Here is a 288,358-nt window from a genome sequence, read left to right as displayed (position 1 = left end):
GCAAACTAAGCATAGTGTCATGAAGAGAGCTCTTGCTAACCAGGATATAACCTTGTGATCACCTCTGCTGAAGACTGGATACACAAACCTTGGACCGGTTCTCTGCTCTTGCTTCACAGGGAGAGTTGTCTGTCTTCATGGGAGATGTGGTCTCTGAGCTAGGAGTAGTTTCTAGACTTGCTTGCATTGGACTCAAGGATGAAGGAGACATCTAATGTCTCTTTTCTTCGTGGTGTAGTGCACAGTTCTGTGGAGAATTCTGCTGAGGTCAGCGCTGTGATAACCACGCCTGTGTAAATGGGCATCCTGAGGAGAGGTCTGTGTCTGTGTTTTAATGAAGGACTAGAAATGTGAGGAGCTGAGAAGCACCTTCATATTTGAAGTTCTTGTAAGTGTTGCTGAGCTCATTCTGTGGCAGAACCAGGAGTGATAGTGGCAAAGCAGTTGGGATGAATTCCAAAGAATTTCAGTTAAAAAAAAAAAAAAAAGGAACATTTTAGAAAGAGTAGCTGAAATTAGGTGTCTAACAGAGAGCCCACCTCCTCTCATGGTTCATAATTGTTCTCTAAAGGCAGTGCAAATTTTCCTTCTTTGCCTAACAATTATTAATACTAAAACTGAGATCATATTGCAGTCATGCTTCTGAATCTCCCACCCAACTTCTTGTTTAACATCATAGGCAGGGTTTCTGCCAGTGTTTTCTCAAGAGAGTAGCACTATTTAATGAAACAATTAAATTTAAATTTGTCTGGTGGCCTGAAAGTCCTCAACAGTATTTCAGGCATATAAACACAGTGGGAAGAAAATTATTCTTGAGAAATGAGAATACAGTCAAGTTGGGGATAAATATCTTAAATTGTAATCTCAGCCACAAATCCCATTTCAGGAGCAGAGAGCAGCCAGAAGAGGTCATGATCCAGCCTGACAAGGGATGGAATTGGCAGAACAAGCATGTTAAACACAGCCACTGAAAGAAAAAGAGATGCTGGGCTGAAGTGACAAAATCAGACAACAACAGATTTGGTAACACAATTCTTAAAAGGTAGAATTCCCTCTTCGGGAGAAAAGTTACCAAGATGAAAAGTCCTGTGCTCAGTTACTCACACTGTAGTAAAATGGGTAGCAGTTCACTTACAAACTCAATAGCATATAAGAATTAAACACAATAATTTCTAAAAGAAGTAAGTAAAAGCTTTTCATTCTGACTGATATAAAGGTCGTGGACTGCTTATAGATTTGAAGGCTAGTAGCATTAGAACTGTTTTGAGATGAGGATCACTTCTGGACCCAGTGTCCCATTTACTATCACAGTCACATCAATGCAGAAAAACAGTTGTGTAACTTGAGAGCTAGGCCCGATCACGGTGTAAGCCAAGTCTTAGGGAAACTGCTAGCACATCTTAACAAGTGGATAACAAAGTACTGAAATGTCTCTGAGACATGGTCATGAGTGGCTACCTCAACAGGACTATTTATTCTGGGTGCCCAGATACTGAAGGGGTCAAATCATCCCCAGAGAAGGCCAGCTTGGCCTGTGAGTGTTTTTCTGACTCAGAAAGGTGCTCAAGCAACATTACACATTTTTGCTTGTACTTGTTCCACTGACAGGAAACTTCTCAGTTGTTCATCGCCTTCAGGGTTCTATACTTCTCAGCATTGCACCACCAGCAAGCTAAATTTGGAGTTGAACTATTTTTGAACATCAGTTTTTAGAAGACACTTTGTCAATGTCTAGCTAGTTTTTGTTTTGTCTTTTGCTTTTGAACAGAAAGTTTAATAGTATATACCAATGAGGTGACATATCTCTGTTCTCCTTTACACTGTGTCCTATGCCTGGCTTCCCCTTGCTAGTAATACCTCGTTCTTATCTCAAAAAATTCCCTGCCAAGATTTCTCCTTGTCCTGATTCAAAGGAGCACCACATTTTCTGTTTTACATGGCCTGAATGACTTTGTTAACAACTCATATAGGCTCAGTAGTCTAATTTACCTGTCCAATGGAAAAGACAACCAGGTGCAAACAGAAAGAAAAATTTGCTCTTTGTTTGACATATTTTAGGCTATGCAAAGGAAAGGAGAGTAAGGTAGGCTTGCTCTCACTGCAGCTCCATTGATATACTTCTGATGATCATCATCAGTGTGTGTGGAGAGATGATGCACCACCAAGAGCAGCTGTGAAAGTGTCTTTACAATACAGTCCCTATATAGGTTGGAAATACAGTGAGAGAGACAAGATCTGGCTGGAGTTCCTTCTGTGAATTTGTGAGGGGTTTTTGTTTGCTTGGTTTGTTATGTTTTGTTTGTTTGTTTGTTAACTGGTGAAGCTTCTTTTTTTGAATGTAATTGTTCCTACTAAAAACTCAGGAAATGATGGACAGGTCTAGGATAGCAGAGTTTGGGAGGAGAAAAGACAAATTATGATCTTGTCAAGTGGAAACAAGAAGCTTGGGGCCGGGATGAGAAGCCTAGTGAGGGTGAAGAGCCATCAAAGATTTCCCAGATGGATCTATCAGGGACAGGCTGCATGTGTTTGTCCTTCTGTACCTGCTTTCCCAAACAGGAGGCAGAGCACCTCCTTCCAGACACCCCATGGATGTGTCCTGTGTGTCACCTCTGAAGGGCAGCAGTACCCACAGATGGAGAGAGACATCCTTCTGCGCTTTCCTGGGAATGCTTGAGCAGATTGTGTTCTTCAGGGTGATTAGTTTTCATCCCAAATTGCAAACAACAGCTTTATGAGGTTACTCAAACAGTGGTTTATCCAAAGGAAATCTTGTGTAGCTTGTGACCTGACAGCATTGTGACTGACAAAAATGGATTTTGAATGCTCACATATGGTGCTACCAAGTCTGGATTTTGTTGTCCAATGCAGTTTTATTTCAGTAGGAATAGTGTTGAAAATGTTTGTTCATCGCCACACATGAAAACAAGAATCTTCTAGCTACTCCCTTCTATCTCATTGTGTTTATTTAAGCATGGTGAGAAACACCATGAGGAGAAGATTTTTTTAATTTATTTTGCTCTATTAAAATGACAGTGGTGGTGGGCTAGGCCTGGCTAGCAGCTAAGCCCCACATTGTTCACTCTTCCATCAGATGGGGGAGAGAATCTGAAGGGCAAAAGTGTAAACAATTGGTGGGTCAAGATCAAGACAGCTTAATTAGTGAAGCAAAGGGATTTGTTCTCTGCTTCCCACTGGCAAGATGTTTATCCGGTTCCTGAAAAACCGTGCCTCAGCACAGCTAATGGTTACTTGGGAAGGCAGGTGACATAACTTGAAACACCTGTGACTTCCTCCTGCTTTCCCCAAGATTTATTGCTAAGCCCAATGCTGTAGTTTTGGATATCCCTTCAGTCACTTCATGTCAGCTGTCCTGGCTGAGTCCTGTCCCTCTCAGGGTGCTGGGTACCTGAAGAGCAATTGTTCTTATTATTGAAGACTGAGGCAAAGAAGACAGGAAGTATCTCAGCCTTTTCCTCTCCTTTTTTCACCACGTTTCTCCCCTGCTTCTAATGAAGGAGGGAGATTCTCTTTAGCCCTCCTTTTGTTGCTAATGTATTTATAAAAACATTCTTTATTGTCTTTTACAACAGTAGCTAGATTAAGTTCTAGCTGGGCTTTGTCCTTTCTTATTTTCTCACTGCACAACCTCCCAACATCCTCCCAGGTTGCCTGCAACTCCTTCCAAAGGTAATAAATTGCCTTTTTATTCCTGCATTCCAGCTTCTTGTGAGGCTTTCCCTCCATCTGTTGCAGTTCCTGCTGTGCTACTTCCTATTAACATATAACTCAAATTATGGCTTATGAGAATTTAAAGGTATGTTGAAGAGTAAGTTTTCTAGATATTTCATGGCATAAAAATGTCTTGGCCCTGGGGGTACCCTGGCTGCTCCTGGTCACTCCGCTGGCTTTCCCCACCTTGCCCATGGCTCAGAACCCATTTCAGCCCCCTTGAATCCTCCCTCCCTGCTCACAGGAAGGCTTCCTTCGCCCACTTTCTTTTAGCTTTTGTTTCTTTTCTGCTTTCTAGATCCAAACTGAGTTTCTTGCCCAAGCACAGATCTTAGACATGAATCTTTCTAAACAACCACAATCAGAAATATTTCACAGTGAAATGAAGATGCGTTTGCACTCATGAATACATTGACTAAAAGGCCAAGTTTCAAGACAGGAAAAAAATGAATGGAACACTAAAGAGTAAGGAATAGGAACTGCATTGGACAACAAAATAGTTTAGGCAGAAATATGGAATATAATTTATGTGTAATTGTGAAGTGATTGTTCTCATGGAATATGGTGTGTGAATATTAATAAAGGATGACCCCTAAGAAATAACTTACAAAGAACTGCTTTCTCCAGTATCTTTGTTTTGATAAAATGGGCATTTTTAAACTTTTTTCTTGTTCTAGACTGTTTCTTGCTGCCTTGTTTGGGTAGAACATTTGCAACCCATTAAAATATTCCTTCTGCTAGAGCCTGAGTGAATGCTTGCACTTAGCAAATTCCTGTTAGTACTAGCATTTTAAGTACTCAGCATTTTGTTGCTGCAGTGAGTTTTCTCTGTCATGTTATGTGTGTAGTTGTTCACGCCTGCTTTTTAAAATCACAGTGTGAAGGGTCAGGCTATGCCAGGTCCAATCCCCAATCAGATATGAGTACTGCTGTATTTTCTGATGGCTGACACCAGGAAGAAAAATGATCTCATTCATGTTTTTAAGCATCTACCTTAAGATTGTTTAGTAGGAGGCACTTGACCTCCTAACATGTGTATATAAGAGCAGGGTCAGGATTTAATTCCAAATTATTTTTTTCTTCCTCTTTCAGTACTGCTTACCAAAGTCCCTGGTTACTGTGATTATTGTTGTAGACACTTTATATTTATGAACAAATGTCCAAAATTCCAAGCCACTATTTCAGGCAAAAAGATACATTCCTTGTAGTGTTGTCAAGAAAGTCTGATACAGAATTGGCTAGTAAACTATATGCAAGCATACCTTCCAAACATTTTTTTTTCAAATGAAAGTTTGGTATATTGACAAGGAATATGAGGGAAGTGCTTGCACTGCTACATGCTAATACAGCTTTTTGTCTCAGCTGAAGCTTAGGCAAACATCATACTTTAGAGGAATTTGGAAAATAATCAGCAGTCACATTTATTTCCGTGTGTACGTTCCATTTCTCTTTTGAATGAACTATTAAAGAAGGAATTGAACAAAGACATGACAATCTCTTCCTGCTGATGACAAACAAGCCTGTAGTAGAAGATGTAATAAAATTGACAAAGCAGCATGAGAGAGGAAGAATGAAAGCTTAGATTCTGGCAGCTTGAAGCCAGGATATACTCAAAATTTTAGAGCTGACGTAATTTGACAGCTCTGATGAAATCCTAGGAGTATGTATGCACATTCAGCAAAAAAATATAGCCATGAACTCTATCTGTCTTGACAGGCTGCCACTTGAATGGATTCTTGATTAATATTATCTTTATTCACAGTGCTGCTTGGCATGAGCAAATGAATTTCAAAATATCGAGCTAAATGCTTTCATGATTCACTATTGCAGGAAGGATACAGTGCAAGTGAGACCTGGAAAATAAGTCCTACATTAAACGAAATCCATCACTTTTCCAAAGGCTTGGCTCATTGGGGTGTACAGGTAGGCTTGTACATTACAATAATCATTGCAATACATATTTTATATAAAAGCAGCTTAAATTATTATTCATGTTAAAAAAAATGTTTCACTGGGTTTGCTGAGTTTGGTCTTTATCTGAAAAAAAATACTCTTCTGTTTCATGAACTCTAGGCTATCATTTGTTATACTTTTATTTACTGTCAATTACAGTTCCTAAATAGATTAATTCTCTTTTTAACAACTCAATCTAGAGCAAAAAGGATCCAGCACAAAAGCTGTCCTATCAGCAATCTGCATTTTGCAAAGAAAAGGGTTCTAGGAGTAAATTTTGGGGCACTTATTTTAATGTGTATTTGTTGTACTACTTCCAACTTTCCTACTACCACTGTTTTCTTGTTTCTAGGGATCCATTTAGAATATGACGAACACTTCAGTTACAATTTCTCTCTCTTGTAATTTTTCTTCCACAATTCAAGTTGCTGTTATTTGGCTTGGCCTCTCCTGGAAGCTGTCAGTGCTGGTTTTGGTTGCAACCAGCATCATAATATTGGAAATATGAAAGGAAGCCCATCTAGGATGTTTCTGTATTTTCTTGGGTATAGGATGGCAGTCCTTTGGCACAATTGCAGCTGTGTGAGATTTGGAAAGAGCTGTGCTAAGGCTTCTCAAGTCTGTACTAGAAATTCAACTCACAAAAGGCTTGCCAATGGAGAACTTCTTTTCCCTTCTTTTCCCTTCTTTTCCCTTTTCTTGGCCAAGAAACAGTGATAGAGGTGAAAGCATAAACCAGCTGGTGAGAGGAACCAAAGTCTGAAGATTATTTTCCTTCAAGAAAACATTCTTATTATATTCTTGAAATTTTCACCTTGCAAATTATGGGGCAGTACTCAGGTGCTTGTGCACCAGTGTCATTTGAGATGCCTTGGGACACCTGATAAGGCTGCAAGAGACCTGCACCCCTTTGGCTGTAGTCCAGCTGGGACTAGGGAAATGTAATTTGGCACAAGATATCCAATGTCTATTTGGTAGATTTCTGTCTATATCATCTCCCAGCTGAGCTGTCCTGTGGTTGTTGTAAGGACAAGGCAGAGAACAGAGAAGGGAAGTTCACATGATGTATTCTTAGAATGTACTGTAGGTTAGAGAAGGTGTACCACATCTCTGCCACAGCTGCTTATATGAAAACTCGTGTTTCACATAGCATTTTATAGGTGTGCCTTTGAGCATATGTCCTTTTCTTACCTCAGTTGCTCTGAAAACGTGCTCCTGGCCCTACATGAGTTGTGACCTGGAGAAGAGGAAACTTGAGCACATCAAGGCATGGATATTTTGTGAGTGAGCTGACATGTAGATATATGTTTGCCTTAGAAACTGGAAAGTGTTCTTTTGCACTTTGAAAAGAATTGATAAAAGGTGGAGATTGCTCATGGAGGTATTCCCTGTAAGCAAGAAAACTGCTAGAAAAAGTGGAGTGACTTAGTTCATCTTTATTCATAAAAATACATTTAAACACAGTTTTCTTTACCATTCCTTCTAATCCTCACACTGGCACAGAGTCAGAGGCAGACTGGTTACAATGAGGTTCTCTATTTAATAAAGCCAATAGAAGGAACTGTTTACTACACAACAGCTCATGGTCAAAAAAGCATGTTTCCTTTTATTTTCTTTGTTTGTTTATTATTTTTCTATTGTTTTACAAAGTCACGTACAAGAAAATTCAAGAGCATTTGTTGAATTTTTTACTCTGAGAATGGAAAATGTTGTTGCAGTTTTTGTTTGGACGTGCAAATTTTCCTTCCCTATCTAGGACAAGGTGGTTTGGAAATTGCCTTAATAGATGGCCCTGGGAACTGTTCCCAAATAATGAACACTATTAAGTAGCCAGACTTAGTTCAAGGATGATGACTTTGGTAATTCTGCATACAGGCACATGCTGGTTTTGCTTTGCAGTACAATTAGTCGCTGCACCTGCTTTATTTTAAATGTAAGCCATATGCTTGGTTTATGAAAACCAAACATCTGCCATAGAGTTGCTAAAATATGCTCCATAAATTACGCCTCTGATCTGCTGCTATAAATCTTAAAAGAAATAAAAAAATGTATATTGATATTTTAAGACTGAATTTATGGTTGCTCCTCATTTAATTCACTTTTTTTCTCAAGAACTGTACTTTTGACATGTGTAAGTAACTTTGTCTAAAATGCCTTTTATACTTCTGAATCATCTTTCATAGACTAACCACAAAGCTTACTGCTCTCCAAGAGAGAGTAGATCTCATTAATTTCTCTGCTTAATAGTACTGGGATTGAATTCTCTTGACCATTGCCTAATGAGGCTTACCCAGGAAAGATTTAAGCCAGGTTTATTTCCTGTCGATTTCTAACAGAGTAAGAGGCACTGATTGATGGAATGACAATTTAAAACTCCACACATATTTGGAAGCTGCCATAAATTATCTTTTTGCAATGGTATTTGCAAGAAAAATACTAAAATATACCAATAGAGTAGATGAATGTGAAGGTCAGACAGATTTTTCTGCTGTAACAAAAAGCTTAGTACCTTAAGTGAGGATGGCTTTTACTAATGAGAAGAACTATTATTCTTCATATTTCTGAACAGTGTATTAAGTTTGCTGGAAGCTTTTACTTTATCTCTCCTGCTTACTACTAGAAAATACAATTAGTACATTTTTTGATTAAATTGTCTAGTCCATGTTAAATATAACTGTACTGCTTCTGTTAAAATCAGCAAGCCATCAAAAGAATTTGATAGTATTTTCAACATTGTTTTAAAATGGCAAGTTAGAAAAAGAAGCTAAAACATTCATGGTGGGTTTTTTTGTCACTAAATAGACCTTAGCCAATAACTGATTGCTTATACAATCAGTTATATATAGAGTAAGAGCAAGAGGGAAAAGTTTGATCTCTCAGGACCCTGAAGTGCAGGGTCCATGTTTTCCATGCCTTTCCTCTAAAATGTAATCTCCAGTTACAAGTGTGGTCTCCATTATAGGTATACTTAAAGACATGGCTGTTAAAAACAGCCTGGATTTCTTCTGGTCAGAGATGTATTCCATGGCAGGAATTAGTTTTGTAGATCCCCTACTTCCTTAACAGAGATTGGATAGTAGCATAAGACAATGTTGATTCTATTTCTTCTTATGCATTCTCTTCTTCGGTTTGGGTGGAGATTTTTTAAAGGTGTGGAGGGAAGAGAGGGGAAATGATGAGAAGAATGGATGTCTTTGAATAAGGCTGTGAAAAATAACAGTGATATCACTACAATGAAATATTCATCTTGCACAGCAGACAACTATATGGAACCATCTTCCATTAGAAAATGGCGATAGTTGAATAAGAATTTCAGAGAGATTGCATTAACAATGTTATGAGAATAAATTAATATAAACTTAATTTCTAATGGAAAAGTATACAGTTTTGTGTGCTGTGTGTTAACAGTAAACTTGAAATACACACCATATTTAACATGATTATATGTGTGTAATATGACATTGTTGAAGTGTTTCAATGTTTAAAAAAATAAAATTGATTCTTAGGGCTGAGGATATTCTGAGCTTCATTCTGTGGAAAATTTTTATTTTAATCGCAAGACTTGTTTTAGGAGAGAAGCAATGAAGAGCTCCACATGTAAATAAAGTTTTGTAGCAGATGGGGTTGTTACCTAGCCTAAGAAATATTGTGTAACGTTAGGATTCTAATCTGTTTGTGTTCACATACTTGGCAGTCTCCAAGAAAGCTATAAGCCAGTACTGTCAAACTTGGAAGTCAGTGGTTTTTTTTAACTAATACAATATTTTAAGGTTAACAAAAGAGAGAGAAACTGAGACAGAACTCAAACCCAAGTTGTTAATTTTTCTGTCTTAATACCTCAGTGCATAAACTAAAACATGGTTTTATTTTGTATTACCCATTTTTCAAGGAAAAGTAAAAGTAAGTTTGTGCCCTGTTTCTGAAAAAGCAGCTAGCAACTAGTACATGAGGGAGAAACCTTGTCATCCAAATGGCTTTTCAGTGCTTATATATGTTTGCAGAAAATAGCATTTTTTCCTAGCATCTGTCTGCAATGCCATCTGCTACTATGCTTCAGGCAGCTTTGATTGTGTAAACTTAGCTTTCCAATTTGCCAAATGTAGTGACTTTGAAAATGTATCCCATTCATCCTCTACTGAGACATTTGGTGCCTTTAGCAGACCCATGCAGAATGTACCAGCCTCATCTCCAGTGAAAACATTTTCTGTTTCCTGACTTTTGCTTGTGCCTTCTCATGTGCCACAGCCATCAGGTCAAGCCTTAGGGACAGGTAACAGTATTCTGTCTGTCACCACAAGTTTGAATTTAATGCACATCTCTAGTGGTTTTTTAAATTCCATTATTGGGTTAAGACCTTCATTCACAGTTTTTTAACATCTTATAACATTATTTTCTCACATCTGTTGAAGGACAAGTTAGTACCATGCGGCGTGGGTTTTTGCTCTCCCCGGCTGCACGCAGCTCTTGGGAGCCCGGCTGTGGCGTAGCTTCCACGTGCTGCCGGGGTTTGCTGCCGCGGGTTCCCGGACACGGCTCCGTGTCTCGGGCGCGTGGGCCGGCCAGTCTCTGTTACCGTGCGCTAGGGACCCGGCAAAGAGGAAGGAATTTGTCCATTTACTCCGTGCTTGGCAGGAACGGTTTATTGGTCACGTGGCGCGGATCGATGGAAAGACACGACCGCTCCCGCCACTCGCATGGGAGCAAATGGCGCCTGACTGCCGGCGGGATAGGGCTTTATAGAGGGGCGGGGCGAGAGGATCCACGGCCTGCCGGCCAATAGGGACGGCTGCCGTGACGGTGACGCCAGCAACAGCGACCAACCAGAGAACCCCGCAGGGGCGGGCACCGAGCCAGAGCGGGCTGAGCGGGATCGTGTGGCTCGGGGCGGCCAGCACGGGGTTTCCCGGGGCCGGACGGCAGGGTGCTTACAGGAGCGGCACAGGGGGAAGAGCCGGCAACAGGCAACATGGGGGCAGAAACCGCGGGGGGGAACAACGCGGGGAAACGCGGGATTACAGAACTTGGCTTATTTTAACATAAATTAAAAACCCTAATCTAAACCCAAACTCCGGGATGCAACATCTCCCCGCTTAATAAAATATAAAAGGAAAGCAGTGGTGTTGATTCAGTCTCTCAAGCGGTGGCCTCTTCTCCCAGCTTCTCCTGCTGCTGCAACTGCAGTGACTGCTACGCAGGTGGAGAGGGCCTGGATATGGTGCTGGGGCTGGTTCTTTTCCGGGTGTTTAGGGATAGGGAAACTGGGAGGCAACTTTATTACAAACATGGGGATTTGGGACACACACAGACTGGGGCTTTGGGGAAAAACATTTTTTAAGGAGATTGTAGGGTCCTTTTTCTTTTGCGTCGCCTGCGGTTTGATGCAACCCCCCGATTGGTGGGGTCATCTGCCACGCTCAAAGGCACCCTGATGTTCTGAACTACCACCTGCACAGTTACTTGATAACTCACAGCTCCCCTTAAGGTGCTGTGGCCTGCCTTACTTTTATCTTCACGCGAGGCAGGTGCGCGTTGTTTCTTCAGTTTTTTGGGGGAATGGGATCTCCCTCCCCCCCCCCCACTGTCCCTGGGGGTGCCCTGCCCAGAAACGGACATTGAACCACAAAATGTCCTCTCTGATTGCAGTGGAAGCACTGGCGTCTTGCTGGAGGCTGCTTCGGACCAGCGTTCTTTGGAGGCATGGCATCCAAGGCAGCAGTGTTCATGGATGCCGCTTCCAGGACAAACTTGTCCTGAACCTCCGATCCCTCTACATGCCTCTCATCAGTCGGCTCGACCCATTCCACGGAACCTGGAAAATGCTCAGAAACCCACATCCCCCTGCTTCCCTCCCTCCCGGGTCTCCGGGAACCATGGGACTGCAGAGGCAGGGGCTCCGATTCCCCCCCCTCTCCTTTTCCCTCCCGCCCAGACGTCTGGGGCCCATGGGAACTTGGAGGTAGGGGTTCCCGTCCCCCCCCTCTCCTCTTCCCTCCCGCCCGGCTCTCCGGGGCCCATGGGAAGATGGGGGTAGGGGTTCCCGCTCCTCCCTCCCCCCTCTTCCCTCCCGCCCGGATCTCCGGGACCCATGGGAAGATGGGGACAGGGTACGGGCAACAGGACGGGGGCTGCCTCCCTCAGGCAGCGGGGTGGAGATGGCAGAGCTCTCCCCGGTGGAGGAGGGCGGAGTCGATGACTCAGCAGGGACGACATGCAAAGGACTGGAGGGAACACCCACACGAGGGAAAACAATGGGTGAGGGAGTAACCTGAACTCCCGAGGGGGCAGCGCCCACGCCCACAGGGAGGCAGGTGGGGGTTGGGTCAAAGGCGGGGACATCGGGAACAAAGAACAGAAAGGGGTTGTGGGAAGAAGAGACCCTGCCATGTGGCCGCCCTCCATCTTGGGAAGACAAAGGGATCGACCACGTGGCCTCGGCCTCCTCAGAGGAACAAAGAAAGGGGTTTAAAGAAACAGAACTGCGCGGGGTAGCGCCGAAACTGGGATTTTCAACTGGGAAAAAGGAATTGGAAAAGGGGTTTAGGGTCGTGGCCTCAGCGAATCGACCGATCTCGCTAATGCAGGGACGCCGGGGTGGCTTGGGGGAGCCCGGAGCACGGTCCACATTTGTGGAGCTGCCCTGCGTCTCAGATCGACGGGGTGCTCCCCCTCGCCCAACCGGGTTAGGGGAAGAAGGGGTAGGAGAAGGGGATGGGGAAACAGATTCAGAGGGAATAACAGATTTTCCGGATGGTTCTTTCCTTTCCCCAACCGAGTTTCGCGCGGGGGCTGATTTTACTACATCTGTGATCAACAAATGGAATTTAGGGAAGCAGTCATCTATGGAGGGATCCCTACCGATCCCCTCTGCTAGCCTTTTTCCCACTTGCTCCCAAAATTCTGTTTTGCGCGCGTCCTCGGTAGACAGACGGGGGAAAGCAAAGAACAACCACCGAACAAATTTCTTAACTAAATTTTTTGGGTATCGGCCCTTCACCAAAAGGATTTCTTTAACTTGGGAATAAAATTCCTTTTGTTGGGCAGATAGCACGGTCCCCATGCTTCTTCCACCCAAACCACCTCACCCCTGGGGCAGTAAAAAAGAGAAAAAAAGCAAAAAAAACGCAGGCGACTCCAGCGGCTGCCGTTCGTGCTGCGCGCCGCACGTCCCAACCTCGGGAACACAGACAGCCCTCCCCGTATTAGCTGGACACGTTTCCACGACTAATACTTACCAGACTGAAGTCTCTGCAAAGAAAAGCTGCCACCAGGGTCCGGGAGTCCCGGGAAGTGTCCTTTCTTCTGCCCTCCTGGCTGCGAAAGTTTGCACTTCCTGTCCCACGCGGGACACACTGTCTGGTCCCCCGTGGGCGACGGAGACTTCACTGACGTACTTTGGAGAGCCCCTGCTCTCGGTTTCCGTCCGGCACGGAGCTGTGGTCCGGCGCGGACCGCTGCCCGCTCTGGCTTGGCGGCGGCGCTCCCCCCTTGGTGGCGGCGCGGCCCCTGGCCGGCGGCGGCGGCTCCCGGCGCTGTTCCTGGAGCTCCGCGGTGAACCTCCGTCCACGCGATCAGCTCAGCGCTGGCCTCGGCACCACGTTCGGGCGCCAATTGTGGCGTGGGTTTTTGCTCTCCCCGGCTGCACGCGGCTCTTGGGAGCCCGGCTGCGGCGTAGCTTCCACGTGCTGCCGGGGTTTGCTGCCGCGGGTTCCCGGACACGGCTCCGTGTCTCGGGCGCGTGGGCCGGCCAGTCTCTGTTACCGTGCGCTAGGGACCCGGCAAAGAGGAAGGAATTTGTCCATTTACTCCGTGCTTGGCAGGAACGGTTTATTGGTCACGTGGCGCGGATCGATGGAAAGACACGACCGCTCCCGCCACTCGCATGGGAGCAAATGGCGCCTGACTGCCGGCGGGATAGGGCTTTATAGAGGGGCGGGGCGAGAGGATCCACGGCCTGCCGGCCAATAGGGACGGCTGCCGTGACGGTGACGCCAGCAACAGCGACCAACCAGAGAACCCCGCAGGGGCGGGCACCGAGCCAGAGCGGGCTGAGCGGGATCGTGTGGCTCGGGGCGGCCAGCACGGGGTTTCCCGGGGCCGGACGGCAGGGTGCTTACAGGAGCGGCACAGGGGGAAGAGCCGGCAACAGGCAACATGGGGGCAGAAACCGCGGGGGGGAACAACGCGGGGGAAACGCGGGATTACAGAACTTGGCTTATTTTAACATAAATTAAAAACCCTAATCTAAACCCAAACTCCGGGATGCAACAGTACCATAATAATGAGCAGTGCTACTACTCTTCTATGTTTCATTGACCTGAACCAAAACTTAAAGTCTTGTCATTTTCTGAACTGCTTGTGTAACTATCTCTTATGCTGTGCTTGTACAGTTATGTATATATTCCTCTGTGGAGTGTAGTGGGACAAATCCTTCAAATACTTGCTTTTTCTTGTTCTTGAAACCCCATCTTAGAAGTTGTTTTAGCCCTTGTCCTGGCTTTAGTCTACATGAGCTTCCTGTGTTTTAACATAAGATTGTAACAACGTGAAATACCCAAGAAGGTCCTCAGAGACAAGTCAGAGAAGTCAGACAAAGGCTCAGCCATGTCAATATCATGTTGCTGAGAGACTTTCTGCACTTCATAGAGGCAAAGTTTGAAGACAAGGGTAGTGTCCTTCTTTTTTTTTTTTTTTTTTTTTTTTTTTTTTTTTTTTTTTTTTCCAGCTGAATTGGAAGAAACATAGGATTTTGAAACACAATAGCCCTCCTTGAGCTCTGAAGGAGGACCAGCATCACAGTTCAAGCTAAGAGTGAACTGGTAACAATACTTAATTATGGTAATCCATATAAAACTGAGATAAAAGGATGATTGGTACCCTAGAGCAGAGGCATGCTAGCAAGGACAAGAAAAGTTCATATAGTTTAGTATTTTTAGTCATTTTGACACAGTAAAAGGAAAACCAGGTAATTATTATCAGTGGAAGTGAGACATTGCCAGAGGTGAGAGTAGGAGTAAATATTGCTGTGCCAAAATAATCTCTGTGCGTGTGTGATTTTTGTATCCATTAGAATGATGAACTGAGTTTCCAGTGTCATCCTCTGGGTTCTAATCCTTGAGACTCAGGACTGAACTGTCCCAGAGGTGGGGTGGTTGTTTTGAGAAGAACCCTCTCCCATGAACAGCCATGTGATTCTGCCCTGGGTCAAAAATAAACAATACAAGATTCTTGCTAACACCAGAAATTAAGGAAGATGAGACTGATGTTTCCTCAAACCAGCTGCTCTTGGGATGTATAGAGCCAGGTGTCTTAGAGCATGACAGTGTACGCAGAGGAAAAGGCACAAGAAGTTCTCATCAAATGAAGCTGGATGAGTTCTTCAGAGGTGACAGTATGGCCTGAGACAGCTGAGTGAAAGGAATGGTAATCTTACACAGCTGAAGAATTAAATACCCTTTGAAAGTGATGACAGTGCTATTACTCTAAATAGCAACAGGTGGACTAAACACAATGATTTTTGGCCTGAAGGCTCCTGGTCTTGCCCTCAGCTGAGTGGAGAAAATGAAGCTGTGTGGAATAACTAGCTGTTAATGATATCATTTTAGTAAGCCATCCAACAGTGTTTTAAACTCCTACAGCTGGTAGAGGCCTTCCAGGAGCCTGCAGAAGCCATGTAGAATGCCTTTAGTCCCTCTCAGGTTCTACAGAGAAAGGAGCTGTGCTCATATATGCAGAATATTAGTAATATGTCTGTCTTTCACTGAGTATGAAAAGCACAAAAAAGTAGACAAAACCTGCCCATATCCACATACATGCCTGGATAGCATGCTGAAGTCTACAGCTGGTGGCAGAACAGATGAGGTGGCAGTCATTATCTTCCTGCAACAAAATGTACTTAGTAGAGATCACAGGTACACATTTGGACTTACAGTAATAATAGTTGGCAACAGGAGGGATAAGAGACCTTGGCTGGGATGGAGGACACCAGCTCAATTTGGCCTTAAGCATGCAGAAAATTCCTGGAGTTCCAAGTGTTGTGGATCAACACTTGGCTTTTCTTCTACAGAAGCAGAAGCTTAGAAGTATTTATGGGACTAAGCAAAGGCCCCAACAGTTTTAGTACCTCCAGGGAAAGCAGGCTCATGGGAGCTCCTGTTTCTCTGAGACTTGTGCTCAGCATCTGCACACTTAATTCACTGAATGAATAGATTTCCTGTGGGTTTTGTTTGTTTACTTTTTTTGGTTATATATATATTTGTTTTTTTTTTTGTTTTTTTTTTTTTTTTTGGTTGTTTGTTTTTTAACTTCTAGGGTTAAAAGAGGCCAGGCACTCAAAAAAAGCAATTCAGTGATTCTCTGTGATTCCAGAATATAATGGCATGTTTCTTTGGAGTCTTTCACATAGGATTGGGATAGTGTGGTATGTGTAGTGATGATGGTATATAAATTTTTAACTTTTTTATTTTTTTTGCCCTAGGAGTGAGGATTCTGAATGAAAATGAAAGATAAAATAATCAGGGATAAAATCACCCCCAAAAAATCAGACTGAAACTCAACAATAAGAGGTCATATTTGCATTATTGGGGAAATAAGGAATGCCAATATCTGAAAATAGCTAAACAGTAATTATCTCTGCAAAAGAATAATTATTCTTATCTGGCTATGAAAATCATAGATTATTCTTTACAAGTACTAAAGGCATACGGAAAATATGGAGGAAAAACCTGGGACCGTGGATATCTCAGATCAAAGCCACCATTCAGACAACATCACTGGGATAATCCACCCTCTAGCTGATCTTCCCAGACTGCCACAAAACATTGTAAATTCTGTTGGAAGTGGAAGGAGCAGATGGAGTCACAAACAGTGGTGGCAGTTGGAGTTCTGGTCGTTCTATGATGCATGTGAGCTGCACTTTAATTCTCATTCCTACAGGCCTTATTTCCATCAGCTATGGATTTTTTTAAAATGGGAAAAGCAAGATATAATTTTCTCAAAGTTACTGGTTTCTTTCTTCCACACTCAGACTGCCCCTACTCCTGTGCTTTTTATTATCCCATCATTATTTTAAAGCACAACATCTCTTCCTCACAACAATGATGTAGAAGATAGCCAAGAACTGAGAAGGCTTTCAGATTAACACAGGCTGGTAAAGGGTGTTGTGTGAATAATGGACAGCAAATGTTCTGTGAACCCATTAGAATTTATGAATTTTTGACATTTGCAGAAAACTGTCCTTGTCAGTGGAGATCAGGTTGCCCCTTCCAATGCTGAGTTCCTATGAGTGTTACTGGGATATAGCTCATTACACTAGAGCATATACCTTGTGCAGACAAATATTTTAATGCCTGCTACCAAAATTTCTCAATATCATTACTTTCTTTCTGCAGAATAATTTGTATTTCCAAATTATATAAAAAAAGTAAATTCTTGGTGGATTTTACTGGAGTTGATAAAATATATTCATATTAACTATAGTTAAATCATAACTAACTATCATTTCTTTCATCACTTGTGATAATTTAGAATGAAAATATGTCATTGGTTTTCAAACCTAAACATTCTTTGGATTACCCAGTATGGCAGATTATAGGAATTAATAGAATTCAACTGCCATGAGATTGAATTCTCCCATTTCCCTCTTCTTTCTCTAATATTGAATAGCTTAAATGATAAATGATAGCTTGATATGAAACCTAGATTAATCAGATATGAGAACAAAGAAGGGACCTTCTGGCTAACTGCAAGTGGCCTATGTCCTGCTGTTGAGTATTTATCTGGGCCATTCAAAGTATGTCAAGTGAATAAGTTCTAGTTCGCTGCCTAATTTTATTCCAGGTAAAACTTGCAATTGAAACAAATCACTGCAATAAATGAAACTATTTGATACCACTGTGTTCATCATTGTCTGTATCATATTTTTAAAATGTCTGCAATATAAAACACACTAAAACCCTTTCTGAATTTAAAGGTCATCACTGATGGCCTTTATTGGAGATGTGACATGTTGGAGATATGTATGTACTTGGCACAATCAAAAAAAAAAAAAGCAAAGAGAGAAAATTATCAACTGACTGTGGATCTGTGAGGCTACTCCTTTTGTCTTTACTGCAAGTAAGAGAATAGTGAAGATTATGTCATTTATACTGTCAAGAATGGCCTCTACCTGTCAAGAAGGAGGTCAGCTGCAATATAAAATGGTTTTCACATTTTCCTCTGGATTGAGGTAGAATGGTTTAAGGTTTAAAATGAACTAATCAAATGGGCAGAAAACCCCCCAACATTTGATAACCCTGTTGGGCAGCATTGAACTATGTAACTTCTACAGCTGCTGAGTTTAATGTGATATGTTAGGTAAAAACTTAAGTGTGACTGAATTAAATTAGATCCTAGTTTCCTAGCCCATGAACTGTTTCCAATGTCAGTCAGAAGCAGGTATCTAGGGAAGTGTGAAAAAAAAATGGGTGCATGTAACACGTTGCCCCTTATTCTGCTGCCATCATTGTGTAGCTCTCTGTCATATTGCCTTCAGCCATAGCTTTACTATGCTGGCAAGGTCTGATTGGCGAAGTCATTCTCCATGTAGAAGCCATTGTTTATTTCTGATCACTCCTCTTGCCCTTCTTCAGCTCATCTCATCTCTAATTACATTCTGTAACTTTTGATATACAAGGAGCAAGACTGCATTAAGCAAACAGGGCATTATGCAGGGGCATAATTAAGTTTGGGGTTTTTTCCTTCTTCTATTCCTTTTCTAATTATTTTGAATACTGACCTGCTATTTTGGTAGGTGCTGAACAAAGGTTTTCATTGAATTGTCTATGATAAAGTCAAAATTTTTCTTCTGTGTTAAAACAGACATTCCAAAGCCCATCATTACAAGCACTGAGTTTTGCATCCCTTGAATATAGAATGAAATATACTCAATTTTATCTGACATTCACTTGACTTTACAATATTCTGCCAATCTGGACAGCTAGCACATATCTTTGGAGCTGCTGTTCAGTCTTTGTAAGCTCCACTTTAGGTCCAATGAGCTTTTATTGTACTGTTCATGTTTACAGGTATCTGGAGTGCTTTATGCTATTTGCTTGTTTCCATGTTGGTAGCTAGGCTCAGGAATGATGAAAACCTTTCTAGTTCCCTGAGTGAATGAAAAGACACTTGGTTTCAGTACATCTAGGCATTAACAGGCCCTTAACCAATAACAATTTGTCCTGCAACAGATTTTAATAGCCATTCCCATATCTATCACAGCCAGATAAGACAGGAACATAACCTTCCAAATGGCAAATCAACATGCTCACATGTCCAGCCTTAAATATTCATTAAGATCTTCCTCTTGTTTCTTTAAAGTTTAGGCATTTACTTAGGTAATTACTGCCACCACTCAATTACTGCCCATATTTTGTCCTTCTCCATAATTATTTATGCCTTTGTTTCATTTTGGCTCTTTGAGCCAGCCTTTATCGTGTCTGCCAGGTGTACTGTGCACACACATGCTGAATTAATCTCCCTAGTCTGTCAGAGTGTAAGGAAGTTCATTTATTTAAAGGAGAAGAGAGGACGGAAGGGAACTCAGCCTGAGCTACCCTGGTCTTGGTTGTCTTTGTGAGTTACTTACACTGGGCAAAATGCTTTCCATGTGAATAGTTTCAGTGCAAGCAAAGACAGTGTCAGACATGAGTAGTCTCAAGTCAAATCCTTTGCCATCAACATGCCTCAAAACATGCTGATTAATTCTTAAAACTCTTTTATTCCAAGAGCTTTGCTGCACTGCACCACTGCCATCATGTAAAATCTCATAGCATTGTCCTTTCCCATCATGAGTGAGATGGCAGCCCTGATTCAGCAGCTGGGCACTTTGCTCTGCAGCCCATCTCATACTTGCATAAGTAAATGCTTCCTGAGAGTTTAGTGTAGCTTTCCACAGCTGGGCAAATAGATTTACAGGTACAAAATGACATGAACAGTAGTGCAGTTGCATGATTCTTCTCTGTGGAGGTGGCTGATCTGACCCTGCATTGGAAGGCTGACTGGCTGGGTAAGTTTGGGGTGTCACGTGGTGGTGCTTGAACTGGCACTGGTGGACTGGGAACTCAGCCCTGGTACATTGGTGTTAATCAGTCAATATTCACATATAAACAATCAAGACTGCAGAATAAGTTGACAAGGAGCTGAAAGAAAACCAGAACATCTTCTCTTTCAAGTCAGACTCATCTGAACTCAGTATGAATCTTTCCAGGTAATTTGGAAGCACCTTGCTCTTAAAAGAGTGTGTCTGAGTGACAATTTTCCACTTGGAAATGAGAGGCAAAAAGGAATCAGGAGGAAACTAATTGAGAGCGTATGCTGAATAAACCATTGATGCTATTTAAATTTAAAAAATGTTCAAGAAATATATGAAGCGAAACTGCTCACACAAATTTGTGAAGACAGTCCTGAGCAGATTTTGCCAAAGTACAGTGGGAGCTGTGTAAGAACTCTTAGATCCTCCTGAGAAGGGAGGTCTGTGGGACTGCTTTGAAGGCAGATAATTAATATAGTCAGGAAGAAGCAACTGGGAGATGCTAGGAAAAGCCCACTGAGTGCTGAGAAGAATTACGCCAGATATCCATCATCACAGGCTCTGTCTTTGATGTATGCTTTGGTACAAAGCTTTGGGAGAGAGGAAAATATAACTAAGGAAGAGAATTAAAAAAAAAAAAATAAAGAAAGGAAATTTAAGTTAGCCACTAGAAAGTTTATTACTTCTTCAGCTGATATAAGTGACTGCTATGCCAATAGATGTCCCAAAAAGTGTAGTGATGTGATCCATGATGCCTTTTCTGAGATTAATTATAGTTCAACTTCAAGCCCAAAGAGAATTTAAACCAGGGAAACAAACAAAAATAGTTTAAATATTTTTTTAAAAATAGTTGTTTTTAAAATCAAAATAATATTGCAATTGCATTAAAAATACAGAAAGAGAAAAAGAGTTTGTTTTCTTCTGTGTTACAGTTGGCTGAATGGTGTCTGTGGGTGTATGTCCTATTTGCCTACTGGCTACCTTCAAAAAGCTCTTGGTAAAAACTCAAAAAATATACTTATTACAGTATTTACTGAAAGAACTTTTCGTTCTTAACTTGTAATTTCATAGAAAATCACTCACAATCTTTTCTGTTTTGTTTTCCCTTTTCTAAGATATGTTATTTATTCTCTTCTGCCATAAGTATTTAAGGAAAATGAAATTTACTTGCTCAAACATTCACTTAAAGCAAATTTAAGTTTTTTCTCCATAAGCAATTTTCTCATCAGATAGTCATCAGACTTGGCACCTCTCTTCCCTGAGACCTTACGATTTGTTAACCCATAAACCAGTGCCTGTGATTCAGGCAAGCTCTGAGCTCTGGGTTTATTTACCAATCAGAGCAAAGACAGATTTCCTTCCCTGTGCAGTAGAGTTCATATCAGATCTGTGCAGTAGGCTAACATTTTCTGTGCAAGAGGAAAGGGATATTGTTTTTTTAATTATTTTTCTGATTTTGTTGAGGAATGTAACTCCTGCCATCTTCAAAGGATCAAGACAATTTGTAAGTTAATAGACCAGACATTATTGCACTAAAGCAATTTCAATTTGAGTTTATGGAAGTAAGCTGTAGTGGCAGGTTTATAAACCAAGAGATCATAAGGTTGCAGTGAACTGAGGTTGCAAGATTGATGTTTCTGTGCCGAGAAAATTGCCCAGCTTCCATTGGAACTGACAGATATTACAGCCATGACACCATTGTTACTTTTATGGTGTAGGCCCCAGGTGTTTGGAATTTGTAAACAGAAATTACTTTAAAACTCTGCAGTGTCAGTTCGAGAGTGGACCATGATTGAGATGGGGAAAAAATCTTGTACCACTCCCTCTCCTCAATTTTGTATGCAATACATAAGAATGGAAGAGCCCTCCTGGAAAGGTTCAGTCTCTCTTTGCTCTGTGTTTAAGAAGATGCCAGAAACTTATCAGAGCAGCCAGTTATATCTCAGGGGTTTTGCACAATAACTAAGGGGCCTCAGCTGGACCTGTGCAGTTTCTTCATGAAGCTTTTTTTCAACAAAGGTCAAGAAACATCACTTTTATAAGCAACTACAAATAAAGGTATTATGATCTTTGCTTCACTGGGAGAAAGGGAAATTGCTGTATCTGATTCCCATGGTTAATTTGTGTCCTCACACCATTCTGGCAATAGCAAACAACTGCAAGCCAGCCCAGTCAAGCCTGGCTGAGGCTGCCCCATGCTTCTGGAGGAGTGCAACTACAGCAGAGCTGGCTGGTGACTGCAGCACATCGTGGCTGTGAAAAAAAGTGCAATTTAACAACCCAGACTGACATCCCTAACGGTGTAATGCCCATCTGCACTTGTCTGATGTTTGGCTATGCATGTTTCTCCTTTTACTTGATATACATTTCAAGATGTTATCAAAATAAATAAATTTAAAAAAAAATTCAATTGAAATGCATTTAAAAGTGCTAGTATTTCCTCAAGCACAAATTTAAATATTTTGCCCACCCCAAAAAATCATACCAAGAGATTCTAGCTTCTCAGCTTGAAAGCAATTCCATGATGTCTCATGGAAGCTGTAGTTTGGTTGCCTTAAATTTCCATTCCTCTCTCTATATTATATATGACAGAAGCAAGAGTCACCCTTCTGGTGAGAGAGGAGCCTTTTTCATCATGATTGTCAATGACCTGAAAATGAAGTTAGCCACTGAAAGCAGCCAGCAGGGGAGAACTAGTACAGGAGATGACTGAAACACTTCTCTGAACTAGAGGAGGATATTTTCAAGTCATTGCAATATTTTTTTCATTAAGGAGAAAACATGCATTTTGCCAAAACCCTATTGGGTACCAAAGCCAGTTTAATCTGAAATTTTCAACCCACACACCTGTGCAGACTGACACACTCATGACCTATTTAAATTCCAGGCTTACAACATAGCTATTAACTCTCTTTTTTGCACCAGTCACGGCATGTTATCACCTTTAAAACTTCTCTCTAGAAAATTATGTAGTTCTATAGAGCCCACATTCACATTATGTAAAATAGAAATTTACACTCAAAGATTTAATTATAGATTCTAGTCTCTTCTCTAAACTTTTTATTTTAAGTGATTTATAACTTTCAGACTGCAAAGTGCAAAAATTTCTAACATTAACTGAGTGTAATTAAATGAGTTCTCTGAGTCTTTATAAGATTCTTTTACATTTGTGTTTGAATAAATAGGAAAAAAGCTTTAAAATAAACATTTCAGGCTTCATTTTCATAATTATGAGACTCGTAAATCAAGAGTTCAGTGAAAAGTTTTCAGTCTTAAAGTTGCCAAACATTTAATATAAAATCGTCTATCACAAGCAGCTTAGAAAGTATCTACAAATTCCTAATTTTAAATTAAATCTCGTTCTTCAGTCAGCTGAGTTACTAACTGAAATGTTGCTGAATCTGATGGCAGCCACTCATGGAAAAATAAGAACCACGTGCAGTTTAAACATCATACACGTGCTTCAAGTCCTGGGCTCAGGCACACCAATGACAAGTTTGCATCTGTAGTTAATACACAGAAAATGTTTTGGCACATAAATGGATGAAGCAACAATTCAAGAAATGCTCGGCTATGTTCCAAAATGCCAATCTGAGAAAAGCACACCAAGAGGTGGTTGAGGCAACTGACTAGCTTTTAAGAAAAATCAGAATTAAATTGCTAGCAATGTATTTATGTGTTGCCATCTCTTAGCCCAACTGAGGTATCTTGAGCCTGTGGATTTGGCTTTTTTGAGCTCTTAAGTCAAATGTCTCGGCTTCGACCGGGTTCAAAATCGGTCCTTGAAGTACAGCTTCTGGCCTTCCCATTGCTTTACACTGTATTTTGCTCATCTTTAAATTAACTGTGGGCATCACAGGATCGTTAAGGCTGGGAGAGACCTTCAGGATCATCCAGTACAACCATCAACCCAGTGGCACCATAATCTCCTCTAAGTCATATCCCCAGGTGCCACATCCAGATGCTTCTTGAACACTTTCAGGGACAGTGACTCCACCACTTCCCTGGGCAGCCTATTTCAATGCCTACCCATTCTTTTAGTGAGTCAATTTTTCTAATATCTCATCTGAACTGCCCTTGGCACAAGTTCAGGTCATTTCCTCTCATCCTTTCACTTGAGACATGGCAGAAGAGACAACCTCCACCTCACTACAACCTCCCTTTAGGTAATTGAGAGCAATGAGGTTCCCCCTGACCTTCCTACTGTCCAGACTAAACAATCCAGTTCTCTCAGGGACTGTAACAATTCAGCTTTCAAATTTAAGGTACCTACAGCAAACACATTGGTTCCTGAATCTGAGCTGGACTCCATTCCTGCTGCTTTGAAAGAATGTAAAATTAAAGCCTGACAACAAATATAAGGTAGTAGCATATGCTGCATTTTGTCATAAAACATTAGTGATGTGAGGAATTCAGGGATGAAAAAGAAATGTGTAGATATATTATGGTTACAGTGGAGACAGATCCATTTAGAGTAATGTGATAAACTTTCACAGTTCAGGGCTTAACCAATTCTTTTTGATCACTTCCTGAAAGACATTACAAGCTGTGGATGCTTAAAATAGCAAGGGACTGGATTCACAGATCAATCCTGGGTTCTGTTGATTAAGACCCAGAGCCTGAAAGATTATTTTCTCCATGAAGAAGTAATTCCCTTAATTGTCCATGACAGGCTGTTTTTGTAACATTCTCTGAAACATGTGGCACTTAACTACTCTTGGAAATAGGGTATTGAACTTGATTAATCACAGCTCTAGGCTTGGCCATCCCTACGCACTGTATCCAATCAGCCACTTTTGTTATATGGAATTTATTATCCTGTAACCTTTAGGTATCTTGAGCAAGATAAAGCAAACATCTTATTTTTGAAATGCTGACACATAAGGCTGAGTGGTGGTGGGGCCAAGGGACCATGTTCTCACTCTCATGACCTTTCTCTCTGTGATACTTTAACACAAGCAGATGTCTGCATTACCAGTGAACCATTCTACCCTTTGTATATTTTTGCTCATCTGCTTTTTCTGCAGATGCTTTTCCTCTTTCTTTTGTGGGACTGTAAAGCATTAATACTTAGTACTGATGCCCAAGAGACATGCTAACAAAGTTCTAGTTTACAGGTGAGTTCACTTAGAGTTTACAAAATCTTCAGCTCTAATGGCTGTATGGCACAAACGTCATGATGTTTGCAAGGACACTTTTGGAGGATTGGATTTCAATTTAAGATCCTTTTCTTCTTGGAGTTGATAAGTTGCCAGTTGAACTTTTGGTTACTGAAGGTGTGGGCAGATACTGAGTACATTTTAAACTCACTAATAATAGTTTTACTTCTGCACTGTAGACCTTAGCATTTCATGAGACAATTACAGCATCAAAATAAATCATACCTGGAGGCACTGACTGACAGTCAGCAGACTCCTCTGATGCTCACAGTAGCTATGGGAAGGCTGCCATTTCAGCTTAGGACAAGGATTCAATTTCCACTAGCACAAAAGCAGAACAGAAGGAAAAACAAGCATGAAGCTGTCGTTGAGGATAGATCCTAACTCAGGGGTGCAAGCAGGAAAGGCAATATAAAAAAAAAAATCACCTTCTTGACATCCCTGCATCCTGCCATCATGTTCTAGGACAAGTGCTGTCAGAACACTTTCCAGATGTATGAATGGAGAGATGGACATTTCATGTGTGCCACATTTACTCTTTTAATTCTTCTGAAATCATAGTAGTGCTAAGGAGATAACAAAATTTGAATTTCTGCCTTGTATTTCTGCAGAGTAGGGTTTAGGTTTTTTTTTTTTTTTTTTTAACTGTTATTATTTCTAGTTGTAGAAATCACAAAATCAGAGTCACAGGGTGGTTGAGATAGGAAGGGACCTCTGGAGCTCACCTGGTCCAACTCCCCTGCTAAGGCAGGAATACCCACAGATGATTGTCCAAGGCCATATCCAGATGACTTCTGAAAATCTTCAAGAATGGAGACTCTCACTTTCACTCACTCCCTGTCTCCTTGTTTGGTTCTCATATTCAGATGGAAATACGTGTACAGTTGTATATAAATGTATGTGTGTGTGTGTGCACACCTTTATGCTTCCCCTTCTTTTTTTAGTACTGTGAGGGGTCTGTACAAGAGATAAAACTCTGTATATCCTTCAAGACCCTAGAACTTTTTGTCTTTGGGTAGGACTTGGTTCCATTTGATCTACATTAAAAATCAACAATACTTAATGGTCTAGTACAAATCTGTTTGGTGTCCCCTGAGTACAGTGGGAGATGAATGAAGCTGCAAACTCATTATGATAGTAAGAGCAGCAGACTTGTCAGTGTGTCATTATTAATTGTCTTAATTAGTCATCAGTATAGCACAAAAAGTTTATGGAGAATTTTACATATAAGGCAGCTTTTTTTTATCTCAGAGCACAACACCTTTAGAGCAATAGCCTGACTTTGGAGCTGATTTGTAATCCCTCCTCCCTCTGTTTGTTTATGAAAATGTTTTCTTTAGATGTCCCATCTTTTCGTAGAAATAAATGTAAAGAAAAAAGATGCCATTTCAGCAAAAGAACAGTTGCACTTCTGAATTTAAGTTTTTGATCCATTTACAGGGGAAATCCAGTAGGCTGAACAGCAGGCAATGGTCCAAGTTCTGCAGCAAGCTCCTCCTCTTCCTCATCGCTAAACAAGGGCAGGGAGGGAAAGCCTGAGCCTGTTGTGTGTTACAGATTAGTCACTTGGTTTGGGAGAAATTCAGATTGTGGACACAACATGGAGAAATCTTCCTCAGGTTTTTAACTCCTTTTCCTGTTGTCTTGTGCAGAACTGCTTGTATTCAAAAAATATAACGCAACTGAGATGATGGGGAGAAAGAATGGCATACAGTGCAGTAACCAGGGCATCACTCAGCAGTGCATTGCCCATTCCCACAGCTTCAGCTCTGGCAGTACCCAGCACTGTGCTATCTCCATTAGAAGCAGAAAAATCAGCCCAACTTCTCTTCAGTCTGGTGACAGAGTTTCTAAAAGGAGTCAAAGACCTTAAGAGTCCCCCCAGGCACATCACTACACTTTTATTTATCTTGACAATATTTAAACTTTTGATTTGTATGGTTTTATGATTTCGAAAGATGCCAAAGGGAGTTAATGTCACATTGAAGCAAAATATTAAAACATGCAGCTGCAAGTTTGAGACATAATGCCTTGACTTAGATACAGGTTGCACTTAACAGAACTTCTGAAGCCTCTTTAAATGTCATTGTGCTCTATGTGATATCCTTCAGAGCCTGTGACTGCCTGCCTTAAAAGATTTTGTTTTATTGTGCTGTGAAGCATGTACTGACAAAAGAGCCTTCAGAATTACCTTTGGTAGTAGCCTGCATGAAATATTCTTGATGCTGTGTGGAAACTTATATTCTTAATTTGTGTTTGCATTGCTCTTTGGTGAGTTCTAAAAGCAGCTATAGTTATAGTAACTCTAGTATAGTAACAAAAGGAAGGGACAAAGAGCTAAAGAGAATATTTTCTTAAGGGCACTGAAAATTGTAGAGGTACAAGTGAGGAAAATATTTTCTTTTCTGCTACTGCTTATGTTTAAACTTCAGCACTTAACCTTGAGAGTTGTCAATACCATATGCACCTGAAGACCTGTAAGGACTCCTTTCTACCTTTGAAGAGTATATCTGAAGCACAGAACACAGAGAAATACAGATTTCTTGAACACTGAATGTAAAAAGATGTCTGGAATGCTTACAAATAATTTTCTGAGTTTGATATTTTAAAGAAGATTTGAAGTACATATTAGAAGAACCTGGTAAAAATAACTTCAGTTATTTCACATAAACATAGAATATCCTGAGTTGCAAGGGACCCACAAGGGTTATGGAATCCAAATCTTAGCCCTGCCCAGGACACCTCAAGAATCACACCCTGTTCCTGAGAGCATTGTTCAAACACTTATTGAATTCTGCCAGGCTTGGTGCCATGACCACTTCCCTGGGGAGCCTGTTCCAGTCCCCAGTCACCCTCTTAATGAAGAACCTTCTCCTGATATCCAACCTAAGCCTCGCGTGACTCAGGTTCATGCTGGTCCTATAGGTCTTGTCACTGGTTGGCGGTGTGGAGAGCAGTACCTGTCCCTCCTTTTCCCCTCTGAGGATGTTGAAGACCACAAGGGAGTCTCCTCCAGGCTGAACAAACCAAATCATCTCAGCTGCTCCTCATAAAATTGTCTGAGTAAATCTTGAAGAAGAATTTTTATCCTTAAAGCATGACAAAATACATTCAGAAAAACCAAAATACTTTCATCCACTCTACATTTGCTTTGAATTTTTTAGTCACACAAATTCAGTGAAATACAGTAAGAGAGACAAAGTTATATCCTTTTATATACTTAAGAAAATTTGCACTACATTTAGAAAGAAAATTTGCACTATATTTAGAAAGAAAATACTGGGAAGTTGTATGATAGAATTTTTTCCAAAATAAGGTGAAAGAGTCTAAGAGAAGGCACAAATTAAAACATTTTGAGTAGCAAGCTTGGGATCAGCTGCCTCTTTCAGGTGGCTTGTCATTTCTACTATAACATTTGATGGTAACATGAAAGAGATATTTTGCTGTGTGAATTGCAGGTCCATTTTTTATGTTCGTGGCACAGTCTTCTGGGTGAGCAGCCTGTGTGCATCCAGCATGTGGTAGGTGTGTGTGGGGTTGCAGAAGTGTTCAGACAGCTGTTGCTGCTGCTGCTGCTGCTGCTGCTGCTGAGGAGTGCTGGACCTGCCCCCAGACATGCCAAGCAGACTGCTGTGCTGCTTTCAGGCACAGGTACTCTCTGTTCACATGTTTGTTTTGCAGACAAAATGTCTCTTGGGAAAGAATCTTTGCCTTCCTTATGGCCCCGTTCTTCTCAGGTGCTGGTGGTAGTAAGTGCAATTCACTGACCTTCTCTGCTGTTTCATGTGTAGCCAGTAAATTTGGATGGAACCTGATCACCTCCCCTAGGACCAAGCAGGATAGAGAGTGCTCCAGTCAGACTTTCTGGGACCAGAAAATACACAAACATCTTTATGGTGTTGTCTGCCTCAGGAACTAACAGCAGGGTAAAGACCAGTTCTCAGGAGCTGAGCTTCTTCCTGCAGTGGATATCTGCCTGAAATTCCTCATACTTCAGTTTCCATGGCCTAGATTGTGTCCTATTTAGTTTGGACTTCCATTCTTTGTTCTCTAAATAGTTCCAACAACTGTGTGATGGCATTATACATATTTTACTTATTAGAACACACAGCCTTCTAAGCATGTTACAAAAGTGCACAGAAATGACAGGGAAAGGGGGCTTGGTTGGTTTTGGTCAAATAAATATGTTTGGCTTTAGAAATTGTTCTTGGTTTAACTCTAGTCTAATGGCTCTTTCTATAACACTCACTTTTGAGTGATATGTTTTGTTTCCCATTTTGAAAAAAATGTCTAATAAAATGGTATGCATGAAAAGAAAATGCGGGAGTGTTAACACCCATTAATTGGGATGAAATCTGACAGTTTTACTTGAGATACAAAAGCACACATTACTCTTGACTGTACCATAATAAGAAGGATAGGATCAAATCTGGTCTGAAGAATGCAGGCATTCCCCAGCAACATCTGCTTTTTGTCTTCAATGATGCTTGAGTAGCTGACAGAGTGGTAATGACTTTAAAAGTGAAATGTCTAATTAGAGTAATGTTTGCAGCAAAATTGCTTCAGGATAATTCAGTAAGAAAATGCTGCTCTTGGAGAACATTATTTCTTCAATCCTTTAAGAAAAACCTAATCTGACTCCAAAACGGCACATATTTTCCTTCCTGTAGTACACAACATTGTGGATCTAACAGGACATTGGAAAGGCATAAATAATCCATTAAAGTTTCCTAGCATGGGAAGTGCTCAATATAGAAGGAAGAAGAGCTCTTTGAAGGCTGAAATATCAATGTACAGCAGTTGGTTTATATCTGTGGGATCTTCATGTTCCTGCAAATAACTGTAAAATCAGGCTTTTTTTTGTTTGGTTTTTTTTTTTTGTTTTTGTTTTTGTTTTGTTTTGTTTTTGTTTAAGTGAATCTGTATATCTTCTATGTAGTGACAGAAAGCTGGCTGTCTTTGTGCTCAAGCAGTACTTTGTATAACCAGAAAAAAAAAAAAGTACATTTGTTCTGCCACCCTGATCCAGACTGAGGGACAGACTGCTACACAAATAACTCTGAAATAGCAGTAAGTCTACTAAAGTTTTGGGCTGCCTGCCTTCAAAGGCAACAAATTAGTCTGACAGGAATGCAGTAAACATTGCAGTGTGTGGACACTTCCCTTCCTGCTACAGATAGAAGAGTGAGAGTATAAATGGGAGCTCTTTGAGATCCATGGATCTTCAGCTGCACAGCTTATTTGCCACCCTGGAGGGATATACACCAAGCAGCCATCCCCATAGGTGAGGAAATGAGTTATAGTGCTGGCAGAAGCATAAAGCCTTGTCAGCAAACATTTTTGGGAATAAACAAGGATTTATAAAACAGTTGTCTGAAAGCAATGCCTAGCAAACTAGCAGCTCCTATGCTGTCATTTTAAGTGGTTTCTCTCTAACCACTCTTCGTAATGAATGGGCCTTAAACTCTTCTTTCTTTTGTTTCATCAGTTATTCTGCTGCAAGATGCTGCAGTAATTAGCAAAATGCAGATAGAAATGTAAAACACATTCCACTTGTAGTTTTCTATCAACAAGTTAGTGGATTTTTCTTCACAAAAACAGAGGGATAAATAATGTCTTCTAGAGCCTTTGGATAGACAATTCTTGTATGGTCAGCTTGTGTACTGGCAGAAATGCAAAATCTAGGACAAAATAATACTGAATTAAAACAGCTTCAAGAGGAAGATGTTCCCATGGAGACAAGGTTCTGGAGCAGATGTCCTTCTGAGCAACTGGCAGGGCAGAAGCACTCTGTCATGATTTGATCTCTATGTGTGGTCTTCTCTGAAGTGACTGTTTTTGCCGTAGAGCATCATTCTTCATCACGTCTGTAGCTCAGCATCTTGTTGACAAATGTTCATTAAATACTCAGCATTAGAATTTCCCTTGAAACACTTCACCACATTCTACCATATCCTAAGGCAGGTAGAAGAATTTAGTAAGCTTTCCTTTAACAGTTCAGTGAAGCTGAACAATGCCAGGGCAATGTGAAATTGCTTTGGATCTGAGGGTCTGTGCCCTGGCTGGCAGTAGAGGCATAAATACATGTCACCTTAAAAGGAGCTCTGGCATTGCCCATAACAGAAACATGTGTGCAGATCTGTGGCCTCTGAGCTCTGAATGAACTGTAAAGTATATTACAAGCTGAAATCCCTTTCAGAGGTCTGCACAGGGAGTATGGGCTGCAGCTAAATTGTCATATGATAAAATAAAGCATTCTGTTTCCAGCATCCACTTGGGAAAAATATCTGCACTCAGACCCTCACAAAATGCTGAGATAACTTTCTGAAGTACGATGGTAACAGTGCTCAAACGGCACACGGGTCTGAAAGCTCAGCCCAAGGCTGGGAGCTGATAATGCAGAACAAGAGTTAGTTAGTGACACAGCAAACTGTGGGGAGAGTGAAACCAGTGAGAGTGCTGTGGGTCAGGTAGAGGCATGTCTGCCTACTTATCAGAGTTAATTTTTCATAGGTTTGACGTTTAAGTCTTTGTCTCAGGTAACAGCTAATGGCATCCTTAAATTATCTTTGCTTAAATAAAAGGATCCTGTATCTTGCATAAAGAAGTGTTAGGGCTTTTTGTGTTGTCTTTTTTCTTTCCCCCCCTTCCTGCAGATAATAGTGCTCTTTTATCTACATTACAATTAATGACGGTTTCTAGAATGTGCAATATCAGTGAGCTGTGAGGCTGTATCAAGCTCTGGAAAGCCCACAAAGCTTGGATTATAGATTTACCATACTGCAGGTATGGTAAATGCTGAAATAATATCTTTGTCTAGTAGCATATAACGTAAGTGTTAAGCATGTTATAGTACAACATTAGAATGCTTCAAAACATCCTGGTACTTGAACTATATTGTCTAATGAAATTAAATCTGTCAGAGAATTTTGGATAAAAGTCTGTTTTTAGTGACATGAAATTGGGGGTTGATCTGTGATACTGATTGTATCTTGTAAAAATTTTTGGGTGAAACAGAGAATATGTGTAGAATATATATATTTCTAAATTCATAGTGAGAAAAAGCTTAAAAGTTATAAGAGTAGCAGTGAAATGAATCAATGAATTTCAAAATAATTTTAATTAAAAATCCTTCCCTTATTCAAAGCAGCAGCCCATTTCTTTTTAACACACACAGAAGCGTGGCTCTTAGATACTTCTTGCGCTTGTAGGATATGTGTGCTCTGCCTTCTGCATAAGACAGAAAACAGACAGATGCATCTTTCTCTTAGTAAGACACCAATTTAAAAGAGGAAAGTAGGTGCTGGTAAGAGTGAGAGTAAGTAGTTACTTAGAGGAGGATCATTGCTACACTCAGCTGAGTGCAGTGGGGAAGGGGGACATCTGTTCAGAAACAGAATTTGTAAGAAATGTACACTGATAATAGACTGATGATTTCTTCTTGCTTATCTTTGCTCTCCATCAGAGCACAGGGGTTTGTGTAGTATGTGGTACTCAGCTAGAAGTGAAGGGTAGGTGCAGGCAAGTACTTCACTAACTCACCCAGATGGAGCAAGTGTGCATTCTGTAAGTCAGATGGCAATGGTACACTGGCAGCTGTTTACAGGAAAGGTGGGAAACTCCCTGTCACTGGAATAGTCACTTTCCCTGGCACAAACTAGAACCCATTACAGAAATGTATTGCTCCAAGTGTCCTACTGGTCAAGAAGCTGATCACTCATGGCCAGCCTCATCTGGGAGATGATCTGAGCAGTATCTGAAACTGTCACTGAGGAAATTCACTCCCAACTACCTAATGATGGTGTAGAATGCTAAAGCTACAGTTGGATGCACAACTGTAGGAGAATAAAGGGGAAACTACTTCTCAAAATTATGCATTTTAACAAGGCCCAAATGAATGCATGTTTCCAGGGATGCAGTATTTTTCAAAACAATCTGGGTTTCTGGTTTGAGGAATCAATCCAGCTTGCTGGATTATTGTGTCAATCCTCAACTATGACAAGTAAGAGGGCATTTAAACAGCAGTGTGGCATGTAACAAAAAGTGATACTGAGTACTTTCCTCTTTAGGGGTGTGGGATAGTTATTTTTATATATTCTTATTCCTCCATTACACAAATATATGAGAGACTCTCCTAGAAAACACTGTGAGGGAAAAATCGCCGACTGTGTCCCCTGAGCGCTATTCTCAGTATGAGAAGGTGGAAAGTGCGTGGAGTGAATTTCAGGCAGGTAAGCAGCTCTGCTGTCTGTGAGCTCTGAATATCTGACAGCAGGGGTAATCTGACTGGCATGAAACAAGCTCAATAAACAAAGGGAAAACGAATCACAACCCTGTGAGAAAAATGCATTCCAAAGAGTAAGTAAGCAAGTAGCTTAGAAATTTGTTAAAATAATGTCCTGGTTTTAGCCAGGACACGATTAATATTTTACAACACCTTGAATAGGTGGGACCTGGAGCCATGTGAACATGTCTAGGTTGTTATTTGATACCATCAGTCACGGCCGGGGAGTGGGAATAAAAGATTCTTGTTTCTGGGAAGAAAGGAGTGGCTTCAGGTTGAGAAAAGGTGTGGCAGGAGAGGGAAACCCTTCCAGTATTGTTCATTGTGGGGTCCTTAGTGAACACTTTGCATATAAATCACCTCCTTTATACACTTTTGTTATTAATTCTGTTGGTGTTGCTGTTTGTTTTTCTTATCTTGTTGCTGTAAATTTTTCTTATCTCAAATCATAATCTCTGCCTCTAGACTCTCTCACTGGAGGAGGGAGGGGAGCAGCTCCAGGTTTTCTTTCAGGTGTAAATACTAAATTGGGGAATACCATTCCTAAACCACAACAGCCTTAATGTGGCCCTTCTTCCCAGAAGCGAGTCCCTTACTTCTGTCCCTGGCAGCGACATAAGTGGGATAGAATAATAACCCAGACATGCCCAAACAGCTCCAGGCTCTGCCCCCTCACAGCTACTGTGAAAAATTTAACTCTCTCTCCTGTCCAAAACCAGGACAGTTATAATTCTATCCAGTAGAACTAAATGCTGCTTTATCCATGAAGACATAATAATATCTTCATGTTCAACATAGCAAACTCCAGATGTGTCATGAGTATACTCAGAGACTAGTAATGAAGGTGAAAAATGAGGCCTTACATTGTTTCAAAAAAAGCAGATGTTAATATATAGACTGTTCCTGTATAGCAATTCACCTCTTGGAACTTACTCCCTACTTACTGGTATTTAAAGTACTAGTGTTGGAAATAAACTTAACATGCTTGTCTTTAGCACTGTCATATCTAGCTTGCTAATAAATGGGAAAGCCAAGGATAAGTGTTAATAACAGTTCAGTTAATTGCAAATAAAGTGTAGCCCATGGTAACTCAAGTGTTCATTACCACATTTTTATGCCAAGAAACCAGTTTTTAATAATGAATGCAAAGTACGTGTTACTGTCACAGTTCATTGTTTAATTAGTTTTCTGATCAAACACATTAATGAAGGAAGACCTAATAAATCATGCAAAAGCAGAATGAAGTACTTAGTTAATATGTGTTGCATTGATTAATGGTGATATGAAACCACAGCAATCTTGAAACAGTGGTTATACGCGACCACGCAGAATTACAAGGTCACTTTCAAACATATTAAGAAAAAAAAAAAAAAGAAAAGAAAGAAGAAAAGGTATGTTGAAGGCCAAGTGAACACTGGATCTCTGTGGGATCAGCGCAGGGTGGTGCAGGTTGGTGGGAAGGGGATACAACAGATGCATTTGACCCCTTTATGAAATGAGCTGTGGTTCGGTACAGGCTCCAAACGAGGCAAAGACCTTCTCCTCTAGGAAACCCGCAAAGGAGCCATGACACAGAGAACATACATGCACATGAGCTTGGAGCTCTGATTGTGCATTAATGCATTAATAGCAGGTGGCTTTTTCAAGATTCTGTGAAGAAAGATGAAGGTACAGGAGTCTCTTGCACACCTTTTCCAAAGTATTCAATCCAAGCACAAAGAAACCTCTTATCCCGTAACTATGGCAGACTAAGGGAGCTGCCTTTCAGCTCTCCCTGCCAGGCACTCTCTCTGAGGGGCAGAGCTCTACCCTTGAGCTCGGACACCTCTCAAGGTTGCTCTTTAGGGCAGAGAGACCTTCTACTAATGACAGATCTTTTGAGTTCCCTCTAAATTTCAACTGGACTGCACTCCAGTGACTCTCTCCTGGAGTTGGGATGTCTCTCAAGTTTTGAGATACCTTACCTAAGAACTGAATGATTTTCTTTATCCAAGGTGTGTCTTATTCACAACAGATCATTGGGAAGTGGCTGAGAACATGCTAAATCAATATCAATGATAACCGTGTAGCTAATTCCTTTAGGCATAAATCATTGTCCAAGCCTGAGACTAAGATTGGACCTAACTGCACCTATGCTCCATCAGGTGTTTAGGGTATTTAGGAGCCCAGTCCAAGGCTCATAACTAAATGGAAGGGTCTTTGGCCTCTGTGCAAATTATTCTAGCTCAATTCTAACTTGATTTTATTTTGTATATTTCATCTGTGTAGTAACAGAGTGTAGTTTGCCATCAAACTTTATTAGGTTGCACTTTTACAAATTCATATTATAACCACTTTTGCTGATGCCTTTGCAACTTGTCCCCTCAGCTGCCACAAAGTTTGTGGCAATGGGGCATTTGGCCAAGCAGGCTATCTTGGTGCAGCTGCAATTCAGCCTGTTAACTTGGATCTACATCTAAGGAAGGTTTCTAGGACCATCTCTTTCCCACTCAGCCCTGGGCATTTGTGGGTACATAATTCTCAGATGATCAGACAGATTTACATTTTTTTCACACAGATAGCAGCAGAAAAAGATAGGAATTTCCAGTAAGCAGGCATAAAGCACCTGAGTTGCTCCAATGTTTTGGAAAATCCCAGTGGACCCTGATTGTATATATTATGTGCTGAAATATTCTGAAAACTCTTGCCCTGCATAGCTTCCTCCAAGTCCCACTGCTGGGTTGTGTTGCAGCAAGGTTTTCTTCAGCCTACCCTCACCAGCAAGGCAACTGTTTGCCTTGACTTGCCTTTGCAGAATGTCCCAGAGGACATGTTGCCTTGTACAGCCCAGGGGAGATTCCCCCACAAACTGCTATGACTAATGCATACACGACCAGCTTCCTCTCCGAAAATTGTTCCTTTTGATTTCCAAACAAACAACAGAAAAAGGATGGAACAAGTTGTTCACCTGCCAGAGGAACAGAGGGAGCTGACCTGGTTTCCCTCAGACACAGCCATAACTGGGAAGGAGAATATGAGTTTGGTTGGCTGAGCCTTCACAAGCACTTTATTCATGCACTGCAAACTCCACTACCTTCCAGCTAAGAGAAAAGTTACAGTTTTCTTTCTGCAGAACACCTTACTACTCATCTAAAAGGAACTTCTCTGCAGTTTTTTCTTTTAAGTTGATTTCCCATGAGACGAAACTGCCTGTTTACAATATTCTTGGACAAGGCAAGAAACACAAATTAGATTTATGATCCTGCTGTTGGAGTATCTTCAAAAGGGGAAGCTCATAGTCATTACCAAATAAAACATAATTTGAGATGTTTAAAAATGTTCATGGATGGTAGATAAAATTCAGGAAAATGATAGTAAGAAAATATGTATATACACAATATTACCCAGTTGTGTAATATATACAATCCCCAGCTGGACTGTGTATATTTGATTTGATATATTTTAAAGAGGCAGAAGAAAGGTAAAAGCAGAGAGAACCACTCAAATTACCTTTTGATTGACAGCCTCAACAGAGGCTTTTCCTTTGAAAAGTGAAAATTAATTCATACAACCTGACATCATTAAGAAACCAATGGCCAAACCCCAGGGCCTGCTGGAAAGAAAATGCAAGAAATGCCATAAGCAGACAATTTTTAAGTTTGTCTTATATTAATTGGTAGAATTTCTTGGTTTATAGTTAAATAAGAGTCAGCTTGGAAACCATGGTAGCCTTGTCCTCTGATGGTGAGGTAAATCATCCCTGTGCTGTGTCTTTCTTAACAGCTACTACACAACTTCCTATAGTATGTGTACTCAGGATGGGTCCAGAAGTAATTTTCTAGTTTTTGTCATCATTGAAGGTTGTACCAGTACACAGATTTAAAGGAGGTAACATGCAACATCTTCCTCAGAAGAAAACAGAGACATAACAAGAGCAATAATTATTCTATGAAATAGGATGAGGGAATTTTCATGGTGGGTTGTTGTGGCAGCAACTTTGATTTAAGTGACAAAAATTGAACCTAGTAAGACTAATGTGTGCAATCTGTAATCCCACACTACCTGGAGCAGGAATAACAAATGTCTGTGCTATGTTCAGACACAGCATTCATCAGGTAGCATCTCTTCCCATCATATTCACTTAAAGAGACTTCAGAGATTCTGTGTCTACGGGTGTCAGTCTCTGTTCCTGAAGTGAAAGGTTGAAAAGCAGGTTCAGAAGAGGTCTCCCCTGTATCTTTTAAAGGGATGAGGTTCAAACATTCATTGTTCACTCCACCCTTTACAACAAGTTTTGCACCCCTGTAGAATTCCCAGTGACTTTCAGAGAGACAGGATTTCACATCAGATATTTGATCCCCAAAATATCAGATTTTTTCCCTGAAATAGTGGACTAATTTTAAATAAATTTCTCTTAAATAAGAAGAACTGTAATTGCAACTCAAGAGGAAATAAATATTCAGATTGATTAAGAATTTTAGAGAGGCTTTAATCAGTAGTAAAAAAAACAGGCTTTTCAAAGCAACTGGAACTAAGCAAGTGAGAAAAAAAGATTTTTCTTTCTACAGCAAATTGTCTAATGTGAGCAGAAAGCTTTGGAGACCCACCTTTTCCTTCATGGAGACAAAATAAATTTATTTAAATGTTTCATGTGAAGTGGTGCAGAGAGACACTTGTCAATGGAAAGATTTTTTCACTGCTTTCATTAGTTTTACTAATTGTTTTCCCAGCCTAATAATCAAAGGGGTGTTTCCTGCTTTGTTTTTTCCTGGTGAAAAGATGAGTGTTTCAAAAGCCTTGTTCTGTGCCAATCAGAAAAATCAGGTGCCACTTTGTTCCTTGATCAAACCATCAGTTAATATATCCTGCGAGGATAAAAATGAAGATAGAACTTCATATTGAACCAACCAAAAGAATTGGTTCAATGTGAAGTTCTGTGGAACCCCCCCGAAATCTCTTGGCTGTGTTAAATAGAAGCAATCACAAGTGCACAAGGTCTGAACAAAAGGCAAATATGGCCAGTGTGATCAAGATATAGGTCACTTGTCTTCCTGTCCACTTGGGCCACACCCAAAGAATTGAAGGGTTTTTTCTGCTTATCTACCCTGGGTGAGAGGAACAGCTTCCCACACCTTCGTCTTCCACATTTCTTGAGGAGAGTTCTGTGAGCAATGAATGAAAGGATGCTACCCAACGAACAAGAAACACCAACTTTCTTTGCCTAAGGAAAGATGACTATCCAAACATCCTACTTTGCTTGTCATGCAAATGAAAATCCAAAGGATTTTTTGAACAGCCTTCCCAAAGACTGGGGAATCACAGAGCGGGTGTGTCATACATGCAGGGGTCTTAGATCACTTTAAAAAATGATATATATCATTTGAGATCTGTCACAGCTTCAGACAGCCGAGTTGTGATTTGGATAATAATTTTTTACTCTTCACCTATTTTAATAAACTTAGGATTTAGAGACATCAAAGGGATTTGTGTCCTGTGACAGCTGGTTTTTAGAATAAAAATGGTGAGACCTGATGCACATTGCTTGGGTGAAAGACCACAAGGGGCCCCTGCAAGCTCCAGCTATCTATTCCTTACTGTCTAACAAGAGCAATAGGGAGCTGATACACCAATGCTCTTGTAACTGTCTTTAAAGGTGCAGATTACGCTAGAACATGTGTGTTGCTTTAGGGCACCTCAAGAACAATGTGAGTAAAGCACCATGAAATCGTAATGAGCTGCAATTGTACAAATTAATGCAATACACTCTGAAGTTAATGCATGTTCTGCCTTGGTGCCCACAGGGTGAGAGAGACTGAAGGAGGTCACACTCCTTTCTTTTCACTCCTTTCTTTTCACTCCTTTCTTTTCACTGACACCCTCTCCTGTTCCGGCACAAAGCTTCAAAGGCTCCCGTGTCTAAAGCTTGTTGGAGCCCTTGCTCAGTATCCTGAAAGCTGAGTGATGTGCCAGTGTTTGCAGAAGGGAACAGGCAGGGCAGCGCTGTCACACTGAGAGCTGGAGGTGGGCCTGGCTGCATGCAGGCCCCCAAGGGCAGAGCTGCCTGCTGAAGTGAGCCAGGAGGGGTGCAGTGATGCTGTTGTGAGTGTAAGAATGAACATTCTGAGAAATGGATGGCCTGGAAGAATTTCACTAGCACTGACTTGAGGGTTTCTTGTTTTGAGACTTTTCCCAGTCTAATGGAATTGTCGGTGGGAATTTGGCAGTGTCTGTTGCCTGTGCAGCTTTTTAGCTTCACCTTCCCCTGAGTGTTGGAACTGGGGTCTGAACCCACACCTTGTTGGTCCCAAATCTACTTCTGCACAGTACTTATATCTGCCCATTCTCACTGGGCAACAAAAAACCAAAGTTAAGATCACTTGGTGGTAAATTTTAAAATCGCAAATTCATAAAGATATAAGGATCTTTCTTGAATGATATTCTTTAATCATTAAATGCAAGTCATCTTGTGCCCAGCTCTGCTGACCTGAACCATTTGAATGGCCTCATTTGCCATAGACAGAAATCAATGGTTATATCTTTGTAAGGATGTTGTGGTTTTACCTGGATTGAAAATACTGGACATTGGAAATACTGGTTTACCACCTTTTTCCTGAAACAGAACTACACTATTGAAACTGGGGGTTGGACTAGATGATCTCCAGGGTTCCCTTGCAACCCCAACCATCCTGCAAAACCAGTATATTGAAAACCTTAAACTGTAAATAGAGTACCACCATAGTACAAACAAAGCCCAGCTGAACTATACGCAGTTAGATGGGTTTTAACTTGTAATGTCACAACACTGATAAATACAAAACCTATAAACATAGCCAGTTAGCAATAAATATTATACAGACACCTTTGGTTTATATTTATGGATCTAAGCTTGCTGGCTGCATTTGGCTTTATTTAGAACAACATTAGAACAAACTGACTACAGAAAAATATATGTCCTGCAATTGCTACTTGAAAAACCTCAGATGAAAGATTTTCCTGGGCAAACACATGCACCTATACACAAGCTCATAGGACACATGCACACACATGCATCTAAAGTGCTGACACTATATATGTTTATAATGCCATCAAAAGCCTTTGAGAAAAATGTTAACATTTTCTTCTCTTTTGACAAGGCTGAAATATTTTGATTTGATAACATCAGAAGGTAGGTATCTGACCAGTCCAGTGCATTGATACAATTACAGTGGGCAGGTACGTACCAGGGGTGTGGTGATACCTTCACTGTCCAAGGACACAGGGCTGAGCATACTGGGGACCTCTCCACTGCTGCTTGACAGGAAAAGAGGGCTGCAGCTGCTGGATCATCTTCCACAATTTCCCCAAGAACCTCCTTATTAGTTTCACATTCAGTATGTGGACCTTGATTTATATTCTTATTTGAGGTAAACAGAAAGAATTGCTTCATTCTTACTAGAAAGCATATGAGAGTGAATATTCTACCGGCTATATCAGCACATCAGTCATCTACTTATACAAAGACGTACCTTGCACTTGAAAAAAGGTTTTTGTTGAAATGAACTTTTATCAGAAGCCAGGCATCAACCAGTCAGACATCAACAAGTGTGTTTTAGGAGACACTTCCTGAACAAAAAGTCTGTTTAACATGAAGTGGTTACATGGATTGTGGCTAAACTTACTGTATTAACTCTTTTTGAGTACTCATTCTTTTTGAGCCAAATTTTGTCAACTTTTATGTAAAATTCTGAAATTAAAAGCAAAATTAACATTCTGGATCTTAAACTATTTTAATGATTGAAGCCTATCTTGTTCATAGGATAAAGTATATTGTTCAATATTCCATTAATAAAGGTAGGTTTTGTCAAGATTAGAAAGTGTATGCTGGTGCCAGTAGCAGTAAGTTAAAAACTTTAAGCATATCCCAATCACTAATTTTAAAAAGTCAGTGTTTTTATTTCTGTTAATGTACATGCAAATACTTCACAGCAGACTTGCATTTTTGATAGGGGCCATGACCAGATGTTTCCTGAATAATGCTTCAAATTATACTGCCAGCAGCAAATTTAATTGTTGTATGCACACGGCACATTAGCATTTATTTGCACTTTGTTCCATTTTTCAGTTGCACTGAAGATGCAATGGAAAACTGTCACATTGTAGGAATTAAAATAAATGTCATGGGCAACAAACTTATGCCATGTCATACTAAGATATCTTCAGGGCAATATGCAGTAAAGCTTAAAATCATTTAAAAGCTCACTCTGAATGCCTTTCAGCATGCATTGGTTGATGACAGCATGCAGAAGCATGAAAAAGAGTTTTCCAATGCCATTTTTTCTTCCAGTAGATCATTATGGGCAGATGTTTTTCTTTTTCACACTGAAATTCTTTAATTTGTCTCTCCCATCTTTCATTTCCTTTGGCAGCAGCAGTTTCTGTGTTACCTGGTGAAGAGTCAGTTATCCAGTTAATCTGAAGAGATGGAAGGATGAATCATTAGTTTGGTCACCTGTTCTTGCTTAGGTATAGGGATGCCAGCTGTTCTGAGCCTCTGCAGGAAAGGGGCTGGCATTGACATGCACTGCTTGTGTTGCTTGATAGACAAGTATCTAGTTCAGAGAAGAGCAAACCAGAGCAGTTATCTCTATGGCATGGAGCCAGTGTTGTTTCATTTGCTGTTAACAAATAAAATGTATAGATAGCTATTTTCTCCTGTATAATGTAGAAATAAAATTTCAGGTCATTGACAAAAAGGGATAAAATTGACTTTTGTTCCCAATGGTTTATCCTAAGCTTGTGTAATCTTAAAGGCTATTCTCTGCACAAATAGTTCCAGTAGTTTCCTAGCTCCTGTCCCTGCTCAAGTCTGTATTGGCTGTATTTCAGGCTTGATTATCTCAGGTATTTTCTTTCTACCTGTGAACAATTTTTCCTGTCCTGAGAATAGGAAAGGAAATCTACTGTTAAATCATGCAGAGAACGGAGTAAGTTTCCAACAAAAAAAGAAGGAAAAGGAAAGACACTACTAGAAGTAAATGGGATTGAATCTTGTTTCTTTGTAGCAGGATTTATAAAATTTCATTGTGCTTTATACAGTAACATAGTGCACAGTGCAACTGGTTCTCAGTAATGACTGGTTGTTTTTGGGTGTGATTATGTGTGATCTTGTCTTGTTCTCTTGGATCTTTGTATAAAAGTACATGTTTTATACTATGACTGAAAAATAGCATGGCTCTTCTCCAGGGTGCAGCTGAAGGAGCTCACAGAATGGTGACACAGGAGAAAATGTCAGATCATCTCCCAAATGCCTTGCTGTGTTCACCAACAAGATCAGAGGAGGTATCACAGGCTGAGGCTTTAGGAGAGTCCACACAGATGTCTTGAGGGCTGAACTAGCTGATGGTGAACAAGAAGATTCTGAAGATGCCATTGGCTGCTATGGCAGTACAACAGAGGAGAACAACAAAGTTCACCAAGGTTCAGATTTAGTACATAATGAAAAATAGCAACATTTTCTGTAAATATTATTTTTTTCAAGGTAAGTAAGTAGCTGAACAGAGAACAACAAGAAGAGAGAGTATCAAATATGCAAAGGTCAGGGTAAAGTATATTTGGGCTAAAGGGTCCTCTGTTGTTCTCACCTAAAAATTCTAAATTTGGTCTTTCTTGATGCACTTTGCTGCTGGCTGCTGCTCCTTGCACCTGTGGCCATCAAAAGAAGTATGAGTAACAGAGTATGTTGAGAGCTGTAAAAGCCTTTTAAAAATGTTTTTCCAAATGTCATGGTTTAACCCAGTAATCAACTAAGTACCACACAATCTCTCACTCATTTCCTAGCAGGATGGGGGAGAGGAACAGAAAAGTTAGAAAACTCATTGTTTGAGATAAAGACAGGTTAATAGGGAAAGCAAAAGCTGTGTACACAAACAAAGCAAAACAAGGAATAGGACAAGAGGACATAGACTTAAGCTGTGCCAGGGGAGGTTTAGGTTGGACATTAGGAAGAATTTCTTCACAGAAGGAGTGACTGGGCATTGGAATGGGCTGCCCAGGGAGGAGGTGGAGTCACCTCCACCTGAGGGTGTTTGACAAAAGACTGGACATGACACTGGCACTCACTGCCATGGTCTGGTTGATAGGGTGGTGTTGGGTCATAGGTCAGACTTGATGATCTGAAAGATCTTTTCCAACCTAAAGACTGATTCTGTGATTCTTACTTGAGGCACATACAAATTGAAGACCTGTCTGCTGTTGGGTTTTATCTTCTTTTTAATTTAATTTAATTGCAAATAAACCTCAACTCTTCAAGGTAGGATCAACTAACTTAAAAACAAAGTACCTGGATATGAAGAGACTGAAAGTTTGCTGCTTTTATTTCAACACTAGAGATTTTTTTTGTTGTTGTTTATAAAGCTCATGAAACCTCTAGGTATAGCAAAACAAAAAACTCCTTATTTACTGTCGTAGATAAAAAGAATAACAGAGTCTGTTATAACCCTAGAAAACCCCAAACCGTAAAACTGGGGTTTGAAAAATGAAATATCATTAAATGTGCAATTTCATCTGTTTCTCAGTTAGCCAGAGCAAAGGCATAACTGACAAAGAGTTTGCCACACCATCTGGGTTTTTAATATAAGATCTCAGTACTTGTGATACTTGATTCTTTGATGAGACTGCTGTTTTTCAGTTCTCTAAAGAAATGTGTTATCTCTGCTCTTCATTTCAAAAATTGGTCACCCTAGTTAATTTTTCAGTAATACAGTAAGACAGAAAATGCCGTATTCTTTGCATTTTTATGCCTAAAGTATGGTATAAAAGGCAGCACCTTGAGCATGCTTTGACAGATTGGTACTACTACTGCAGTGAGTGCAACTCCCAGGGGCTGAGCAGACCTCTCCACCTGAGGGGAGCTGGGTGTGCAGGGAGACTGTATCAGGCTACTGCATACTCTCCTGTGATGCTCTGCCAGCTGCTGGGCACTGGCAGCAGACATGGGAGCATGGGGGGGAAGAGGAGGTGGGGGTCTGGAGTTTTACAGGAGTCTGCTACCCCAGCTGGTCTCAGCATGCTCGGTCAGCAGGGATCTGCTCATTGAGCAAATGTCTGTGCTCACCTAAGGACCAAGCTCTGCTAACAATGCTGAGTCCAAAAGTCAACTCTAAGAGTCAAGTCCAGAAGCAGAGTGGTTTCACAATCCACACAAAAGCCCCCAAAAGCTTCCAAAGGAACAGCCTCTGTGGAACAGAAGTGCATGGAGATTGATAGAAAATGAAAGGATAATCTTCCTTGTTACATGCGTGCTGCAGTGAAAACAAATGACAACAAATTTATGAGGATTAAAAAATAGCAATTAATAGCAATTAATCTTTCCTCGGACATGGATCAATGCCTCCTTCCCTCAGCTCATCACAGGAGGGCAGGGGCTCACCAATCTGAGTTCCTCTTTACCAGAAGATGGTGCTGGCTGGTCACCCTGCCTTGCTATTAGTTATTGACAGGATTATACCAGTGTAACTTGTCCTGGTATGCAGGAATTCAGCAATTTTTTTTTAAATCAGTATAGAGCAACTTCTATACAGAATTACTTGGATGACATCCTAGTGACTATAGTACAATAACACCATGGTACTTGAAACTTGGAAATTATATTAAGCAGAATGTCCACCTTTGTATTAAGAGTGAGAAAGAAAACCACAAGTGTTTGCAGGCAATTCTAAATAATTTTAGAGGAAGAGTTGATGGTGTTGGAATCCAGCTATTAGAAATGCAAATGATAGATCCAGGATAAGCTAGGAACTCTCCTTTGCTATGATGTTAGGGACAAGTCACTTCATGCTTCCTTGCCCATGCAAAACATGTATACAAATTGTTTCTGAAACATAAGTATTGGACTGGCCATATGAATGCCAGAAGGCATTTATTTCTAGTTAATGTATGGCAAAATTTTTCTCTTCATACCTTTAATATGAATCTGGAGATAGGGTTGTGATAATGAAAAGCAGAATTTGTCTTTGGCAGTAGTCAAACTGTAAAAGGGATGACTTTTTTAGTAGACATCTTAAATTCAATGCACATATCTCATGCAGACTGTGTTTGCACTGAACACCTTTCCCAAAGGAATGAAATAGGTTCTTTCAAGAGTGGTGGAGGGTGGAAGAATTGGGTTCTGGCAGTAAGTGGAGAAAACCCTTGAGAGAACAGAGCACATCATTGGTCAGTAAATGGGATTTTAAAAAAATTCTTGGGGTAACATATCCCTGTAGAACTGAAACTAGTAGTCTGCAGCTTCAGAACTGAAATTCTACTCTTTAATGGCACAAACCCCATTTTTGTTATTTATTATTTTGTTGTTTACTAAAAAAATAATGAGATGATTTGGACAACAAGCAGAAGACTCTTTATGCAAGAAGACCTTGGTAGAATAAAGAATAAAATACCCCCCAAAAAATTCTATTGAAATCATGATGATTTTATTTAATTAATGGAGAAATATGCCCTCCATAATCATACCCTTTTGTGCACATGCATTTTCATAAATTTTTGTTTGTGTATGTGAAACTTTAATTATTGACAAACTAAGGAGGCCTGTGGTGTTTATCATATTTTCTAGCTTGCTGTTAAAATTTAATTATTGTGTATTTAATTTGATAAATTAGTGGACTTATAATTACACACTTATTTACAACAAACAAACAAACAAAATCTCTCACATACCCCAATCATTCTTGACTCTATATATTGGAAATACCATTTGAATTTTGGGACCATTTTTCTAGAAATGTTATTTTTCAATTTTTTTGATTAATATGATCTTTGACAAACAAGCAAACATCAACTGCTTATGAAAACACATAAAAGCCTAACAAGATATGAAAAAAACACAGATTTTTAAACTCTAAGGGGATCAAGGAAAATCTTTTCTCATAAACATCCCCCACAAACCATACAGGTCCTTGCCAGTTCTCACTGGAATTGAAATTTCCCCTCCATGGAAAGGCAGTTCTTCAAGTTTTATTTTGCCAGTCCATGCATAGCGTTGCTGTTGTTATCCAAGCCAATACAACAGTCTGAATAACTCTGGCCCGTTTCGGAAGTGTGTTGTGTCAATTTCCAGACAACATACAGAACATCATGGTTCTGTGCATTTCTTTGTGAAACACACCCACAGTTTTTCAGTGAAACATCTCTCCTTGATTCACTTCTTTCAAAGAGCTGAACAAGCCCAGTTTCATCTCTCTGGCTCAGAAGTACTGCACAGGCACAGCATGCAGTTATTATCTCAGTCCCATTAAAAGTAATTGCAGAGAGTAATGCAGATAATTATTTCTGACTGACTGAGTTGTTGATCTTTTTGGTTCGAGGAAACAATATGAAGATCTTCTGCCCTCCTTCCCTGTCTTGTCCTGTTTAATTGACAGGCCAGCATTACAGATTGCAGTCTTCTGTCAGATGACATTCTGAATTTAGAGCATAGTCTTACATTGCTTTGCTGCTAAGGTTAATTAACACTTCTTTTTGCTGATACCAGAAACAGAAATGTGAAGGAAACAAGAAACTGGCATAAATGGAAATCTGCCAATTATGAACTTGAACTGTGAACTTGACTTTAGATATTGCTTAGTGACAGTAATGTGAAAAACAAGAGTTTCATTTCTATTTTGTAGAAAACAGTTTTTCCACATTTCAAGTCAGTATGCATTTGTAAAGCATAAATGCCACACTTTTTTTTTTGGTTTTTAAATAATTTTTAGGACAACAGCTTAATTGAATTATCTTTGAGTGACCCTTAATTCTTGACTACTTCCTCTTAAATATTTTCCAAAATAGTTCCAGCGCATGCCAGTTTCACTTTTCATTATTCTGCCTTAGTATAAGTGCTCATCATCCCTGAATGGTTTCTCACCCTTTTAATGAAAATTATTTCTAAGTTACAGTTCCTACAGTTCCACAAAGTTTCATCACAGGAAAAAAAAAAAAATCACCCTCAACTAAGTTCTGAAGATCCACACTTGTATTAAGGCCTGCTAAAAAAGCTGGTTCCACTGAAAGTCAACCTCAGCCTCCCCCCAGAAGGAGGATTAGTTCCTTCCAGCAGCTACTTTTTGGAAAAAGAATCAATGCTTTTGAAGCCTTTCCCTGAATCCATCTCACTCATGGACATAGTGGTGGATTGCACCATAACAGTTATAATAGTTGTAAGAGTGGAAGTCAAGCAGAATAGATTTAAGTTTAACCTTGAATTGAACTGAGGAGGGGAATTCACAGGAAGGACACTAAAGTCACCACTCCTTCTCCCCAGTACTCTTGTGCCACACTGTATGGATGTTTGTCTGTTGTGATTTCCTCACTGTGAAAGGGCTTTATATAAATACAGATCCATTTTTCCTGAAGAATTGAATTGTTCTGCTTCTCTCAGAGAAGTCCACTGTTTGTCCACTGGAATAGACATTCCTCTTCTCTTTACCTACAGGAATTCTAAGATGGGTGTAGGACCAGGCTCCTGAGGGAAAAGCCAAGGTAGTGTTAAGCAAGGGACATGCCTCACAAACTCTCCTTTAGGCATAGCCATAAATGAATGTGGGAGCACTGACAAAGGAGCAGCCTCATGGTAGCCCACGTTGAACAATTCACTGTTTCTGGCAGATTGTGGGAGCTTGATGTTAGTGTAAATTCATTTGAAATGCAAGTGCACTTCAGAAATCCCAAAAGGGGAATACATTGTGAGAAAATGGGAAAATACCAAGCAATTGGTCTACACGAATCAGCTTTCAGTAGGAGGAAATGAAACCCAAAATCAGTATGTTTATGGCAGGTATAGAAACCCAAGATGTATTTTTCAGTATCGGCCTCAGACTAATAGAGGAAGGTTGCTGGCAAGACTCCAAGACTCCTCTGTTTAATTACTTCATCTTCATCACAGAAAGACTTTTATTGGTGATATTCCAGAATGACCCAGGGTATCCTTCTTTGGACAACACAGATTGTAGGAAAAAGATAATAATTTTATTATGAATATAATAGTCTCTCTGTCATAGAATACCTACTTATTTAATTATTAGAGTGAAGATATTTTTTCTTACTTTTTTTTTTTTTTTTGTATTTAACTAGACAAATCTACTGCATCAAAGTGGGATTTACAGGAGCAGAGTATGATAGGTTAATTGGACCATTATTGTAGGATGGTACAATGCAATTATCACTTCTGATATAATTTGGAAGTGTAGGTTCACAGTATATTACAAACTATTGTAAAATCCCACGACTGGTATGAAATTAACCATGTTCAACATTGTAATTAGGAACAAAATCTTAGTAGCAGTAATGTTGGCATACCTCCAGTTTCTTAAAAATACTAAAACTGTTCTTCCTAAATTCAGTGTTCTGCAAATTAAAAGTAAGTGCATTCAAAGTGATTCTGTCTCTTTGGGAGTATATTATAATTCTGCAAAGGTACAATATTAATGGTAGAATACTTTGAAGAGCTACCCCAAGAATACACATCAAATTAGAAAGCTGAAAACTCTGTAATAACCTATTTTTTTTTCCTATGAGACAAAGTAAGCAAATATCAGATTATGTAAATCTGTGTGTTTTGGGAATATCATCAAAGATTTGGAGGGCAGGAAGTCCAATCCCTTTCTCAAAGAACAGGGAGAAAGTTTTCACATTTCATCATTCCTAACTGATAGTTATCTTGTCTATACCCAAATCTAATGATGAAGATTTCAAAGCTTTCTGTAACAGTGTTTTGTTCCAGATTTTAAGAACGGAAGCTATTGCCTGAGCACTGTTTAAGGACAAACATTTTGCAGGACTAACTTGGTTTATGCTGAGTCCCAAAAGTGCTGGGTGCCTCAAAATTGCAGGGAACTCAATGGTGGGTGACTTTTGCTTTCATATTGAAAATCAGGTCACTATGTTCCTAAAGATGAGAAGTAAGACAGCAAGTTTCAATTCCTAACCCAGCTAATCTTTAACACAGAAAGCTGTTATCCAACTAGAAACAATTATCATACATTTGATGCTGTCTGTGAAAATTTGAGTATTCCCATAACTAAACATTTACTTTCTGTGGTGTTCTTAATAATTACATGACAGAGTTTATTGAAAAGGCATGGGAAGGCTTTGAGGTAGCCTTTTGGCTGCTGGATGGTAGCTATGCATATAATTGTGCTCTGAAGTTCCAGGCTCCAATTTAACTGACCATTTAGTTTGGTGAAACAAATAGTTGCAGGTTATGCATTTGTGGAGGAATGTTATGCAGCTAAAATTAAATCTTATCGCTTATAGCTTTAGAGATATTTAACACTTTGAATAGGGGAAATTATAAGAGGTCTTCTCAGAGTGCTTTCTGTCTGGTGTTTGTAGAGCTGAGCAGTGTTTGAAACTCAGCAGAATCTGTTTCTTTTCAGCTACTCCTCTTAATCAAGCAATAGATGTTTCTAGGAAGAGCAGTTCAATGATTGCTGGAAGTGCTCCTTGCCACTCTAGTCTTCAAAACTGTTTGATATGAACATTGCAAGAAACATTCAGAAAAATAATTTTTCCAGAAGTACACTGATTTCAAACACTGCTTTTGACACATCATGGGATTCAAACTATCCTCTTGATAGGATTTTGATAAATTTTCTATCTCCATCTGCAATAGTGTCCATTGCTGTTGCTCCAGACTCAGGAATTTGAAGCCTTTACTCATGTGCATGGATTGTGAAAGACAACTGTCCTTTTCATGGGTATGCCAGTACATAAGGATACGCAAAGTTTTGAGTTGTTAAGATTACCAGATGAAAAATGGAGGAGATAGAATGTTAATTATAGAAAAAACTACACAAACCATGATGGATACTTTCCTCTTCAAGGAATGAGAAAAAAATAGGGCTCAAGGGGCCTGACCAAACAGGGCAGTTGCAATATAAATTGGCATTGTTTGAGCAAGTGAATGGGACCAGATGATCTTCAGAGATCTCTTACAAAGCCAACTACTCTTTGACTCCATAGGTGTATTTTTATAACATGAAAAGCATAGAAAAGTGCACAAGGTTTCAGGAGACCATTTAGTCCCTCCTCTCCCAGTTCAGTGTCACCTGTTCTCAGTTGTTCCTTTTTCTCAGGGCTGAAGTACTGGGAATTTTCTCTGTGCATAGATATTTATCTTCACAGTCCCCCAGAAATCTGTTCCAGCATCTGAAAATTCTCACAATTTGGAACTTTTCCTTGACATCAAATCAAATCTCTCCTGATGTAATTTAAGCTGATTATATTTGCCCTAACCTCAGTGTTGGCAAAGAAGAGTTCATTAATCGTTTGTTTTGCAGCTACCTTTTCTCCAGCTGAAGCCATCTGTACATCACCTTGGGGTCATTTTCCCTAGACTAAGCAACCCAGATTTTTTCAATGCACAGGGCATGCAGACATTTGAGCATTCTTGTTATTCCCCTTGAACCTTCTCTAATGAGTCCATAGATCTCAGGAAAACAAAGCACCAACCTGGATCTAGCTCTACAGGTGAGACCTTCCCAGTGCTGAGTAGAACTGAGATTATTTGAAATGTTTTAGCAATGAGCCTCCACTCAGTAGATCGCAATACAATTGTGCCGCTTAAAATCAGCATAATATCACTGACTCAGCTTCAGCTGTAAGCATTTTAAAGCATGATCCTCAGTCTAACTGTTCTCAAACATCAAACTATCACATTGCTGTTATTATGTCTTTTGGTGAGATACAGCTCTCTACAACAAGGAACAAAAGTTACAGGAGAACACTGGCTGGAATGCTCTGGTGTATTTCACAAGAAAATGTCAATATGGACTCTCCTAAAAGCCCCCTTTACTAGAGAAATATATGACCTCTTCTGAAAGGAAGCAATGAATACTTACAGTCAAGTAATAATATCTTAGCATTTATTTTCAGTTAATTGCTGCAAACACTTTGTGTTGCTTTGTCATGTGTTATCAGAAAGAGCATCAGTCTGCATTAAATTTCCTACTCATTGTGAGGGAGTTAAAAAAAAAGCAGAATCCCTGTACTTGGTTGGTTCCTTATTAGCTACAGTACTTTTTATGTTGTAATTTCAATCCTGTGCTCTGTGAAATGAAATAAAATTGTTAACAGTCATGTTCTGAGGGACATCTAGAAATAATGAGGTAGCTTTGGAATGCTGCCTTCCATACCAACAAAACACTGTCACTTAAATGAATGCTTCTAGGAATGCCTCAGGAGTACTATGCACAGCATGGATAACTTCAGATTACGTAAAATAATGATGCCTTATGGAAACCATTTTTAGTTCTTTCTATCTCAAACTACAGTAAAAAAAACAGTGAGATATCTTCCTTCAAATCCATCAAATTAATAGTAATTGGATGCTTTCCTGCATGAGGAAAACTGAGACCAGGGAGAATTGCAAGGCCAGTCTGCAAAAAATCTGTGGCAAAAAGGGGCACATCCAATGAATCCTGATCTGAAAGGTGCAGAGCTATTGCTGATTTAAAGAAGTGAAGGACAAAATGTGACTATTAAGCTAAATGAGACATGCCATGCAATATTGGGTTCAGGTACTTACTGTTTTGAAGGTATACAGATGAAAGAAGCTTGTGTCAAGGAGAGCAGGAAAGCCATCAAATGTCAGGAGTGCTGGCTCTGTGCACCTCCTACTAAACTCAAGGCAAAAGCAAAGCTTTCCATTCATCTCATAAATTGTCTATAACAGTGATCCTCAGAGTCCTTTAATAAATTACTGCAAACTTTAATGGCTTTTCATGGACTCCTGGGCATTCTTTATCTCAAACTTTTAACTGAAAACATGTTTTTTGACCATTTCACAGACACCAGTGGACTGTGGACTATAATTGTGGAGTCATTAATACAAGGAGACATAGACAACAAAGGTCTTGCAGTCTTCTGTGGGTATAAAAGGCAAAATTAAATTCAAGTCTGAAGAGATGTGTCACAATGTTGGCATTTTCACATACTTATACCAGCAATATGGACAAGATAATTTCTAGGGCTTAGGATCAAATAAGAAAATGCTTAGCACTTACAGCTAAAGTTCAGTTTGTATTAGGGAGGTTTATTTTCTTTGTATACAGAAATAACTTTACTGATCATTTCAAGCGGTTTGATTCAAAATCTGGTGCAGACTAGTCTTTTTTTTTTCCTGCTATTTTTGCCCGTTGATTGATGGCTGTTTCAATTCTTTCATACAATCAGTTACAGTAATTAGTTTTTCCTGCAATATTAAGCATCCAGTCACTAAACCACTCCTAAATCCAGAAAAACGGAAGACTATATGATATCTGACCCTGACATATACATGTGGGCAGAGTGTCCCAGTGGTTGTTACTGGGAAAAGAACTGTGAACTGCAGCTGGGGAGGCAGGATAGAAAAGACAGGGCCCAGGAGGAAGCAGGTGAAGCTGCTCACAGACACAAGGAGGACCTTAGAGGGGTAATGGACTGGTCTGCAGGCAGGGAATGGTCTGAAACATCTCAGCAAACCAGTAATTTTCTCCCTTGTGATTTCACTGCTTGATTCCACTTACTGGCCAAGAACAGCATTGGGTGTCAAAGTCAGTGTTTTGAAAAAGAACATGTGGCAAAGTCATAAGCTGAATAAATATGTGGATACATCTTGTAGAGTGCATGGCACAACAGGAAATAAAAATAAAAAAGCAGGATATCTGTTCTTCTAATTTAAAAAAAAAGTTAATTATTTGAGAAATTAAAACTTTAATGCATAAGTATCATACTACTATGTAAAGTACTGGGCAAATCCAATGGATACATGTTTTGAAACATTAGATTAGAAATTTCATTTGTTCGTGGAGTTTCCACTCAATGTTCTATTAACATCTTCCATTAAACATTATCTATAGCTATTAATTTATCTGTCTCTTGTAAGACAGTTATGGTAACTTTTTCTTTCTGCAACTGCATTTCCTACCACGCTTCAATGAAAAGCAGGTGTAAATGACATCAGGTTAACCTCATTGTTCTACAGGTATGATGAGAAGCCAAACAAAAAACTAATTCATGGATGGTACAAGTTTTGATAAACTACTATTAGTGATTATAAGACCCTCCCCTATTTCAAAGCACTGCAAATGTCACTGAGATGTCATACTGGACATGGGAGATTTGGATTTTCAGTGTTCCCAGGCAGCTGTCCTGAAACAAGATTTCTGTTGGAAAAGTATTGCACTGATGAACCAGAAATACTGCTCTGCAATCTGTGCTTATCAGATTTAGTAATAACATAATCTGGATAATACTTTCAGATCTTTACCCAGATCCATACAGGATCCCACACATAAATTATACTCCCTTGTTTATCTATACAGGATTGATCCCTTCTAGCTTGAACACCATTTTCCTTTTAAGTTATTTATATTGTAGACTAAGTCTAGATTTGTTTCCATGGGGAGCAATCTTATAGCTCTGTATTGGGAAAGGGGGCGTTTCTTATTACAGATATTTGTCACCTGTTTAGATCGTGAAGTGACACAGCATTTCAGCAATGTCCTAAATTTTGTAATGAAGCAGGAAGCCCTTGATGAAGTTCACAGCTACACAGGAATTAGATGATCTTTCCTGTTAAGATTATTGAGGGAACAGTGCTTTTTGTGGGACTGAAGCAGTGTCTAGCATATTAATAAGTGGGAAATTACTTTGAGGACTTGTGTTAAAAAAAATGAAAACAAATAATGTGGAAGGACTACACTTCTATGTGAATTTGTTACTCAAGACATCATGAGTAATTTTTCATCACAAGAAAGGAAATTAAATTAAGAAATACTGCTCTAAAGAAAATATAGAACAAAAACTTGATGTTTGCTAAATGGAAAAGACTAGTAGTGTTATTTATATATATTTCCAAAAAGTTGCTTCAAAAGCAATTATACAAAAAATTCATCAAAGACCTGAATTCTCCCTTTCCTTTCTTCACATACTTTTTCAGCTTTTCCTAATGAACACAAGTTCTAACTGAAGTCAGAAAAGACACTTGTTTTGATTGCATTAGGAAGTAACTCATGTCTTAAATAGACACAATTCCTCTTGATACCAATATGAGTTCTGTATGAAGACATGTATCAATTAGTGGTGCAGGTCAGGGAAGAGAATTTAGATTTTAAAAAACCGAAAACTAAGTGAATATGAAATATATCCCTATCAGTGGTTTGGGGAAGGCAACACTGATTCGTGAGCTAGATAAAGCATATGTTAGTGAATTTAACTGTGTAAATCTTTCCTCATTAATTGAGGGTAGTCTCCTTTTCCAGACAAAGCTAGGTAGCAATGTAGCAGAGGACATGGTCAGAGTACACCAAATAAATCTTTTCAAGTCTCTACACTGCTTATTTACAAACAGAGATATCAGTGATACACAATAAACATTCAAAACAGGTTGAATAAACATTATTATTAGTATTCTAAAGGAATCAGTTAGATCCACTCTATAAATTAATCTAAATTTTTAAAAGTCTGCAAGCAATTTACCAGCTTACTAACCACACTTGGTACAGTATATCACACTTCAGTTTGGCCTGAAGCACTTTTAGTTATCCTTCTGGGTTAAGCACAAGAGGGAAGATGATTAATTAATAATACACTGATTACCATTTATCTTAAGTCTGTGGCATGTTCCAGTTACTTTTGTTATCCCAGCAACTGATACCAGAGGATATGCCCAAATTAAGATTCCAAATAATCACACTGCCAAAAGGAAGACCTCAGCAAATTTTGTTTAGAAGAGGAAGAAATAGAGAGTAAACTGAAACACATGAGCTTTTGGTCAATTCAAAGACACCAATTGTTTCTCAATACACACTGTGAATTTCCAGTTCCACAGCTCTGAAACAGTAGGAATACATGCACCTTGGGTTGAGCTTTCTGTATCCTGGAGTGCATGAGGATTCATGAGACACAGCTGAAATTCACTGTTTGCAATGGCTGAGGTGGGACAGCTAAGGCAAGCTGATGCTCACTTAAGTTATCTGAAGGTCTTTTAAAAGTCTGCCTCCAGACGCTAACAAGTTTCACATGCAAGTGAATTGCAATTCTGACCTTAAATACCAGGGAAATTGACACATTCATTGTCTTCTGCTCCAAGATCTCTTCTGGGAAATGCTATGGAATAGCTACACATTTGCTGGGATTGCAGCATTTCTCCTGCATTTATTGCATAAATACTCTTTTTCTTGACCCCTTCCTAAAAAATTCTTGGTTGGCATTCAAGAGGTCAGAGTTAGAAGTGCTGAGGAATTGTTGAAACATCAGATGTGGCAGCCAGGCACAAGAGCTGCCTTGGCTTGCACCAGCAGAGAGAGATTAGAGGATGTAAGAGAGTTGCTACTTTTTCCTGGCTGATAACTTTTTGTTTTCTGAGTCTCAGTAAAGCTTCACAGGCTTCAAACCTTTTCTAAATCCTGCTTTTCCAGATCTAATTCAGAGGACATTCTACACTGTACTGGATCTTTTATTCATATGGGGAAGCTTTTCCTTAAAACAAACAAACAAACAAACAAACATCCAGGCTCGGTAATTTTTTTAATGGTGCCTCCTTCTCAGTGTCATTAACAAGACCACAATTTTTAGGGTTTGGTTGGTATTATTCTAAAGGTATTTTCCCATGGTTTTAAAGTACTGTAGAGTTCATGTGACTGAGTCATTCAACATTAGAGAGAAGATTACATGTTTTAACTTGGAAGACCTCATGTTTAAGAGAAAGAACAAAGATTGAGGGTGCTGGAAGTCCAGGGTCCCTATGTCTCTAACTGGATCATGGAAACAGTCTAAGTGTATCACCAAGGCTCTGTAGCTATGCTTTGGGTGATGAATACTCCTGGATCTGTATTTCCTTAAATCAGTATGAAGGCTGTCTTTCTGTATTGGTGTCAACCTTTAGCTTGCTAACAGGATTAGTTCCACAACAACTTAAATTTAACTAGTAGGTGGTTAATATCTTTCTTTCAAAACATCTGTGCTGTTCTTGTCTTTTTTTTAACATAGAGATCAACAGCTGCAAGACAACTTTAGTATTTTTAGATTATGTTGTTAGGAAGGCTTTGGGTTTGTTATTTTTGTATTCTTTTTGTCTTCTGTTATATAGTAATAATTATTGAAGCAGCAAAACCTGATCACTCCAATTTTGAAAAATATATATGCCTTTATGAATAGGACAGTCTAAGATTGTTAAGGTCATCGCCCAGATGATTTTAGAAGAGCCAGTATGTACCTAATTTTAATTGTGGAGATGAATGAAACCTTGACATAAGCAGCTTTTACTGAAGCTTTTATTGCTTTACAAGGAAGGCTTCTTTTTTTGTTTGTTTGTTTAAGGTTGGTTTTTTTGGAGGGTGGGGGAGAGGTTGTGGTTTATAACCTGCTTAACAAGCTGAATTCTTATGATGTGTGAAAGCTCCAATGAAACTCCAATTGACTTTAATTTGTCTCATATTTTGGCAGGAAAGGAGAAAAGCCTGGGAGAATGACCTTTACTTATTCCCTAGAGTGTAAACAATTGAGAGATAGATATGAACAGATCCACGTTCTCTGTAGGAGCCTTCTCTCCCCTCAGTGTGTACTGTGTTATGAATCCGTAACCCACACTGGTGTCAATAGTAATTTTGTACATGCACTGGGAAGGAATGAAATTTTAAATTGGTAACTCTTCATAAAATCTTATTACAACAGACCACTGTTCAATGCAGTGGGTTAATAAGCATTAGTCAAATTCCTGCCAGGGCAGGAATCCAGTAGGATTAATATTAGTAAAATGTTTAATAGAAACTTATTTTTTAATTACTTTCCAAAGAGAAAAGAGTGTAGCTAATATATATGTTTCATTAAAAAAATCTTCTTTATTGTAGCTCTCTGTTACTTAGTACTGGTTTTGTCACTGAATACCACCAGATGTGAGAAAATCATTTAAACCATTGGAAAAACAAAACTTTCATATAAAAAGCAAGGTGAGAGAATACATATCTGCATTGCTAAGCCTTTCAGGAAATGTATGGACAATCTTCATTTTACCCCCTAATGAACAATGCATTATGTTATAGCCTTTTACTATATGATTATATGTCACTTCTTAAATAAAACTATTTTTGTCACCATGTTATAAATACTGGTTTATACAGTTTTTCTAGTGCTATTATTCAGTATATGCTAGAAAGAATCCAAGAAAGTCTTTTATATAAAATGACATGGCATGCTAATGTTGCTCAATACATTTACAAATAAATCACCCCTTTCTGCAACACTATTCTTCTTTGGATCTCAGACAGCCTTATAGGGGACTGAGACATACCTCAGCAGAATTTTAATTCCTCTAGGTCCCAAGAAGCTGACCTCTCCACAGCATGCCTTATTGGCATAAGCAAACACATGTTCTAAAGTTAAGAAACAATCCCAGCTCTAATATTGCTAATATTAGGCAATACCTTGCAGGTATCTCTATTCATAGAGAAAACCGATTATGAACATGCATACCAAAAACATGCAGACTGTGAGGCTGCACTCAATGCATTGCTTGGTCTTTTCTTTGCTTATGCAGTTCAACAGACTCCTGATCACAGGAATACCCCAATTCTGCCAGCTACCAGGCAGCTGCAGAGCCAGCAGTGAGTCACTGGAATGCAGAACCTGAGATCCCTCCCTCTCCATGCTGCACCACAAAAGCCAAAGAGATTGTCAGCTGAGGAGGAAATTACACTTCCCCTCCTCCTAAGCAGAACCACGGAAAAGATACGGGCAAAGAATTTATGCACCCACACATTCACACATTTGCTCTTGATACTTCTCTCTAGTAAACACTAGGGAGAAAAATAGAAATCAGACACTTCTGTGGCACGGAAAATCATAAAATGAAGTTTTCAGAGCACACATCAGTATTTGTTTTGTGATGCTGATACCTTATAGCATACTCCATGTTACAGTAGTTCTTATGCCACAGGTAAGTGGCCCAAATATCACCTGGGATGGTATTTTCTCCCTTTCTATCATGTCAGGTTTTTACATGTGTTAACAGTACTGATATGAGTATGTGTCTATATTTTGGAGTTGCTAGAGAGTAGCTAATCATGACAAGGTAGAATCAACACAAGCAGAACACACATCATGATCTAAAACATCTATGTTTTGTATCATGATTATTTTCATCATGCTCTTCAGCAGGCATATAAAATTAAAAGATCAATTATAAGAAACTCCTGTAATCCATTTATAAATAAATTAAGCATTACAGCTTTTCTTCGGTCTGCATGCATGATTATACCACTCAAGATCACAGCTTTCTTATGGCTAGATCAGATACCATATTGTAAAATCTATTTAAAAATGTTATTTTGGGTAAGCTTGATAAGCATTAAATGGGGTAAAAAAAATTGTTTTGTTGCAAGCCAGGAAGAATGCATACTTGATTAAATATCAAAGACCAAAATTTACAAAATAATACCATGAGAACAGAAGCAAATTTAGCTTACAAGCATTAAGAGAAGACATGATTAAACTGATTACTATGCACAGCATTAGTCATTGTTACTATACAATTCTGCTGTCTGCTGAAGTATCTAATCTACAATAGAAGTAAGATATTTTATCCATCAGATTAACATATAACAGCTGGCACAAAATAATTATTGCAAGTGAAATCAAGAAGTGTGATGGAATTTTCATGTATTTATACATATATATAGGAAGAAAGTGTTCTCCAGATAACTAATCTCAACATAACAGAGCTCTTTGCTAGTTAACCTATCAGACATACATTAGATAAAACTTTTGTATAGTTTCTTCTTGCTGCTGTTTCTGTCAGAACTTAATTGAAACACTAAAGATGAATGAATGCTGGTCAGACATTTAATTTTTGCTACTAAATTCTAATAAATGAATGGCATGTTGATTTTCTGTGAAAATAATGTCTCTCATAGCTGTAGTTACTTCAGAGAAAGTAAACAAAGGAGGTGGGTAATAGCATATATTACAATAAAGTTGTGGTATACAGGTTCATATACAGTAAACATAAGCATAACCTAGTTCAAATCATTGATTTTCCTTTTGAGTGGCCCCACTTAGTCATCTCAATTTGCATATGGTGTGTTTTGTAGAAATTGTAACTGATGTTCCCATTCAAGTGAGATCAAAACAAGAGTCTTAATCTGTTTTCCTGCAGCAATGATGATCTAAGAGCAGTGATCCAAAGCCCATACTCACTCAGAGGAACAAGAACTTATCTCACAACTCATTTAACTGTATTTTGGGTGTAAGTGTGCAGAAGCAAACAAGGTTATTTTCTGTTTTCCTTCTACCTGGACCCTACACAAAGGCAGGTAATGGACATTACCTTGTCAGTTCATGCCACCTTCTTTGCCTCCTGGCTGTCATGAACTGATGTATCACAGGGCAGAGAGGGAGAAATGCTCTGCTGGAATGGGTCTGCAATCACTTCTGACTACTGGAATCCCTTCCTCTAAGCCAGCCAGTATTTCCAAGTAAGGAGGTTCTGGTTTCACAAGAGAAGATTTAAAGAAAAAAGACACCAGTTAAATGTTTAAGACAGATTTTCTCATCATGACTAGATTGCTTTGGATGAAAGGGTCCTCTTTGGATACTTTCTTGAAATATAATATATGGTACATGTTGTCTTAAGGAATTTAAGTCATAAATGACACAAAGTGCTAGGAATTATTCAATTCATATCTAAATTGCCAGGATGAAATATTAAAGGGGAAATAAGACAATTTTGTGCTGCTTCTGACTACTGTTTTTTTTTCCTGTTTGAGTATCTAACAGCCTCTCCCAATATGAATCACATACTGGGGCTGAAGGTCAAGGACTGAATGAGCTGCTCATTTTAACCTTCCTGCCTTCTCCTAGAGTCAGATTGAAACATAAGTAACAGTTTATTCATATTTTCTACTTATTTCCAATGTTATTGAATTCCAAATGCCAGATATTTTTACTTTATTTGTATTAAATAGTCTCCTATTCTGTAACGGCACCATTCGTACTACATGAGGAGTAAAGTGTTACAAATCATGCAAATCAAGAATCTAAAACTCAATAGCTGGATCTACTTGAGCCAGCTGGTGAAACTGATGTAATTCCCTACATAATGTTACACTGTAAAATTACCAGACCTTTAATGGAGGAAACAAATTTTCAAATGAGATTTAGTTCTTTTTTTATTTGTTACATTTGCAGTGTAAAAAACTACACCAGGAATTGATATTATAAGGCATTTTACAATACAAAGAGAAATACATGCATATATTATAAACTATTTTTATGTAATATATAATAAATATTTAAGATTTCAGAAAACAAAATTCAGATAGAGGATGTAAACTCAATACGAGTAGTATATTTAAAATATCTAATTCCATTAAAGGTAAATTTGTTGTGCTCTCTTTCCAGCTCTTTTTGTTACTATTTGAAAAGAAAAACTGCATAATATAGAACAATAAGGAATTTCTACGTGGGAGGTTTTATTTTTATTTAGAGATACTAAGGCCAGTAATAACCAAAAAGAAAAAAAAAATGGAAGGATGCGAAAATATTTAAAATATTTTGCATATATACAAAATGGAGCTGTACTGACAAATGTATTGTTGTATATGCTAATGTCAGGTATAAAAATGTTCTAAATAAAACATTTGTATTCATATTGGACAGCTGAAAATCTAGCTATTGCCTTTTCCTGACAACTAAAGCAATCACTATCATTCACTGAAAGGGACTTCTTATTAACGGAGTTTCCAAAATTAAAAAGAAGCTGGATTTAATTACATTGTTTGATCCTTTACACAGTTTGTTATGGTTCATACACAGTTATGAATGGTTCAAAATCCAGGCCAGTTGGTTACTTACCCTAAACTCAACATGCAATCACATTAGATTACCTTCAGGTTTTTGTTTTGGCTTTTTTTTGCCTTCAGCATAATTGGACATTTTACATAGACTGTACTCTCAATTCATTTATATTTGGCACTATATTGAAATACACTTGTCATTGTTAACCAGCATCCAACAATTATGATAATTTGACATACCATTTTGAAAGTTATATTGAATTTTCTCTTCTTATAGACACTAATTGCATATTTGAAGTGATGGATCTTGTTCTCTCAGAAGCATGCATCTGGATCCCTTATTTATCATAACTTGAGAAAGAAGTATGACCTTATTTTTCCACTTCTTAGGTTTTCAGAAATGCATAAACAGTGCAAACAAACATAAATCATGTTCCATCAACTAACTGTTATAAAACCATTTACATGGAAACAGGGTAATTCTGTCCTATTTCCTGCCCAGTAAGTTAGTGCTTAAGAAACTCAGGTGGAATAGAGAAATTGGACTGAATTAGCTCAAACTTGAAATAATATGCCATATTTGGCATGATTATTAAGATTCTGTATATGCCTGGGAAACCACAGGGACGTGTTATTTAGCCTTTTCACCTGAAAACATTTCTATCTTGTCTTCGTGCACATCCCTGTGCCATTTTACAAGCCTCCCCTCCAATCCCAGGTGGGAATCTTTGACTCCTATTCATTTGCAACACTTTTGCTGTCAGAAATGTGTTGTGGGAGATAACAAATGAGTGACATTGAAAAGAATCCCATCTGTGCAATTAAACATACACAGTTCATCCAGAACCTGCTGCACATCAGTGGCACTACTCCTCACAGCTCTGGCTTTGGCACAGGAGGGGAGCACCACAAAGTGCCACGTACATCCAGGAAACTGAGCTCCCAAAGGGTTCCCCTGCTCTGCAGAGCTCTGAATCCTCCCTTGCCATCGGGTGCACATTTAATAAACACATTTTCATTGTGAATGAATGACAGCTCAGAGACTTACAGTACTCAAAACAACTATAAACAACTTTTTCATTTTTTATGAGAGGAGGATGAGGAGAAACTGTGTTGCAAGAATAGCTGAAAGTAAGAAGTTTTTCATACATGTGTTAATTCATGAAAAAGTGGTGATGGACTGAAATCTGATCCCCATTACCCCCAGTGTACATGGGAGCTTGACCTGGAACCCTTTGATTAGAGAAAACATTTGTTTTGAACCCCTAGAATTTCAAGCAGAGAACTATTTGAATTACTGTTGCTGTTAGTCAAATAAGCATCAGTAACATACTATTTTCAACCCTTAATAATTAAGTTCTGCTTGGCACTTCCATGTAACCACCTTGCTGAGTAATATCTCACTGAAGACTAGACATTTGGAGGTGTAAGGAATGGTGGAGCAGATACTTTAAATTTTCATCATGACATCTCTCACCATGTTTTTAAAAAGCCCACATCAATTAAGGAAAGTATGCTTTGAAGAACTTCCTGCAATTTTTATTTAGCTTAGAGATATAGTTATTTAGCATTTCAAATAAGCCATGAAGTGCAGAAAATGGCCAGTAGCAGCTAAATCCTGGAAAGCAGAATTTTAAGTAGGTTTTCTTTAGTTAGAAAACTTAAGGAAATGTTCAGTTACTTGCAGTTACCAAGAAGGGTAATGAACATTTATAGGTCTTTAAAAGCATGCCATGTCACAAAATCCATATTAACAGACTCACTGGAAAGACATCTGCTGTATTCAGTGACTTCTGCATTATGAACTCTGCAAGCAGTTCTGAGATTCCTCACACTTTTAAGCAGGTGGCAGTGTAGGTTAAAGAGACATAGATTTTTCCTGCAGCTGACAGAAATAATGCTTTCCAGTTTTCCCATTTATCTCAAGATAAAAATATACAGCACTGTTACTGGGTTCCTCTCTAGATGGGAACAGGCACAAACTTTGGCATGTCTTTGTTGACTCAACAGTATTCCATTATTTCCAGATGCAGCTTTGTAATCTTTATTTCTCAGAATGAGACACTGCAGTAAGAGACATAACTTAACCTCTCTTCTTTAATATGACAGTAGGAAGACCTGTCTTTTGAAGGGGTTAGGTGATGTTACAGTGCAGTGATTCAGCATCAGAGCTCAGTGTCTAATGATAAACTTTGATAGTTTTAATAAAAGCAAATACAGTGCCCTTCCTTCTACTGGACCTTAATTTATGTCACTGACACAGACTCAGCAGCTAAGGAAATAAGGAATTCAATTTACATTTGCAACTTTGGGTTGCCCTTTCAGTTACTTTAATATTTTGTGCATAAAATGTTGCATTATATAGTGTTTGTGCCTAAGGATCACTAATAAGTTTGATTTTAACATCTTTGACAGCAACATGGATGGTTGGATGGAGTGCATCCTCCACAAGCCTAAGGATGACACTAAGCTGTGTGGTGTGGAGGACAGGCTAGAGGGAAGGGATGCCACCCAGAAGGTTCTTGAGAGGCTTGAGAGGTGGGCCACATGAACCTTGTGAAGTCCAACAAGACCAAGAACAAGGTCCTACATCGGGGCAATCCCAAGCACAAATACTGGCTGAGCAGAGAATGGATTGAGAGCAGCCCTTGGGGAAAGGACTCAGAGGTTTTGGCAGACAGGAAGCTGGACATGAGCTGGCAATGGGTGCTTGTAGCCCAGAAATCCTAACACCTCCTGTACTGCACCAAAAGCAGCGTGACCAGCAGATCGAGGGAGGTGATTCTCCCCCTCTGCTTTGTAAGACCCCTCCTGGAGTGCTGTGTCCAGGTTCAGGGGGTCATCCTGAACAAGAAGGGCATTGACCTGTTGGGGCAAGTCCACAGGGAGCCATAAAGATGATCAGAGAGATGGAGCACTTTTCCTATGAGAGGGTTGGGGTTGTTCAGCCTGGAGAAGAGAAGGCTCCAGGGAGGTCTTATAGCACCTTCCAGTCCCTAAAGGGAGCTTACAAGAGAGCTGGAGAGGGACATTTTACAAGAACATGTAGTGATAGACCTTAAACTGAAAGAGGGCAGGTTTAGATTAGATATTAGGAAGAAATTCTTTACTGTGAGGGTGGTCAGGTACTGCAAAATGTTGCCCAGAGAGGTTGTGTACACCCCACTCCTGGATGTGTTCAAGGTCAGGCTGGGTGGAGCTTTGAGCAACCTGGTCTAGTGAAAAGTGTCCATGCCCATGTTAGAAGGGTTGGAACTAAATGATATCTAAAGTCCCTTCCAACCACAACCATTCTATGATTTTCTATTTTTTAAAATTACATATATTCTATTTAATTTCTATTTTTTTCAGACACATCCTACCTTATTAAACTAAAATAAACAAACAAAATGCAACAGCCGAGTTCCATTTAATGACCAGTATGTGGCTTTGATCTTGCTAATGTGTGAACAGAACAACTCTTTTTCAGAAGCATTTTTTTTTAAGATGACTAGACACGTGGTAACAGTAGTTGTCATGAAGCTGTAGGTTTTTTACTTGGAGATATGAAAAACGTGTGCATGTGCAAATACTCTTGTGGAAGTGAAGCAGTGTTCAGGTGCATTAGTTCTGTGGCAGGAGAATACAGCTGGACTTAAAAAATATAGATGAGCCTAAAACTGAAGAAAGAACAATAGTTCCTTTTCTTTTGGGAGCGCAGGATGGGTAAAAATCCCAACTTCTTTGCAGGTATTGATTTCCACGCTGTTGAAAGTTCTTCATGTTCAGGTGGAACTTGCGCATCAGCTTCTGCCCGGCGCCTCTCCTCCTAGCGGCTGGCACCACCGACAAGAACCTGGCACCTTTCTCTCGACGCCCGCACTTTCGATATTCCCGCAGGGTGACGAGGCCCCGTGTCAGCCGCCGCTTTGCGGCGGGTGCCCCGCGCAGGGCGGAGGGAAGGGCCGCACCCCGCGCAGCTCCGCGGGGAGCGAGAGGCGGCGGCTCCCGCCCGGCCACGGCCTGCCCGCGGCGCGCCAGCGCCCCCAGCGGCGGGAGCGCGCACTCGCACCGCGCCCCGCTGGCGGCGCCGCTCCGCGGCCCCACGCGCGACAAACGCACCGCGCTGACACCCCCGCCCCGCACGCGCCCCCGCCACCGCAGCCCCCGCTCGCACACGGGCACCGCGGCAGCGCCCCGCAGCCCACACGCCGCTCGCAGACAGACACCCACGGCCCGCGGCTCCCGCCCGCCCCCGGCACCGCGCCCCGCACACGCCCCGGGCGCACCGCGCCCCCCCCGCGCCCCCCGCATGCGCAGCGCGGCCGCGGAGCTGTCCGAGCGCTGAATCCGTGCGCTCCCGCCCGCCCCATTCCAGCACAGCGCCGGGGTTCCCCGCCCCGCTGCCTCCGTCCCTACACCCCCTCCCTCACACCCTCCCGCCCTCCCCGGCAACGCCGACGCTTCCCTACCCAAAGGGGGAAAGCAGAGCGACCCTGTAGCCCCACCACCGTTCATAAATACTAATTTTCAGCGAAAGGGGAATAAAACACATCGACAACAGAACTGCTCTCAGCGCTGTTCCCTTTTGCCTGATGCGCCTCGCATAGTTGGGTTTTCTCCTCCTTTATTTTTCTTTTTTTCCCTTTCTTTCCATTTCTTTTCTTGTTTTTGCTTGTTTTTTTCCCCCCTCCATCACCAAAAGCAAGTCGGGAGAACAACTGTGTCTGATGCCTTATCTCTTTTGTGCTGACTGCTGGAGATGAGCCTAGGCTTGACCTGACCATGATTCCAAGGACTGGCATTTCTCTTTTACCCCCACTTTGTAGAGATCCAGACCTTCTCTTCCTGATTGTCAAGAAAATTAAATTTTTGCTGAATTTGGAAATCTAGGCAGCAGCAGCTTACTTTTTCCTTGCATCTCTCTGGAATCGTTTCTGGGATATTTCAAAATCATCACAGAAAGCAGGAGGAATGAACCGGCAGCTAGTGAAAATTTTGACAACCTTGTTTGCATTTTTCTTAGAGACAAACCACTTCAGGTAGGTGATACCACTCTGTAATAATATTTGTCAAAAGGTCGTGAGAATCATAACTATAAAGATACTACGTCACAATAACCTAGTTTGTTTGCTGTATTTGAGAGTGTTTTGTGTTCATTCCATATAGACTATCCCTTTTACACTCAGAGACTCGTTGCTTGGTAACAAACACAAAAAATAATAATCTCAAGTTTGGGTGATCTATTTTCCATTTTCTGATGCAAAGATGTAGGGTTTTTTTCACTGTACAGATAAGAACATTTTCTTTGGCTTTTCATCCTAAATGCAAATTCTCTGCTCCTGGCAAAGGTTGTTTAGGAAGTTGCTTTGGTTCCCTCCTCTTCAATCTTTGGAAATGATTGTACCGGTTTTGTCAGGGATGTAGTTATTTGAAATTAAAGAACCAGCCCTCTGATTTTGGGAAAACCCTGGATCAGAATAGTATTGTGTTCACTTAAAGTGCCAATGTTTCCGATTTTTTTTTTTTTTTTTTTAATGTTTCATGAGCTTTTGCTTCAGCTATTGAGTTTTTTTGTGATACTAAGCAAACAGGTCAGTCTTATTAACCAGAACAGCATTTTAGATGAGATTCATTATTGGACTGAATGCTGCTGTGCATCTGCACGTACAGATGAATCTACACGTAAAAGTGTTGTTCTAAGAGTAATGAGGTATACATATAGTGACAGAGTGAAACATGTTTATATTTGTGAGCCTGGGTTCACAACACGACTTATAACTAGTGGGCTCTGAATGAAAACAGAAGTAATTTGTATATGAATAAGTGTACTATCTTAATTTTCCAGGTTTCATTTCCTTAACTAAATTATTTCATTTTTTTAAGTTGGATAGATCATCTGCTGTGTATTAAATATTAAAAATATTTGCAATGGTACCCTGTCATTGACAGAAGCAAAAGGAAGCGACCCTTCCTATAAATGGAAGCTGAAAAAAATGTGTGGAATCACACCACGAGAATTTACTATCACCTTGCCTTTTAACAATTCTGGTGAATTGTTTCTCTTTTGTAGCAAAAGAGGATTTGATATTTTCTTCTCGTTTCAGATGATCATCACATGTATGACTGATATTTTTATACTTGGATGTAGATGCATGAAAATTCCCCATGAAACACTCCTGAAATTGAGAGGTTCCCTTTGGGCAAATATTTAAACAGAGTGGTTAAGAAGTCAGAGTCAGAATTACTTTTCATTTAGTTCAAAGATAAAGCGGAAACTGATACAATTAAATTGGTTATTTAAGACTTAAGATAATGTTTTATTATTAAATCTGTGCCTCTACACACCAAATATGACTGTTTTCATTCTGTTTTCTTTTTTCCCTGGGGAACAACCATGGGGAACTGCTAAACTGTCTTCCTCTGCAATATATTATATGTTTGCAATATGTAATGTGCTGTGTACGCAGCATTTCACACACATGATATCGTACCAGAAGTTTTCTCTGAAATCCTTGAAACAGACGTGTTCAATGAACTTGCATATGAATACCACCTGGTGATACTAAATTTTATTATTCAGTGCTCATGAGTGGGGTGGGAGTGAAACCCCCCTAAGATCAGTTGTGACTGACTCCGGAACCCTTTTTGCCATGTTGAGAAAGAATCCAGACACTCACTAGCATGATTTAAATTTTTTTTTTTTGGTATCATCTGTAAAAAACAATTGAAAAAATGTATTTTTCCATCTGTATCTTTCCCAACATTAACAAATCTGGTATTTTTCAGTGTTGCTTGTTAAGTGTTGTTGGCTGTTATTTGGAAGATTAAGACCACCTTAAACCAGTGTTAACATAACATTTTAACAGCATCCATGCAATTAAAATAATGATATAAAACAGAATATCATAATCACTCTAAGATGGATCTACACATTAAGGGGAAGAGTAAATTGAATCTTCTAAAGTCTTAAAACTGTAATGAATTTATTTTTAAAGCTAAGACTTTTTCTGAATAGAATATTGTGTTCATGCATGATAGCTGAAACTTGTCTTTATTTCTAGAATAAAGTTTTCTGATAGAAAGGTAGAGTACCTTGCTCTTTAAAAACATTAATTTCTACCTTCACTGAGTTGATACAGTTTTATTTAATTATGTAATTTCTCCATGGCTTGAATACAATACAAGCTAAATATTAGCTAATGGTGGCTAATAATTTATTTAGGACGACTTTCTGTAAAGAACATGATTCAAGATCTGGAAAATCCCCCTCACAGACCCTGTCTCCTTCAGATTTTTTGGACAAATTGATGGGAAGGACATCGGGGTATGATGCTAGAATCAGACCAAATTTTAAAGGTAAGTTTTCTAAGACTTCTAATTAATTAATTGATACAGTTTGGGATAAATTATAGGTTCTGAGGGCTTTTTAATCTCTAGGTTTAGATTATGTTTTCAATAGCTTCACTTTTCCAGTGTTATAGTGCTGTGGAAAACAACTGATCCATGGGGTGGACTAAGAGACATAGCAGTGCAGGTAATAAGGGTCCAGAGCTTGAAAACCCTCTTTTGACATGACAATAATGTTCAGCTGTCAGAAAATGCTTCTGAAGACCTTACTAATTTAACATAGTGAATAGGCTTATGGGCTTCAGACTAAAACCAAATGAGATGACTTGTTTAAGCCACAAAGACAATATCATTAAAACTTTCATGCTGAGATATTGTCTTCTTTATAGGAGTGTCTGAAGAAAAAAAAATTATTTTCTTTCAACTTGAAGAAAGTAAAAGCTTCTTCCCCAAGGTAGGGGAAACTCAAGGAACATACACAGAAGATTTTATCCTGCAAATGCTGAATGAATGATAAGAACAAATGGCTCAGGATCCCTATAAAATACAGAAACTGTATTTTGTTTGCCACTTTTCTTCCAAAATTTGGCCTGAATTGTGGATCATTGCCACCATCCCAGCACAAAGAAGGCTGTGTACTGGAAGCTTCTTTTGCAAACATTATTACTAAAAGCAAGTTTTCTGTGGTGTAGTCCTGTAAACCCCTATAGAAGAAAGCACAGAATATCTTGTGGCTTTCTATGAAAGGAGTTGGGAGAGAAGTTTTCATTGCCAACATTTAGCATTTTGGGACAGTCCTTTAATTCCACCAAAATCATCTCCTCTATGCCAATTTAAAGCTCAGAATATGTTTTACTTTGAAAACTGATAGAATGCTTTCTCCCTTAACAAATCTCATGGCAATGTACATTTGCAACTCATATCTATTAGCTCTGGCCACTGAAATGCATTTTTTTCCTGTATTAAGCCTTTTCATCAGTACTGTGAAAGTTGATAATGGCTGGGAAAAAATAATCATTTCTTAGCCAGTGAATGAACTGTAAGGAGAGAAGAAGCTCACATGTCAATGAGAAAAGTGTTTAATTAAATTTAGATCAAAGATCAGTTTCTTCTGTCTGTTCCACATGTGCAAATTACAAGATTTAGAACAAAGTGCCTTTTTTTGACTGCTTCCTATGCCTGAGCAAGGAGCAAACCAGTATGGATTTCAGATCCAAGGGTTTGAAAGCTGACAAATTAAGAAAACCGAGTCAATGAAGTCTAAAGTCTTAATTTCAGAGTATTTTTCAAAGTGCTTATTGAGTTCCTGAATTGGTGTCCACATCAGCTTATAGTAAGTAATACTGCATTAGTCTCTTACATACATTTTGCGTGTTTGCATGAGTGTCAGTGAAATTTTAGAGAATGTAAATGAAGGCAGAAATTGCCTGAATTGAGCACAATATCAATCCTTAAGAACATTTTCCTGCTCTTTAAATGGGGGGCAGGGGGGTTGCACTAAAAAAATCTTCATCTCTTGTATCTCAGACAAAAAACAGTAATAGCAACAGTCCCACATACATACATGACTTAGAGACAGCTCTCTACTGCTCCCCAGTATGTGTCTACAATTCAGGAAAGCACAGGAGGCAGGTTCACAGCTTTGCTCCCCTGACACTGAAGTGTGCAGAGCAGGTATTGTGTGGTGCACAGTCCTGTGTGGTTCACCCTGAGCTGTTTGACAGACACTTCTCCCCTCTGAGTCCTGTATTTTGTTTGCATTCCCAAAGTGAAGTTGCTGCCTCTTGACACATATGAGACCTTACTGGGAAAGCATCTGCCTTATTTTGGTTTTTGATTTTTATTAAGTCACACTCCAGAGCAGGATGGTACTTTGTGGTAGTTTGAACTGGTAAATAGATCTTCAATTCTTTCTCATAATTTCGTGTCTGTGAGCTCTCCCAGAGCTCTCAGTCTTCTGGTGAGGGGCCTGAATGTTCTCCTTGTTCTTTGCTATGTTCACTTGAATGGTATTTTGGACCTCAGAGTTTAGACTAAGGAATTAAGTCATGCAGTTTTGAACATCCCATTGCCAGTCAAAATCTTGTCAGCTAATAACCTTCTTTATTAGTCTACATCCATGTTTTAGTTGCCCAAGTCTCATTAATGTTTCAAAAAAATTGAAAATATTTATTGTTCTATATTACATACTTCTTCCTTTTAAAGCATAAGGACAGCTGCAAAGGAGTCAAAATAAATTTATTTTGCTTGAACTTATTATGATAAAGATTATTTTTTACTGAGTCTTTACTGTGTCCACAAAAATTGTTCTGTTTTTTAACGTTTATACATATATGATTAAATAATTTTGGGGGTAAGGCCTATTGTACAATACTGATATTCTAAATCATACAAATGGAAGAATGTATGAAATGCTGAATGAGTACCTGATTCATAACATTTTTTGTATTTTAAGGAAAGAACTTCTTGCCATAAAAGAGGTTACAGGAGCAATAGTAGGGATAAATAAACTAGGGATCTTCTATCTGATTTTGATTTTAGTCTGGGGATAATATTTGTTTCAGAAAAGGCATTGTGAATCAAGATAGTTGTGCCACTGCCTCTCCTCGTAGGGTCTTGAGGGGCAGCTCTTTGAGGACCGGCTGAGGGCGCCTGTTCTGTTCAGCCTGCGGAGGAGGAGGCTGAGGGGAAACCTCATTGTGGTCATCAGCATCCTCAGGAGGGGAAGTGGAGGGGCAGGCACTGATCTTTTGTCTCTGGTGACCAGTGACAGGACCTGAGGGAATGGCCTGAGGCTGTGACAGGGGAGGTTTAGGCTCAATATTAGAAAAAGATTTTTCACCCAAAGGGTGGCTGTGTACAGGAAAAGGCTTCCCTGAGAAGTGGTCACAGCACTCTGAGAGAGTTCAAGAAGCATTTGGACAATGCTCTCAAGCACATGGTGGGAGTCTCTTGGCCCCTGTGCAGGACCGAATTGGGCTTGATGATCCTGATGGTCTCTTCCAACTCAGTTCATTCTGTGATTTTCTGATTCTACTCATGCATTTGTCTAGCTTTTTCTGCTTTAGGCCAGTTACACAGCTTTTTCTGAGTCCACTAGAGGGATTTTAAAGTGTCAGAAAAATCTGATTTCATGCAAATGCAACTGAGTAGAACACATTTATCTTATGCCACTGATTATACAATAATTAAATATACTTTTATGACTAGTTTGAATTACTGGAAAACAGCAGCTATTAGATTAATTTTTGAAATAAAGGCTGTGCACTCTAAAGAGAGAGGAAAATGCTACTTACTGGAACAAGGTGTTTTATCCAGATAAAGCATTTCTTCATTAGTGACTACTTTTTCCTATCTTGTTCTTGCAAATTAAAAAATTCAGGAAGATAGTGGGAGAGCAACAGGTGAATATATAAATATTTAGACATCAACAACAGGCAACAACAGGGGATCTTTGGTAGTGATTTTTTGTGGCTGTTTTTTTTTTTTTTTTTTTTTGTTTTGTGCTTGTTTTTCTTCCAGCAGTACTGTATAATGAAAGATACTTTCTCTTTTGTATTGTTGTGTCTTATACAATTATTCAAACGCAGAAAAACATATTTCTTTTTCTTTTTGATTTCAAGTGGTTGGATACAAAATGTCCAGGCTCTAAGAGGGCATATCTCCCTGATGAAAAGCCTGAAGGAAGTGCCAGAGTGACCACTCTCAAAACTGCCCTTCTTTAATTATTCTCTGTCAGATATTTAATGCATAGTTTTTTATCTTCCACTCATCTTTCATTGAGTTTGAATAGGCTAATAATTTGTGTAAGGACACAGACGGAAATACTTCTAAATGTAAATATGAAGACTGCAATCTAGTACTACCTGAAGTCCCTGAGAGTCTTTCTGTTGGCAGCAAATGTATGCTCATGGTCCTGTGAGTTGCTTTGCAGTTTCTTCTTCAATTACAACATCAGTTGAGCATGGTTTCTGAAATATAATAAAAGGCATTTTTACTTTAGTAATATTAAATTTCTATTTTTTATGGTAAAACACAAGAGAAGCAATGTCTTTTACTTTCTCCAGTGCTCACTTTGCTTGCAAAGTTAAATAAAAGCCGGAAATAGCAGTGTAGAGCACCTCTGTTATGAAACTAGCCAAGAATGTGCTTTCTCCTTGTTAGAAACAAGGGATGGTGAAGTGGTATCTTAGTTTAGTGTACATTCAGCTCAGGCTCAAGAGCACAGTATGTAACGCGAGGATACAAGGGATCAATCTAAAACTGAATTACGGCATGAGATGTAGGGCTAATGGAGCGCCAACTTGAATTTAACATTTCTGAGCAGGTGTTGATCTTCAGAGGTTACTAAATTATTTCAACTTTTTAACACTTTCATCATCTACTACCACTAAAAATCTAAATGCAATCTAGAAATTATCAGGTAGAGAAAACTCCATTATCTATAGGCACTGCTATGTCCATAATGTCAAATACTTTGTAATAGGCTGGCTGGCATGCCCTGGGTACAGAGCAGGGGAATTGGTCACCAAGAACTGCAGAAGTGTGTTATCTTCAGGTATAGAAAACATTTACCATGAAGGTGATAGTGATTTTCTTTGTATTGAATTTCATTCCATGTTATAAATTCAGTCTTTCTGATTGAATCATTATTTACTAAAGATTATTCTGATTTTTATGGAATTACATGAAGGTGTGCAGCAATAGTGCCTGTTAATGTTACCCTCATGACTGGATGGTGCAATACAGTATGAATTAACTTGCTCAAAAGCTGCTGTTTTGTTAGTGATGCAGTTTGGGATGTAGGGCCATAGTTGTAAAAGATTAGTCTGTGATTACTGCAGTGTAATGCCATTTTCATGCTGAGTCTGTGGGTTTATATCTGAATAATAAACACATGGACTAAGTAATTTACTGACAATTAGCCTGACAACTGTTACAGGAAATGGCTTATGCACTTTAATACTTTAACTCCTTGGCAGCAAGGATCAGGTTTTCCCATATGTTCAAACCCATTGCTTACTTATTTGGCCCCTGAATTGACCAGTAATGAAATGTTTAAAAAACATGAATGGAAAACACTGAATGACATTTAAGGGTGAAATTAGTGGCATCAAGCTTAATAAATAAAAGTAGTTTTCATGCACATGATAAGAGGATCTGTCTGCAAAAGTTGACCCTTATCTAAACATATAAAAGTTGAAAAACATACCAAAGATAAGCTGCAGGACTGTAGCAATTTGGTCTCCAGTGGTTAACAACCTTCCCACTACATTTCAGTTGGTAATAATTACTGGCCCTGTAGTCAGATGTGGTGAATGTCCTGCACAGGGCTATTCTTCACAAAGGGCCAAGTTCAAAGTCTCAGAGGGCCAAGTCCAATGGAGACTCAAATCTTGTTCAGGCAGAGCAGTGTGTAGTAAGAAAGGGCACATTATTGGTGCATTTGAGTTTTAGGGCATGGGATGAGGATTCTTTATAGGAGAAGGGCAACTAATGGGGCACTTTTCAGATCTGGCCAGACCATTGCACTCCCAAAATATAATTGCTTGAGATGTCCAAGCATATGTTATTAGGAAGGTAAACTTCTGTTTTATTTTCTGTCTTGAAACACATCTAAAACTTTTCAATGTTTTCAGATAAAGCCATGTACACACATCTCATTGCACAGGAAGATGCTGCACAAGGATACTTACCCACAGGACATGGTGTTTATTTGGTTTTGGTTTATTTTTCTTCAACTGCAAAAATGAAGCTAAGGAAATGATGCTCAGTCTCTGCCCTAGGTATGCATGTTTTCAGGCAGAAGGAGCCTTTTAATTGTGTTTCTTTTAAAAGTGCTAGGGGAAAAAAGGGCTACGGACCTTGCACTTCTTCCTCTCATACTTTAATTTCAGGTTCTTTCTCGGAACATGAACAGGCTGGATGAGTTGCATGGCTAGTTAGGTTATGTCTAGGTGACTAGACAAATGGGGCCAGACAGCAAGCTCAAGGCACCCCTGATTAGCTACGCTGCTTGGCTTTTTGCTCATCCCTTGGATCTTTTTCTGAGCTGCCCACAGCCAGCTGCTTCCAAGGCAAGCCAGAAAGTCTGTGAGCACACAGCAGGGTAAAGCACAAACTAACCAATGCTGCCTGGCATCCAAGCTGAGGATCAGTCCAGGTCTTCTTTTATATATAAATGTTTAGCCACAGTCATCTGTATTGATGTGTTGCCTTTATTCAGAACCAATTATTTAATTGAGAGATATCAATAGATTTGGCTCTTGTCATGGAATATTATTCTGCTGCTGCATAAACTGCAAAGGGGATTTCTGAAAAACAAATGTGAAATCAGAGCCAAAGACCTTTCATATCAAAGGAGTAGATGCTATTGTTTTGGTCATATTCTAATATAAGTGTAATGTTTTTATCACATCCAGTGTTATGTTCACACTTAAATTTTCTATGCAGTTGAAGCCAAGGCCCTTGGGGCACTCATTAAGGATCTTGCTGTGTTTTGGCTGTTTTAGAAAGCATGCAGTTTATATTTAGAACATATAAAAACATATATGTTAAATTTACTATAAGTACATGCATTTATAATCTGCAAATCTATTTTACACGGTTACTAGAAAAATGAATTCATAAACCAGAAATATGCAGTTGTATTCGACAGATTCAATGCTTTATTTTTTTTTTTCCTCTGTAGATTTCCGTACAATCCTAGAATGGTTTGGGTTGGAAAGGACCTTAAAGATCATCTAGTTCCAACCCCCCTGCCACAGGAAGGGACACCTTCCACTAGACAAGATTACTCAGATCTCATGCCAGTCTGGCCTTGAGAACATCTAGGCATGGATATTCACAACTTCTCTGGGCAACCTGTTCCAGTGTCTCACCACCCTCACAGAAAAGAATTTCTTTCTAATATCTGATCTAAAACTACTCTCTTCCAGTTTAAAGACATTATCTCTTGTCCTGTCACTACACATCCTTGGAAAATGCCCTTCTCCATTTTTCTTGTAGGCTCACTTTAGGTAGGCTGGAAGGCTGCTCTAAGGTCTCCCCAGAGCCTTCTCTTCTCTAGGATGAGCAACTCCAACTGTCTCAGTCTGTTCTCACAGAAGAGGTGTTCCAGCCCTCTGTTCATGTTTGTGGCCCTTCTTTGGACCTGTTCCAACTAATTCATGTCTTTCCTGTACTGAGAGTGGAAGAGCTGGATGCAGTATTTCAGGTGGGGTCTCATGAGAGCAAAGCAAAGGAGGACAGTCCTCTCCCTCTCCCTCTCCCTCTCCCTCTCCCTCTCCCTCTCCCTCTCCCTCTCCCTCTCCCTCTCCCTCTCCCTCTCCCTCTCCCTCTCCCTGCTGCCCACACTGCTTTTCATGCAGCCCAGGACAGGGTTGGCTTTCTGGGCTGTGAGCACACATTGCTGGCCCATGTCCAAGTCTTTCTCCTCAGGGTTGTTTTCCATCCCTTCTCTGTCCAGCCTGTACTGGTGTTTGGCATACAGGACCTTGCTCTTGGCCTGGTTAAACTTCATGAGGTTCACACAGGCCCACCTCTCAAGGACCCTCAGGATGGTGTCCCCTCCCTCCAGTGTGTTGACCACACCACCCAGCTGGGTGTCACGAGAACACTTGCTGAGGGTGCACTCAGTCCCACTGTCCATGTCCCTGACAAAGATATTAAGCAGCACCAGTCCCAGTACTGACACGAGCTGGTGGACTTGGACATTGAGCTGTTGACTGCAACTCTAGCAGGATTGATGAAAGAGGTTCCTGCACCAGAGTCCCTTGTCACCATGCTCGGGGCTCTAATCTTTCCTGGTACTCCTCAGACAGCTCCTGGCTGTGTCACTGGCACCCACATGAACCAGCAGCAGAGGGTAATAGTGCGAGGGTAAGCAGCTCACCTCTCTTGAGAGCACATGGGTCCTCCCTCCATACCTCGTGGAAGAGTCACCCACAGTCCCCTTTTCTCAGCTGCACAGGTTGTTACACAGGGAGCAGATGGAGCTGCCTTACTCAGTTCCAGCAGCAATCCTGATCTGACAAGTCTTTCCTTTTCATTCTCCAGAGCAGTGAAGTGGTTCTGTGATGGCACCTCAGCCTTCAGGTACAGGGTCTGGCAGGACTCTAAGATGAAGGGTGCACCATGTATGGCATAAATAATGACCTGTCAATGTCATAAACACCAAGTCCATGATTAAAATTCTAAATTTATAGATATATAAAGGCTGTGATACTGGAAACTCTGCAAGATCTAAGCCATACAGTACATGAGAGAGAAGTGTAATTCACCAAACATTCAGTTACTTATGAGGGTTAAATAAGAGCAACCTAGTGGCTTATTTGAACTGTGCCAGCTACCAGCAATCCTCAAATATTGCCAGGGAATGAAGATGTTATGATTACCTCGTATGCATCAACTCCCTGTTAGCATTTAATGAGTCAATAAAAGAAGAAAGCATTTAAAATAGGACTTAGGTGGAATATGAGCCCACAAACAAACCCCATGCCCGCTCTCCAGAAATCTCTGATCCACCTTCTTTGTAACTCTTGGTAGTACATAACTGTTTTACTTAAAGTTTTTCAGATTCTCTCAGTTTTGCTTTCAAGTGTGCACAGAACTACCCCAGTCTGCTTCACAGGGCACCCACCTCTCTCCTAATCCAAATTTAGACTCTCTGATGAGGCACTGCTCCACCTCCATTTCCCTATATGGTCCACGCATCTCAGAGCCTGCCTTATATTCCACAGGAAAAAGATTCCTCTCAGTGTGGATCTGTAATCACTTAACATGCCATGTGCCACCCCCAAACAAGTGGTGTCTTCTGGGTGGCCTGCCATCCTCTACAATACATAGAATATTTTCAGGTCCAGTTTTCCCTCAGCTTAAAGAATTCTCTATCTGATCAAAGGAGTATAAATGGTTCTGAGAGGTCTATTTTGAAGCAAAGAATTCAAACTTGACTAAGCCAGGAAAAAATTGCAAAGGGAACGTGACTTTTCAACCTTTCAATGTAGCTGCTTGTCTGAGAAAGGAGAGCCTTTACTCTTGACCACTTTGATGAAATGCACAGAATTGCCTGTTGTAGCCAGTACACCTTAGGGGCAGCTATGTGACTCTTACAGAAAATGTTGTAAGGACAGGGTTTGAGAAACAGCACTTCTCTCACATTTCCTGATGATTGCCCCAATCATTGAGATAGAAGTATTTTTAGCAGCTGCACTTTAGAATGAACCCCATCTTCTCTGAATAAAAGACAGTGAGAGATATCCCACCCCATTTTCTTAGAAATCCACAGCTTTGTAACATAAGAGATACAAGTCAGCATCCCTTCAATCTGAGACAGGCATAGACGTTCTTAGAAAGGACTTTTCTGCATGAAATCTCTCAATATTTTGTTATTGGCCACAAAAGAAGGAAAAACTGACATTCTTGACTGATTTTTCAGTGTAAATTTGTATATGCTGATCTGGTGCAGAGTGGTCTGAGCAGTGGATCCTGAAAGGAGGTACCTCAAGCCCGCTGAGAATCTCAGTTTCAGGAGGGCATGCAAAGAGACCGTTGCAGATTACTTGCTCTCTGCAAGTAGAACCCTGCTGTGCTGAAGCATCATGTTCTGCCCCATGGACCACACGGTTCCTCCACAAGGGCCTGGATATTCTGCACCAAAGCAGCAGCCACTGCGACTCCTGCCTGCCATGGGGCTGGGATTTTTTTGGCTGTAATAAACAGTGGGCTGTCCAAGGGAAGCACTGTAGCAGAATGATGCTCTTCTCCAAAAGATAACAACCTCTACCTGTGTAATTCTGTGTCTCCAAAGCCCAGGGCTGCAGAGAAGCAACTGGGCATAGCTGTGACTGGCTGAATTGTGGGCACTCTCCTTTAAAGAACGGTAACCAACACACAATTGATTCATGCTGCACGAACAAACTCGTTGCTCCTCCATCCCAGGAACACAGCTACGGGTTATCTCCCTTGCTTTTGTCCTTGGGGAAATATATCTGAGAAAAGGCTAAATGCTTTCCTTAAACTGACATAATTAGTCAGTGAAAACCTAGCATTAAAATTTACCAGATCGATACTCATTATGTTAGGCTGCCTCTAAGGACTACACTCCCGATCTGCGCTGTTTTTATGTCTGTGTCTCAGGCTATGAAACTATCATATCAGAACTGCTATTTCTTCTTGCACTGTATACTATGTCTGATAAAGTATTAGTTATAAATAATAAATAAAACAACAGAACAGCCTGCTCAGAAGGCTGCTATAAACTCTCACACTGCAATTAAAATCAGCTGTTGAAGAGATGCAAATTACATGCATGGTGCCAAAGCAGGAGCATATGTAAAAATTCCTTTTTATTCCAGCTGTGAATTTGCCTGTTGCCTGTGCATTAACACATGCGCATAGTCCCCCTCATATTAAACTAAAATGAAGGATGTGTTTACTCCATGTAAGTTTCAGACTGCAGCAATTTTCCTTTCCAGACAGTGATATCCCATCAGATGGAGCAGTCTCAGGTGTTAAAGCCTTTGCTTTAGGAAACATCCTAAACCAGGTTTAGGTTATAGGAAACATCTGGTTATAGGAAACATCCAAAAATAAGCATTTGGGAGAATTTTTCAGCTCTTTGGCTCTGTACCACTGCAAATAATTTTATACTCTTTGGCTTCATACCCCTGAGAGTTTTGGTTTTTGTTACACTTCAGAGGTGTGTTTTATGTGAGGCAACACACACAATCTGTTAAAACCAGGCTTTAACTCCTTGTTTTTTTAATAAAATATAAATTTGACTTATCAAAGTTAAATATAATTTGGGATAGATTCAATTTAGATTAATAAGTTCCTCAGTGTGGATACAGTCTCATTTGGATGACTTTGTAGAAGACCTCTGCTCAGCATGACTGTTGGTGGTAGAAGCTAGAAAAATATCACATGCCCTGACCCTGCAACATGGTTTATGTCAGCAGAAGTCTGAGCCTATGTGAAAGCCCTGTGGTGCTCGTCACAGCAATGCAGTGAACATCCTGCACCAAAGAGCAGATTTGTATTGATAAAAAAGTAAGGCAGTCAGTTTAGGAGATGCTTATTCTTTAGGCTGGCAAGGAGTTCTCATTCCCCTCCCATTCTTCTAGTCACTTTATATATACAAAGAACAGATGACAGGAAAAAATGCTTGTTCAAGACACCCAAGAAGTACCTTAAGGATGTCTTGCAGTAAAAACACAAATTCTTTTTTGTATTTAGGATGTGGGATTCAAGATAGGATATTCCCCACAGGAAAGGAGATGTGTGAAGGAGAGGGATAGGAGGCTGAGTTAAACAAGCAACAGATGGGAACATTGAAGATGAGAGTCAGTATGGAGGAATTAATTTCAAAATAATCTTTTGCACACATTGTGTGAAAATGCATTGAATTGTAAGGAGGTAAAAAATAGGAAATACTTAAAAAGAAAATTTTATTTTGTTTGTGCAAGATCTGGTGGGTGTTTGCGTCAGTGTCTCTGACCTGTTGCTGATTGACATCTATATCATCTCCTGACCATTTCTATTGTCATTTGTCCCTATCACTGAGCCATCCTATTTGTCTAAATCCCATTGTTCACCTGTGTCCCATGTATCATTTGGTATATAATTCCATATCAGCCATAAATCAATGTCTGCTCTCTAATATTAGTCACCCAACTGCTTTTATAATTCAAGTCCTGCATATGCCTTCAGACAGTAAAACAAGGAACATTATGGAGAAAAACTGGCAGAATTGTTAAATAAAGTGAAAGTCTAAGGCTCAGATGAATAAGAAAAGAGTTAAAATGGATTCTGAGTCCTTTCTGTAGCCACAGAGATAGGTATTGTCTAAACCTGTATTTGAGACTATAGCTGTTGACATTTATAGCTGAGCTTCCATTAATTTCTGCAACACAAGATCAGAATCACAGAGAAGGAACAAATTAAGACATATTTATAGAGAAATTAACAAAGTAACATTTATTTTAAAAGAAATATTTTGAAATGTGTGCCAAAAAAGAGTAATCACTTCATTCTGACTTAAAATAGAAACCTAGTTTAATAGCAAAATTTGAATATTATTATTTATATGTTATTAATATGTAACATATTAATATATTATTTATATGTATTAAATTAATATTTATATGTTTATATTTTTTCTTTCTTTCATTAAGTAGGTCTTCCCTCCTGCCTTCTCTTTTCATTGAACATATTTATATCTTGTGATTCCATGCAGTCTCTTAGATGAGTTGGCTACCCTGGCTTCATAAAACATTATTAATAAGATTACCCAGAAGGACTTTGTCTGACCCTATGCTGGAGTGCAGATTTCATTATTTCATGACTGTAGATGTAGTACCATCTTTTATTTAACCACATTCAGGAATGTCCCAGGCCTCTGCATGCGTTATGCAGTTCACATGCCAATCAGCTCTGCTTTCATTAATGCAGAGCAACTGAGCAGTTTCTCAGGATCAGGTGTGAGGAGCATCTCTGCTGAGAGCCACTTCAGAGAGCACTGTTTTGTGATAGGGAGAGAAATAGAGGTCCAGGTCTTTTCATGTCAGAAGAAAAGCAAACAATTCCTTTTGCCCAACTACTGTCCATTGCTCTATTGCATTGGAAGAAGGAAAACTTTAAAAAGAGATGCCTTGCAAAGAGGTGCTTGTCATGACTTGGAAATTTGAAAGATTAGTGGAAAACTCAGACAAAGAAAAACAATTTGATGGACATATGAAAGATTAAAGGATTGATTTGAATATTCTCAAAATTGACATAAATTCTAAATAACTTCGCACTTTTAACTTGTAGTTCCAGTGGGAAGTTTCTAGATGTAAGATTTCTGATTCACTATTTTTTAGACTTATTTCCACTGTTTCATTTGCACATGGAACATTTTAGCTCTGGGAGTGGCTGCACTCCCAGTTACAAGTGTTGCTGAGGGTTGTGTAGAAATATCTGGGTAGCTTTCAAGTGATTTGCTCAGAGATGTGCTGCACAACACTGCAGTGATACAGAGCTCAGCACGAGCTATAACGTCTGGGGTTAATGGCCTCCAGTGAATTCCAGCCTGCCATGACTACACTGGTACCATCCCTCAAACTACCTACGTGAAAGCCAGCTCTAGCACATTTATACAATCTGTTGTGACTGATGGGGCTGTATATTCTCTGTAGACTAGCTCAGGTTAGCTGGGTAAATCAGGAGCATGTCAACTGTTTAACGGGCTTTTCTTTTCTGAACTCCTGGTTTGTGAAGCGAAATGAAATAGGGCCCGGAAATTGTTCTTGTTCAGTGTCTATTAGATAACCTGTGTGGATATATCCCACTGTAACCCAGAGCTGACAGTAATGTATGTTTCTGTTATCAGCCTCAGCAGAAAGAGTCAGGGAAGAATGAACTCATCATATGGACTATCCTGTAATGCCAAATGCAGAACTGAAGAAGCTTTGTAGAGTGAGATTTACCTTCCTCCGCCAGAACTGGGTCTATGGACAAAAGCATCCACTGAATGTGAAGCATGCCAATCCAACAATTTTCACAAGAGCTTTAAGGCACAAAAAAGTGCATCTTAGCAGGGATTCTCCTTCCTTGAAATGTTGATAGGATTTTACCAGCATGACTCCAGTTATATTCAGCAATAGTCCCACAGTTGAAAACTCACATACCACTTTAGGAATTGACTATTCACTGTTTGAGCTCAAGCTGTGTCAATGTATATATATATATATAGAGAGAGAGAGAGATGGCTTTAGTAGTACTTACTCCAGAGAATTTTCTTTTTGTGACTCTTCCTGTGAATTGTGGTGAAAAATCAAGACCCCACAATTCCTATAAAGATTTGTAGGGATGGTATGTTTATTACAGCGCTGGAAGCATGTGGGGGATCATTCCCCTTCAAAGGACATGCGTGCTCCTTAGAACCCCCGATCCTTTTTTATTACTCTAGCTAATTTACATATTCATAGAATTTTGCAATAGGTTCATGCATATTCATTCTGCTGATTTCGGGTTACGCTTACAGCTAGTTACACTTGTACTCAGTGTTTGTCAGAAAGTACAGAAAGAACTCCTGGGTCACTCTGCGCTGTCTGTTTTAAGGTCCGGGGAGTCTTTCTTATCTCTTACCTCTTTAGCTTGGAAATTTGCATTCTTTCTTCTTAGCTGGGGCAGTTTTGCTAGTGCTGCAGTTACCAGACTAAACAGCATATTTTACTCATGTTAGCAAGCTCAAAGCGGCACATTTCACCTAAATCCAAATGGATTTCTACCCTGTTAAATTTTCACTCTGTCTCACCTGTGATCGCCTGTACTTGACAGTCACTGGAGTATTTGTCTTGGGAGGCCTCAGTGGTATTTTGCTGAAGAAGAGCTTTCAGTTCTGCAATATCACATGCCCTTTTTACATCCAGGTCATCTCACAGGCCCACATTCTTGCTTAGGTGTTTTCTCAAGCAAGTGAAGGGAAGCAGCTTAAATCTTGATGTAAGAGTAGAATTCTCTTTTTGTTTGTTCATATATATTTGCATGTGCACTATTGGAAATAGGCAGCTGGATCTAGGGAAAAACTGTACTTTCTGCTGTCATGCTTTCCTGCTGATTCCATCCAACATTGCCTCTGTATCTCACCTGCTATGGGTAGGGCATGTTGTGTCTCCCCCAGTCTGAAAGGTACCGTTTTCATAAATGGTATTGCTCACATGTATTTGTCAGACACTTGGTAATTCTTAGACTGAGTGATATCAATGGGAAAGAGAGTCCTAAAAAGATTTTAGACACCTGAAGATCTCTCGAGGTTTTTCTCTAGTTCTGTAAGTGCTTTTGTGACTCTTAGCCTCAGTCGGTTGGTCATAAATATATATTGATTACACAAAATACTATTCTGAGTCTTGAATGCAACAGTAAGCACCCAAAATCATTGCCATATTCCTACCAGGGCAAATGGCATTCTCAGCAAGCTAAGTTATTATATATGACAGATGAACTTTCAGAGGATGTTTGTTTTAGCTTGATGAAGCAGAACAATAATTGTTTCTTTATTTGAGTTTACCAGCAAATTGAATCAGTGCAAAATAGCATACAATTATTGCATTTCTTGAGACCTCTGGCCTTACAGATTTTTGGATTTGGTTTGATTGGTTGCTTTTTTTAATTTGTTGTTGTTGTTGGTTTTGTTTGTTTTTTTGTTTTTTTTTTTTTGTTGTTTTCTTTGAGGTTTTGAGGTTTTTGGTGTGTTATTTTGTTGTTGTTCTGGTGTTTTTTTTTAAATTTGGAGGTGTTTTTGTTTGTTTATTTAGTGGGTATTATTTTAATGAATTAATAAAAAGTGACATAAACGTAGTAATCCACATTGGATTGTGTTGAACACTTTTAAGGACGAAGGAATTCTGTGTTTACTGGGCATTATTACACTTAGGCAGTCAGGGTGATGAACTTGACAGAAATCCCATAGAAAGACAATCTCATAGAAGAAAGACATCACTATCCAGCAAAAAAATGTCACCTTGATTTTTAAGCCTTAGGGTAATGATGTTGTCCTTGTGCCGTTAATTTTGCCTCCTGTGACTGAGCTGTTAAGACTCTAATGAGTGGATGATGTTTAAATAGAGGAAAAGATTGGTTTTGCCAAAGGCAAAATGATAGGGAAAGAGAGAAATCTTACCTAGGTGTTTGCAAAAAAGCTATCTGTGGTCTGCCTCCTGATTTCTTACTATAACCTCAGCAAACTCATTAAATTGTATGAATTTTCTCATCACGGTTTGGACTACACATTATATGGGCCCTTGGAAACAAGTGTGCAGCTGCACTACTTCTGGGGTAGCTGCAGGATCCCTATGTATCAGAGGAACTTTTTCAGTGCATCAAAGCTGCCTTTGTCTCCCTGGCCCAACACCCATGGTCACTGGCCACAGAACTGGCTGAGCTGCCTTTGATAGCTCTTCTCCAGTCGCTCTCCTGTGTGCTACACTCTGAGCAGGGAAGGAGCTAGGATGATGAACAGCTTGTCCCTGTCTGATGACCATGGCCAGCTGAGGTGTCCCAGCAGCAGCTTATCCTTGTCTGACTTACAGGGATGTGTGTGCAGGGCCATGGAGAAGTGCCTTGGCAAGCTCTTGAAGTGGTAACTCAGGCACTCGTAGTACTGCAGCTGCAGAAGCAGAGGCTCCATAGGGATGAGCTCTGTTTCGGGTCTCATGAGGACTCTGATGGACGTTGGAGGCTGTTCAGTTTGGTTGGGGATAAATGGTTTCTAAAACAACAGCTGTCTCCAGTACTTGCATTTAAAAAAACCATCTCCAACAAGTTCCTGTCCTAAGATGAGTGTTACTGGTGCTCAGGTCAGCATGGGGGTCTTTGTCCTGCCATCATCCACATTTTGATCACCTCCCTTGTCTGAGCTCCAACTTGCAATCCCTGTCCTACAGACAATGGGATTCTCTGTCCCTGGTGGGATCATTGTCTCCCCACTTAGCCCCTTGGTTCTGTTCCCTGATTCCTGCTCTATCTTCAAACTCAGGTGGGATTGATTTTAGTCTTTTCAAATAGTCTTGATTATCCTGCTCTCCGTGGTAAGGGGGAGAAGGGAGGTTTGGCTCAGCTTTCTCCTCTGTATATACAAAATAAATAATTTGAGATAGTGAGAAAAAAACTCTGCATTGGCACAGAGTCGAATTGAGAAGGTAGACCAGAAAATACTACGTATAGAAAAAGATACAAGATTCTTCACAGATCTGGAAATATCTTGCCAATAATTCCACTGTCGTTCCATCAGGTGGTTCTGTCTCATTATCTTTTATTTTTGCTTCGATGTCTATGCTTTGCCCACAGTTCTCTTGTGTACCATATTTTAGTTTGCCTTACAAAATCCCTTAATAAATACACATATCAAAAAAAATTGGCAATCAAAATCACACAATCTCTTGTGTGATTATAATATTCCCTTCCCACTAAGGACAATTTAGCCATATAGTTGGAATTATTGTGAAGAGAAAAGTCTGCCAGGTGCGACCTGGAAACTCTACACCAAAAAAGACAATAGTTGGGATGAACTTGAGGATGTAGATATCATTAGTTGCAGTTAAAATCATCTCCAGGGAAAGAGTACGAGTAAATCTCCTCAAGAATCTATTAAATGAAGCAAGATTTGTGACTGTGTGCCATCAATACTGAAGAATATTTAGCAGAGGCTGGAGTTAGGAGCTGGATAGGGCTCGAATGTGTTCCTCTCAGCACTCATCACTCCATATGGGGACTGTTCCACACACTGGGATGGATTCACCTCCTCTGGCAGCGGATAAGGAATAGATTCATTCTCTAGCCAGATGGCAATAAGATCACAGACACCTTGGGTACAGGAGTTTTCAGGCAACATGCCACCGCACATTTAGGGAAATATTCCGTGTATTCTGGTTTCTTGTGGGTAAGGTGAGCAGATGAGTGCCACAGACTTTCTGTAAGTGTTAAGTGCCCCAAAGTCACAGGAGGTGTGTGACACATTCTAATGTCAGGGTTTTTCAGGAAGGCAGTGTATCAGAGAGCTCTGTTGACTGGCATCAGCAGCATCAGCAACCCCTCTGGGGAAGCAGAGGAAAGGGAGCTGCAGGGAACAGAAGCAATATCTTAGCTGTTTATCAGAATACCAGACATGTATTTTCTGGTTGATTTGAGCATTAGCTGCCTGGTTTGGGCTTGGTTTGGTGGTTTTTTTTTTGCCTGAGTCCTTTTGAGAAACATTTCCCTTATGACTAAAAGAACACTTTGATTATCTTGAATGTGCCTGAAAGGCACCTGAACTGTTACCTTGTTGCATTGGAAGTGACAAAAGGAAAACTAGGGGGAGAAAAGGATTTAGTTATAAAAGTATACTTTGATTATTTTTTTGTAGGTAATGTCAACTCTTTTTAGCTTTTAGGCAGTAAAGTCAAATTGATTATTTCCTTTTCCTTTGAAGATTTTAGATTGTGTCCTGAAACCTTGGCTATGCTTCATGGGAGTTTGCTGCTTTCATTTTAATTGAACTATTAGATTAGAAAAATCTTACAGGATGAAGTGTGTTTTAGTTTACCATTACCCCTTGTCCTACTGCAGAATGCCTCCACTAAAAAATTTGTTCCCATCTTTCTTACAGGCTTGCTTCAAGTATTGAAAAGTTGCAATAAGGTGTCCCTGGGACCTTCTCTTCTCCAGGCTGAACAAATTTTACACACCTTTCCAATTCCCAGAGCAGGATGTTGTGGGTGACTGTATCAATGGCCTTACAGAAGTCCAGATAATTGACATCAGTAGCCCTTCCCTTGCCCACTGATGTAGTCACTCTACCATAGAAGGCCACTGGGTTTGTCAGGCAAGGTGTGTCCTTGTTGAAAGTGTGCTGGCTGTCCCAAATCACCTCCCTGTCCTCCATGTGCCTTAGCACAGCTCCTAGGAGGATCTGTTCCATGATCTTCACAAGGACAGAGGTCAGGCTAACAGGTCAGTAGTTCCCAGGGTCCCCTTTTCTCCCATTTTAAAAATGAGTGCAACGCTTCCCTTTTGCCAGCCACCAAGAGCTTCACCTGATTGCCATGGCTTTTCAAATATCATGGAGAGTAATTTGACAACTACATCAGTCAATTCCCTCAAGACTGGGAAGCACCTAATCAGGTCCATAGACTTATTTATATTCAAGTTCTTCAGGTGAGGAACAAACCTGATCTGTCTGGGTTTTTACTGAGTTTACAGTGTTCTTATAATTCTTAGAGTGTTCCACTTCTACCAGCAGAAGGCAAGTTAAAGACTTAATTATAATTAAGTACGGAAACGGAGGGAGGTATTTGCTTTATTTTAAAATACAGTGCTCTGGCATGTACCTACTCCTATCCATGTACCTACTCCTGCACATCTGGACTACAGTTTGTGATATGGCAGCATATTTCCTAACATACATAAGCCATGTTTTCCTAACACTGTTAAGCATGTGTACTATGTTCTGCTGGCACTCAGGAGCTGGAACTGTGATGCTCACATATGATGGCCTTTGCAAGACAACAGCTGTGATCCTCCTTCTCCACAGTTTTTACCATCAAGAATGGTCTTTAGGAATCCCATGCCACTGAGACCTGCAAAAAAGTCCAAAATCAATAAAAACTTAGTGATGAAGAACTCGGCTACAGAGCACTTAGGCAAACTAGACACAGACAAGTCCATGAGACCACATAGGAAACACCCACAAGTACTTAGCATAGCTGTGGAAGCTAGGTTGTTGCATTCTTAATTATCTTTAAAAGGTCATGGCAACTGGTGGAGGTTCCTAATCATATGGGGAAAAAATGTCACTCCTATCCCTAAGAAAGACAGGCAGGAGAATACAGGAGTTACAGGCTGGCCAGCCTTACCTCAAAGCCTGGAGCAAATCCTCTTGAAGCCATTTCCAGACATGAAGGACAGGAAGATGACTGGTTGTAGTCAACATGGATTTCTGAATGGGAAATCATTCCTTGGAATGCTAATAGTCTTCTATGACGACTTGAAAGGCTTAATGAATCAGGGAAGAGCAGTGTATATCTCAACTTTAGCAAGGGTTTTGTTAGTGTTTCTCGCAACATGGAACAGATTATTGGAACAGACCAGCTAAGTGGGCATGAAAATCTGACTGAATTGCAATGCTCAAAGGGTTGTGATCAGCAGCACACTGTCACTACTGTTGTACTACTGGCACAGGTACTGGGCCAGTACTTTTTAACATCTTCATTAATTACCTGGATAATGGGACATGGTGCACCCTCAATTAATTTGCAGGATAGAAAACTGGGAGGAATGGTTGATGCCCTAGAGAGTTGCCTGATATTCAGAGGGACCAGGAAAAGGTGCAGAAATAGACCAACACGCCCTCACTGTGTTCAGGAAAGGGAATGCAGTCCTGCAACTTGGAAGGAACAATCTGGGAGATGCCCAGCTGGAATGCAGATTTGCAGAAAAGGCCGTGGGGCTCCTGGTGGACAGCAAGTTGTACATGAGCCAGCAACGTGCCCCTGCAGCAAAGGCAGCCAATGGATTCTTCGGCTGCATTAGGCAGAGCATAGCCAGCAGGTTGAGGGAAGGGATCCTTTGCTCTGCTCAGAATTGCTGAGACACACCTGGAATGCTGAGCCCAGCTCTGGACTCCCCAGTATGAGAGAGACATGAATTTATTGCTATGGGTCCAGCAAAATGTTATGAAGGTAGTTAAGAGACTGGAGGATCTGTCATACAAGAAGAGGCTGAGATTGCTGAGGCCACAGCCTGGGGAAAAATGGTTCTGGGGAATCTCAGCCATGTGCATGAATAAATGATGAAGTGTAAGTAAAGAAAAGGTAGCCAGATTCTTCTTCTCAGTGGTGCCTAGTTACAGGAAAAGAGGCAGTGGATACAAGTTGAAACCATGAAATTCCACTTAAGAATAAGAGAAGCATTTTGCTGTGAGGGTGACTGCACACTGGCACAGGTTGCCTAGAGAATCTGTGGAGCGTCCATCTCTGGATGTATTCAGAGTCTGATGTGGCACAGTCCTTCTCTAGCTGATCCTTCTCTGGGACAAGATGGACTGTAGGGACTGGGTGATCTCCAGAGGTTCCTTCCAGCCTCAGTGATACAGTGACTCAGGATGTCTGGATGTAGAGAAACACATTGTTCAAGGTGCCTAGCTAGTAGAAATACCACCAATTAAAAGGAACAAAAATGATAATATGGAGGGAAAATAGCAGACTATTTGGCTTGGTTTTGACTTGGTATTGGAAATGAAAACATATTTTCAAAATAAAAGGAAGTGTTTTAAAAACAATTATTGTAAAAAAAAACTGAGCTGAACAACACACCTCATTGGAATTTAACAGCCTCAAAACATGTTACTGTTGTGGTTTTTATTCCCAAAACCAACATGATTATTTCCTTTAAGGTGGGTAGTCTAGCACTCAGGAAGTTGACAATGGACTCATTATTATTCTTCCATTTTATGAAAAAGAAAGTAATAATGTTTCCATCTTTTGTAAATAAATTTCAGACCTGAATTATAAACCAGATGGGGATATTTATATTCTCTGCACTAACATTTTTTCGTTTATAAGGAATATGCTGTGATTAAAAATAGTAATGGCAAAAGAGAGAAGAAATTTCTTGATACTCAATGCTTGTACCAACTTCTGTGCCACTGAAATTCAGGCCTTTAGCACGAATCCTTTTTGATTCTGTTGAGAACCTCTGTTTATTTCGTCACACCTAAAAAATCAAGGAGGCTAATAGGCAACTAATTAAATATTAAGTCCTCATTCATTCTGTCACACGTCAGTGACTGCTGAATAACAGCAAAGGTGGTGGGAGGGAAGAGAATACAAATAGCTGTTTAATGAAAGCTATCTGTTCAAGCCAGAACAGATACTGCTAAAATATTTGGTCATGGTAAGCCAGACACTTCCAGATCAGGTGCAGGAAGAGCTGCTTGCGGTCTGGAGTCAATGTGAAAAGTTGCCTTTGCTGGGAATTTCAGTGGCAAATGTTTGCCTATGGAGTGGAGTAAATGTGGAGAGATAACCTTTTAAGTTCTGGATGAAGGGAGAAGGGAGAGAGGAGTAGTTGCAGTGCTAAAGTATATTCTGCACTGGTACTGTGGATAAGAAAAAAGCCCTCACTCAACTCTCTTGTGAATCTCTAAATGCAAGGACGTAGTTCTGTGTGTTTATATAACAACTTCCAATGAAACGAAGTTAATAAATTAGTGTTGATAATGCTTTTCTTTTGATCAAAATTTACATGAGCTCTTTGGGAAAACTCACTTTCTACTTGTTTTCAGCCACATCTGTACCAGATTGTACGGAGGCTGAGGGTCTGTACTTTTGTTTCAATGTATATTGCAACATTTTTATTGCATTCCACAGGTCCTCCAGTAAACGTTACTTGCAATATTTTTATCAACAGTTTTGGATCAGTCACAGAAACCACAATGGTAAGTGCTCTGATGCCATTGGCAAGAGAACAACAATACTTAATATATGTCATGAACACAACCTGTCAATTTTTCTATTTATTGTTCAACTTGCAGGTCCTCCTGTAAATGTTACCTGCAACATATTTATCAACAGCTTTGGTTCAATAGCAGAAACTACAATGGTGAGTGGGACTGATCATTGAAGCCATCTTGTGAAGGAGTGGGATGTGATGTAGAATAGAGATGCTCAGGATGTGGGGACATTTACTATGAAGCTACTAAAAACCTACTAAAAACCAGAGTAAAAATAACATAAAATAAAATAACATAAAATACATATAAAATAATTTTTATATATATAATTAAACTCACCTAGCAAGTCTAAGCACACCTACACAGGGACTGCACCACAGTGACTGTGATGGCAGCAAATATAGGTGTGTGCAGACCTGCTTTCTCAGGTTTCATTAGCTCTGAAGAGGCAGAGGAACGGCTGGAGCTCAGCTGTGGGTTTCCCTGCCAAGTGCACCATATTTGAGCGTGTTTTACACCACATGCTGAATCACCTGCTGCTGCAGAAAATGGTCTTGTTTAACTGAGATAGATCTCTGTGAATTGCAGCCTCATCAGTCACAGAAGGAAGAGTAAAACTTGAGTCAAATGACTAGAACATGTGGGTATAAGACTTAGGTATTTTGAGGTTAAATTAGTACTAGGAAATTATGGGATTCACCTGACTGAAATTTGTATTTTGACTGAATGCAAAGAACACAGTTAAAACAAAAAGTCAAATTTTAATTTTAAAAATTGCAAAACATAGGATAAACAAAATCAAGCTAAGAAAAAATGAAAGTTAACATTTTCATCCAACTTATTTTTAAAAATTTTTAGTCTAGAAGTCTATCAGTCTATTATCTTTTTCAATATTTGCTAAGAAAAATAAAAAAAATATTTTTCTGATTCCATTTAAAAAAGATGCTGAATTTTTAAATCTTTTTCAAAAAGATCTGTTTTTTTATTCAAGCCTACATACACCTGACCATGGGAGTTAATCCACAGAGATATTTTTTGACAAATTTATAATAATAACATGATAAACCTATAATAATTATTAAGTGCTCATATCTATGGCACTTTTGAAGAAATTGCAGTGTAGTTTCACAGCTCTGTTTTCCAGAGATTCCTGGAATCACAGGAAAAACACAGTATCCAGGTTTTTCTGGATTTGCTGAAGCCAGAGGCAATAAAAGTGCTTGGCTTCCTGTAGGACTGAAAACTTGGTAATTACTAATGAACTTGCTGCCCACTTGTAGTAAACCAAAAAAGCAGCTTTTTTGTAAGATGGAATAGATACTGCCTTGCAGGCCCTGCATTCTGAAGGAAGATTTTTAGCCTGACTTATGTATTTTGTTTAATATTAATTTAGATTCAATTGTAACTCATGCCATCATTTTTGTAAGGTTCTTTCATTAAAGAATGAAGGAACACAAATCTTCTGCTCCTAAACAATTTTATTTAAAATCCCACCCTGTTATTTAATGTTTTGTAGAGATAAAAGGCAAGTTATTGCTAGGCCAGGTTGCTTTCTTTAACAGTGTGGGAAAACTGCTATAAATGACAAGCTGTAATATGCAGAGCTATAAAACAGATAAGTTAATGCTTTAGACTAAGTATCTGTAATATTTTAAAAACCCCTTAAAAGAAAACTAAAACAAATTTTAAAATGACAGGGAAATAAACATATCAGGATGTAACATAATTATCAACAGACTTAATTTTCATTAATTTTGGAAAACATGAATTGTTTTCCAGTGTTTTAAGGATTCTGAGAAGATAGCTGTGAATGCAGCATTTTTACCCAGCCATGTCTGTTGATCTCAGTGTGTAGAGACATCAGCAGAGCATTAAGTAGAAAAAATCCTGCACGTCACTAGCTTTACAAGATGGCATTCAATGAAAATATTTGCACGACCTAATGCTGATTGCATTAATTAGACTCCTTCATTGCTTTGATTAAATCCCCTCATTACATTTTACCTTCTATCAAATATGTTAATGTGCACCTTTCCAATGTTCATTAACACATTTTGCTGAAAATAGCCAAACATTCAAGTAGATGAAAACAAAGACTATTGGCTTTCTTATTTTGCTTTGTTCATTATATCTGCTGAAAGTGTGGAAAGATTTCTCTAAGATGCTGCTTACTTATTTGATACTGGTTTTCTTAATGTTTTCACTCCTTTAATGACTATTGTGACTAGTTTTAGGGGTCTGCTCTGAGAGGCAGACATCAATTGCTGTTCCAACTACTCTGTCTTTCTGAAATAGATATAATCGTGTGGTAAAATTGTTGGCATCCCTTGTGATAAATAACAAGTTTGTTTGACTCCTAGGAATCATTTTTTCCCTATAAAATGCTCTTGATGATTTTGACATAAAACTAAATGATTAATTCAAAAGCCTGGGTTGCAAATTCAATAGAGACACTCCTGTCTCAGAGGAGAGCAATGCTTAGTGAAACCATGTACATGCACTGAAGGACATTATCAGAATATAACTTGGACCATCTACAGCAGTCCTTTGGAAACTTGGAAGATGAAAACTTGCTCAGGGAAGCTTTCAGGAGGAGCAATTAACACAGCAAATGGGATTACAGTCCCAGACCTACTAAATTCAGTAACATTATCAGGAGTAGATCCTGTCCTCTGATTAAGACACACAGTACAGGATAAAATTCCTCCCTATGTGAAAGGCCAGCACAACTCCAATGTGCAGAACGCTCTTCTAAAAATGAAAACCTTACATTAAGAAATAAACCTGGGATTTTATGCTGATTCAGATGGATGAATTCCATAGACTCTTCATGAGTTTTATTCCCAAAGATCTAGAGAAATAAAATGCAGATGTAACTCTCTTTCTGCTCTATAATGCACATATGGGACAGTATCCCAATAGACTACTTTTCCTGCAAAAGAAGTGTTTTTCTTCCTTATTAAATGATATATGTTATACCAAAATGAAAATAGTAAAAAAAAGGCCAGAGTTAAGATTATATAGTCGAAAATTTTCTTTGATTTGTCTTTAATTTAAGCCCTAACTTGCAAAGAAAGAGAAAAATATTTTTCTGAATAAAGCAGCTATGAGAGTAAAATCTATATCTATTTTTGGAAGTATTTACACATGCAGTGTTCAGCAGAAAATTCACTGTACAGCATGACTGCAGTTGAGTATCACAGATGAGTAATCTACATCAGCCTGGGCAGCATCCCAAAGAATTCAGATGTTCAGTGTTCCTAATGACCAGGATTTTTTAGCTATCAGCTGCAGGAGAAGTTAAGAGTGGTTTGTACATTGACAAGCTAATTGTTAATTACAGAAATGACTAACTGTGAGGACATTGTTATTGTTGTTGTGCCCTGTAATCAATGACTGACACTATGCAGCAGGTTCTCTGTTAGGGTAAATGATCCAAACTCCAGTTGTGTTTTGAGTACTTATGTCAGCAGAAAAAAATTGCTATTTCTTAATTTTAAAAGCTTTGTTGTGGCTGGCTGTATGATACTATCTCCCATTTAGAAGGAAAAACCCCATAATTACAAATAAGATTATTAGATCCTGATTAATTCACATGTATACTTTTAACTAAATAAAAGGCTCCCACTGAAGCCACTGGGGGCACATTGCATGCTTATGCCCACAGGTGGCCAAGTGCTTTTTCTGTTGCATGGCCTTGGAATAGGTCATCAAACCACTGCTTTTCAGTTAGCATTTATCTTTAGGGTTTAGAGAGAGTCTTTTTGGCAAACCCCTCCTATTCATGGAAGGCCAGCTAAGTCTGCTATTTGTTTCAGACTCCCAACTCAACTCCTGGGCAATCACTGCTGTTGGAGGGGAAGATGGGAGGAGAGCTCAGACCTAAGACAAATGCTGGTCAGAGACGGAAAGCAGCACTGAAAGGGCAGGGGGCTCCCCTGCACTCCTCCTGCCACAGCACTGCTGAAGCCAAAGGGATCCAGAGCTTTGTTCTGGGCAGTGAATCTGGATTTAGATTTGCTGAAAAATGATATCTATCTACATTCCTATAATACAGACTAAGTATATCTGTGGATCAAGTCCCTAAATCTTCAGATAGAGCTACTAAATCTAATCAGATTAATATTCTTTCAGTATGTTTGTTATGCGAGGTTATGGCTTGGGAACAGAGGAAAATTGTTTATCTGAGTTGCCTTGAGCTATTGCTGACACTGGTAGTGCATCTGAGATTGAATCTTCAGGTCCACACTCCTTGTTCAGAGTGGTGATGCTGTCAGAAGGAATTTGCAGAGTAGGTGTATTTGTGGTTGTGTTGGAGTGCTTTACTACAGCACACCCACTTCTACCCTCAGGACCTTGCCAAATACACACTGTAGTGTGCCTCAGCTCCATGTTGTCTACTATTCTCAAGAGAATTTTCCTTCAAAACATAGTTACAATGGTAGCTCAGGAAAAGTAAATTCAAAATTCTGCACATGATTGGGTCTGACTGTGTAAACATGCATCCCTCTCAACTGCTTGTGCAGCAAGCATAGGAGGAAAAAATAATGCTGTTCTTGTGATGTGCATGTTATATTTACATTTTTATTTCTCATTAAAATATCTACACATATATATGCAAAGCCCATCAGATGTAAAAAAAGGTTTCAGTTCTGTTTTGCTTCTATCAACAAAACTTGCAGAGGGAAAGCATTTCGAAGTGTATTGGTGTGATGACTGATAAATTTATGAAGGGACATATTGAAAAATATAGAGTAATCTTACTGGTACTATTTATGATTTTGGTATAATATATATTATCATATGAAATATCTTCTATGAATAAAGATTTTCCAGACAGCTTTTTATTATCTAAAATCACCAACCACTGAAGTTCATCAAAGCAATTTTTTAGATATTTCTATATAATTTACTGACCTGAGTTATGTATGATTTCTATGTCATGGGGGAAAAAAATTCCTCTGTTTTCCATAGACTTCATTATATCATATCACCATGAAGAATTAAAGGCAGTCTCATAACTAGTTTAGCAATTTTATTCTATCAGCAGTTGCTCCTGCCTTCTTTTCTGCAGAATTTGAATCAGTGCATTCCTGGATTTATAGCTAAAGCTGTCCCATATAAACTCTGAGACTCATATATACTTGAATATAAATATAAGCCTAAAGACACATTATAAACAGAAGAAACTCAGTTTCTAAGACCAAGAAATAAGGGTTAATATTTTATATCATCCATTAATTATGGATGATGTATCCTCAAAGATGCAATGACATTTTATAAGCTCAGAACTGCAAGTAACTATTTTATATTTAAATGTCTGAAACAAGAACATCATAAAAGGTACAATGACTTGTGAAAAACAGATACAGGCTTTTGTACGTATCTTTAATAAATGCTATTCTTGAGACCTCTCTCAGGTCTGTCTTGCTCTGATTAGTCAACATTCCTGTTTGGAATCACATCTACCCAAGAGCAAAATGAAAATGAAAAACAAAGAAAGAAAAGTTATTCACCTACTGACATTGTAAAGCATCTTCCCATTGGATTCAAAATCTGCATCAGTTTGGATGTCAGAAATATTCTGTCAGGGCAGCAGCACACCTCACTACCCCACAGAGCAAAGGGGGTGAAAACTGAAGCTCAGAGGGGCTCATTCACAGAGTCTGCATATTGGGCAAGCTGCTTTCTGCAGCTCTCATCAGAGTGAGAATATTTATCTACATTTCAAGGGTGGTAAGTTCTTTTCTATGCAGTTCAGGTATCTGACTAAAATCCAGTCAGCTCATACATTTTCCAACTCAAAAGCATAGTGTTGCCATTTTAATGTGCAGCTGAAAATCCTAAATTTAATGCTTTGTAGTATCAGCAGAATTATTTGATAAAGCATTCCTTCAGATAATATAATCATGACAAATATTATTAAATATTTTTCTTTTAGAGGAAGAGTAGATGGTATTTCTAAAAGAGTGTTCACAAACAAATTAAAAATGGTAATTTCAGAGAGATGAAGATCTTATTTGCTGACTTTGGAAAGCTGGGATTAGGAGAGTAAGCATTTTCTTCTTTCCACTCCCTGCAGAGAGTTTAGAACCTGAAAGCTTTTTTCAAACTCCCCTTTAATAACCAGTTCTTGACATAGTGTTGGCTCTAAATGAACCTCTAAGTAATTGCTGCCTTTCTGAGTTGTGACTAGCAGACCACCAAGCAGAAGAATACAATCAGGCCGATTTTAATATGATGCAGACAGAGAGAAGTAAATGAAGGAACATACACAGAAATCATACAGTAACTAGGAAAAGGAAACAAGTAGTAAATAAGAAGTGGTGATTTAATTTCTGCTATACAATTTTGGCCTCACTGGAATTAAAAAACTATTCATGAGTACATTAGACATAAATGATTTACGTATTATTTAAACTGGTATTTTTTTAGCATCTTTGATGAACTTGTATATATTTAGCTGCCATTCTTTTTGAATTTACAAATATCTCTTAGGTAATCCACAACATTTGAAATAGGGTTACATTTAATTGTGGAGACTGCAGTTAATATTTTTCTTATCACTGAAGGAATTTTGATTTGGAAAATGAACCAGTTCTGTTTGTTTGGTTCAATGCAGCACTTTGACAACTTTATTTTCAAATGACAACTCTGATGTTCAAAGGATAACACAAATGTTTGCTGTAATGCTGGTACTGCAGTATATCTAAGAACATAAAGCAAGCTGAAAGTGGGCTTCCAGTTTTGGTGGCTTAGTAACCTGTTTACATGACATTTCTGTAGGACTACAGAGTGAACATTTTTTTGAGGCAGCAGTGGAATGACTCACGTCTGGCTTACAGCGAATATCCTGATGATTCCCTGGATTTGGATCCCTCTATGCTGGATTCTATTTGGAAGCCAGATCTATTCTTTGCCAATGAGAAGGGAGCAAATTTCCATGATGTCACAACAGACAACAAGTTGCTGAGGATTTCTAAAACTGGAAAGGTGTTGTACAGTATCAGGTAAACCAGTTAATTTTATTTTTTTTCTCTTCATCCCTTTCTTTCACTTTCTGTTTTTCTGGATGCAATGTAGATGTTTCATTTTTTGTTTTCCCATGTGTACAACTAAAATGAAACTTAGTAATAGTGGGGTGGAAGGAAAATTTGCCTATGTTTCTTTGCTAACATTTTACTTTTTGCAAAATAGTCTCTAAGTGGCACAGCGGTCACTTCTTGGTCTTGTTGAAAACTTGAGGCTGTCTAGAACTTTAATGGTATGCCTCAGTAATTCCCATTAGCATTAGCTCAAGTCACTCCTCGTGCAAAGAGGAAATAATCTCTTCAGTAGTCTGTGGGTTGCAATTTAAAAGGAAAGGGGAATATTAATTTAAATGACTGCTCAACACTTTAAGTAAAAACATGCTTGAAATGCAATAAATTTGGCATGCAAGTCACTGGTTTACTGGATGTATCTAGTCACATTAAAAAAAAAAAAAAAACCACCTGGAACTATAGAAAGTATTTGTTTTTAGCACTAAGAATATTGAAGTGTGTGTCATGTGACTACCATTAGCTGAATTAATAAATACTGACAAAATATGATTTGATATGACCTGATGAAACAGGACATAAGCAGAAAAACAAAATTGCATTCCACAGGCATAAATAGCAGCACACAACCTGCAGTATTCATTTGACATTCAGCTTACTGTGAAATATTAATTGCTTAATAGACGTAGCCAAAGATGCAAAATACTCTATTATTGCTCTTAGGATTGTTTAAAATTAAGTAATTACTGGAGTTTTTTTCTTCCTGGGGATGCTTCTTGATTTTTTCCTTTCTTGCATTGTGGAAAGTAAACATGATAGTATTTGTTTAACAGGTTGTTTAGTGAATTTGCTCATTTGTAAAACAGATTAGTTTAGAAGGCAGTTATTTCTGATGGGGTATTGTGGTTTTGACTGCATTTTTATTAAGGAATTACTATTGATCCAGGCTCGGGATAGCTGTGCTCGTTAGGATGTTAAATAAATAAATATTAGCATGGAACTTCATCCACTTACATAATTCTTGTGGAAATTCCTTGATAGGAGCCCAGTAATATTTGGACAGATGGAGCAGGATTACTGAGCAGGGCTTCAAATTGCTCTACCTGAAGAGTTTGAGAAAAATAATAGGAAACAAGGATGGTGCCAGCACTGGCAGAGTGATAAATATGCTGTCACTTACAAATATTTCCTGTTTCATCCTGAGAAAGGAATGAATACATCTGTTTGATTGAATGACATCAGACACCATCTTATTGGAGGAAACAGTGCAGTTGGGTGCTGCTCTGAATGCAGATGGATAGTTTTCCTGACATTTGCTCATGCAGCAAAAGTGGTATTTTGAGCTGCCATATCACGTTTGTAAAATTCCCACACCTAAGTGCAAATTAATTTGAAGCAGAATAAGCAGAATTCCAAGAGAGCACTACGCAAAGCTCATCGCCTCTCACTTGTTTCGCACAACAGTAACAGAGTAACCCGGCACATCCAACGTGGCACAGAATTTTTTAACACTTTTTGGAGTATGGAAATGTGAAATTAGAAATACTTGTCTTTACTCTCTAGATACTGGGCTAGATACTTCTATTCAACGTCAGCTGCTTGTAGTTGTGCTATGCAGAAGCAAAGAATATTTTAGTGATTGGTTTCAGTACATTGTGAGTGTTCACTATTACACCAATAGCAGTTTGCCTGTCATTGTGATATTTACCATTTAGCATTTAGTGTGCTTTAAGTATTTAAAGCACCTCACAAATGCCTCTGGGATGTAGCAGGTAGGCTGTTTTGCCATATTTTCAAATTTAACAAAATCAAGATAAAATTAATCTTGTATAAATACAAACTGTTCTTTGCATACAGTAAGTTTAGAAGCGCTCCTGGTAATTTGTGGGCAAGAAGCAAGAGGTGTGTATTATATGGCAGTGGTATCCCTCTTCCCTATATACTGCACCAAAAACATGAAAATACACCATGCAGGAGGCTGAACTGGCTTATGCTGTTAAGTGCTTTCAGGGGCCAAACCTGCCCTTTCTGAACAGAACTTGGAAAGGCACCTGGACCAGTTCATGGTCCATATTTCACTAAAATGAGACATTTGGTGTAGGATATGGGTGCTCAGAAAAAATCATGAAAAGGTGAGTGAGGGTCTGGGCCGTGTATCATCTCCTCTGCAGTGCTTGGCTACAGGAATTATCTCACCCTGTGGCAAACATGAGGCTCTTCGTCCTTCTCTTGTACAGCTGGTCAAAGAAACAAACCTAACACAGCACAGAAGAGGCATAATGTAGATTTCCATCAGAGTTTGCCTTATAATAATCATTATGCTCATACTTGCAGATTCCTACAATTATATTTAATTCCCTGGGGGTTGTTACAGAAAATAAAAAGTTGTTGATGGTTGATGTACCCACCTCTGAATCATAACTTTAGGAATCCAACCCCATTTTTATATGTTTGCTGCATATTCAGATGATTACCTTTTTTGATCTCAGATAGCATGCTGTGTACACCCTCAGGCTCTATAGTTGGGTAACTGCTCTGCACCTTTGGGTGCTGCAGGGAAAACTAGAGCCTTGTGGAGGGAACCCAGAACTACTTAATACTCCAAATTTATGCTATTGCCACTGGAGATGCAGCAACAGCTCTTAGAGGCGCATGCATTTTGAGGAGTCTGCAATTACAGCAAAGTTATATTCAGCAAGGCACTTCACTTTAGTCAAGATCAGCCTCAGTTTCACTCATATACAACAATTGAAAAACTGTTAAATAGATATAACTTTTATTTTAAAGCACTCTGTAGAGAGCAGTCAACAAGAAATGTTTGTAATAGCAGTGTTGAATAAATTAGTTTGTGTTTATATTGTGTGCTGAAAAAAACAGTACGAATTCAAATCATAACCTACACAGTTTCACCCCCTAGATACTTGTGACTCATCTGCTTCCAATCCTTGACTGATTTCTGCATGGATTGGATTTTGGAGGGGGTTCTGCCCTTGGAAAGTGTTGCAGCAGGGTGTGATGGTAGCAAGAGTCCTGTTCCAGGCACTCACATTGGGTATGACACCTGCATTTTGCATTGCACACCGCACTGCACAGGCTTTGTGTTCCAGGGACAAGGATCGTGTCTTCTCTGCTCCCTGACGACACCTGGGACATCAGGAAAATGCTAAATAAACCCACAGAAGGCTTTATATTCTCTCTGAGCCACCCATTTGTGCTACCTGATTCCCACAAACTCATTTCAGGCTGCCACCCAGCTCAGAATATTAGCATCTGCCTAAAGGCTTATTTTAGCAAAATGAGAGAAAGTGGTTTTATTTAAGGTTTGTGGCTTTTTTTTCTGCATTAATTGCCTCCTTCTCTTTTTAATATTTTCAGTGCATCTCAGCCATAGGAGATTGATTCAGAAGGTGATATAATTCAACTGTAATATTGATCCACAGTATTGAATCTAGAATATATTGCTCAGGAAGGTAAAAGCATTGTAAATTTATAAATATTTATAATTTTTATTTTAACTTGCTGCCCCAGAAAACACTCTCAGATGAGCTTTGCTCTGAATTGTAGTGCCAGTGTATTTAGTCAGAAATAGTTACAAAGGAGATTACTACATATTTTTTAAATATGAGAAGATTTTAGAATGTGTTGTATGATTTAATGAGAGAGACACTTGGAATTCTAGAGAGGAGATCTGTGCAAATTCACAAATTACATTTCTTCCCCTATTTTTGCTATTCCTGTTCAAAGGGCAATTAATTACCTAGGAAGATTTTCCTTAAGTCTTTCAAAATACCTGTTTTTCTGTCTTTCTTTTTCTTGCCAGTGCCAGAACTGTTACTCATGTAGACAATTAGTTCCTTGTGGTTTCAACTATCGACCTAGTTTTAATTGTAAATGTTGCTGTGGCTGAGGGCAGAGTGTCTGCTAGAAAGCACTTCTGTGCTGTGGGGCACTAGGAAACAGAGAAGGCTCAAGCTGTTGGATTGCTCTGTTTGTGTAGCTGTTCTGGGAATGGTTACCAGCCCTCCATTCCACAGCAAGTAGCTGACAGGGTAGTAGGTACATCCCACCAGTGGGAGCTGGTACATCCCAAAGCCCTCACCTGCTTATGCAAGCAAAGAGAAGTATCTGTGAAACAGTACCTCTAATTGCAACGCTGCCTCCCATGCCAGCTGCCTTGCTCAGGACTTTCCAAAATCAGCTCTTCCTGGTGTGGCCAAGCACTGAGGGACAGAGCACTGGGTTAACTCACTCCTGCACCCCCACGACCCCACACAGGTCTAGGTGTTAGATCAGGAGTTATGACTGCCATGTCCATCACATAAATCATCAGAAGTAATCCACGACACTTTTATAACCCAGATTTTCTGAGAGAAACTTCTGTGTTTTGTACTCTCCTCTGTACTCCTGTTCTTTGCCTTCTGGGAAAGAAAAGCAGGTTAAGGAAATACATAGGTAGCACTGCTGATCCCTCTGCAACAGACTGCTCATGGCAAAAATGTTCACTATCCTGCCGAAATATATTGCTTTTAAATAAGATACAGTCTTGGATTTTTTGCATAGCTACTATAGAATATGTTGCCATGTTGCAGCGAATTCAGGTGTAGGTTTTCTAAAACAATTTTGGGGTACAGACTTTATCAGCTAAATGATATTGAGGACCCATTTATACCCATTATGTGTAAATCTTCATTGTCCCAGCACAGTCTAGCCTAGCAGAGTTGTAGAAAATTTGATGTTCTACAGCTGTGTGTGTGCTCTGTGCTTTAATTTGATGACTTCAATTTTATTTTACAATCTAGTGTTGGGATTTAAGAGGATTTGGACTTTACTAGCAGCATTGTCTTTCCATGTGACAGATTGGCAGAGGTGGGATCATGGAGACATTTATCATGAATGACATGTCTGTTTGCTTATTAAACTGCCAACTCACACAAATATATCTATTACCTCAGGTCCTATCAGAATAACACTGGTATTGACAAGGTGGTGATTTTCCCTTGGAAGTGAATGTCAATAATCACAGGGACATTTTCACTGAAAATTATTTCATTCTTGCATTGGCAAAATGGTACACTGCCCCATTTTAACTGCCCTGACATTACAAAAGCATAAAATGTCTTCATATACATCCAAGTAAATTTTCTACATTTAAACCAAACCAAAACATTGAAGAATAGTCAATGGAAATGCTAACTGAAATAGAGAACATCTAAAACACTTTGGTGTTTGACAACTAATATGTACTGTGGGCTGAGGCCTTATAGGGCTACAATCATTAAACTTTATCATGCTGCACAATGTTACTGGGACACAGACACTTCCCAAATGTGGCTGTATGCTATGTGAATCCAGTGAATTTGACAAATTTGTCTTCCCATAAGCATGATTACAATAATAACAATGGTTTCAGAAGCTAAAAAACTGCAGCCTTTTGTGGGACAAGCAGCCGTTCTCATTACAGCTGAACCCAATGTCCTTGAATTATCAGTAGCTCTGTGTTTTTCACCCTTCCTTTTGCTTTCGTTTTTGCCCTTACTCCTGCCTCTCCTTCTAGCCCCACTCCAGCCCCTTCCTTTTGGGGCCTTTTAAATAAATGAACTCAGATTCTTCTCATCCTTCGGGGTTGTTTCTAAATGCTCTCTTTAATGCACCACCTATTTTCTTCTTTCTCATTCCCTCCCAATCTACAGATTCAGTCTAAGGATCTAGCCCCAGGTTTCCAATACCTTTACTTTCCTGTTTTATCTTAAGTACTTGCTTTGCGTAACAAATAATAAAATCTACTAAATAAATAATAAAGCCTAATGTGGGTACTTTGTTATGCAACTAACATAGCTATTGTGAAAACCCCATTGATTATACTGCTTAAGAAAAGACTAATTTACATTTTAATGACACAAAATTAGTTGCTTTTCACTTCATAAGGCATTTAAAGCAAAGCAAGGATATGGACATTATATCTGGGCATATACTGCCTCACCTCTTCTTCTAAGGCCAGGCACATCCCCAGATGAGGCAGGAGAGCATTGGAGGTAAATACAAACACAAGAGGCGAGCTGCTTAGACCAAAGGGCAATGCTGCCAAGAGAACAAATGGCTCTGAACTGGTCATAAGTAAGCTCACAGAGGAAGTTACAAAGTTTACAGCCATATACACCTTGAATTCCTGCAACAATATTCCAGCAGATATAGGGACATGCACACTAGATACCATGAAATGAACTTTGATCATTTTTGAAAGGGTTGAGAGGATGTGACTTTGGGTGATAACAGATGATCAGACTTGATGGCAGAAATGTCACTTCTATAGCCCTCTGTTCCTGTGTCTCAATTAAAATGAAGACTTTGTTCTGAGTAAAAATGTGAGAAATGATGCTGGAGACCAATTTGTACACGTGAAGTTGATCTTGGCTGGCAGGATCTAAAATACTGGCAGGTGGCTACTTCTGGATATCTGTGCCAACAGGATGATTGCAAAGCCAATAGACATCTGTGTACCACCCTCCTCATGGCTATGGCAGTCCTTAACTGCTGGTGATCAATCACTCCATTTAACCAGCTAAAGGTTAGGCGTAAAATGATACAGGTGAAGGAACCCTTCTAAATGGTACAAAACAACATGTTTTCCTAGAACATGGTCCCAGGGATAAAGGTCTTTTGCCAATTGGATTGAAATATATGGCTTAGAACAGAGATGTCATCATGCCAGGAGGAAAGCAACACCATACCAAACACACACTGCAGGAAAACTAAGAAAATGACCGAGAAAAAAAGAAAAGGTGAAATACTGTTCCTCATGTAAAGGAAAGAGGTGCTTACAGAATTTAACTGTTACATACAATCACACTTGAATTTAATTTCATAGATTTGTTTGAACAATAATTGGAAAATCATTTGCTGGCAGCTCATGTGCTGGCATTGTGTATCTGCAGACAGTGATTGCATTACAATGAGAAGTGGGATGCCTGAAATGAGAGCTCCACCACCCCGCTCTGTGCCAGCTCCTGTGTTGTTAAGCAGTACATGAAGCAAGGCAAAGCACTGGAGGGAGTGAGAACATGCTCAGAAACAGCAGTACGTGAAACTCCAGCCTATAACTCACATTTTCTCATAGCGGAGAGGGTTCCACGTTCCTCTAAGCTCTACTTCAGCCCATTCTCACCTGGCAGAAATGCAGCTGCAGAACATGACAAATATTAGAGAGGAATTTCAGGACTCCTCAAAAATAAGAAAAAAACAGTCAGTTCAACTGTTCCATTTAACAGGACAAAGCCTGTAGACTGTGAAAATTACCAGAATTGACATTCAAAATGATGAGTCAGGTCCCTGAAAAAATAATGAGATGGACTACAAAATGAAAAGACATTTAAAAGAAGAATGCCACTGGGAATTTTTTTTGCTGCTTTCTGATAAGTGATCGGTGTGCGTGCCCTTCTTTCAGGCACCCAAGAGAGGGGGCTGGGGGGAATATAAAGAGATTTTAGATTCTCCTCCCTGTTTCAGTGTCACTAGCCTGAATGGCATTTGCTCCTGTGTCATGCGATGCTGTCATGGTTGCTGTGCAACTTCATTTCCCCTGCCAGTTTAATAGGGAACTTTATCTGCTTGTGCTTAGGTAGTATTTTAATGTTATTTCAGCAGCTACAAGGATCAGGAGTTTAATCTTTCAAAGAAAAAAAGTACCACTAAAATATCTTTAACTTTATTGTCAGCTTGGAGCTTTAAGAATAATACCAGAAACCTTGCAATTTACAATAGCACCTTTAGATTTAACAATGCTGGAAAAAAAGAAATCCCACTTGTCTCACTAAATCCAACACTGAGGGGTTTGCACAGGTACTAGTTTTGTGATAAAAATGGCACGTAGCCAATGCTACCAGTGATCATGCATGTGCTATTTATGTTCTGGTATTTGCAGCATAAAATCCTAGATTGTGAAATCTCCTGTCCCAGCAGCTGAGGTGCAGATGGGCGTAGTGTGAAAGAATGAAAGGATAAGAATAGAAACAAAATGTTATTTTTAACATGATGCCTACTCATGGTGAGGCATTTATTGCTTTTCATGCTAGTGAGGAGATAATCTTGGGGTTTTTTGCAGGCAGAAGGGATTTATACCCTTATCTACAGGACTTTTTAAATTCCCAATAGTATTTTTATACATAATAGGACTGATCCTAGTTATTTATTATTACAAAAAACTCTGTGAGGAGGCTGTTATTCTGTAGCCCACTCACAACCAACCTTTCCTGCAGAATAAGTAATGAAAAGAATACTCCCCTGTCATGATATACCACGCATTATAATCCCCAGGGCCCTTCTCTTGTGGTACCAGTGTCCTCCTCTGGGATGAGATGTCACTGGGATCAGGGGAAGTTTTGGGTGTCTTGCAAGACATCAGGCTAAGGAGTGATAGCTGCTTGTAAAGGAGTGGGTTAGAATACAGTTCAGTGGTTGCTGCAGACAAGGCAATATGATAAATCTCAGTTAACATTACATATTCTCCTCAATTTATTTTTAAAAAATCCTGGATTATGTAATGTGTAAACGCAATTCCCTAAGTGTTCAACACAATGCTAGCAGTTCATTACTTCAGATTTGTGTTGCAGACCATTCACAAGCAGTCTGTCTGTAAAGTACTCTGATGTGTTTTTGTTGCATTGTGAGATTGTCAGAGAAGTGGGGTGATGGTTGGGAGCCCCAGCATTCAAATCCTTCAAGTGAAAGAATGAGATTGGAAATCGTCTTGAGAATAATCTACTTATAAACATTTTCTTTCTACTGAATTTTTTTTTAAATTTTTTAAAATTCAAGATCCTTACCCTCTACTGATGGGACTGCTTTGGGGGTTAGTTGTCAAAGGCAGACTGGCCACACAACTCAATACCATAGAAGTAGGTGGGAGTGGCATTTGAAGGGAATTGGTAAACAGGAGAAGGAGGGGGGAATGGTGTGAGGATAGACCAGGAGGCACAGGAAAATGTTTGGGGTCTGTGTCATGTAGGTGTCCCTGAGAGAGATGTAAGGTGGATGGGAAGGCATAGGAGGATGTGGGGAAAATGTCTCCGGGCTGTAGAAAGAACAGAATAAAGGCAGAAAACACAGTATCTCACCCCAGTACTGAGCCCAGGACTTGGTGACACTGCACATAAATACCTCTGAGCCCCTTGGCTGCACCTGTGTGCCACTCCTCCACTGCCTTTTCCTCAGAGGACGATGGCTGGATGCAGCAGCTGCATTCAGGGCAGCAGCAGCAGTGCCTGTGCTGACTTCTGCTGCTGGCCCATCTGGGGCCATGGTAGTTCACACCAGGAGAAAACACTGACATTGCAAAACATGTTCAGGTGTGAAAGATAACCAGCATGAGGATTTCTGATTAAGCAGTCAGACTATTTATTTTTTCCCATGAGATGCCTTATTTTGACTTCTGTGATAGTGGCTGCAGCCTAGAGGACCTTGCCTTCCTGCCTGCAGAAACTGGGGAATGCAGACCTCTGAGGGATGCTATAAGTGGCTTCCTGGGGTGACCAGACATTAAAGGTTTTGAGTGGGGCTGGGAAGAGAGACAGGCCCACCAGCCAAGTCTTAGTGATATCTCAGCACTTTATAGTGAAACCAGGGGATCAAAGAGGGACATTTGAATGAAATGCTGAGTGAAGAAATCCCAGCAGTGCCTTCTGCACTTTGAAGGCATTTAAGGTGTCAGGAAGAGGGTCCAAAATATAATACAGAGAATGCTGCCCTGGAGTACTTGGATTATAGCCCTGTCTGTGCTACAGTGCTGCTCAGTGACATTATTTATTTATTTATTTATTTATTTATTATTTTGTCACAGTGGCAGCTAATTGTTCATTCTTTGTTTTCTGGCTTTGATTCTGTATTTTGTTCTGTTCATACTCTTATTTGCATTATTCCAGGGTTTGATTCTTCCTTGGCTGTGGGTTGAGTGAGGGAGCAGGGAGGGAAAGAAGAGAGCAGCTTTTTCTCTTCTCTGAGGCAGCTTGCTGTCCCTGGCACGTTGCCTGGTGTGCTGAGGCACTGGAGACGTGACTCTCTTCTGCTCCCTCATGAGCCCTCTCTGCTCAGCTGGAAAATGTAATGTGCTCAGCCCCAGAGCTTTCCATGAGCCAGCTGTGCCACCTGGGTCTGGCTGCTGTGGGGTGGAGGGTGCTCAGGTAATGGAAGGCAAAATCAAGTCCCTGGTCAACTTCTTCTCACTTCAGTTTTACAGATGGTTCATAAAGCACTTCCCATCAGTGTTTTATGGTTCCCCACCACCAATCTGTTGTTTATGCATCTCAGATGCCTTGGTGGCAGGATGCCTGGAAAATAAAATAATTGTTCTGTAGCAGTTTGTTCTGTTTTATTAACGATTAAAGTATTCATCAGTGTAATTCCCCATTAAATTTGCTCTTTGCTACAAACCTCCAGGGGCCCTTCTTAAATTTGCCAAGTGTGAGACATTCATTTTGCTGAAATATTTTCTGTCAATGACACTGTTATTATCAGCAATGTGGGTAGCTATATCTACCTAACACTTTCCATTTATGACCCCATATCCTTATTAACACAGATATATAAAAGTAGTGACATGGCACCAGGGTTTGGAAACATTTGCAGGCTCATAGTTTTACTGAAAAGGAGTCAGCTGATATAAATTGACCCACCACCATGGACTTCAGAGAATCTATTTCAAATTCCAGCTGCTGAACATTTAGTATGTAATAATCTTGTTGAAAATCAGTGGATCTGTGGATGATACAAGGCTCTAACCACTTGTTTCAACACTTGCATTACTGCTGCTAAAAGGGACTAGAGGCAAAGATGTTAATTCTGAATGGCTACTGTGCTGAGGCGAACAACAGGTAGAGGTAAAAGTATAACTATAAACATGATGTCTTGAGCTACTCTCATCAATACAGCGAATAGAAATTGTTTTTCATTTCTTCAGGGTGAGAATAATTGTCTTTGTGAAAGACAACAATGATTAGGAAGAGAAAGTAGGGCATCAGGCTTTGTGTGGACAAAATGAGCCTACATAATTTTCTTATCTCACCTCCACGGAAAAAAAATTGATGAATCTGCCTTATATCAATGGAGATAAGAGTATTTTTTCCTTGTGAATCTTGAAAGCTGCAACTGGGTGTATTTACTTTCTCATAAAAAAAAAAAGAAAATATTAAAATAACAGGGGACCTTCCTGACCATGTATATGGTCAAACCCCCAAATTACTTGAATTTTTGAGGAGTAGAAAGGGCTGAAGGAGAAAGGAAACCAAGTCAGTCTGCAGTCCACACCTGAAGTCAGTAAAATCCAAGGGGTGAATAGCCTACTTCAATGAATGCAAATAGATGACATATTTACAAAGGCTGTATTTGGATAAAGGCATGTTTGAAAAGAGCTTAAAACATCTAAGTCATATTTAGAAAATGACTGAAAAGAAGGGAGTTTGATATAGCTACGTTTCAGGAAAGAAACACAGGCACTGTTTTGTTAATGCTGGGGATTAGCAACTTAATTAGCTCAATCTTTAATGCCGGAAATTACCTAGTGAAAATGAGACTAGTTAACATTTGCAAGGACTTAAAATATTTAAATCAGGAAAGGACAGATTTTCAATAACACTTGCACATCTACTAGATAAACTTTTTCCTCTAGATGAAAATTTTATTTTTTTTAATATTTCTTCTATTTGATACCAAAGGTTAAATGTGAGTTTATTTCCTATGGAGATGTTGACACTGGGGACCGTTTTTTATCTCACTGCCACATAAATGTGATCTCCAATTTCCTGATGCTATCATCTTGTTTGCTGAAGACTGTGTCAAGATGAAAATAGTGTAACTTTTTCTAGGTAGCCCACATGTAGGCAACAGCAGTGATGTTGAATGTGATCTTAGATCTGGGTAACACTGTCATCGCAGGCCCCCAGCCAGGTAATAATTAGCATTGACTCCATGATTCTCAGAAGCCTGATCAATCTCTTCATTATACTATACTTATTAAGAAACCCATTGCTTCCACTGATGGCCATGACACAGGTGGACACAACTGCTCCTTCAATCCAAACACCATCACCATTGGCCAATCAAGAAACCACCCTCTGGTAAGCAAATATCCATAACACATTCCATATGTGCACAACAACAGGTGCAGCAAGTGAAGATAATAATTATTTATCATTCTTTTCTCTAATCTTCTCACAGCCTTTCCCAGAACGATGCCTGGGAAAGTTGTGTGTTGTTCTCTGTGGCCAGAGAGCTGCTGCCACATGAGACAATTTTGATCTCAGTTACCTGAATATCATCTTTTTGTCACAGTGATTTTATGGCTAGAAGCCCCAGCCAGGTGGTCTTCAAAACTTCACATGGTGAAAAAATAGACTGAAAGACCTTGAATCACTTGCACATGGTAAGAACCACAAAATCATATTGGGAGACAGAATTTAGTCAAGTATTTCTCTGTAGAGATCACATACATTTGTGGGACAACATAGTTTCAAGGTTATACTTCTAAAGAGGTGACCTGTGGGTTCACTGCATAACTAAAAAAATATTGTCATTATACTTTGTCAATGTTTCAGTGTCCCTTCAAATCAGACAGTCTTGTTACTGCCCTTCATCATAAATGGGCACAGAGGGTTTTTTTTTTTTTTGATTCTATGTTTCAGAGTGGAAGTTTTTTGTGCAGAATGTAATCAGAAAAATATACTTTAAAATATTATTAAAATAAAATCCTAATATTTATACTGTTTATCAAAGCTAGTTTGTAATTAGGCCATCTCAATAACTTGGTTAGCTAAAAATGGTTTCTTCTCACACATAAAAAAAAAAAAAACAAACCAGAAGATACAGTCTTGAAATAGATTTCAATCAAATGTTAAGAGGTTAAATCAACTTAAAAAAAAAAAAAGGAAGAAAGAAAGAAACATTATAAGTATTCCCATTAAGTAAAGTTATGCTTTATCTGGGACAATAACAACTGAAAAATTAAAAGGGAAATATATTTTGTATTATTATGTTCCTTTAGGCTTACTTTCATCTATCTGTACTTTTTTAATGCAATGTGATTTTTTTTATTGAATAATGTTTTTTTCCTTCTTTTAGTGGCTGAGCAGTAAGAATGAAGGCATGGAAATGGGACTCATTCCAACAAAACAAAAGCACTCTCTTAAAAAAAACCCCATGGTTGTTGTTTCCTCTTTTTTCTTGCTTTTCCAAAATAAAACTTAAAACCATGTGTCCCATGACCAGGCATTTCAGTTTTTATATTATTTGGTTCAGTATTGTACACAAAACATTCACTGGTGCATTAGTGGAGAACATATCTTACTAACCTGACATTGCCTTCTCTGCCTCTGCTCTGCTCAGCCAGGGCAGGCTGTGAGTGCCCACTTTGCTCACGCATTTTTTTCTCCACAGCTCAAGGGGGATATGAGCCCAGCCTTTGAGGTATTAAGATTTGGTCTTGATCCTTTGAACTCTAAGTATAGGGCTTTAAATGAAACCTGTAGATGTCTAACATGTTTTTTTTCCCCTCTAATTTTAGGCTTACTTTAACCTTGTCCTGTCCCATGGACTTGAAGAATTTTCCTATGGATGTACAGACATGTACAATGCAGCTAGAGAGCTGTGAGTGCCCAATTGCATTATCTATCAAATAACGAGTTTTTACCCTAACATTCAGTGATTAGATTGTATTTACATCATCACATTTGTGTGGTGAGACTCAGTATTCTTGTTTTGTAAGGGAATTGTGTTTATGACCATAATGTGAGGGTTGCCTGTTTCTGTGCTGCTCTTTCTCCCTTATCTTTCCCTCTCCTGGGTCACACCACCTTACCCATCAGAGTTGCATCTCTTCCACAGGTAAATACAGCAATGCTGTGTGGGAGAAATTACTAAATCTCAGGAAAGTGGAAAGTGAGAACAATTATTACACAGCCAGGGATTTGCTATGTCCGATAGAGTTAGGCTCACTTTTGGGAAATGGAAGTGACGTACCCCATGAAGCAGAGGTCCTATTAGTGATACCTCAGCTGGTGTGCTAAACCCAGGCAAGGCATGGACTGGGGAACCAGCACACACCCTCCATGCTGTGTCGCTGCCAGCACACACCACAGCACTGCCTTCACCTGCCCAGGTAACAATCAGGCAAAGCCAGGAGTGGCTCAGGCTCTGGCAGGTGCCAGTGGATCGTTCCCAGGATTCAGTAGGTACCAGTCTACCCTGATTTTTTTTTTTTTTTTTTTAATTTAGGGGAGAAAGGACTTAGCTATGGCTATGAATTGTGGGCTGCCACCAGCCTTTGTGCCCAGAGACTCTTAGACTGGTTTGGGCCAACAAAATTAGTTTTTGGTGGCCAACCAGGGCAGTACTTCAGAATATAACAGTGTTTGCTTCTTGCTTTTAATAGATTAATGGTGTAGTTATAGCAACCGACAACTAAGAGGAATCGTGCTGCTGTTAATCGAACAGTTTGAAAATGTAACTGAGATAACACATATTGCAGTAAAAGACATGCTTCTCAGACATTAGAACATTTGCTCTTTTCTGGTCAGTTGCCATCTAATAAACTTTGATTCCTTTATTACAGTTGGCTACACCATGAATGATCTGATATTTGAGTGGCTAAGTGATGGACCTGTGCAAGTTGCAGAGGGTTTAACCTTGCCACAGTTTATTTTAAAAGAAGATAAAGAACTTGGTTATTGCACAAAACATTACAACACTGGTGAGCATTATTCTATTTTTTTTCTATTAATTGTTCCAATGGTGTCTATTGTCAATTGTAATGGAAAAATAGGGGCAAAATGAAAAAAAATTGAAATTAAAATTTGATTCAGTCACACTTATTTTTCAATCTGAATAGAAAAAAAATCACTCTGTTATTTTTTTAATGATTTAATTTCAAAGTTCCCTTTAATTTCATTAAAGTATTCTAATGTCCTTAAAATCATTGAAGTATTTAAAATATTAAAAAACTGATAAAAATCTAATTGTTTTGGTATCCTTAAAATGAAACATTTTAGCAAACTTCCTATTTTATTAAATATAGATTACTGACTTTTAAAGTGCTGATTTTTCTGAACCTAGTTTATTTCTCCAGCATATCAAATTGCCAATAAGGAAAAATATTTAATTCTCACCAGCTTTTTTATGGCGTCTAATTTATGAGATGTAGCATGTGAAAAAACAATGTTTTCATTGCTGATCGGAACAGTGTAGAGACATGGAATGTTGGGAAAGGGTTTCTTTAATGCTCTTACGTTTTTTTCTTTCACTTGCTCTTTAGGAGTTTATAAGGCTGTGTTTTCTAGCTATAGCTTCACAGAGAAGAGGAAATGCTGTTAAAATTTTGATTTAGCTGCTTGGAGTTTATTTAATGGGGACAGCATTTAGAGAACAGTTTTCTGGGTGCTTTCTGGGATTAAATATAATCCCTCTCATCTAAAATAGCTTTTTCATCATTTCAGCATAAGAGCTGATCTAGTTGCAATAAATACATTTGTTTCAGTCTATGAAATAACAGAATGCGAGATGTTCTGCCTCTGCCAAAAATAATGTCACATTTATTTCTTATGAAAATTGTTAGATTTAATTTTTAAATCCAGCCTCTCATTTTGTACCAAGGAAGGAAAACTTTGTAATTGGTACCTCCACTACTGCCTTCTCTGTAGTTTGCTCCTTCAGCTTTAGTGTGAAATTTACACGTGGATAAAACTTATTACTCAGCCTTCTCCTAAACTCACTGTCCAGGCTGTGCCACAAATGTCTGGAGAGCCTCTGACAGATGGTGCTACTCATGCCATTGCTGCCACAGGTGGCCACCACACCCCTTCCCAGTCCCCTTCTCTATGGGCATATTGGTCAGGAACAGCCTCTGCAGGTCCCAGCATCTGCCTTTCAAGTCACAGCTCACTCATTATAGAACTTCTGGGGTGTCAGAGGGTATTATTCAGTCTCCACTCCTTTCTTTGTCAAACAGCCTCTGCATTCCCCTTTGTGCTGACTCTTGCACCCACCATTCAGCATTGTAGACCACCAGAAAAATATAGGGACATCACAAAAAGGAGCAAACAATCTAATTTCCCGTGAAAGGGTGAACAAGGAAAAAAAGCATTTTCGTTCATTTTCCAACCAACACGAAAGGGTTTGAAACCATTAGCATGACACTTTAGGAATGAGAGGCTTTCCTGTAGTCTGCCTGGAGTGAGAGCCCTCACAGTACCTAACCCAGAGTAATTTTGAGAGCAGCACAGAGTGATAGCATTAGTAGCTGATGAGCTGTTGCAGCTCAGGACTCTGCATCTCCTGCTGCACAACTACTTCCACTGCCAGCAACCCGAAACCTCTGTCCCCCAGGACTGCTGTGCAGCAGCTATCGCTTGTTTGAAGAATCCCTCACCTCCCACAAGAGACTGGTTTAGGTTTCCTGGAGTCAGACTTTTAGCAAAATTCAAAGTAGACTTTGAGTTGATTCTGTGAGTTGATTCTTTGACTTGATGCTGTGATACATAATCCACACACAGAGACAAATGAGATTGGCAGAATGAGGAGTGTGATCTACCCTAGGACTAAGAGTAGTAGTTTACAATTTGTCTGTTCAAACATGATTGCTTAATACCATGCCTCTAATAGACCAAAATGCTATCCCCTTTTAATACTTAACATTATATTTGACTAAAGTAAAAGCTCATTGAATTTTGAGAAAAGAAACATCATGTTACATTTTCTGGAGGTGAAACAATTGTGCTAAAATTCATTTTCTCAGTTAATATGAAGAACTGGGCACAGTATACTTCAGTGGTCCCATGCTTCCCCCAAGCTAGTATGTAACAAGTGGCTGACTCATGTTTGTGTATCAGGATCTGCTTACAGCATTAGGTTAGGAAACAGGCCACACATCTAACTTATGTTCAGAAAACAAGATAAAAATGTGCAAAAAGCATTTATGAAAATAATTTCATGTTCTAGGAAAGTTTACATGCATTGAAGTCAAGTTTCATTTGGAGCGTCAGATGGGATACTATTTAATCCAGATGTACATTCCTAGCCTGCTGATTGTCATTTTATCCTGGGTTTCTTTCTGGATCAACATGGATGCTGCTCCAGCCAGAGTTGCACTGGGTATCACTACTGTTTTGACAATGACCACGCAAAGCTCAGGATCAAGAGCTTCCCTCCCAAAAGTAAGGAAATAATTTTGTACTAAGAATTTGCTCTTAATGGGAAACGTTTGTGCTACCCTTTGAAATTTCAGGAAGATCTGTGTAGATATGCATCTGATAAGTATATGTGAGAAAGTGGTAACAGGGTGATGTTAAATTTGCAATACCCTTCCTTGCGTTTGAATTAAGGAATGTTTCTGCTGTTTTGGTGGATGGCTGAATGGTGCAGCAGTATGAATTTTAAATGAGTTTCTACTACTTTTGACATTTATTTTTGAGTGTTTAGAAACCAGACTTTCCAAGATATTTAGGTATCTTACTGGATTTCTTTCAGACTGGGGACTTTAAAAACACTGGACTGTTAGACTCTCATATATCTTGATGTTTCTAGAGATGGCACTTCATCCAATGAATATATAAATATATCCCCCAGAAATATATATATAAAATACATGTTTGTATTTTACATATTTGCATATATTACATATATGCAACTAGAAGATTTCTTTGGTGAACCTTTTTAGTGTGGAACTGCTGGTGTCTTTGTTTCACAGCAGAATTTGTCCATATTCCATTCATTCAAGTGTTAGCTAAAGACCTTCATCCTATCTATGCACAAAAATATCCTCTCATTCAAATTTTGTGGTCTCTTTAATCCTAGCCAGATGCTGTAGATGAATTTACAGATTACAGACTGGATTCTCTGTTTAGTCAGGCTGACAGCTCTTTTTAGCATAGGCATAGCCCAAATGCTTCTGATAACAGCATTCCCAGCCGAATTTAATGTGCAAGCTCAGGTTTTATACAACTTTCTGGAAGGGAGTTCAGAGGTAGGAAAGTTTGCAATAGTCTAAGGAGTTGTGAGATACACTCCCTGAAGAGTCATTTTTCAGCTGTCCAGCATCAAAGAGACTGGGATCATCATATCAATGAAAAGCACAAATTTTGAGTGTTTGTGTAGATCACAATCCATTCCAAGAAAGCAAACTGTGGTGCTTCACCCTCAGTATCACATTTGGTCTCATTCCAAATATGCAAGTTGTTCAAGTGGAGGGAAACTTCAAAAATATAGGGCAACACCAAAAAGTGCATGGATTGTCTTACTCCTTTGTTAGTAATGAGAAAGTATCACTTAAAAATCTGGTGAGTACATTTAGTTCAGCTTCCCTTATTCACTTAGAGAGACGCATAATTTTCCATGCAAACTGAAAGACTCTCATATATTAACTCAGAATTTCAAACTGAAAATTTATTGAATGTTTCTTCAGACAATTCAGTCCATATTACCGGTGAACATTCTGAAAATAATTTCTGAAAAGATAATCTTGGCAAGAAGCATACAGGCTCTTCAAATAACAAGTTTGGAGTCTCTGAATCTGTGTCTAGATGGCACAACATGAATCCATGTGAAACATTCCAAGTTTCTCATAAATTATCTGGCTTAAGAAGTATGGATAATAGAATCACTGTAGTGGAGATTCCCACCCACATTTCCTACTGGGCAAACAAAGCCTGATAAAAGGCTCTGCAGTGTTAGAGTGCCCCAAATGCTTTAGAAGGTGTTTCCATCATAGGCCTTTGATCCAGCTGAAATGTTTTCCGTTTTGCATTCTGTTGTGCTTGAGTAGAAAAGTATTTGCATAGTGGAACAATGGGAAGGTGCAAAATATGTTGACCGTGATATGTTGATTATCAGAGAGGTTCTTCTCCAGCCTCAGGATTAAATAAATTTATCTCATCAGCTGTCAGAGAACGGTGGTGCTCTGCCCATGCTCCATCTTCTCCTATTCTGCTGTGTTCCTTTGCCAGAAAACAGGCACTAAGAAAAGTATCTCACCAGAAAGCCCAGTACAACTCATTTCAGTCAGGCTTTTACATTTTTTTTTCTGTGTAATTCAGCTGAGCTCTATTTTATAATTTTGATCTCTATATGTTAGTTAATCTTTGTGGGGGCTTTTGAAGGTGTGTCACTTGACTTAAAAATGTGGTTCTAAGTAAATGTCAGCATTCCAGACAGCTGATTCCCACTTTGGATGATTCTGGTGCTTGGAGAAACATGGGCACCATTCAGGTCCTGAATCACCACTACCTGATTACTTATACATAGAAGCAAGATTTTCTTGCTATTGCTGTCCCAGGCATTTAGCTATTTTAAAAACCTGTCTGTAACTTCATATGAAAATTGTATTTATTAATAAAATATGTCCAGCTGTAATGCACTTGGAAATAAAAATATGAAAATAATTGAATCAGATCAGTGTCAGATCTGAAGCCTCAAAATTCCTGTTTAGAAATAATGGTTTTCTAAGCCCTGTCTACATATTGCCAAGACACACGAAGTTAGGCTGCCAATGAAACATCCATTTAGAAGTTGCTCCTAGCATGAATGTCTAACAGAATAAGATATTTCAGGAGGGTTATTTTTGCAAGAATACTGAAAAACACAGATGCAACTTTGCTTTGTGAAAGCAGCCTAGGATTGAATACAATATAATTTCCCCATCTTTCTTTGTGTCCTGTTCTTATTAATATAGATTTATGCAATTTAACTTTAATTTACCCAGTTTCATGCCAAGAGTTTCTTCCCATTCTTCTCCATTTTAATAGAGCTTTACCACAGAAAACAACAAATTATCACAACTCACCAACTTTAAAGGGAATGAAAGACCAAGAAAAATTGTGATAAGATTCCTTAGGGTTTTTGTCTGTTTCCAAGTCACTATCTAAATGACTGAAGTGTTACTGTTTAGAAGCAATTACCTATGTATTATTCTGAACCCTGGTTTAAGATAACACAACAATGTTCTGTTTGCTTAAAATCGCTCTTTTCCATATTAATAATTAACATTCATTTCTATACACTGATTTCATAATAGTAGGTCATGGCCACACAGACATTAGGCACTCAGCTGTTGAAAATTAAACATAAGATTGAGATTGCTGAAAAGAAAATAAAGGAAAATGAAAGGAAATGAAAGGTTGAAATTAATTCAATCTGAAGTTCATATTTGCTGCATATAAGAGAATTATCTAGAATGCACTCTTCTAAATGAAATATTATTTGGTAAATTTTGTAGTATTTCTGCATAAATTACTATATTTGGAGTATTTTGTAATGCTATCTAAGAAAATGGGGTGAAATTCCAAGAAATATTCACCATGGAGCAAATATCTTTTTAAAGTGATGCAATTATTTTGTGTATGGTACAGAGAACTTGTGAGGGGTCCTGTAACCAGAATTGCCCTAACTGGCTGTGTTAGAGGGTGGTAAAGAGCTCATCCAGAAAGTTGGGGTGGAATTCCCTACTTCCAGTTTTACTAATCCATCTCTGGGATGCCCTGGAATGGTGATCCGAAATAGCAGGATCAGTTCCTCTTCCCACATGTTCAGGTCTGTAAGCCTTACCCACATCTGATACTCTTCTGTCTGAATTCCCTGGTCACATCATCACTTTCCACTTAGAAACTCCATCTGGGTAATGTTTGTGCACCCAGCTGCACCAGTGGCTCTTGCTGATCAGCCAGCTGAGGAGCAATCCTGGGCGCCAGCTGGGCAATCTCTGTGACCACACAGCCACAGTGAAATCTCCAGGTGACCCTGTGTGAGTCCTGTGCATGAGCCGGGGACATCCCTTGCACCTGGGCTGTGCTGGGCTTTACCTCTGCAGAGAAGAGGCACCATATATCCATCAAAATAGGGACTGAGAATTGTCTGGGCACCACAAGGGACACCAAGACATCTGTCATTACTTACAGTCCCAGATGTGTATAAGCTGGGGGAGTAAAGCGGGGGCAATTCAAGGTCCGATAGTGCAGAATTGTTAAGAAGTGTTACAAAACAGTTATTTTCTCCAGAGCTTTGAAGCAGCATTGTCTTGCTATTCTTTTTACTTGTAAATAGCTCTCCTGTTGAATCAACAGAATAAAAAGTTTGAAAGGATTTTCAAAAGAGGCATTTAAAAGAATAATGAGTTCTCTGCTGTGCTAGTTGTGTATTTTTCAGACTGCTTTCTTCTTAAAACACTTACATAAACCAAACCTTAGCAACAACAGTCCAAGAAAATGAGTTACTTTTAATGCCATAAAGCAAAACATTTCAGGATATTTTAAGTCAAGTGATGGCAACTGTATTTTACACAGTTGCATAGCATTCATATTGTGTTACTTTAATGCACAGCGCTTAATGAATGCATTTTCTGTCCCCAGGGAACAATCTGCGCAGAAAAAAAAAGTCTCATTCAAAGCTCACCAAACTTCTGGGAGTCCTTTCATTCACTTCATTTTGCTTTAAATCACTCCCTATATTACCAAATACAATAAAAGCATAGGTACAGAGACTTGCAAAACCAAAGCCAAAGAAGTCTATCCCCTTTGGCAGTAAATGACGGTTTTTATGTGTCATCTGCTATCCCCTGGATATTTGGAGACTTTTACAGATTCTTTGACTTCTGGCAGGCCAGTCTCCTTTTTTTGAATGTCAGAAGCTATCAAGTAAAGAAGATACAGGAATATGGCACTTTTGATTTTTATTTTTAATTAAGGTTAAAATGATACCATAATAAGAGGAAAAAAAAAAAAAAAAAGAGATGAGGAACAATACCAATAAGGACAAATGAATAGATCCTATTATCAGGGACGATTTTGTTCTGTGTACATTTGTTTTCATAGGAAGTAGAGCACCAAAAGTGATTGCTTACTCTTTCATTAGCAAAGCACAGAGATGATACATTCTGGTACGACATTATGGTAAAAAAACAATAATGAAGTAACTTGGAATGGACACAATTTTTTGACAAATTACTTTTAGTCCAGTCTTGGGATCTGAAGAGGAAACATGGAAGTAATTTGGCAATCGTGAGATTTGTTAATTGGCACTTGGAGTATGTGGGTGTCTGAGCCTTTTACACACTGCTTAAGTGATTAAGACAACCTTATTGCTGTAAGCTGTTTACAAATTTCTGTTGGAGACCTAATGGTCCTAAACCTTGATACTTTAATGTGTCTGGTCTACATCGCATATTTATGTATCCTGACAGTGTTACTGTAAACAAACTTCCAGTTTTAAAAAATTTGTTCAGGACCCTTGAGTATTTTATTGGTTGTCAGTTTTCTAAAAGAGTGAAAGAAGGTATCCTGTCCAAACTCTTGGGCAGTCAGGCTGCATTGTCAGGTAGCCATGAGGAGTTACTCTTCAATCATGTGTCTGCATGAAAATGTTTTAGAACTCACTAGTTTTGTTAATTTTCAGCATTCTTATGTAACTTTATTTTCTGTTCACATTGTAGTTTTGACATACAACATTTATTCCTTCTTTTACTAATATTAAAAGCTCTTGAAACCTACTTTAACTCTGTTTTTGGGGGGGAGTGGGGGTTGACAAAGCTAGGTACAACTAATTTTTGTATTAAGACAATATTTTCAATATTCATTGGTGTATTCCATATAGTATTTGAATCTGGATATAGAAATCTGTTCTACTCTGTATGATGAAGTCAGTCATATTGACTGAATCTAATTTTCAACAAAAAAGTTCCAAAAGTAGAAAAGCTTTTAAGTAAGTGGACATTTGTTTGCATACTGTGACTTATTGAAACAATTAAATGGGCACAAACTGATTGGGACTAAATAGAATAATAAATATAATAAATATAATAAATTTTGTGTGTAAATAAACAGTCCTATAAAATGCTATAAAAAAAATTATTCCTGACAAGTAGTTTATAAGTACCAACTCATAACTTACAGTTCAGGAAAGGTGTTTTCTGGTTCTGATCTACAAATTTCCATATGTCATTTCTTTATTATTACGACTTCTCCTTTTGATTAGGTTTTCTCAATAGTGATTTTGAGGCAGGATATTAATGTGTGTGTGCTTGAGGACAGGATGTTGTTAGAATGGCAGTGGGAAATGTGGTATATGCATCAGATGATATGTGGAGTACCAGGGAGAACTTTCCAGCCACTTCAAGTATTAATAGCACTATGGCCATGTTAGTGCCAGCTTGAACATACATCCTTGGCCCCACTTAAAAGAATCTGTGGTGCCCAGAAACCTCTCTGCTACTTCCAGCTACAGCAGCTGGTCTTGCTAAAGACACCTTGTTTTCTTGAAAATTTTGCACCTTTGAGACCTAGGTAGATACTTACAGAGCTAGCCTGTGCAGTTACAACTTCACTGGGAGCAGAAATATCAATTAAAATTGTTGGATGATCTTTGGCACAGTTATATATGCTGTGATCATGCATCCATAATAGGAAGAATTCTTTTTCTTCCATTCCACAACTGTTTCTAACTCTATAAAACTGAAATCTTCAGTATTCTGCATATGTAAGAAGACAAAATCCAGCAGAATCCATGCTACTTGTGAGAAAAGCAGGAGGAAGAATGATATAAAAGTTAAACACAGCATCTAAATCTGATGCTAGAAATTGTCACATTATTCTGTTTAGTTTGGCTGCAGGTATGTGGTACCCTGGACAGTCTTTGGGTCTTACAGTGGTTATGTATGGGTTCTAGAGTTTCTCTCTGTCCTTCATTCTGTGCAAAGCTGACTGATGAGATATGACTGGCATCTGATTAATACCAATACATTAGGATCCATAGCAGATTCTACTCTATTGAAGTCAAAAATGAATGAGTAAATCAGTCACCTTTTCCACTCTACTCATCTAAACTTCAAAGTTTACTTTTCTGTATAGTGAAGACGATGGTATTTACTGTACAAGAAAAGCAGTAGTTGCTGTCATGTGTGACAGCTAAAAATATGCAATAAGATGTGTCTGAATACCTTTGGGATGTAGTTTGAGTACTCCTGGCACTTCCTCAGCAGGTTTTATAATGCATTCATCTGGGAGGGCTGGCATTCAGCAGAGCCTATTTCAAGCATCAAAGAAGGGTTGAAGTTACTGTGCACACCAGTTTGCTGATTGTTTCATAATCCTGGCACAATACTGGAGCCTTCAGCTTCATTGTCACACCCTTCAGGACTTTCTGGTGGCTTTTAGTGTCTCTCTGAGGAGACCTCCTGCTGCTCTGTCACAGACATAAGCACTGCAAACCCTCTCTGAAGCAATGACCTACTCTGTTGTGGCTCATGCATTTCAAATAATTGCAAGACTTGATTCTATTAGATCATCTAGAACTATTACTTATGAATATATTCTGTTAATATTTCATTTGAAATAATGTTGATGGGAACCCCTGGGGTCTGTGAAAACCATTTTCATTTGCAGTTTACCTCAAGGCTGCTGCCTTCCAGTCTGAATATTGGTGCTCACTGCATGTGGCTGCTGAAGCAGCTGGGCCATTGACATCTTAATCCCAAAAGCTGTCTTTGAGTGACAATGGAGCCATTTGAATTCTGTTACTTGAATGACAGATCTTTCTTTTCCCTTTGGGAAACATTTTCATGGGAAAAAAGAATTGCTTGTTGATATTGATACCTAAAAGTATTAACTCCTTCTTCTCCTCGCCCTCTTCCCTGCAAGGAAAACAGAGGGAGACAATTTACTTTTTTCATGGATGCATCAAACAAACTTCTGCAGGAGCCGGAACTAAATTACTCAGTGTCTCTCACTTTTACATAAAATATCTGTGTTATGACAAAACTACAACTTTAATTCACCAATAGTGTGCACAATAGTCTTTGCTGAAGTAAGATCAGCTTTGGAAATGAAACAATTTTAAACTAGGTATTGCCAAGAAAATGATATAATTTTGGTTTTTAAGGTATGGTCATGCATTCTAGAATGTGTCATTATTCACAAACCTTTGTCTTAAAGTTTTAAATCGTGAGGAAATAGTGCCTTTTTCTTCTTATTTCATCTTCCTAGAGGCTTGGGGTTAATTGAAATACCTTGTCTCAAAGGGAAGGGAGCATGAGAATAAAAAGCTTTGATCCTCAGTAGCTTCTATCTGGTGTTAGGCTGCCCTGCCTGTGAGAACCAGACATGGTGTGCTGTCTTCCCTCATTCTACCAAAGGTCAAGGCTCTGGAGAGTGGAGCCAGAGCTTTCAGTACATCTAGAGGGGAACATAATGACTAAGTCTCAGCAGAAATGTAAGTTAAGAAAAAGGGAGAACACGTAACAAACGTTGCTTGGTTCAATGATTCACAGAAAAGATAGTAAAAGTATGTTACAAATAGTTATTGATAATGACACTTATAAGGAGAATATATCAATATTTGTCACTTATTGGAGAAACCCTTTCTGTTATAAGGTTATCTACTGAGAAACTAAAAATTGCCTTTAATTACTTCATTGATGTAAATTATTGCATTTTCTGTCTCTTTCCTGCAGAAGGGAATTTTCCTTTGTGTGTGTAATAGCAATTGAAACATTTTATTGATTGATTTGTACTAAAATTGTGTTAGCAGTTCTACTTTTTAAATTTATCTGTGGTCAGGAGGCATTGATGTCCATCCATTTCTTAAGGGATGATCAACCTGAACTCATCATTTCATTTCTGAGGGAACCATATAGATTGGTGGCAGACTGCAATGAGAGTACCACCCTCCTGGACCACACCACTCTATGCTTGAGTGTGCTCTGCTCATAAAATATGACTAAAAAAACACTTTGATTTTCCATAGAACTGACAAAGAAAATATGAAAAATTGAGAAAGTGAAGCAGCCCAAATGTCAGGATTATAATAAAAGCTCTTTAGAGTTAGACAGTCTGTTCTGTTTCCTTTTCCAATTCAAACAATAAAGATACTTGCTTTTTAAAGGAGACTGTAGTTGTCTGACAGGATCTATTTTATGAGTTTGTTGGCTGCATTTTGCTGTCTCCTGAACATTCTAGCACAAATAGAATCTGCTCAGAATGAAAACAAAGTCCCGTCACTGGGAATGATGTGTCTTAAAGCATTCAGATGCTCAGGCTTTACTGCTGCCCTTATTTTTACCAGGGCTCCCCAAAGTCAAGGATGACAGAGTTATGCTATGAAAATAGCACAGATCAACTAATTTATGCATATATCTATGCCTGGATATGAAAAAAAACACCCCAACATTGCTTTTATGTATCTCAAAAAGGATAAAATACCACTCTAGGAAGAAATGTGGTCTTTTTTTTTTTGTTTTTGGTATCTTTTCTTTATCTACCCCATCTAGTGAGAGGAAAGAAAACCACATAATTATTCTCTTAATTGGTTAATTATTCCCTCTGAAGTTGGTTCATTTGTCATGTTTTAGTAATGGTGTAGTGTTGATTTTAACTGGGGATTTTTGGTAAATGAGAATTTTTTTTTCCTAACAATTTTCCAGTGCCCTGTTAGGATCAGGATAAACACTGCATTGCTCATGCTAGAAGTGTTATGTGTGAGCTGCACAGCTGGAACAGACTGGGACAGTCTTCATTGACTGGAACAGCAGACAGATGTTTCATGAGTTAAAAATGTGTGTGCTACACATCCTTCCAGGAAAGACCTGTAGCCTGGCAAATGATGTCAGGGTGAATTGTTTAAAGGTAAAATTCTCTTGGTGAGTGCAGTTATTAGAGTTGATTAGCTTCTTACATTAATGAGGTTTCAGTAAAAGCTTTTCCCAAATTGAAAGACATATCTAATTAAAGGCTGTGCATTGCCTGAATATGGGAACTGCACTTCATGGCAGTTCATCTGGCTAGTTTCATTCATGATTTCTGTGATTAGACTGACTTCCTCCAGGTGTACTTCCCTCTTAGTTAAAGCAAGGTGTTTTCTATAGCAGCTGTTGTCCACAGCAGAGTTCAAAATCATCTTACCCAACTCCTCTGTCTGCCATCTGTGAAAGAGACTTTTAAAATACATCCTTGGCTCTGCTAGCTGCTGTTCTCATTGTGGGGTTTTTTTTCAGTTTTTACTCTTTTGAGATGCTCTTCTAAAGAAAAGGCAAGTGAAAATCACCCTGAAGAGAGAATGAAAGTGAATTTTCAGATATGCTCTCTTCAGCTAAAAACAAAATCTGCAGTTTACAGCTAAAATCAAATAAATAGTTCTTCCTTTCTCCTCTTTGTGTAGTACACATTGTATTAGATCTATGCTCCAGCAGTGACAAACACTTTTTGTGGGGTCAGGCATTTTCTCTGAGGAACTGCTTTTTGTAAAACACGTCCCATTGTTGAAGCTATGAAAAGGATACTTTAGCACAATGTTTTCATTTGTTGGAAAAATTCCCCAAATAATTTCTGTTGACTTCCAGCCACCACTGTCTGATTTCTCCAAAACATCTTCTTAATTATTATTATGGAAATGCCTCGATACCTGGAAATCAAAATTTAACTAGTCTAAAAATATCTGAAAGGTTTGACGTGAAAAGGGAAATTTTAGAAATTATTCAACTGACATTATTTAAAAACCCCAAATTTGTGGTTTGTGACTTTTTTACATTTTCATTTTTTTATTCTAATTTAGAATACATTTTTGAAATGTCAAAAATCTTGAGGGAAGGGAAAAATTGCATCCTTCTCTGATCTAACATTTATTGAAATACTGGTAGGTACTTTTCAAGCAGGAATAATACTAAGAGTTCAGAGAAAAACTGCTCTAATTAAAAACTTAACCACACAAGATCAAGCTCAGGCACACAAATACTAAAAAGAAAAGAATAAAATCAAACTGCCCCACACTGATCTCCAGCCATGCTCATTGTAGCCAACATATGAAGTTTCAAGTTACCAGGGCATAGTCTGACCTGTTTGAATTCTGATGTGGCTTAGTGACTTGTAGAAATAATTTTTCAGCTCCAGAAGGGACAATGTGATTTTCCAGGATAACACTGATTTTTTGCATCCAGTTTCTGCTACGGTTGTGTTTTATAGATATCCTGTATTTGGCTTAAGCTTGTCTTGAAAGTGTGCAGTCTTCTTTTGAAAATGGAGTTTGGAATTTTATTTCAATAACTACCTGGGCATACTCTTAAAGGGAAGTGTTTTTTAAGACAGGATTCTCTGCCTTCACCCCCCAGCCAGTGTTCCTTGCTATGCAATTCTTATTTGGTCTATAAATGCTGGCCAGACCCAGTGTCTTCTCATTCAGGAAACCCTATGATGAAACCAAGTGACCTTTTAAACTTTTTTTATTGTTTGTAAACTACAAATTGAGTTTCTTTTGTCTCTCACTCATTCAATGTCTTTGTCAGGCTTCAATCTTGTATCTTTCTCACTGTGCCAATATAATCTTTTAAAATATAGTAACTACAACTATACTACTGTGGAAAGTCTTGATGTAGCTTTCTTCTTCCTTCTCCTCCTCCTCTGTTGTGTTTATAGTCCTAGTAGTTATATTCATCTTTTCCCCAGAGCTTTTCAGAGCTGCTGCTCCATTGCCAGTCCCTTTCTGTTCCTCTTGAAATAAAAATGGAAAAGTTTCATTAAAATGAGTGGTAACTTAGAAGGAGTATCAGACAGGGTTCTAAAAAATGGTAGTTTATATTCATTTTAGCCACTTAAATAGCAGCAGAGTCTTGGGCAGCTGGGAAAAGTGTGATTGCCTGAGAGCCTCCCAGGTTCCAGCCAGACAAACAAGTGATGATTTGGGTGTATGGGGGAGGTGAAGTCAGAATTTTTAAGAAGTTTTTTTATCATCAAATGGGAACAATGTGGATTTGTATGGAACATGTAAATGTATGAGTTTCTTTAATTATGAGACAGAAGAGTTCCAGTGACAGCATTAGTCTGAGAGAGAAAAAGCTCTTCATTAACACAGTGGATAGGCAATAATTTTTAATACCAATTGACATGAATAAGACAATGTTAAAAATAGTAAAAAATTCAAAATGTAGAACTCCTTTTGGGTTAGGGGAATTGTACCGATGTAACAAGTCATTTGTTACAGGATAAAAAAGGAAAAAACCAAAAAACCTGTTTAATGGATGGGGCAGGGTGAAGAGAGAAAGAAATATATAACAAGACCTTTAATAGTTTAAAATAAACTAGTGATGTACATCACTAGTGATGCTGAGGCCACACATCAAATCTTGTGTTCAGTTTTGGGCCCCTTGCTACAAGAAGGGCATTGAGGTGCTGAAGCATATCTAGAGAAAGAGTTGGGAAGGGTCTGGAGCACAAGTCTGATGTGGAGCAGCCAAGGGAGCTGGGGGTGTTTAATCTGGAGAAAAGGAGGCTGAGGTGGGACCTTATTGCTCTGTACAACTGCCTGGAAGGAGGCTGCAGCCAGGTGGGTCAGCCTCTTTTCCCAGGGGACAAGCAACAGGACAAGAGGAAATGACCACAAGGTGACCAAGGGAGGTTTAGATTAGATATTAGGAAAGATTCGTTTCACAGAAAGGATTGAGAAGCTTTGGAACAGACTGTCCAGGAGCAGGTCAAGTCACCAACCCTGGAAGTGTTCAAAAAACATGTGGATGTGGCACTTGAGAACATGTTTTTATAGTGAATATGGTGTGGTGGTGCACTGAAAGTTTGACTTGATGATCTTAAAGGTCTTTTCCAGCCTTACAATTTCACGATTCTATGATTCTAAACATGCACTCAAAACGTTAATGTGTTGCTCTATGTAATTATAAATAGAGGGCTATTTTTCAGCTGTGGTTTGTAATAGCAGACTGAAGAAAGATTAAAATAGCCCATAATGGAAAGAAATTGTGTTCTATTTGCAATTGCATTTCTGAAGTTGTTCAGAGAAAGCCAGAGAAATTTTTTCTAGTTTTACTAGTGTTGGCTATTTTATTACAGTCATCTGGTTTTTTTAGCACTAATTTTAAATCAGAAAGTAAACAACTGACTTGTAAACTTGAAGTGAGATTCAGCTGTCAAAACTGAGGTGACTGAAAGTCATTTTGGACTGTGTTTCTAGCCACCTGAGAGAAGGAGGCACCTCCACTGCCAAATTCTTCTGATACTCACGTCGGTATGTGAGGCATGTTAGGTGACCTCTTGTTTCAAGTGTCAACCAGCAATGCCAGACTGACCAGTCTGAAAGTCACATGTCTGAAGCAGTGTGAGATAAATCTCACCCCAAACATGCAATATGAAATGTACTAAAAAGCATATCATAATGCAGAAATATTTAAAACTTTATATATTTTTTTCAGACAAGTAGCTATACAAGAATCTTTTTACCTACATCTACTATTTGTGTGTGATTAAGCTCAAACCTGTTGCATTTAGGAAAATAAAATAGTTTTTTCCTTCTCACTCTTATTCATATGCCATGTCAAAAGGGATTAGAAGAAATTAATTGTAGATGAGGTGGTATCCAAACTCTTGTTTCATTTTAACCTGTTACATGTTTGTTAAAGACAAATAGGTTACAGGAGGTGACTGTAAGGCCCTGCACAGAGGCAGTGAGGCTGCCCACAGGGCATAATTCTGTCTCCAGTTCCAGTTTTCTAGGTAGAGAGCTGCAACTGCTATCACAAAGACTCAGTTTGACTCTTGGAGCTGTAAATTAGAAAAGAAAATTGAATACATACAAAGTAAAAATAATTCAAATGTGACTTCACAGTGGATTAAAAAATCAATTCTCAAAATAAACTGGCATTCTAGGAGGAAATCAGAGGCTGATATTAGTTGTTTCTTCAATGCATACATTTCTGGATAAAAATGCATTTCAAGAAGGGATTGTCATCAACTAAATTTATAAAATCCTCCTGCTTATAAAATGGTCACATTTCATACTGACTGGAGCCAATATTGATTTTCTTACATCATTTAGAGTTATGTACCAGTGTCATTTTTACATTTGTGCATAGATCTGCCGTGCATTGAGCATTTATACAATGTTCTGTGAGAGCTGCACTTATTCACATGGTGGATTTTCAGGCCTCGGTGGATGTCACTGTGATTATGCACGTTTGAAGGAGAGAGAGGCAAATGCAAGTCTCAGACTTAGGAGGTGTCTTTCCCTCTGTGATCAATGCTTGTGTCCAATATATAATTTTAGAGCTTCTTGCTCACTGGGGTCATGTTTTATTTGCTATCTTTTTGTGTAAATGCATGTAGAGGTCAGTACGTGAACAAGGTTACAAGTGTGTCTCAGAATATAATATAAAGTATTTAATTGAGTCCTTTGCTCTAGTGTCCCAACAGGCTGCATGGGGAGATTCTACAATCTGTCAGAAAATGAAAAGCTGAGGTTAAATTCCGCAGTATTTTGTGCATGGAGCAAGCACACACCATAAAACTGAGATCTGCTGTTCAGAGCAGAGGCTAAATCTTCAGTTCCTTTAAAATGACACAAAACCTTTGACTAATTTACCAGCTGGAGGACTTACTTGAGTATATTTATTTTTTAGTGGAAGATTTTTTCTTTAATTAAATCAATATTCTTCAGATAAGTGTCTTCATTAAATGCAAAATTTAGGGGTTCAGAAGTAACCCAGGAGAGCAAAGAGCTAAACCATATGCCAGAAAACATGTGGTAGTCTTTCTTTATTGAATGATTTTTGATTGGTTCCAAATTTGAAAGCTGACACGTGTATGTTGCCGTGTGTGCTCTTGCTAGTTCCAGTGCTCCATTAGACAGAATCTGCTGTTAATATTTCAACACTGTTGACATAACCATTTTTGTGATTTACCATCTCCCTGTGTTGTCTCTTGGTCACTTCTAAATCTAGGATCCCAAAACAGCAGGAAGTTTTGCTGATTAAGGAAAACAGATCTGTGAAACCACAGCTAGTTCCCAATATGCTGTTCTTATGAAAATGTTTGCTTTTATTTTATTCGACTAGATAATCTCCAGTGCAAGAGTTTAGCTCTAAAACTAACAGTGGTCACATTACACCTTACTTTTCATGTGCAAATATTTAAATTTTCAGGTGTCACTGTTTATATATGAATTTGGTGATGAAGGCAGAATGTTTCGTAATTCAGACTCTCAAAAAATGGATTGAAATGCAAGAATTCTGTGAAGAGATTAAAGCAGAAGTGAAATTACATTTTATCTAACAAACAAGCACATACTTTGCCAAATGCAGAAAGCATTCCCCTCCTCTGAGAATTTTATCAAGGCTATTGTGCATGTTCAACAATTCTGCTTACTGCTACATCACAAAAAGCCTTTAACTATTTCACCATTGCTACCAATGCCCAGCAATAACAGCAGATAAGAGCACTGCAACTGGGACTTCAGTGTTAGAATAGAACTGAAGGAAAGTAATTATCCTGCATCCTTTTTGCTTTTAACTGTCATTTCTGAAAATCTGCAAATTGGTGGTTTCATAGAAAAACCCAAGCTGCAATGGGGAAAAAAAAAGTACAAAGCAATCTGCTGTTGTACTGTACATGTCACTTGTAAAAATGAACCTGAAGTGAACATATTTATACAAGTGTTTTCAAACAGCTCCACATCATTCCCCCTCCTATCTCTCTTCCCCTCTGCATAAGCACACTCCATCCAGAGTTGCCAGGATACTGTGAGAAAGGCTGGTTTTGTAGGGCTCCCAGCTGTTCCCAGGTACAGGACTGTGACTGCTGCGGAGAGAGCTTCCCTTCGTGGTGTTTCCATGTTGTGTTGGCAGGCTCAGGAGATGTGTGTAAGAAGCACCTCCACAAGCACTCTCAGGGTGAGGTACATCATACAGGAGAGTACTGGAGCACGTCCTTCAGATTGGCTTCTTCCGTGTCCTCCAAGGAACATGAAATGTGTCTTTGACTTTTGTCTCAGATCAGCTTCACTGATCTGGAGACTCCCTAGCATTCATGGCTCTTGGAGGAGCAAAAAGAAGTTGATGATATCAACCACTCTTTACCCCCAGCAGTGCACAGAGGTCCAAGTGATGCTGTGGACTCAGTCATGGAGCCGAGCAGCAGGCCTGTCTGGTGGTAAAAATGGATTTTGATCTTACTGGTTGGGTTTTTTTTCAGCACAAGCTTATTTTTTTATTTGAAAAACCTGATTTGTCCAGTTCAGAAAACTTTTCTTGGGACAGGATGCTGCTGTATGATCCAAGAGCAGATAGTAGCAGAATGAAGCACAAAACCAGGAGAAAGATCTTTGAATCTGGTTTTACTCCAAGTGTTTCCAACATAAAATTTTTATATTTGGAATATTACACATGCATGCTCACACTTCAGGAAATAGGTTCTAGAAATCAGTAAATCCCAGTTTTAGAAACTATAGGGGACAAGCAATTACCCAAGGACTAGAGACAGATGCCATTTAAAAGAGACTAAATTGGTCTATGGGCGAGTCAGCTGTGAATGGGAATAGAAAGATAACTTTATGTCTTTATACAGCATTTTTATGACTAACACTTGTATAATCCCTTTTTTATGTGACCAGGGAAGATAGAACTACCTACTTCATAAGACTAAAATTTGTACTTTTTGTGAAATGGTCCTGGATGCTGTTTTACTGTCTGTTTTTTGCTGAGATTACAGGCCTCTTTTTCACATTCTCTGTTGAAACTCTTTGACATTGTCTTGCCATTTTATGCAACAAAGCTCTGTGTGGCCTGATAGATTCATGCAGGTAGCTACAATCAGTAAACACACACATCACTTACACAGACAACAACAGCACAGGCACTGACAAAAGGGATAAGAACATTTTTCAAGTTTTCTCCCCTTTTTATTTGTCCTAAGATATGATCCAGAACTGAAATTCAGATGCTAAATTGTTTTACATGAATTTCACTTCTCTGCTTTGTCTTTTGATAAGTGAAAGTAAATTCCCAACCACAACCAGTTTGAACATGTTTGCTCAGCTGTCTCCAGCATGCTAGCAATGCCCCAGCCCAGTGTCCAGCTTAGCTACACTACTCTCACTTTGGGCATGGTCAAGGGCATCACAGTAAGAGCCAGAGGGAAACCACATTAATCTCCCAACTCCTGTGCTTAAGCCTGACTTGCTTTGTGGCCCTCTAAGGTGTATATGAACTCAGGGGACTAAGACAGAACAAGTTGAGTGAGTGAATCATGTAGATTATGCCCTGCCAGTGTCCCCCTCAGCCTGCCTCTTCTGGTCTTGTAGTAATATCACGTGTTCAGCATCAAGCTGAGAGTTTACTTATAGGTCTCTAAAAAAGCGTGCCAGGAGACAAGGATTCATACATAGCATTATGTTTCTGAGGCCCCCACATATCATTACTGGCAGCTTAATCCTTCAAAAGTCTAAGCTCTCTATGCTGCTTCAGCACCAGTGTCACCTCTGACCTGATAGTGACAGAGAGCTCCTGCCAAAGCCTTGGAGGAGGTCTCGGAGCCGGAATGTCCCCCCAGGCTGTGAGCACTGTCAGGGAGGGGCGAGGCACAGTCATGTCCCAGCCACGGCCAGCGGTGCTTCCGCTACATGAAAGATTTGGAATTAGCTTCTTGCACTGCCTAGAGCTGAAGACAGGAAGCTGCTTCTTGAAACGTGTTTCATTAAAAGTCTGTTGTTATTTGTGTAGTAGAGAAAAACCTTGCCCTTTTCTTTCTTTCTTTCTTTTCTTTCTTTCTTTCTTTCTTTCTTTCTTTCTTTCTTTCTTTCTTCTTTCTTTCTTTCTTCCTTCCTTTCTTTCTTCTTTCTTTCTTTCTTTCTTCTTTCTTTCTTTCTTCCTTCCTTTCTTCCTTCCTTTCTTTCTTCCTTTCTTCCTTCCTTTCTTTCTTCCTTTCTTTCTTTCTTCCTTTCTTTCTTTCTTCCTTTCTTCCTTTCTTTCTTTTCCTTTCTTCCTTTCTTTCTTTCTTTCTTTCTTTCTTCTTTCTTCCTTTCTTCCTTCCTTCCTTTCTTTCTTTCTTTCTTTCTTCCTTCCTTCCTTCCTTTCTTTCTTTCTTTCTTTCTTCCTTTCTTTCTTTCTTTCTTCTTTCTTTCTTTCTTCTTTCTTTCTTTCTTTCTTTCTTTCTTTCTTTCTTCTTTCTTCCTTTCTTTCTTTCTTTCTTTCTTCCTTCCTTCTTCCTTCCTTCCTTCCTTCTTCCTTCCTTCCTTCCTTCCTTTCCTTCTTTCTTTCTTTCTTTCTTTCTTTCTTTCTTCTTTCTTTCTTTCTTTCTTTCTTTCTTTCTTTCTTTCTTTCTTTCTTTCTTTCTTTCTTTCTTTCTTTCTTTCTTTCTTTCTTTCTTTCTTTCTTTCTTTCTTTCTATCTTTCTATCTTTCTATCTTTCTATCTTTCTATCCTTTCTTCCTTTCTTTCTTTCTTTCTTTCTTTCTTTCTTTCTTTCTTTCTTTCCTTTCTTTCTTTCTTTCTTTCTTTCTTTCTTTCTTTCTTTCTTTCTTTCTTTCTTTCTTTCTTTTTCTTTGTTTTTCTCTCTCTCTCTTTCTTTCTTTCTCTCTTTTTCTCTCTTTCTCCTTCCTCTGATGTTTTGGCACTGTTCCTATCTCCTTGAGCAGGCAGTAATTGGGAGGTAGGATGTTCAGCTGGTGCCTCTTTTTCTGTTACGACCTGATGACCTGGGCTTGCCCTGGTGGGAGGAGCCCTGACCTTCATTTCAAAAATGAGTGACCAGCTTTGTATGTACCTTGTGTTCTGTCCTGATTTCAGCTGAGATAGAGTTACTTTTCTTCCTACTAGCTGTTACAATGCTGTGTAATATTGATTACACACTGATGGCATAGTTGTTGCTAAATAGTACTTACTTAAGTCCAGGACATTTTTAGTTTTGCATGCTCTGACAGAGACCAGGTGCAAAAGAAACTGGGAGGAAGCATGGCCAGAACAGTTGCCCTGAACTAGATAAAGGGATATTCAATGCTATACAATGTCATGCCTAGAATATAAACTGGAGGGAGTGGGCTGGGAGGTGCCAATCACTGTTTGGGGCCTGGTTGGATGTCAGTCAGTGGGGGATGAGCAGCTGTACTGTGCATCCCTTTTCTTTCTTGGGTTTTATTCCTCGCTCTCTTCTCCCTGTCCTCCTCTTCCTTCATTACTGTTACTACTACTACCACTACTATTATTAGTAGTATTAATTATAGCAATAGTAGTGTTATTTTACTTTATTTCCATTATTAAACTGTTACTACTAGCACCATATGACACCCTAAGGTTACCTAAGACACCCTGTCCTGCAGAGAACACCTGGTGGCATCCTCAGTTCTGAAGCAGTTGGTGTGCAAGCTCACCTGCAAGACTCTTTCCTTGGTGAAGTATGGGTTAATCCTGCCAGTGAGATGCAGGCTCCTGAGGGCTGTTTGGGGACTCCCTGGCAGACATCTCTTGGCATGATCTAGGTCCATGTGGAGGCAGGAGAAGAGGTTTGGAGCACTCCCTGCTGTCTCCTGTGTGTAGGACTCAGTCTTGCTTGAAAGGACCCAAAACTAGGCTGAGGTCCCTTGTCCCTGCTTCAGAGGCAGCCAGACAGGGCCTGGATAGAGAAGTTTGCTGGTAGATAAAGTGACACAGTTCTCTGGAGACATTAATTCATTTCACTGTGGGTGTGTGCAAATGTGCTCTGCAGTTGGTGACCATATCTGTATATTCACAGACATGGTTTAATTAATCCTCTTATGGACAGTACCTACCATGGCATTAAGAGAGCAAATATTTTTAGCCTGTATAAGAAGTCAGTCCTGCCCACTCACATTAAATCCTTTAGAAGGCAACTTATCTACTGCAGGTTAGCTAGGATGACACAGGAAAGTGACGTTTCGATTATAGTAATTAAAACTTCTTGGGCAAAGGAAGCCTTGTGCAAAGGGACAAGAATAATTGATGACTTCACTTTTTAAAGAAAAAGAACAACTATTTTGCAATGTGCCAGTCCCCCTCCCTGCCCTCAGGGCAGAGGTCCCATTGCTTTTGATTGTGCCTTTTATAAAGGTGTGAAAATAAGCCACATTAACTGCTGAGTTCCCATGGCTGACACTGATAGAAGCAAATTGAAAGGACTAAGGCAGAAAAAAAACTTGAGATAGGCAGGATTTTATAAGAATTATATAAACAGCATCTCTCACCTCTTTGTTTGTCAGACAGATTTGTGCCGTTTCAAAATCATTAGGACAACTGCACATGTGAATTTTTAATAAGTGTGCAAATCTCAGAAAAACATGAGAAGGAAAAGTGAGTTGCTGTTTGCCTCCTCTCAAAGAAATTGCAAAATCCAACAGAATGTCTGCTGCTGATTTGCCTCTATATTCACAATTTAGGTATAGAAAAGCCCTGTAAGAACACCTGAGTATTCTTTCCTGACTACAAATAATGCTTTTAATGATCCTTCATGACTTTTAGAACCAAAATAAAGTCTTACCCCGAAGTTCATATTTTATATCCCCAACTCAGCCAAGTTCTACTTTCTGGAAGAAGGAGCTCTTGCATTGCATGTGAGTGTAGGGGAAGTGTTTAGAAGGGTGGGCAAAGGGAGGGACTTGCAAATACCTGGAGGAACACTGAGCCATGGCAGATAGTGTGCTGAAAGTCTGTTGGAGGAACAGTATTCAGAAACTCATATAATTGAGATTGTTTTTTACTCCTTCAATTGCAAGAAACTTTCTTTAAAGCCTTTTATGACCATTTCCTTATAGAGGGCATATAGACAGCTTTTGGTGAGAAACTTGTTTTCTGAACATATAATATTTCTTTGGGCTAGAAATTCAAGCAATTATTGGGATAATGGACAAATTGAACTGATGCTTTTATAAGAAAAGCCTATTACTAATGAGATTTAACCCACTTACTGTATCAAGGAAATAGCTGTTAATGTTTTGGCATATTTACTTTTTTGCTGTTATTAGTAAATGGAGAAAAACTATTTTTATGCATGCCTGATCAGGATAAAGTCAATTCTGACTTAAACCAATGTTCTGTGCAACTTAAACACTTTGAAGGAGGACAAACACAATTTCCAATATGAGGGCAGACAAGAGACCTAGATAACCATTTTCCTTTCCATTTTCCTTGCCTTTGGAACAGATCATATATTTCCAGTTGAAAGTAAAAGGCACCTTATCCTAGCTCACGTGTGTAAACATTCATAGCCATCTGCCACGTGCACAGCGGCCAGTCTTAACGAGCCTTCTGAAGCCCTCTTTTTTTGTCTCTGCCATGCCATCCACTCTCCAGCCACAGAACTTTCCCCCTCTCCTCATCCTTGCTCCAACTGAGATGGGAATCAGAGGAACAGTCAGAGAAAAGGTGCAACTGCATGTAAAGTTCTCTTTTACCTCACTGAAGGTGCCTGTCCCTTCCTGACAGGCTACAGTTTCACCTCAGAAACTTCTCTGGATCACCCCTGTCCCTGCCTGTGTTCACTCTGTGGCCACCCCTTTCCAGCAGCCTCTCAGCTGAGCTAAAGTAGGGGAGGATGTGAGAATATTGGCTCATTGCCATCAAAGGGTTCAAGGAAACAAGACTGAGGAAAGACACAGGCACCTGGACCTCAGTGCACCTTCCCATCTGGTTCTTGCATGCCCTGGGAACATCCTCCCTGCCTTCTCCATGAGCACAGATCAGCTGAGAGCTGAGTTGGTGAGGCAGGGGCCAGAGCCTTTCTAGGTCAGACTCACAGCAAGACAGAGGTATGAGCAGACAATCACCTCAGGGAAAGGGAGAAGGGCTCAACAGGCACCTTTATGGTACATGTGCTGCTTTGTTCGATGGTGATTCTTCCTGTCAGCATTATGTTTATAAAGGGTCTCTCATTCCAAAACCAATCTCTTCTTCTTAGGAACATTGTCTACCCTAGTAAGAGAGAACTCATCTCCTTAAACCCACTTCCTTTTAAATCTGTAGCCCATCATGGCTGCAGCAACTCCTCTGCTGTTATTTGTTTGCATTCTGCTGAATTGCAGTAGATTTAAACTCTCAGCCACTAAAAATTAAGTTCTTCCTCAGTATTGATGGGACTACTTCTGAATGGTCCTGGAAAAATATCCTGGAGTGGCTCTGACTAAGGATCTGCCACCATTATCTTCTGCAGTTTTAGTATTAAATAACTGTGCAGTCAAGGCAACCCTTGTGTAGGCAGCATGGTCATTTTAATTACTTTTTTTTTTCAGAAAGAGAAAATCCACGTTTCAGTACCCATTTTGAACAGCCACTGTGAGATGGATCATTTAATTGTGTTCAATATCAGCTGAGTTATAAAATACATGAGAAAAAGACTTTGAAAGTGTCAGGGATTCACTAATGGAAATTAAAACAATATGCATCTCTAGTTAGTGCTGAATGAAATATCAAACATCTGCTGCAGGCTATTATAGAGGAGAAGCCAAATGAGAAAGGCAAATGTGTAGTCTCAGCTGCAGGGGCTGGAAGGAGACAGCAGGTAAATGCCATTTGGAGGCATCCCTCATCACTCCACATTGCTCCTTGGAAAGCCAAGGGCTTTTCTGATGGACTCTTCATCTCCTGAGAAGAGGGTATGCAGAACAGAGAATTGGCAAATGGGCTGGAGATACACCAGGGGAATGCAGAGGCTGTGAGGAATGCAGAAAAAGAGGCAGCAGAGAGTGCTGGTTACATGTGCAGTGATCAGATGAGGAGGCAAGAGGGATCCCAGGTTGACTCAATTTGCTTTCCATTGTGGAAATTAATTAGTTGATTGGGAGAGAAGAAAGGATCAGTAGAGGTGCTCGAAGACAGGGCAGTCAGTGAGAAACAGATGCTTCCTAAGGAATGGCTCTGAGCCTAGCAGTCTCTAATCTGGGCACTGAGGAGTACTTACAGTACTTCCCCATCAAAATTAATTTCTTTTCCTGGTGATTATTGTTCAGGGCTCAAGGGTTTAGATCCTGTTCTTTAGCTTCTGCCACTAATTAAAGGCATCTCTTCAGTGTGAGGTACTCTGGAAACAGAGTAGGTACAGGTCCAGATACAGATAGATACAGATGATGAATTCCAGCATTCCTTTGTCCAAGTGTTTTAAGATTCAGGGTACCCACTCCCAGCTTCCTTGAGATTTTAGGGCATGGCTCAGGTCCAGAAGCAGATGGATTATGAGGATGTCGATACTCAATAGAGCTAACACACACTGCAAACATAGGGCTTCCACATTTACTCTTATGTTTTCATACTGCAGGCTCCAATACATGCAGTCCTGTAGAGAGATAGTAATAATGGAGATAGAAGCAATGGGAGATACCTAAAACCTCTGGAGGTGCAGCAGGCCCAGGAAGTGTGTTAAACTGCTGGGAAAATCCTCTTCTAGCCCAAGCCTACTTGGCATGGTGAGCACATGCACTTACAAAATGTCACCAATTCACACCAGCCAGTTCCAAGAACCTGCATTCTCCCTGGGGCCCTGCAATTTTAAAACACTTGAAACGTATTTCTATTGTGTTTATCCGCTCCATTTTCACTTCAAGGGAGCCTGCCAGCAATTTGCTGTGGGGATGGGTCCTGTACAGAAACACTAGAAAATCACCTGCCATCTTTGTCAGCTCAGTGCATAACAGCCCCTCAGGCCAAGCACAGCTCCGTGGTTCTTGCTCTCAGGAAAAGACAGAACAGTAGCTTGGCCACCTAAAGGTGTGTATCTATAGGCTGCTGTAGGTGGCTGTAGGTGCTGGCTGCACCACCTCAGCATTCAGCTTTTAATTTTTCCATTTTAGGCAGTGTTAAACTAGGCAAGCGACCCAGACAACAATCTTATCTCCTGGGAATGTGCAAACTGGCTTCTGTACACCACAGGTCTGAGCCAAAAATTTTTTAAGGGCCCTGTTCATTGTTGTTGGCAATGTTTCAGAAATAAAGGCACCTTGATATAGGTGTCTTTACTCCTGAAACTGGTACTCTCAAAGTTGCAGTACATACAAGGAATTTCTTTGCCTTCATTGACATTCCGACATGTTGCATGTTTTCACATAGTCAGTAGTGTGCTTATTAGTGTGGTCTCAAATGAATGTGTCAGTTTGAAACCTTATAAGATGCACAAGAAAAATGAGAGAAAAACTGTGTATGTGTTTTCTTGATTAGACATCAGTTTTCCTTTGAATGTGGAGCCAAAAATCAAACTAGCTAATGCAATGCTCTGCTTGACTGACTCTTCTGAGAAACTAAACATCCAGTATCATGTCAGCTAATTATGGTTAAATAGGTGACAGAGAGAAAGTTCTTCACAGTTAATGTTGAAAATTACTGGCTACTCTGCTGAATCAGGTTAGTCACGCCATTAAATTGTGATTAACCAGGTTCCATTTTTGGGAAGTATGCATAGAACACATGGATGTTCTCCAATGATGGAGCAGACATTCTGTCTTCTGTCAGGGTAGAGTTAATGAGAAAGAACTGGAAACTTGCTAGTTATTTTATCTGAAGTTGATAAATCATAACTGTGATCAGTGTTGGTCTTCTGGAATTTGACTAACATTTTGGGATACTTGCATAGACACCCTTCCAGGGTCTGGTTATCCGTAAGGCACATAAAAGTCATGGCAGAGAAGACAGTGAGTAACCATGATATTCAGCGAAATTACATCATGTTAGCATGTACAGATTTTTTTTTAAAAAATTCGGGATCAGAACACAGTAAAAATGTCAAGATTGAAGCAAGAATTTCAGCAAGACATTTTTCAGGAAACAAAAAACAATGAATCAGTCTGGTAAAGAGTAACTAAGTTCTCCTTGCCCTTCTCAAGTTATGAATAACTACTTTTGGCCTATTACTCTTATTTTTGTGTGGAAATTATAGAGTTGTCATACTCGTTCTCTTCCCACAACTCACCCACATTGAATACATCGGTCATGCAAAAATACTTACACAAAATGCAAGAAACATCTTACAAAGTGTTTGCAAATTATGTGCCAATGACACCATCATTGATCTCTTAATTCAGCATGCACTCATGTAAAAACCTAAAGGAATAGAAGGCCTGCTGTGAATCTTAATGTGATTGCCCTTTTGTTAAAGAAACCGAAAAAACGCTTTTATTTTGCCCACAAACTTTGGTATTTCTAAAGTTCTTTAACATGAGTGTTATAGATTCATAAAACTCTTTTCGAACACTACTTCATGGGCACTTTCTTAACATTTTCCCTATAGTAACATGAAGCTTGTTTCTTGGAAGGAATCCTTTCAAAATCTGAGTGATTTAAAGATGGGAACAGAGCAAGTTTAAACCTAGAGCTGTCTGCTGTACTTTTCCACAAGACAACAAAATAGATGGTATCACTAAGGGTCAGGTTTGTCCTCCTCCACAGAGGAACAAAAGGGCAGGAATTTTCTAGTCTTCCATCACTATCTCACTAAAAAACCTGGCTTTATTTCTGAAACACTGCCAGCTACAATGAGCGGGCCCTTAGAAAAATTCTGGGTCAGACCTGTGGTTTATAGAAGCCAGTTTGCACATTCCCAGGAGACAAAATTGCTGTATGGGTTGCCTGCCTAGTTTACCGTTGCCTGAAAGGGAAAAGCTGAATGCTGAGGTGGTGCAGCACCTACAGCCACGTGCAGACACCCTATAGAAACCCTATAGCCACCCTATAGACACCCTATAGACACCTACAGCAGCCTATAGACACACACCTTTAGGTGGCCAAGCTACTGCTCTGTCTTTTCCTGAGAGCAAGAACCATGGAGCTGTGCTTGGCCTGAGGGGCTGTTATGCACTGAGCTGACAAAGATGGCAGGTGATTTTCTAGTGTTTCTGTACAGGACCCATCCCCACAGCAAATTGCTGGCAGGCTCCCTTGAAGTGAAAATGGAGCGGATAAACACAATAGAAATACGTTTCAAGTGTTTTAAAATTGCAGGGCCCCAGGGAGAATGCAGGTTCTTGGAACTGGCTGGTGTGAATTGGTGACATTTTGTAAGTGCATGTGCTCACCATGCCAAGTAGGCTTGGGCTAGAAGAGGATTTTCCCAGCAGTTTAACACACTTCCTGGGCCTGCTGCACCTCCAGGGAAGAAGAATTTACATCATCGTGGCTTATAAGCACCTGGTCCTTTGCTCTGAGTGATGGAAAAAAGGGTGAATTGTGTGAGCGGTGAATCCTATTTGCCCTCCTGTAGATTTGTATGCACATGGTGGAGACAGTGTGTGGTCCTGCTCAGACCATGCTGCCTGGCTACTCTTTGCACCCCGAGAGCACAGGACAGTTCCTCAGTCTGCTAAACATTGCATTTCATTGTGGTAGAGAGCAGAAGTTCTTTGAGGATGGCACAGGAATTTTTTACTGTGCTCAGGCAAGCTTGGGAGTGGCCAAATTCTCCTGTCACTCATTGTCAGTTCCTGTGCCTCCAAGATCTGGTGGTTTCCATGTCCCCATCCCTCTTTGTCTCAGTGCAAGGAGTATGAAGTGCACCAAGGCTTTCTTGTAGCTCAGAGATCATTATCCATAAATGCAGCATTTGAAAGGGAAGGAGACAGCTGGGGGCTGGGGAAGGTTAAACAGCATTTCTTCATCTGTGGCGCTGCTAAGACACAAAATATGCTTAGGGGTTTTAGCATGTTCTTGTGTTGGCCAAATATAGATTAAAAGGGATTCAAGCTCTTCATATCTCCTTTTGGCAGGGAAACTTCATGTTTTACATGGAAAATATAATGGTTTGAATATGCAACTGTAAATTAAAAATTACTTATTGAGAACATGTAAAATAATAATGTAGGGAAAACTGAAGTTGCTTCCACTTGTCAGAAGTCACCTTGCTGGCTTTGTTAGAATCTGTTGTGTCGGATGCTGGGTGTTCCTCCTCTGTCCAAGTGTAGCCATGTTTCATTTTGGAGCATGTGAGCTGTGAAGCTGAAGTCCTGCAGTGCAGCTGGGCACTGACTCGAGGATTCGATGAGTGTTTATGTGGAGACTGTGTGTTGCTGGAGACTTCAGCTGATTCCCATCTGCTGCAGATCAGGGGCTTCCTAGGGATGCTTCACGAGGCAGGTTACCATAGCACCAGGCTTCTCAGATGTAGCATTATGTTGTTTCACTTGTCTGAGCAGGACAAAAGAAGTGATGTGTATATTATGTTGGATTTCTCAAAGTAGTCATCTCTAGTCTTGTACAAAACAAAAATCATGGACATTGTGCCATTGCTTAAGGATAGAAATTGAGAGAGGAGGTTCTGCCATTACTTGCAAATGAAGATGAATCTAGAAATGACATTGGCATTGATCAAAAGGGAACTTCAGTGAGCTAGAAAATGTAAGATCAGGTAAAGAAGCTACACCAGATTCTTAGAAATTGCAGTTAAGAGATCGTTTCACACATGTGATTTCTGTCAGGCTCACAGGAGTTAAGGGAAAAATTTCTGCTGTACTGGAGCCCAGTAAAGAAGAAAAGAAGAAAAAGCTTCTACCTAGCAGAAGAAATTTCTGTGACTGTAAGGTCACTGGAAAACACAAATAAGTTTGGAACTTCTTATACTCTACCCCAGATTTGTGACCAATGGCTACTTTTAGAAAGATGATGCTCATATTCTTAACAAATTGCTGACATTCCTCTTTTGTGATACATTCCTCTTTTCTGAACTGTCCAGTAAAAAGCAATGATTTCACATCATATATATATATATATATATATATATATATATATATATATATATAAAATAAACGATCCTGTAAAAGTTACAAGTGGTATAAATATTCATCACTACCCCTCATATGTTTCATATTAGGGGATCAAAATCATATCATCCTGACTCCTTTTTTTTATTCTCTTGAATTTCATTCTGATTTTAATGCAATGCATCTTAAACCCCACCAAAACCAACTAACTATAGAATCTGATGGTTTCAATGTTGTTGTTTTGAGCATACTAATACATGAATCTGTGTAGCCAATGGACCAAGGACAGCTGGAGGCCAGGCTGGTGGCAGGGCCCACTGTAACGCAGGTCACTGGTCAAGGGTCCATGCAGGAGACCTGGCTGACCATGGCCTGTGTATGACACAGCCCAAACTGGGCTGGAGACTGGTCAGGGCAACCAGCCCCACATCCCTAGAGCCCCCAGGGACCAAAGATATCTTCATTTTCCCTACCACATTTGCTACTGACCTTGTTTAAGAAGAGGTTTTGTTAAACAAACACTCTCAAAAGAATGGGCCAACGTTTCAGCTGCAACTGAATGTTAGAAAGCAACGGTTCATTTGAACTTTTCTGCAGTAATCATTATTTCTGCAATCATCAAAGCCAAATTGCAATTATATATGAACAGCAGGTTAAGGCTTTGTCTCCTTAGAGAATCTAAGAAAGGCTTGTCACAGTTTGCTATGGTCTCTCTAGCTGATGAAACAAAGCCTTCCTAGTGTGGGTTCTGAAATTTAAACAAAAAAAGTCTTAAAATAATTCACTGAAAGAATAATGGATACAATGTTAATTGCAGCATGACTATATTTGCTACAATTACACCAAGAAGGATTATCATTCAAATGAAAAATATGAGGCATGTATAACTGCAGAGTCATGACAAATTGTGTATATCATGGCCCAAGCAACTGAATAGTTTTTGACATTTGTCTGCCCGTATCTTTATCTCTTTCCCTTTGCCTATGCTCCTGTTTTATTGTATACCAGCTCTTTCTTTCGGTGTCTAGGATGAATCATCAGTGCAGAAAAATACTGGTGTAGTCTTGATTTCTGTAGAAAAATACTCCTTATTTAGGAACAAACTGTATGACAATGAATGCAACATCTAAGGATGTATTGTATTTCTAAATATTATATATATGTGTGGGAGGTGGCTTTGAAATTTAGACTACTCTGGCAGAATAAAAAAGTCTGAGCAATGCTAAATGCATTCATGATGTTTATTTTTTTTTTCTTTTGTCTTTTATTTTTCTTGTTTGTTTTGTTATCACTGTTTTTATCCTGCAGGGAAATTACTACTAAGGAGCTGACTTCCATCTTGGCTGCAAAATTGATTATGTTCTACCCTTGGAACCATTTAAATTAGTTGTGCTGGGGGCTTGAAATAAAATGTTATTATAGCAGAAGAAATTCTCAAGGCTTCATGTCCCAAGCTAATAACGAGTCCTGTCAAATAAAGTCTATTCAACCCTTTTAGTCTAAACAAATACTCCAGTTTCAGTTTCAGAAAACATTTGCCATTTGAGCAAAATTGGTTTGGTTGTTAGGATATTTTTAAGCAAAAATAGGGACCACCAAGGTTCCTTTCAAAAGGCAAAATCAATGGAATAAATGACATTAACATGTGCAACTGCAGTCTGGTGCATACAACAGTATGAAAAATTTTTGCAATAAAAAGCCATCGGCCTGGAACAGCTCAGCTTTCTAAGCTGATAACATTTTAGTGAGAAAATAACTTTAATAATCCCCCTGAACATCATATGCATGCACAAATTATTAGATTAGAGTGTCCTAGTTATTTGGTTATTACAAGGCTTCTGCAGGAATCACACCCAAGCCACAGGAAAACACTGATTAAAAAACTCCAAAGCCTAAAGATAGCATAATTACCAGAGGAAAATCAGTTATTAAACAATAATATTTAAAATAAATGGCAGTGCTGAAAGGCTTTTCCAAAAAGTGTTTTAATAATGTTTGTCTCTGTTAAGCCTTGGAGATAAATAGACAAACCAGTATAAAAACCAGGAACTTCTCTTCCAATTAAAAGACTGTTCACAGCAAGAAGGGGGACAGAGTGAATCAGGGAACCCTATGGCTTTGTAGTTTCTGAATTGAACCCCAAGTTAATTTAATTGGATTCTTCTCCCCTATATTTCTATCTTCCCCTTCCTCCCCCCTTTCAATGCGTGACCTGGTTTTTCAAATCAATTTGGCCAGCAAGTATCCTTTATCATAATTTCCTCTTCAGTGGGCAGAAATAGATACTTCCAGAGAGCCAATTCATCCCTATGGCAAATCAGCATCTATAGTGGATGAGTTTAAGTCTTCCCTGGAGCTTCCTGTCTGTTCAAATGGTGATCTGAATCCTCCCCCCATCATTCACATAGCTGAGGACCTTTCCTTAGACAGCAGCTTGAACATGGAGCAAATAACTCACCAATCAAATAAAGTGTTTCTCCATTCTAGCCAGTGAGTGACAATATACAAGAGGCAACTAAGGCATAGATCTTTTTCTCCTCTTCATTGAAACAAAATTCGGGAATTTTGCTTTCTTTTCTGTGCAGAACAGTTCCCATTTGAGCTTTAAAACCCCTACTCTTCCCATCCTTGCTCATGGCCTACTATTCATATTGTGGGAGGTAGAAGAGATGCACTAATATGCACTAATATCCTATCAGGCTTGGAAGGGCATTTAAGGTGTATTTCCCTCTTTCTTGATGAGTGCCAGTACCACAGATCTTCCAAGAGAAAGATTGGCATGATTTTGTTTTACTATTCCTACAGTTACTGCGGCATTTCTTTAAAGGGTCCAAGGCTGTCAGTACGTGCTTAGTAGACTCTGAAGAAACTCCTGGGCAAAGTCCTTATATGTTCCTATTGTAGCTCCCAAATCATGTTTGACCCAGGTTGGAGCTAGATACCTCCCTACACACAGAAGGGGGGATTCTGGGCACAAGCAGAACTCAGCTGCCCAGAAAATGTTGACACTAAACAGTGAAGGACCTACTGGACTTGAGTTATCTCCAGAGTTAAGCAGCAGCTGAACAAGGACAAAGTGTTTGGACTTAAGCACTTGGATATTTTCTGTATCTGCGATCAAAGGGACTGGATAGAGAGGAAAGATGAAACAAACACTTCCCTCCAGGTAATTTTTATCCCTTTGTACAGCTACTGGGTGAAAAAGACAAGAGTAAATACTTGCGAGAACTGGATTGTTAAGGCCAAGAGGGGAACATTGCTTGAGTCGAGTTGAAAGAAGGAACATACTATGATACAGCAAATTACTTTACAGGCTATTGGACCTAATGCAGTCATGAGAACTCACCTGCCCTGTAAAAGTGGGTTATTTTCCTCAGGAAAGAGATTGTGAGGTTTTATTGTAGCAATGGAAAATCAGTGCCAATGCACCTGCTGTGTGGCAACACCAGAGCCAAGAGGAGTATTGACTTTCAGCACTTCTGAAGATATATTGAGGAGTGCTTAAAAAATAACAGCCCTCAGATAAGAATGCAGAGAGCTTCCCAAGAGCTCAGCAGATCCTCTGTGGAGACCATTCTGTGCAGGAATGACTGCTGCCAAATGTGCAGGGCAGCTCTGACAGTATTCACTAAGGATAAGAAGCTTTTGCTTGGGGATGCTTTGTGCACCCCTTCCTCTGGTAAAAGCACATTAATATTGACTGAATAACACTGATGGATTTTGATGGGATGTGCATGAAAAGGAATGTGGTGAGCATATTTGTTGGAGAACCAGGCTCTGCTTGTGGGTTTTTCTAAGCTCTTCTGCAGTTAGTTGGCAGCTGGGGATGTTAAACAGATGTGGGTTTGTTAGAAACAGGAAGCTCTGCCAGCTCTGTTCCTTTGCTCCCCTTCCACCTTAACACCACTTAAGGTAGTTTGTACCTAGGACATGACCTGTGTGAGTAGAACTGAGTGGCTGTGATGCCTTTCCTCCTCGGTGCCCTCGCAGTTCAGACTGGGGCTGGGCTGCTCTGGCACACAAAGCATGTTAAAAAAGCAGCCTTTAAATTTTAATTTCCGTACTTTAAAGTGTTTTTGTGTAGGAGTTTCCTGTACTTAAGCTTCCTGATACGCAATCGATCAAAGTCATGGCTGCTGAAATAACTTCAGGTTCAAGGTACGCTTTAGGCAGAGTAAGTGCTGCAAAATTGACATATATGTGTACAACATAAACATTGTATTGACAACTTAAGCAAAAATCTCTCTTGCAGCTGCATATGCTGAAACACCTCCCTTGCCCTCCCCTCACCGTACCCATGAGTGTGGCCTACTCTGAAAAAACCTAAATCTGTTTTGATTTCTCTTTACTGCTTTTTATTATGTCCAAAACCAAGCTGACAGCAACAGCCAAGAAGGAATGGGCACTATTATTGCACATTTTTTCCCTGCCTATCTCTTGTTCTCCTCCTGTTGTGTCTGACAGTGATACAGATAGGCATTTTTTGCAAAATGCCATTTGTAGAATGTTGATGATGCAGAGTCTCCTCAGGAAAATTCTTCTGGGTTTAGGCAGTTCTGTGGAACAGTCAGTAATGTGGATTTGGGAAGGATGATCTGAACGCTAAAACATGGATTAAGATTTTGTTCAGGGTGAATGAAATCTGGAGCTCTTCCACGGCTCCTCCTGAAAACCTGGGCAATGTACTTACCATATACATGCCTTAATTTCCCTATTTGTAAAATGGAGCAAGAATATTTCCCTACATTGCATATACTCATGGAGAAGCAGGCAGATTATCTTTAAGACTCGTCATTAAATTCTTTCAGAGGAAAGAGGCAGAGAAATACTCCTTTTTTGAAATACTTGTAATTTGAAATACTCCTTAGTCTTTGAGTCTCATTAGATGAAATCTACTCTCTGCTAACTTGTGATGTTCCATGCAAAATAGTTCTCTAATTTTCTTTTGTTTGTTTTATTTTCTATCTCCACCATAATTGCAACTGATTAAATGTTAGGCAAGTACTTCCCCATAGCTCTAACATGATGGAGCAAGTGTAAATGAAATTTCTGACATCTATTAATAACTTATCAAATTGAAAGAGAGCTCTTAAATATAATATGAAGTGTGTGTCTGTATTTCTAGACACGTGTGACTCTCCTCAGAAACTTGCTGGTGGGGTTAGAGTTATTAAGTGGTAGGATTTTTCAAAAGACTTGTTTATTTATAATGAATGTGAATGCTGGGTAACATGGCAATACAGTCCAGGCTTCTGTACAGGACCAGCAGACTCTTCTTTTGATCTAAAAGGAGTCAAATCTGTGTAATATGTGCTGAGTCATAATGGAAATGGAGTGGATATAAATGATGTAGGTGTGAATTCCTACATCAAAATTAGTAGCAGGAACATTGTATTCTTACAATGTTGTAAGAATATTTAGTGCTGGGAAGAAACCTGGTGGTGAGCTACTATCACCCTAGACTTACCAGTAAGGCAAATGCCCACAGAATGATTCTGGAAAGATATGTGTTCATTTCCAATTAAGCAGATAGAGTTCCTGGCTTAGGCAGTTCATTAAAATCTCCTGAAAGAGTTATAGTTTAATCCTGATCTTCATGACTTAAAATTCTGACCAATGTGTTCTCTGAGCTTCCTCAGAACTTTAAGAGAGAAAGAGAGACTGGGGGTGGGGTGGGGGGTAACATGACTCACTTCAAAGCTTTGTTCTTCTCCAGCTACTTATGGAACTGACAGGGGGAAGTGATATAGGTTGTTATTTATATGTAGGCTGTTTTCTTCCCTTGCGTAGGCTGACTCGGTTTTGCATCTTCTTTTAAGTTACACGAGTCAGCTGAGCATGCCAGAATTGTATGAGAGTCACAAAAACTGTTCCATTTTTCTCTTCCTCTCCCACCTCTGACATGTGCTGTGCCCAGCCTGGGGAGCTTGGGCTTGTGCAGTGACTGTGCCAGGTGTCCCCACGATCAGAGGGACAGCAGAAAACAGGCTCTGGGGCACCAAGTCTGTGACTTTGCAAGAGGGACAATCCCAATCCCAAGGGAGCTTTGATGTCCCTTTACCTTCTTCTCACAATGAGGTGCCACAAGGGATTAAAAGTTTTAGCTGAACTTAAAAATTACCCCTGTTTCATCAGAACATGAATAAAACATTTTTTTTTTTTTAATGAATAAGAGTCAGAGCAACTAGATAACACTAAGCAGGAGTGCAAAAGCTCTCCTCCTACCTACTGTGTCCTCAATTACAGCCATCCCAATGATTCTAAGTGGCAGAAAACATAATTTGGTCCCCTTTGGGCTTTCAGGAACTTATTTTGGCCATCATCTCTGAGAGTTTCTCAATGTAGTTTCTCCAGATTCCATATCATTAAGCCTTTTGAGCTTTCTCTGTTTGAGCAGGATTAGCAGTTCCCCAAGGATGCAGAAGTCTCTCCTCCTTGTAGGTGGTTCAACCTCATCTATTTACTGTTTTACAGCCACAGTATATGACTCAAACTGGGAATGCACATGCACAAACACACACATGAAGAGAAGTAAAGGGACTATACCATCATTTACAATGCCATTCTTGTAGCAAGAATGTAACCCAATGCATCATATGCAAGACCCTATACATTTGCAAATAGAAAAAAGAAAACCAGAAGTTATTTGGTCCTTACTTCCTGCACAGATGAGCAATCTTCACTGTGAATCTTCACTGAGCAGTGGTGATATCCTCACTAGCTCCCTCCAGGATTGTTAGCTCCCTCCTGGTTGTCTCCAGCCTTTTCATAAGGTGAACATTCATCTGTCAGTATCATGAAGTCATTCTGGCAGCAAGATTTTGCTTGCCACAGAGCAATAGAGTTCAACAAGCCTTGAGCATGTGGTATCAGACTGGCATGAAAACCATTCCCTCTCCTTGTGCTGCAGTGCTTTGAGGGCCATCAGCAGTCTGTCTGAGAGGTGCCTGTGCTGTCCTTCAAAGAGCTCTCCATCTGTGCTCCAGACTGCTTCTGTCACTGCTACTGAGTGTTGTGGGTGCTGCTGGTGCTCAGTGGTGTGGGGTTCCTTGGAGAGTCTCTGGCTACTTTAACTACAGGTGCAGACTATAGAACCAATGTAGGCGCCATGGCTTTAGAGAAGAGATGAGGAAAAAAGAGCAGTTTGTAGGAGTAAACACTGTCTGTCAGGCTAAACAATCAAATAAACTTCAGAAAAGAATTTTCCTGTTATGAAAGTCCAGTACTTTGGCTCAAAGTTAAGTTGAGAAGGGAATATAGATGTGCTCCATACATGAAACTGCATGGATAAAAGGCTTTTGCACAAACATCTTTCCGTGAGAAGCGATGGTGTTCTTAGTTATTGCTTTGATTATATATATGTACTGAGTTCCTAACTATTGTGACTCAAAATGATTTTACTCAGCCTGAGTGAAATGTGTGATGACACTGTTTTGAACAAAGCTCTTGGTATCAGAATCCTAGAGACAGTTTAACATTACAGTATGAATCAGAAAGTTCTCTCAGATTTATAGCTCAGGTGAAAATGAAATTATGTGAAAAACATGATAACTGCAAACAAAACCTTAGTACAAGACTCTGCTTGGAAGGGAAGATTCAGGATTTGGGACAACCAATTTTTGCTCTAAATCAGCACACTTTTGTTTTTGTCTTTTGAATCACTGAGGAGACAATTGTGCAGCAGCCCATCAAGTTGTTACCATAATCAAAATCTGCATCAGAAAATGAGCATGAAAGGTGACTCTGTCTCTTCTCTGCTTAAGTAGCCTGGTGAGTCCTTGCAGGTGTTCCTGCTAGTTCCACACGAACACAAAAGGGAGCCTGCAATGAAATGTGCCTCTGCAGGTTTTTCCTGGCTGGAAAGGACAGGGAGATCTTGATTAGGAAGTACTACAGAAAAGAAGATAAAAAGATCATTTCAGAGAATATGAATAGGAAAAACAGGGAAGAAGGCACAGGCCAGTAGTTTCAAACTGTGCACGTGTGTGCACCACAAAGCCTGGTGCTCCAGGAGCCCTCAGGCCCAGAGTTTTCTCCAGAAGAGGTGGTGCAGGTTGATGGTCTGTAGCTGGTTTGTGGGACCCAAGCGTGGGTCAGGCAGGTCCTTGGTTGGAGGAGTCCATGGGAAAGTACGGACCACTCAGCTTCCTCCACATCCCAAGTGAGGTGAAAAACAGAGGCCTGGCCATGTTCCACCACCTGTGTTTCACCACAGACAGTGTTGATCCCAGGTCCTGAGCCCACAGGCTCGAGCTAATTTGGGTGTGTGATAGGTACATTTACATTAATGCAGCAGTGCTGATCCCTTTAGGATATGGAAACGATTCAGTTAAATTAAAAAAAAGAAATCTTTGCATGAATCTTGCTAAATGCTGCTGTTCATTTCCCTTTATCTGAATTCCATTTCCTTTCCTCTAACCTACCCTCTTTATCCTATTTTCTTTCTTTGTGTTTATTAATATTCAGACCATCAATTTCTTTCAACGTACATTCTCACCTTTGCCATATTCTATTATTCCCATTATACATCCTTTTTCAATTCTGCATTTCCTTAAGTGCTTTACTGTACATGAAATGTGACTAACTCACAATTGGAATTGGACCATGTTATCCTGCTGGAGCCTGTTTTCTTTGACATCAGCACAGCTTCAAGATCTCTTTTTACAGATGTTTTTATTTTTAATTTCAAAACATTTTTTTTTTCAAAGACAGAAAGAGAAGAAATATAAAAAGACAAAACAACTTTCATGGACTGTATATACAGATCTATTTATTATACCATTATTGTCAGCCACAAATTGCTTAAATTATCCAAATATAAAGCATTTTCCCCTTCCTGAATCAGATGAAAGAAGCAATTCAGATTCCAGAGCCAGAAGATATGCTAGATAAGAATGATAATTGGCTCAGTAATAGTAACTGATCAATTAATAGTCAAGAAAGAAGCATATGGAGTTACTGAGTAATGTAATGACCCATCCCATTCTCAGTTTTTTTTTAGTCTGATCTTATATTTATTATTGATAAGGCAATTTTCCCTGGCCAAAGGTTTACTCTGATTTACTTATCTCTAATCTAGAGAGATTGGCAGTCATAAAAATAAACAATTGCTTTTTCCCACCAGATTATATTGCTGAAAGCCTAGGAAATCCAGAATTTAGGAGTATGATCTTAGAGAAGAATTAGAAAATTAACTCTCTTTTCACAAACAGCAGAGACCAAAAGTGGAAGAAAAAAGCCATATTTCCCTAGGCATCCTTTTATAATTTTAGGTTTTTGTTGTTTGGTTCAGTGAATCAGATCGCTTTTAGTGGTTCACTTAGTTGTGACTACAACAGGAAATACATCACAGAGAAGATGTTGTAGAATGTTCTGAAGAGATTTAACACAATTTTTATGCTCTCCAATGAAGAAATAACACCTAAATATGTATGTATAGCTGCACGTGTTCTTACGATTGATCACAGTAGCTACCCTGCCATACGCCACTTCTGTGGTCCTTACCTGCTTTACTTGGAGGGAAGAGATTTGTTCCTATTGCTGCAAAAATGAAATCCTGACTTATTATTTGATAACAGTCATGCAGTGAGTCAGTTAACTCTTCAAAGGTCAGTGAATAATGCAATTTGGTGCAATTCTTCCTAACTGAATGGCAGAGGTAATAACTGAACCTGTATGGCTGTGGCTGAGCTGAATGAAGATTACTTTTCACCTGAGGCAACTAAAGAACTTTTGGATCTACAAGCAAAAAGAGTTTTCTAAAGCTGAGTTAACAAAAAAAAAAAAAAAATCAGAAAAGCATAATCACAGCAGGAAAGCTGGCATTACAGAAGTAGGCACTCTGCTGTGCTCAGATACATACCACATTGAATTCTGATTTCAAGTGAATCTTAAATATAAATGCTTCTTTGGTCAATATCAGCATTTGACTCTCTTTATGAATTTAATGACATTGTTCAAAGATCAGGCTGGTGGTGTTTGCTAGCAAACATACAATATTAATCAAATTTTCTCCTTAGTGATTGTTTTTATCAAGCTCTCATCCACTGAAAAAATTACCACTTAGAGTCCAAATATTCAAGTGAGCATTTAATGAAATTAAAGAAATATTATCTGTTGATTTCACTGGGAAGGAAGAGCCAAATCTTCTTGTTGTAAACAAGACCCAAGGCTGGCATTGTCATCTGTCTGCAAGGGCTGACAGGATGTGTTTACCCGTATCTTAATGCAGCCACATATAATTCTCAATTTGCACTGAGCTCAGCTCATGTGTGGGGGTGTTTCTGTGTGATAAATGTCTTTCAATTACTTAGCAATAAGAAGCTGCTTCCTTGTAGCAGAGACATCAATCCTTATTTGTCACCTTTGTAAACTGATCACCATGGCTGCACCAATCTGTTGATTACTTTCATTGGTTCATACACAAGAAACATTACAAATATTGGTATTATTTATTTTATTTCTGCCAATATGAACTTGCTGTATTTACAAGCCAAATGAAGGGCACTGAGATGTGTTAAGATGGTAGGGCTGTGGCAACCTGTGTGAGCACAGAGTTCTAAGGTTTTTGTGGGGCAGGAATATTTCTTCTCCCTTTGACTATAGAAAGCTTTATTGGAAATCTGGTTGATTTTCAAGGGGAAAAAAGTACTTAGTCAAATGGTTATAAGTGCTTATTCAAGACCAATTTCTTGAAGACAGAAGACTAAACATACAAAGTGAGACCAAGGAAAAGAGCACAGATGTTCAGAATACAGGCGATGAGAAGCTGATGTTTGGAGTTGCAGGTTTATTCCTGTGACAGCTCAAGCACAGACTGTGGGTGTTATTCTTCTCTGAAGTCTGACCAAACAGTGCTGCCTCTGCCCATGGCATTGGGTGGTGTGAGGTGCCTCTTGGTCTCCAACACTCCTGCAGGGCATGCACTTGTTGGCCAGCGCAGCCATAATCTTTTCACCAAGAGGGAAGAGAGAGGCAACCAGGCTGAAGAGTTGCAAGAACCACAAATTGCTATTTACACATAGTGTTAAAGATGTGTCTGAGCTGGTGGGAGAGGTGGTGTCCCCAAATTGTTCCTCCCCAGCATTTTTCAGGATCACAGCAATGAGAAAAGTCAGCAGTGCCCTGGTACATGCCAAAGTCATAATAAATAATGAGCAGAGAAAATTTCACTTTTTCCCTCTCCTTTTTCTATAGTTTCAATCTGTTTCCACAGGGGGCTAAGGCTCTGCTCAATCTAAGTTCCACTCTACCATGGTTTACAAGGCATGAACCCAACAGAGTTCTTGGGCGGGGCCACCAGAACCTCCAGTTTCCAAATAATTTAGCATTTCACTTCTATACTTTGTTAACTATTTCTGCAGTGGTCTGATCTGGGCTTGAACTCCTGAGATATGAGTCATTTCCAGACGTTATTGTCATCTTAGAAGTGTTACAACCTGAAGTTGACTATCAATTTGTAAAAGTGGGCTTTTGACCCTGGTTATAATTTCAGTTAGTGTTACTTGGTGCTCACTGGCAGAGGTCAGCCTGTCCCTGCATCATCAAGGCACAAGAAAATCTCACAGTTTGCTCCCAAGCCGAGCCCCAGCACCATTATCTGTCCAAATCACAAGCCTTTGTTTTCTCAGCTGTAACCTGCTCTGTTAGAAAAAGTGCCTTAAGCTATCACTCAGACTTCTTTGTCTGCAAAATAGTCATACTATTTTTGGAGAAGCTGAGGGCTTTTGAATCACAGAATCACAAAATGGGTATCATTGGAAGGGGGCACAGTGGGTCATCTGGTCCAAGCTCCCTGCTCAAGCAGGATGAAGTGGAAATGCTGCATCCTGTCTTAAATTTACTGTACAGAAAGAATGAATTCTCACTAATAGGAAACACAAGGCAACTACATCATATGATTGCACAAAATGACACATGATGAGTGTGCCAATACTTCATATGGCCTTGGGAAAAAAAGCCCAAGCAGTATTGGCTTCACCAATCTGCAAACTGATTTTGTATTCATGGTATTACGTTTTCAAAGGTGGAAATACACCATTTGAAAAGAAAGATCAAAATGTGTCAATAGACACTGCCCATGATAAAAAGAAATATTTTATTGCTCTTCTAAACTGGCTTTACCTGGAAGACAAGTTTACTCCTTTCTTTTTTTTTATTTTTAATTCCTGCAGTTTTTTTGGGTCCAGCCCCACTCTGAAGTTGGGGAGCATCTTGCTTTCTCTCTTCAGTGGGAATTGGATGGAACTGGCACAGAGGCAGCTGTGACCACTCACAAACCAGGACTGTATTTTTACACGGTTAGCACAACAAAAACAGCTAGTAACCCTGCTAGTGAATTTTGTTACATGCTTGTGATCACCTCTTCTGGCCCCTGCCCAGGGCGTTCTCTGAACATCTTTGGAAATACCTTAACTCACTGATCTTCTTCAAAACTTGAAGAAAATTTCCCTTTATCTTTGAAGGAAAAACAAACCATAAATATTTCCCATACATTTCCTGGCTTGAGTGCAGTCAGCATTTATTTCTGCATCAGCAGTGAGTGGGAGGTTTAGCATCTCATGACTTGGCAGAACCAGCAATAGAAATAGAGCAAAAATTAGTTTATTCAGTAAAAAAAGGCAATTTTGGGTGGCTGGAACAACTTGTGAATCCCTGCTGAGCAAGGTGGACACTTTCATATGGAATATGAATAATAGAGGGAGGGTAGTAGTATTTTTTCACCCTGTTTAAATTAAACATTTCTTCCTTGTTTCATGTTTTGTTTTGAAAATTGCCCACTTTTCATTTAAAGTAACTTTTGTTTCAGTTTTAATTTAAAATGATACTTTGTTCTATTTCCACCTTTCCAGTCTGAAAAATTCTTTGAAACGTTTTTCTCCAACAGTTTATTTTAATGCATGAGAGAAGTTAATTTCAAATTGTAAGATTTCATGGCAGTTGAAAATTTTATTCTTTAAAAAACCTTGCCTAGAGTATGGCATTGCGCAAAAACAGAGGTTTGTGACTTCATATCTCAAGTAAAAGCTATTTTTTCATAAGATTCTACCTACCAAAATAAGTTAATATATGTTTTTTAACACAAACTGAGTACCTTGAACTGCATATTGAAGTTATTTTCACAGTGCAGAACTCTGGGAGAGGATGGATGTGTCTTTATTTCCATTTTACATTCGTTTGACAGAATCAGAGAGTTAAAGCAGTTGTCTGGATTCTCATGAGACTGGCATCGTAGCAAAAACAGAGCTCACATTTGGGTTGATTCAAAAATGTCAACAAATGACAGCTGCTGAGCTGCAGGACCCATGACCACGTTTTCCCCTGGATTCTCTCCACAAAGGTGTTCTTCATTCTGGTGGTGACACGCGGCACTGCGCCGAAAGGGGCCCGAGAGCTGTGGGAGAGTCACGGTGACAAAATAAAAAGAGTTTGAGAAGTGGAAGGTTTAGTCCCCTCAAGTCCCTCACAAACAGTGTAATTCTCCTTGTACTTTCATTTCCAGGAACTTCACTGGGGCCAGTGATGCTACAGCAGTGCATGAAGAACAAGCTGCTCGTTTTTTATATAGTGGGTATGGCCAAATAACAAATGAGGAAAATTATGAAGGGGAAGAAGTAGCTTTGTCACTTTTACTAAACTTAGCCTTACCATACTTGGCTCTTGATGCAGACAGCTCTAATTCGGAAAAAGTTCTCTCATTAGTTGGCCCTAAAACATTTACAAAGCATCTGAATAATTGATATAATTTATGGTTTTATTGGTGTAAGCCATTAAATACCCTCCTCCCAAACAGCATTAGGGAGGAAGCTTGGCAACATGCAGTGAAAAATGGAGCAGCTATTTAAAGAAAGAAAAGGACAAGAAAATCTTATTGAGCTTTCTGAACATGATAACACTGAAAAAGGCAGAGTTTCCAAATATCCACTTCTAAAGTATTTCGTAGTAAATGGAGCTGGTGTACTGTCAATATTACAGGCTTTTCAGTGGAAGATTTACAAGGTCTACCTTTCAAAAACAACCCCACTTATTTTTTATTTTATTCATGCTAGCTTAATAATGTCAACTTGTAATTTGTATTGTTGCTGGATTCTGTGCTGCAAGTGAAATTATAGGAAAGGTGGCAAATGCTTAGGTAACAGTCTCTATTACATAAGGCTCATGTGGGGTCATTTCTGTTCTGCTCTGCTCTGATTAGGATTACATCAAGGTACTGGCTAACAGAGATAATTCATAGGCTTTATCTAGCCAAAGTTAGTGTATATCAAACATACATGTATACCTGAAATAGCCTTCCACAACTCCAGTCTTGGTCAAGAAGGAGAGACTGGCATTTTTAGGGTACAGTTTATATGACTATAGTGTAGATATCCATGCTCCACTTAGAAGAAATTTGTCCTAAAATTGCTTGTTTCTTACCATTAATTGAAAAAATCCCCAAAGTTTTAAGTTAGGTGAGAAGAAACCCCAACAAAAACCAATCTGCACTCACTACATGTACGCAGCATGTATGGAGTATGGAGAATGAAGCGTGGACATGGTGGTTAAGGAAGCTGGGGAGAGAGTACTGTTTGATGAGTCCTTATCAAAGCCAATGCTATAAACCTTTAAGTTGAACAAACATATGAGTTTTTGCTGCTTTACTATGATCTGGGAGAAAAACCCCTAGCTGATAAAGTTGGTTTTAAGTTCAATGGAAGAACCTGCCTGAGCAATGGATGTGTCTAGGCTTTCATGATTTACTCAGTTTTGCAGACTCAGGCTTCTATGAGCATGTCAGAAAATTCCATAGGTTTCCAGGCGTTGAGCAGCACAATTCTGTATATACTGAGGATTCATAGGTAGACTACATAAACTGATTTGAAAACAAAGGTGTCAGCTTTTACTCATTGCAGGATTTTACCATTTATTTATTTTTAATATGGTGCTGGAAGCAATTGTTTTCTGTTTTCTCATTTAAAGCTGTGCCATGGTGTGGCACTGGCCAAACAATAGAACAAGCTATGTGTCTGCCAAGGATATAGTGATTCTCTGATTCCAGCTCAGCAGGCTGGAGTTAAAATAATCCAGCTGGCTCAGCAGCTATGTGGATGCCATTTATGGTAGCACAGTGTACGTGGCAGGACAGCTAACTCATAGCTTCCTTTATCATTTTGCCTTCTCTGCTTTAGGCCCACCAGGACAGGATTTGCACAGTCAGAAATGCTGATACTTCTGACTTCAGCTACTTGTATTGTGCTGTCTCTGACGGCACAGTCCAGCTATTTATTCATGTTTAATACATTTCCTAAGGACATTTGTAAAGGAAACAAACTGCCCCTTCAAGGAAAGCAGCAAACAACCTAATCTCAGCTGCATTTTACACAAATTACAATGACTTGATTCCTACTGTGCCTCAGCCTGTGGCACAGAGTGTCTGGGACTCTGTTGAGTTTTCTCTGGTTTTCACAGCTGCTCAGTAAAGACGTAACTTGTACAATTTTTTTATATGTGGGGGAGTGAACTACATACCTGCTGTGTATCTAATTGAAAGGCACAGATTCATGGTGTCACCTCAGCCTGCTGCATGTCAGCCTGTGCGAGCTGCATGGTGGGCATTGCCACGTGGAGCTGCACTATTGCAACTGAAAGGCATGTTCCTCTGATGCAGGCTGAATAGCAGTGCTTGCCTCCTCTGAAATGTCCTTCTCAGTGTTCAGGATCTGCAGGCTGAAGGTCTGTATCCTTTCTGTTGTGCTTTAAATGCCAGTTCCTCTGCTCATATTGTTTGCTGAAGCACATAGTGCAGTATATTCCATTTGACTTAAAAGATCTTTCATGGACTTAGAAAAATGATACTATTCAAGCACATGGCAAATAGGAGCAAAACCTATTTGCACCTAGAGGTGCAATTCACACCTAGAGGTGTGATTCCTTCCATCATGGAATGGTTGTCCAGCCAAAAGAGTGAGGTTGTTTTGAATAGTATGCAAAGCATAGAAGGGGAGTTTTCCAAGATGGAGATTTGGTCTCCTTAACATGAGTGTCAGGAACACATCATCCTTTTCTGCTGCCTTTTCAGGCCACTATATGTTTTGACTGCAATGAAATGTTTTGCCTGCAAGTTATTATCTAAATGTTTATAATATTTCAGGTTTCAGGGTTTTCAATCCATTTTGCTTATCTTGATTCATCTGCATGGGGGTGCCATGGGTCTCTGTCAAACTGAGGTGACCTTGAGTATCTGAGACATCTCCAGGGCACTGGTTAATTGGATTAATGTGAGATACTGAAGATTTGTGCTCTGCTGAATTAGCAAATGGATGCTAGGTACCTAATGTGTCAATTTATGATGCCGTTATTTAGACAATTGTGTAAAGCCCCGTGTGCCTCTGCCTACAGAGGTGTTCTAAGCTCCTCCTTACAAACATCAAGAAGAAGAAACTCTATTTGGGTGTCATTAATTTCATTGTAGAGAAGACATGTAAAACAGTTCAAATGCCTTGCATCCTAGATATGCCCATTCTTCATTCCTTGATTTATTTATGTCAAAGTAGTTTGTGCAACTAGCTCACATGTACATTGTAGACATTAAGTCAGATCATTGTAATTCCACTCAGGAGGTAAAACCTGATAAACAAAAGAGACAACCTGCTGTTACTTAATCATAAGATCTCTGCTTAAAAACTGCAAGACTACAAAGAAAGGCAGAGACCAAACACCTATGGAGAATGTACCTTTGATATGCAAAGTGTGTAGCTCATTAATTGGCTACTGTTTGGCCCAGTGTGGGTAATGTGATAAACATCTTGTGACATTGCAGAGCTGTAATATATCTGATTTTATTGTGGACCAGTCAATTCAAATCAGAATAGATTTTTACTAGAAGAGAGGCAGCTGGTATTTGGGTATTTTTAGTAGACAACATCTATGAAGATTTATTTTTCTTATAGAGGTGTTGGGTAAAGGTCTCAAGCAACTAGGATGGAATATTTAATTGGTAAAGTTGTATCAGCCCATACAATAGAATACCCTGAGTTTACTTTGAGGTTGTGGATAACAAATATAGCTAATTAAGCATTATGGTAATTGGTTCATAAACATTTAAAAAGGTGAAACCTATAAACTTTCTACATTTTTTTTTCAGTAGGTATTTTATGATATCTTGTATTTATATTCTTTTTTCCAAATTTTGATTGTGACTATAAGAACACTTGTATTTTGTTAAAGTAATCTTAATTTTTCTCTAAAGGCAATAGCTCATTTGTGCATTCTTTGTGGACACTCATTTTCATTAATAGTTGAATTATGTATTTTTTTTTATCAGTCAATAAATTAACAAATCAAAACAAAGAACAAGAAAAACCCACCTCATGGAACTCATGCTGTGCAAAAATGTGTTTCTTTTTTTCACATTGATATCTTCAGCTTAGGAAGTAGTTTGAGATATAACATGCTGTGTCCTATTTCTTTCTAGGTCTCCTATGTAAAAGCTATCGACATTTGGATGGCCGTGTGTCTTCTCTTTGTCTTTGCTGCTTTGCTGGAATATGCAGCAGTCAACTTCGTTTCACGGCAGCACAAAGAGTTTCTGAGGCTTCGAAGAAGGCAAAGAAGACAAAACAAGGTACAGCTGCTCTTTACCTGGGGTCACTGAATGTGCTCTGGCAGCCCTGCTCACGTGCATCTGATTTCTTACCTCACTTCTTGCCCTTGCAGGAGAGTCTTTTTCTAAAGTTTCCTTTTGAGTGATTTACTCCTTGATAAAGAGCTCATAATTGGCTGCTGGGTTCATTTGCAGTTTATGAAATTATCGACAAATATCAGTAATTGGTCACCAATTCCAAGAATTTTCTTCTTTTCATGCAACTGCTGAGGCAGCTGGACCTCTGCAAATACTGTGCTACTATGTGGCACCATCAGTGGATAAGGAACTGTTGAATGCAATGACACAGACAGAGGAACGATATTATCCAGATGTGCTGTCATCAGAACATGCCTGAGATCTGTCTTTTCTAGTGCTGCCCTAGCTAGCTGTGCTAAAATGGGAGACTCCCTAGGACAGCCCATTGCAATGATTGGCAATTCTGCCCTCAATTTTACACCACCAACTGGTGTCTTTCCCAGCTGAAACCAGGAAACATGGCCCTTTTAGAAAAGGAGAAGGATTAGGAGGATTTCCTCTCTGGATTCTCTCCTTTCACAGTTTGCGACTGATGCAAATTTCAAATTTTCAGCAAAAGACCTCTTTGTGAGTGTCATTATCACATAATTTTATGCTAGTGACTGACATGTAGAAGAGGGGATTGTTTGTAACCTACATGTCAGTCTAGAAATAATTTTAGGAAGTCTGTCCATCTGTCCTGGGCTGGTTTTTTGGTTTTTTTTGTTTTTTTTTTTTTTTTCCAGTAAATGGGAAGACAAGAGTAGACATTAAATTGAGTTTTATTTGAGTCATGATCATTCACGTGTCTAGAGAATCTGGAACTATAAACTCTACATATATATTTGCTAGGTGAAGTAAATATTTGTTTGAGCTGCACGAGTGCTTCAAGCCACAAATAATGGTTTCTTTTGCAAGAGGGATAACAACAATGGCACAGGGCATTTGTGTTTTGACAGGTCTGTCTAATAAATGTTCTGTAGCTAATGTAATATTTGATGGATACTCTGGGAAGAAAGCTGTTCTCTAGTTTAATATTATTGTCAGATGAATTGAGATTCCAGTGAAGATTAGATTACAGGAGAGAGCAGAGATGCTTGCCTGTCTGCAGGCCACATGCACTGCCACTGGAAGCCTTTGTTTTCAAACCCAGCATGGCAGCAGCAGAAGCTTCTGTATGGCATCTGTAATTTCATTTTTGGATGCAAGATCTGTTTTAGAGGTGAACAAGTAGCCATCCTTGGTAAGTAACAATATCCAGTGACATTACTCAAATTTATGAGATTTTGGTCCATGGAAGTTGTCATTCATCTGCTTTGAAAACTATTATTTTGTTGACTGTGAAAAGAAAGTTATTTAAAACCAAATTATCAGAAGACTTGTGTTTATCCTAAGCCATGTGGTGCATGGATTCGTTGCAAAATAGGTAACAACATAATTAAGTACAAGGAAATATGCAGCTGAGTAAACGACACCTACCATTTGCATAGGCTTGCTTTTTTTCCTATGAATCTGGTTGCACGAATTTCAAAACAGGGAACAATGTTACTGAGGCAGTTTCTTTAGGAGGTGTTTTCTGCATCTCTGTACTTGATTTTGTCTCTCACAATTTTCTCAGTTTATTTTGCCTTTTAAGTGATTCTCATTGTTTTGCACGGTGGTCTTCTCTAACCAAGCCATTCTTCTCTTTGCCTGTTGTGTGTGTGTGTGTTGTCATGTTACTGCTGTGGTATTCCCAATCTTGCTGCTGCTATCTATGCTGACACTCTGGGGACAGGCACAGACTGTGGCTGTTGGGAATGAGAGCGTTGAGTCCGTGCGGCGCATGAATGGCTTGCGGAGCAAAGAGTCATCAGCTTACGGGACAGTGAATCAGATCGGCAATTCAAGTTTGAGGGTAAAGCTGTAGTGAGAAAGAGAAAGCAAGAGAGTTTTAGTACGTGCAACGATGCCATAAATCAGCAAAATGGACCATTTTGATTGGCATCACTAGTAGTCTCTTGCATTCTCTTTGCTAAATGCCCCACAAAATACACAGTACTGTCCCCAGCATGAACAGCAGTTTCATGTTGTACATTCTTATGGCCCACCCTTATGCTTGCTTTTAACTGTGGCTGGGCTATGCCACCCCTATTCCAAACCTCTTAAGGAAAGTGCATGCATATTCAGCAGCTTGGTCCTGTGCAAAGATAGAGTGAATGGGGTGGGGGGAGAGTGCCATAGGAAATGCCTTGAGACAGTAAATCCCACATTGTGTCATCTTTCAGATGAGCGCGTTCCAACAGAATGTGGTATGTATAACAAAATACATTTTTGTTGCTGTGGTATTTATTCCTGAACTGTCAACCTGCAGCCTCCCTCATCGTGATGTCCTGAGCCCTGCTTAGTGGAGTATGAATAGCTATGAATGAAAAAAGTATTTCCTTGGTTTCTTTTTATTTGCTTGGAGAAGAGCCATGAAACTGAAATCTTTTACGCAGTGTAACATAGCAGATCAGAAGCAATATGATAGCAGCTGATACATCCAGATTAGGGGTGAGTTGTGGAGGTAATAAAATCAATGATGGAGAAAGAAACAAGCTTAGTGTGCAGCTCACTGCTTGCTACTAGTGGCTGAGGAATGAAATGTGTTCATTTAAATAAAATGGGACTGGTGTTTTAATCTTTCAAGACTTGATTTCCCAGAACAAAAACATTGTCTGAGCCACTCTTGAGCTGTAAAGGGCTTCCAACTTTGATCAAGCTCTGTAAAGTCATATTATTATAAAATGCAGATGAATTCTGTGAATTTTGTACACTGTAAAGGGACTTAGTAGCTTCCAAAATCAAAGCAAAACCCACAGTTCATATTACACAGCAAAATAAAGCTAGAGGGTTTACAATGCAATAGATAATTCACTTTCAGAGCTACAACATCAAGCTGTAGAAGAGAGCCTTAATTTCTGGATTCTTTCTATTGTAGAACTAATCATATTTACATACATACAAGAACTGAATATAAAAAGAAAAAAAATCAGGGCTCTCTAGGAGATATGACCAGTATTAATATGTTGCCACTGAAATCTGATGCATACAACTACAAAAGCACTCCAAGTAAGTACTCAGTGCTGCATATCTCACTGGTGCATATTTCAAAGTGCTGGTAGTCCAGTTAAAGTTTGTGTAAGTTGTGGTTATCCTCTCCTTTAGGGAAGCTTGCAGAAACCTCTCTTCTTCTTTAGAATATTGTGCATTACACAGACAGCCATGGCAGTACACAGATGGGCCGTGTCACTGCAGTGTTTTTGCTGCAGAGCCCTAAGAGCTGGAGCTGCTCTGGTATTGTTTTCCCCTGGAGAACTCCCATCACATAAGTGATGCACACTTGAGAGGTCAAGAGAGGAGATGTAGCAAGGCAGAGGTTTCTGGAGCAATGCTACCATGGTTGCAGCTTTCTGCTCAAGAGAAGGATGTTAATGCACAGAAGAGAACATAGGAACAGAGCCTGTGGTGTCACAAGGAGCCTCACAAGCAGGGAACTTGACTTGTTGAGGTATTGCTCACCAAACCAAAGCTTATGTTAAATGCAAATGTGAAAGTCGTAGTCAAGAGAAGACAGTGTAAGAGTGTGGTTGAGTATCTACACTGCATCACTCCGTGCTAATCTAGGAAGAGGAAAAAAGGTGCTGAAGCACACCTGGCCACGATTCCTGGATTTGCAACTTGATCTACAGGTCAAGAAAATACCTGTTCTTAGTTTTGTAAGCCTGTATCTCTGGCACTGCCTTTGTTACTGTCTGTGCTGGGTCTTGTTCTTCTTAGTGCTGCAACCCTCAGACCAGTGCATAAAGATGAGATCTTAAGAGACCATCAAATCTCTTAAGTCAAGCATCAGATTGCTAATGTTTTTATAGGAAAAGTTTGGGTTGTATTGCTGATCATCCAGAAATTATATTACAGATGAACCATTTGAAAAGACAGCTTTATCAGGACCTGTTGGCATCTTCCACACATACAAAATCCCTATATCCTCAGGTTATCAGTGCTTCACTCTGCCTGTGTTCCCCATACAGTTTCTCTTGAAGAAAGCATTCAAAGTTTGTCCTAAAGGTTCATGTAGTATTTCTGCTCAAGTTAAATACACCCATTCGTGTAAATAAACTTGTATTTAATACTTGATTGCTGCAAGAAATGGTTGCCTATTTCTTGTATATCATGGTACAATAGAGAGAGTACAGGCTGCGGAAGCCAGGAGTCTGATGGTACTGAGGATGTAGTGAAGTTACATTATATTAAAATCTAAATTTTTATGGTGCCAGATCACTTGAAAGAAAATAACTTATTTTTAAAATATTATTTTTAATAATTAAACATTATTTCTTAGTTTTCAAAATTATGGGCTTCCGGGGAAGCAGAACTGTTTACAAAGGTTCAGTCATCCCTCTTTGAAAACAATAATTATTATGTTATATGATCAGCAATCAAAATGAGTCACAGTACACTAGTATTCATATCATCATCTCATAGATGACTTCCTAAATTATATGTGTGATGGTTACCACTGTGACCAAGACTAGGGGTTAAGTTTGGGACTGTTAATGTTAAAAGCAATATGTTATAGTTTGAATGAAAAACTGCAGCTGGAAGATGTGACAGGTTTAATCCCGTGTGCAGGGCACACAGAGCAATACAAATAACAGTGCTGCAACCAAGGGGGTTCATATGCATGCAGATTAGCAAAGGGGGCACAAATGGTGTTTTCAAATGAAAGAGCTAGGACTGGGACTAAGTGTGATTACAGAAGCTAAGGATAACTTTCTAAGCAAAGCTGGAAGCACCTGATTGAATGCTTCAGAGGATTGGCCTTTGGATGGAGCTGCCATGGGTGAAGCAAGTACCACAAGTGTCCAACCAAAGTTACTGAGATAATACAGTATTTCTACCTTTCAGAAAGAGAAGAGATTTGCACTAACACCAGCTTCTATAGACCATCTCTATCATTTTAATCATACTGAAATCCCTCTGTCAGATCCCCCAAATAATTTTCTAAGGTTTTTAGACTTTCCCATTGAAAAAAATCAGTGCCTTCAGCCTGACTTTGCCTTTAAAGCACTTGGCACTACTGTCCCTGGTGGGAATGTTTTCCTGCTGTCATCCGTGCGCAGCGCATTTGGCGGGAGGATGTGTACGCTCCGCGTTATGTAAGGTGCCGCATCATGTGAATAATGGAAGTGCTCAAGGAAAGCCCTTTTGCTGAGCTATTTTTGGTACTCACTGAACAAGCTCAAACACATGAGTTTCATTGTGAAAAATAGGAATCAGAGCCTGAATGGCTTTTTTTCTCTCTCTCTCTCTCATCTTACTTAATGGATTAAAGCGCATGTAGCTTCTGCTGTAGATAAACATCCTCAAGATACTGTGGTTACTTTTATTTCTCCAGGGCAATTGCATTAGTACTTTAATGTAACTGCAGAAAAAAATCCAGTAGAAGATAAATACACCAAAATTATCATTTAGCTTGAAGTTATAGTCCCACATACAACTGCAATGAATATTTAGCTGTAGTTAAACAGTAGACACAATTCACTGCATCATGTTGCCATGTCACTTTGTGGCTTCGTCTGAATGTCCTTCTCTGTCTTTTTATATTGAGTGTGAATAAGCTCACAATGGCTCTAGTTAATATCAGTGGAAGTATCTGTATTGTTTATAAAATGGACATACCTCACGTACTTTAAACTTTTAAAAAACTCTGTCATCTCAAATTTGAAAATTATCTTGATATAAATCCTTAGGCTAGCTCTAGGCACAAATCTAGAGACGTGAGTTCCCAAAGAAAGAGCAACCTGTAGGAAAAAAAGCAGTTCAGCCATGGGGTGGTATCCAAGAAATGGATCAAAAAATTCTAATTAGAGCAGTCTGACCAGAGGGAGAGACTAAGCTTACTGGAAATGTAGATTTTTCAGTGAAAAGCAAGCACAGACAAAGAAACTGTGGAAGAGAAAAATTGGGTTTCATAGTGTCCTGTTTACAAGGGTAATTGAAAGTGAAATGAAAGCTTTTCCCTCCCTTACTGGAGAAGGGAAGTTTAAAAATTGTAAACAAATTACTGTATTTTGTGTGTTTTACTGCCTCAGACACAAAAAGATGATGGACTATGTGGGGTGGATTTTTTGCCCCAAACCAAGAAACAGAAGAGAAAATGGATAGTTGCATTTCAAGAGAGAGAATTCTGAAAACCAAATAAAAAACCATGAAACATTCCGTAACAACAGGCAGACTAATTTATGGAACATGTCATACCAGTTGCTGAGAAAGACCTAAATATCTAAACCCAATAATTGAAGTGAGTAAAGTGCTAGTGTACAAGCTGGAGTAATGGAATCCATGTACCAGAGGAGAAGAAAAACCAGGAGAACAAAATCAGGAGAAAAAAATTAGAATTTCTGGGGGGACAAAAACCCAAACAAACAGCACCAAACCAAATAAAAAAGAAACCATCAGAAACAAACAAACAAACAAAAAAAAGAAACACACAGGAAATGAGAACAACGAAACCACGGCTAGTCTAGAAAGGGTGGAAACCAGAGAAGTAGATAACTGGTGGAGAGTACATAAGGCTGCAGAATGATGAATTTTAATACCCACTGAACTGATCAGTGGTACAACAAAAAAGTACTCTGTGGGGCAGGGGACAGATATTGAAACCATGCATGGCACCAAAGCAGCAAGCAGGACATGATGCATTGTAATAACTCATATTGCACTGCTTGCAAATACTTAAACAAATTATTCCTATGGTTAAATAAGATAGGAACAGGGCATAAGCTACAAAACAGCATTTCCAGTCTGGGGTGATGAAGTGACTGTGTGCTGTACCACATGGGACAGGTAGTACTGGAAAAGTCAGGAGTACAGGATAAAGTTTTTTCTTGTTTGCTCAGTAGTGGAACTTTGCATTAGAAACTCCGAGTCCTCTCTTGTACCTACCCAGCATGCAGCGGCTGAAAGGATCAGCTCTGAAGTGACGAGCCTTAGAGACCGAAGTTTGCACTTCACTCGAGTGAGTTTGTCCTGGTAGTTACTCATGAACAGCAGGAGACACACCAAAAATGAACTCTGCAGTTTTCCAGCTCATGAAAGGTACTCTCCAGCTGGGTGCAAATGTCTTATTTCTTATCGTACCTAGGGGAGAGTGCAAACTGAAAATAGGGCAGAGGAAGTTAGAAAGAGACAAGAAATGTTCTTATTTTTGAAGCTTTAAAGCAACAAGTAGCTTTTCAAGAACCATCTGCCACAGGCACCAGATTTTTGTTTTCTAGATTATTTTAGAAAATGGTGATTTCTTCATTGAATGTGTTCTGGCCCACCTCATTTCACGGGAAAAAAAAAAGGCAGAAAGTCAGTGAAAAAATTGTCAAATATATGTTAATGATAAGAAATATAAGGAAAGTAGACTTCAGAAGGAGTATGTTTAACCTAAGCTGCCCCTACCCAAGACTCCAGACTCCAGACAGAGAGTGAAAAGCCGTCACAATCCCAAGATGTAGGCACCGGCACCACAGGAGAAAACTTTGCCCCAAATTGGTTCCTTTGTTCTTTCCTTGTAGGTAGCTTATCTTGATTCTTTGCATGCCCAGATTCAGCTCCCAGTCACGCCTTGTTCTCAGGTCTCCTCACTGCTATGATGGCCAGGTCCTTGTTCCAGTGGAGGAAGTGAAGACACCAGGAGGGGAACAGTTTCTGATCCATCGTTGCTAGGGGTCTGTCATGATGCTTCATATCAGTTCTGAGCTCTGTCCCAAGCCTCATTTTCAACAGCAAAAGAAGTATTTCAGTGTTGGCAAATATAAATTAGTATTTCTACAAGAGAGTAAAGGAGTCAAGCAGTTAGAGCCAAGCATAATGCAGGCTGAGAATGCCAGCACTCTATCCTCATTCCTACCCCCACTAGCAGCCATGCTTGCCCTGTGGATCTCCAGAGCATACTACACCACTTGTATCAAATTACATGGAAACTGGTGAGTTGGGCAAGTGTTCAGTAGGATCCACGAAATGCATATTTACATCTGACCCAATTAATCCCGTTCTCCACAGGGGATAGAAGCTGCTATTTGAATGTAATTAATTGTGAAGCATTCTGTAATGATGTTGCCCAAATGGCATTGTTCAAAACCAAACTGTATTAACCAGACTGCAAAAAGCTCATTCTCTCTCAAGTCTGAAAACCTTCATGGATTCCAGTAAAATCCAGTTTTTACAGTACTTTTTAAAAAAGTGGTGTTGAAACCATTTATTTCTCCACCTTTTTTTTTTTTTTTTTTTTTCCCCTGGGGGAAAACAGCCTTGTTTATAGGCATTCCTGTTCAAGTTGACAGCTTTTCTTATGGCAAACTGATCACTCAGAGCCTGATTCTGACACATGTAGCTTGATTTAATGATCAGATGTGTTTATTCCTCTTGATTCACTGCTGGAGAAGCATGCTATTTACTATAATATGATAATTTGTACTTGCGTATTTCTCTTGTGGCCTGATATTTTTGTTTGTTTGTTTGTGTTTGGTTTTTTTGTTGGTGATTTTTGTGATTTTTGTGGGTTTTGTTTTTGTTTTGTTTTTTTTTTTTTTGTCAGGGATAACACCAATCTTGCACTCCATGTTACTGTGAGTAGATGGATAGGTGAGGAAGAAGATTTTCTTTTCTACAATGTGAGGAGGGGGCTAGGGATAGTTGGAAGGAATAAATACCTTGAAACCCTACATATTCTGAGCACTTGTTGCTGAGTCTTGCCAGAGTCCTCACAAAGACTCATTTTGAGTTGGGAGCACCTGAAAACTCCATGCCAAGCCAAACCATAAGTCACTAAAAGTTTACTCACTTCCACTCTCTGTGAACTTTGAACCGTATCTCAGAGCTGTCCACCGGCTCTTCCCACACTATACATCTACAGCTGGATCAATGTCAAGAACTTACTATGGAAAAGCTCCATTTTCCAGTGGCTGCTTGAATATATCTGGCATACTGAGCATGTCAGAGTGTTTTTAGCTCCTGGAGAAACAGATTGGAAAGGTCAGAAAACACTGCTGCGTTTGCCAATACACGAGCTGCCAGAAGTCCAGAATCCTACCTGTGAATTTCTGCACTGATCCTCTCTGACAAAGGACATAACTCTTAAAGTCATTTAATTTCTAACTTGTATATGTAATTTTCATACTGTGTGTGCATTTGTACATACAAATAATACACCTTATAAGTGAAAGTTTTTTACCAAGGGTCCAAGTTTTTATTTTCTCTACAATAACATGACAAGACTCTTAGGAGACAGGACACCTCTGTCTTCATGCTTCACCTCACTCTCTTCAAGTGGTTCTCCATGTGTGCTCTGATGTAACCCTTTCTGCTAGTCATATGAAAGTGCTCTGCCTGTGACACATTCACTTTTCTGTTAAGCATTCCCAAGCCTGCTGGTGGTAGAGACTTGTTTTCGGGTTCTCTGTAATCTTCATCTGTCAAAAGAATAACTACTTTAAAATAGAAATCACAAACTGTTCATTAGAGATTATCTGAGTTGCACAAGTGTGAGATCTTGCACACCATTCTAGTAAAGAAAGTTGTGCATTTCCTCTTCAGGATGTAAAGTCTTACAGGCATCTGAAAGTAGCAGCCTTGACACTCTCTAGCACAAACTTTCAATGAAATTTATCTATCTGTTGTCTGCTAACTTATGCCAGCTTTCTTTCTGACTTCCTTAGTGGGATCAGACACCAAATCTACTCATTTGCCCCATCAGCAGAATTTTCATCTTCTAGGCTTTTTTTGTGTGCTGATCCTCACAGGCAAGAGAAATTCTAGCAAGTCTAATCAAGTGTGATGCCACTACAGGCTGGTGAGATAGAGCTTGTGTGTCACAGGATGGTCTTTTACAGCCCTTGGTAACTTCTGTCTGGAAGTGCTTCAAGGTCCTAATGCTCTTTTTTTCACCATTACATACCTAGTTAGATGAATTAAGGGGTATTTGGTGCAAGTGTTTCATTGCATGTCTAGAATGGGTGGTGTATACACCAAAGAGTAGATAATAAAGGCCTCTGAAAAATCACTACGTGCTCTCATTCAGTAGTGTTACTGCTCTACTATATGTGTTTTACTTAGAAATTTCCTTATAACCTTTACTTATAACCTTGCAGAAGACAATGGCCTTTCTTTCAAGATTTGCAAGCTCTTGCCCCATCCTTGCCAGAGGAATAGAGGCAAATCATGCAGCTATTTGACTGCAGTTTCCTTGTTTGACCATAATGACAGCTGGTCTTCCATCTGACAGGTCCCTCCTGGGGTACAAACAAATACCTCCAAGGCATTTATTTTGGAACACACACATGTATGTGTGTGTGTGTGTCCAAGACAAAAAAGCAGAAGAGGCGTAACTTATTTTAGATACTATTCTCCCTCCATTAGCTTTACACTGTATTTCCCACAGAGGTCTCTGGATTTCTTTGTGCCTGTGTACTTAGTACTTGCCAGTTTTCCCATATATTGGCATATCCTACCATGCCTGGGCTTCAGCTTTCCTGAATTTATTAATCCTGGTTCTTCTTTTGAGCAGCTTACATTTGGGTATCATGCTTCTCACTCCAGGTAGCCTCACCAATATTTCTAGCTATGAATTCTCTAGCAAAATTAAAGAGGATTAGGGTTTTTTTAATTTATCTGCTACTTTCAAATTTATTGCTCCATATAGCTTCTTTTTTAATTACTTCTCATCTGTTTCCTACCAAGCATGAGCCTAGATGCCCATCCTCATTTGCAAAGCTGTTTTTTTGGTTTTTCAACCTACTCACTGTGTTTTTCATGTAGTATTTTTTTTCACCTTTACCTTTCTAGCTTGCAACAGTTTAATTTATTATCATGGACCCCATAAAACTGGATTCCTATCAGAAATAAGATATAGCTCTATTACAGATTATTTTTTAAAATGCTTGTAAATAATTGTTTTAGTAATGCCTATGGAAATACATAACATTGAATTTAGATTCTTATTTTCAGGTTCGCATCTTAGGAAAAACAGACTTGTCACCTTTTCAAGCTAAACATACAGCATTATAGTCATAAAGCAAAGGGATTTGGTAGGAATATTTATATGGGTCATTATCCAGACTTTTGAGTTAAATCGCCAGTGTAGCTTTGAAATTCATGAGGTAGTTGTTCAGCAGCTGGCCACATCTCTGTGCTGTGGGAAGCTCCATCTGGAGATCACAAACTCCAAGAAGGCTGTCCTGTGTTGGGCCAGGGCTCTGCCTTGCACAGGAAGCTCTGTGTGGCAGCAATCCATCCTTGACGCGTCCTCCTGGGCTCCAGGACTTTGCAGCTCAAGGACTTTCTAAACCAGAGGTGGTATTTTTGTGATGAGCAGCCTTTGCTATTTATGGATAGAGCAGTCAGTTCAATGTGATGATTTATGAATTATTAAAATACTTTCTTAAAACTTGCTATGAGTTGTTTGTATTAGGTCTGCATCGCCTGTGGGACAAGGAGTACGCATGGCCACTGGAGCCAACAGGAGTGCATGCTGGGAGGGAAAAGGGTATTGGAAGTGGAGGGAGATCTGGTGTGAGGTGAATCCAAAGACAGATATGAGCAAAGCTGTGTATTAGATGAAAACAAACAGGATGACTAATGGTTTTGCAAACTGTAGCACATATTCAGTGTTTGGTGGGTATTTGTCATGAGCAAAGTAACCGAGTTCATTGACTGTGCCCGCAAGGAGGGCAGGGTTGAAAGAGAAAGGAGGGGAGGCAGTTGTACTAGTTTTCTTTTCTTATCTAATGTATTTCTGTTTGCACAATTACACAAACAACAGCAGGAAAAAATTCAGCACATTTAGGGATTTAGAATAAGACAATTTCATTCTGCTATTTCAGGTTTCTCAGATGGTGGTCGGGGGTGACTGGTGGTCCTTAGCCCATGCAAAGAAGAAAAAGCAATGGGGAAAACAAGATTGTTTGCTCTCATAATTAATAACATTTTAAAAGGAAATCATTAAACACTAATACAGTGCTGCTGTTCCAAACTTTCACCTTAGATTTAGACTTTATGTAAAAGCAAATTATTATCTAGCTGTTGCAGCTCTCTTTTAAAATGTCTTTGAGAACTGACATTTTGTTCCTTATCTTGAAGATGTCCTAGATTTGTCTGTCATGAACTCTAGTGGAGTCAGTTTTATATTTTTTTGCTAATGGGTTGGTCTTTTATTATTCTGCCCTTACTGTTACCTGTACTAGATGTTCATGCAATGGAGACACAAACTGTACTCTTTCATAGGGACCAAACAGGAGTGTGAAGAAAAAGTAATAAAAAAGTCAAGAGAGGGTAGTTTTTTTCAGGTACAGAAAATGTTTTGTTGCTTCCTAAATGTAAATACTCCTTTTTTTCAAGTTTGCACAAAGGATGTTTTTCCCCAAATACATGACAGCTCTTTCAAGATACTCTGGTGCTGTATGCTGCTGTTCTTTGTCTTCTAGATACTGGAGATGCCTGTTTATGTTGCCTGTCTCTTATTTGCTCTTTGATCTTTGTTCACTTTCCCTTGCAGCTTATATTATGTTATTTTGTTGTAAAAATAATCTATTTGAATTTTACTTTTTGATGCATGGAGGCTGCTGCTTTTGTCACACTTCTCTGTACTGTTACTGCTTTCCTCTTTGGTGAGTTCTCTTGTGAGTGTTTGTGTAGCTGGGGTTGAATATCAGACTTATATCATGACAACAGATCTTTTTCATCATATGCTGTATTTGAATCTAAGAGCTGCTATTTCATGAATATTTTTTGAAGCCCATGTGAAGCTTAGGGATGTTTTTATTGCATGTGGCATCCCAGCCAGTGTTCTGACCGCCTCACTTTTTTTCCTGTCACTGCTGTATGTTCCTTGCTGCCACACCTCACTCTTGTGAGTCTGTCAAATATTTGCCTCCTTTATCTATGAAACATGAACCCCATTCTCCCATGGTGAGGTCTCATTCATCTGAGGGGAGATGGAAAGGCATTTAGCCAAGAGCACCATACCCCAGGGGCACAGGGGTGCCCAAAGGGTAAGAGGTATGACATGGTGGGATGTAAATTTTGACCTTCCTTTTACCATAAGTCTTCCCTCCTTGCCTTCGATTTCAGAATGAAGATGTCTTAGATAGTTGTACCATGTGAATCTGGGGATCTTTTCTGCTGGCAGCTTTCAAACCTTCGAAGCAAAGAGGCTTAGACTTTAGCCTCTTTGCATTTTTAAAGCATTACAATTTAGAGGAAGCTGTTTGGCCTGGACAGTTATTGACTTCTATTCTGTTCTTCAAACTACAAATACAGAATTGTAGGATGGCAGGGAAGATGGCTGGCTTGAGAGCCAGCTGGCAGAACCAGCACCAGGCAGTGCACTGGACAATTTACAGTTGCTGAAAATATTAATCAGTGCTGTTAAACATTCTTCTGTAATGTGTCCAATATATCAGGAGTTGGTTTAAAAGACTTTTGTCAGGGATTGCTCCTAAGGGAGAGTGTGAGCTGAATTATATCTTTTTGTGCATGTGCTAATCCATAGTTGAGTATTTCAGATCTACATCCTGTAATTCTCTTTAACTTGCACGTATTTCTGGAACAAAGGTGAGTAAAAAGTCTCTGAACAATTATTTACCATTCTGGACAGAAATAGTGATAGGCTCTTTCTGTCCTAAGTGTTTGCTTCCCCTTCCTTCTGCAGCAACACAGATTACAGCTGCAAATATGCTGCTGAAATACAGCTACACAGGTTTGTATTTTGTAACTCATGCCAATCTTCTACTGAGATGGCTGCTTTTTTGTTTGTGGGATCTCATTCTTTCTCAGCTGCCCTTCTCCCTTTAGCCACTTTTAGAGGCTGCCCCTGACTTTAACTTCTGTCTGGACTGAGGAAGCAATTTCTCAACATGTAGATGAGGAGCCAAGATTAATCCAATATTTATTTTGACAGAGATATATAAGCTATAAATGCATTATGCAGTCTAAAAACAACCTGCCTGAGCAATTAGCTCAGTAACCAAACATTTTAAAACAGTGGCAGAAGAGCACAGCTATGGATTATGATGCACAATGATTTAGGTTATTTAATAGAAAGCATGCAGAATTTTAATTACAATCAGGAGATTTTACATTTGCTGCAAGTACTCATGTGGATTGCTAATGTGACAACCGTGGTATGACGAGGAGGGACCACACAAGGCAAGACTTAAAAACTGGCAAATAGGAATACAGAAACTATTTCATTTCAGGCCTGCAAAAGAGCACATTTCTGAAATGAATATGTGACAAGAGGGAAGTATTGGATTTCTGTGTGAGGAGCTGACAAGTCAGACAAACAGCAGCCAAGTATTATCTGTGATGGTGAAAAGATCACATCACTTAGAACCTTTGAAGCAACAAGGAAACCGAAGGCAGCGTCATTTTATAATGATCTAAGAGAGAACCGTTTCTTTTTTTCCCCTCCCTGGTTATATATAGCTGTTAGAGAGAGCCCTGCTGAGTGGAAAATGGAGCATATGATCAAGGGCAGTCCAGTGAGTCAATTTACTGACTAATACTGTAGATTATCATGTCAAATATATAGCACTAGCAGTATGAACAATAATGAAGCCTAGTTTATTTCTTTCCTGTAAATTGAAATGAAGATGTGATTGGAATTGTCACACCTTGGATATATGAACCATATTCTCTTAATCATCCAAAACAAATTGCTTTGTTCTTTATAGTGACTTCTATTTTAGGATCCATTCCAAAATTGGCAAGCTGAAACCATCTATTTAAATGTGTCAAACACGTTTAAAATATCCTCTAGACCACTGTCCCCTCAGGTGATGGTTCAATGGTCTCACAATTTGAAATACCTGCTCCTTTCAGACCCAAAGAAGGGATAACTCAGCCTTTCATCCTGTGGGAAGAAATCATTCAGCACCATGCAGAGACACTCTAAATGAACTCCAGTATCATCAGTGAAACATCCAGCTGTGAAGCCAACAGGGCAAAACACTCATGGAAACCCCAGATGGCCCTTGAAGGGAGCCTTTCCTTGTCTGGTTTTCTATTTTCCCATGTCTCAGAGTGTCAGTGAGCAATTATGAGGGGGATATTGCCAGTATTGTGCAGTTTCCTTGGGTCAAACTGATCACTGCCTGAAGAGAAGTTACAGTTAAGCAACCTGCTAAAAACTCCACTCTAAACAGAAGGAGTTAATTTTAATTTAGATGTACAATACCAGACTTGTGTTTTACTGGTTTCCAAGTTCCAGGTGAAAGTCTTAATTGCCTATGGGTCTGTCAAAATTTGAGTGTGAGCAAAAAATTAGGGAATTAATATTTGAATTGCAAATCCCTGCCATTCCTTCAGGGTTAAGAATCATAATCAATGTTATTGATTTCCAAAGTCCTTTGTCTAAGAGATGAGTAACTGAAGAGGCTTTTACTAACTGTTTGCTAACAGTAAGTCACAAAACCCAAATATTGCATGTCTGTTAAGTATAATTTCCTGAAACTGGTGAGTAAAATTTTACAGAAATTAGCAGAGTGCTATAAATTTAGCACATATAAGGAAAAGCAGATGGTACTGCTGTGATTGGACATGTCATTGGAGTATTCCAGAGCATGCCAACTCTTGAATCTCTTACTATTTGCATATACTACCACGTTACTCAGTTTTCAGTAGACTAGAACAACATGTGCTATGCACAAACAACTCTTTTTTCTGAGCTTTAAACTTAGAATAAAAATGCAACTCCATTTGCTGAGTTTGCAGCACTCGTGATCATTTTCCAAAGCCTCCAAAAGGTTCATGTTGCATATTCTGTGTGGTCAGAACACAGTCACATATTGCTGCATGGGCCCACGCACTTGGTGATCCTCAGCTTTCTGTGCCAGCAATGGGACAGGCTGTGTGTCATGAACAGTAGATCAGATGAGAAGCATCACATTTCAAAATGCTTTATGGTACTGGAAACTCTTTGAGCAATTATCAACTCTGTGGATTTCCAAAAGCAGATGGTTTTAATTAAAAAAAAAAAAAAAAAAAAAAAACCAAAAAACCAAACAAACAAACAAAAAAAAAAAAAAAAAACCACCAAAAAAAAAGAAGAAACCAAAATATAATTCCTGGCTAGTCTTAAAAAATAGAGTAACACCTCTCAGTTTAGAGGTGGTCTTGGCAAAGAGGAGTTCTACTTTTATGGCTTGACTTTTCTTTGGAGGAAGATAATTTAGCTGCTAAGCAGAAAGGGCCACAGCAGATAGGACTTAAGGAAGGAACTGAATTTTGCAAGCAGAAGGTATGGGCCACATATAAGGAAAACAGTGAGGATGAAAGCATCAAAGAGGAGGTAGACAAAAACAGGTCTGGGAGGCAAAATATGTTGGAGAAAAAAAAGTTAAAAAGGAGTTAAAAAGAGAAGAGACAGTTGCAGAAATAAGGAGACAGAGAAGCAAAAGACCAAGAGTAGATATCAACTTGCCTGTGTTTCACATTAGGGATTCTAAGACCTCATTTGTGTTTCCAGCTGAGAGGACAACAAATCAGTTTAATGCCCACCCATTCTGACTGTACAGTGTGTGTGATATCCTACTGTCCAGAACTTGGGTTGTCAAGTTCTACCAAATACCTCCTCTTGTCTGCTCCTTCTTGGTACTTATGGAGCTCTTGGATGTTCAGTGAAGCAGAAACCTGAGCTGCCAGGTCTCCCTGTCTCTCAGGGTGCTCCTGCTTTGCTTTGTTCTTTGGGTTATTTACATGTTTTCTGAAAACCATCCTGCCCCAGGTGCTATCCCTTCTCTAAAGTGGAACCTCAAGGTCAGGAGGTTGTAGGCAGCCATAGTGAGTCCTGACCTCTTCCATGTACCTCATGACAGGTTTCTCCAGAGCTCTGGCACTGCAAACACTGTTTTAGAATTACTCCAGGACATAATAGATGAAACATCAATGACACTCAATGCTATAGCAACTTGTCAGTGCAATCTCTACGTGGAATTGTTGGGGTGTTTTCCTGAGACAACGTGCACATCTCAGAAAGGCTGCTGACATAGCAACCCTTTACTTTTGTGTTATCCTTGTGTGCTGTCTTTTAGGTAAATTAACTGGGCATTTACTCCCCTGTTTTCCTTATATTTCCTTATATTCTTGAACAAAACTTGAGTTCAGATAAGCATCTGAGATCTTCTCCCAAGAATGCCTTTTCCAGTGCTACAGCCATGCTTCCACATTTCATCTGTCTGTCCCTCTCAGGACTGACTTCTCTCATACATAGTTAAATCTCTTGTTTTAGGTTATCCTTGTATCAGTTTTGCCAAGTAATAAAAGGCCATCACCAGGAGATCTGTTGCTTAGTTACTGGCCTGGGCAGATAGTCCTCCTGGAGAAATGTCAGCAACCCACCAAAGAGCCTATTATGGGCAGAGAGGACTGGGAAGGTTTAATGACCATTGCCTGTGTGTTCTGTATTCTTGCTCCTCCAAACTACTGCAGGGGAAAAGCTAGAGTAAAAGTTAGCATTTTGAGAAGTTATTAAAAATTAATAATTAATAAATTCTCTGGAGAGTGCCCTTAACCTTAAAGTAGAATAAAAATGTTCTCACTAGGTGAACTTGCCACTAACTAATGCCTTCAGGGAATACATTAGAGGACTAGATTAAGTAGATGCCCACACCTATATGTAGGTACAAATATCTCCATGGATATGTTCATGTGTATGTGTATGTGTATGTGTGTGTGTAATACAGTAAAAGAAAAACTATCAAACCCATTTTAAATGAAATATTATTTAATTTCCATTGTATGCATACTTCCAATGACCTTCTAGAATTTGTGGACTTATTACTTATCAGATGAGAAAAAACACCCCAACAATTCCACGTAGAGATTGCAGTGTCAAGTTGCTACAGCATTGAGTGTCATAGATTTTTACCTCATGATGAATGCTTATTTTCCTGAGAATAATACCACAATTTTATAGAGCATCCCTCACAGAAGCAAATAAAAAATGAAAATACAGAAGTCTGTATGTGTAGTAAATTTCTAATACAGTCAAAGAGTCAAGATATTTCTAAGATGCAATAATTTATTTTGGAAACAAGTTTGAAGGGCAGATAACTGGCAAATATTTTTTTTTAACCCAATGATGCTTTGGGCCAATGCAAGAATAGCTAGAGAAATCCAGATTGAGATCTTGACTAACAACGAGAAATAAATGATATGGAAAGCCAGAGAAGATAAAGAAATTAAACCAACTCCAAAACATTATTTATTGGAAGCCTGGTATTAAGAACTGATAACTGGAAAATAAAGGCTTGTGTCTTCAGGAACAGAAAACGCCCAAAACAAAAAACAATTGAACAAACAAAATACCCCCCACAGCATCCCCTGACTTAATTTATAAAATTTGCATGTGAACACTTTAAGATTATTCAAATATTCTTGACTATTTTTAGCTACAGATTTTAAATTATTAATGTAATTTGCAATATTTAATTCATTTTGTTCAGTATTTGCATGAATTAAATGCATGAATGTCTGAGAAAGCCCTGGCAAACTCTGTCTGCATTTGCTGGGGTTTGTTCTGAGTGTTTGTTATAGAAAATGGCTTGAAGGTGAGAGTCCACCACCAGAGAGGCAAAAAGCCTTTTCCTCTTCCTTCCCTTTGCCTGTCCCCTTCCTCTGCCCTTTCCTGGCACCAAGCAGGGGATCTCAGCAAGGTGTAGGGATACCACAGGCCCCAGCACTTCATCCCCACCCCTGGCCCAGGCAGGGAGGACGGTGCCCGCAGGGTGGGCTGCACATCAGCCCCAAGGAATGGGGCAGCTGAGACAATCTAAACCTGAGCCATAAAACATCCCAGCAATATATTGTTCTAGAGGGTAATCTGCATCATTCCAATAATGAGTGCTGTTTATGGGCCCTGTATGGACATTTATTTCTTTTTTAATTTTGACTGACTGATTAATCAGGTACTCTGAGATGGCACAGCCAGGGCACAAGAGTGGTCTAGCAAAGTTTCCTAGAATAATTACAGTTAAGGAAGGGGTCATTGAGAATGCACAAAGGTGTGATAAAAATCATCCTCCTCAAAGTATTTAAATCTGCTTTGAGAAAAGGACCAGAGAACCTGATAGGATAAATCCCACGTAGAGGGTAGCTCAGATATTCGTGACTGGGGTATTTGGGCAGGGGTGCCCCACATGTTGCTGTGGCAGTTCCCCCATGCCTGTCACCCACCTGGGGACACCGTGTGCCCTTGTCTTGTGATATTGACCCTGCAGCAGGTTTCAGGGAGGGAGAGAACTGAAGTCTGAAGCTCAGGCTTGAACACTGCTGAAAGGAGGAAGGTGAGAATCTGCTCATCTCTCCTGATGTAGACATCTTGCAGAAAGCAAAAGAAAATGGAGTAAGTGAATTTAGGTACATTTCCATTTGTGTTTCAGATTTTTGATCTTCTAAAATTTTAGCTAATGTTGTCTTGCTTTACATTGTTTGGTTTGATGTGCCCATTAACAGCTATTTCATGTTCTAGCTGAAATAGTCATGTATTTAAATACCAGCTTTGCATTTAACTCAGCCTTGCATGCAGATAGAATGAGCAGAAGGCAGTTGCCCTTTATCCAATAGATTTCTGGTCAGAGCAGATTATCCTTCAAATCTAGGTCACAAACATGTATTTGTCTGATGTTAAACAGAATAATGTGCCATTTCCATTGATAAACTGGCCAGCCTCTTCTTTCTTTGGAGAGAGACTGGCAGAAGTTACCCAAGAACAGTCAAGTCTCCAGACTTTACTGTCCTGAGAGAATTTAATATCCAGTCAAATTATACCTCTAAGACTCACAGATCACTGTATCTGAATATTTTGGGGCATAACTTTCATTTAAAATGAAGGGAAACAAGCAACCAAGACTGTCTCAGGAATCAATCTACTGTTTTCTTACGAGGAATGACTATCATAACATTTATGGTGCTTTGCAAAACAGTAGTTCATCTGGTTCTTCCTCCCCTAAAATGACAACATTCATTACATTATATATAAAACTTGAAATTGAATAAGAAATTTTCGTTAATTGTGTTTGCAAAATTTAGAGACAGAAGCCTTTCTTTACTGAAGAATAAGTTTTTTGGTTTTATTTTTCTGAGCAAACCGCTCACCCTTACTGACTGTATAATCTTTAATATTAAAGTAATTTTTGAAAAAAAATTTGGTTCTACATATAGATATTTCAAGGCAGGAAAATATTTTTGCTCACATGTTTAAATTATGTTACTCTTTCAGTTGGATAATGTTCAATTCCTACTTGAAAAGGGCGAAGCCACATTAACTACCATTTCATTATTGCATTAACAACAGTTCACTTGCTGTTCTTTCAGACTGCGTAAGTAAATCACTCATGCTTCAGAGACTTTTTTGCTGTTTACTGGAGACAGAACATACTACTAAACACAGGTTTCCAAAACAAGCCTAAATTTGTCATTGGAAACCCTCACCAATGACAACAATGACCAATTTTTCTTCCATTAATAAAAGATCTATTTATAATACAAGGTCTGTTTCACTTAGATTCCATAAGGCATGAGGTTCAAATGAGAGCAAAAGCTAACCTCAGTGAGCAGGAAAATCGCTGTTAAGAGAGGCAGGAACAGGGTGAATGCCACTGTCACATGCAGAATGATGGGTCCTGATGGAGTGTCATCTTGCAGTAGGATTAGTCAGAGCCTGTTTATGTTTTTGATTAAATGTCTTGATGAATACTTAGGAAAAACTATATTTAAACCAAATTCTGGGAAGTATTTGGTCTATAATTTGGGCAGGATTGAAGTGAGAAGGTTACAATTTTACATCACCTTCTGCTCCTCTGAAGTCTGGATTAAGGAGTGGGAATGACATCTGGCATAGGTGTGCTGACATCAGAGCTTTTCAGGCTGTAAGCAATCAGAGAAGATTTTTAGCATCCTGTGATATCACCTTCCAAACACAGCTTTTCTAAGATGAGGAGATCTCATATCTTTTCTTCTTCCTTATGCGAAGTAAAAAGCCTTTACCATCCTTGCTGCTCCTCTTTGTACTTTATCTATTTCTGCTATGTCTTCACTAGGCTTGACTGACCAGAAATACCTCTTGTGTCCAAAAACTGATGGCTTTCTGAGTAGATGTATGGCAGAAAGGCATTTTCTGTTTTGTTTGCCCATTTCCTGACTGATGTTTAGCAGAGGACTGATGTCAGAATCATATATGTAGTAATTTCCCAAACTCACAAATGAGAAAAAAAACCCAAACAACATTTTGAGCCCACTACCACCTATGTGTAATTAGGGTTATCTTCTGCAATGCTTTACCTTGCACTTATCAACCCTGTATTTCATTTACTGCTACTTTGTTACTTAGTCATTTTTTAGAGTTCTTCTGGAAAGCCTGGCTTAGCTTCGTCTGCTTCGAATATCCTGTTTCACCTGTGCACCTTCCCTTGGGAACCTTTGTCCCAGCTTATTTATAGCTCAGTTCCTTCTAAGTGCTTCTCACGCACATTCTTAGAGATCCCCTCCAGTGAATCCCCCAGTTATGAAATCAATCATTTACTCCTAAACTCCATTACTGCCTTTTAAACAGTTAATCTGTGAAAGGACCTTCCTTCTCATCTCCTCACAATTGAATTGAATTGAATTGAATTGAATTGAATTTTGTAAGAGGCTTCTGTGAGGAACCAAAGGGGATTTGAAAGTCCAAATGTGCTTCTCAGCTGAACTATCTTTGTCCATATACTCAGTGACTCCTGAGAACTGAAACCATGTAAGCATGACTGTCTGCAAACCCATACCATGAATTATGTAAAGTACTGAGAGATGGGAGGTGTCTCAAAGTCATAAAGATGATTTAAGAATGAAATCTCCAAAGATATTTTGGTGTCCACTCCCTAATGATTCCATTTTGCATTCAAGTCTGAATTGATTCCGGGCTTCTAACTTTGTGCTTATGAATACCAAAAGGAAAATTTCTCTGATGTTCTCTATCCTATACCTAAAATTAATTGTCTGTATCCTTGAAATTTAATTAAACCAGATAGTCTTTTAAATAGTTTTTCCACCACATGTTGGAAAAAGAGTAGCAAAATTAAAAGAATAGATCACATCAGAGAGTAAATTAAATACACTGCTTGAAGCCAGCCTCTCTCATTTTCCTCATTGTTAAAACTTACTCAATGCTGACAATAAGCATTTAAAAGTGCTGGGGACAAAGCACTTTAAAATGCATTGTACAGAAAGCTGAGCATGGAAGGCATTGAATGGGGTAGATTTTCTAAAGTGTTTTTCCTATTTCTGATTGCTTTGGTGTGAAACTGGTAGTATGAAATACATTCTAGTCCTTATTGAGTAGAAATAAAAGCTTTACAAAAATGAAAAATGAAAAAATAAAACCATTTCAGAAGTATTACTGCCATTTATATGTTGCTAACTGTAAAACGTCAAGAGACATCAAGAGAATTTAATGCCATAAATTTGTAAAGCACAAAAAATCACTAAATTCATAAAGGGTAATTAAAAATAAGAAAAATATGTAATTCTTGTTTAATGAAAATTGTTGAAAGCCAATAGCTAAGCCTGATCATTATGACATCATAAGACAATAGTCATAAATTTATGTTGTTGAAAAAGCATCTATAGGAAGTATTTGCCCAAATCTCAGGAAATTTAATTAGTTTTCAATGGATAATTCTTCTAAAATACTCAGGGTGTGAACATCTGAAAGAAAACTGTCAAAAGAACACTTTCCTCTTGCTATTAATTTCTTTTCTGTTTTTCATCCTAGCTTATGACCCTTTCCCCTATGCCTTAATCAAGGGCAGATGGAGTTGTGACTCTGGTTTATGTAACACCTAACTTCACATCCCTTTAGAAAGATAAAGTTAATAACTTCAATGGCAGTGGATTCTGCCACTCCAGCTGATGCCCCGTGGCTTCCAGCTGCTCTTTGATTTTGGTTTTAAAATCTGTAAACACATAAATAGTCTGGGATTTATGCAAGTGAGATTCTGTCCAGTTTAAAATTAATATGTTTTAAGTGTAGTCTGATTAAAAATAATGATAGAGATGTTTGAAAAGTCATTTGGACTACTTTAGCAGTGACTAAGCTAGAGAACTGGTTGAAGACTGTCACTGGATAAGTGTCCATGGTAGATATATCAGAGGGTATGAACTGAGTATGACCTTGAGAATGAAGAGTGACTCTGCAGCCTCACCAGAAGGTACCCAAGGTAAGTTGTGCAGTAGTCACCAACCCTCTAGGTCAAAGGAAGACATATCCACTCCTTAAGGGAAAACACTTTTGAATTATAATTTTGAATTTGTAATTTTGAATTATAATTTATTTTGAATTATCATTTAAAAATGGGTTCTTTATCAAAGTGTATAAATTTGTTTTTCTTTCTCTGTGACTATTCCCCCAGTCCTTTATATGTATCAGGATGTTGGAAGGTTATCTGAAATGTCACCTAGTAGTTCTGTCATAAGATTATGGTGGTTTAGAGACAGATTTTTTTAACTACATCCATAATGCTAAAGTAAATCAGATGGGGGATTTTTTTGTTCCTGAGGCCAGATATCACCACATGGCTTATGATGGCAGTGTGTGGCATCAGTCCCCAGTGGAGCAGATTTGTCTGGGTGAAAGCTTTTTGGTATGATCCACCCCAGAGTGAGCTAACCCACAAGCAGCATGGACAATGAAATTCCAGCACTTGGCCTGATTCCCCAGCTCCCCTCAGCAGCATGGAGGAAGCCTTTCTGTCCCCTCTGCTTCATTTTGGGTGGAACCAGTTTAGGAGCTCAGAGGGCCAAAAAGACATAAGCCCACTTCTGCAGTCTCATGGCAAAAGTATCCTCTTAGCACAGACATGTGGGACTTGGTATCTCCAGGGTTTCATTGTTAACTTTCAACACTATTGGCCACTTTCGTTGGAAAGGACAGAGTTCTTACCACCGTGAGGTCTTTCAGGTGATGTCTGGTTGGGTGGGAGAGCTCTGATGGGGTCAGGTCTTGCCTGTGAGATCTGGCAGTGCTCAGAGTGCAGGCACATGCCAGGCTGCAAAGCACCTTCGGCTCCTGGGGGATTTTTCTGTTAAAAATCCCATGGTGGTTATGGAGCTGTGGCATTTCCAGGGCTGGAGGTGGGGCTGTAAGGGCTCTGGCTTTCCTTGCTTCTGGTGGCACTTAAATAATCCCAGCGGCTACAGCTTGGGTGTCTCTAGTGCGGTGTTTGTGTAAATGCATAATATCAGGCATAGTAACAAGTGGGTATAGCAAGACAATGTTGTTCTCCTAATTGATTACTTAGTCTTTGAAAAAGGTTTTTCTGATAAAGGTTAAAAAACCCTACATGATTTTTTTTTTTTTCAACCAGCAAACAGCTCCATGTTAGGGAAAGAGTAATAAACCAATCCAGAGATCTATTAGGGAAAAGGAGATTCAAATCTGTTCAAACAGAGAGGGAAACTGACCATGTATCACTCATACCTCAGGTGAATGAGGTACCTCTTGTACACAGGGTAAATCCCATCTGCTGCAGTCCTAAATAAAAAACTAACATGAGTACTGGACATGCTTCCCTCTGGCTTGTGTGAGAAAGAAGTGGCACAGACAACTGTCAGGGTGGGAAAAGCAGGACTCTAAATCCCATTGGGACATAAGTGGCTCCTTATAGTTAAGGGTTGGGTGCTGAATACCTAAAAGAATTTGATTTAAACATCCCTGTCCCTAATGTCAGGTGCCTGCCCACTCAAGTTGCTACAGCTTAAGCTCAAAAGGAAGGCTGTGACATTGAAGATGAATTGCTCAGCCTCATGTGACAAAGCTGTGATCCACCAGGACACAGTGGAAGTCAGGACTCTCCAAGCTGGAGTTGAGCTCAGTACTTTTTATTCTTCCCACAGATCTCTCAGGAGCAACAGAAATTAAATTTTTAAAAAATGAATGAAGTACATATGGCAACACAGCTGTTGAAAATCTGTTACCCTTTTTAATCACCTCTCATGTTCCTGGGTATGCATTTTATCCTTTAAACTCAGTAAAATGAAAAACACTGAGAGGAAGGTATCTCCCTGTATTATTGGGGGACTATTATTGGTAGTGTTATTATGTAATTAGGTCATGCCAGAGAAGCCTTGCCTAATAAGGCTATCCAGAACTTACATACTTATAATCACTAGGAAAAGCAGAGTTTTCACAGAGGTACTGCAAACTGCAAATAAATGAAATTGAAAAAGGAGAGGACCATCCTTCTTTCTCTTCATGATGGTGAACTTTTGAAATGGAAAGGTTGTAAGCCCTGGATAAGTGCTCAAACAGCTTTGCAATGTTGCGATTTTCCGCCTGCTTATGGATACACTGTAGAATAGACCTTCATGCTGAAGTGACAGGGTCTCCAAAGCACTGTTTACTGCCTACCCTCCTTCCATAAGCATTCAATGCCATAAGCAGTCAGAGTGACTATTTCTCATTTGGTAGCCTTGAGTCACACTACTGATTATTCACCTTTGCATGTCAGCTCCAAGGTAAGGACAGCAAGTTGGGTGATACATTAATTTCCAGTCCTGGACCTGGGGAGAGAGAAAAATGCTACTATTGAAAGAGGTTCTTCTGTGAAGGAGCAGTGATTTACATCCTGAATAGGTGCAAATTATCCTCCCTTCCCACCCCCAAGTTCAGCCAATATACTTGTTATTCGATATCTTGCTGCTGTGATGCTTTTCTTCCTTGCAGTTTTTGATTTTCTGTTAAGTTCAGAAGGCTATGGTTTGGTAAGAGATATGAGGATATTAAACATCCCCGTGAGGGATTGGGCTCCTTATCAGCCCAAGAAGTGGTTATTTTCAGTCAACAGTGAAGCATCTGTCAGTCAAAGAAAAGGTCTTTAACTAGAACAAGCTCCTGAACTTACAATTCATCCCTGCTGGAATGAAAAAGAATAGAGCTGCTTTGTCTATTGGTTTTGAATCCTTCATGGAGAGCTGCCAGCGACTGTTAACTTGTGTGTTATTGTTCTATCAGACAGGAGAAACATCAGGGAGAATTTACCATCACAGTCACAAGCCTTTCATCACTCAGTTATTAGAGGGATAAAGTTCAGTGGTAGTTACTCACCTCTCCAAAAACAAATATCACCCACTCAGACAAGAGAGAATTGATTTCTGCAGGGTGATGCTACATTAGCTTGTGCTACTGCACCTGACTTCCAGCTACCACTAAATTCAAGTGCCCAGTGCACTTTGAAGTACTGATTGTCAGAGCACTCCTGTGAGCAAGGAGGGACTATGATCTACCCCTGTTTCATAGGTTTGAGATGGAGCTGTAAGGCTGCTGTGAGCCTGAGCAATGAACTTGGGCCCCTGTATCTCTGGGTCATTCAATTCAGCCTGGCTGGAGCAGACACCCTGCTACCAACACGACTGTGTTTCCTCCCCACAGAAAGCTCAAGGAGAGCAATACAAACCTGTGGAGTCATACCTCTTCCCTATAGGTCTAGAATGCAGGTTGCTGCTCAGGGCACTTGATTTAGACATAGCTAGAAAAATTAAAGCTCAGATTCACAAACACTGGAAATCACCTGATTTACATATATTTTTAATGCGGGTTTTAACTTCCTGTTTGTCTTTAAAACCCAGACTTTTCATCATTGCGTAACCAGGTAATTTCCTGAGGTGCTTTGGAGGGGTGCACCTCAACTACTCAACTACATGACATGCTCAATAGACAGGTGATTGTGTGTCTTATTTGTCCTCTTTATCCTTCAGGAAGATGAAGTTGCTCGTGACAGCCGATTCAATTTCAGTGGCTATGGCATGGGCCACTGCCTCCAAGTCAAAGATGGCACAGCAGTCAAGGCTACGCCACCCAACCCAACTCCAGCACCACCAAAGGATTCAGATTCCATCAAAAAGAAGTTTGTTGACCGTGCAAAAAGGATTGATACAATATCCCGTGCTGCGTTCCCACTCGCCTTCCTCATTTTCAACATCTTTTACTGGATTACATACAAAATTATACGGCATGAGGACATTCACAAGAAATAGGCAACTCTGGTTTGCCAGGACTTCTTAGCCAAAGTGATCCACATGTAAATAAACAGCGAAATGTCATTCTGTCATATGGACTAAGGGGTTCTTCCCCACTCCCCCAAAACACTGGAGAAAAAATTAGCAAAGAGGAAAAGGAGTGTAGAAGGAAAAGTGATTCCATGACAAAATATGCCGTGAGACCAGTCAAGAGGCTCCCCCTATGTACTCCTAGTGTGTTCTTCCAGATTCAGCATCCATCAGACATCTATAATTGGGGCCAAATTATACCCAGCTTTATCACCAAGATATTACCTTTCAGAAAAAAAGAGAACCAGAAAACAAACCTCCTAAAGCATCTATCAAGAGACTGTGGTGGCTACAGTACAGTGAGTTATAAGAGGACCAAAATTTTTCAGGATAATGTTGCCTTTCTATTTGAAACAAGTCTACTGAGCTACATTCCATGATCATGTCTGTAGGTAGTGGTTTCACCAAGGAGTCCTTTTGTGGGTTGTAAATTATTTCTACTGATAGGGGAGAGGGAAAAAAAAAGAAAAAAAAAATTTATACTTTACTATCCTTGTGGGTGTGCATTTTAATATTATCTTGCTTTACTAGAATTGTAATTTTGGGGTTGAACTTGTGTGTCATGTGATTTATTTGATAGTTGACACTCCAAAACCAGTGAAACTGCCTGGTTTATTTCTGTTGGGAGACAGTGCACTTACTTCATTTTATTTCTGCTGATTTTACATGCAACTTGAGGTGCCAAACTGTATTTTACCTATTGTGCTACCCTGTACCACACTACTTCGTAAGAACTTGTTTCCTCAAAGGTGTAGCTCAGTTTAGCATTGAGTTTCTATTATCGCTCTCATTGTAGCTGCAGTCAATAGCTCTATAGGTAAACACAACTTGTTTACAGACCTCTAATTTATATCTTTACTCAAAGTGGCTATCATTTTAAATATCATTAATTAACCTAAGAATTTTAAAACTGTACTGTGATTTTCAGAACCTGTTACCTTTTGGTGCCGGATCTGCGTTATTCAAATCCTTGCTACATGTTTTAAAGTAGAAAATTTAAAAAAAAATTTAAAAAGAGGAAAAAAAAGATGGTATTTTTGCTTACATGGAAGAAGACAACCTGTAACATAAGATGAGTAAAACATTAACATTTTACACTTGCTGTAAAAGGGTTTATTAAAAAAAAGGTATTTGTTCAATTTCAATAAAGCTAAATGTGTACTAACATTTCTTCACTCTCTTCTTCATTTGCAGCAGCAGCAGCAGCAGCAGGGCTGTTCGTGCCACAGCCCAGCTCTTCCACTGCTCTGTCAGCAGAAAGAGGGTGAAAAGCAGCCTTCTGCTGACATGACTTAACACACCAAAATTTTCTGTCTATCCTGCAGCAAAGGGACTATTGCAGCCCCTGGGAGTACATCAAGGACTGTCAGAAGGGTGTCTGGGATATGATGGGAGCATTTGTAGAACATTTGTATGTGCTGAGCCCAGTCTGGGGGAGCAGGGATTCTGCTCCCCTCTCACACCAACCCTGCAGAGCAAGAAATACAGCCCAGCTTCACACGTGCTCTGCCTGGCTTGGGGGTGTCCTGAACTTTCTTCTGGCTTTCTTACAGCTTCACCACTTTGGTGAGATGAGGACATGCTGAGATGGCCTGTGCCAGGTGCCTCTTGTAGCCATGGGAATGTCCAATAGTTTAAAAGAAAATTAAAAACTGAATTAAATTTTCTGCCCTTCCCTTGTGAGGTCCAAATGCACACACTGTAGCTGCCCAGAACAGCCATTTTTTCTCACTCCCCTAATGAGATGTGGTGCTGAGACATACTGAACCTTCAGCAACTCTCACTCTGCTTTTGCTCCTGGACCAGCTTCTGCTGTGAGAATACAGGTTCCACAGCCTGTCTGAGCCTGTATTTGTGTGTTTATGTGTCTGTGGCTGTATTCCCATCTCTCTCCACATGGCTCACTGTAGCTACCAGCCTTTGTTTCTTCCCAGAACAAGGGAGGGAATCTGGAGATTGTGACAATTCTGATTCCTGAAAAATAAATTGGTGACAAAAAGTCAGTCATGCATTTTATCTTCCCATACCCTCCTCAGCTTTGTAGACTCTTCTGCTGTTTACACTTCTGATGGAACTGGCAACATCATCTCCACCTTGTTGAAGCAGGGAATCCAGATGTGACTGACAGCCCCAGAAAGGGTAACAAGTGAGAACTCAAAACAACTGTCCAAACTATTCTGCTCTGAAAAACAAGCTTTTCATGCAAATTCAAGTATTGTAAGCTATGCAATTTTTATGGTATCAGATTTGCTTTTATTAATTTTTAAAGTGGAACAGTATTTGATTATAGATAATGCAGTAGAGGAAAACCCCAGCACAATCCTAGTAGCACAAACTGGGGCAGGGTGAAGATACCCAGCTGTAAACCATGTTTTTATGGGAAGTTAGGAGCCTTCACTGGTATGTAAACATTCAGACCTCACGTTTACTAACCCCTGGTTCCAAAACCAGTTTTTCATAATGCCAGCATTAATCAGGATTAATCCTCAGTGCCCAGACGTGTTGCAGAGATTCTCATGAATGTCAGAGCCTGCTGCTCACAGCTGCTCCAAATGGCTGCAGACCACTGCAATAGGAATGCAAACCTACTCTCAGCTGATGGATGTCTTTATGTCCCTTCCTGTGGTGAAGCTCACATGCCTCCAGCATCCACAGCACAAATTCAACTGCACTCTTAGTAATTCTTGACTATTAGCATTTATTATATAGTTCAGTAAAATATCTTACTGATCAGAACTGAGGTTTGCTGACAGTATCCATGGGAAGATTGCTCTGCTATTGCCTTCTGTACAAACTTTGGTCCAGTCATGAGAATAATCTGTGCACAAAATCTGAATAGGTATGACTCTCTCTTTTGAAGAGATAATTTAGGGATACATGACAATTAGTCATTTAGTCAGGATATTGAAATTATCTAACTAAATTTTGGAAACAATGTGTGCAAATGGACAAGGCCCAGCAAGCATGACAAATAGTAATGGCCACATGATACAGAAAAGTTGCCATGTGCTGGCTAGTGGCCTGTGAACCCTCTGACAGAGGTGGTTTGATACTGGCCATCTACTAAAGAACCTTCTCTCAAAGAACATGGCTGGTACCAGAAACTGGTTGAGAAACTCCCTGCAGAAAAAAACATCAATTAAGAGAGATAGCGGGAGACACCTTTCCAAAACAAATTCTCTGTAGGGTTAACAGAGAAAAAAAGACTCAAAAAATGATCACCTTGCACTCAGGGAAGCAGAAGAATTAAATAGTGAAGCAGTTTTATTCCAAGACACCAAGAGGAAAAAAAAAAAAAAAAAGCTTAGAAAATAACTCTGAGACAAATAACTTTTGTGAAACAGGAGACACATGGAGGAGGGAAAGAAAGAGACCCAGGATTAATTCTGAAGAGATTCCGCACACATTAGAAAACTTGTATACTACAATTCTAGCTGGTAAAATAAAATTAAGCCCTAGGGCATTTAAACTACTTGCATTTAGTTATAAGACAATTATTTTGTAATAATCTACTTTACCAGGAAAGCTTAAAAAACTTTAAGCATATCTTTAAAGGATGCAACATCAGGTCAGGTCTTTGGCATCCTGTTGTTACAGGCTGGACCTGAGTGAGTCAAGGGGAAATGTTTAGTCATCTCTCACCAGACAGATGCTGTCAAGTGCTGTGATAAAGCATAACTGATAAAATAGATCTTAAAAAAAAATCTTTTTACATTAGGAGGAAAGTGAAAAATATTTTTAAAAATAATGTAATATGAAATGAGAAATCTGTCTTTGTTTCTCTTTCCTGTTTTTTTTTCTCTCCATGTTCCTTTAGGTGGCAGAGACATGATTTGTGATGTACTGAATCAAATGTGGTGTAGCAATAGAGGCTTTTGAAGTAACCAATATGAGATATCAGCAATTCATACTTGCTGGAGGACAACTCTGGGATATGCAATGAATCTGGGGTCAGATTTTTTCATGTGCTACAGAGATGAGGAGAAAGAGTGAACCTCATCCACAGACATTGAGATTTTCTTGCTTTGATTCCATTTTTTCCCAGCATGAGATGTTGAAAGCAATAGGGAAGAGCTGATGGAAAAATAATGTTTGTCTCTTGGAGGCTGAACTGCTGCAGCTCTTCATCTTTATACAAACCTGCCTGACATGGGTGGCACGGGAGCCGCTGCCCAAACATGAGGCACCAGCCCAAACTTACAGCCTTTTGTAGCTGATGTTAATGAAAATACTGTGGAAGAATCCGAACTAGCCTTTGAGATTACAGACATAGGCATTTCCTGGGAAGGGCTTTCATTGGGGTGAAGTGGTGTCTGAAGCCTCAGCAACAGGATTCAGCATCTGCATCTGGAAGTCACATTTTATAAATTTATTCAAAAGATCTTACTCAGTCCAATAGTGGCATTTCTGTATTTAGAAATATATTTCTAAATACATGAATAAATATATTTAATGTGTGGTTGTGAAAAGTATATGCACAGCTTTCCTATTCATTTAAAATTAGAACACAGCAATGAACAAAGAAACAAAATCTTTGTAAAAAGATCAGCTTTGTATTACACAAAGTAGTATGAAAATAATTGTGTTTAATATATTCATTTTCATTATCTATAATGTAGTAGCTGTGGAAAATTATCTTCTGCCAGACTTTGAAAGTAATTTATTCTAATGATTTTTGGCATAGAAGTTTGTGTCTTAAAATGCTTTGGAAAACTAAAAACCAAAACTGCCAACTAAAAATCAAGGCTGCCTAGAGAAACTTCTGCCTGGGAAAATATTCAAAGCAGGAACATATTTTCTCCCTAAATGCCCCTCACAGATTTTACATTAAAAATCAATCTTCTCTAGTTTAACAGGAAGATAAAAAGAAGATATTTTTGTAATTTGAATATACCTTTCCTAATTTTGCAAGGCAATTGTGAGATATCATCAAATTTAGGGTTTAGCTTCAGAACAAGAGAAGCTTCATCAGTTCCAGACAAGCTCATCTATCCAATTTACTTCCAGTGTAGTGCTTACTGAAAGCAGAAGGAAAAAATTCTTCAATAGCTTCTAGATCAGTTTCTTATAACGGATTGGTTTCCAACACTAAGCACTAGAAATAATTTGAGAGGGAAAATATTCGGAGTGGATTAGCTCTCTTCCTCTCAGGAGGAATAGAAAATTGAGTCAAAATAAGCATCTCAATAATTAGGAAAACTGACTCTGTGAAATACATACACTCAGTTCTTTAAGTTGCCACTGAAATAAACATGCTAAATAATTATCTTTGCTAAGGAGAAATGCTGTGAGGCAATATTAGGAAAAAAGTAGTGAATACCAGGGATCCTGATCACATTTTGCTTGTGCTAAAAATGGGATTTTACTTGGACAAATTATATAATATCCTCTCTAGTCATCTGAACAGCTGTACAACTGATTCAAAACCAGCTCCTTCAGATTATCACAAGGCTTGAATCTGACGTCCAGCAGAGTGAGTTCCTGTTGTGGAGATGGTGGACAGTGTGTGCCATGCCAGGAAGATGGCAGCTGGATGCATCCCTTCTTGTTCCACGGTAAAAACAGCGAGATCTCTGAGAGTGCACACAGGAAGTATAAAGTATATTCCACAGCAGTGCTTAAGGGAAATGCTTTAGACAGAGCAGTTGAAGGACTCACTGATTTCCACTTAACCTTTGCTTTGGCATGAATCCATTTTCCCTGAGGTGATGAAGAATGCTACCCTTGACATCCTAGGGTCGGGCCTGTGGCTGGACATGTTTGGAAATCACATATTTATCACCGGGCTTCTGGAGAATACCTTCCCTGTTTTACCTTTAATACAAAAAGAGAAAAGAGCTATGCCACTGTATGAAACACTGTGGAACCAGAGTCTTTAGCAGGGTTTTCCAGTGAGAAAATGAGAGCACTAATGACTTAATTCACACTCTCCTCCTCTCTGTGCATTGTCAGGCAGAGATGTTATGAAAAGGCAGGAGAGTCTGGCAAGGAAGAAGCTGCCAATGTATGGTAAAAGTTTTCCTCTTAGCCATTGCTTGGTTCAAAGGGGACACAGGTATGGCTGCATTCGGGGGAGACCAAGGAGAGCAGCATGGACAAATGTCTATGATGAGCTAATTAACCTTTAGAAGAGGAAAGTGAGTGCATTTTTTCCTGCAATAAGCTAATGAACTCTATCTTCCGGGAGAGATGAAGGACATAATCAATGAGGCTCCTAACAGGGCTCTGCCAAAGATGCTCTTCAAAGGAGGGGTGAAGAGCAAGGCTGTTACTGAGTCATCAGCTTAAAGAACAAGAGCTGAAAGAGCTGCCTGCTGCAGGAAAATTGGGTTCCCCTTCCATGTGTATTACATTACATGTAATAGGGTTTTGAAAGCATGTTTTCTGCTTGGAAGAATATCAACAATTTTCCACTAATCCATGAAAGAAGCAAAGCTAAAAAAAAAAAAGGGAAATTATCTTTTTCTTGGAAATTTTTCCTTATAGTAGCTCAAGTCAAAACCAAGAGAACTTTTATGCTGACCTCAGATGTAAGTCAAGCTGTTGCAGGTTGATAGTGAAAGTGTCAATATGGGCAGGGTCTCAGCCTACATCTTAGCTGTCTGCTGGTATGGCACATTTGCTCCTCACTTTGGAGTCTGGTGACTTTGTTTTCTTGAATTACCACAATGAGAGGTTCCATCACTGACCCTTCTGGTGTTGCAAGTGTAGTAAGTGAAGTCAAAACTGAAGAATTTGCTAAAGAACATTTAGAGTTTCAAGGAAATTTTCCTCTCATCAGAATCTGTGTGTATAATAGTCTTTCAAAGGCCTTTTCAAAAGGACACTGGCAGAGGCTAAAGAGCATTTTAATGTTTCCTTTGATTTATTAACACTAGCTCAGTTTTTAATTTGCAGAAAAGAAGTGCTCCATTAATACCCATAGTAACATTTCACATTAAACATCCTAAATGTGACCTAATCTATTTTTAAAGGAACTAATTCCCATGCATTGGTTGACTTATTCCAGGCATCACCAAAGCTGAAAACATGAGGCCTGCTCCTGACATGCAGCAAGGTTTCCTTGATCAGCTGCACCATTATTCTATCTGTAGTTTTCTGCAATAATATCGCTGGGAGGACTTCATGGCACTAAGGAAACAAAGGAGGATATTTTATCATAGAGGAAATTTGCTTATTTGCTGCTATAGGAGCAGAGAGAATTTCACTGGAAATTGATAGCTTCTGCAAATTGTAAAGCTTGTATTGCATTTGTGCATGCACACACACACACACATTCCTTTCACCTTGCTTCCCTCAGTCTTATTGCAGTATTTCTTTGATTGATGTCCCTGAAAATTTCATCTGCTACACAGTGCTAGCTAGCGTGGTAGCACAGATAAATATCTACCTTCTTTTTCTCTGACCTAGATGTGGAAAAGGTCCAAAAGTTATCTTTAGCCTGATTAATCTAAGTCTGATCTGCTAATATGCTGCCATGGATTAAATATATATATGTCATCTGAAATAGCTGAGGCACAGCTCAGGCACCCTGTAAATGGCACTGGGTTTTGCTAAGCAGGCACTCTGCCCAGTGCTCTCTGATAAGGTTTCTGGGTCACATCTGAAGACTTTTGCAGCAAATGTGATTGTGGTTACTACTGATGGACATCTTTCCTGCAACTTAAAATTCGAGCTGATCTTAATAAATCACAAGGGAAACACATACTAAAAAGGTAGGACCCTTTAACCTCTCCCTCTGTGTGGTGCTGGCACAAGAGCCACAACAATGCAGAAGGACACCAGAAGCCCCTTTTGCAGCTGAGGAGGGTCTCCATGACACTGGTGCCTGGGGAAGCAATGCCAACCTCCCAGACATCCTGCAGGGCATGGAGGGACTGCCTTGCAGCAAAGACAGGTCAGACTATACAATCAGCAATGTTCACCCTTGGAGCAGGCCAGGAAGAGGCTACTTTACAAGTGCTTTATTCTCCACACCATGGCTTGATCAAATTGTCTTTTCAAGGTTGCCCAAGCCCTAATGTTCACTCTTGAGTTTCCAAGCTGTGGTCAGGTGACCACATGGTTACACTCTGGTGCCTTTTGCAACTGCCTCATGCACATCTCACCACTGGCCACTCCCTGGGGTGTTCTAGCTGCCCTCCCTTTTCACTAGCTATTCTCCCTTCAGTCTGGACAGAAGAAGTGAGCCAAGTCATTTTTAAAATTAGAAAGATGGAAAAAGAAACCTACCTTCCAAACCACCCAGAGAGCTGCTTCCCAGCTCAGCCACACAGGCATGGGAGTTTCCCCATGAGCTGATGAAAGGCCAAGAGGGTGCAGCTCTGTGTGTGCAAAGAAGCCCAAGTGTAACTGGAAAGCAAAGGGGAGCAGGTTTTGGAGACACCTCAAAAAACTTCAGAGACTTCAAGACAGTCCCAACAGCAAAAGGAGAACTGAAAACAGAGAGAAAGTACCCTCTTGCTCATTTCAGTGGTGATATGAGGAAGACAAGAAGATCTCCACCTCTCCAAGGATATTGTCACCAATTGCTGTTTTTAATGAAAATTGCCTGGCAGATCCCCAGTATCAGCTACTCACTCAGAGGGGCTTTTCTATTATTAGGACAGTCAGATGGGAGAATGGCCAAGGTTTATATTATCTCCATTACCAGCTAGCTTTAATGGTACTGGAGAACATATTTGATTTTTGGAAGTATAACTGCATCCTTTGGACACTACTCCAATATTCCTCTCTTTCAAGAAGGTCAGCACTGGCCCCTCAAAAGAAAAATTAAAATTCTAGACTGAAGTAATGAAAAAGCAAGGTGTGAATAACCTTAAGAGACTGCAAGATCTACTTTGGCCTCTAAGGGACTGGCTGTAGATGGAATAATGGGTGTGTGTCCCTTGGAACCTCCTTTTAGTTCTGCTCTGTCTCAAAGCAAACTTTTTGCCATGCACAACATTTTCTCCTTTATATATCCCTGTGAGAAAAAAGTCAGTTTCTCCCCACAAAAACTTGCATCATCTTTACTGACTTTTCCTGTCTCATGGGTGTTTACAAAAGCAATTGTTAAATTTTAAAACAACAAAGTCATTCAGCAAAGAAACAGTTTGTTACAGAAAGCACCATTCAGCTTTTTGGTCTTGAATATACAGGTGTTTATCCAAGCTATAGAGCATACTTGATTGAAGAGTTCCTGAAACCCCATTGTTCCCACAAATTCCTGTAGAATTGGTAAATTCTAAACTACTGCATCTCTGTTCTAGAGGAGTGGCTTACTGGGAGATTTTTTTCCTCTTTTTTAATTGTATGTTTCCAATTATGATCACCAAGCTTCAAGGACAAAGGATTTTTTTTATTATTATGCTTTTATGCATCATTGAAGCACCTAAAGAGCTTCCAACAGATTCAGAAAATCAGGCTGCCTGTAGTGAATGAATTCTTCAAAAACAGTGATATTATTAGCTCTTCTGTGTCATTGAACAGACAACCTAAATGCTAAAACCAGAAATTTCATTAAAGATTAAAGAAATATCATTTCATGTTTCACCTGCTCCATTAATATCAAATATGAATTCTATCTTTCATGACACAACTGAAGTGCAGTGTAAGATTTGAGATATACCATTATTCAATCTCTTTCAGAGAAAGAAAAAAAAATGCTCAAAATCCTTGAAGAGCTATGTCTGAGCATGACAATATGCTTTGTCTGCATTTTAAGGCACTAAAGAATATCTTGGCCTTGTGATTTTTCAATACCTCCCGTTCTTCATGCACCACTTGAAATATGTTAATGGAGACATAACTTTCAGGAAATGCCAAGCACTTATTCTTGGAGTCTGAGGCCTCCTAAGACTTCTCTGCTGGAACACCCAAGAAGTGAGGCACTCAAAATCCCTAAGTGCTTTTGGAAATCTCAGTCTTGAATATTATGATCAAACTACTTTTACCTGGAGTTTTTCCTGGTCACTTACTTGCAGCTGCATCTTTTTCTTCCTTCTCACAAAGAGTAGTTTTCTGAGTTTCTAAGTTTTAGATTCCTGCCCTTTTCACCAGAGGCCAAAACCCCTGGGGACATGGTGAGTTGTATTTTAGATCTCTGCAGTAAGAAGAGGACTGTAAAAGTTGCCTTAACAGGAAAAACTGGAAAAGATGCCCGTCAGACATTTTTCTAAGAGTAGCATCCTAGCAAAAAGTTCAGAAGGTCATTCCACTATGTTAACCTTCCCTATGTACCTTATAGCAGAAGATTAAAAAGGATACAAAAATCTTCCCAAAAATACATCCCTATTGTTTCCAAATAATTTTCAGCATAGGCTTTCAGATGACTATCAATATTCAAAAGAGTAACTCTCCCACAAATGGAGTGTAGATCCTAGTTTTATCCCCTTCCTGGAACTATGTATACATAGATTTGTCACACCAGTTCCATTGTCCTCTAGCAGGAGCCTTTGGGTGCTCTACCACAATTCTCCATGTCACCAGTTTTTGCACTTTCTCTGTGATTTAGACCCCTGCTTTTTCCATTAGCACATACAGCATAGGGCAGACCATGGAGCTTTGCACAGCAGAGAGGATGAGCCTCCCCTGGGGAAAAAGGAAACCTCCTGACAGGTTGCTTTTGAAATTATTGCGGTTTCCACAGCACCTCTCTAGAAAACAACACAGCCAGGATTCCTCAACCAGCCTTTCCCTGCAGATATCCTTGTCCTGGCTGTGGCAGAACTGTACAGCTTTCCAGTCCTCATGGCCCGTGCAAGAAATCAAGCCTCTATTTTAAGAAAAGAACAGCACTAATAAATAAAATGGAAAAAAAAGCTAAAAGCATGCATTTTTATGAAGCCACAGCGCCAGGGCAGCTTTACAGAGACTGAATCTCTGGAGTGCCAGGAGTGGCTTTTAATATCCACTGTGCTTTGGGAAGTGGTTGCCAACCCGTGGCTAGGTAGGACTGACAGGTCTCCTCCTGCTCCTCCTCACTAGCTAGCCCATGAGCACGTGTCAGATGCCACCAACATTCCCCCTTTTGCTCCAGCCTTCTCTGGGCCAGAGTAGAGCTGAGCCCATGGGGGCTACCCCTTCTTTCAGTTTTGGCTTTCCTTCCCAAGGTGTGTGCACAGACAGCTTGGGCAAGGCAATCTGCCCTGCCCCCCTCCCTGAGCCTGCGCAGCCCCCAGGGGCAGGGGCCAGCTGTCCCTAAGTGCTCCCAGCTGCCTTGCACACATGGCTCGCCTTGCCGGGGCAGTTCAGGCAGCACTGCCAAACCCGCAGTGACAGGTTATTGGGCTCCTACAAACGTTAATGTGATGTTTACTGCTCACACTGAAGTGCCACATGGGCTGCAAGCTGTTTTCTCTTGGCTGAGAGCTCGGAGGGAAACAACCCCAGCTGCCTGGTGAGCAGGGACTTCTTCCCCGGCTGCCGACCAAGCGGGCAAGAGCACGTTTGCTTTTTGTTTGTAGAAAACTCCTGGCAGGGGTGTGTCAACTTTATTTCAGCTTCTCACAGAAATCTCTTTCCTCTAGGTAGTACATGAGACAAATGTTTACAGATGAAAACACTCTCAAATGTACAGCCTCGAAAAAAACCCAACCAGATCCCAGCTCCTTGGTGTTGCAAGGAGCACAGGTATTTTCCCATGATCGATTTTCCCAGTTGATTCTGAACAGCTACAAGCATTCCTGCAGCAGCAAATGACCTCCACAACATTTGCTCCCAGTCGAATTCTCCTGGCTGACCTTCAGATCCTTTTACAAAGATTCCTGATATTCTCACTGCCCTGCCAAAAAGATTCCTGGGATTGGCAAAGGTCTGGTGAGCTGAGCAGACAGAGGAGAGCAAGTGCAGCTGAGTTCCTCGATGGTCCCAACTTACTTCTCAGCCCACTAATTGCTCAGCCGTGCAAACAAGTGGAAAACAAATAGCTCCTATTGGAAGAGGACTGTGAGCAAACCTAAATTATTTGGGAAAGTGAATCCCTTCAGAGCCCTCTGTTTTCCTAACAGAAAGCAAGCTGAAGGATTGTAATGGAAGGAAAGCTTCCTACTGTGGTTTCTACACTGAGGCTGCCATCATTCAAAAACACAAATTTGAGGTTATGCAGAAATTATTTCACAATTCCTCAAATAATCTTTTAAATCCTCCTACAAACTCAGTATTATCCTTCAAGAGTGCATCAGGAAAAAAAATGTTATTTTATAAGCATTGAAATATTTTAGGACTAATAAATTTAACCTTCATTAGTACTACAGCAGTTGTTAAAGAAATCTGAATTCATATTTTGGTAGTCTGAAAAGGTTAAATTGAAAATTTTGGTTTAAAACTTTTTAACCTGCTGGTCTGACAAGATTAAGTCATAGGAAACATTATGGATAGGAGCAACCTGGTAAAAAACAATCTCTCTAAGTAGGCTTAACCTCACTAATTCTAATAATATGGCAAGTTGAAGCAATTCAATAGTGAAACAAGCTCAATCACAATAACAACAGCAATGTAGATATAGCAACAATAACCTCTCTGTGCTGTTCTCCAGGCAGCTACGCTCTCACATGACTCAGACAGCTTGGAGTTACCAGATCACAGGTTTCAGTGCCTTGTTATCATGATTCCCTGATTGATTTCCAGTTGTATAAAGTCTCAGGGAATTGTCCCCTTCTTGGGCAACACGCAGGATCCATTTGAATAATCCCAATTTAAGATGCAATCCTTATTTAGGGCCTTCTTTCATGTCAGGGCCTGGGACTCTGTCCTTCTGTACTTCAAAGGTTTGAGGATGGCAGAGATGCTTCCAGTAGTGTCTCTTTCCCTCCTAAGAAGCCTTCCCTATTCTACTGTAGAAGTTAATATTTGGGTATAGAGGAAAAGTAAAACAGTCTCTGAGGATAATAAATAGGCAGTCATGAAGGTATAATTTATGTATAGGGAATTCATGCATTCATTTCAGGTCAATACCTAACTGATCTCCTTTTAATTCAGAAAGCATCACCCTCGTTGGTATTTCAGTGAGATACCATGTTGGAGAGAACCCAGAAACTCCTTGATGCTTGCTGTCCTTTGGAGAATGGCTAGAAGGACAAACGGGCACTCGGAACTGCTGTTGGATGACTTCCTTGGAGCCACTGTCAAAGGACACATTTTCATAATTGATCTAGGAGACTGAATTCTTTCCATTACCACTTGAATCCATATAACCCTCTGTAGATCTGGCCAAATTCAACTTTTGTAATTACATTTTCCAGAGCAGAGTAAGCTTAAATCAATAATTAAACAAAAATTAGTTAGCACTTTTGATTTACTTTGCATTTTTAATGTAGACTTACTGAAAGCTGACATAATTTATGGACATCTCCTTCAAGCATATACAGTCTAAACTATAATTTAAATGAACTGTAAGAAAAAATTACTTTTATAAGTTGAATCAATATGTCATGAATTGGCATACAGCATTAAGCAGGGCAAGTAAAATTGGATAGAGGAGTTATACATTCTAGAGTACAAGGTGATGGCTGTGTTCTTCAAACCTCAACATTTGCACCTTCATAAGTGCTGAAGAATGGAACAGGTCTGGGTAACTCAGTGGTCTGCCTTTATTTTCTGAAAAGAAAAAACATCCTTACTTTACCATGTGGTCTAAGTTTGGGTAGCTCTGAGGCACTTTATTTAAAAATCTAATACATGTTTTCTCCCCAGAGAAATATTGAGTTTTCTGTTCACAAATTAATATTTTTATTTTTCCTTTTTTTTTTTTTTTAATTAACATTCAGGGCAAGTTACTTCATAGTGTTTGGCTCTAATGAGCTTGACAAAGCAATGGCATAGATTACTCAAATTTTTCACACAGTTGTATCTTACTGAAAATGAGCACTTAGCCATGCCTGAGGAAACTAAATCATAATTTATCTAATTGATTATCAGTATTTACATTTGTTTTGCTATAAGCATAGTCAGGGACAGTTAAATTATATATGGCCCTCTTAAATTAGGCTGCTTCTTACACCTGTAATAAAATCCAAGGTACTTGCTGTAGTGCACATAGGAGTGAGCTTTGATATAGTGGACAGGTATGATAACAATGCACTGAAACCTGTGCTCTGGTAACTCCAAGCTGTCTGAGTCATGTGAGAGCCTGGCTGCCTGGAGAACAGCATGGAGAGGTTACTGCTGCTGTGTCTGCACTGCTGTTGTTACTGGGATTGAGTAACAACTCATACCAGTATTGAATTGCTTGATCTTGCCACTGTTATTGAATTAGTGAGGTTAACTCTGCTTGCATATGCCAGCATATAAAGCAATCACAGCTGCGGCTGCCATTTAGACATAAACTTTTTTGGGTGTGATGATTTTTCTCTTAATGATTTGCACATTGATGCCTTCTTGGTCCAGTGTTGCCTGCCCTTCTAGACTCATGACTGTAGGCCAGTCCAGGTTCCAGGCTCTGCACACCAAGGGATTTCCATTCTTCATTTCTGACCTTTTACCAGACAGCAACCAAATTAACAAGAGCCCGGTGTTAAATGATGACTGTGAAGTCCACCTGCCGCAGAGGGTGCCTGTATGTGTAAAGACAGGAGGGAGAAATCCTGATGAGTGTCCATTGAACAGAAATCTGCAGGTAGGAGCAATTTCTGTGAAGAGGCTGTTGGGCCCAGTATACCCCTGCCCTGCTGAACAAGAGTAATGTTATTTGAGAGAACAGAACCAGAAGGTGAGAAAAGAGGTAGCTGGAGGTATCTGAAAGCTGTCAGGGGTAGGAACTGGGGGGTGTGAAGAAATCCTCACTAGCATGTACACCCTATGAGCTAGGATAGCAGACACAGGGAAGACTTCAGCCCACATCCTGGAGCAGGCTCCAAGTCCTACTCTTGTATTTAGATTGCAGTTTAGAAGGTGATTTTTAAAATATATTTAAAATAAAGTAATTGGAGACTGTAGTATAACATGCATTCAGGATTGCAGAGATAACCTAAATGCTGATATTTTCTGACTTCAGAGTGATTGAATTACCACTCTTAAAACACTCTCTTAATATAGTTAATGAATGTAATTAGATTACAGTGGCTGGCTTAAAACACCACAACTGCATCATAAGTGGAGATGTTCAGCATAATAACCCCTCATTTCATATCTCTCTGTGCATCAGCCCGACATGCTTTAATTCAGATTCCCCCCATAATACCTACTGTTGATCCAATCACTTTTCTGAGAGGTAGCTCTGACATTCTGACAGCAAAAGTAACAATGTTAATGTCTTATTGTTGTCAACAACAGGGAAGTGTCACAAGAAAGAGATGAAGGGTGCAAGACAAAATGCAGTCAGGGGAAGAGGAAAGATAAGAAACAAGATTCTTTTTGCTCCCACTCATTGTGTGCTTGGCTAAGCAGGTGGGACAGGGAAAAAAATCAAGAAAGCCTGGAGTTAAAATATCTATAAGACAGGAGTGGAATGAAAACCACAAGTGAGAACTACCTTCTCCCACCAAGACACATTTGATGTTGACATGCATGGAGCAATGGAGGCTGAGCTGGGCCAGTTCCCATGGCTGATTGGCCCTATCGCTTCATCTGCTAAAGCTGAGGTGAGTATTTTGGCAAGCACCATCTGTGATCTGTGAAGACACTTGTCCCTAGCAGCTGGATGCATTATATGCAGGACATAGAATAACCAGGGCCTGAGCAGGTAGCAGATTCTCATTCACTTCCATGCCCATAGAGTACTAGTTCCTATATAGAAGATGCTTTAATAGGTTAATAAATTAACTAGTTCCTATATATAAGATACTTACTTCTTCTCATACACATCTGCAACCTGTATATGAGCAAGTAGATAAGTGATTTTAAAGGATCTGAGTCACACTAGAAGGAACTTCCCTAGTTCATCTACTGGATCTTTTTTATGCAATAGTTTGGTGTCCTAAGAAAACAATGCCTAAGAAGTTTAGCTCCCTGGCAAAGTGCAATCAAATGTGGTGGTAAGGTCCATGTTTAAAATACTGTAAAAGATATGTGAAAACTAAGATCTCACGGGAAAAAATGAATCCCTTTATCTCCCTGTTGAAGAGTTAGGCAGATTTCAGGTATAACACATACTTGTAACAACTGCTTGCTGTGCAACTGGAGGGTATCTTGCCCCCAGACTAAGCTGTCACAAGGGACAGACAAGGAAACTGAAATTACTGTAAAGCAGGGAAGGTTTACAAATATAAGGCTTTATTTCTCCTCACCAGTAGAATAACTGATTTTTCCTTTCACAGACTACTGAAGGGTCCTACCAATGGCACCACTTGAAGATGAAATAATGAAAAAAGACTCCATCTCAATGCCCCTTCAGCAAAGAGGCAATCACTCTAAGTAAGCCTGTGTTGTTCTGCCTAAGCCTTTGACCACCTCCAATGCCAGGTAAAGAGGCAGTCAGTGCTGATAGCCTCTTGGAGTTAGGACTTTGACAGAAAATTAAGGGGTTCCTGGAGAGGGCTGTCAATAGCTCACTAGTGCAGGCAGCAGCCTACTGCATTAACAAGAAGGACATGTGATATCCCAAATCAGCTTTTCTCTGGAACCAGCAAGAGAGCTGCTTTTAAACAGGCTTAAATCCAATGCCTTAGACATTCACAAGTCTTCCTCTTCCCAGATGACCTAGACCAAGATGGAGAAAACACAAGGAAGTAAATTGAAGAAGAGTAACACAAGGGACATGGACATTACATGGAGATGTTGCATTACCTTCAAACCATGCATTATTTACCCAAGGTGTTTATAGTTAATGTTTTATTTCAAAGAAAGGGAAGCAATTTCAGGAATGAGAATACTCAGCTGGTGCCTGTAAATAGCCTTGAGTCTACCCTGCAGTGACACCTTGAGGGGAAAACATTAAAAATAAATAACCAGAATGTGCATTTCAAATCAGTGCTAAAGTGCAAATCTGTGCAGAAAGCACAGGAAGACTACCTGGATGGACAGCTGCCTGGTCTCCTGGAGCAGCTCATGACCATGTGGGGATTTATAGCACCACTTCTGACAAACAGCTTTCTGTTAAGCTGTACTACCTCATAACTTCTCCAGTACACATCCCATATTTCTAGTCTCACTTGCCTTTCCCTTTTTCTTCTTCTCCAGAGGAGATACAATTATCTCATGACTTTCAGAAAAGGCTCAACATTTGGTTTTGACATTGCTTCTGCAGCTAAAAATTGTCTTACACAAAAAAAGTGTTGTTTTTTTTTTTTAAATTTTTTTTTTTTTTTAAGAAGAGGCCCCTTCTTATTCATTGTGTCATAGAATAAAATGCTTAGCCTCCTGGAGAGCAATGGAAGGTCCCAGGGTGACCTGGAGGTGGCTTCCCTGTAGGACCCTGGTCTGGCCTGGCAGATTTTGTTGTGAGGTCAGCCTGGTGGTTGCACCCATAGGGGGGCTAATTTGTTCTGGCTCCTCTCCTACTCGCCAGCCTTTTCTTTTTGTTGCATGCTCAAGACTGGTCATAAATACAAGCCCTTACAGAAGCTTTCTGTAGACATGACCCAAGAATGGCATCAGAGGTGCTCCTGGAGATGGCCCCCACTTAGGGCTGTGTGCCTCGCCCCTGCTGAGTGCACAGGTAAATGGGGAAATGTCCCCTGTTTTAGCAAACTACAGTGACCAGAGATCTCAGGTGTCTGAGGGACTGTTGCTTATGAGAAAGAGCAGCTGCATATGATCACTGCTCTTTCCAAAGGACATTCATATGGAAATGAATACTGGTATAAGACTTCCATATGTGTGAATTGCACCTCTGTGCTGTGTGGTCAAATAGCAGGTCAGCACACAAAATGCTTTACAATACCTCCAGTGGGGCTTTGGTCCAGTGAAGTTCAACAAGGGGAAGTGCAGGGTTCTGCATCCAAGGAGGAATAACCCCAGGCACCAGCACAGGCTGGGGTCCAACCTTGGTGGACGATAAGCTGTCCATGAGCCAGCAATGTGTCTCTGTGGACAAGAAAGCCAATGGAATCCTGGGGTGCATCAGGAAGAGCTTTTGCAGCAGGTCCTAGGAGCTGACTCTGCCCTTCTGCTCCAGCCCTGGTGAGAATCACCTGAAGTGCTGTGTCCAGTTCTGGGCTCCTCAGCAGAGACACTGAGTTCCTGGAGTGGGTTCAGTGAAGGGCAACAGAGGTAACTAAAGGACTGGAGCATCTCTCAAGGATAGGCTGAGACAGCTGAGCCTGTTCAGACTCTGCAAGAGATGTCTGAGAGGGGATTTTGGTGGTGTTGAGCGATAGGACAAGAGGCAATGGGCAGAAACCAATGCACAGGAAATTCCACCTGAACGTGAGCAAGAACTTTTTAATGTGCAGGTGACTGAGCACTGGAACAGGTTGCCTGGAGCTGGTGTGGAGTCTCCCTCAGGGAGATATTCAAAAGCTTTCAGGATGCAATCCTCTGCCATGTGCTCTGGGATGACCCTGCTTGAGCAGGAGGAGCCACTGTGGTCCCTTCCAACCTGATCTGTTCTGTGATTCTGTTTCAGAGACCAGGTGACATGGCAGGGTTTGTGTGGCTTGCAGTCTTCATGTTTTGTGAGTAAACACAGTTGGTTTGAGTTCAGCTTGGGGGAATGGGGAGAGGGAGAGCTTTCGTAATGCTGCTGCCATGTACAAAGCAAGAGATAACACTGTGTGCTTTTGCTAGGGAGATAAAGGGCACAGGCACAAAAAAATTGTCCATTGGTTTTTACATGCTCTGGCATACTAATATGAATTAATTTAAATTTCTAATCACTATGTTTAATTTGTAAAGCATTAGAAAATAGAATTGATGTCATTTGGGAAGGGCACATACAAAGAAAATGAGAGGTTTTGAGTACAAAATTCATTTTAACCCTGCCCGTAATGCTGCTCCTAACCTTCATAATTAAACTATCTCAAATGTAAAAAAAAAAAAAATTATCTTAAAATACATTTAAACTGAAGGTTTGTGAGTTCAGTCAAATAACATAGACAGTACACTGTTTACTGCTGCCCATATAAAATTCTACAAATTAAATTATATTTAAGACAGATGGTGTCACCACAGCAGTCATGTGTCCTGTATGTGCTGGCACTGGGGGAATGGGAAATATTTTCTCTAGTCGTTGCAAGATTAGTCTCAATTACCTTGAAATGAAGCTACCAACAATATCATCAGCAACAAAAATGTCAATCTCTTCTTTGTTTGCCCTTACAAACTGCAGCAAGTGGGTCTGTAAGGAGTTCATCAATAATCATAGACTATTATGGGATTCAGCAGGTCAACATGTTGCTGACAGCCCTCTCTAGGAAATCTCACAAGTGTGGAACAAGAACATCAGGCACTGTTCCTGCCTTTTGCATGCCAGTATCCTTCACTGGTCAGGAAATCGTGCCCCAGAGAAAATGAAAGTAGGATATTTGATCTCATCCCAAAATACCTATCCCTTGGCACTGGTGATGCACAAGCTCCTTCAGAGGCATCTCATGTAGAGCCATGTTTATTAGGTGTGAACATGACCATATTGTTTCTAAGAGTGCCTTGGGAAACAGATATGCCATTCCAGCTTGGTGAGATGCCTGGACCAAGCTTACCAAACCCAAGTTCACCACACACAGAGCCAGCTATAGGCTGCTGGCACATGGTCCCTACAACTGGACAAAGCACCACATGCACAACTCACCCATATCTGGCCTGCCTGGGAGGCAGCAGGTTTATGAAACCTGGGGAGATGTGTACACTTGGATAGAAACCAGTGGTACAAAACTTGGTGTAGGTTATGATGGAGGGGGAGGTGATATTAATTTACAAACATCTGTGTTCACAGCCATTCCCTTAAACACTTTATTCACCCATTCCCTCGTTCCACATATGTACAAGCAACAAGATGTCTGACTTGAACCACTTGTGTATGACACTAAGGACAAAGAACACAAGCTGCCAAGTCCTCTATTTGTCCCTGGAGCTCTTCTTGAGGGCCACACAAAATCTCATTTTGGACAGATCTTATATCTGTTAGGAACCATCATCTTTTATGGGGCAGTCTCTAGTATGAGCATTGTTAATTTCAGGTCTTTAATCCTTTTAGGTTGCTGCTCATTGTGCCTTCTTTCTTGTATGGAAAATTTTCCCTGTGAGCTAATGGGAAAAAGCACATATGCAATGTTATATGGGATCTGTTGCCATGTTGATGCCACTCTCCTGCTGGGGAGTCAGCTGGCCTGGGGTCTTTCAGGTCTTCTGGGCTTGGAATAACCACCCTTGTTTCCATTTTACTGCTGGAAAGTGTGTTTTTTGAGGGGTTATCTATGCATTTAATCCTTTGTTCTGCCAGTTCTTCTGGTGCTGGATCATACTTTGTTCCTGCCAATCTTCATGTTTCTATTACAAATCTCCCCACCCTTTGGGTTCTCCTGGGCTCCAGGCAGACTCCCTACCTGAGATGAGGTGCAATGCAAGCAGAGGTGACAGGTTCAGCTGTATACCTGGCTCACATTTTGCCTAAATGACCCAGTAAAAACTACTTGCTAGCAATGGCAGCAGGTGATCTGCCCTGGCCTGAGCAACGTCTTTGACAGCTGATGTGGAGAGCACTTTGTATTGAAAGAAATTTGAAGGTGCTCACAGGTACTTGGAGCTATGCTGAGCCTTATTAAATGAGGGTCTCTGCAGAGCAGCCCCCTTGTTGCCTCTGAGTGGTGCAGCCCCCATGGCTGAGCAGAGACAGCCAGGCTGTTTGCCAAGCAGCTCCCTCACCTCTGGAAGCAGCTGGCCCTGGGAACCTCACATCTACACTTGATCCTGCAAACCCCCGTGGCCAAATGCACGTGGCCATGGTGGGCCCTTCCTGCTCATTTGTATGGCTTGCCTGTGGTCGGCTCTCTGTGACTCACTTGGGCTAAGTGCTAGTGAAACTCTTCACCTTGAGAAAGAGTGAATGATAGCCAGAACACGCTTGGGTTTAGGTTGGTCTGAAGAAAGGAAAGATATGTTTCTTTGTCACCCTTTTGTCCAATTGGCTTTTATGCACTGCATGGTACCCTGTAAGCACCATAAAGCTTTAACATCTGTGGTGCATTCAGCACTGCAACACAGCCTTACAAACTGAAAATTGTCATTGTACGACTCAGATCTGTATTACTGCATGAATGGAGCTCCAGCCTTCAGAAACTATCATTTACAGTTTTCTTTTGAGTAAAGACTACTGGGTAGGCCTTTTAAAAAAGGGTGAAAATAGCTTTGAATTGAACAAATTGCAACAAATAGTGGGTAGTTGTATGTATGCCAGTCTGTGCCACAGGGAAGGTAGATATTACAAATGCTCTGGGATTCCACTTCATCCTTTTATAGTCGCTTTTTCTCCACCACTGCATCCTCTCCAGTAATGGTGTTAAATAATGCATATGTAATTTTGGTGTTTTATGCTGTGTTTTGCTTCTAACACTGGTCTGAGACTGTGTTTCCCTCCCTACCCTGAAATTCAGCTGTGGATATAGAAATTCTATCATTTGTTGCTACAGCACGTGAAGAATTAGAATATATTGTTTGGAGCACACATCACTTTTTCTTTGGCCTCTCTCGACTGAATCAGATGGTCAGACACTGTCATGCCATCTGTAGTAAGCCCTGCAGGTAGATGTGCCATGCCAAGAGATTGTTTGACAGCCTTTATTCATCAGATGGTTTTGCAAGCAGCTCATTACAGAATGATGAACCTGCCTGTTTCTGGCTAATTATCAACTCCACAGTCCGTTGGGTGAGATCAGCTCTCTTATAAGTGACTACTGATTCCTGTAAAAATGATTTTTTTCTCTATTTCTGCACCATTTAAAAGTTAACCAACATTTCAGAAGCTTTAATCACAATTGCCTTTTAGTCTTCTATAGAGACATCTCCACTAAAAAAAAAAATTGCCAATAAATACATATAGAGTATACTGATCATCTTTGTTACATCCTTTCTTTCTGCTCTTAACACATGCACACTATCATGATGAAAAGCCAAATGCTCTCTTCATATAACTTCATAAACTTCAGACAAGTTGCACAGAGAAGAGTTTGGGCCAGAAAGAACAATAAATATTTTTTTCTCTTTTCTATGTGTTAAATGATATAAATATAAAAACTAGTTTGAAGGAATCATGTATGTTTCTTTTAAAGTTTGTGCTGTTTATTTGACGAGTTTGCACCTTTTCTTCTGTTGCTGGAAAGCATCTACTGCATTCTGGGTACTAGTTTGTTTTGAGAATAATTTTTACCATTCAGAGCTCAAATATATACAAAGGTGGATGAATAATTCCTTTCTTAACATCTTCCTGTGGGTCAGTGCAAGAGAAATGAGTCCAGAGCAACAGGAAATTGCATCAGGAACAGTGGTGCATTGAGAGAGACCAAGCAAAGAGTCAAATGCCATCAGATACAGTTCTCAAAAGCACTTGTTATACCAAGAGAGGATCAGGGATGGTGTTTTACACCTGGAGAAGTACTGGATTTGTTGGCATCACAGCAGTCACTCTGTACATTCATTAAATTTGTATTCCAGGGCAAGCTATCAGGCTGTGACTAGTAAAGCATCACAGAAAGCTGTGCAAGGGAGGAAAAATTGCACCACTGGTTTCACTCTTTGCACAAGGCTTGATGAAATGGGGTGCCTCATGCGCCCTCTCTCAGCAGGAGTGCTGTGACCCCACGCTGGCAGTGCTGGATAGTGCCAGTACAGAATTCTGCCGCTGTCCCTGCTCCCCACGGTGCCTTTCCCTGGGGCACAGCCAAGCCCCTGATGCCTTCTTGCTCTCCAGGGGCCACAGCCTGTCTCCCCAGCCTGTGGGGTGCACCATGCCAGGCAGGTGGCTCCAAGCCCTGGTTTGCACAGTCCCTCCTCTCTCGGGGCTGAGAGTCACACGATGCACCCGTAGGTCGCGGTCCCCATGGGAGGTTTGGCTCCCTGCAGGAGCTCACAGCCAGCACTGCACAAACACTGCTCCCCATGGATGCAGGTGAGCCCACAGGGCTGGTCCCTGGAGAAAATGGTCCTAGTTGGTATCCAATAGGGGAAAATTTGGTTAAAAAATTCAGGTTTGAGAGTGTAGTAGCCTGCAAGGGAACTCCTGGTATGAAATCAAAACAGGCAAAACAAAGCATTTTCTCTCAACAACATGGATTCTGTCTTCACATTACATCTCCAAACAGAATGACACGACACTGGAGAAAGCACACCTTTGCAAAACACAAATATAGTTAAGGAATACACAAATGAAAATGCCATGCTCTTCCATAACAGAATTCTGGGTGGATTTTCAGAAATGGCAAAATGTCACCTATGTAGAAGGCAAAACAAATGTCCCATGTTATCCATCTGGTTCTCCATTCTGTCTATTACAACACATCAAGAGGCATCTTGGGAAATGCTACATATAAAAACTATAGTTAAAATGGACTGAGAAGCATTTTCTTTGGGAAAATGAATCCAAATAACATTAAAGGATGTTTCATAACAGTATGGTGTTCTAATGAGGAGCTAAGAAATTGATTTAGTCCCAGTAAGTGTTGATTTTATAACAGAGTTCTCTAAGCACAAAGATAAATTACCTATCCTTAAAAATTATTCCAGCAGGCACTTTGTTGCATGCAATACAGCAGTGTAAGCCATCAAGTGCAATTCCTGCTGTGATCACTGGGTGGCATTTGGATGTGTTGGAAGAGTTCAATTTTGGATGGTAAATGAAATGCAATATTGCATTTTATACAGGGTCATGAAATGTAAGCAGCAGATCAGTGACAGAAATAAGAATGCAGGTGAGTGCTAGATATAGGTTCTTAAAAATTCTAGAATAAATATACATATGTCATTAAAATACCTAAAGATTACTGTAAGGTGCTTGATGATATGTAGTGTTATTAAGGCTAATCTTAGGATAAGGTTTTTATTGAGAGAATAGTGACTATTAGTCTTGTGGCTGTGTACCAGACATCATCCCACTGGGCAGGTGGGATCCAGGTACATTGCTCATCTCACCCTTAGGCTCCCACGAGCTATGGAAAAGCAAACGATCACTGGGCTCCCATTCTGACCCATCCTCTGGGTGCACCTGGACAGCCCCATACAGACACAGTTGCAGAGGCCACATCAGTTTGTGATGCTGATCCTGTACAGGTTAGACTCCCACCCTTTCTTCCTTCCCCACTCCCTCCCTTCCTTCCTCATGTGCATCTGTCTTGGTCACCCCTCACCAGACTCAAAGGGCTTTAAAAATGTAGCTGCCTTACCAAATGCAGCCAGATCACAGTGAAACAGGCCCTACAAGTTAGGAAACAACCAGACAGCAAGTTCCCCTCTTCCCTTCTGTTGTACAAACCACTGCTTCATACTGACAGAAATGTGAGTGCTGCTGAGCCCTCGTGGTCTGTGTGAGTATAAATTCCATGTATAATGAGGTGCACTCTGGTTCCAGCAAAGGATTAAAAAGAAAGAGATCAAGTTTTGTTTGTCATTTGAAGGACAAAATCAAGGAAGAAAAAAATCTTTTAGAAAGAAAAAGTATGCTTTGCCTGCTCTTAGAAAAGAAGAAAAATTAATCACAAACTACCTCCTTCACTTTGCTTCTAGAATTACTTCTAGACAGAAGGGAAGGGGGATGAGAAGTTTTTCTGTTTTAACTTCAGGTCTGGCAGTTCTTACTAGGAAAAAACAAGCAAACTTTAAATTATTGTGAAACCGTAGAGGAAAAAATTTAGCAAATAAAATGCTATGAGGGAATTTAACATCTTTCTACACAGAAATCCACCCTGCCTCATCTCTAATATAGAAACTTGGGGATTTTGTACTGAGCAGCAAAGTAGTAGCAAAGACTTAAAAGTACATAGCTCCCATCAGTACTTCCCTATGCAGTTATGTGTAGATATATGATTGTTGGGATGTCCCTTTCCCTAATATTTGCAAAAAATTGTACTGCTGGATGTAAGTCACTGTGTATTTATTGACCTGAACAAGTATGCTTTAAGAGAACAACCCTTCAGTTTCCATCAGAAATGCTGCTGCCATAATGAACATGTTAAAAAGGAACCTGTTTTATATCAAAGGAGGAGGTTGTTTCTCAAAAAAGTGGCGAGAATTCTTTTATTGAGCCATTTATTTCCCTTGCTTCCAGCATCACCACCCTTTTCCCAACGTATGTAGTCAGGACCATGAACACCAATTGTTGAGTTACTGAAGTTGCAGAATAATAATTATTTGCTCCACACTGCTTTTCCTCCCTTGTGCTGGACTCTTTCTCTGGCAAAAAACAAGAATTGAAACAGGAGGTTCATCTAAAGGTGAGACATCTGCGTGAGACTAATGCATTAACCTATTCACCACAAACAATTCCTGCTGCATCCTAATCATCACACGAACACGGCCAATCTCCAATCATGATGTCAAAAATATTGCCTTCCTGACATGTCTGCTCTTCAGTCTGCCACCTGCATGTACCCACTGGCAGCTGAGTGCTTCAGAAATGGATCCATCACCTACTGCTGGGAACAGAAAGTCAGTCATTGGCACTCCCTGTTCAAACTGGAAATGGAGATGTTTATTTTTTCAGCATTGCCAAGATACATCTAACCCCCACCTTATAAATATTTTTTTTTGCTTCAGGTCTGAATCACAAAGTCTCTGGGTCATTCCCAGCCTGGCAGCAGCTAGAAAGATGAGGGTGTCCAGGCCTGTGTGTCCTGGTCCTCTGTGTGCAAAGAGATGAATCAATGCACAGTTTTTACTCTGGCTGCCTGTAAAGGTACTCCCAAACTGAGATCTGCTCCTAAATTTGGTAAACATTTTTTGGTAGCTATGACTGTAGGCAAGAAACTGAGACTGATGCAGAAAAACAAGGATTTTTATAAATCAGATTGTGTTCAGGAGTAAGACAATCAAAATAACTCACAGCACAAGCCTGATACTCTGTTACGAAGCTCGAGGCACTTCCACAGATATAAATAAACCAGCAGTGTAGTACCCTGGCCGTCACTTGAGCAGTATGTGGAACTATTTATACGTGCAGGAGCGCTATTTCTGCCACCACATCCCCTGGAGCATTGACTCCGGCCGCGCCGTGCCACTGTGGCTGCAGCCAGGGCCACCTCCCAGGGCTGGGGACACGCTGCGGGGCACAGAGCATCCCCAGGGTCATCGAGTGCAGACTCACTGGCAGACTGTCCCAGAGAGCAGAGAATTCTTTGAAAAGGTTGTCTTAAAGATTCTCTGTGCAGTTTTAAGAAAGACATCCACTGTGCATAGACATTAACAACCTCACGGCATCACCTCCTATTTTACGTATTCCCAGAGGCCAGCTGCAGACAGATGTGCTTTCACTGGTGAGTATCTTAGTCCACCAATGATTATTAATCAGCAGACATGCTGTAGGCTAAAAGTAAGTAAATTCCAAAGGGAAATTTAAATACAATTTTTCCCTCCAAGAGTATTTGAAGGGTATTTGAATTAGTATTTGAAGTATTTGAATTTTGCCAATTTCAAGTAATATATTGAAATCACTTCTGTTTTTGGAAATAATATTTCATTTTTCAGGTATCAAATGAAGTTCATTATTCTTCCTTTAGTGATACAATCTTGTTTTTAAGACAATACAAATTAAACTCTTTTCTTTCTTCCATAAAACATGATTTTGTAAACATTTTTGGAATGGAAGGATGTTAGAAATGAGAAGCTCAGCACAGTTTACTGAGGTAAAATTTGCTCTGACTCAGAATAGAGTGGGAAGGGATTCCAGCACAAAGGTGAGGTAAATCAATACACATCACCTGCAATAAACATAAGAATTCTACAGCAATAGAGTAAACCCCGTTCAAATATGTAAGAAACTACTGATATTTGTTTTTAGGAAGTAATCTGAAGTAACAACATTGTTTAGAACCAACAGATGCCTTTGAAGCATTTTATCCAGATCAGCTGTCTTATAAAACTTCTTAAGCTAAATAACAGATTCTGTACTAACATCACCATCTGCCCAAGACCACAGATAAAGTATATAAAGGATGCCACAAAGCAAGGAAGCTGATTCCCAATTTGCAGTCTCAAAAATCATCAAAATCACCTCAAGGTATCCTACAGCTAGCTTGCTGGTGGCCTAATGTTTCTGTTCTTCATCTTTCAGACTCATAAGATAGTTTATGTAGCTTAACTACATTCATTATTTCAGTCTCACTTTTTCACTTGATAGCGCCTGTCACAAGGATGACAGTGATTTTTGAGTGGAGGGGTAATGGACAAAGAACTCCTTATGTTTTGTTTGGCATACTTAAAATAATTTGGTAATTCCTTCTGGAGATTTTTTTTGAGTATCTGCAAGCACTATTTAGCTTTCAAGTTACTCTTTGTGTCTCTAAAACTTTAGGATAGAAGTTGGAAACATGAACTCCTAAGCCTGTCTTTATTTCTTTGTTATGATATTAAAAGAACTTGAATCTAGAATGGAAAAAGACCCCATGCAGTATTTCTACTACAACTTGAAGAAGAAATGGTGTTTCATTGCTCTGAAATTAAATCTAACTTGAATGGATTCTCATAGTTCACAACTGAAATCTGGTCTTGATTTCTAGCACACCTTTGGCATTCAAAGCATGGGTATTTTAGTATTCATTCAGTCAGTCTTCAAGATGTGCAGTTTGCCATGAAGATATACAGCCTGAAATATCATTATCAATGACTACAACAAGCTGTATAGTGTTACCTTGTTGAATATGTGGACATTATTGGCCAGCTTTACTGCAAACAATTTCAAATAAAATTGAAGCATCACATCTGTTGCCAAAGTAAATATGAAAAAAGTAGGAACGGAGACTCAAATAAACAGTAACTAATTGCAGAATAAATGCAAGCTTGAATTTATTGCTCTGTTTAGAATTTATTAGTTCTCTGCCTTTACTACTTCCAAAAGGCATCCAATTCATACCTACCAAAAATTATACTGGTGGCTGATAAAAGCCTTGGCAAAGGAGTAGAGTATTTTTGAATCTAGATCTGTGAATTCCACTAACTGCTCTGCTAAGACAAAAAAAGCAGATTCTGAATCAGGGATGTGCAGACCTTGGAAGCTCTTAGAAAGCCTCACCACTGTCTTTAAGCTAAAAGGTGTAAGAGGTATAAAAATGAGTTCAGGATGGGGGAAGGTGAGGCACTGGAGAGCAGGAGGCATTTTGTTGGATTCCAAGTGGTTTAAAAATTGACATGAGAGAAAGGGCAGTTAGAGCTGTATACAGATGAACCAACACTTCCCAAGCAAATGAAAACAAAATGCTGACAAGTCAATGATTCTGTGATATTTATAAGAGAAGATTCTATTTTTTTTAGGTGTACAGCTGCAATGCTGGGGGTACATGGGGCAAGTTGAAAAATCCATGTTAGGAAGGTATGAGAACTAGTACTGGGCCAGATGATGGCTCATGAATGGCACACAGCATGTGAGAAGGGAGTTCTCCACAGATGAGCTGTATCACTGGGTAGACTTAACATGTGGATGAGTGGGTTGATATGCAAAAAATTGTAAATAACTTCAAAAAAAAAAAAAAAAGCATTTCAGATGGTGTTAAGGGAACCATTACTATAACCTCTATAACCTCAGGCTATCCACCGTCAGTTAAATCATTCAAATCCTGGATCATTCATACTGTCAATGTGTTGCTGGTTTAGATATGCTACTAATTTATAGAAGGTTAATGTAGATTGTTGAAGAATTGAATTCACTCCAAGTGTTTTCAACAGCCACTAAGAAAAAATATTTATTGTAGAAAAAATCAATTTCAACATGACATGGCTCCTTTTTTCTTTATCCTCTTTTAGATTATAACATGCCTATTTGTGGAGAAAATACACAAGTTTGCACAAATTCCTACCTCTTTGGTGGGAAAATAGAGGAGGAATTTATTCTTTCCCCAAGCCTTTTAATAGTTTTTTTTTTTTTTTTAATGATACACTTAATGTTATTTTACTTGATTACTTAGTTATAACTTCACAAGACAATATATTCATCTTCAGGGAAAATGGAATAAGCAGGAATCATTTATTCAACCTATTTGATTATATCTGCCAAGTCTATTTCATTATCCCAGTCCAACAAAATACAGGGAAAAGTTTTAAAATTAGCCATTTCTTTCTGAAGTAAAACACCCAGTACTAAAGTATGATGGATTTTACACACTGGGTCATATATATATGGTCTTTATGTATTCAGAGCACATGTTTAAAAATTGAACTACTTTGAAATGAACAAAACTGATATATTCTTTCCAGAAAATTCCTAAAAGCTGATCTGTAGGTAAAAAAATATCATATTTATTGGCAGGGTGGTGTGTGCTATTGAGGTACTTTGCATTGGAATACTATACACTGCAAAAGTAAGTGAACAAATAAAGGTAGTGCCTTAGGAACATTTTTTTTTCATTTCTGCATTTACACAGGCACTCCTCTGTCCAAGTGGCTGGCAAATTATGGAGTAAACAGAAATTATAAAATTCTTGAGTGTTTTAGTAAAACTATCACAACACAAACACTCTTTCTGAGTAACTAAATAGAAATAATGTACTTTGAAAACAGGGATGTCATTAGGGAAATCAATTGCAGTGAAGCCATCAGCACTGGGTGATCAGCTATTATTCCCCACAGGAATGTGTAATTTCAGCTCTGTTCCTGTTGAGGTCACAACTGCTGTTCTCCATGGTGGTTGTATTTACCTTCCTGTCATTAATTCACAGACAGCCTTTGGATGGGACAGTTGTTGAAAAGCCCACTCCTATGTACAGCATGACAGCTACACTGACTCTCCAGCTTGGGGAAGAATTCATAATCTAATGAATGTGATCACAAATGAGAATTATTTCTCATGGACACTGCATAGTCTAAGGAAAGTCACGTGTTCTTCAAATCCAACAGCTGCTCACCTGGACTATACTACCTTAAGCTGACAAACAGAATCTGTTAAACAGGGAAGATTGCTGAACTGGCCTGACTGTCTTGTATTATTTCTCCTTATAGTTGTGTTGTAAAATACATGTAACTCCAATGTAACATAATTTTCTTTGCTTTCTCTGATGTAACTATCTTATGCAGCTGATTTGGGGTGATTAAAACAGCTGGTATATTATCTGCATTCAGACACATCTGGATGATTTGAAAATTAGAAGGTTTCATACTACTTTAAAAGAAGAAAGGGGATTCTGACAACCCCCCCTTCAGAAATTCACTCATTTCTAGAAGTTTGTGTGTTAGCAACTCATATCTAAATAGAATTTTTAACTTCTAGTAGTATACTAACCCATCCAACGAATGCTGAATTTACCTAATTGAGGTTGAGAAAAGGCAAAATTAAAACAAAAGCTTAACATGTTGGAGACAGCATTAAAATCTATTACCAACAAGTAAAGTAGACATGTGAATGAGCCTTAACTTCAGAGATCTTATAAAACGAACAAAAATCCCTGTGCAGTTTATCAGCATAAACAGTCATGAAGAGCTGGTAGAAAGCTCAGGTCAGGGCTGTGGAGAGGAAATGCTTTTTTCTGTGTTGCATAATTACTTGCAGCTCTTGAAAATTTCATCTAGTTTGTTCATGACTTTTATGTGTAGATTCTATGATTCAACAGTTTGGAAAAGAACGTATACCTGCTTCCTACAGGACAAAGCATGGCAAAGTGTTTTTTGCTTTGGTTGGTTTTTTTTTTTTTTGGTGTGGTTTTTTTGGGGTTTTTTTTTTTTTTTTGGGTTTTTTTTTTTTTTTTCATTTTAGAAGTGATTGTGATTTTGGTTTTCACTATTTAATCACTGAGGCAAGGGTAAGAGAGAAGAATGAAAATACAGTCAGTAGAGCCTGTGCAGAGGGAATACTACAGACTTCACAGAAACAACAGACTCCAACCATAAATTTTGGAAGTTTTTGGCAGCTTTTGCATTTCCCCTCATGCTTGAGAACATTTCAAAGGCAGGATTACAAAAGAAGACATGTTTAGTTCGAAAGTGTAACTGGGGCTCCGGGGAGAGGGAAGGGGCAGGCACAGAGGCAGCGCACGCTGTTTTGAAGGACTCACTTCAAAGCCTTCCCTTTCTCCCTCTCTGCCAGGTAAGGATCACAGCCCGGTGCATGAGTCACCGCCTTCCCATTTAGACAATAAGGAGGAGGATTAGTTAACCTGAGACTGCTTTACCAACTTGTGCCTCTGACCTAAATACCAGAGTTAAGCACCAGGGTTTTGTGACTGCAGGACTCGAGGCAAGAACTGGACTGACACAAACCCGGCGCTGGGCAGGCTTTGCTCTAGACAAGTGCTTTACAAACATACAGCTGCCGTCTCGCACCTATGAATTATGAATTTCTCAATATACTCATGGGATAATTTGTCACATACAACAAACATGAGGTCACAGAAGAGACCTAAGCAGTATCACCTCCTTAAAGCAATAATTAACATGACTAAACAGCAACATCAAACCTCCTACTCTTTTGCTTTTTCCCTGGGAGGATTTTCTTGGCTAGAAACTCCTGCTACATGCTGATGTTCATCTTGTCCTTACCCAATGGCATGCCTAGAGTGCAGAAAAGAAAATACTGAAAAACCCCACAACCAAACCTAAAAATAAACGAGACTTGGTAATAACTAAATGCTCAAATTTAGTTAACTATTTATAACTATTTGAGATTTTAAATTCTTTTCATTCTAGTGTTTAAACTTTATTTCTCCCAGGGAAGTAGAGACGGGGGCGGGGGGGGGGAGAAGAAAACTACCACTGTTTGAATACTCCTTTTGCTGAGCCTATCATCTTTGTTAATAGCCTCTAATGAATAACTCACTCAGGGATAAACATGCTACCATTATTATTTTGTCAGCAGAGTCAGTATGATTCAGAGGAGAGCAGTCATATGACTGTCACAGTTCCCAAATTGTGAAAAGATGTGGGAAAACAAAAATTAGCAGCTGAGAGAGAAGGCTTAACTTCTACAACTATGAACAAGTGAGCAGCCTGTGGCTGATTTGAAATACATACACACAAACTTAAAAAGGAAATATTACTGTCAGACAGAAATCACTCTAGAGCAGACAGGTTTCTTTTTCCTAAGAAGCCTTAGAATGGCAGAGAAAAATTACTGTAAGTTAATCTATTTATTACACCAACTTGGCCAGAAAAAGCAGAGACCTTTGACACACAGTCCCTCTTAGGGTCTTAAATCATACTGACTTTAAAAGTGCTAACATTGTAAGAGTGCATCCAGGCATGACAGCTCATACTTCCTATGTCAGACTTTGTTTTGCATATCTGTCTTTTGAAACGTGATAAAAGAGTCATTGCAAATTAAATATATGCACACAGAACACTGCCATGTCCAGAAGACTGGAACCATTCCTACAGATACCTGTCAGAAACCACTGACTTGTGCTGGTTTCCAGAAATCAGGACTACTGGGGTCAAGACAAGTTGATTCTGGGCACAATTTTACTGCTTATCAAAGGCCCCTTTGTGTGAGTTTATGCAGGGTTGTCCAGCTCAGGAGGGAGGAATGTTTTCTACCAAGTAGCAGGCTGAGGAGATTATTACATGCTTAGAAGCAGCATGTGAAGGTCTCCCAGGACTGGTAAGCTCTGGAGACCAGTTGTTCTGTTAAATCCACCAGAACTGATAAATTCAGAACACTAGGAGCCTGCTGGCTGTGTACAAAGCCACTACACACATTAGTATCAACCACAGCTTGCATTAACTTGGATCATGCACAAACAGGTAGTGTCTGCTACACACAAACAAAAAAACCCTACAGGATTACACATATAAACCTGATGAAGCAAAGAGCTCTTCAAAGGACTTTGTAACCCACCTAGGAGCCAGAGGTCCCAGGGTGGGGACTGACCTCCCAGTGTAACACTCGTGACTACTCCTACACAGAAGTCATGAGTGTTAGACAGTGAATGTGCGGTGTGAATAGTTATCAGCTATTAGTAGCAGCTTTAGTAGCAAAAAGCCTTCTGTTCCTTGGGATGTGTATGTTTCCCAACTTGATCTACTATCATGGAAAGAGGAATTTATTTAGAGAATCAAACATCCTACTATTTTATCAGTTATTTCTTGGCAATACTAATTCCTCCATAACTAGGACTGCTGCTGCCACTCAATTTCTCAAATGACTTGCTCAGAAAAGTACTTGCAAAACCCACTTTATGCAATATCTCACTTCCAAAACTTTCTTGGAGGTCCAGAAAATGGGATTGCAACAGCTCATGACAGAAACATGGTTAGCCAACTTAACCATCTTTCTAGTCCATGCAATTTAGACTTCTCATTTGAACACCACCATGTGCAGACATTAATCATCATAAGAAACCAAAGAAGTAGGTTAACACCTTTGGTTGTTTTTACCTCTGAAAGGCAAGTTTAGGAAAGCAAATACCTGTAAACAAAATGCCTGCTGCTGCCGCTTGAAGATAAGGTTCTAGAGAGCCTGAATCTTTGTTAATGCCTGCTCCATTTTTACCTTATCCCTGGCCAAAAAACACACATATCAGCAGAAACCTTTCAAGTATTTCCAGGAGACCTTTATATTTTGGCACATAAAAGTAAGGCACACATGCAGTACACCTGCATCATTACCACTGAAAGCTGTACCATGCTATTATGCATTACTAGACAGTTGAAGAACTGCTCCCAGGAATACTAAAGCTATTAGGAAAGTGTTTAATGACCTCATCTGATGATTTACAAAATAAGCATTCACGCCTCAGGAAACTCTCTTTAGTAGGAACACATTGTTACTATACTATGCTAATAATTTCACTTCTACACTGCTGTGATTTCCCTGTTTGGTTCTTTAAAGTAACAACTCCATGGAATTAGAAACTAGCAACATTTGTGTTTAGCAGCTTTTGTTCATTTGTCCCACTCTGTTATTTCAACAAAGGGATGTCAACACAAATGGAAGTTTCTCATTAAAGACAGACAGAAAGACCAATGACGGTTAGTTACAACATGAGAGCAGACTGCTATGTGCTGACAAAAATCAACTGCTGGACTGTCTACACTGCTTTGCAAAATCTCCTTTGAGCCCTGGGCTGAAAAGTAGCTTTGTTGCTCTGAAGGTTTCTACTCAGGTGGCTCAGCAAGGTCTTGCCCTGAGCTGCAAGCTACAGGATTGCACCTTGAGATTTTTTGCTTCAGTTGTATTTATAATCAGGAACTTCTGGAAATTCCAGTGACAACCAACTTGCAGGCCCTAACAATGGATTCCTAAGCTTTGACTATTGCCTGACTGTGGCTTAACAAAGAAAGAATTGTGGAAAACCCTCAAATTTCTCATCCAGTAAATACTGACATTCAAATACCCATGACAATTTCTTAAGACATTCTTGACATCTTAATGGAAGATTTCCCTTCTCTGTAATTCAAAAGGAGTAATACTCTGAGTATCTCAAAAGGGGAGCTATATCACTAACGTGGGTTAAGTTAACAAAGCACAGTTCTCTCATTTACTGTTTTTCTGGGCAGCGTTTTGCATTAATGTGCATCAGTTCACTCCTGTTGCCAGAATGAGAAGATGGCTTGGATTGAAAAACATCACCACGTAATGCTTCTAGAGGACATACATACAGAAGTTGAACTTTCTGATGAGACAAAAAGAATTATTCTGAAACATCAGTATTCCTTTGAGTCAATAAATATCTTCTACTTTTCCTGCCAGACTTTTATTGTCTGAGAGAGAGATCATGCTGGACGTGTCAACTATTAACTCTGTTTGCAGAGAAAATGAAAAGCAAAACTCTGACAACTTCAGAAAAATGGTGACAAGCAGTAAGAATGTTTTACTTATATAAATCAGAGATAAAAGGAAGCAAATTACTGTGATTTGGAACTTTATAACCTTTCTGCCCCTCTTGAAACCAGCGGGGAAAAATTTGATTAAAAAATTACTATGTCAGCAAGTACAGGCCATTCTCTTCCTAGAAGCATAAGCAGGATATTCCTCAAGCCAGCAAAAGGAGGAATAATAATAAAAGAATTGCCCAATATTATTTAAACTACTTGAGATAAGCCAAAACCACTGAGCAGCTAGCATCAGCAATCATGCTCTGGGATTGAGCAAGCCAATCTTCTGACACTGAAGCTAGGTTAACGGCCAAAGAAGGACAGCTTCCTCCAGGACTTACCAGCGAGATTAGCCCTACCACTAAATTGTATGGGAATGGACCTCTTAAACCTGAAGCAGCTTTATCATGTAATGAATCTTAATGAGTTCTTGAAATTTGGTTAAGAGGTCTGATCTGGTTCTCCACCTCCAATAAATACTCCATAAACCTGAGAGTGGACTCCAGAAGATAAGGCTGAAAGGTACAGATTTTTGTTCTTCAACTGGTATCACTAGAAGTTATTTAAAAAGTTTGACATATGAAGATAAACTCTCTCTTTGAATTTGTCCAACTCCATACTCAAATTATGAATTACAATTGGTTGTATAACTTAGATCCTTTCCATACCTGTTTTAAAATGTCTAAAAAAGGCTTACATTTTACATGTGTAAACAGTCATCTTTCAAGTTCAATAGAACTACTTTAAAGAGTACACACTGATTCATTTTTTTCTAACATAGGTTTTTTTATAGTCCAAGAATTATGATTTTGGAGTAAGAATCATTAGAAAATTTTCAAAATCTGTAACAAAATGATGACTCGATCTTTAATATTAAATTCTTCCAATAGTCATCAATTAAAATACCACTATTTTTCTGTACAAACAACACAGAAATGCTATAGAATACAAATCAATATAAGTACCCATGAAAATATAAATATTACTTAATGGTATAACTTTAATAATTTTTTTTTCAAAATAAATTTAGTCAATAGTTTCTAGGACTTGGCCAGTCTCCACACAATCATATCTGAACTGAGCTGAGCTTCTGCTATTTTCAAAGCAATTTTTTGGTACAGGGCACCCTTCATTGTTTGGTTCATACTTCGCACACTCTCTTCCCGCTCATTCTGAAGCTTCTTTCTGAATTGCTGGATTCCTTCCTCAGTGTCCAGTAAAGAAGACAGAGGAGCATTATTGATGTTCTTGCCAGACTCATTCCTCCATGTCAAGCTGTTTTCAGCTTTAGTTTCTTTTAAGAAAAGGGAATTCTTCAAGGTGAGCATTTCCTTTTCCAGAGCCAGTGCTAAGTGTTCAGTAAGTACTCCTTTGCTTCCTGATCTCAGGAGTTTTACACTGCAGCTCGGAGGGAGAACTCTAGTAAGGCTGTGAAGGCACTGGAACAAGACAGTCAGATTTCTGTAAAACAAAATGATGGTGGTGTCAAAAAAAGTATACTCTGTAGTTTCCACCTATCACAGAACTATCCTAGCCAGATAAAAGATCAATCCAAACACAGGAATAAAAGATACAGAAAAGACCATCACAGCCCATACACATGAGGCGCAGTAACTATTAACAAAACAGGATCGAAAGTGAATAGTATGAAGTAAAATCACTTTTCAAAAGGAACCAAAAGTCTTGAGATTTAAAATTTTACTGATTGATTTCCTAAACATTTCAGCCTTTCCTCTTACATAGAGGAAATCAACTCCTAATTTGAGGAAAAGACTGAACCCCACTACAAAATACACTCTTACCAGTTACACATTTTCTTTTTTATTTTTTAGCTTGAACTCTTCAAAACAGCAACATTTGTCAAAATCCCAGAAATACTTTTTATGTTATAAGCTTTATCCAGCTAAGTCATAAATTGTGGCAGTATTACTAACTTGCTTAACCCAGCTTAGGAAATATTTGTCTAAGAATCTGCATAAGACAGGACATCAGTCAGACTCTACAGATTATTTCCTTTTCACTATAATGGTAGATAGGAAATAACTATAGCAGATACAGGTACAAAACGAGACTAGATTTATATTGCAATACTAAACTAAAAAATGACCTAGTGATAAATTTAAATTTAATTTAACTTGGAGTTTGTGGTTTGTTTTTTGTTTTAATATTAATATATAAATATTTAATATATAAAGGTTTTTTTAAATTAAGACACATTGAAGAAAAAATTTACAAATTGCACATTATACTAAGAATAATGTAAGAAAAAAATAATATAAAATTATGATGCAGCAAAATGAAGAGAAGGAATAGGAAATACCAAGCAGGTGTTAATGGAGACTAGACTTATTTGTAATTCAATGTTCCAGCTTAGACAAAATTAAACAACTCAGTTCAGGTTCTGCCATAATTCTGATCTGAAAACAGGTCTGATATTGATGAATGTTACCATAACATCATATTGGCAGCCTATTGGTTATGATTTTGGCTGCTGTTTATGGTACCAGCAAGAAACAGCATAAAGATAAAAAAGGGTGTATGGAAGATGAATATAAGCTATGCTTTTGAAGTGATTTTACCTGCAAAATATTGTTAGAACTCCTTCAAATGGATTTTTCAGGGCCCAATTAAAAATTGTACCATGGACATTTCCTGCTTTATGACAGAATATGTTGTCCTGGCATTCCTTAAATGGTGTGCACTCCATTTCTCCCAGTAACCATGAACTGACTGGAGTCAACGTGCAGTCACAAGACACAATCTGAAAGGAGAATCTGACAGACACTGCAAGGACAGCAAGTATATCTTCCATGGAACCTGCAAGAAAATACAGCAGAAAAAGGTATTTGAACTAAATAGTTTGATCATGTTGCATGCATTAAATTAACCTTGATTTTTTGGCTCATATTGCCAGTTTTTTTGTGAAGGATTTGCACCTGACTTCAGGCATTTTTGGGAATTTTCTTCTCACCTAAATTCGTATCCCTACTTCTGTCAAGCAAAACAGTTGATTAATGGAGCACCACCAGTAGAATGAAAGCTCTTAAGATAAACATTGCCTTGCCAAAAGAAGACTATTAATAGCCTGTGATAATAAGATAACATGTTGGCTTTAGCAGTGACACAGCATTAAAGCAAGAAAAATTAAAATTCATTGCAAACAATAAAAAGGATATTTCATTACCTGAGCAAAAGCCCAGTTCAAAATCAATTTAATCAGGAATATTGAAAGAAATTAAAATAAATTATCTTAATATATGTGTAGATGAGGAAGAGCTTCAATTACTTTGGTATTATTTAAGAGGTAGTAGTATGTCAGAAAAAAACTTCTGTATCTAATTACAGTATCTTATTTATAGGAAAAAACATAGGCTTCAGCATTCTGTACTCAAACTTATCTTCAAAATCATCCTTTCCAGATACCCTTCATCACCAATGCTAGCAAAACCTTACAGCAACTCACTAAACATTTTTTTCCATTTTGAAAAATGTTCCATCTCCTATTTCACCCAGCTTTAATTCCCAAAAAGTCTGTGCAGTTTGTGTTCAGAGAGAAACTTAGCTTGGCACCACCTAGAGTAAACAGAAGAATTAAATATATATATTTATAAATCTAAAGTATATAAATCTATTTACCTGTACAGTAACTATTATCCCTTAGCAACTTTATTGAATATCTGTCATTTGAAATATCTTCCAGACTTAACAAAATTTTCCCACAGAGTACAGTAATCTTTTTGCTCTGCTGTACACCATCATTCTGATTGTTTTGCTTCCTGGCATGCAGAAGAACTACACAGCACACACGATGAAATGCCAGCAGTGGGGAAAGGCTGGTGACAGCAGTGACTGTCTTTGCTCCATCCAACTGAATCCTTGAAGATCTCTTAGGAAATTCTTTTTTCAGATCATTGTTGCTATGCAAGTCCAATTTCATCTTTTTTGGAGGAGGTTCAATTTGACTTGAGGAGACTGCCAATGCTGAGAAGGCTTTGTTCAGCTTAATGATTTTACTTTGACACTTGATAATTGGAGAAATTGAAGAGAAGTCTTGATCCGTCACTAAAGATAAACTGACATCACTCAGTGACCTGTAAAAATCCATACAATATGACTGCACTCCCAGTTCACATTTTTGCCTTCTGACAAATAACCACAACTCTGCAGACATACATAGACATTTAAGACATAAATTCTGATGCTATTCCAGATTTTAAGTCATAGACTTTGCGAAGACACTAAGTGCTTCACATGACTGTTTCATTTAAACTCTTTTGTATAAACATTTTTCAAAATGGGAACTGAATTTTTGAAGCGCTTCTAGGAGTTAGATGCCTCATTTCAACCAAAAGAATTTGGATGTTTAATTCTGCCAGAAAAAGCTGAAAAGTCTACGTAACCTATAAAAATACTCTATGACATTTATGGATTATTTTTTTAAATCTTTAAAAAAATTCTTTTTAATAAAAAACTGCAGAAAATATCAATTCTGTCCTTTTGAGGACTAGAAGCTCTTCTGATACTCTACATTTCTATAGATATTCAAACAAAATTGAATGTAGAGTAAAATAAAAGGCTTAAGATACTATTACCTTGAACATGCAGCAATTTCCTGAAATTTATGAAGTACTTTATTTATTCAACACAGGGCTCTTTCAATGAATTCCTAATATTACTGTTCCAGATCCTCTCTCAATGAATATATTATTCTGTCAATCAACTCAATCTCAAGATGTCACTGACATTTGACAGTCTTATGAATGTCTAATTTTCTTTATAGAGAAGTATCACCACCTCATAAATCAATCTATGATATCACTATAATCTTGCATTAGTAGGAAGCACAAAAATATTCAATACAGAATTACTGTGTGGGGGTTGGAGATAAAGCAAGTCCTTTTCCCCACAAACACAGGTTGTTGTACACAGTACTGAACTGGAGCTCAGAAGACCCAGGCTCTGCTGCTGGCCTGCCAGGTAACCTTGGACAAATGGCTTCTCCACAGATCTTTTCTCAACTGTAAAAATGGGGGAGAGGACTAGATTGCTGCTGGTTTTTAAAATCTGCTGAAGATTTCTGAAGTTATAAAGGAATGAAGCATTTCACTTTAAAAAAAACCAAAAAAAAAAACAAAGGCATCATCATCAAAGCTAAAAGAACAAACACTAAAAAGGCAAAAAACAATCTTTTGCCTCAGTGGCTCTTAAGAGAGGCTGTCAAGAGGATGAGGTCAACTTTCTTGTTAAGTTACAGCAATCTGGCAGTTGAGAAAGAATATAGCCACGGCTCCAGCAGATTGGCCAGAGGGCCTAACAGGTCAGCTCCCTCACAGCCACCTGAATGATTTTTAGTGGCATCAATAGTCTTTGAGCTCAGCCTAACACAGCCTCAGCTACACTGCCTGTGGGAACATGGGTCAAAAGAGAAGTTCTGACTCCACCAAAGTTTACATTACACAATACCTGCTGTAATTTTTTATTTTATGTATCCTCTTTTTTCACAGTGTTTCAACTTAGTTCCCTCTCTGTAAGGGAAAATGACATAAGTAGTATTTACAACTAGAACTGAGTAACTAAAATAAATAGAATAAACAAATAATTTAAAAAATAATAAGAAAACCAACAAAATAATTTTGAAGGTTTAAGTATTGAATGGTTGATTGTTCCACATGATTTACACGAAAGACAAGCTTTGCAAGCATGTTAATTAGGTACTTGACTAGAAGAGTTCAATTCAAAAGCTAAGTATTTATTAGTTGGTAAGAGAATTTAATATATTTTCTTTTGTGCTTCTTGAAGCAAATCAATTAGGAATGGCAAGTAGCTAACAGTAAAGCATCAGGAACTAAGCTAAGACAGACTTTTATTTACAACACATACTGATGTCAGCATTGCTATGTCAACATGGACTATAAAGAGCCATAATTTTTGTCAAAGAAAACTCTTTTGTAAAAAGTCTCGAGTAATGTTGCAATTATACTCACATAACTGATTTCTGGCTGTATAATGTATTTTTCTGCACAGTGCTAGAGAACAAGCAACCAGTAGCAGGAATACTGACAAAGACACATTTGAAACACTTTATATGCACATGTTCAAAATAAGAAAGTTCAAATTTACTGCAGAGCTTAACCTACATATTCATTTTCTATAAAACTACCAATAAAATTATTGGATAAGTGTATATACTCACAAACAAAATGATTCAGTTAGTTTTACTCCAACTACCAGGCTGTCACCCACAACACGCTGCCACAATTCCTCTGTGAAGTGCTCTGGGACTTCAGACGCCGGTGATGTCTCTTTACTAAGAGAATCAGGAGGACTTTCTACATCATCCCAGAGAGAGACAAGGCCTTCCTTACAGAAAAATTTATTTTAGATAAATTAAGCAGAGATTTTGGTTCTTTTTATACTGCATTACTTTGTGTTTTACCACAAGTGACTGCTGGAAGAGCTTCTAAGATACATAAAATGAAAGATATATATAAACTACATATAGTTTATTCTCTACAATAACTAGAATTGAATTTTCTTAAAACACATTATATCATCATGTATCATTATTCTCTCTTTGTAAACATCATATGTCAAAATCTTGACCTGTCATACAATTAATTGTCCAAAGATTTAAGGTGCTAGAATTTATATTATTGCATTTAATTGCTCAATACTTTGCTGTGCAAACCCAGAAAACTTGCAAGATGTCACAACAGTAACCAAAAGAGATCAACTCCATTTAAATTAAATTAGGTTTCTTTTGAGCAATGTATTAAAATAAGATTTTCCCAACCTCCATTACCTTCTCAGCCCACAGTTCACTCTGCCCCCACTATAAAATCAATTTTGCTCACATAGTTCTATGACAATTCCCTTTTTGTAACATGTGATATTACAGATATTCAATATCTAGGCAACTGTGGCAATTAGAACTGTACTCTCCCCTCATGTTTGTCACTAACTCTGTCAGAGGTTACTCCTCCATACCACTCAGTTGTCAGGAGGTATTGTGCACAATAATTTCAAGTAGAAACAACTGAATTTACTCCTAACTACATATATTGGCAAGTTAAGAAAACGAACCGGACTTAAATAGCAGATTGATGAGTTTTGATAGTGGCAACCCCTACAGGCAAAAGGGGTAAGTGGTTGATGGCAGCACCCTCTACAAGTGGCTTGGCAGAATTCAGAAGTGACCTGGCCCATCTCCTGCATTTTACCTCTTTTGAGTTTGGTAGAATATGGGTTCTTTCTTCAACAAGATCTCTTAATGCTCTGCAAGACTCAAGAATAACCCTCTTTTGGAGTCCTAAATGCTGCTGCAGCTCTCGAACAGAAGTCCAACCAGCCTGTAAAAGATAATCATTAGACTACTGCACATAAGATATTAAAGCTATCAAAATATCTTTTCAGCTTTCCATTTTTATGCAAGAATCACAAATAACATTTCTAAAAAAGGTTCAAGTCAGGCTACTCTGCTGTTAAAATATGAATCTCAGAATCCTGGTCTTTCGATATTAAACCTAGAGTTACATATAAATATTAAGGTAAACTTAATCAAATTACATAGATATTCAGCTACATTTCTGTATATATATTTCTGAATTGTATCTTTCATTATTAATCTTGCTTCACTTTTTCATGGATAGCATTTTCATCTTCTTCTCAAGATTTGTATTGATTATTGGTCAAATAAATATATTGAAGAGTTGACAGATATACAAGCAGACACACACATTGGCTGTGTCTCTGTTAAACAAAACACAATGAAAAAATCCCCCAAAAAACCAACCAAGGCAAACCAACCAAAAAAAACCACCAAACAAGTAATAAAGAAAAAAAAATCATTCCAGCTTGCCAGGTTTTAAGAAAACTCCTCAAAAGTATTATCTGGAAAGGAACATCCTGATAAGTCCAATGCTTTCAAGGAGAGAACTCAACCCTGAAATGCAAAACCAAATTTCCATCTTCCCCATCCCCTTAGAAAACCCCACCAAACAAATAACACACATAAATCCATTATAAGCCTGAATAAAAAAGCAGTTCTTGAAAGTGATTTCCTCTGCTCAAGCTGCAATGGCAAAGGACCTTTAGACCAACAGCGCCCTCATGAAGTTTTGCAAAAAAAATGTCACCTATCCAACCTAAGGATCCTGGTGAATCTAAGCACCAGATTCCAAGCAATAATCCAGTGCCAGACTTTACTCAAGAGATGAAAATGAAGAGTTAAGAATGAAGATGAGTCTACAATACCTTCCTAATTTAGGTCATCAGAACACTAAGCCATCATTTACTCCCATTGGAGCCAACTCCTGAATAAACAATTGAGAACCAGAAAGCAAATGGGGAAGCACAGATGTGGAAGCACATTCACTGCTGTATGCTTGCTGACCAATCTGGCTTTTGCAAGCCCTTTTTCCTCCTAAAGCAACACAAGAAAAGGACCTGAATTCCACCACATAACAAACTCAAGACTGAATTGTGTCCCCCGCTGTCACAAGTGACAGGCACATCCTTTCTGCTGTATGCCAAGATGCACTGCACTACAAGCATCAGCAGGAGTTTTGTGCTGTGAAACTAAGAAAATAAAACTAGATCACCTTAGAAAATAAACATGGCCCTAGCAGACTAGGGCCAAAGACAATGGAGCTGTGAGTAAATCCAGGATTAATAGTCCTTACAAAACTGTCAAGTAATGGGGGGATAGAACAGAGCAGTGGACATAAAGGCACTGCTTTATTTCTGCTAAAACAATCAACTAAAACCATGATAAACCCTCTAACCTCAGCTGTTGCAATGTAACTGCAGTAGTCTGCCAAAGGATATCATCTTCAGAAGATATCAAAACACATGTTAAAGTAAAAAAAAACTGCAAAGGAGGAAAGGCTGGATTCAGGCCCAAAATAGTGTATACGAAATAAACATAGCACAATTCAAAATTGCTCAAGCTGATCTATTTTTCAATTTCACTGCCTGCAAAATGCAGTTTTTATATTTTATGGCGTATAACTTAAACACAACTTAATTATACAGTGGACTATAATTAATTCCTGTCAAAGTTCTCATGTGGTTAAGAAAACAGCTGTGCAGATATGAAACAAGGGTTAAGCAACAAGGATGCAAAAGGGCTGCATCTGCTGTTTTATCGTGCTGTAAAACACAAGATTCCATGGAGACTGTGAAAACTTGATTTGATTGCAAATTTCTAGAATACCTGAATTTTGATGATAAATATCAAGAGGCACCACTTCAAGACTAAATCTCTGAAAATTCCCAAGCTAAGCAGAACTCATGCAGCATTGCTTCAAAACAAGCATCCTTGAAATTCAATTATACATCAGATTATAAAAGCCAGCAAGAGTACTTCACTGAGCAGCAAATATAATACAGAACAATGGGGATTTCAACAAGGAAGCAAGAGTGAGGTTAAAAAGAAATATCTGCACCTACTTCCAAATTCATCAGCTTCACAACTTCAAAAATTTACAGCATTAAAACACAGTAATTTTCCAACTGCTTACAATGCTTGTGCTAACATGTGGCTTTGAAAATTAGAGATTAAAAAGATCTAAAAGCACAGAAATATAAGGTCTTAGGAAGGATTCTGTGTCTGTAAGAACTATATCAGCACATGACAGATAAAATATCCAACCACTGGCTTGTTTCCAGCAGAACCAGTAGCCAGTGAAAACCAGATAATTAATTTCATCCTGACAAGATTCACAGAGCTGTACAGCTGGAAGCCAGTTGGTATATTGAAAGAACAAAGTTATGGAACATAGAATGTACAGCTATCAATGGCAGGGTGGACAACCTCATTAGATTTGTGGAAGGAGTAGCCAATAAGAGACAGAAACTAATTTCTGTTTTGTAGAAGAGGAAAGTAATGTAATGAGTAGGGCAAAAAGGCTGCAGTGAAGTCAGTTTTAAAATATGACTGTCCAAAAAGAAAAAAATGCAGAGACAGAAAAAGATGCATTTGGAAGGAAGACTGCACTTCTGCATGTTAAAGCAGAAGCCAGTAGGCCTCTAACAAGCAAACTTTAAAAAAGTAGGATTGGAAGGGACCTCAAGAGGTCCTCAAAATTAATCTAGCTTCTATTTTCTAGTCTTCTACGAGGAAAAACCATTTTGTCCACTGTTCTTCAAACATCTATCTTTTGAAAGATGCACTTTAGATATCTTGTTTGTCATTAAAACTAGAAAACTCTTTTCTTTTTCAGTCTTTTCCTAATATGTCCTCCTTTTATTTATTTATTGACTGGTTAACTATTGCCAATTCATTTGCTTCACTTTTAAAGGCTAGAAATAAAACTGCCACAATACCCTACTTAGTTTTCACTAATTCTCAAGTGACAGGAATAATTACCTCATAGCTCATCTTTAAAGTACCCTTAGCAAATTAACAATAGCCTCATATCATTGACTCAGTATGAGAGTTGTGTTCTCCCCTAAAGCTTTTTTGTTCTTAAATAATCTTCCTATTTGTCAATTATTACCCATTTGGTATAGGCTAATATACACACGGCAAAAGCACTCACACTGGTGAGTATGTTGGGTGGGAAACTCCCAAGTTTCCCCCAGTTTGTTTTATAAATTATTTTAGTTAAAAGAAGGATACATTCTAGCTTTATCTACAGTACATCTCAAAATTATCCTTGTAAAACCACTAGTAACAGGACCATGAACATCAGAAGGTGGTGAAATAACCACCGTCACCAATTTGTGCACATGCACTCACTGGGAACCTGCCACTACATGACCTGAAAGTTATGTATGTAACGGTGACCAAAAGAAGTAAACATTCCAATTTTTTTAAGCTGGTATTTAAACATGAGTAAAATGACTGCTAAGGAGCTCTGATAAGATAGCTTCAGCATTATCTCAAACTTTTAATTAAAATTAAGTTAGACCACTACAATTACCTAAATGCGCTCATAACAACCGAGAGAAACAACTGAAACACAGCCTGCTACTGATTCAAGAATAAATACTTAACCACGTTGACCTTTTCCCTGAACCACTTCTTCAATAATAACAGTATCATTAGCCTCACCCTCTAGATAACGCAATGATACAGAACAGTAATTTACAGAAAACAGGGAGGCAGAACTGTTGAGTACAAACCTGCAATCTTGTTTCAAGGGCTCGGACAGTAAGCAAACCATTTTCTTGCAATCCTTCTGCAGCAGGAACATCATGTTTATAATTGATATCACTCTGAAAGAAAAAAAAAAAAAACAAAACCAAAACCCTGAATGAATTAAAAAGCTCTGAAAGTAAGGTACAGGCTATTACACAGCATTATAAAAATCTGGGAGAAAATACAGCAAGCCAGTAGAATCACACTGTCTTCTAAAAGAAAAATCCTATTTTCTGAAAGCAATTAGAATTTGAGAGTACATAATGGAAAGACCCAATTATGAGAAGATAATTAAAATGCACTATGGCCTTAATTAAATTAAGGGTTCTTAGCCAAAAGGTAACCATTGTGGCAAAACTATTATGTATGTAAAGCATTTTCAGCTGCATTAATTTCCCAACAGAATGTTGATACAATCACAGAAGCAAAATAACATCTTCAGATAATTTAAGATTACAGCAGGGGATATTGTATTCAAACTTCAGGGCATTTCACAGCACACATCCAATTTCATTTTGAATCAATACTTTAATGATTTGTTGAGGTTTTCTTAATTTAGTAAGCACAGACTGAGTAGCTGAGAAAAGGCAAGCTCAACTTACTGCATAGCTGACCTCCCCAAGATCTGTTATTTTGAATGTACTTAATAAGTCTGTATTGGAGTCATCCTTAAAAAGCAGTAACAGCTGCTCACTTCCAGAGCCAATAAAATCATCCACCAGAACACATTTCACTTTTTGCCATTTGGAAGCCACCTACAGTAAAAGAGGTTTTAAAACACATTTATTAGAATAAATCTTGTATTTGAGACCTCATTTTGGTGAAGCTTGCTTTCCATTAAGAGAGCCTATTCAGTTGTGTGAAATACAATAATATTTAGAAGTTTCAAGCTCTCACTCTCACCCCATCAATTAGAGCCTAGGTAACTCTGGGAAAAATTAGCCATTTCTCTTTAAAGATCACTTTCCAGATTACAAGCTGCAGAGAAGATGACAACTTTTCAGTGTATTCGAACAGCTGAATGTTGTAACATTTATTTAGAAGCAGTAATACTTGAAGATCAGTTAAAGGCACAGTACCTTTGATATTGAGAAATATCTCTGTTTCACAATAGACTTAACTATGTTTGAAAGTTAAAGACAAATTTTTATAATAATGACAGCAACAAATAGTACAAATTTTTATTTCCTGACTTATAAAAGTCTTCCTGTCAGACTCCTACAAAACCCTAGCAGAAACTTTGTCTCTCCTAATTTTTAGAAACAGTAGCAAGGCCTTTTCCTGTCATTTTCATAAAACAACATTTTCTAGGAACAACTTTTTGTTATTAGGAATTAAGGCTCAAAAATGCTTTGGTGTTCTAATGAGTAGTTTATACTTTCCAATGATATGAGGTTACTTCTAACACAAATCATCCAGGCACATTCGTAACTGCCTTACAACTTCAAGTTTTCACACTACTGCAGTTTTCAATTAGCAACAAAAGCTTTGGTCAGATTCATAAATGTATTACTAAGCGAGAGAGTACCATCTTCATTTTAAGATATATATGCAAGCAAAGGAAGCAAAACAACATCATACTTTAGACAGGTTATTTTATCAGCAGCAACAATAATAAACAAGAAATCTAAAGAACTTAAACATGCAGGGTTTTAGTTGCAGGACATACAATAAGACAATATATACAAAAAAGACCGCAGTAAAATGGAGCTTAAAGCCACTGGAGTTTAAAGCCACTAGTACCTGTAAGCTGTCTCTCCTCTGTATAACACAGCTATTTCCAGAGGCAAAAGACACAGCAAATAGCAAATCATTGCTGCTGGTTAGAGCTGGTTTTACTGAACATGGCTTTTCATAAGGAAGCTCACAAACACCTTTAGGGGTACCATTTTGGAACCAAATAAGCTGGTTCTTGTGGGTTATGGCAACAAGTGATATTCGGAGTTGTTTTCTCAATCTCTCGCTCCTGCAGACGTAGACAGAAGATACCACTCTGCTGTAAGCATGAGGCATGAAGCACGTGACAGTCAGAAATTTTTGTGATTGAATTGCATATCCGAAGAACTCGCTACCCCAGATGGCTCTGTCTGAAACAGAAAATCCATCTGAGTCTTCAGTCTCTGGCAGGCAAGCAGTTCTTATCCCTAAGACAACAGTGCCTTCACCCACAATTTCACCTGTCCACACTACAGAAGAAAGATGAACAGGAGCACTTTGAACCACGCAGGTGTTGGAAGAGATGTAGAAGAGCTTGTTGGCATGTCTCCACAACAACGATGGGCCAGCAAACAACCTGATGTCTTCTTTCAGCTCATAATCCAATTTAAAATAAAAGGATGGCTCAAATTGGTTTGAACTGTGAAGCAACAATAAAAAGTATTTGATGCTGTTCCGTTTCTTCTTCTTCATCAAAATGCAGGGAAGAATAATCCCTGTTCTGGAATCTGTTGTGCAGCTACAACAAATAATTTCAATTTTTGAGTGACTGGCTCCCATGCTGAATACTCCAGAAGATTTCTGAACAAACAGCTTAGTGTCTCTGTTGAACGCCATCCTTCTGACACATAAATTCATTGCTTTATCATCTGCTTCCTTTGCATGCTTTGGTTTTGTCAACTGAAATACAAGGACTTCACCATTGTAGGACAGGAATTGATCCTGCTCACTCAGAAACATCTTGATATATCTTTATGTGTATTCCTCTACAAGAAAACCATGTGTCCCTGTTTCTGTCAGGCTTATTTCTTTGTGGAAATTTTACCCCTTCTGGACACTTTCCATCTACAAAAAGCAAATAAGAAAAAAAATTAAATTGTTTTGGGACAAGCTGAACTAAGCTTTAAGAATAACTATGCATTGCAAAGCAATAACACAGAAAAATTTGAGAGTGAGGCCAGTATGTGCTTTAACCTCACAGATTAATAATGAAGTTAAACAACTTTGCACTGAGACATTTAACTAACAGAAACATTTCATAAATGTTTCTTTACCAATGTATGAATTCTCTGGTTATCAACAGCTGCACAGTGTAACATAAATTGATAGAAACCAAGCCACACACTCACAATTTGTGTGATGGCATTGAAGAAACCACAAATATACTGAGCAGACTGGAAAGTAACGGTGCTTTGAATTCTGAAATTAAAGAGCCTTCTCTCGGGCGCAGTGCTTATTAATAGCTATAATTTATTTTTTGTTAAAACTATAAGGCCTCGAAGGAGAAAGTTCTCTGAGGAACCATACAGTCATTTGGCGGCCAAGTAGACTCCCTCCCTCTCTCCCTCCTCGCCCAGAGAAGGCCCCGGGGACCCCGAGGGAACCGCAGCCGTCTCACCAAGTTTCACTCAACTTGCAGGGTCCGCAGCGACGCCCCTGGCCCGGCTCAGGCCGCGATACCGCCCGCTCCCGCACAGAGACCGGGCACAGACACGGGCAGGGGCCGTGCCGCGGTTCCCGGCGGGGCAGTGCCGCGGTTCCCGGCCGGACGGGCCGCTCAGGCGGGGCCGTGCCGCGGTTCCCGGCGGGGCAGTGCCGCGGTTCCCGGCCGGACGGGCCGCTCAGGCGGGGCCGTGCCGCGGTTCCCAGCGGGGCGGTGCCGCGGTTCCCGGCCGGCGGGGCCGTTCCGGAGCTCCCGCCGCGGGGAGCATGACGGGAGCGCGGGCGGGGCGGGGGCGGGGCCATCGCTAGGGGCGGGCCCGGGCGGGGCCTGCCGGGCCCCGCTCTCCCTGAGGCTCCGCCCCCCGGGCGCCGCTCCATCCCCTTTTCCCGCCGCTCCTCGCGCTACCGGAGCCGCCTCAGTGCGGGCGGCGCGGGCGGACCCGCTGGATCATGGCTGAGGTGAGTCCCTGCGCCCCTGCCCCCTCGCTGCTGCCTTCCTGCCCGCCCGCCTGCCGGGTGTTCTCTCCCCTGCAGCCACTGTCTGCAGCCGCTCGGGGTTGGTGGTCTGGCAGGACGGGTGGCCGGGCCCTGGCGTACAGGTGAGGGTCTGGGGCTCTATGGAGCCCCGGCCTTTCCCTTCCTTTCACGGCCCTTCTGTTCCTTGTTTTCTTTCAGCAGCGACAGGATAAGGGGGCGTTGATAAGCGAGACCCGGCGGCGTTTCGAGGCGGAGTACCTGCCAGGTGAGCTGCGAGCGGTGGGTGCGGGCTCTGGGGCTTGTCCACTGTCGCTTTTCCTCTCGGGGCGCCAGGTATCCTGCTTTCCCAGGTCTGGGAGCGTCTGTGCCTTTTCACAGAATCATGTGGGTCGGAAAAGGCCTCCGAGATCATCGAGGCCAACCTGTGACTGAGCACCTGTCAGCCAGACCACGGCACTGAGTGCCACATCCAGTCTTTCCTTAAACATTTCCAGGGACGGTGACTCTGCCACCTCCCTGGGCAGCCCGTTCAAATATCTAATCACTCTTTTCTTAGGAATTTCTTCCTAATGTCCAACCTAAACTTGCCCTGGTGCAGTTAGGGTGTCTGAATCCATGGAAGGGTATGATGCACGCAGGTTTCTGTGCTGGCTCTCGGTGCTGGGTCACTGTCTTGTGCTACAGGATATGCTGGGGCAAAGCTCTTGGTCCTTCTCTCTTGCAGGCGTGTTTGGTTGGCTGGGGAGTGTGGCCTGGGACATTGCTGGGCTTGGTGTTCTTTGGGCATAAAACATGCCAGGGAAGGGGGAATGGAGGCATTCTGACCTCACTGAGTTTGTCAAAGGAAGAGTTGTTTTTCTGGAGTAACTTGTACTTGAAATTCATGCAGGCCATAATTAAAATCATGCTGCATGTCCAACTCGGTTCTTAAGCGCAGGTGCATTTAAATTTGTAAATGAAGGCTGGGAGATGCTGGGGATGCCTAGGGGAGAGGGAAGACTGGGGTAAGCCTAGAGTGGTTTCTTTCTATTTCAAGGTTGATTTGCATTGCTTATGTTGGAGGAATGTAGAGCTTGCTAACAACTGCAGTAAACAGTGTGTTTCATTGTAACTATCTAGAGACTTTCTACTAAAAACATGCTTCTATGCAATTTTTAGTGCAAATACAGTAAAAGTCCAGTAGTTGTGTTGCCTGCATCTCCTTTAATAGGAATCTGAATTCTGCAAACAAATGCCTCGCTTTGATGTCTCTGATCAGAATTATTGAGGTTACCTTTCTATCTATCACTTTAATGTAAGGGTTATGTGCTTCTTCATTGTAGTGAGCTGGAACATGCTTTTGGACAACTTTGAAGATCTTGTGGGTGGTACAACTTTGTTTCATATGGCTGCTCTGCTAACTTTCATAAAGGAGACTATTTTGGCCTTGGTTAGAAACTATCTTTATTTCTGATGACAAAATTTTTTAGAAAGTCTTAAAATAGAGAGAGCTTATTTTGCTATTTGATATTTTGAAGTGAATAAAGATATCTTTGTAAAACTGAGGCTTGAATGAATGGAGGCTCATCTTAAATTCTAATTTTTTTGCCTCTTAATGTTTTCAATTATCATATATTTTCATATGGTAGGTGATTCCACATGCTTTGTATTCTATTATCTCAGAGTCACACTCATAAATAATTATTTCAGAAAGCCTAGGTCTGCTCTAGGAGAGTGGTTGTGGAAAAAGGGTATTACTCTTTCAGTTGATCTACTGCTTAAAATCTTGGAATTCCACGAGCTTCTCTAGTTGCAATGATGTCTCTCTGGGGCTGGTTAATACAGCCATTAAATAACTGAATACTGTTGCAAGGTAAGCTGTAATCCTATTTGCAGTATTTTGAACACTTTTTCTTAGCAAGCCCATTTTTGGGTCATGGTTTTAGGCTGTTGGCCCTTTCAAGAAAATAGGATTAAGACTTTTTTTGTGTTTGTGTTAAGATTCTGACACAAATTTAGGAATGCCACAAGCAAATTAATGTTCTCATGACCACAATCAAGAGTGAAAACCACAGGATTTTAATTTTGTACTGGTCTATCAGCTTTTACTGTGTGTGTTCTAAAACATATTATTTTATGCTTCTTAATCAAAAGAATGTGGGGCTGCATGTATGCGAACACAGCAAGACCTGTGACTTTGGGATGTAAAGGTACAAATGATTGCTTCATACCCAGGAATTTTAGTCTGCTTTCAAAACTAAGGGCACTATCAGGGTACACTGAGAAGCTGATCCTTCCTGTGAAGTTTAGTGTGGTCATAGAATTGTGGGCCACTACAGAGCAAACTTTATTCTGTTTACAGGTGAACTGCAGGTGTTAAAGTTGGAGAAAAGTTTTCAAGCAGTGGTTTTTGTTGTTTTTTTTTTTTTTCTGGAGGTTGCAGCTGCCATTGTTTTGTTTTCCCTCTGGGGAAAACAATGTAACTGGTTATTCTAGGAGCACAGTAATTCTGATCATCAAAGATGAAGTGATTCTTCCATATTCTGTAACTCATAGTTACTAGTTTCCCTTCTGCCCCTCCTCATGCAGGAAGATTTGGTAATGGTCAAAAATGCTATGATGTCCTTACAGTAATGTTTACTTTTGTTATGAAATGAAAATTTAGAGGTTCTTTGAAATCCTACTTTTTCATTGAAATGATTTATTGGCAGAATACAATTTTTAGATTAAAGTAAAATCTACAAAAATATATAGCTGATTCAGAAAAGTCTAATATTCCAGCATGTATTATAATTATTATTACAATAAGATGTCGTGGTCTTGATAACTTTCAAGGTTTGGTGGGAAAAGTTCTGTTCAGCAATTGAAAGCACCATAAATCTGTTTTTTTGAATTATACATTTTTTTTTCATTTATGTGACCAAATCAGAAGATGCTTTTGATAGTCAGATACAGTGTGAAAGTGGCAGAGAACCATACTGGTTCGTTTTCCTAAAATTTGTAGGAGAATTTTCTTGCTGAATTTATTCAGCTAATTTGGCCATTGAAGTGTTCTAGAAGGAAAGCTTGACCACTGTTGGATCTTATCTGCAAAACAGTATTTATTATTAACTGAAATCTTGTGGTGGTTTTTTCTTTTTCTCTTCAATTAACTTTCTAGCTGTGTTCTAAAGACAACTTCAGTTCTTATGAGGAATGTATGTCCCAATAATGGAACCCTTGTACTTAAAGGTTTATCTCCAATAGTGTCCCTGTTATTCCAATAGACTGGCAAACACTGTCTGATGTGGTAGGCAGACAGCACTTTGTCTTCACTGGTTTTGGGCCTAATTTTTGTTTTGCCTGTTTAGATTCTTTGTGAGAGTTGGTGACGTAAATGATTTTACTGGTGAAAGGAACAATGAAAACAAAAGATTTTTTTTTTCTAGCACTGACTGGCACTAACAATGTTTTCTAGCAAACAAGCATGGTTTTTTCTACAGTGAATTTCCATTCCTTAGAGGATTTCTAAAATTAGCTTTTATTTCTGGGCTATTACTTTCTATTTTAATGTTACAGTGGAAATTATTTATAATTAAGTCTTAGATTTTTTTCAGTAAGCTAGTTTTCTTCACATTTCCTTTTGTATATTAACTGTTTCTAATTGCCTGTTATTTCCTGGCCCTCCCCATTTACATCCATTTCCTTCTCCTTTAGGCAAATCTTAACTTTCAGAAAAGATTTTGCAAGAGAGATTTCCTATCCTTTCAATGTAAAGGATAAAATTTCACCATGACGTTCTTTAAGCCAGTAGCAAAGTGTTTTGTTAATCATATGGGTTGATTGCAAATAAATTTTTAGGCATCTGAGACACCCTTAAAAATCAGTGATAAGACTATTGTCGAAGACTCTTAGTGTTTTGCATACCTGCATGTCTTTTTATGCCCTGAAAAGTCTGTTTCCCCTGGTTCTTGGCTTTCAGGCTGAGACTGGTAGAAGGATAAGATGGGAAACGTACTTTCATGGAAAGCTGTGTAACGTTAACGATTGAGCTTTTTATTGAAAGCACTCTTTATTGTCACTGAGAGTGTTCAACTTTGCTAAAAGTTTATCTCAGTTTCTGGAGGCAGTTATTTTATTTGTCTATTGCTGCTTGAGGTTATTGAAATAATTCCTTATTGGATGGAAAGAGTGTTTGGTTTGTTTTTCATTTCTGTCCCTTTATGGCTACTGACCTTCTTAAATTGTTTCTAGTCTTGCTGATTTTCTCATGTAGCAACTGAAGGCACATACCTGAATTGTTGCAGTACTTAACTTAATGTTTGCCATCAACAGCCAATTAAAATGGGCTTCCTCCTTGTAGCCAAAGTCAGAGAAATAATTGTGACCATTTTAGACCAAGAAATCTTGGCTGGAATAGCTTTAAGATAGTAGTTAAATTGAGTCTCTTTGTGTAATGTAACACTTGACATACTTTTCTAAGTTGCTTTTTCCCTCTGCTTTGTACAATAAAGTTTTAGTGTTTATTCTCTATTAAAAGATAGGACTTGTTCTGCAACACTACTTTTCTAGGGAAGAGTTTTTTCTGAAGGGAGAGGTCATTCAGGTTTTTAATTCTGAACTTCTCTGGATTAATTTAGTGTGTGACTCAGCTGTGCTGCCTGGTTTTGAGTCTTGTAATTAATCTTCTATATTCCTGCTGAATATTCTCAAATTTTATTATTTTTCCTAAAGCATGAACACTAGAAGAAAACAGCAGCACAGCAGTGTTCTCCTGGTAATCACAGAATAGGTCAAGTTGGAAGGAGCCATAGTGGCTTGTCTGGTCCAGCCTGTTCAAGCAGGGTCATCCTGGAGCACAGGGCACAGGTTTGCATGCAGACAGTCCTTGGATGACTCCACACCCTCTCTGGGCAATCTGTTGCAGGGCTCAGTCACACAGTGAAGAAGTTCTCCATCATACTCAGGAGGAACTCCCTGAGCATCAGTCTTTGCCATTGCCTCTTGCCCTGTTGCTGGGCAGCACTGAGAAGAGCCTGGGCCCATCCTCTGACACCTCCCTGCAGATAATGACAGACATTGATGAGGTCTCCTCTCAGTCATCTCTTCTCAAGGCTGAACAGGCCCAGCTCTCTCAGCCTGCTCTTGTAAGAGAGGTGCTTCAGTCCCTTAATCATCTTTGCAGCCCTCCACTGACCTGCTCCAGGGGCTCCTGGCATGGTAACTAGATGGCAGTGAAGAAAAGAGTAATGTAAAGAGAAGGGATTTTAGAATTTGTGCCTCAGAAAACTTAATGAAATCTTCTAGTGAAAGTACTGCAGTGAAATTTGTGTGCATTTAGTTTTGTGTAATTCTGCAGTTGTTTTCAGAGGTATTCTCTGGTGTTCTAGAAGATCCTTTATGTTGAAACATGGTAATTAAATGATAGCGTTTCACTGGAAGCCTCTCAGCTTGAAGAAGACAACTTTTACAAGGGCAGAATGTGCTCATGGAAAGAACAGAAATCTTCCCTAAACCAAAAAAAAAAAAAAAAAAAGAAGTAAAAAAAGTAGAAGACAAGTAATGTAAGAAGTTGCTGTTCAACCAGCTTTTGTCTTCTTTCAGTCTTTTTTCTTGACCTCAAATGCCCAATGAGAAATTGAAAGTGACTTTAACCAGCTATTTTCAAAATAAGGTTAAATACCCAGTCAGTTTTGCTCACTCAAATTTTCCTGAAAAGCTTTCAGATAAAGGAATAAAGAGGGTTAATAATGACCACATCTCCTTGCTACTGTCACTCTCTTATGTGTAATTTATATTTTGGCAGATTATGCTTTTTATTGCCTTTTTGGATCTGAATCTTGCTTAATTTCTACAGTTTCCTGGGTCAATTGTGGCATCCCAGTTTTGCCTCTTCCATGGGCTGTGGAGCTATTCTATGATACAGAAATGTTTGTGTGTCTTGGACTGAGGGAACAACCAGGTTTCCAAGCCCCTGGACTATGAAATGCTACACAAAAGTCTGGCACTGCTGCTACACATGTGATTTTCAGTAACTCTTTCTTGAACAGAAGTATCTGGTAGTGCTGTTCCTTGTGTTACCTTTGGGGTGAGTGATGTGTGTTCCAAATACCTTATGAAATTCTGTTCATTATGGACTCAGAGAGGTCTCTCATCCTCGGCTGAGGGTGACTAAACTTAAGTGTCTCAGTTGTCCTAGTGGCAGTCCTGCAAGTGTGAAGAAGCAAGCACCTAATTTTCCTTTGAGAAAAGCATCAGTATATGTGTGCAGGTATCTAAATGGGTAGGCTTGGAGATTGTCTGAGGTAAGTTACTTCTGTTTATAGTTCCACCTGAATTTCCGTATGGGTGCCCCTAAAATATTTTTTCTTTTTTGGCCTCTTAGTTGTTGTACAGGATGTATTTAAATTTTTTTGAGAATCCCAAAGGTCTTATTTTATTTCAACTAATTCTCATTTATCTGTAGAAGTTTCTAATAATACAGTAACTGCACTCAAGTGTTCCATGAGTGATTTAAAATTAGAAACATTCTGATTATTTCACAGTATGTTTTGAAAACAAGTTTCCAGATGTCTGTAGAATTATGTGGCATATAGAGATTTGAAGAGGAATTCCTCCTCTGAACTGACACATTTTCAATCACTGGGTTCTTGGAAGGACTCCATCAATTTTATATTATTCTACTTTTTGTGTGTGACATAAAACACCTTTATTTTGGATTCACATTCTCATTCTAAATTTTACTTATTTTGTAGCAAGAATTGGATCAAGCAAGTAAAAGTCATACAGTATTCAGTACTTAGTACTGTTGTTCTGTAACCTGATTCAAATACTGGCGTTCTGCAAGTGCTTGTGGATGCAGAACTTGAATAGTTGTTTCCCCTGGTTTTAGTGTATATTGTAGCATATATGTAAATTCAGATTACATGTGTCTTGTTGAGAACTTAGTTACAGAAGAGAAGGAAAGATCTTTTTCAGCTATCCTAATCACTGAATGCAGCTTGCTTTCCATTGATGTTGGAAGTTTGGATTAAACATTTTCTCCGTTTCACTTTCATTTTCTTAAAATACTTACAAAGTTAAATGTCTATGTTCTTAAATGTCTATGTTCTCTAAGTTCAGAGTTTGGGAAAACTTCTTAGTGGCTGAGAAATGTGTTCTGAGATTTGTTCCATGTAATGGTATGCCAATAGTTTTAAATTACAGCTTGATACAAGGTGCACAATTCTCTAATTTTGACAGTTGTGCTCTCAGACAGATACTGAAAGCTAAGAGAGCCTCAAAAAGTGGTGTGAAATGTTATCCTGTTAGTTTTTACCTGGTGGTGAGTTTTCTCTTTAATTACAAAGTACCCTAATCCCTTACTTATATGAGATACACGTGGGACTGATCTCAACAAAGTACTTGGCTGATTAACTGCAGTCAGTCATAGCTGGAAGCCAGTGAGTGTTAGAGATTATTAAACCAAGGTGAAGTAGTTAACTTGAAATTAAGTACTGTTAGCTTTTCTCTTGCTAAATCATTGGGGGGAAATACAAATTTCAAATGAGCACTTGAGACTGCTGAGACAGAATTTCACTGCCAGGATTTTTGCAATTCATCTGTGGTTCCTCTAGAGCCACAGAGAAGTTAAACATTTCAGTTTGGTGCTGAGTGATCACTTCACTGGGCTTAGCCAGAATGTAGGAAGTCAGCTGTCCAGTGCAAGTATGGAAATGATGAGAAAAGGAACTTCAGTAGTTAAAAAGATTTTAATGGATTAGAGGCTTTTGGGCAGAGAAGAAAGTAGGGGACTAAGATTAAGGAAAGTGGGATTAAATTCTAGGGTTATCTAAGGAACAAAGTAGTGGAATGGGATTAAAGGAAGGAGAAATTTGAAGCCTAATGAAGAAGGGAACATGATAGATGATGTATGTGAGAAGTCAGATGTGAAGAGATGCATTGCAGAGTGCAACTACAATTTAGTGAATGGATACATTTAAATTGATATATTCTTGCAGTTATATTGACTAATTTATAACAGGAAACAATATAAATTGAAAACAAGTAAAATAGATCATATTTTTGCATGTAGGCCAGTAAAACAACAAATATTAGCAGAATTTAGTGGTGTCTTTTTTTTAACTCCTTCTTCAGAGTTGTCTGACTGAAATACACATTGCCAAGCCATTCCATCACAATTCTAGATAGTTGTAAATGGGTCTGAAAGCAGTTTGTTATTGACAGAGGAACTGTTCTTTCCAGTATGTGAAAATTACATCTGTTTTATTAATAGTCTTAATTTTTTCCATGACAATCATGAATTTAAGTGAATAGTTTAAGAGGTTATGGTTTTTTAGTAGTTAGCAGAGATGTGTATCAGTGTCTCTTGCTTTCAGAAGCCTGTTTCTATTATGGGCTCTTGATTTACAGTCTATTTTTACCAATTTCTCAGACAGAGGATCATTGATTTAAAAACAGAGCTTTTGTTTAAGTGTATCTACAGTAGAAATAGGTCCACTTAGCATTTGTGTTTTACTTTCCTGTTTAAAAATAAAAAAACTCAGAGCAGCAGCAAATCTTATTTCATCTGAAGTATTACCAAAAGCATGTAAGCCTGTTACCGTGTTGCTAATGTGATACAAGAAGCCTTGGGGGCTTCTGTGCAACTCTAGAGTTTTGTGTAGTTTTTATTGGGTAGGGTAACAATTTATAACAAGCGTAAACTGTAATTTTTTTAAAGAAAACAATTTTGTTTAATGCAATTATGTATAGTTCATGTTCAAATCCATGAATTTTGTATTTGTTGTCAGACATTTTATGGTCTAACATGCTGATACCTGTAAGTATGAGAACTCAAGCATGTACTTGTGATGTTTAGTATATACATTCATCAGTATGCAGATTCTAATACTATATACTAATTCATGTTAATTACAGAAAACTGGTTTTAGAAAAATTACACCTGTCCTAAATGCACCTTGTTTTTTCCTTTGCGTACGGATCACAGAAAATATTTTTCTAGTGAGAGTAATGTTGTAGTGTCCCTAAATATCATTACAGCAGATAAATGTTTTTCATTAATTTATCATGCTGTGCTTTGTTTCCTTAAGTTATAAACTGCAAGAGAAAGCCTATGTACCAAGTAGGTGCTTATAGATATACACTTAACAAATCTCTTCACGTTTCTGTAGCAAATGCTATAGACACTAACTTATTTATTTCCTAGATAAATCAGATAAATATGATTCTAGAGATGTGGAAAGACTTCAGCAAGATGATAAATGGGTTGAAAACTACTTAATTTGGCGTCATGATGTTGTGGATGATACATTAAAGATGATTGATGAAAGCTTTCAGTGGAGGAAGGAATACACAGTTAATGGTAAGCTATCTTATACAGTGATTTTGAAGGTGTGTGTTGCTTTCCTATTGAACTTCCACTGACCTCTATATGTAGTTTCATTAAGAACCTCTTAAAGGTTTGCAAGTACCACGGAGAGCTGAGCAAGAACATTCAAAAAAGGAAAAAAAGAGAAAAAGTATTGCTTTTTATGTTGACCAGTAGTGTCTGTTTTGTTGTGGTTCCATATATCTATAGAAAGGGTGTTTAAAGGGAAGGAAGGAAGACAGCTGACTGTTGCTTTGTCTCTTTGCATCATGGAGTTCTAAAAAAAAAGCAAACAACAAAAAACCCCACAACAAACAGGGCTATCTTGTTCATTGTAATAGCACGGGTCTGGTATAGTAAATAAAAGAGATCTCATTTTTGTGCTGTGAAAATATTTTGAAGGTAAACTCTATCTACAGGACTTCACACTCTGAATTACATGACAGAGCATGGTGGAGAGGCTTCAAATATGAAAAAAAAAATATATTTGCAGCATTTTTTTCTGTAGATTTAAAAAAAATCTGATTTTATAAATAGATTCTACTCTATAGCATAACAACAAATTAATGAAGACTTCAAATTATCACAATATTTGCATTATAAAGGCCTTGGAAAGTGGCTTATAAAGATGTTTTGGGTGTTTTTTTTTGTTACTTCTACATTTTTAATGAGTTCTGTTAAGTTACAATGTGATTATTAATATCATTACTGAAATAATATTTCATTTGATTTTGCAGACTTGTCAGAATCTGTCCTTCCAAAATGGTTATTTGAAATTGGTGCTCTCTTTCTGCATGGATACGATAAAGAGGGCTATAAGTTATGTAAGTTATACACAATAGACTATTTTCAGTCTTTGATCATTATTTTGTTTCCAGAATTTTATCATCTTGAAAAATAAGCATTTTAAGAACAGACATAGGTATATATTGGTTACTGTTTTTACTTAAAAAGGTAATTGAGTAATAAAATTTTTATTTATCATAGAATCCACTGAGTTGGAAGGGAACCAGCAGGATGATGGAGTCCAACTCCTGACCCTGCACAGGGCAGCCTCAGAATCACACCATGGGCCTGACTCTCAGACAGGCTTGGTGATGAGACCACTGTCTTAAACAAGAATATAATAGTTTAATGTGTGTTCTGTGTTTGAATAGGGGTTTCTCTTAATCTTGAAATAGTCTAGCTAACATGCTTAAAAATATTTGTTTCTTTACATGAAACATGGAGAAGAAATCTGGTTTTTACTACAACTTTCCAAGTTTCAGGGAGAAGAATAGCAAGCATACCTAAAGTTATTTTCAGGCTTGTCTAACTTAGATATTGTAAAGGTAGCAAAAATGGAAGCTACTTTTCACATTACTGCCCTGAATATTTCTTTTCTCACTTATTGTATAATCAGTAACTTGGTTTCAGACATTTTTATAAAATCTTTACTTTGACTTATGCCTGTGGGGTTTTTTAAATGGAAAAACAAGTATCTGTATGATTAATTATTTTTATTCCAGAAGAATATATACTCGACTTTCATTTCTACAATGTTGCTCACCTCCTGGAATTTTTCATTTTATTTTAGAGAGATCTGTTGCTTTTATATAATTCTTAATGTGTGTATAAATAATTTTTCAAAACACATCAACTGCAGTGCTGTAGGAAACCTAAGCAGAAAAGGAAACATTAGTTTTACAGCAATACTTAGAATACTTAGAATATGCTGAACATAATACTGTCTGAAGATCATGTGATTTAATTTTAAATTATGAAATGCTAATCTAGGTAAATAGTCTTTAAATACATAAAAAGTGGTTTTCCACTTTATTGTTTCTTCTGGGGCGTACTTTTTTGTATTTTCAATTTCTAAAAAATTATAGTAAAAAATGTGAGAAATGTTGGGTACGTGAAGAGGTATGCAGTTGTTTTTCTGACTGTTCAGTGGTCACAAAATCAGGACAAATATAAAATACAGACTTGGAGATGTTAATACATTTCAGTGCATCCTCTATAGTTATTTGCATGATGTTTTCTGTTTGTTTGGATCTTTCCTTTCAACTTTTGTGGGTGTTTTTGTCCAAGTTTGGTTCAAAGTGAAACATCATACAAGAGATCCTAAACAGCAACTTGATAAAAAGAAACTGGTCGCTTTTTGGTTAGAACATTATGCCAAGAGAGATCATGGAAAGCCCTTGACAGTGGTATTTGACATGGCTGAAACTGGAATCAGTCACATAGTAAGTATTTTTACTGTCTTGTCTTGATTGCTTTTGGAATTATTATTGCTTTTGGAAAAAAGGAAGTCGCTGTACAGTCCTTGACACAAAAATAACAGTCATTGAGATAAGTGATCTGGTAGAGCTTTTTCCCATGACATGAGCACATTCCAAAATCTTTTGTTACATATTAAGTTTTGTCTTCTGCAACATGCTGAAAACTTGCTTTTAGTTTGGTGGCTGAGCTGGTTTAGATTGCGAGGTTGAGATCTTGCATATCAGTCCATATTTATTGATTTAATCTAAAAATCTCACAGATTATTCTATACCAATACATTTTATTTTTTAATCTATAGACAATGACATTTTTCTTACTGAGCATCATGCTGTCCTGTTATTACAGGAATGGCTGAAACTTGTATCTTTGTGCTTTTTTTATCTGGTGGTGGTGGTGATATGGCAAGAACTAATGTAAGCAAAAAAAAACCCATCCCCAAACCCAGCTCCAAAAAGTTGTCTATATCTGGCATAGGCAAGATTATTAATGTTGCATTGGGACTGTGCAGCTGTGCAGTACAGGGGCAGCAGCTTATGAGCTCGTAATTTGACAAATAAAAATGGTGTGGTTCTGTTTTACAAGGTTGGTGTTCTTAACCTGTACAGTGAGAGCTGTCTGTTCATGCTCCTAAAGATAATACTGGAACCACAATTTTACCTAACAGGAGTAAAGGATTGCAATAATTTCCTTGATGTGAAGGACTAATTTGATTTGGGTTTTATGGATTATGTCCTGAAATAGCATTTTTCTCCCTGTGTCTTTGAGACTCCCAGAGACGAAATCTCAGCAAATGCTATCTGTAACTGTCCCATTGTACAGTCTTGCTTTGTAGTTAATATGTTTATCACAGAGCAGGAATATTTTTTGATGGCTGTTTGTAGCCATATGGAGTAATTGATAAATCTATCTTAAGAAAAAGAACTTGGATCTCCGAGTTCTTTTCCAGAGCATGCCTCATTTGTTTGTTCTGTTGCTATGGACATATACTATATCACTTTTATCACTGGTAATGCAGGAGATAATTCTGATAGCTCATGGCTTATTGCATCAGTTCAGGTAACTAGAATTGATGCAGTTACTGAATGGTGTGTGAAATCTGCACTTCTAATTCCAGACTTTCCTCAAAATAATGTATCTATCCCTCTGCTATTGGATAGTGCTGCTTTTGGATAGAGAGCAGCATCCTGATTAATGGAGATTCTAATCATTCTAATCTATCATAGTGTTTGTGCTGTTAAATGAAAGATACTGCATTTGGTACAAACAACAGTTGAGATAAATGCTTCTATTAGAGGCCACCTTCTGCCTGTAAAGATGTCAAGTTAGTTTCTAATTGCTGAAGCCACTTAAAAAGCTTTCAGGTTGTGGGTAGTCCCCTTACACAGTGTTGTTTTTTGGGGCTTTCTTCACTCTGTCCACAAATGTTTTGGTAGTGTGTTTACATCACCCTTAGGAGCTCCTTCCCCATTGTTATGACAGGCTTTGGATCCTCAGCCAGAGATGCTCTTCACTATTTCTGAAAGTAGTAGTAGTGGTCATTTCTGTTAAAAGGACTGGGAAAAGTACTCGTGGCAGGCTTCCCACCTGAGTCCCTTATTGTTGTAAGGTATCTCTTACTTTATTTCTATACCTGTTTCATAAAAAGCCTTCCTTGCCCTTTACTGTGTAACTTAATTCCATTATAACTGGGTTTTGCAAAGGAGACTGACTGTACTATTTCTATACAGTTGCTCATTGGATAGAGGCATCCTGAAAATGGGTGGTATAGAAGCACCTCTTTTGAGCACTGTCTCTGCCCACAGCTTCTCTGCATGCCACCAACTAATACTAAACCCAAAAATTCTCTTCAAAGGAAACCTATTTTTTTCCTTTGGAAATATAATACTGAGTGCAGTAGTATATTGAACAGTATGTAGGATAATTACGGAAGGGAAATTTCAGTATATTGAGTACTCTTTCATCTGTAAAGCTGCTCTAGTGCTAAAGATTTATTTTTTCTGTATTTTTCCTGCACATCTTAAATCCTGTTGATAGTCTGCAGTAGTTTAGATATCTTAGTTATTGCACTGTTCAGAGGTCTGTTGACTTCTTTCTTAGATTATAAGGGGAAGTGTGACCACAGTCCTGCAGCAGTTTAATGGAGGGAAAAGCCTTGCATTGTGTTTAGAGGATATTCGTGATGCATGTAAAATTTGAACATGGTTGACTACAATAATCTATCTTGTGCTTTTCATTAAATGCCTTTGCTAAGCTGTATTTTTTAATGTTTTGGCTTGCTCTGCGTTTATGCTGTGATTTTTTTCAGTATTTTGTTTTTATTTAGGACTTGGATTTTGTCCGGTTTATTGTCAACTGTTTTACAGATTATTACCCAAACTTCCTCAGTAAGTATTGTATATTAAACATGAAGCATTGTAGATTTGTGTAACAATAGGATTTCATAATACAATAGAAGATGGGGAAGATAAAGGTTTTTTTAAATGTGTTTTCTGGGCTAACTTCATGAAATGCAAAAGTTACAGTGTTAGGATATTATTGTCCTGAAATCAGTACAACTGTGTTTTGTGAATGAACTTTACTTTCATCAAAAATCAACTGTCTTTTTGTGAAGTAATAAGGTCTATTACTAAGTAATAGTTCTTACTATGTTTATACATAGTAAGAACTATTATAAGCACATAATAGAAAGGAATTGATCAGTTTTCCTTTGCTACTTGTTACTTGGGTAGAAGCTTTACAAACTTTCATGACAGTTGTATCCTTTAGTAACCTCCAGGGATCAAAGAATGAATGGCTCTAGAAACTTACGGGGAGGAATGGTTTATTCTGAAAATTATTTATTCTGAAAAGATATTTTTGTGCGCACACTTAGAAAACTCTGCGTACTTGCCTGCTAATTTTTTTATGCATAGACAAACACTGCATTTATGCTAGCTCATCTTAAATATGTTGTAAATTTTAGGTGAAAATGTCTGTGAATGTTGAACATCCATACAGCAACTCCTTAAACTCTGAATATTAGATTTTGACTTGCAGATCAAAGTTCAAAGCTTTGATCAAATATCAAACTTAAAGGCAAGTGCAACATTGTTTTTTGTACTTTGACATTCAAGAGGAAAAAAAAAAAGGACACTTAAGTCTTTGTATATCTATTTTTTCCAAATATTTTTTATTTAACCATAGAGGTTAGAAAACACTTATTTGTTTCTTTGTGAAGTAAGGGGTGCTGAATATACTTGTTAAACTTTCTTCTATTCAGTAGCTGATTTTCTAGGTCAGGTTGAGATCTTTCCTTTCTTTTCCTTATTTGTGAGATGAGTTATTAGTAACAAAATGTCAGAAAGTAATGTCCCAGAAAGTACATAAACAATGTATAACTTGGAATTTTATTACCTATTTTCCAAGCAAACAGCTAATGTTTTTAAATAGCAGTAAGCTTGTACAAGATAGCTTTTACAGGGAGGTGAACATGCAGGTTTGTAAAAGTAATTATTTACTTTTTACATGAACATTATTGCTGTACTTTCTCTTAAATAGAGAAATACCTAGCACAGTATACAGATATTTTTTTTCTTTTCAGCAAAGATAGTAATATTTGAAATGCCATGGATAATGAATGGTAAGTTGTTTTTTTGTTTTCTTTTTTTCTTTTCAGCTTGTGATCATTTTTAAAATTTAGTGGCATAAATAAGAAGCATTTTTCTACTGTGTAGATACAGATGAATAATGGAGTTTGTTAAACATGCATCTTTAAATCTGTTAGTTTAAAGCATACTTTTTGCATACTTTTTATTTTTCCTTCTATCATTGTACTTTGGATCATACTTTACATGAAGTCTTTATTCATCCTGTTGTTTTCAGAGGTTAGCAGACCTTGATAAATAATATATTCCTTGAATGCCGCTAACTGGAATCTTTTCAGGAATCCTATCATTAGCAATAATGGTGACTTACAACCAGCTCAAAACTAGAATACACAGTTTATGATCGATTCCTGACGCTGGGTGCTGATGGGGTTACATTTGTTCTGATATGGATACTTCAATAATTAGCTGGAACTATAATGTACAGGATAAATATGTTATTTCTCTGTTGTTGCCATATGAATACATATTTTTATGTTGGCTTTATATTTTCCTGCATATTCATGCTTTACTGTCACTGAAATAACAATGGTCTTTGTAAATGCTTCATAAATCTAAACAAATATCCTTTAAATCAGCAAAACATTTCAGCAAGGAACAGTGTATTCATATCTTTTCCTACTTCCCTCATTCAGATTTGGAAACATGATTGGTTTTACCTGCTCAGTACTTCAAGGGCTAAATTCTAAGGCAACAGAGTTGTCAGTTACTAAATCAAAGATACTCCTTCCATTTTCTCTGTAAATAATACCTTTTTCCTTGCATTGCTCATTCTAATTATAATAGATACTTTCAGAGCAGGTTCTGCAATATCTTGAGGGATGTAACTCACTTGTGTTATGTAAGATCTACCAATACACTGAAAAAACCTACAAAAACAAAATAACAAAACTTCTTTCCTGTTAACTCATGTATACCTTGTTTGGTTTTTTGTTTTGTTTTTTAAAGCTGCTTTTAAAATCGTGAAGGGCTGGCTTGGCCCAGATGCAATAAGTATGTTAAAGTTCACAAACAAGAATGATGTGCAGGAATACATCAGTGGAGAGTATCTGCCACCTCACATGGGTGGAACTGTAAGTATGAAATGTCATGTTCCTGTTGTGATGGATTGAGACACCTGTATAAATTTCATATGTAGGGTTGAGGGTTGGCTCTTCACAGATGGGAGATTTCTTGAAATTGTTTTGCCAATGATAATTTCAAAATCACGATAATATAAAATAGGTTAACTTCATGAGAATTTGGTATCTGCATTCTTAAATACATTCCTAACTACTGAGCTATTTTTTTCTGAATCATTCATCCCCTTGTAAGTCACTGAAAACCACTTAGTTTTTCATACCTTCAAGAAAAATTATCTAAGCATCATTGTCCCTTGTACGTTTTTTCCTCCCGATGAATTAGAGATGGTGTTTGTTTATGAAACAAGTTCTATGAACAGAAAGTAGGTTTCATTGTCCTCTGAGAGTTCTAGTACTGCTCTAAAGCCATGATTCACTAAAGACAGTTATATTGTAGCTGTTTTTTCTTTGCTGTCCCTAGGGCTGTGTTTTAAGACATGGCTGTAGAAGATTCTTTTCAAAGAGTATAGTAGAGCTCCAAAGTCCTACAAGCAGCATCAGTGTAACAGAACCAGAATCCAGATCTAGTGCAATCTAAAGAGTGGCACAGCACAAGCATCTTGCACAACAGGTTTCACTTTTCACAAGGCTAGTAGATCAGTATTGCACAATCTTTAAATTAGCAGAAAAATTATGCTTTAAAATTTTAATAGGCATTTATGGTAGTAGAATAAGCCTGCTGCAGAGGAGCTACTTTTCATTGTTCTCTTTCCATCTTTTCTTTTCTGAAGTACTTCTGGTGTTATGGCAGTAACAATATGGAGAAAAGGAGGGTTGTGCTTCAGCAGTAGTAGGGGAGGCAATGTTCCTTTGTACGTGAATTCAGGGCAGTGTTATTGTGGCCAGGACATAAGAAACTTGTTTGGGGACCATAAAAGAATGTTACTTTGCTTTTCATTTGACTGAGATTAGGAGCCTTTAAAAAGCACATGTGACTCTTGAAGAAAAGATACCCTTTTTCTCCACAGAGAATTGCTGGCCCAGCTCCAGTCTCAAGTAAGAATTTTCTTATATAGAAAAAAGCTGAAATTACTGCACTGCAGGAGTGTGCATTGAGGGAATTGATAAGCATTGATGTCTGAAGTGGCTTCAGTAAAGGATTGAATGTTGTTTAGCAGTGGTTCTGGGCCTGCTTCCTGTGGTATTGTCCTATTGTTGCATTAGAGGGGCAAGTTTTTTCCTCATTAAAGCTGAGGACCTCCCATCTGCTTTTTAGACTATCTTACCTAATAGTTCATTATGTCTTTAAAGAAAGAACTTGTGGTTTTGCTAAATATCCTGAAGAAGCATCTGATGGAACACACTGATGGATCAAGCTGGCTCCATGTTGCCCATCTTCTGAGAGCATTAACAATTTTCAGAATCGTGGAGGCAGCTTATCCAAATCATTTGTTTGGGGTAAAAAGTTGCAGTGGCAGAAATAAAGTAGTCAAATAGTAGTAAACTTGTCTGACAAGAACTCCAGAGATTTTGACAATTTCAGAAAAACAGCTTTATCTCTGCATATTAAGAGTCCTGTATTTTGAACCAGCATATGCTTTACCTGACTACTGAGTTTCACTTAATGTATATTTTGAGCTTTTAACCTCAAACTATCATAATTTGGAAGAATTGTTAGCAAATACTGATACTCCAAAATTGTGCTTTGAATCTTCCTTCCCAAGATTTTTTCAGTGTATACAGTAAAGCAGTGCCTTTGCATCTCTGATAGCAGGGAGTTTTTCACTGACCAGACAACAGACAACTTAATGCCCTTTCTCAGAATTTAACTTTTCTTGACATGATTAACCTTGGCTTCTCTTGAGGCAGCTAGCTAGAGTAAAATTCACCATTATTAGTCTTGTCAGGCCTGGCTTTTTTAAAATGCGGTATCTGACTTGCCCAAATTGATTCCTTTCATTTTTCTCTCAAATGTTTGGTTTTGTTTGTGAAGGACTTTTTTCTTTTTTGACTCCTTCCCATTTTCTGTCATCTTTGATTTCCACACATTTAATTACAGATCTTTGTACTCACGATGAGCATAATGCCAGTGAATAACACAGCGTATCTGTGCATCCTTTGCTGTGTCCCCTACCAGGATCCAATTTTGAAGAGCCAGGTCTTGCCAGATGGAAGCAACTAGTGGAGCAGATCATTTGGCAGGGTTAATTTGGGGAGATACCTAGATTCCACTGCGCTTATGTTCTTTGTATTCCAGAAGAATGTTAGAGACTAGTTCTGGAAGTAACAAAAGAAAAAAAAAAATCCATAGAATTAATAGTGTTGATCTTGGAGTCAGTGATTACTTTGCTTAACTAAGGGAACTTTTCTTTGTCTCTGTTGGAAGCCTTCAAGCTTCAATGGCTCAGTGAAGTTATCTTTAAGCATGTTTTAAGTCTGTCTCACAGTCACTCAAAAGATGAATCAGAAACTTTCCATACCTTTAAAATCCTTTGATTAACTGTCAGTGAAAGAAGAGTATCACATGCTTGGGCATGTGGGCAAAGGTATCTCCAGAGTACCAAAAGCATTAAAACTACTTATGGAAAACAGAAACTTGGGTTTTGCAGGACTTTGGAAAATGAATTTGGTCTAAGTTCCATTCAAGCCCTCATCAGCCTATTGGCTGTCTATATTGCTAATCTATACATGCTACACATCACATATGTGGCTTCGAGTTGTTCTTGTCCATAGTGCACAGAGGTAATTTTCTTTATACCAGGTTTATTTTGGTAGAGCAAAAAAAATTGTCCAAGGCAGATCTAGGAGCAAGCTGATGCTAGCCAGTCTGGAAAATTAGGGTTAGGTGCTCAAGAGCCACTTGGTAATAGTATACATTTATTACTAAATGAAAAATAACTCAGTGTTTTCTGGCTTTCCTATCTATTGTATCACACATTCTGCCATTTCCAGCTGTTGGAACAGTTCAGTTCTTAAGGCATACACACTTCTGACAGAGCAGGGAGATTTGTCTCTTCAGTAATATTTTCTGCAAGACTCATGTACATACCGTGTACACTTTGATACAAGACACAGTAGGGTTTTGATGTGTTGTTTTGCCCAGTCTTAGGCAGAAGATGGATTTAACAAGGATGAATTGATCAAGATTCTCTCAACTGATGCCAATATTGAACAATGTGTGCAACTGCTGTGCTCTTCACCTGGGTATATAAATTGATAGCCCTCAGGTTTTCTTGGAAGTACCTCATATAGGTCAGTGACCTGAAATTAAGACATGACTAAACTTGCATGTGACTTCATGGCCACTGTGTGCCTGTAATCTTAGAAAATATCACTACTGTGATTAAGACACCTCTACAAAAATTGCCAAAAATAGTAGCATGCATTCTCTAGTTTTGGTATAAAAAAAGAGTCTTAAGTTTATAGAATGGCTATATCAGGCATTGAATAAATGTCTTGTTTCCTGGTTGAGTTTTTCACCCTATTAGTAGATGCACCCATGCCACTGAAACTTAGGCACTGTGATTAGGAAGTGTGGGACTTTGAACAGAATCTCATCAGTGGGACAACTCAGCTCTTGAAGCTATCCAGCAGCATGGATTAACAAGGCCAAGTAAAGTGTGCAGCAAAATTAATTTCCCTCTATTAAGGTCACTTTGTTACATGCCCTTCATCCTTTGCTGGGAGGAAATGACAAGGCTTTGTTGGTTTGGATAAGGGGAAGCTGGATATTTCTGTCAAATGTGGGATGTCAGTATTCTGTAAGACTGTTGTAATATTTCTTGTGAACTGGAGTCTTTTCTTTTAATAGTGATTTGGTCTGTAACTAATACTTAAAGCTTGTCCTTCTGGCCCTTAGTAGGATATTGTTTAAGCCAGGGAATACCTGGCTAGAGGTCTTTGACTGTTGCTGTAGCCTGAAGAGTAGATGAGATTTAGACCTTGATTACTGATGAGCAGGAAGTATACTTTTTTGTTTGTGGTTTCTTTGAATAGGTGCATCTAAGACTTTTCCCTTTTTAATCTTTCTTAACATCACATTATTCCTTGTTTTGAGAAAATGTTCTTGCTTATGGAGAACTCTCTTGAAACACCTTTTAGTAACTCCCTGCTGAAGGGAACATAATTTGTGAAGCAGGGGCATTGCTCCCTTCTGTCTCACAGGAGTCAAAGCTATGTTATTTTTTTCTACTGGAAAAGCTGACAGACTGTATCAGTTTACTTGATGCTTAAAACTGCTTGAAAATGCAGTGGGAACAGAGAATCCCCATTCAAACACTGCATCTAATACTACATGTAATAAAACAGTTTGGAGAAGGTTAAAATTTCTAGCTAGCAAAAATTGTTTTTTACTGATCTTCCAATGGAAAAGGTACCTTTATTGTAGAGTCATTGAGAACTTAAGTATTCTGCTGCTACATTACTCAGATATCTTAAATATGGTCTTTAAATTGATTTGGCATTCCAAAGACTAGAGGTCTGAATTGCAGAATATGCTAAAGGTCCACTCACATTATGTTAAACTTAAGGGATTATTTGGGGTTGTTTTATGGTTTTGGGCTTTATTTCCTTCTTTTTTTAAGTGGCCATTATGAAACTAACATACAAGGCACAACTGATGTTTTTCATCACTTTTGAAATACTTTTAGAAATAGCTGTCGTAAGTTTTAAACCACATTTTTGAGAACTAAGAAGAGAACTTCAGGAATTAGACTCTGAATGCTGATCCTTGATAGACCAGCTTCTGTAGTTCTGTTATGAATATAAATAAAAGTTACAGCTTACTGGCTTCATTGGATGACTGTTTTTATTTGTCTCTTGATGATAAAATAGAAATTCTTGGTGTCAGCTTTCTGTGCAGGGGTGCAACTTGAAATGGATAAATGAAACATAAAAGAAATGTGAAACAAAGACAGTATTTCCATTTAAAAAACCCTAGAGAAGGCACTTCTAATCCTCTTGAATAACTCATCTTTTATAAATCTCCTTATCTTTCAGGATTCTTTCAAGTACAGTTATCCTCCATTGGTTGATGATGATTTTCAAACTCCTTTATGTGAAAATGGGCCCATTACAAGTGAAGATGAGCATGAAAGTAAAGAAGAGATAGATGCAGACACCAAGGAGGCTGGGGAGCTGAATGAAGCACAAAACCTTAATCAGAAAAAGGTATCTAAGTGAAGATTTAGGCAAGACTAGCTAGATGGTTACAAAACGGGACAAGAGGCATATAATTTTGGTTACTTGTCTTTGTGTTGTATGTTTTTAACAGTTTTTCTGTCTTCTAATTTAGCAAAAGAACACAGGAAAACTGAAAAATTATAGTTGCAGTTTCAACCTTGTCTCTTGCTCTGTTAAGACAAGTTTCATGCTTCAGAATGCATAAAATGTGCACAAGTATTTAGTCTGTCTCTTGGAATATAATGAATTGTACAGCAAAAGGAAAAAGGTTTCTGTATTTTGTTTTCAAAGGTTGTCTTTCTAGTTGGTTTCTTTTTAATTTTGGGGTATTTAGTGGTAATAATTTTGAAATAGATCTAGTTTTCTCCGATGCTTGAATCAGTATGTACATGAAAAAATTTTAAGTTAAATATTTATGCACTCTTGGATGTTACTTTGTTTTCTTAAATTATTGATAAAATCTCAACATAGAAATGTTTTCATTTATTCTCAGGACAAAATGTATTCCTACTCCATCAATCATGTTTTGCAACATAGTATTCCTGCAATTTTGTTTATCCAAAAATAAAGGCATTGTTTTACACAAGTTCATATGAAGTGATATTTAGGAATATGCAGTGATATTAACTGGGGGTATTGCTCTTGAAAATAGTGGAAAACTGAAATTCACTACTTTATTACCATAATTAATTTTGGAATATTACCTGCAAAACTTCTGTTTAATGGAGTAGAATACAGATTCATTTACCACTCCAGGTTTGTCAGAATAATTTGAAATGTGCAGCTCACCAAGTAGTCCAGCTGTTATTTGCAACTTGGCCAGCTTAAAAAAAAAAAAAAAAAAGATAATTTCACTGACCCTAAGGTCAAAAAGGAAGCAATACATAACCATGGTTAGACTTAGTGACATGTTTTCCTTGGGACACATTTTAGAACCTATGATTCTCATATACAGAAACAGGGAGAATTTCTTCTCTGTGTGTGAATTGCCTTTGATGCTTAAGTGTTAAGTTAATATGTTAAGTAGTGCTTAAGTGCTTTGGTGCTTAAGCCTCAGTGTTTGTTGGCTTTTAATTTGCTTGGGTCACTTACCTTTCTACTTAAGGTATCTTAGTTTTTTACTTTTTTTACTCTTGAAATACCATAAAGCATGTAATTGTTTTCACTTTTATTCATTGTAACCAAGGTGCTACTCAATTTTTTTCAGTACAGGGAATCATGAGTGATAAACTTGGTTAGTAAGTGCTTCTCCTGTAGGTGCTTCCACTTTTGTGTTCTACAGTAATATTTTTTCTGGTAGTTTTATGTTGAACAAAGCCTAACATATAACTAGTGCAGTGTATTTACACACTAACCCTTTTCTACCACTTTTATATAATTATTAAAAAAAGTTCCTGTGTGGGTTCTTTTTATATAGACTATTTAATATAAAGTTTTGTATTCCTTTCATTCCCATACTTCAGACTTGCTTGAACTGAGTTATCTTCATGTCTTTTTTCCATATTAAAAGTGGAATAAAAAAGGAGACTAAGCAAACTCTTGAGTCAACTGATCTGGAATTATGATGTCGCTACTTCTTTCAGTCTTCTGTTACCCCCCAGCATCTGCCCTGTTTTGCATGTATTTTCCTAATATTATAGAAGAAAACCCTTAGAACCTAAGATGTACCTGCAGTTTTGAAAGCACCATTTCAATCAGCATTATTTCTTTTATGTTCTGCAATACTTCAGAGTTTCATCTTAGAGCAGTGAAGATATGTTTAGCTATCCTGCAATGCAATGAAGTGTGGAATTGGTACTGTGTTTTCGGTTAGTGGTACAGTGATTGTTTTAATCTGTTTTAATTTTAATTTGCAATGGATGAATAATATAAGTGCTTTATAATCTTTGATATTTGAAGTGCTGTAACTTAGTATGTCTGGAGCTTTCAAAAACAGACCTGACCAGCAGGAAACTACATGGAAAAAAGACAAAGCAGAATTTTTGTTTCATACATGTTTAATGTGTTATGTATCTTCTATAGTAAATCATTTTATTCAGTGGACTTCAAGCGCCTTCAGGGAATGAATATATATAAAGCTTGGTCTGTAATATGTAAACTGTTCAAATAAGCCCCATCATATTCTTTGAAATACCTGCATGATTCTGTAACATGTAATCCAGGTTTCTAGTTAACCATTTTAACTATCATTTTTACTCAGATGAATTCTGTAGAACAAATTTCCAAATCAGAGGAAACTGACAAAACAGAGATCAAACCAAAAAATGCAAAGAAAGCATTAACCACTTTTAAAGGATCTTTATTACATATCAGGTAATAATAATTTTCTTAAATTTTCTTTTTACAATGTGCCTTGGACACTTGAGTACTGAACTAGTTGGTTTTCAAAATAAACTTTTTTCAGACTGTTAGAGGAAAACAAATTATAAACAACTTTTTAAGATGAATTTTTACAAAGCTCGAAGAGTTTTTCTAGTTTTACAAGTTTTCAGTGAATCTTCTGGTGTCACCAAAGATTGGTATATTTTTTGTACAAATAGGTGTGTATTCCATAGAATTGCAGAAGTGTTTTCTTTATATTGAGAAACCATCTGACGAAGTTAAGCCTGTCCTTATCTGTAATGAGACCAGTGGTTTGACATTGTTTGATTTCACTGGCTCAAGAAAAACCAATGTTTTTTCAAGACAGTTTTCACTGTCAAATCTTGCTTGAATTCTTTTGGCTTATGATGGTATAAATGTCTACAGTAATAGTTTCCACCAGTTAAACTTGATTAATGGGTCCAATTTATTTTGTGTGGAAAGGGCTCTCTAATGACATATCTACCCAGAAGGTTTTGTCATCCAAGACGCTACATCTCGCAGTTATTTTTATTACTAAACCAGGATAAAGAAATCAGTTAGCCAATATCACTTTTTCTTTTCGCTGCCTTTTAGGTTAAGATGCTTGTTTAGAATTTGATTTAGGTGTTAACTTTTATTTTCACTTTCAGTTTGCTATTAGATGAATGAAGAAAATATCTAATTTTTAGGTAATTTCTTAGCTAACTTTTTAAGTGCTGTAATGAATTAGTTTTGGAATGAATTTTAATAATGACATGCTCATTAGCATAAATATATTTTGTACGTGTAAATTTTTCCTAATTTTGAAATTAAAAACCTCCTTTGTATAGCCTTAGTTTCTTGTATGGCAAGACAAAGGCATAGACTCAGAATTTTGATTATAAAAGAATGTTGAACTTTTTCTGTGACAATCACAAATGCTAGATGCGTTTTTCCAACCACTTTTTAATTAAAAAATGAAAGGAGCACAAATCATAAGCAGACAAGAAAAAAAAAAACTCCAAACAAGCAGAAACACCCCCAGCAAGTTCCTTTTTTTCTCTTAAAATACATCAAGCTGTCATTGAATAGAAGTAACTTACATGGACTGCAACACATGGAAGAGTAAACTTAGTCAAGTGTAGTGGTGTTAATACTGTAGTCTTGCTGTCATGGAAAATAAAACACTGGTGTCTCCATTGTTCTTGCTGTTTGTTTTGTTTTTAAAGTAAAATCCCAAATGCAGCTGTTGCTCTGGGCATTAAACTGAAGGTGATTGAACCAGTAATCTATAGTGCCATTCATAACCAGTTGTAGGCACCTATCACAGAGACCATAAACTCTGCCACCATGATTAACTCGCATCTTGCTCATCTCCCAGCATTGCCCTGTGAAGGGAGTGGCCTGGAGTCTGAGCATGCAGCTGAAGCACTGCAGCTCTGGCACCATAAAATCGTGGACCAAAGCTGGGTCCTTGTGCCCTTCTGTTTCTTGTATTTTTAGTCATGCTTATGAGACAGCTGTCTCCCTCATTTAGATCACAATTGTATTTGCCTTGTGTACCTTACAATGAAGGTACACAAGGGTACAAAGGCTACCTCTTACTTTCTCCTCAATAAATGAATTTGTTTGGTCGGACAAAAAGCAGCAGTTTCCTTGTACTGTCTGGCGGAGGAGCAGCTCATGGTGTGTTGTGGTACAAGAATTTCTAGTACTGGCTGGTTATGTCACACACATCAGAGTAAGGAAATTCCTGCATTTGTGAAAGTTAAAAAGCTTGGGTGTTTGTTTAAACAATACATAATCCACCCTCCTAATAGCTATATACCACTAACCCCTAATGCTGTGGAACTTGATTTCACAGACAAGAGCCATACAGCCATGGTCCCCAAGCTTTCTTTTTTTTTTTTTTTTTTTTTCTCAATGACCATAATTGGTAGAACAAGAAAAATCAGGCTCTGGCAGAATGTTCCTCCCCTTGATCATGTTCGGGGCTTGAGGCTGATTATTTTTATCTTGTTTCATTTATGGTTCATCTTGCAATCGCTGTTACACACAGCTGCAGTAGTACAGTATTAAGATAGCTAAACTATGTTGTAGCCACAATCCTTCCCTTCCCTAGAACCGGTTACTTAAATTGATAGTTTGGAAATGAAAGAATTCTGAGAGGAGAAGAGAATTACCATATGAAGCTGTTTTAAACCCATAATTTTTTTGGTTTCTACCTTATTTGGCACACTTCCTTATCCCCACCGCAAAAGTAGTCTTGTCATGTGGAGTGACTAATGCACTGTAAAACATCAGCACCGCAACATCACAGTCACCCCCAGAATCTGCTTCCAGCATGGGCGTTCACACTTGCCCTACAGCACCAAGGGCTTTTCTTCTCAGCTCATATGCTGAGAAGAAGGATTGGTACCACAAAAGGAAGTCTTTTGAGGAGGAGGTCAAGCTAACGTGAAATTGGCATTCCAAAAAGAGGACATGGGAAAAAAAATCACGGTTTTGAAAAAGAATATGCAGTTCAGTAGTACAGAGTAGAATGGCAGTTCTTTGTGTGCTCCTCATGGGACATAATGAAAGAAACGTTCTTCTTCTTGCTACTCAAGTTTCCTTTCAACTTGTACTATATGAGCATGCCCTACCTTTTACCTACTAGTGTTCATTTGAATGCTTATCCAAATTGAGTTGTGTTAGTTTGATGTGGTTTAAAATATCTCATGCATGACTCTCTTAATTGCACAAGAATATTAAAAACAAGCAATAACTTTATTTATGCATGTGGTACCACAAGTATGTGAAGACTGACTCATAAGTGCAAGTGGATTCAGCTGTTGTGGTTGAAATGATTGGAAGGATATCTGCCTCCTCTTATGTGTGCAGTATATCCATGACAAGGATAGATGTTCAAGGTTGAACTTACTCCCTGTCTGTGACACCTTATATTCCTTAGCATGAGCATAAATTAAAGTCAGCAATGCTTTCCCTTAACACACTGCCCAAAGATGCAGTAGCTGACTCTGAGTATCTGTTGGCTGTTCCTGCTGTTACAGATGGCAGAAGTTGAGGGCAGTAATCAGCTGAGGCAGCCAGTTCCACTTGTCATGAGTCAACCCTGAGCTTCACTACAAAATTTCTGCTTTTTGTTTCCATAGCTTTTTTTGATGAAAATCTGTTTATGCTGACTGTGAGGGCAGAAAGTATTTTATTTTTCTGGAGGTGTGGTCATGTTTTTTCTATGATCTATTGTAAAAAGCTAATCTGAAGAAACTAACTATTTTTAAATTTCCTATTAGCCCAGCAGAAGAGCTATACTTTGGATCCAAAGAAACTGGAGAGAAAAAATGTTTGATAGTTCTCACAAATGTCACTAAAAATGTAGTGGCTTTTAAAGTAAGTGTTTTATGTGTGGCCTGGTTTACTAACTGTATAACTTTGTCTTGTTTTCTGTAAGGAGGAAGAATACTATTAAATCGATTTTACAGATGAAATTTTTTATTGTGTAGTGTAATGTTTGAGGCAGATCAAAGATCTTCTGGCTGAATTTGTGCCTATGATGTACCACCTCAAAGGGGATAATTAGTATTAAAAATCTTTGGAGTGTTGACTAAAAAAGAGCTAAAGTAATGGTTAGTTTTTTGGTGAAAGTAATACTTCTTGAAAAAGAAAGGCTTGAGCATTGAAAAGTCATCTTTTTAGAATGTTTCTTTTAAAATACTGGCTGGAAACAAGTTAGTAATACTCCAAAATTCTGCAGATCCATCTGCAAATGTCACCATCAAAGGAATTAGTAGCTACATTTGCTTCAGTGTTTACTTGCATGTTTGTGGGTTTTTTCCCATGTTTTGCATTTTCTGCACATTAAAATAACTTAAAGTTTTCATATTTTCATATTTATTATAACATGTTCTTGGCTGGTTTTAAATATGTATGCAAAAGAAAAATAGCAAATGCAAGAAAACAAAGGATAAATGCAATTGACAAGGAGGAAAAAGGAATGTGTAAGAGTCCTATTATGCTTACAAAATGATATATTTTAGAGACTTGTCCTAATAGTCAAGCTTTTGGGGATTTAGTTATTATAGAATGAGAGAAGTTATCAAGCAATCGTACTTTGTGCTTGCACTTACTGTATCCTTCATATTTCTTGTTTATAGGTGAGAACAACTGCACCTGAAAAATACAGGGTTAAACCCAGTAACAGCAGCTGTGAACCTGGCACATCATTAGATATAATAGTTTCTCTTCATGGTGGTAAGTAAAAATGTAAAATAGAGCTTGTAAGAAATCTGGGCAAGTTGCATTACTAGACATGCTGTAGACACTTGTTGGTTGTGTGTGCTTGCTGGTGTGTAGGACTGACTGATGCCCATGTCTACTTGATTCTTGTATGAGAATGGTACCATTTGTTAGAAAAACATGGATGTCAGAAAGGATTTGAGTAGCTGCCTGTATTGATTTACTGCTCCACTCAGGCATAAGCAGCTGTTGTCTGCAACCCATTTTATTTCTTGTCTTAAAAAACAAAAGTCTGAGTGGCAGTTGTCTCACTGGTTCATTATTACAGTGGGAGTTTATCTGCAGTAAATCAGTTTCCTAAATGGTTGCAAGGACAGGTGAATTTGCTGGAGAAAATTTTGCGTTGTCTTTGAGCTATTAAGATGAAACTAGTTCTGTTAAAATGAACATATGTAATTTTGGGAAAACTGTAATTAGAATTATTGGGCTTTAGAGAATTATTTCCTTAATTTTATTTCTAGTAAGTCAGTGACTAGTGTCCTGCAATAAACAAGTTCTCATTTTATGGCACTTTTGTACAAAATACTTCTATCCTCCTTGCAATATTGCCATTTTAGCTAAGCATGCTGTTGTGTTTTTTTTTTTTTTTCTTTGTCTTCCTTGAGGGCAGGTTTTGCAGCTTCTTTGCAGGATCGTTTCCTTATAATGGCAGCAGAAATGGACCAGTCTTCTGGAGCAGGTGTGCCAGAACTGACTCAGTTTTGGAAAGAAGTCCCTAGGACCAAAGTGATGGAACATAGGTAAGCATATGGTTTTCTGGTAACAGGGGTTTGGGGTCTTTTTTAGCTTTTATTGTTTAGCTGATTTATAGCACTTGTGTAATCATAATCAGTGAAGGGTTCTCCAAACCCACTTGTGTGGTTACTGACCAAAATACATTACTGAGACTTCTGCTCTGTTTTAACTGATTAGATGTGGGTTTAATGTATAAAATGGTATGCTGGATGTGCTCTTCCTTTTTTTTTTTTTTTTTTTTTCCTGTTGTTCTTGTGCTGATGAAGAGTTAAGTGGAAAAAATATGAATCTATGTGAACACATGAACAATAGGAATTTTGGTTTTTTAATAAGAATGTGTTGCTTGAGTTTTCTAAAAGGAAGCAGTCAAGGAAAGCAGACATAGTAAATACAAAACTATTTTCTAGACAATATTAAAAATGTTCCTTTTCTATTAGGGAAAATCAGAATTTTGTAGAAAATTTCTGAAAACCTATCACATGTTCATATGTGTATTTTCAATATTGAGTGGTGAAAAAGTCATCTAGAAAAATTGCTAGAAAAATACATTTCCCCACACACATTTTTAAATGCACCTGTTGCTGTTCTCTCTCATCCAGTCACATTGGGTAGTATCACTGAACATGACTAGGAAAAGTTCCCTGCAGTTTTGACTGTTTTTTTGCCTTAGATTGCTCCTGGGGTTTTTCTGTGGGTTTGTGGGGCTGGTTTTTTTGGAGCTGCCTTTACCCCTTCATGGCCAAAACTACTGTGGAAAAAGTATTTTTTGAGTCGTGATGCCGAAGTCTTGTTCTGTGTTTGCTTCAAGTGCTTATCCCTTACTTCCCTTTTGAATAAAATCTACATCATGTGAGTGACCTTAAGCTTCCTTGCATAAGTGGTGCAATTTATTTGGGTTTTTTTTAAGACAGACCCTGAAACAATAGAGAGAAGTTATTTGATCACAAGTGTGCTGTGTACATGAGTTGTTCATGAATGCTGACCTTTACTTTTTGGTAAACCTAGACTAAATGTACTGTCATTATAATTACTGTCTCTTAAATTTTAAAAGTGCAGGGACTTTATCATCTTAAGATTGACTGTTTACTCCTAATTATACAATGTTGCATTAAATTTGTGATTTTTGGTGTGTGTTCTTGTTTCCTTTTTACAGGCTCAGGTGTCATGTCATAGAAAGTAGTAAGCCCTCTTCTCTGACATTAAAAGACAATGCACTTAATATTCCAGCAAAAACTAATGAAGATTTACATATACAGGTAATAGCATATTCCTGTGTGCTGAATATTCAGCAAAATTATAGAATACAGTAGAGATAAAAAGAATTTTTACTGAACCTTTTTGGTATTTTGTGAATTATACTATTTGAATGTTGCAGCAATTAAAGGTAACTACATCAGTGATAGTGATTTAATTATTTTGTTTAATGATAATGATTTAATAATCATTAAATTTTCAGTGCAGTTTGCTCATTTTTCTTGTGTATATACAGATCTGACATATTAGTGAGCACCAGTGGTTTCTTTGCTTCTGAGTGTAAAGATGTCACCTGCTTGATGCAGGCCATATTGGTTTTCCATAACTTAAGACTTGAAGCTCCTTTAGTGGGAGAAATTCCTGAAATGTGTAGTGATGGAAAAGGTATTGCTGAGAGACCATTGAGAGAAGGCTTCTTTTCCCTTTTCCTTTCCTCTTTCTTTTCCTTTCCTCTTTTCCTTTTCTCTTTTCACCAAAATAGCTCAAAATTGCCAAGTGCTTTCAAGTGCAGTAATTCTGACTAAATGAAACTGTTCTATTTTCAGCTAACTCATTTACTGCAGATTAATAAAAGACTTGAGGAGCAGATGAATCGCTGCCTCTGGTTCCAGCAGCTGTCAGTTGTTTTATCACTGCTATCAGTTACTGTTGCTGCCTTCTGCTTCTACCTGGCTTATGCCCAGAGAAGCTAAAAAGAATTGCTGTGCCCTGGATGTGCTGCTGCCTATCATGGCTCGTTGGAGTCAAAAAGATTGCAGTGCTGCACTTGGATTCTGGAACTGCCAAAATGAGGTTTGTGAGCCTACAGTAATGAACAAGGAACAGTTTACTGGGGAAAAAAAAAAGATCAAAGAAATTAATGACCAGCAAAAGAAATTACTGAAATTACTGTCTAAGTTGAACAATAGGGCATGAGGAAGATGTTAAAGCTAGGACCTATTTTCACTGTATAACTCAATAAAAACTACTGAACTGGAAGGAGGAAACCAAATACAACATTATTTAAGACTGTTGTGCTTTTTTTTTCTCTACTCAACTACTTCAAATACAATATTTCATTTATTTTCATCATATTCATTCTTACATTCTGAATCACTCCCATAGAAGATGCAAGAAGTCAACTTAGTATTCCAAGGTTAATCTGTTCATCCAGGAAAATTTACAGAAATTATGTAGTACAGGTGAATTTTTTTATATAATCAGTGTATGTACATACACATAAAGGAAGATATATGTTGTTAGTAATTATTTTGATAATTCAGACTCATTGCTCTCATTGGTTAAATTCCTTATTTTTCTGCTTCTTCTAAAGGAAAAGTTAGTGCAAACATTTCTTACTGAGTGACATACGCACAAGACAAGACACTATTCCTATTCTCTTTTTTTCTTTTTTTTTTTTTTTGAAAGCAACTTGTATTCAAATTACAGAAGGAGTGTGGGAGCTGACTTCTTTACTGTGATGGCCTATTATTGGTTCATAAAAAGGCTATTAAATAGTCAGTGTAAGAACTTACTCTGAGCTGTGCAATATGGTTAAATTACATATGAAATTATGAAAAAAAGCAACTCAAAGAAGATTAAATACACTTGAAGGCAACATAAAAGTATTATATCTGGCATTTCACAGAAATTGTTGTGGAAATGGTGCATGAAGCTAGAAAGAACTTTGCTAACAATGATTCTTTGTACTCATTGCTGTAAATATGTATATTAAAATGATGAAAACTTAAAAGGAGACTGATGGTATCTTTCATACATTTTAAATTTTCACTCTTTAGGAGATTTAAAAGAATTATGTTACTTGAATTAATTTTTGCTACAAAATGGCTTTGTAACAGATTTACTGACTTCAATAGATGAGAAGTGATTATTAAGGAAAAATAAAGGTCATACTCTGCTTCTGTCTTTTTGCTTACAGTGTGTTGGTGATGTAGGATCATTTCTAGAAAATAGAACAGGGCAGTTTAAAATTATATACAGATTAAATAATAAAGCCAGCAATATCATTACTAAAAAAATGCCATGTACAAAGCAAGCTGCAGAAATGTTTGGTGCACAGTCTTCTGTCCTCTCTTAATTTATACAATGGTTTACTGCATCTGCTTTTTCTGGATTTTTCAATAATCTCATCTCTGCCTATTTTGTTTCTCAGTATTTTGTATTCCTAATGATTTGGCAATTTATATTGTTAACTGCTTATATTGTTAAGTTGTTACTGGCGTTCTTTTTTATGTGCATGCAACTCAAATGCTTTGCTTACAATGAAATAGATTGTTGTCTTAGTGAGAAAAATAACAAAGTAATTTGTAACCTTAAGATAACAATAACCATACTATTAAAATGCCAATTCCTTAATTTGGGTGGATTGAATAGCACTTTACTGTAAAATTGCCAGAAATCTATTCTTAGAGTCTTTGCCAATATGAATATTTTAATGTTTTGGTGCTTTCATATATTTTCAGTATTTTATTACTTATTTTATTATTGGTATTTTCTTTGTATGAATCAGATGAACATCTTTTCTATTTTAATATATTTTAGAAAAATACAGTTAAAAAATAAATATAAGGAAATACATAGTCTTGAATGTTTAGTCTTTTAAAAATAGCTGCATCTCCTGAGGTTTTTGCTTTCTTGTTAGTCTGCAGATACATGGGAGGGGTCAATATGGTGATGACCCATAGTCTGTTGTGAACAGAAGTTTTGGTGGCACCTATCAGACAAATGTGAAATAGGTGACAATGAATTCTGGAACAGAATACCTGACATAATCACATACACACGATGCTGGCATGTCAGTAGTACCATGGCACAAGGGATGCAAGTCCACAAAATTGACAGTAGTGGCTTTTAACGTGATATGGACAGTAGTCAACTTGTATTTTTCTTCTTCGAGAACATAATTCTTTCTATCATCACAGAGTATTTTCCCAGTATTTTCATAGCTTTCAGTTGTTAGTAGTTTCAGATTTTGTGTGACAGTCCTTGGAAATGGGTCTCACTGTGGAAAGTTTTGTGCTTAACACACACTGAAGTTACAGAGTAACATGATTTGATACCCAAAATCAAAAGAAGAAGCAAAAGAAACAATTTTTTTTTTCACACTATGGGAAACTAAGTTTATAAAACTGGGGCATTTTAGAACTTAGGCAATTCACAAAATAGGGTTTGATTACATTAACTATCAAGAGATAAGATTTAGTTTTCCTTTTCCCTCACTGTAGATTCGCAGTTAATTTAGGCTTTTACAGACAATTAAGAGACAACAAAGATTTTAATCCTAAAAATAAGTAATTTGTGGTCCAAAAGAATCCATACTCTTTTTCGTAGCAAGGAATTTTTGTACCCTCTTCTGAGCTTCATTGTTCTACTTTCCTATGTAAAAGATTAGATATTTTGTAAAAGGAAAAAAAAAAAAAACAATAACATGAGGATGAGGGGTAGCAGGAGCAGGAATTTTAAATTACCTTTATATTTCATCAGTGATTCCCTGCTGTAACTAATTTGTCTCTGTTGTTTGCCTTCAGAATCTCAGTTTGTCCCTATTTCCAGAGGCTGTTAATTTATATGGGGTTTTTTGACTGTTTGGGGTTTTATGGGAGAGCATTTTAAGTGCATGCAGTGTCTTGGTGGTCCTGTGTATTGCACTGGCAGCATGAGGGTGTAAGTGCTGTTGGTGAGCACAGTATTAGTTCAGTCATGTTCTATGGCTTTGTTGTGAAAGTAGGCATTTAGTCAGAATAACAGCATTCTGCAAAGCCCATCCCAAGAATTCACCGGTTTGGGTCTGGTATAGCCCCCTAGGGTGTTGTGGTCAAGACATGAGGATGTCTATGTACAGTATATGTATTGATTTAGGAAGAGCTAATCACTTCTAATCAGCCAGGAAGATCAGGTGTGTCCTCATTTCTGAGTCTGAATAAGACATTTCAGTCAGCTTCTGCAGTGCATGTGCATTATTTTCCCTGGAAGATGGCTCACTGAGGAATTACTGGGCTGGTGGTTTGCAGTTGCTACATTTCCATTGTTTGTGCGAGCACAGGTATGTGATGGTAAGTGATGATTCCAATTAAGCTTTTCAGTATCCCTGTTTCCTTGGCACAGTTCAGCAGCAGCAGCTTCTGGCTCTGTGCCTCCTGCAGCTGATGAGAAACAACCTCCCTCTTTCAGTTTTCTCAGTAGTTTCAGTGCCACTTTTCAATTGGAACCTCACTATTCTTGTTTTTGACACTTTTATAGTGGTTGTACACAGTAATACAATATACACAGAATACAGAGACACAACTCAAAACATAAAGCACAGGAAATCCATCTCTCCAGAGCATGGCAGGGGTGAGTTTTCCTTCTTTATGGAGGAACTGACTGAAGTTCCACATGCTGGCTTTTTCTGGGCCTGATATAGGCAGCTTCCAGGTAGATCTCAGCAATTACTGCTTTGCTACTTCTGAGCAGAAGCACTGAAATTCCCAAGTAATATGAGCAAAAAGTAAGCAGCTGGACAGATTTTTTTGCCGGTAGGTATCTCATCTCCTGGCTTTCTTTATTCCTAAGAATGGTGCATCAGCCTGTCTGTTTGTCATGTTCTAAGTCACTTCTGTTTTCCTAAACACTGAAGGAAGCGCAGTGTGCTCAATTATTGCTGTATGATTGCAGCTAATAGCACTTGTTGGTTTTAGATTGCAGTAGGCAATGCCTTCTGATGTTATAAAAATGAGTCCTTATACTAAGCCCTTTAAGGGGAAAAAACCCCAACTGTTTATCAGTTTCCCATTGTTGTTGTCTTCACCATAGCCTGAGTGTAGCAGCAACACCCCCCAAAGGCCTGCTACAGTCTTTCTCATGCCAGTTCAGGGTCTCTTGATCTGTTATTAATTCTTTATTCAGTTCTCTTAGTAATAGTTGTGCTATCCTGTATTGGAGTTGTTTGAAATGCTGGAGAACCTGGATATGAAACAAGAGTCTGTAACTTTTGGTTGTTTATCTTTCATTTTCTTTAGGCAGCAATAGCATATACTCATTATTTTACTGTCACTTGGTGGTTTTGCACAAAGTATTTTTTAAGATTTTCCTTTCTCTTAAAAATACCTTGTTAGAATGGTAGTACATTATGTGTTTCATTCTTCTTGATTATTACATAAGGTAGGCCAGCACCTGATGGTGATTCAGTTTGCAAGAAGCAGTGATTTCTTTGAAAGTATTCAAAGATTTTATTTTTTTTCCATTTTTACAAAACTCAGAACTTCCTTCTGAATCTACACAAGTTTACTCAACCAAGGAGCAAAAATCTTGGCCTGTGGGAACTTCCCAGAAGGAACAGATAGTTGGATATGTACTTTCTGTTACAGACCTAGCTACAAATAATAGTATTCATCTATTCATATTGTTCCACTACATGTCTGTAGGATACTGAGAAGGAGCCACACAATAAACTTGCATTTCTGCTCAGTGAGAAAATTGACTCCATGTCAATGTTACCCAGAGAGTCAGGAGCACAAAGTGGAAAAATGCTACATAAGGATATGGTCTTCCCCAACAGGCTATTTAAAGGGTCTCTCTAGACTAAGTACCCCCCTAATTAGGCCTCAGGAAAGGGATCAAAAGCAATCTTGACAGGTTCTGACTCACTGTGTTTTCCTTAAGTTTGCAAAGAAATGCAAGACAAGAGACCAAAGTCCAAGTCTCCACTATCAGTCCCACCATAACCACAATCCCATTTTGTTTCTGATGAAATCTAAATTAAAGTACCCTCTGGGCAACCATGATGTAGTCTAACAAAGCCTCTGTGACATTTAATTTTTCAAAATTGCAACTTTCTTACATTTCCTCAGCCCTGTGTCTGTTAAATTCACTGCCAGTTTTATTTTTGATAGCTTGTAGCTGTATCTGAGCACTTGTTCTTCAAGCCACTGGGAAAATGACAAAAATAAGGAACACCATTTAAATAAATACAGATCACAACAGTAGTGTGAAAAAGAAGCACTAATAGAATATCTTTAACTAATTTTTGTCTAGAGTGCTACAAGAGATAAATTGCTAAATGGAAAAGTGAGTCTGGGCAAACATCACAGATGCTTCATTAATGTGGTGCAACTAAAACTTACAGTTTGATACTTGACCTCCTGGCATCTGAATTACTATAATTTCCATGTCCTGCACTATATTTTCCTGTACCCAAGTAGCATTTATCATATTTTCTTTTTTTCTTACAATTTTGTTTGGAATTTAAGCTTGCATCTGATGGTGATGATTCATAAAAAGATTTTTAGTGCATTCTAAAGAAAGTGAAAAAAAAAAAAAAAAAAAAAGAAATTGCTTTAGTAGCCAAACTGAAAATTGTTTTGATCCATGCTGTGAAAAAGTTGTCTTGACCAGGAAAGTCATCTCTGTGTAATGATGGGCAGGCATCCATGTGAATGCTCTTGCAGGTAAATTTGTTGTCTCTCAAAGCAAAATACATATTAGGGCTTTCAACCATATTCATCAATGCAAGGATCTTTCTTGCCAACCTGTCTGGACCAGTGGGCAGAACACCTGGCTTACAATGCTCCCAAAACAAAGCCTGGCTTTACTGGGGGAAGGGCTGCTCTTGTGTTTTCTTCCACACAAATTTCAGCCTGGAAGTGGGATGATGCTTCAAATACAGCTCTGTCACACCAGCAGAAATGGCCTTCATACATGTGTAATACTGGACAATTTTTAGGCTGAATAGTGAATTTATCCTCAAGAGAAATAAAAGGAGAAATAAGGGACTATTTAGTGACCAAATTGCCATTTTTTTCCAGTATTTCCCTGGTATCAGTGCAGGCAATAACTAGATACAAACCTGTCTGTAGAGGACTACAATTTTAGTTGCAAGAAAAATCATATAAAAACTGTAAGTACTGCAAATTGTATGACACTTCTATCAAGATCAGCTAAAAAGAAAATAGCAGTCTTTAGTAGTAACTAGCAGAGCTGGTGGTGCCTGTACTGATGTTAATCACATCAAGCTATGATATGAATGGGGAGTTTTCAATTTTACAGTAAGGGAAAATAAACTACAGAAATGCCTCAGTTGCTGGAAAGAGAGATATGCCTGAAACTGATGTTCTTCTTAAGTAAAGAACTTGATACCAAAAAGTAATCTCAACCTCATATGAACTGATAACCAAGAATTTAGGCAAATTATATTTCTAGGTTTTTTATTCTATATTAAAATATCTTAATTTTTTTACTTTTTTTTTAGTAAAATTTCTAAATTGGTGTATGTCTTCTCTAGGAAATGTATAGTTTTGCATCAGGAAAATGAGTTACCAACTGTCTATCCAGAGACATACTTTTCTGGAGTAGTGATCTATGTCTTCTTTGAAGTTAGGGATATATTGTACTGTTATTTACAATCGGATTTCCTTCCAGAACACATCTGATAACTCATAGCAACTCTGCCAGAAGCTATGGGAGAAACTGATAGACAATTCCCAATATAGTTTGCAACATAGTGCTGGAGGATGAGGGAGTCAAAATATTGTGGCGTTAGAGAAAATATTTGATTGCTAAAGGCAGTATGTTGCTAGGATTTAGACCTCTGTGTAAAGGTGGTTAGTACTCCAAGAATTCTGGGGGTTGGAAAGCAATTTTAGGTTACTGAATGTAGAGGACAAATTGTTCAGCAGCTGAAATGAAAACAATAAGCACCTCTGTTCCATGTGTCTCAGCCAAGGGGCACTTGGTGCTGAAGCAAAGGGCAGGCTCCCAGGGAGGATGGGGGCTCATGGGCCTGGGTGCATCTTTGCTGGCCATGCCTGACTCAGGAGGCAGAAGGCTGTGTGGAACAAGGAGCCCAGCCGGCAAGGAGTTGCCTGCAGTCTTTATTTTCTAATAGCTCTGCATCGTTCTTATGCAAATTGTACTATAATTGCTAGGTGATCAAATGAATCAGCTTAAAAATACAAGGCTGACATTACAAGTGGTTTACCCTGCCTGGGAAAGCCGGTGCCTGTTGGAGAAAGGCAGTTCCTGAGAGCTACATCACAGTAGTGCTGTAGTGAAAAGCAGCAATTTTCCAAAATCCAGGCTGAAAGAGATCTGAACTGTCCTATCAGGTCTGCTTTGCAATCTGATTGTATGGGAAGAAGAAACATTAAAAGGTCTAATCTTAATAAAAACCCAGAGGAGACAGGACTGAGCTCTATTAATACCATATCTGGAAATGTTCTATGTAGATATTGCATATAATAGTCATTTTACTGCCACAAAAGAGAAAATATTTTTGCAGATGACTAAATTTTCAAGTGAAGTAGAAGCCCCCAATTTTAGTGCTCCCTTTCCCACAAGCCTGGTAAACAACTGGGATTACACTTGCACGTACACTAGTGATATACTCATGTTGAGTGGTCTGTCAGCACAAATTGGAGATTTCTTGGCTGTGGATAAGCACTATTCATAATTTATAACAATCATGATGCTGCTGGATGCAGACCTGTTTATTCTTCAGTGTGAGACTGGTAACTCTGGTATGATGAAGAGCTCTTGGGTCTCCCATTGCTCAGCACTCTGACTGCTGGCTCTGACCTGTGTGAAAAACAGAGGAAATCTCTCAAAGGCATGACAGCCAGTAATGTTCTTTAAGTGGATTGATCTAAATTAGACAGATGGGATTTGCACAGATGGAATACCCAGCGTCATTGGCAAAAATTACTCAGTTGCTTTACTGGAAATGTTTAAACCCAACATTGCCACATCCACCAGAAGACTATTTGTGCTAAGCAAGTTTCACGAACGTTTTAAATACTGCTCTCTGTTGTATCAACAAAGTCTGTGTGAAGGCATTTCATTTCAAGAGATTTGCAAAAATGACAAGCTGGGGAAATGAGTGCTTTGCAATCCTTGTTGGGTGTCAAAGAGAAATGCTCTTGGAAAATCTAGCATCTAAGAGAACCAGTGCTAAATTTTCTGATGGAGAGTGAATGTGCTGAAGACTGCAGGCTCCTTGAAAATGAAGAGTGGATAAGCAAGCTGTCTTTGCTCACAGATATTTGTTTTTTCTCTTTGTGAGCTCAATATGAATCTCCAGGGGAAAGATTGCCTTTTGCAGTGCTGTGTAAGGTTGTTTCTTCTCTCATGAAAATATGTAGACTTCCACATGGCAATAAAAACCACTTTTTTTCCCCACAAACTTTAGGAAATGAAACTTCTTCCTCTTAAATTCAATCAGCTCCAAGCCTGAGAATTCTGAGGCAGAAAAGAACTGTTTCTGTTTACTGCTTCAGACATAGGTCTCACAAATGCAGAATGATGGGATGGATGGACCACCTCTCTGACATGGCATGGGTGGGAGAAATTGGGCTACAACATCAGCAGTGAGTATCTGCAGGTTCTACTGCATGGAAAGCTGGTCTACCCAGTAAAGGTCTTCAGTCTATGAAGACCAGATTGGAGTCTGTTCTCCATTCTAGAGGGACTGCAGTTCCTCCAGACACAGTGCATCTTCTTGGAAGGGAGACTCGCAGTACATACACAAAAAGGGAGGGAGTTTCCTCACACTGCTGCAGGCTTTGCTGCCATGCCACAGAGAGCTTAGTGCTCACTGCGTGTCCTGCTGCTTCCAGAGCTGGCAGGAGCTGGAGTTCTGCAGGGCAGGAGTGGGGCTGTAAAACAGGAACTGAGAGAACAGGGAAAAAGGGTGGAAATTCTCAGCCCAAACTCACAGGAGATCCATGCCTCTTCCCATGTCAGATGTCTCCTCTGCTCCCCGTGGAGACAGGAGGCAGAAGGGATCTCTCATTTTCCCTTTAAACAGCATGAGCTTTACTGCTGGTGCTTGTGCCAGGACAGAGCAGTCTTTGGTCTTTGGGCCCAGGATGGAGGCTGACATATCTCAGCATGTTTATTGCTACTGGATCTCAGCACCTCTGAGGAATCTTGCTTATCCTTTCTTGCATTTTGACACCTAAGGAGTCTCCCCTTCCCCAGACTCTGAACAAGCCTTGCTCTTCTCATATCAACTCATAGTTTTGCAGAAGTCAAGAGTAACATTGGGGCTGTTGCATACATTCTGTTCCCTATTACACAGGTACATATGCATACATCTGTATGTCTGTCTCTTCTATGCACTTCTATTCACATAAATATTTTTACCCATTTCAACAGACTGCAGCATTAATGTCAGTGATTTCTGACATTGTCTGTCAGCAGAAAAAGAAAAATTGGGAAATAGCTGTCTCTCTGAAAATGCTTTTGCCATGACACCACTCTAGTTCTGCTGTTATTATATGAGAAAAGCATTCAAATCTCTTTTCAAGAGACTCATAACTGAGACTCATGGTGTCTTGCTGCTGTTCAGGATGTGCAGAAATATGCAGAGTGCACCAGACACAAAACATAACCTTTTCTTTCCCTTGTCAAATGCAAACCAGCCTCCCCCCAAGTAGCTGGAGAGCTTTGTAGACCAGCTCAGAAATGTGTGTCACCAGCTTGAGCAGGTTTATGTGTCTGGGCTGTTCCCCCTGGAAACCCACAGCAAGTCTGGTGGGTACAGGTCCCTTCAGCATTTTAGGTCTAACAGGGCTGCAGTGATGACAGGGAATCAAGCAAAGCCAGGGCCTCTGGAGACACTCACAATTCTCACTCCTTGCATGATTCTGACTGCAGCTGAAGGCCTTTATTTCATGTTCTGCTGTTTCAAGAGGCGTCAAGGACAATCTGATTGCTAGGGAGAGAACACTCTTAGCAGGACAGCTTTAGCAATGACACAGGTTCAAAGGCATTGGGGTGAGGTGGTGATGGTGTTAAATGGAGGTGAAAATACTTTCTCTTCAAAGGTGAAATGGAGGGCAGAGTGGGGAGAGGGAATCACAGCAGCAGCCAGGGAGAGCTCTTTTGGACACAGGGATGCAGGCTGGAACTGACAACTCCTGAGATGGTAAGAAGTTGAAGGAGATACCTGGAGGTCAGAAAGTGAGTTTAGGTCAATGAATCAGTCGGGTATGTAGGGGTGACCAGAAAAACAGGGTTTTCTTTCCACAGGATGACCAAAACATGGGATCCAAGGATGAAGATTCCAACCATATGAAGAAAGGCCTGAGCCATACAGAGTTGTTTCACATTACTGTGTGCTACAAACACTACTGAACATATCTTGATAATTTTGTCTCATTTGAGAGTGGGTTCAAATTCCCTTATTTCAATACAAACATGGCACTTATATGGGATCATTTTCTTCCAGTTGCACAGACTCATTTATAATTTAAGTTTTCACCAAATTGAAATATCATTCAAGTTCATATGAATTTAATGTACAGTGTGGAGGGAAAAATGAAAATCAAAACGTTGAGAAATGGCAATATTACAGTTCTAGGGGTTATGATCTCTCCTCTGACAACTTGACATCATTATTTGCAAAGTCATGCACATCCTAATAGCTGAATATATTTTGATGCTCTGGTTACTTGATAATCCTAATCAGACCCAGACCCAAGCAGTAACTGCAAATATATATAAAAAATAATCAACTGAGCAAAGAAAATCAACCTGGGTTTTCCATAATTTATAGCTCAGGTCTATCTTGCTTCTGTCAGATAACAGGGCCATGACTGTTCTCTCTCTGACTGGTACTTTGAGAAGAGTGTATCCACCTAAAAACAAACTAAATACAGGCTCTGCCTCTTGTCAATTTCCCTTAAACGTTGTGTTCAAACCTGTTTCTTAAACAAAAGTGTTAATAACAGCATAATGATTCTATCTAAGCCTGGCAAGTGATAGAAAAATTACAGCAGGACCTTTGCACTGATACTTGGAAGTTATTTCACATTACTCTTCTAGTATATTCTTTATCACTTGGAAGTTCAGGAACATAAAGTTTGTTGTTTTTGGGAATGGCCTCTGACATCCTTGTCAGATATTTTCTGCTTCCTGGCAATCTTTAATATTTCCTAGACAGATTTGCTTCTGAGGTTGGCTTCGGAAGCAATTTACTGGTAATTTACCTTTCAGTAAGGGTTTTGCTCATGCTTGCTGTAATAATAAAAGCTATGTCTTAGAGCATTTTTTGTTAAATCAGTGGCCATTCAATATTTTTTGCGTTGCTTTTGTTTTCCATTTACAATCCCATTAGTGTTCTCTGGATAAGGCAGTTGCAGGATTATCACTACAGTTGTTCATTTCACCCCCTAAAGCAAGGATTTACTGGGAAACTCTGAGCATCAAATATTTGAACTGAACACAGAAAATCTGTCAGTTGAAGAGCTGCTCTCCACAGGGTGCTGGAGTGCAGCCATGCCTCCACAGGTTGGACTCCAGGGATGAGCTAGGTGTGGAGCCTGACTGCTCCAAGGAGGATGTTCCACTGCAGACTGGGGTGCTGTGGGAAGAGGTGTGAGACAGGGAAGGAGTCACAGTGATCTGCTGGGTCTCCTGGGATGGAACAAGTCTAACTGGAAAACATGTTTAATGTTAATGTGAACAAAACACAGCAGAGCAGCCAGGGCAGCCACAGGAAGGCAATGGGAAAGGCCAGAGCTGCCTCCTGTATCCTTCCACCAGATTGGAAGGGAGATGGAGTACAAAACTCACAGACACCTCTCAGAGCCACTCTCCCATGTGGGTCTGAGTATGACTTTCTCTGGTGCTTCCCTGCATTTAATACTCTATTTTTTATAGTGAAAATGAAATAGGAGGTGTTAAACTTCTTCCTATTTGGTTCTTATAATAGAAGTGTCAGACTTCAAAGGAGTCATTAAGAGCAGAGCTAAAGGCAGCCACTGGGCTCAGAGTTAATGGGAAAAGAAGAAAAGAAATATAAAAGGTGTGTATGTATGTGTGTGTGTGTGTATGTGGAAGGGAAGCAGAGAAGCAAAATGACAACAATGTCAAATGTAGTGGGGAGAAGGACAGATATTCATAATGTGGCAGAATTTGATGCTAATGAGCAAAAGTAAAGTGTATTTGATTTCATGTTCAGAAATATTTGTCACTGACAAATATTTATGAATCAAATTAATAAAAAAAGACATGGTAAATCTCTTTTGGATAAGAAGATTATTCAAAATGTGAATGTTAATATAAAGGCACGATTGTAGTGCTTGTTGAGCTTCTTTGAAATTATACTCTTAACCATTGTTTCAATGATCCTTCAGTATTGCTTCAGTATGACTGGCTAACTGTAGCTTGCAATTACACAACTAAATCTGATAGTGTACTGCCTTTCTTCAGTGTCCACACTTTGTTCTGAGAGAAATCAGAATTAACAGGATCTATCACAAAGCTAAAATGAGAGATTAAATGTGGCTAAAATATGGCTAAAATAGGAAGAAGGTGATATAAATAATGTAACTTACATTTTCTTTTTTTTCCTTGTTTTTTTTTTAAATAAAACTGTGAAAAATTCTATATCCTGATGCATATAACTCCTACTTCAAATATCTCACAGCTTTTTAAAAGTTCTGTTTTTGATGCATGTTACCAGGTAATAGGTAGAAAATCTATATAGGGGTAGAAAATCTAATAGGGGAGGACTAATATGTGAAATAGGGATGGCAGCAAGGGAAAGGGAACTGTAGAAAAAAATTTTTGGTATTACATAGATGTGTATAAACCCAACTGGTCACAAAATGTGAGAGAAAATAGTAGTCTCAGTACCCTACAAATAACATGTGTAAATATTGAAAATAACTGGGTATTTTATGCATGCATCATTATGTGTATAATTAGAGAAAGATGGGGAAAGAAATTCAGGGTTTTCCTTTGCCATTGATATAATGTCTGGACTGCCAAAAAGGCCATGCAATCAACATTACTAGCATAGACAGGATTATAGGCTAGGGCAGCACTATTGAGACAAACAGATAGAGTAGTTTTACACACCATTTTTAAAATAACAGGAAAACTGAGAGAAAACTCATTGAGCATAAGATAATGGCATCCTTGTGAAAAATAAGAGAGACCGGGTATCAATAAGGCTTTGTCTTTTGTTCCTGTCTTAATTTCATTGATTTGTTTAGGATACGAGAGTTTTCAATTTTGGAAGAGAAGGAGCTCACAGGACACTTTGAAAATGACATTGGGTCAAGAAAGATGAAGGCAATGTCATCAAGAGATCAGACCAGAGGGCTGCACCTCAGAAACCTCTGCATCTATTACTGTGACTTCCTGTGAGACCTCACTGAGCTAATTTAATCTCCGTGCTCTGACTCCCACTTTTCCTGGATGTCACCTTTGCCAGTACATCGTGTTGAAACGTTTTGAAAAGTGCAGAACTTTAACAGATTGAAACTTGATAAGAACCCCTCTCTTTTAGGACACATATTGCAAGAGATGGTAAAGTCTAGTCAGTCAATATGGTGAGAAGCTTTATTTCAAGTTACCAAGATCTACAAAGAAGGGTGCCCAAATTCCTGGGATGCCAAAGAAAGTTCCCTGGTCATACCAAGAGTAACTATATCCAGCTGCATGTTACAAAAAAAAGAGGAGAAACATTTCCCAAGTTTTTTTCCAGCAGCTTGATGGTAAAAGCACTGTCTCAACTCCACTAATTTTCCAGGGAAAAGGACTGGGCTCTGCTCTACAAACTGCTTAGGCATATTAGAGTCATTGGTAATTTTTAGATTCACAAGCCTGAAGTAATTTAAAACTTAATTCCATTTTCAGTGACTAATTGAGTTGAATCTCCCAACCTTGTATGAGGATGCCAGTCTTGTCCACTCAGTGTCCTGCTGGCATGGAGGAGGCACAGATGACTCTAGCAGGGCATAAAGCAGCATTAAGTCTTTCTAACCTCTAAACAAATAAGAATGATAGTTGTGCAAAGCAATTTTATGATTTAATAAAATGTGTAAGATGCAAATAAATCCAAAATTTTAAAATTTAGGAACTCTGCAAAATTATTTATTGTGTACAAAATTTTGTACTTATGTATTGTGTACAATAATACAATTTCAAACACTGTGTAAAATCTAGGCTTACTGACTTGAAAAAAAGCATACTAAACATTTCTAACATCAGCACTACTCTCTTTCATTCAGTGGGAGGAAAACTGTTGTGAAAGATGCTGCTGACTGCTTGATCAAATGCCTAACTCAGATAATCTGGAGAATAGAATAGAATAGAATAGAATAGAATAGAATAGAATAGAATAGAATAAACTCAGTTGGAAGGGACCTTCAAGGATGATCTAGTCCAACTGCAAACCTCTTCAGGATGGACCAAAAGTAGCAAGCATGCTTTTAAGGGCATTGTGTAAACGCCTGTTAAGCACTGACAGGTTTGGAGCATTGACCATCTCTCTAGAAAGCCTGTCCCAATGTTTGGCCTCCCTTTCAGTAAAGAAATGCTTTCTAATATTCAGTCTGAACCTCCTCTGGTACAGTTTTGAACCCTTCCCATGCATCTTGTTAGAGAAACCCAGGAAGAGATCAGCACCTCCCTCTCTGCTTCCCCTTTTTGGGAAGCTGTAGAGAGCAACCAGTTTGTCCCTCAGCATTCTTCTCCCCAAACCAGACAAGCCCAAAGTCTTCAGCCACGACACACAGGACATTCCATCCAGACTCTTAAACATCTTTGCTGCCCTCCTCTGAACCCATTTGAATTCCTTCACATCCTTCTTAAATTGTGGGGCCCAGAACTCCACACAGCACACAGGTGAGGCTGCACCATCTCTGAGCACAGTGGGATGATCACCTCTTTTAACTGACTCTTTATGATGTGTTCACTGTGCCACAGGGTGCTTTGCCCTCTCAGCAATAAAGAAGTGACAGCCCCTGTCCCAGATCAAAGGGAGAGGCAGGAACAGTCTTGAGGAGATGCATACTTGCAGATTGTCCTTAGACTAGAGTTCTGCTCCCCATATTGCTCTGAACACCAGGCTGCCTTTTCCTTTTGTGGTTTACACAGACAAGTAATTGGTTCAATGTCTTCTGCAGTGACAGCCCAAAAGGCAGACCCACAATCTGAAAAAGCAGGCACATACAAGTATCAGTCACTACATTTCCAATAATGTCATAGAAATGCAAGTTTCAAAGCTCAAAACTTTACCCTCTGTTTACAGCTATATTGTGAAAAAATGTTGTAATTTTATCTTTGTATTTTTTTACCTTTTGTGATGTGCTGCTTGGGGATATCTGGTGTCCTACACCTGGATGAATCTCTACTGAGAGTCACAATAAATCATTGAGGATATTGCAAGTCCAGGAACAATTTATTGCCATCCAAGGATATTAATTTTTATAGTATTGAGAGATAAAGGAACAGGCTAATCTGTGCTGCTGTGGAGTTACCTAGCTCATGAGCCATAAACAGCATTATGACTGGAAGTCAAAACCTTTTGGACCAGAACCAGTGCACAAGGTGCAGAACAAGGTGGAACCTGTGCTCATTACAGCCACACTGCCTCTTTGGGAAAGACAGAGAATGTGTTTCTTAATGGGAATTTTTTCATAATGGAATTTTTTAGAGAGACATATTTCCTAATACAGGTGGTGAGGTGCTTCGGTGCTTCCACAAATCTTGAGCAATTGTCTTTTTTAATCAAAAAGGCTGGGAGGCATGTTGGATTGCTCAGAGAGTATTGTTCCTTCTCCTTGACAACTGAACATAAACAAAGCAATATCACATCATTATTTTATTATATAACTAGCAATAAGAACACCAAATAACCCAGGGTAATATAAACAAAGACTTTTCTGCTTCCCCCATTTTTGCTGTCACGCAGTTTTAACTCCATGTGTGAAAATCTGTTTATTCCCTAAAGAAAAAAAACAGGATTTGACACTAACAATAAAAGCTGAATCTCCTAATATTTTATACCCAAATGCCTGACCTTAGACTTTTAACTAACTGCCCCTAGGTATGATGTCAACATTAGCTGAATTGTCCATCTCAATTTTTTTCCCTAAGAATCCTTTTTTTTTCCCTTATATGCTAGTTTGTGGTGGACAGTCATCCTTGACATTGATTGTCAGGTTGATTTATATTAACAGGATCAAAGGGAGAGTTTTCCTAGCCTGTTCCCTGTGGGATATGTCACTGATTTCTGTAGTAATGCTGCTATCATTTTTAGGAGCTGCTTTCACCAGGTCTACAGCAAAGATGATAAATAACAATGACTACTCACTATAATGTTAGTATTTCTTGACTACAGGTCCTTGTCATCACAAAACTATGCTTGTATAAAGCCTTAATGACTTCAGTGAAAACACCTTCAAGTAACTTTGCTGAGAGCTAAGAATAAAGAAAAGGAGACAGAGAAAGAGCAAGGAACAAACTTTGTGACACTTTGGCCTAGATTAATTAACTTGCCAATTACTCATATGTAACAACAAAAAATTTAATGTCTTCTTTAATGTCAAATATTGGAAACCTCATGCACCATTTATCACAGGTCTGTGCATCTAAATGCTAAGCATAAATAATTTGTTATATACTGATCTCTTTTTAAAAATCCAGACAGTAATTACATAAGCTTAATTTGAGAATGGAGAGGCAAATGTCTCACCCACTCCTGGCTCCTTAATATTCCTGAGAGGTCCATTAGATGTTGCAGTAACTTAAAAAAGTATTGTGAGTCCTGTTGGATCAGACAGATCATTGGTAGCATGCAATTGTAGACACATATTCCATGAGTAGCAGAAAAAGTATCTGATAAGCACAACAAGGGGCATAAAAATTTTAAGTTTGGATATTTTCCTCAATATGCAGACATCAAGTCATGGAAAGGACAACAGAAAGTGCATGCCAAAATTAACTACTGGGCTTGAGACGAATGACAGGTAACTTTTACAAAGGGAATTTCATGGGTAAAAACATATTTAAGACTGAAAAATAAAGTAAGGGAATATTTTTCTTTTGTATCTATGTATCTGTATTGTCATTTCTTTTAATGGAATTGGTCTAAAATATTCACCTTTACCCTTAGACCATCACAACTCTTAACTACGCTATTGGCAATTGGTTTTGTTCGGGTAAAGTATATTATTGTGATGCTGCTTTGGTTTTGATTGTGCTATGAGGTACAACACAGATGTGTGCAGGAAATCTGGTTGAAGTGCTCTTGTGTAATTGGGGCAGGGATGACAAAGTGCCCAGACCACGAGCAGCATTGCAAGATGTCCTGTTGTACCCAGCCCCGGTCCTTGTGCCCTCGGTGGGGGAGAACAGCTGGCCCTGGGGAGCTGGGGCTGTGGCACAGCTGCCTGGCATGGGAGCAGCATTTGGAAGGCAGCGTGAGGCAAAGCTGTGGAGCCAGAAGAGCACAGGCCATCCAAGGAGACTGGGACTATTGCCACTCCATGAGTGGCAAAGCTGCCCAGCAGGGCTGGGCTCTGATCCCAGCAGCATCTGCTGCTCATGGCTGAAGTATCACCAGCCCAGGGACACCAAACCCTTGGTAAGAATCCATTGCCTACATGGAGATGACTGTTGTCCTTGGAGATGAGCCAAGGTATCCATGGTTTTATGGCATAAAATTGTATCACATGACATAAGGTATGTGGGACAGCTATGTCCTCATGAGGGAAGCATTAAGGGTCAGGCAGGAACCCATGAGGCCCATGTTTTGGCAACTAAGTTGTGCCTTGTGTATCTGGATATCAATTTCAAGCACTGCTAATCAGAGTAGTTTATTTGCACAAGTAGCTGAAGACAGACATGAGAAATTATGTCTTGTTACAGGCCAGCTGACCTTCTGGGCTTCTACCTGCACAGGATTTTGTGAGGAGGGAGGCAAAATGGTCTTTTAAAAATACAAAAAAACATATGCAACAAAGGTCTTTTAAAAGTGTAGTAGCATGCTCATGCTTGCAGCAGCTGGAGCTCTCCCTGGCAGGTATCTATGGACACACTGTAATAAATAGGCAAAACAGGATTCCATGGTGATCAAGTGGAAACACTGAGGTTTCTACAAACTCATGAAACGTGAGTACCACTGCTCTTGTCTGCAAGGCTTTATTCATTTAGAGGTTTCTGCCTTCTCTAATATTTCCTATATCAGAAGATGTTTGAATATTGTTAGAGCCTTCACTGAGAGAAACAGCATAACCAGGAGAACAACAAATAAATCTTATCAACAACTATAAGCTTTTCTAGGTGAAGCTGGCTGAAGCAGTCTGGGATGTCCCAAAGGAGAGCAGGAGGGCACAAAAGAATGCTCTCACTGTCAGCTGTGCACAGTGCCATGTGACTCCTTGTTTACCTTCCTCTTTATTTTTCCCCTTATTTATTTTGCAGAGTTGATGAGGTGACCTCACATTTACTCATCACTTACTACAGACATGGACCATTTCTCATCAGTTACCATCACCTTCAGCCATGTCAGCATTAGTGTACATACCAATAAACTTCATTTCAAGGCTAGCTAAAGTAATACATGGGAGTGAAAGGTTTTGTGGATGTGATGAAATATCCATGTCTTCACCTAATTATCCATGGAACAGCAAATCCAGAAAAGATGGGGTGTGAGTAATGCCTGCTTGTGTACAGTAATTGTCCCAATATCCAAATGCATCCCTTTTATAAAACTGAACTCTGATCAGTTCTCCTAGTCAGAGAATATGTCATTAAAATAATTGGTCATCTTGAAAACCTATGTTTGACAGAGTCTCAATGATAATGTCATCTGAAGACTTTTCAAGAATTTAGTCTAAAAAATTTCAAAACAGTATTTGGCATCTGCACAGTGGATTGACGCATATACAGCAGCAAATATCTAAATCATGTTGCAGACACTTTGTGACTTCATAACTAAAGGACAGTAGTTAGTATGGTAATAAGCTGCCCTCTGATGATTCTTTACACTAAGTGACAAAACATTCCTACTTTCTCCTGTGTAGCATAACAGTAAAATTACTCCCATTTAATTACAGTGTTTCTCCCATGAGTGTCAGACTTACATTAATTGTATCATGAATTATTTGGCTTCCCACCATGGAGGAGCTGAGGTGGTGTGCAGCAGCTTAAAACCACCAGTAGAAAAAGGCACTATGGTTTGTCCATAAAGTGCTTTTTTCTGAGGTAGCAGAGAGGTGCTGGTGTGTGCAGGGTGTTCTGCTGGTGCCTCCCAGTATCCCTGAGGAAGACACACACGTCCATGAACCAGGTGAATTGTGTGCAGTACAGCTTATCACTGCAGCAGCAGCCAGAACAGCAGCACCCCTCACCATCCCTCAGCACACAGTCTGCTGAAAAGGCCTCAGTGGGAGAGGAGGATGTCTTGATCTCCAGAGAGATCTCCTCTGACTCCTAACAAGCAGTATTGTTTCCTGTCTGAGATGTGCAGAACAAAATAGAGCCTTTGTTTCAAAGTCATAAAGTTAGCAAGCAAAGAGAAAATGCAAAGCATCTCAAGGAAAGAAAACATCCACCAACCCTGCATATGAACTGGTTTAAGAAGATGTCTCTGTGGTGTATTATATTTGCAGTGTGCAGTGAGAGTTCCATTTGAAAGACACAGAAAAGCACTCCCTCTTGGTATCATACATACTCTTTCAATACCCTAAGGCTGCAATGCACTCCAGCCATTCATGCACCTGGTCTCCAGTTCATAGGGACTCCCTCTGGGCTTTCAAAAATTGCATATCAGGGAGAATACTTAAATAGCTTTTTCTTGAATATTCTCCACATTAGCTGTGCAGCAGTAATTTGTCCCAAAAACTGGGTGAAAAGATGAAAATGGAAATATTTGCTAAACTATACAGGCCCTAGACCTGTTTTCCAGCTGCCGTCAGGCAATGTGAACAATGATTCAACCTCTTATTCACCTGGGAAACAAGAATCCAGGCTAGAAAAGAGCAGCAGCACATCCTTCATTTGCATCCTTGAATTGGTTCCCCTTCTGTTGAAAGGCAAAGTGCTTTCTTCAGCGTTATCTAACAGAATGCTTACAACAGGATCCACAAATCCATTCCTGCCCTGGTCTTAAGGGATTAGTTATAGATAGATCTTTACAATGCAAATTATATATTGGGGGAGATGGAAGTTTTGGTGTTGGTTATACATGCATAAGGGAGTAAGGATTTTCAGGATGGTGCAACACAAAGAAACCAACAGACTTTCAAGACTCAACTACTACCAAAACAGGATGGACAGAAAGTTTTCATGTATTCTTTTTGGAAAGGCTGATTTTTTTTTTTTTTTTGAAACCTAACTTAGGTTTTGCACCAATTCTCACCCAAAATCCTCTCATCTCTGACATGAGTTAATGTGGTTTTTTCTCTTTACATCCTCTGCACTTCCAAAAATATATGTTAATTCATGCACAGGAAAGGCTGTGTTATCAATTCCAGCCATGTAACACTGCCTGGAATAATACATCTGAGCAACACATGCAGCAAGATTTATGTAGCTTCTTTTTCAAAGCTTCTCCCCTTTCCATCCTGGGAGAAAGAATAATATTTTCAAAACTATGTGACCAGCCTTGTTTAAGCACTGCAGCATGGAAATGCCCAGCAGCTTCACCTCACATTTTTGGATATGAGCAAAACACTGAACTGAGCTCAAACATTCTAGTGTTATTGAATCAGTGGGGTTTCTGTTTCTCCTTCTTCACCTTTTTTCTTCCCATCCTGTCCTTCACTATGTTACCTGAAGTTAACATGGGATGCTGGTACTCCTACACTGTATGTCACATTTGGATCCAGGTGGCTACTGAGCTGTTCCTCACAGGCTGGACTCCGTGTCTGTCCAATATCCAATCTAATTTATAAGAAAAGTGGAAAGCTCCATGGATTCAGGGTTTGGCCACAATCTGGTTTAGACTGCCTATCTCATACTACCACTGATGGGGAAGGAGAATCAGGGGGAATAATGAGTGCATGTCAAAATCTAGACTTGGTAAGAAATCCTAATGTGCGCAGTGCAGCAGACATTATTCTAACGTATATGTGACACGGGTCACGTTTGAATTTGTGTTTAGGGTTGGGTATAGTATTGATATCAACTATACCATGCAGCGATTTGGTT

At 39.0% G+C, this 288,358-nt stretch overlaps 3 protein-coding genes across 8 annotated transcripts; 2 read left to right on the top strand and 1 right to left on the bottom strand.

Annotated features, from left to right (window-relative positions):
• Positions 1-65,410: 65,410 nt before the first annotated feature.
• Positions 65,411-187,725, top strand: GLRA2 (glycine receptor alpha 2). Of its 5 annotated transcripts, none has more exons than XM_053936211.1 (10): positions 65,411-65,981; positions 68,165-68,298; positions 90,344-90,411; positions 97,049-97,272; positions 110,849-110,931; positions 111,896-112,033; positions 114,415-114,491; positions 159,221-159,370; positions 161,184-161,303; positions 186,206-187,725. In XM_053936211.1, the coding sequence occupies exons 1-10, from the start codon at positions 65,914-65,916 to the stop codon at positions 186,482-186,484; spliced, it is 1,341 nt and encodes a 446-aa protein (XP_053792186.1). In that variant the 5' UTR covers positions 65,411-65,913; the 3' UTR covers positions 186,485-187,725. The 5 variants fall into 5 exon arrangements, with proteins under 5 accessions (XP_053792186.1, XP_053792182.1, XP_053792183.1 ...); XM_053936207.1 differs by having other exon boundaries at positions 114,277-114,491; XM_053936208.1 differs by lacking the exon at positions 90,344-90,411 and adding an exon at positions 90,180-90,247 and having other exon boundaries at positions 114,277-114,491.
• Positions 187,726-222,327: 34,602 nt separating this feature from the next.
• Positions 222,328-235,943, bottom strand: FANCB (FA complementation group B). Its single transcript, XM_053936570.1, has 9 exons — positions 235,825-235,943; positions 234,234-235,271; positions 233,093-233,245; positions 232,475-232,567; positions 228,568-228,696; positions 227,541-227,707; positions 224,984-225,438; positions 223,927-224,164; positions 222,328-222,808 (listed from the first exon to the last, which is right to left on the bottom strand). Exons 2-9 carry the CDS (start codon positions 235,164-235,166, stop codon positions 222,388-222,390), a joined length of 2,589 nt encoding a protein of 862 aa, XP_053792545.1. The 5' UTR covers positions 235,167-235,271; positions 235,825-235,943; the 3' UTR covers positions 222,328-222,387.
• A 296-nt stretch (positions 235,944-236,239) lies between these two features.
• MOSPD2 (motile sperm domain containing 2) lies at positions 236,240-268,339 on the top strand. Of its 2 annotated transcripts, none has more exons than XM_053935838.1 (15): positions 236,240-236,327; positions 236,544-236,610; positions 245,512-245,667; positions 246,411-246,497; positions 247,747-247,901; positions 250,262-250,322; positions 251,519-251,557; positions 252,531-252,655; positions 257,642-257,812; positions 260,025-260,137; positions 263,443-263,539; positions 264,304-264,400; positions 265,056-265,185; positions 266,334-266,436; positions 266,980-268,339. In XM_053935838.1, exons 1-15 carry the CDS (start codon positions 236,319-236,321, stop codon positions 267,124-267,126), a joined length of 1,557 nt encoding a protein of 518 aa, XP_053791813.1. In that variant the 5' UTR covers positions 236,240-236,318; the 3' UTR covers positions 267,127-268,339. The 2 variants fall into 2 exon arrangements, with proteins under 2 accessions (XP_053791813.1, XP_053791815.1); XM_053935840.1 differs by having other exon boundaries at positions 236,246-236,327; positions 236,547-236,610.
• The last annotated feature ends 20,019 nt before the right edge of the window (positions 268,340-288,358 follow it).

Source organism: Vidua chalybeata, chromosome 2 (assembly GCF_026979565.1).
Source record: "Vidua chalybeata isolate OUT-0048 chromosome 2, bVidCha1 merged haplotype, whole genome shotgun sequence".
NCBI classification, from domain to species: Eukaryota; Metazoa; Chordata; class Aves; order Passeriformes; family Viduidae; genus Vidua; species Vidua chalybeata.
Note: the sequence above shows the minus strand (reverse complement) of the source record. Positions and strands in the feature narration are given on the sequence as shown.

Bases quoted from the DNA above. Each gene is read 5' to 3' on its own strand.
- GLRA2 (XM_053936207.1), top strand. From the start codon at position 65,914: ATGAACCGGCAGCTAGTGAAAATTTTGACAACCTTGTTTGCATTTTTC. The intron at 65,982-68,164 runs GTAGGTGATACC...TAATTTATTTAG, and splicing joins TTAGAGACAAACCACTTCAG to GACGACTTTCTGTAAAGAAC. The intron at 112,034-114,276 runs GTGAGCATTATT...TTCATGTTCTAG, and splicing joins CACAAAACATTACAACACTG to GAAAGTTTACATGCATTGAA.
- FANCB (XM_053936570.1), bottom strand. From the start codon at position 235,166: ATGTTTCTGAGTGAGCAGGATCAATTCCTGTCCTACAATGGTGAAGTC. The intron at 233,246-234,233 runs GTACTAGTGGCT...CTTTTACTGTAG, and splicing joins AGAGGAGAGACAGCTTACAG to GTGGCTTCCAAATGGCAAAA. The intron at 224,165-224,983 runs GTAAATAGATTT...ATTTTCTTGCAG, and splicing joins GGATAATAGTTACTGTACAG to GTTCCATGGAAGATATACTT.
- MOSPD2 (XM_053935838.1), top strand. The intron at 250,323-251,518 runs GTAAGTATTGTA...TTTTCTTTTCAG, and splicing joins TTATTACCCAAACTTCCTCA to CAAAGATAGTAATATTTGAA. The intron at 260,138-263,442 runs GTAATAATAATT...ATTTCCTATTAG, and splicing joins GGATCTTTATTACATATCAG to CCCAGCAGAAGAGCTATACT.